Raw genomic sequence first — 264,398 nt, 5'->3', positions numbered from 1 at the left:
CAGAGCATGAAGAGTCTCAGACACTCTGCCAACGGGTGACTTGGGTGGAGGTAGTGGAAATGAGACATTTTCCACCCTTCCACCAACCAGGTGATATCTGAGCCCCAAGGTCTATGGTAGATGACTTTGGCCAGAATCCTTCCTTGTCCCTGGATGCTTCTTATTAGCTTGTCGGGTCTATTGGCTGGTTGGTTGAGACAAGGGCTCACTATGCAATCCAGGGCTGTGGTTTGCATGTGAACCACCACCACCCCACCACTCCTGAGCAGCCTGAGCACTTTGTCCCCAGGTGGTGCTGTTCTGAAAGGTTGTGGAATGTTTAGGAGGTGGCACCTTACTGGAGGAAGTGGGTCACTGTGGGTAAATGTGTGTGTAAGACAGAGGTCAGAGGTCAGCTTCAGGTGAGTTCCTTGGTAGCTTTCCACCTTATTTATTTATTTTTTTTTTGAGAGAGCATCTCCCATTGAACCTGGAGCTCACTGAGGCTAGACTGACTGACTGGTCTGTGCGCTCTGAGGACAGTCCCTCTCCCCTGCACTCCCACCATCCCCAGACTGGATTAAAGACTCATCTGCCTTGATCCTCCCTTTTTATAATTTACTTTTTTATTTTATGTGTATGAACGTTTTCCTATTTGTATGTATGAATTTCTATCGCTCGTGTGCCTGGTTCCTGAGGAGCCCAGAGAGGGCTTTGGAGCCCATGAAACTAGAGTTACAGATGCTTGTGGGCCACCATGTAGACATTAGAAATGGAAACTGAGCCCTCTGCAAGAGTAGTTGGTGTTCTTAACCACCGAGCCATCTCCCCAGCCCTCTTGCTCAGCTTTTTTTGTGGGTGCTGGGGATTCCCACTTGAGTCCTTATGGTCTTGTACTCGCAGGATCACGTGCGTGTATACACCACAAGCACTTTACCTGATGAGCTGTCTCCCCAGCTCCACACTGTCTCTTTGAACTTGCTGGGATTCTAGATTCTTTACGGTCTGCCTGTCTGGAAGCCCCATCCAATGACCACAGAACAGTGTGTGGTTTGTGTCTTCTTGCAGACCACGCCTTGTCTGTCTCCTAATGGATACACTAAAGTCTGACAAAGGAAGCACTCCTGTTCCCATGGAAAGTCAAGATACAGTCCAGAAAAGTGTAGCACAAATGGATTCCACAGTCCACAGGACTGGAATCACATACTGGAGTAGCTGACTAACCAACAGTCAGAAAGGTGATGCTTAAAAGGAGATGATGACGTCCAACTCTCCTCCTGCCTTACAATAGGTAAACTAGGCACTGTGGATTTTTAAATCATCTTCTAGGTCAAAATCATGGACCAGAAACAAACATTAGACATGATAATTCCAAGAATAGAATATGGGTGGCTGGGTTTTGTTTGTTTTTTCTCAAGAAAGAAATAAAAGGCCATTTAGGGTCTCCAGTCTTCTCTCTAGAATTGTGGATGCAGTAGAAAACTTACCTTTTTCCATATGTTCTTACAGAAGTCTGTAAGAACTTCATGCATGCATTTGTGTGAGTGTGTGTGAGTGTGTGTGTGCGAATGTCTGTGTGTGCACACTGTACATGCATGAATATGCAGGTATATGCACCCATGTATACACAGGTTGTTGTTATGGAATATTCCTTTACCCTGTGTGAAGATGTGTCATTATGGTTGGTTTAATAAAAAGCTGAATGGCCAATAGCTAGTCAGGCAAAGGTTGGGCAGGACTTTTTGGGACAGAGAAGTCTCAGGGAAGAAGAAAGGTGGAATGGCCAGCCAGAAGCAAAGGCAGCAGTACATGCAGAGAGGTGAAAGCCATGAGCCAGGTGACAGCACATAGATTAACAGACAGGGCTCATTTTAAGTTACAAGAGCTAGTTAGAAACAATCATAAGCTAAGGCCGAGCTTTCACAATTAGTAAGTCTTCCTGTCATTTTTTTGTGAGCTGGTGGCCTGAAGAAAAATCCGACTACAGGTTGGAGGTCAAATGTTGACCTTGAGTGTCTTCCTTTATCCCTCTTCATCTTATTTTCTGAGACACGCCTGTCACTGAAGTCAGAGCTTGCTCTTCAGCTAGACTCACTGCTGTTGCAGAGGACCCGAGTTTGGTTCCTAGCACTCATGTTGGCCATATTACAATCATCTGTAGCTCCAGCTCCAGTGGACCCAAGGCGCTTTTCTGGTTTCCTAGGGCACCCCCCCACACGTGCACACGCACACTAAATCTTAAAAGACAGCTGGACAGGAATATTCATTGTAGCTTTGCTGCTTCTGCTGGAGGCATCAGGGGCCCTGAAGCCATACTGCTTAAGTTCAGGTCCTGGCTCTACGACGTTAGCATTAGCATGACCCTGAGCCCCGAGCAGATTATTAACCCTTTATCCCCTAATTCCTTATTAATAATAGGCCTGGAGTAATAATAAGGGGACTGAAGCTGTGGGCTGTTTACAAATATCCAATGAAATAATCTACACAAAATTATTCTCATTTTCTAGGTGTGGGGGTGCACACCTTTAATCCCAGAACTTGGGAGGCAGAGGCAAGAGGATCTCTGTAAATTCAGAGCCATTTTGCTCTATAAAGCAAGTTCCAGGACTGTTACACAGAGGAATCCTGTTTTGAAAAAAAAAACTTCTCATTGTCACTGGTTTATAGCAGAGGCCCCATAAATATGACCATCATGTTATGGAGATGGCTCAGAGGTAAAGAGCACTGGTTGCTCTTCCAGAGGTCCTGAGTTCAATTCCTAGCAACCACATGGTAACTCATAACCATCTATAATGAGATATGGTGCCCTCTTCTGGCACCAGGAATACATGCAGGTAGAACATAATAAATAAATCTTTACAAAGAAACTGTTAACAAAATATGATCATCACTGCCTCCACCAATATAAAGTGTTCCAACCAAGAGGCACAGTAGAAGAAAATGACTTCTTACGGTATACTCATATTGTGGGGAGCAGGGACCATGTTTTATGCTTCATTACAGGGCACTAGCCTTACATCTGGGACAGAGGACAGAGCCAGGATGAATGACATGAAAAGTCTTCAGAATGAATGAATCTATTTGCAATGTTTTAACTTGGAAGGATCTATGGAAACTGTGTGTAGCACAATTCTATTTGTGCAGGCAGGGAAGATGTACTATGCCTCCAGACAATGCACTTGATTATCCAACCACAGTTAGAATGGGGGGAGCATCCTAGACTGCTAATGGCTCTGGTTGCTTAAGCTTGCACTATTTTCTTGTAAGCTGCCTTGAACTGTGGCTATTTCTATGGCAGTCTCGTCACTCATCTGTCACACTCTACCGTCTTGTCTTACCCCTGCGTCTCCACTGTTCTGTTTTATGTTGCTATAGCTGAGACTGAACACTTTATAAACTAGAGGTTTCTTTGGGTGACAATATGGGTGGTTATGAGGGTCCAAATAGCATGGTACTGAAGTGTTGGCAAGGGGTCATTGACTGTATGTCACACAATGAGGGATAAATGGACACAGATTCAGCTAAAGGGATCAACTACATTGTAAAGCCCACTTTATAATGAGCCATCCCCCTGAGACTTAACTCACCTACAGAGCTTAAATTATCCCTTCTGAGGCACCCCCGCCCCACGACCTCAGTCCCAGCTCTTAAGGGATCCACTACGGGATGCTACCACACTGAGGCTCAGGCCTCAGCACACAAATTGTTGAGGAAGATACTGAATTGTCCCCAAACCACAGCAGACATCTACCAGCTCTTCTTCTGGGAAGGGATAGGGTCTAGCACATATATTGTCACTGTGTTGAATTGTGAATCCGTCTCCCCCACTCCATGCCCACTTAGCTTGAACTAACATCTGTTTGGCCTTAAACTCACAATTTTCCTGGCTCAGTCTCTAGTGTGCAGATTGCAGGCATATTCTGTCCCCACACTGAGCAAACTGTTCTCTCACTTTTAAAAGATTATTTTATTTAATTAAGTTGTGTGTGTGTGTGCAGTTGTGCGTGTGTGGAAACACACATGCGTGTGAGAACACGCTGGTGCCTGTGGATAGCAGAAGAGGGTGTCAAGTCCCCTGAAACTTGAGTTCCAGGTGGCTACTAGCCACCAAACAGGGTGCTGGGAAATGAACCTGGGTCTTCTATAAGAGCACTACACACTCCTAACTGCTGAGTCATCTCTCTAGCTCCTAAGCATTTTCATTTTATTAGTTACTTTTCTGTTGCTGCGATAAAACACCATGGCCAAAGCAACTTGTGGAAGAAAGTTTATAATTCCAGAGTGATAAGAGTCCATTATCGTGGGGAGACATAGCAGCAAGTGGCAGACACGAGTTATGCTGGGGCCCACTGTTATTGACCCCACTCCATCTTGACGTACGGTCAGGGAGTTCAAACTTATTCTTCCTCCTCAAAGTTAAACTACGGGATGTTTGGCCTAAGGTGTCTTGACCCTCAAGACCAAATTACAGCATGTTTGACTTAGGGCATGGTGACAGATGTTTTGGGTATTGGGAAGATAATTATATTTGTTTGTTCTTTGTATCTTGGTAAGGAAGTCTTTTGAACTCCCCCTTTGCTTGGGGTGTATAAGAGTGATCAGTAATGAACTTGGGACATCTGCAGTATTCACTGAGTGCCCTCTGTTTTTACATATTTGACTTGGATGTAAGATTTAAATATTTTAAATTAAAATCCTATAGCTAAGTGGGATGCGGGGTACATGTCTATAGTCTAGGCATTTGGGACACTGAGACTGTAAGACTGTGAGTTCCAGGCCAGCCTGGTCTATGTGATAAAATCTTGTCTCAAACCAACCAACCAGCACCCTTTAGTAAGGAAACCCAGGCACTGAATAACCTGTGGAGACATCATCCACCCTCTCTCGGCCCTTCCTGGTTACACCCGTGAGCACCCGCAGGCTGTTTGTGCTGTGTGGGTGCTCTTCTCCGGAGCATTAGGCACACCTCTTGGGTGCCGATTTTCTTTGGGGCAGGATTTAGTCCTGGGTGTATAACGTGCTTAACATTTAAGTGTGAACTCAGAGAACTACTTTTCATAGCAGAATTCTGAAATCTGAACAACCTTTGGCAGCTGAAGGCTGGGAAAAATTCAACAACCCGTCCTGAGCCTTCTCCCGAAGCTGCAGAGTTTATGTTGGGTGCAGGTAATGGCGAGGGTTGGGGTTAGGGGGTCGCAGGGCCGTGGGCACAGCGCCACCTTGTGGTTTTATCATTACTCTTGAGAGCGAGATGCAGTGCAAGCTTCCAGAAGGCTAGGGTTGCAATTGTGGACAAGGGCGTTGATTTTGGGATTGGAAAGAGGCCTGGAGACATCGAGACTAGAATTTAGCTCTAGAAGGCCCAGATGCCTGCCTTGAAAGGTTCTCTGAAAGCCGCCATACTCGTGAGGACCGTAAAGACTACTAGGGCCCAGCTATGCGTTTGCTGGAAGAGGCAAGAAGAGTGTGTGACTGGCACCCATGGGTCCCTGTTTGGATCTGGAAGGGAGGGCAGAGCCTGGAAGAGGACTAGATGATTTCACAAGAGGTATGACCAAGCTCAAGCTGGGAATCCAGGGAACGAGGGAACCTGCAGTGGGAAGGCAGGTGGGCAACCACTCCTCACCTCAGCCTTGTCCTGGGCTGTCACTCAGCTTCTCCCATTGCTGTCACCCCCTCCCCAACACAGGGTTCCAGGAAGGTAAAATCAGATGACAGTTGCCTAGAATTTGGAAGTCCCCAGGAGCACCCGGCTTTGTCCCCGTCCTCCTTCTCAGTGGAAACTCACAAACATGTGATATCTCTGATACAAAGGTGACACCCACCACAGGCAGGGTACACTTACATAATGCGTACTTTTTTTTCTAACAGCTACGTCAAAATAAATAAAAGAAGCAAATAGAATTAATTTGGATAATGTATTTTATTTCATCCAACAGAGCCAATGTCTTGTCATTCTAACATGTTATTAAAATAGAATTCAGAGCTAGGCATTGGGGTACACTCTTGTAATTGCAGCACCTTAGAGACTGAGGCAACAGGAGGGTAGCCTGTTTTAAAACAGAGACCATCTTAAAAACATTAACAATAGAGTAATGAAATATTTAAACCCACCCCACCCTGTTCTAAGGCTTTGGGATTCTGCATGTATTTTACACATACAAGACACTTCAGCTTGGATACATCTGAAGTGCTTAGTAGATCTCTCTCTCTCTCTCTCTCTCTCTCTCTCTCTCACACACACACACACACACACACACGCACACACACACACATGCGTGCGCGCACACACACACCTCCACAGCATCCTTTGGTAGAAGAGACTAACTTGAACTGGTAATGTCATTGGAGGTTTCCTGAAGAGAGACAGCAGTTTATACTGGGTGTTGTGTGGTGGTTTGAAAGAAAATGGTCCCCATAGGGAGCGGCACTATTGGGAGGTGTGGCCTTGTTGGAGGAAATGGGGGTGGGCTTTGAGGTCTCCTATGCTCAAGCTGCACCCAGCGTGGCTCACAGTTGCTCCTGCTGCCTGAGGATCAAGATGTAGCACTCTCCGCTCCTTCTCCAGCACCTTCATGCTGCCATGTCCCACCATGACAATCATGGATTAAAGCTCTGAAACTGTAAGCCAGTCCTACTTAAATGTTTTCATATAAGAATTGCTGTGGTCCTGGCGTTTCTTCACAGCAGGAGAAAGCCTAACTCAGACACTAGGCCATGGTAGCTGTGTGAGATTTGGAAAATGAAGTGAAGAGGAGGGCGGTGTTTGACCTGGGGAAGATAGCTTACCCATTCCCATTCTACTGGGGCATGTGAGAATGGTTTGCTCCTCTGTAGTCTCCCCTTCTCGCTTCCTTTTCCAAATCTCACACAGCCACCATAGCCCAGTATGTATGCCCTCACCTCCTGAAAGTCTCCAATGACTTTGCCAGTTCAAAGACACATGTTGCTGTGTCCTCTGAGGCACTAACTACTAGTGGTGTGTGTCTCTGTGTGTGTGTGTGTGTGGTTTGTGATGTGTGTGTATGTGAGAGAGAGAGAAGAAGAAGAAGAAGAAGAAGAAGAGAGAGAGAGAGAGAGAGAGAGAGAGAGAGAGAGAGAGAGAGAGAGAGAGAGAGACCAAGCGAGTACAGATATCAAGGCCAGAGGACAACTACAGATGTCTATCCTCAGTACCCTCAGGCATTGCGTAACTTTTTTTTTTTTTTTTTGAGACAGGGTCTCTTTCTGACCTGGAAATCACCAAGTAGCCTAAGCGGCTGGCCTCAAGCCCTGGGATCTGCCTGTCTCTGCTGTAGTGTTGTGATGCCAAGCACGCACCACCACACCTGGATTTTTTAAAACTATTCTTATTTGAAACTGGGGTTCTGGGGCTCCTAGTCAGACCCTCAGGTCAGCAGTTTGCTGACTGAGTTGCTCCCGTGGATCTTTAAATGATTGAAGAGTATCAACAGTAGGGTCTCTCTAGGCCCCCCCTCTGGGTGCTGGGGAAGTGCTTGGGGCTGACGCCTGGCCCAGTGACCCCCATCCCATAAACCTCTGGGATCCAGCCCCACAGCAAACCTTCCACATGGGCCCTTCTGAGACTCAGAGCCACAGATGAAGGTGCCCACTTAGCAGGTGTGTGTCAGGAAAGTTCCCTCCCCCACACACCTCTGATTACAGACATTTCCCAAAGCACAAGCGACACTTTCCCATGCCACACTTTCTTCCTGTTCTTTTTACAACTACATCTTATGTATTTATTCTGCATTGGGGGAAACAGGCCGCAGCTTATATGTGGAGGTCAGAGGACAGCTTGTGAAAGTCAGTTCTCTCCTTATCACATGGGTGCTGGGGTCAGAAGCCAGGCCATCGGGTTTGGCAGGAAGTACTTCTACCCATGAGCCATTTCTCTAGCCATCCTTGGGGCCCACAATGATTAAGCCAGAGTTGATAGAGACTGAAAAATCTACACTTTTCTTTTGGTTTTTCAAGATAGGGTTTCTCTGTAGCTTTTGGCTGTCCTGGAACTCGCTCTATAGACCAGGCTGACCTCAAACTCACAGAGATCCACCTGCCTCTGCCTCCCGAGTGCTGGGATTAAAGGTGGGCATCACTGCCACCTGCCAATTCTATATTTTTCTAATGGGGAAACTGAGGCCCACTGGAGAAGGAATGTTGCTAGTGATGAAGCAAGATTCTCATCTGAGGTGAGATGCCTCAGAGGGTAAGCCATGCAAGCGTGAAGACCTGAGTTTGATCCCTGGAACTCACAGTAGAAGGGGAGAATCAGATCCTGAAAGCTGCCCTCTGGCTTGCACAAGCACACCATGGCACACTCTCTCACACATGTCATATTCCCAGCATACACCATCATCGTCATCATCTCATCTCTCCTCTTGGGCCTCTCCTCTCCGTACCCACCAAACACTGCAGCCTGTGGCATCCGCTGGCCAAATAAAAAACAGCCACACTCTTTTATTTTATTCATTAATAGATGAGAATTTATTATTTAGTAATAATCACCTCTGGGGTGACTGGTAGGGGCTGGTGGACACCTCGCCACATGGTCCCCACTTTCTGGCCACCCAAGTGCATCACGCCTCCATGTTCACACCCAGGGTTTATCCTCAAGGAGGACACTCCAGCACATGCCACGGTGGCCACACTGCTAACTCTCAGGACCACACGAGAAGCATACCTCTCACCTGCTCCCACCAACCCCTGCAGTTCAGAAACATGTCTGGCTTCTCCATGTGAATAGAGCCTGGAAGTTTATGAAACAGGAGTTATCAGGAACCCCAAATCATGGGTTCTGGAATGCTCTCATTCTAGACTCACACAGTGACAGAGCTCCAGTGGGACGTGTCCCTACCCACCCCCCCCCCGCATCGCCCCCCCCCCTTGCAGGAGAGGAGCTGACTCTGCTGAGGCTCCTCCAGCTTGAGTTTGTTGCCACTTGCATTCTGCAGGAATACCAGTAGGTGGCGCCAAACTGCTGCCCACGACATAGCCTGTGGGCGTATGAATCAGATGGTGGCCCCTGAGTATGTGAAGGAGGGTACTGGAGAGGGGGCTGCCTTCCTGTTACCCGTAGTGAGGGCCAAAAAGGCTTTGCTCATTACTGCTGTCAGTGAGGACTAGGATCTAGGTCTCCCTCAGTCCAGGCTTATGTGTGTGCGCGCGTGTCTGGTGGGGCACAATCCAAGAACAGACAAAGCTATCTGCACCCCTATTCTGGGTTTGAAGGAACAAGTTGAGTTTGGGGTTCTAGACCTGGAACAGGTGGGAAAGTTGGCCCTCATATTGAAAACTAATGTGCCTGAGAAGCTAGGTGGGCTCAGGGAGGGACAACTCCTTGAATAGCTGCTGGCAACCAGCAGTCTCCTTATTCTGCAGTGGTTATTTCCATATTAGCTAACATAAACGTGACTGGAAGGTGGGCCCAATAAGGTAGGAGGTACTAGATGCATATAGCTATTTAAATTGATTAATAAAATAAAGATTCATTTGAGATAGGGCATCACATGTTTCGGGCTGGCCTTGAGCTTGCAAACATCAGAGAATGACCTTAAACTCTCATCTCCTCCCTCTCCTACCCCCTGAGAGCTGGGATTACAAATGTGTGCCACCACACCTGGTGTCGCAGTGCTGGGCATGGACCCAGGGCACATGCTAAGTAAGCACTCTACCAAAAGAGTTACATCTCCAGTCCTAAGATTAAACAGATTTTAAAATCTAGTTCCTGCCAGGCGTATTGGCCCATGCCTGTAATTCCAGCATTTAGGAGACGGAGGCAGGAGGATTACTGTGAGTTCGAAGCCATCCTGAGATACACAGCAATGCCCTGATCAATAACAACAGGGTTGAAGTGGCCACATTTCAGACACATGTGGCTAGTGGTTGCCACTGGGCCAACAGAGAAATGAACAACATGAATCCAGAGCCCACTTGATCTCCCACCGACAGGCTTGTGTGTACATGTCAGCCAGATGTTCTTGACCCTCTGCAGGCTGCCTTCCATGGATGTGGCTCTGAGAGGTGGGACCAGGCAGGCCCCGTCCAAATCCTTGAACCTGCTACTTCCTATGACTGAAGCTGTGTCCAAGTCACTTAGCCCCACTCCAGCTGTGTTCTCATCTATGGAGTGGAGATAATACTGCCCAACTGACACAGGTACTATTAAATAGTAACAGGTGAGTCCCCAGCTCAGCTCTGAAGCTGAAGTGCTCTCACGATGGCTTGTCACCATGGAGACATGTGTCTGGCTAACGGGGGGGGGGGTGGAGGGGGGTGCACGGGGCTTGATTCTTGTCCAGAAGGAGATGACCATCCAGATAGAAAATACATGACATGACCAGCTCAAAGCCACACTCGTAGGTCCCACCTAGGGTTGGATGTGACCCTGTGGCACAGAATCCCAGGAGAGGGACCATGCTCATGAGGTTTATGTGAGAGTACCTGCATGAGTTTTGGATGACAGAAATAATGGCAACCTCATGGCATGGTGTTGGGCACGGGAACAACGTAAGGGTGGAGAGAGATGCGGAGGCTGGGAGGGAGGACCTGAGCTGAGGCCGTGCAGAGTGGCCCAGCCAGGGAGGGGAGAAACTGACCGGAAGGAGTATGGGAAACTAGGCTGTGTTGCTGCAGCTAGGTAAGGCAGATGGTGGGGTGTGGGGGCTGGTACTGGAAAAGGCGAAGCTCAGGGAGGGGGAGCAGTGGGGAGAGGCGACTGTGCAGCATAGCTGACCTCTCCTCCATGTGTCATCCCTCCAGCCAGTGCCTCCAAGGCTCCAGAGCCGGGGCTGACCCCCGGCTGTCAACAGTCAAACCAGGGAAAGTCTTGTCCATTTCTGGGGAAGCATCTCCTCCAGACCTTGCCTGTAAACACTATTTATTTTGGAAAGCAACTGCTCTGTTTTCAAATACTACGTTGGGGCATGCAGTATTGGATTTCCCTGATCTGACACTGACCTAGAAAAATGTGCTGGCAGAAACAGAAAATGTGCTGCCCCACTGTGCTGGCAGGCGCAAGTGTCTGCTCTTGGCTGTGACTGCAAAGGTTAAGCGGCAAGAAAGTAGGTGGGGCTTTCTCCCTGCTGGAAACATGCTCTTGTCCCAAAGAGGGGGGGGCAGCTGGGGGATTCTCATAGCCTGCGTGTGCATGCCATGAGGAACAGGAAGAGAGGAAACCAGTGACAAGAGGCAGGTGGCAGGGATGAGGCTGGCGAAACGGGGAGGGGCTGGCAGGTACCCAGACCTAGGGCAGCCATTGGATGTGCTGAAGGCGGACATGTCCCAGTTTTCAGGAAAATGGTCAATGTGGCTTGCACCTTAGAAGAGGTCTGGAGTTCATTTCTGTCTCTCAAAGGACGGACTTCTAAGAGACAGAGTGGCCATATCCAGCTCCGAGGCGGGGGGGGGGGGGGGAGGGTCACGGCCTGTCACAGGCTGGCAGGAGACTGGGCACTTCTGTAAAGGTGGGGTGGGTTGGGGAGCAAAGTCCACTGCAGGATTGCTGTGTCACAGTGGGAATATCTAGGGCTCAGGGTTCTGACCTCATTAACAAAGGAGACCCAGAGAACCATAGAAACCACCGCGGAGTCACTAAGTCTCCCAGAACAGAACTCCCAGCCAAGCCAGGGTCCTTATTCTGTGCATATGTCAGAGTGTATACGGTAACCCCCCCCCCATCATGGATGAGCTGAGGTCAAAGGTGTACAGTACCCGGCTGGGAGCTGGGCACAACAAATGTGAGGCTGCATTGCAGCTTCACCTCGGTGCAGGGTATGCCTATTGTCCTCATCCGTACACTACAGATAATAACCAAATGTGCTCACAAAACTGCTGGGGAGGGACAGAGATAGGCCCAGTTAGTAGAGCAGTCTAATATGCAGGATAGCCTGGGCTTCAACCTCAGCACCGGATGCACCGTGGGTGTGGTGGCCTCCACACCGTGTACAACCAGGGAGAGCTAAGGCAGGAGTTTAAGGTTGTCCTCTGCCACATAGTTCAAGGGCAGTTTGGGCAGCATGGCACCCTATCTCAAAAGCGAAAATAAGAACTGTAGGTGATTAAAGGAGTTCATACACACAAAACCATCCACATGACGCCTGTGCAGAACAACCTCAGCTGCTTGCCATATTAAATATTATGCTCACCGGTCTCATCACTTTCCCCTTTTTTGGGGGGGCGAGTTTAGAGACAGGGTTTCTCTGTGACTTTGGGGGCTGTCTTGAACTCACAGAGATCCACCTGCCTCTGTCTCCTGAGTGCTGGGGTTAAAGGCATCACGTTCCCCTTTTACTTCCTCGTCTAGTGTGTCTTTATGGAGGGTTTGCAGTGTGTTGAGTACTGGGAATGCCCCAGGGAGCAAGAACAGGCCCAGGGCAGGTAGTGTGACAGTCTGACTGTCTAGAAGCTTCTGATAGAAGCAACCTCCAGGGGCTCATGGTTTCCAGAAGGTGTAGTCCATCATGGTGGGGAAGGCAGGGCAGTAGGGGTGGCTCCCTCTGTATCTGCAGGGACATGGGGCACTTGCCCTGTATCTGCAGGGACGTGGGGCACTTGCCCTGTATCTGCAGGGACGTGGGGCAGTTAGTTGTTTCACACTTGCCAATTAGATCAGGAAGCCACATATGAGATCTGAAGTAAGCCAGGCCTGTAGCCCACAAAGATTCCCCCCCCCCCCACACACCTCCTCCCAGCCTGCTTCTGATTCCAAAGGTACCACAACTTGCTAAAACAGTGCTGGCATCTGGGGCAAAGTGTTCAAATACTTGAGCCTGCAGGGGACGTTTAACACTCAAGAGTAGCAGTTCTCAGACCACCCGTGCCGGGGACCCGATCCCTGTGTTCAGTGAGCATGCTAGGTCAGGTGGCTGAGGAACTAAATTTGCAGCGGGAAGGGAGGCTAGGCTGGGGTTACGGGGGTGTGTCCATTTCATCACAAAGCCCTTAGAGGGAGGTGAGGACGGCAGGTCAGCCAGAACGAAGGCGGAAGACCCGATGGCAGAAGAGGCCGTGGATGAGTGAGGTGACTGTGACTTTGGGGAGAAATGGGGGGGCTGAGCCTAGGCATGTGGAAGCCATGGGACCAAGAAAGAGAAGCAGATGGGAAGGGACAGGCCTGCTCTTCATGTTAGCTTGATGAGACTGGACTTTCTAGAACTGTGTTAATTCACGTGGCTTTAAGCCACTCACTTTGGGGAGCTATAGCAACCAAGGGAAACCAACACAAACCCTGCATGGAGCTTCCCTCCTTTCAAGGAGATGAGCAACAAGGAAATAGAAGGCAGGGCGTGCTGAGCACAAGGGCTGCAGCTAGGAACAAGGGTCAGACCGTCTGACAGCCATGCCTCTGTCCCTCCCGCTCAGCCACCCCAGCCTCACGCCTGCTCCTGCTCTTGCTGCCTGCAGTGCTCAGAGCTTCCTGGCTCTGGCCCAGAGCACAGAGAGAGGGAGGCTGTCAGGTTCCTGGGCCAGAGGGGGGCAGGTGTGCAGTTTCTGGACTAGGCATGGGTGGGGCCTGTGACCAAGACCTAGGGTAATTAGCCTGTCCCCAGGTCCTTGGGTGGGGGAAATGAAGAGCTGTGATTTGTCAAAACGTGGGAGCAGAGAAGGGAAAAGCTGGCAGGCGGCCCCAATCTCCCAGGCCTCTGTGATTACAAGCCCTCATTGCTATAATAAAGAACACCTAGATTCCTCCCATTTGGAGGCCGTAAAGCACCACTTGGGCTTGGCTTTCATCTTGCCAGGCTGCGGGCTGCTTACCGAAGCCTTCCTCTTTCATCTCTCTTGCCTTTAATTGGCAGGTCTGAGCCTCAGGAGTCGGCCAAGGCCTGACTCCAGTCAACCTCCCTGGTCTCTCCCTGTTCACGTCACCACACAGGTCTCTCTCCACCCTGCAGTAGACAGCTGAGCAAGACCTGAGCTGGACAGAGGACGACGGAAGAGCTTAACCAAACCAGTGGACTCACGAGTAGGTGGGGCTTGTGGCTTGTCTGGGATAATTAGCCTGTTTCCTGGTCCCTCGGGTGTTTCTTGAGGGTAGATAGAGTTCAATGGACGTCGAAAGGATGATGCTTGTGGCTCATGTTCGGGAACCTGGTGGGACACAGCTCAAGGACATTGTATCTGGGGAGAACATTTACACGTTTTAATGTATAGGGACATGCTTGGTATAACTCTCTTTGACCTAACTTCACAGCGATACTGAGGAATGTGTGCACACTGAGGCATACATGTGCCCCTTGTTCTACATGCATGAGAGAGGTCAGAGGTTAGAGGTCAGGTGGAGGCTGACACCAGAAGCAGGGTTTTTGCTCAGGCAGAAGAGAGACTTTATCCATTAACCACAGGGACCCAATACCGTTGATCCTTGGGCCTCTGAAATTGTGGTCCTGTTTGTTGGCCGCACTCAGAGCACTACTGGAGTGAGGAGGGCGGCACTCAGATGGAATTCGTTGCTGTTGTCCATAGCGTGCCTCATAGAATATGTGTTTGAGCCAGGTAGCCACTACTTACGTCTGACTGCTCCAGGAGAAACAGCTTGCTTCCAGGGGCAGCCTGCACTTGACCCCTCTGGTCTCATTCTCCCAACCCTGAAGCTGGACCTAGCTCTGGACCACTCTGGCTGTTCACTGTGAACAAGCTGACTGTCCCCTGCTCTCAGAGCACCCTATCAGGGAAGCAGGGTGCAGAGGTGGGGTGGAGGGAGGGAGGTTCTCTTTGAGAGTAGGCCTGGGCAGCTGGCCTTATCCATCCCTTATCCTCAGTCTCCCATAGTTACTTCTCAGCCTAGGATACAAAGTGACTTCCAGGCCAGTTTGGGCTACAGAATGAGACCTGTGTCAAAAAAGAAGCACCCACCCATACTTGGAGTTTTTAGGGGGAAGGGGTTTGTTGTGGATGTGTGCTTGATGACAGCCCGCAATCACCCAATGTCACTTAGGTGAAACAGTGGCTGAATCCATAAGTCAGTCTAAAATTTTATGTCTGAAAGTTAGATGCAGTTTATTTTTAAAACTTGACAATATCCTTTGTCAACACGAGTGATGTTTATATTTCAGAAATAAAATATGCTTCAAAAATAAAAGTAGCCTCAAATCACTGGTTGGGCCTTTCCAGATTTATTGAGGCATGAAAATTGTGTGTGTGTGTGTGTGTGTGTGTGTGTGTGTGTGTGTGTGTGTGTGTGTGTGTGTGTGTGTGTAATCCCAGCACTCAGGAGGTAGAGGCAGGAAAGGAACATTCTGAGCCACCCTGGGTGCTGAGAGAATTCTTTCCCCAGGGAGATGTAAACCATGTCTTTCCCCTTCCTCCTATGACTCCAACAACAAACTGAAGACCAGATCACCACAGTTCACCCTGAAGAACCAAGGCGTTCACTCGGCATGGTGGGGTGTTGTTAACAGGAGTGGGAGCGGCCCCAAAGCTGGAAATTCTTCCCCTGCTTGGGTGACAGCTTCCCCACAGCCACATAGATTGAGTGCCCTTCAGTTAATCTTTATTAACTCCCTTATACTTCATATACTTTAGCATTTCCCTAAACTCCTAGGCCACATGCAACCAGGGCAGAACTGTACATAAACGTAGGAGGGGGTGGTTAAAACTTCCGGTGCAGGTCTATGGACTCTCCCCCACTTGCTTCTATAATGGAAAGCTCACAGCAGCAGCAGGATGCTATTTAAAGATGCCCAGATGGAAACAGCTATATGCATTCATACTTCCAGTTATATACAGACTCATGCATTCGCAGTACGGACTCAACTGTCATAAGACACAGGCTGCAGAGGTGGCTTAGTTGGCAAAGTACTTGCTGAGGAAGCATGAGGACTTCAGTTTGATTCTCAACGTCCTTGTAAAAGTCAGAGGTGGTGGTGAGTGCCTACAGTCCCAGTGCTGGGGAGGCAGAGACAGGAAGAGCCCTGGGGCTTCCTGGACAGACTGTCCAGCCAACTCTGTGAGCTCTAGGTTCAATGAGAGATCCTATCTCAAAAAATAGTGTAGGGAGAAACTAAGGAAGAAGCTCAGTACTGACCTCTGACTTCCATACATGTGCACACACGTGTATACGCACACACATGAACACATGTACACAACAAACACATGTGCACACACACATTTGTATATAAATTCATTTTACTCTTAGAGAAATTTGGCCATAAGAACAACTTAGTATTCTAGCCTAAGCAGTGACCCCAGTCCTTAAAAATTCCTTGCAAATACTGATTTTAATGACTGTTCACTGTTCTTTTAGAAGGCTTACTTTTTTTGTTTTTGTTTGTTTGTTTCTCTGTGCAACAGCCCTGGCTGTGCTGCAACTCACTCTGTAGACCAGGTTGGCCTCAGACTCATAGAAATCTGCCTGCCTCTGCCTTGCTCCCTGAGTGCTGAGCTTAAAGGCGTGCTCCACCACCACCCAGTTTACCTATTTTATATAATACGGTGTTTCTAAGCATTAGAGTGTTTCAAGTTTTTCATTAACTCTTAAGAAAATGTTGTATGAATTTACAGATTTAAGTTTTTGTGTATATTTTTGATGATGCCCTCAACATGAATTACTCAGTTCAAGCTAAGAAATATAACTTCTTTATAGTTTATTGAATCATAATTTGCGTGATGTAAAATCCACCCTTTGTAAATACCGAAGTCAGTGGTTATTAAAACGAGTCCTTGGGTTGGAGAGATGGCCCATGGTTTCACTGTGTAGCTCAGGCTGGCCTTGAACTTGTGATTGCCCCACCTCAGCCCCCTGAGTGCTGGGATTACGGAAGTGTGCCACCAAGCCTGTCACTAACTAATTGACTGATTGTGGCACAGGGGTATGTCTGACTCTAGAGCCTCCCACATGTTGGGCAAGTGCTTTATCACTAATCTATAGTCTCAGCTTTGCTTGTTTTTGGACAGAATCTCCCTGAACTGCCTAGGTTGGCTTTGAACTTACTCTCTTCCAGTCTCAGCCTCCCTAGTAACTGGGATCCCAGGCCTGCAGTACCAGACCCAACATTGACAGTAGACATCCTAGTGAAGTTGGTGTCAACATCTCTGTGTGACTTGAATTGACAGTTTCCTAGGGCCTAATAATGTTGAACATGATTCGCGTTTCTTCTTTGGAGGAATATCTTTTTAGATCTTTTACTCATTTTTTAAAAACCAGGTGTTTGTTTCACTCGTGTAAGAGTCCTTCCTTCTAGAAACAAATGGCTTAGCAGCTATATGATTTGCAAGATTCTCTCATTCTGCACCTCCCCACCTTCCCCGGCCTCTCCTCCTCTCTCTGTGTGAGTGTGTGTTTAAGATGAGATCTTACTGTATTGTACATGCTGGGCCTACACCCCTGGCTCAAGTGACTTTCCCACTTGAATCTCCAGAGTAGCTCTGTCTGTCCTTTTGAGTTCTTCTCATGGAGTAAGTGGTAAATATTCCCCTGTAGAATCTCTGTTGGATGCAAGGTTTCCTTTTAGATTCTAGAATTTACTGCGTTGGGACCACTCATTGGTGAGAACCGCAGGCTGTCTCTTCTATCTCCCAGAGCCTCTGTAGGTCACTCTAGTGGGAGCCAGGTTAAGCGTCACTGTAAGTGGAAATTTTCCCAAATGGATTGCTGATTTCTTACAACTATGTCTCCTCCCCCAAACAGTGTTGAGCACAAATGTGGTCCAGGGGATTGTGAAAGGGCCCAGTGCTTAAACTTCTTGCAAATGCAAGCTTGAGGACTAGGGTTTAAATCCCCAGAACTCACATAAACGCCAAGTGGGTACGGCAGCCTACCCATAATCCCAACCTTGGATGTAAGAATTGGGAATCCTAGAGCCAGTTGGCCAGCTGGACTAACTAACCGTGGTGGATGACTGTCGGTCAACTGAGAAGCTTTACCTCGTTGAATAAAGTGGAAGAGTGATCAAAGATGATTCCTCATATCAACCTCAGGTCTTCATATGCATGAGTACACACATGTACACTCCCCCTCCCCCACACATCAGATCACATATTAAAATGGAAAAAGAGGAAAAACAAATGTGGTCCAGTTCCTTGGCTCCGGAATGGAGTCACCACCTTGAGCCCCCACTCTGAGAGTTCTGATAGAGGGTTCCTGTGCTAGCAGAGCTTGGATAGTAGACTGACAACCAGGCCCTTCCCTCCAGAAAGGCTGACATTATGTACAAATGGAGGCTGATTCTTGGCTCCAGAGCAGGTCTGACACCAGTCTTTCAATCTCCAGGCCACTTTTAGATGCAAGGCTGCTAGTGTAGGGACTTTATGAGGCTAGGACTCCCTGGCTGTGAAGTCACTGGCATTTCATGGAGTGAGGAAAGATTTTACAAGCACTGTGCTGAGCTGGGCTCTGACCACAGGCCAGGCAGTTATGTAACCAGCCTGGGAGGTACAACATGTGTGGGTAGGGGAGGCAGGTGGAAATAAGGGGAGCCCCTAGCTCACTGGGACTGGGGAGCTCTGGCCTCATCCAAACACTGCAGGGGGTGGATCCTTTCAACCATAAACTCCATAGGTTTTCCTCAAAGTCCTCAATGACTTACCTCATTTTTTCATGTGTGTGTGGAGTGTGTGTGTGTATGTGTGTGCATGTGTGTGCCACACATGTGCCTGTGTGTCTGTCCCCTCCCTTCATCTTCTCTACCAGAAAGCAAGCTTCCTAAGAATGGGAACTGTACCCGTATGCTGTTGTGCATCTAGACATGGTGGAGGATAGCCTGTAAAGACATGAGCTCTCTGCTTATGGAAATATCCAAACATCCATTCACTCAGCAAATTGACAGTTGACCTCTGCACCTGCTCAGGTCTCCTAAGTTCCCTGGCAACCTCAGAGTCCTGATGTTTGACTTCATACATTGACTTAGTGAATGAGCATGTTTGCACACATCTGGAATAGGGCGAGAAGCCATCTGGGCCAGTACACACTAGGTCCAGATGGCCTGGCTGTTGGCTCTGGCTTGGGGCCAGTTGCTATGACCTCCAGGTAGCCATCTGTTATTGTCCCTACTGTGGGGCCTTTCTGTGTACAAGCTAACCCCTCTTGTCCTTGAAAGCCCCCAAGGATTTGAAAGCAGTACCATGTGCTGTCCAGGACAAGTGTCCCATGTCTTTGAGCTGTCTCTTGTGTGTAATCACCACCCTAGTCACTGTCCTTAGAAGGGTGCCAGTGAGTCACTGTTTCCTACTAAGTGATGTCTTAGAGACCTCAGTGAGTCTTGGCAGTTTGTGGATTTTGACATAATGCCCTTCCCACATTGTAGCTAATGTTTAGGTCACTTTTACATTCAGACTTTTTAGCTAGAAAAAGAGTCATTAAATTAACTGAGGAGACACAGTCATCCACCCATTTATTCATTTATTTTTGAGGCAGGCTCTTCTTATGCATAGCTGGTTGGCCTGTAACTTAATACATAGTCCAGGCTGGCCTAAGACTTGCCAATCAATACTCTTAAAAATAGTCATGGCTTGGTGATGGGGAGCTAGGAGGCAGGAGGGATTTGAAGCACTGCTTTAGTAAATAAAAAAAATCAGAGATAGGCCTGGGGGCACAACATTTGGAGGTAGAGGCAGGAGGATCAAGAGTTTAAGATCATCCTTGGACACATAGCAAGTTCAAGGCTAGTGTGGGCTTCATGAGACCATGTTTTGAAAAAAATATTTTAAAAAGCGAGCCAGCCACACCTCTAAGTAGGACATATTGTTTGCCATAGATGTTGTGCCAGTCTGGGGACCTAAATTCAGTCCCCAGAACCCACACAGAGGTGGATAGAGAAAACTCACTCTATCCACAGGTTGTCTTCTGACCTTCATAATACATCACATAATAGTAACGGCCTGTGGCATTCCTGGCTGGGTGGCTGGGATTCAGGTAATTGTCAAGAGTCTTTTGGAAGGTAAAGGTGACTTTCAACTACACACTGTCACAAAACCAAATGAAAACAAAAACCTTAAAAAGGCTGGTTATTTGGGTAGCCACGAAGCCTGAACCTGTCATCCTAAGGGTGAGAGAAACCCACATTGTGGATGTGCCAAGCAGCTTCTTGGATATTCCTATCCACCCATCTCTGCGATCCCAGGACTCTGGCCATGCTCACTCATCCTGCTCATGTGATCCTCACAGAGACAAAGACAGATTTTCATTTGGAGGTATTTATTCCTCCTGTAAAGTGGGCCCCGGCTGGGTCTGGCTGACACATACCAATAATCCCAAAGCCTGGAGACTAAGGCAGGAGGGTCTCACATTTGAGGGCAACCTGAAGTACATTGCAAGATCTATTTAATGAACAATAAATGTATCCTACACTCAAGTATCAGACACTTCATGGGAACACTTGGGGATCCCAAAGTACAGGCTTCTCAATTCTCCCCAAGTTGGGTGCCAACCTCTTGTTTGTTTGTTTTTTTTTTTTTTTGTTTTTGTTTTTACGAGACAGGGTTTCTCTTTGTTGTTTTGGAGGCTGTCGGTCCAGCCCGGCCTTGAACTCACAGAGATCCGCCTGCCTCTGCCTCTGCTGGGATTAAAGGCATGCGCCACCACTGCCCAGCTTGGGTGCCAACCTCTTGTGCCTCAGTTTCCCCACTTTCCCCAGGGTGGTTGCATGAGGGCTAACTTGAGAGGCTCACAGCAGCTACTGTTGTATAAACAATGAGAGCTTCATGGTGTCCAGTGGACCCTGGTACTGTTTCAGAAGGTATATGTCATGGAGCTTGTGAAATTTGAGGACCAGAAGCTCGGTGAACACAGACACCTTGTCCCCTGCCACCCTGGTGCGCACACACTGTACCCTGGCTTCCCAGCTTCTTGAGATGTCACACTTACTCAAAGCCAAGGTCAGTGGTATCATTGGGTAATGTTTATAGCTGTGGCCGTGGCACCAAGGACCACAGCACCTCTGTGATCTGGTCTATTTCAGTCAGAGTCGAGTCAGGAGGGGGCATCTGACTGTAGTGGCTCATGCAGCCCAAAGGTTGGGTTCCCTGCAGGTTTCTGGAAACAGGGCAGCTTGGGCTCTTATCTCAGCTCTGCTGTGAATGGCCAATGGCTGTGTGCTCTTTGTGCTGACTTTCCTACTAAAACTCAACTCCCCACTTAGAAATTGGGGTTCATACCTGCTGTCACATGGAGCTATTGTTTTAAATGAACTATGTCTAAGGAGTCCTGCTCCAAGCTTAGTGCAAAACAAGGTTGTTGTAATGGGAGTGTCCTGCCTCCTCCAATGGTTCCTTCCTCCAAGGCAAAGGTGTGAACTGCTCTGGACAGGACACCCTTTCCACCCAGTCCCTGTGTACATCCTCATCTGTGCCCAGAGTATCAGCGCCAACCCCGCATCCTCTTCAGTGCTATGCGCTAATACCAGGGACCAGGCTCTGTTCTCTGCTGGCAATCACAGGAAGCCTCACTATTGTTCTAACAAGTCATGTGGTCAACTATAGAGGGCTTCTGAAGTTTTCCAATTCTCAGCTCCTTACGCCTAAGAAATTTCTGCACGACCCCAAGTGTATAGGGTCATAAAATACAGGTGCAAATCAAACATTTACTGACAACAAATCATGATGCAATTTATTTAAAAACAAGTCTTTGGGCACCAGGATTTGGCTCAGTTGGTGGACTGTGTTCCCCATATGCATAAAGCTCTGGGGTTGAACCCAGAACCACATAGACTATGTATAGTGGCACACTTGCCTGCAATCTGGCATTGGGAGGTAGATGACTAGAATCAAATGCTCGAGTTTGTTCTTGACTACACAGCAAGTTGGTGACCAGCCTGGGATACTTGAGAGACTCTGTCTCAAAATCTAAAGCAGAACAGAAAACCCAAACCCAATTATCCTTTAGTATGCATGTAATTTTAACGTAAAAAGAAGAAAGCAAACTTGTATCCTAATGAGATGGATGCTTGTTTTTCCTAAGGACTTCAGTACAGATGATTTGATGCTGCAGACATAAAGCATCTTCAACACGTTTCAGAGTTCATCAATATTTTGATTTGATTTTATAATCAGTGCTGAGAACATCACTTCACATAAATACATGGTGCCAAATGGCAGACGGATAGTTAGAACCATTTCAGAAACTGCTGGAAATTCTGTCCTAATCTCAAACTAACAATCATGAATCAAAGGTGTGTTTTTGTTTTTTATGAACTCAAGCTTGGGTGACTGTCCAAGCAACAAGATGTCTCTATCAATTCTAGAGTTTATATATCATCCTTCTGAGGTCTTTGATGGAGTTGAAGACAGATAGTTATGGTTATGGTTTTCCTTGCTTATAATAAAAGATAATTTAAATATAAAATTTTAGGCTCACAAAGATAGGATAGATGATAGAAAATTTTCTTTAAATTTTGCCAAATGTTAATGAACTAAATATTGTTAACTATAGTTCTTACCTGATAGCTATTTTGCTGTACATAATTTTACTATGTTAAAGTTAAAACCCTTCTTTTTACTTACACAGAAAAGAGGAGATGATGGGGGATGTCCTTCTGTGTATATGTTTCTATTATTGGTTGATGAATAAAACACTGTTTGGCCAGTAGCCAGGCAGAAATGATAGACTGAACTACCAGACCAGGAGAAGGCTGGGAGAAAGGGAGAGAGAGGCTGTGGAGAGATAGATGCCATGCTGCCCAAGGAGTAACATGCCAGGTAATGGGTAAGCCACAGCCTTGTGGCAATTTATAGATTAAGAGAAATGGGTTAATAATTAAGACAGAGATACTCAGTAGGAAGCCCTAGCCATTGACCAACAATTTTATAGTTAATATAGCATCCATGTGTTTATTTGGGGCAAAGCAGCTATGGGACCAGGTGGAACAGAAACCTCCATCTACAAACCTGAAATTTAAAGTTTTATTTTTATTATTTTAAATTATTTTATTATCTGTGCGAGTATATGTTGGCAGTGCCCTCAAAGTCTAGAGGCATCAGATCTCCATGAACTGGAGATATAGATGGTTGTGAATTGCCATGTAGGTGCTGGGAATGGAACTCAGGTCCTCTGGAAAAACAAGTTCAAGATGGAATTGTTGAAATCTAATATACTATTATGACATACTACCAAAGACATACTAATTTGACAATTACATGCTGAGGCATGAAGGTAGGAAAAGATGAAAAGCCTTTGCCTTCCACAGTTAAACTAATGTGTTTCTATATGAGTGAAAAACTGTACAACAAAACACCACCATTCATACAAACAGTGCTCTCAGCTGTGAGTCAAAATGTATCAGGCAGCATTTATAGCGTGCATGATTTTGAACCAGCATTTGATCATAGTGCATATAGAAGCCTTGTACTATTTTCATTTTTTTGTAGCCTATACACGCTGTAACTCACAGTTTAAGAAGCTGGGATCTAGATATGGGGCCTTTGGTCATTTAGTTGTAAGGATGAGTTTGGAGAACTGGTCACATGTTTCTAAGACAACAGGTTTTTTCCGTCTAACTGGATCCACTTCCCTCTCTCTCAGTTTCCCTCCTTTTTCTTCTCTTCCTCCTCCTCTTCCTCCAGGGTTCCTCCTCCTCTTCCTCTTCCTCCTCCTCTCCCTCTTCCTTCTCCTCTTCCTTCCCCTCCTCCTCTTCCTCCTCCTCCTCTCCCTCCTCCTCCTCCTCTCCCTCCTCCTCCTCCTCTCCCTCCTCCTCCTCTCCCTCCTCCTCTCCCTCCTCCTCCTCTCCCTCCTCCTCTTCCTCTCCCTCCTCTTCCTCCTCCTCCTCCTCTTCCTCCCCTCTCCTCCTCCTCTCCCTCTTCCTCCCTCTCCTCCTCTCCCTCCTCCTCTCCCTCTTCCTCCTCCTCCTCTCCCTCCTCCTCCTCCCCCTCCTCCTTTTCCTCTTCCTCCTCCTCCTCTCCCTCCTCCTCCTCCCCCTCCTCCTTTTCCTCTTCCTCCTCCTCTCCCTCTTCCTCCTTCTCCTCCTCTTTTTTTTTTTTTTTTTTGCAGTACTGAGATTAAACCCAGGGTCTCACACATTCAAGACAAGCCCTATGCCCCGAATAACATGCCTGCTGCCCAGCATTTGAGAGATGGGAACTGGATCGCTTTATTGTATTTAAAATCACCTAGGAGACACAACTCTGGGCGTGTCCTTGAGGAAGTTCTCAGAGTGGTTTAAATAAAGGGGGGTATCTGTCCTGAAGTGGGTGGCGTCATCCCATGGGCTGGGGTTCCAGGCAGAGTAACAGGAGGGAAAGAAGAACGAAGCAGTAGCACTCATCTCTCTCTCAGCCTGCCTGTGGTCACGTGGCCAGCTCCTTCAGACACCTGCCACCACACCTTCCCCTCCCCGAGGGGCTGCATGGCTTCCAACCTCGTGCCAAAGAAACTCTTCCTTGACAAGACTTATTTGACTCATAGTTCTGGAGGCTAAAAGGTTCAACACCTAACGAGGGCCTTTTTGCTGCACAGCAACATGGCAGAAGGCATTGATTCCTTAGGAGAAAGAAATAGAAGGCTGAACTCAGCCTTCAGGAGGACCTCTCTCTGTTAACGAATCCAGCCCATGTTAGTGACTCTCTCTCTCTCTCTCTCTCTCTCTCTCTCTCTCTCTCTCTCTCTCTCTCTCCCTCCTTTCCTTCCTCCCTCCCTTCCTTTCTGTTTTTTTGTTTTTGTTTGAGACAGGGTTTCTCTGTGTAACAGCTCTGGCTGCCTTGAAACTTGCTTTGTGGACCATGCTGGCCTCGAACTCATGGAGGTTCTCCTGTCTCTGCCTCCTGAGTGCCAGAACTAAAGGTGTGCACCACCACTGCCCATCCTTATTTTTTCAAGATTTATTTTTATTATTTTAATAATGTATATGTGTGTGCATGCTGTGTGTGTGTGTGTGTGTGTGTGTGTGTGGAGTATGTGCACATGAATGTAAGTGCCCACAGAGGTCAGAGATCCTCTGGAGCTGGGGTTACAGACAAGTTGTGAGCCGCCTGATGTGGGTGCTGGGAATCCAACTCAGGTCCTCAGGAAGTGCAGCATGTGCTCTTAGCCACTGGGCCATCTGTCCAGACCCTCCACATTAGTGATTTCAGTACAGGCAGAGCTCTTGCAACTTAATAACCTCCAAAAGATCCCACTCAGCATGGTCGCACTGGGGATCAATTTCCTGTGATGACTAATCTTGGTTGTCAATTTGGCAGGGACTAGAGTTACTTGGGAAGAGGGAGCCTCAGTCAAGGAATTGCCTCCATCAGATTGGTCTGTGGGGGTATTTTCTTGGTTAATAATTGATGTAGAAGGACCTAGCTTACTGTGGGTGGTGCCACCCTTGGCCTGGTGATCCTGGGATGGGAATGAAAGCAAGCTGAGCCCTTAAGTAGTTTCTCGGTGGTCTCTGCTACAGTCCCCGCCTCCAGCCTCCTGTTGCGAGCTCCTGCCTTGGTTTCCCTGGATGACGAATTGACACTTGTAAAACAAAACAAACCTGCCGGGCGGTGGTGGCGCACGCCTTTAATCCCAGCACTCGGGAGGCAGAGGCAGGCGGATCTCTGTGAGTTCAAGGCTAGGCTGGACCGATAGCCTCCGAAACAATACAGAGAAACCCTGTCTCGTAAAAAACAAAACAAAACAAAACAAAACAAACCTTTCTCCCCCAAGTTGCTTTGTGTCAGTGTTTTATCACACCAACAGAGAAGCAAACTAGGCCGTTTCCCAATCCATTCACTTTGGGGACACTTTCAAATCAAGGCAAGTCACATGGCCAAGCCTGAACTTAAGGATGGGAAAATAGACTGGATTTCTTCATGGGAGAGGTGGCAAAGTCACTTCTCAACGATTCAGTGTTGGGGTGGGGTGGGAGGAAGCCCGGCAGTCCGCTGAAGTTTTCTGAAATGGTGGCTCAGCAAGGTTACTGGGCACTCACTTTGCCTCCCTTGGTGAAGGCTCTAATATTGGGCTCTTACAGGCGGTATTAGTTACTTGCTGCTGTGACCAAAGATCTGACAAAAGCAAGTTAGGGGAGAAAGCGTTTGTTTTGTCTCGAAGTTCTAGGGAAACGGTCCATCATAGCAGGAAAGTCATGGAGACAGGGGTGTGGCATGATCGGTCACATTCCGTCCATAGTCAGCAAGCACAGAGATGACTGCTGGCACTCAGGTCACCTTCTTCTTATTCGGTCTAGGACTACAGCCTAAGGGACTACAGCCCACATGTAGGGTAGTTCTTCCCACCCCAGTTTAACCAATGCAGAAACTGCTTTATAGACACCCCAGAAGTGTGTTTCCTATGTGACTCTGGATCCTGCCAAGTGGACAATCAGGATTAACATTAACATTAGCACAGGATAACTTTAACAACTCACAGAGCTATCCAGATATCTTATAGCTCCATGGTAAGAACTGTGCAAAGGGTGTAGATTGTTGTTGGTTATTTCCTTGTGCTGCTGCAACCAAGTCAGGCGCACTGGGTGATCGAAAGTCACTGAAACTTTAGAAGGCCAGAGAATGAAGGTGTGGAAGGGTTGGGTTCCCTCTGAACACAGAAAGGGACCCTTTCCTTACTTCCTTCTGGCTTCTGGTATGGCTTGCTAGCTGTCCTTGGCCTGTCTTGGCTGGTGCCTCAATCCTTGTTCTATCCCAACCCTCTATCTTTAAGTGACATTTTGTGGTGTCACATTCACATCTCCCCCACCTGCGTCTGTCTGCCTCCCAGTGTCCCCTTTTTATAAAGATACTAGATACACTAGTTTAAATCTCTCTTTAATGACCTCGTTTTAACTAGACGACTTTTACAAACCCCTCATTCTGAATAAAGCATTCTGTGTTAGCTACCTTTCTTCTTGTTGTGACCAAATACTTGAAAAGACATAACTTATGAGTAGGAGGGTTTGTTTTGGCTTATAGTTCAATGATACACAGTCCATCATGGCTGGAGCATGAGGCAAGGGGTCCCATTGTGTCCTCAGTTAGGAAGCAGAGATAATGCAAATAGGATATGTCTCCCAGTGTCCCACTTCCTCCAACAAGGCTCCATTCCCAAAAGGTTATACAACTCTTCAAAATAGCATCACCCATTGGGGACCAAGTATTCAAACACATAAGCCAGAGGGAGACACTTCACACCTAAATGACAACACATTCCATAATATTAGGAGTTAGGGTGTTGATAAACCATTTTGGGAGAACACAATTTATCCCATAACCCTAGCTTAAAATGCTGATTTTTTTAGATGAGCTAGATATTAGAGGCAGCTACAATAAACCCTAGAGCCCTCAAATGGGTGGATAGATAGGTGGAGAGATGGATGAGTAGGTGAAGATGTGGATGAAAGAATATGTGGATGGATGGATGGATATGTGAACAAATAAATGTATGTATGGATGTGTGGATAAATGGATGGGCAAATGGGTGGATGGTTGTGGGTGATATGGATGATGAATGGATGGATAAATGGGTAGGAGGATGAACGGGTGAAAGAACTAGTAGATGGATGGATGTGTGGTAAATTGATGAGCGAGTGAATGGACATGGTATACTGGGTTCACATGGAGTCCAGTGTTAGCTTTGTGGTGAGGCTGGAGTGCAATTTTAGCTGTGGAACTCACAAAGGATACTGGACACATGTACCTTCAGCTAATGGCAGATTATTGATGGTAGTTATGACTTAGCTATGACTTATCGCTTTGGGTGAAACATGTAGCCCCTCAAGGAGAATTAATGCTGTTCCTCTGAGAAGTTTTGACTGTCTGTGACCTGGTGTCAGAATAGAGCACCATGAAAAAGCCAAGCCAGCTAATACAGAAGCTTAACAAGGAACCACCCAGTACCACTCCTTGCACACACAAACCATCATCACCAGGGCAACCACAGGACAGCAGCGTGCTACCTAGTAGCAATGCCTCCCTTCTCCCATGTCCTTTTTCCTTCTGCTGCCAGGGGCCCTGAGGATCTAACTGCCTTTTAAGGTAGCTGTGGGTGGAATAATGGGAGTTTCTGGGGTAGAGGACAGTTCTGCTCTTAGAACTTAGTGGTATTGCCATTTTATATTATTATTGTTGTTGTTTTGTTTTGATGCCACTGAGGGGAAGCCACAGTTTAGAACAGGCACTGAGTTCCTTGCCTGAATTCATTTGAGGAGATAGGGAAATAGGTTGAAGGGGAGGTTCAGAGGGCCTCTAAAAAGCCCAGAATTTGATTAGAGATTCATGGCCATGAACCTTCTGAAGATTGCCAGCTACCTCCTCAGAAAGTTGACAGTCACTTTTAATTATGACTCTTAAGGACTGCTGGGGATGCAGCTGAGTTGGTAGAACACTTGCCTAGCATGAAGAAGCCTTGGGTTCGATCCCCAGCACCGCATAAACTGAGCATGCTGGCGCACACCTGTAATCCTAGAACTTGGGGTAGGGACAGGGGGATCAGAAGTTCAAGGTCATCCTTAGCTACAAGATAACTTGGAGCTGGACCACATGAGACCTTGTCTCAAAAAACAAACAAACAAAAACCAATAAAGACTGCCTTTTTAGCCCATGGACTGGGGATGGAGGTGGCAGCCGTGATGATGACATGAGCATTTGGGGCTGTTAAATGGCAGAGAAGAGATGGGAGGAGGAAACCCAGACATGTGGTGTTTCTGCTCAGAGCAGAGCCACAGAGGGAAGCTGCCTGTGTCCCCACTGAACCTTGGCTACCCTGGAAAGACTCACTTTTGATTGTCCAGTAGCAGCCCCTTCTCTTAGTCACTGTCCTGGTTGATGGTTTCCCCATTTGCCACTCCTCACATCCCTGTTGCAGGTAGCACCCTCTCTCCTATTTCTGACTCTTCCTCCTTGTCTCCCCAGAAGATGACTGGGTCACCGAAGCATTCATGTGATTACAGCCCTCTTATTTGGGATATCATTCTGTCCTGTCTTTAATGTATCACTGGCAGTGCAGACCAGGGCCAGCCCCCAAGCCTCCCCACTGACGGTTTCAGGTGGTGGCTCAAGAGGGATACTGGAGAGTTACTAATGCCATAGACGTGCAGACATACATGCATACAGACAGTCAGACAGAGGGGCATTAATATGGCAGGACTCCAAGGAAAGTCCAGGTCCTAGCACCAGAAACAGCATGGTGGGGTCTCTGAAGACAGGAATCGGAACATACACAGCAGAAGTGAGGGTCTCTTCTCAGGCCTGAACATGGGAAGTTTCACGGTATAAGCCTGCAGCCTGGCTGTCTGATTTCCAGGCAGGAGGCAAGGAAGGGGGCAGAGAGTAGACTGTATGGGCACTAACACCTGCTTTGTTAGTTGGGCCCTAGGGACTCTGTTAGCTGTGGTGGCTGGGAGGGGGGAGGGGTGGGGAGGGGTTCAGATAGACAAGTCTCAGCAGGAAGCCTGTTTGTGTCTGAGAGAGGAGAAAAAAAAAAAGCTGTGTCCAGAACAGCCACTAGATTCTAGCTTTATCTTCTTACATCTACTCTGAGGCTTCAGACTTATGGTGGGTTTGGCCAATGAAGTCAGGGAGAGGAGAACCAAAACTTGGCTTCCTTGTGGTATAATAATCCCAGGCCACAGCCCCTGTTAAGGTGGCCTTTACCTAACTCCCAGCAACTGTATCTTCCCTCAGCCCCTTTTGTCCCCTCATCTTTATGATCCTTTCTCTGCAGACCGTACCATACTACATGGTTAGCTCTGTCAACAGCTCTTCATGAACACTCCCAAGTTCTCCTAGATGAGCTGCGTTGCCACATTCTGGGCCTCTCAATGGTTTACCTCTCCTAATCAAATCCTTCTGTGGTTTCCACGGGGTTTAAAAATAAAACCCACGGTGAGGATCTTTGGAAGGAGGTCTCTCTCACCACGCAGCCCCATCTGACCTTGCCTCTGCCTCCTTGCCACTGGCCAAGGCTCACGGCAGAATTGAGTCATCAGGAACCTCTTGCATTTGTTCTCAGAAATTCCCATTCCTCACACTCTCCCTTGGGTCTGTGCGCCACTCTCCTTCCTCAGCCTCAGGAAGCATGGCTGTGTTTTAAGGCCTCATACAGAGATGCCCATGGTCTGGAACAGGGCCCATGGGCTGGTAAATACAGGATGAATGAGCAATCCTCAGGTCTGTGGAATGAGAATTTTTGAGAGCCTTGCGCTTTTCTTCAAGGTCCAGTGTCAGGGGCGTGTTTGTGGGTAGACATCGCTGAATGCCTTTTATTTTCTTTTGAGACAAGGTCCCTGTGGTAGTTTGAACAAGAAATGTCCCCATAGGCTTGGGTATCTGAACACTTTGGTCTCCAGTTGGTGATGCCCCTTGGGAAGGTTTTGGAGGCACGACCTTGCTGGAGGTACTATGCCACTGGAGTCAGGCCTTGAGAATTTAAACCCTTTTCTGTCTCCAGTTTGCTCTCTCTCCTTTGTGCCTGCAGCCGAGGAGATAAGAGTCCTGACTATTCTGTCTGCTGCTTTCTGCCGCAATTCTCCACCATGAGGATACTTCTCCCTCTGGAACCATAAGTCCAAATAAACCCTTCCTTCTCCAGGTTGCCTTGGTCGGGTGTTTTATCACCACAACAGAAAAGTGACTACTATGACAGTCCCTTTACGTGATCTTGGCTGACTTGGAACCCACAGGTAGAACAGAGTGGCCTTGAACTTGAAGCAGTCCTCCAGCCGGTCTCCTGAGAGCTGGTACTATAGGCTTTCACTGCTGCTGTCATGCCCAGGGCATCAAATGTCTCCCTCAGGCCTGTAGTTTTCTGCATTGGGTTTTGGGGATGAACAGCAGAGTGAGAGCCAGCCTCTTGAGCACAAAAAATTATATAACCTTGATTAAAGCTAGAGCAGGAACACAGGCATGGTCCCCATCAGCCGCTCTGATGACTCCTGGGTGAGTCACTGCTGGGAAAACAGCAGGAGATATTCTATGTAATCAAGAAGAAATCCTTCCCTGGGGCATTCTCCCTGGTAAATAGTGCCCTGCCACGAACCTCTGTGATCCTTTACCTAGCTTCAGAGGTGATAGGGGTTGGGGACTGCATGGAGCATCACCTGAGGATGGGCTAGCAGGCCTAGGGCCCCCTCATTCTGGAGGAACAGTCAGCTGAACGGTCTCCACCATCCTCTTGCTCTATGTCTGGCTGCTGAAGAACAAAGTTCTAGAAGAAATTCTGTTAGTCCTTCCGCACGGTGGATCCCTGTGGGAGGGGGGCTAAGGGAGAGAGTTTGGTGTTTATCTTTTAGGAGGAGGAAGAGGGGGAGGGTCAGGGGAAAGGATAAGGGGAAGGGAAGGGGGAGGAGGGAAGGAGGAGGAGCTTGGCTAAAGGTGCCCCAGATGCTCTTTGCTTCAAAATCCATCATCATCGCCCTGAGAAGAGAGAGTTTGTGGTAGGTGCTCACACCCCTTTTCCTGCTACCCCCAATCCTACTCTCCAATGTCCCATTCCCCCAGGACTCAGTCTCCGGGTCTTCAGCCCTAGCTAAAGTAAGCTTACCCTTGACTAAGCCTGACTCAGCCATCCCTGACAACGTCTTCTGGGCTCTTGCCTCTCCCAGGATATAATCGTGTATGTTCTGTGGGCAGACAGTCTGTAACGAATTTCCTAGAATGGAAACCAAATGGTTATAAAAATAGTTGCCCCAGATTGTGTAAGGATTCAGGCATTATGCTGGCCTGCCCCCTGGCACCTGGCAGAATGCACTCAGGCAGTGCCTTGGTCAGCCCAGGGTTCCATGATTGTGTAGTCCGCACTCAGGTGAAAGACCTCTGCCCACTTGCGTTCTCTTTCTGCTCATTTCCAGCTGTCTTCCTGCTGTTCCCCTGGGGCAGGCAGGACTTTTCCTGTCTCCCTTTTCTCTTCTGTCCTCTGTGTCTCTTTACCTCATTTATTTTTCCTTCCCCGCTCCCCTTTCTGATAAAACTTCTCACTCAAGCTCTGTCTGCCTGGTGTGTTTGTCCCTCCACCTCGGTCACTCTGGCCTGCCATGGAATCCGCCATGGTCCCCACACACACGGTCCCCTGGAACTTTATGCTAACAGATTGCTGGCATGCACCATGGCTTAGGAGTAGCCCTGGGATGTCTGGCTCCAGCTGGTACATGGCGAACGAGGCTTTTACCCTCTTCTACCTTCTCCACTCAGAGTGCCCATTTGCATGCTGGCTCCAAGGGGAGCTGAGGGTGGTGTGAGCTCAGTGCATCTTCTTATAGGCCCTTTTTGAGTATTTATTTCCACAGTAGCCAGAAAGCCACCTGGTCCAGAACAGGTGTTCCCTGACTACCTGGCCCTCCTGAGGTTGACTTCGGAGATCAACGTTCCCAAGGAGACAGCTTGGAATGAGTCATCTCCGAGGCTCCTAGAGCTTTATTCAAGGGACAGGGTCCCCTTGTTTGGGGACTGGGGAGTGGTAAGGCCAATTTGGAAGGACTTTAGTTTCTGGGATGATGGCCATGTGAAGATGAGCTTTTCAAACAGAACTTCCTTCCTTCCTCTCCTTTGTCCCTGGAGAACTCAGAGTCTAACTGATGAAGGCGGAGCAAGCAGTCAGTGTCTAGATGTTGGTGGTTGTGATGGGTGATATTAATTGTCAGCTTTCCAGGATATAGGACAATTGAAGAGACAAGCCCCCAGGTGTGTCTGTAAGGAATCTTTTTTTCTAGAGTAAGTTAATTAAGGTGAGAAGACCCACCCTAACTGCAGATGGCACCATCCCATGGCCTGGGTCCCATGCTGCACATGAAAGGGTAAGCCGAACACTAGCATTCATCTCTCTCTTTGTTTCCTGACTACAGAGGCCATGTGCTAGACCAGCTGGATCACCCTCACGTGATGGAGTGAGCCAAAATAAAAACAAACGAGCCCTTCATCCAAGTTGCTTTTGTCAGGCATTCTGTCACATCAAGAAGAGTAACCAACACAGTGGCCTGATGGAGAGTCTTGGCAATGGCCACCTTGACACATGGTCCGGGGCATTCGTTCTAAGCCAGAGACAGCAGGAGCAAAGACACAAAAGCAAAGGGGCTTTGGGTGGAGCTTTGCCAACCCCTGACCAGAGTCCCCTCTTCTCACTGGGTGAAGGAGCTGCTCATGCACCCGTGGGCTCAAGAATTCAGCTTGTCAGGGAGCTTCAGTCAGATGCAACTGGCTAGTGCCTGGGACCAGTCATGCATGGGAAGGACTGAGTATAAGTGGTTTTTGCACAAACCAAAGTAAAGACAAGAATGGAACCTTATGGGGAAGATCCTTGAGCATGGCTGCAGCTGGAAGTCTTGGTTTGTGGGCCAGTGAAATCACCGTATATGGCTGGAGAGGAAATTCCCAGCAAAGATGCAAATAGGTCATCAAGTAATGACAAAAATATGCAGCTGAATGGGTGAAACTCTGCAGTCTCTATGGCTCCAGAGGCCGAGCAAACTCCAGGAGCAAGAGCTGCAGGCCACAGAGGATGGCGACAAGAGACACTGTGTCCCCCAGCCAGCCTCTAACCTCCTCTTCCTATCTTCCCACTGGGATCTGCCCCTAGTCTGGCCAGCATCCCTGTTCCCAGTGACTGAGACCAGGCAGGGACAGGGGCTTGCTGGAGACTCTTCTCTGGTGACTAATGCAGTACTTGAACAGGAAACAGACTGCAGAAGACTTAGGAGAGGCTATAATTAGCTCATGTCCTAAAAACACCCACTTGGGAAGAAATGGAACTCACGCACTGAGAGGAGGGAGGAGAAAACACAGCTTCCAAGCCAATCCGGGCATCATCCGGAACTGAGTTTTCCTCCCAGGCAACACTCCATCAGCCCTTGGAGCATCTGTAGCACTGGGTGTGCTCAGCTCTGCTCCCTGAGTCCACCACCCAGCCCCGCTTGCTGCCAATAAGATGTCCTCGATTGTCTGTAGTTCTGGGTAATCCAGCTTCACAGGGACCATGATATAATATGATACATGAGGGATTGAGATTCAGAGTTCAAGACTGTGAAGGCTGTTTGTTGGGGACATTGTGGATTATATGTAAAATGTTCTTCACAGGCTGATGTGTTTGAGCACCTGGTCCCCAGCTGGTGGCACTGCTTTCGGAGATGGTGGAACCTTTAGGAAATGATCTCTAGTGGAGTCACATATCCTTTTCAGCAGGTTCCCCTCTGGACTTGGTGTCTTTTGGTATAACACACTAAGTATAGTTATATGTACACCCACTAGAACCTGGGAAACCTACCAGAGGCCACGTCTTAAAGAAGATTGATTTGCCCTGCTGTGACAAAATATCTCACAAAAGCAATTTAAGGAGGGACAGGTTTATTTTGGCTTGCAGTTTGAGGGTCTATGGTTCATTAACATGGGAAAACATGCAGATGGCCCATGGCAACAGAAGCAAGTGGCAGCTGCTTTGTACACAGTGCTAACTGCGGAGCACAGACCAAAACCTTCATTTAACCCTCAAGTTCCTCCACCCAGAGGCCTACTGCCTCCAGCTGGATAGTTTCCGGATCCTCACTCCCCTTGCTCAGCAACTGTCAACTGCCAATAGCTCTCCAGTAAGGGTGGGGCCTGGGGAGCTCTGGCTGACTTACCTGTGTGCAGGTAACCACAGCTGCTGTTGAGTTCATGAGTACAATAGCCATGTCCAGATGGCACCATAGTACTCCTCCCATCCTCCAGCCCCCTCTTCTGGGATGTCTGTGCGCCTTGGAGCGTGGCTGAGGGAGTGGGGAGATTAATAGAGCTGTCCCATTTGGGGCTTAGCATTCTCGCCAGGTATTTGATCACAATAATAAGAAAATTAACTAATACCCTGGAGAAGGGGAAAGTTGAAGCAATGATATTTTAAGAAAATCCCTTAGTTTAAGAAAATTGCCTCAGTTTCCCCTAGAAACCAGGATGCAGTGATCCTACTAGCTTGAATCCAGTGACGGAGAAGAGAGAACATCAGAATTGGCCTTGGATAAAGTGCAGCTTGGGGTTATAATACTTACCAGAACACTCAGTTACTAGGTCCTTTATAGTGGACATGTGAACATTTCTGAGACTGTTTTGGAATTTTTTGGTGGGGCTTATTTTTTTTTTGTTTTGTTTTTGAGATGTTGGTCTGGTCTGCTGAACTTCAAAATCTTATTATTATTATGTTTTGAAGCCGTACTGCACTTCTCCAAAGGAAACTCCAAGAAAGGGAGGAAAAATAGGTCTACCCTGAGTAGGGTGGGGACCCACTTTTCTTGGCCCTTATACAAACCACCCATTCCCCACGCTGCCCCTGGGCTTCTCGGGGCACTGTTTGAAGACCACAGATCTCCAGCCCTGGCCCTTAGGGCTGGACATTCAAAATGCTTTCTCATGGTTCTTTTACTTCCTCCACACACAAAAAAATTGTTGTTAAAATAGTGAAAAGCATTGATTATTCCTGTCAAGGCCTTGTCCCGAGACATCAGTCAACACAGAAGGACTGTTCATGTCTCTCAAGCCCCTGTCAGTGTCTTCACGGCCTCAGATCCACTCGATGGACAAAACGCAGATTGCACTTGGTTCTCCCTATCCCCAGTAGCCCCACCCTCTGCCATGTGACCTTGCTGCACCTCTACTAAGAAACAGGCTGCCAGTTGCCTGCAGAAGCATCAGCCACTAGAGAGAGTCATGAGGGGTCGTACATGGTGGCAGCTCTGAGGCCTATGTCTCAGAGTAGTCTGTTCCTGCTCCAGCCATCTATCGCTGAGTCACGAACCACCCACTGCTGAGTACTTTATACTAATTGCAGTCTGAAGGTGAAATGTCCCCACAGACTCTCGTGTTCAAATCTTTGAACCCTCCCCTTGGTAGTGTTGATTTGGGAGGTGGGATCTAGCTGGAGGCAGCAGACCTCTGGGCAGGCCGACTTGAGGGTTCTATAGTTCAGCTTCTGCTCTGGCCGGGGCTCTGATTCCTGTACATCAGCTATGCTCCTCTTACCATGGCCACCGGCCACTCTTTTCCCACCTTGATGGACTATATACCCTCCAACTGTGAGCCAAAAAAACCCTTCTCCTTCTGTAAGTTGCCTCTGTCACATTCTTTGCAACGATGAGGTAAGTGGCCAATGTAACGCTTAAATACAAGCAGGGGTGTAGCTCTGTTGTCAGGGTGCTTGCTTAGGGTGATAGTGTTTAGGCTCACCTCAGGGTTAGTCTCTGGTTAGGATTATGGGAGATTACATTAATGGCATTGATTGAGGCATAAAGTTCTGCAGGGACCATGTTGAGTACTGCCTCCCGAAGGCAGAGTGCAAGAGGTGGGCCACCTGGTAAGTGTGGACCTGTACCTTTTTCCTCTTTGCCTGGAGAGCCCCTACACACACACACACACACACACACACACACACACACACACACACACACACCCCAGACTTTTAAGGCCTCTTTGGTGTGGGTGGGAGGAGATGAAGTTCTCTGGTCTCAGAAATGAACAGATACAATCCTGTCAGCCAAGCCATCTGCCAAAACCATAGTGGGGAAAATGGTTTAGTTAAGATTTGCACCTGGTCCCAGTCTAGTGAGGAGGGCCGTTGTTGGTTGTTCTTTTTTACTCTTTACTCTTTGGGAGGCCTGCCACCCAGCTACCAAATAAATACTCATGGAGGCTTACTCTTTCTTGTGAATGCCTGACTTTAGCTTGGTTTACTTCTAGGCACCTTTTCTTAACTTAAATTACCCTGTCTATTTTTTGCCTCTGGACTTTTATAAAGATCCTATATACCTTTCTTTACTTCTTACTCCATGTCTTGTTGTGTGGCTGGGTGGCTGGCCCCCGGTGTCCTCCTCTCCTTGATCTCTTGTTCCTCCCTCCCTCTAATGTCCTTCTCCCTCCATTTATTCTCTCTGCCTGCCAGCCCTGCCTATTTCTCTCTCCTGCCTCACTGTTGGCATTCAGTTCTTTATTAAGCCAATCGGGTGTTTTAGACAGGCAAAGTAACACAGCTTTACGGAGTGAAGCAAATGCAACATAAAAGGATGCAACACATCTGTGCAGCGTCATTAAAACAAATGTTCCGCAGCATAAAGACATGTGTAACACAAATTAATATTCTACAACAGAGGGCAGAGGTTGTCAATCCGCCAGCCCCAGCCAAGCCTATCTACAAGCTGGAAGGTTTTCAACTATCCTGTTTAACTTTTCCCCAGTTCATGTACCAGTGACACAGATCAGCCCCAGCAGCAGTGACCTGTTCAGTACAGTAGGAGATCAGTGGTTGTGCCCATAGTGTTCTAGACAAAGATCCCCCTTGGGCCAACACCTCAATTCTGCTCTCCAGCCCTCCCAAAGTCTGGTGACCAGGTATTCTCATGGTGTCTTAGTCACTATTCTATTGCTTTGAAAAGACACCATGACCAAGGCAACTCTTATAAAAGAAAACATTTAACTGGAAACTTACTTACAATTTCAGAGGCTTAATCCATTATCATCGTGACAGGTAGCATGGTGATACACATGACACACTGGAGCAGTGGATGAGAGCTACATCATGATCTTCAGTCTGGGAGAGGGAGACAGAGGGGGAAAGAAACACACACACACACACACACACACACACACACACACATATATATATATATATATATATATAGAGAGAGAGAGAGAGAGAGAGAGAATGGGTTGGTGTTGACTTTTGAAACCTCAAAGCCCACGCCCAATGACATGGTGTCTTTTCAAAAAGCTCCAACAAGGCCACACCTCCTAATCCTTCTAATCCTTTCAAATAGTGCCACTCCCTAGTGACTAAGAATTCAAATATATGAGCCTATGGGGGCCAGTCTTAAACCACCACACATGGTTTTCCCTGCAAGGAATGGAGTCCCTTGATCCCATTTGGCTGGGACCCTAAGGCCTTGCTAACTTCATCTTTTGCCCTTATTCAGGCCAGACCTGGTTCCTGAATCCAAAACAACTTCCTGTTTCAAACAGGAAGTCTTCTCAGAAGTGAGATGGCCCTGCCCACCTGGGGGCAAGTATGCTTGACAAATGTCAGAGCCTCTTCCTGTCAGAGTTCCAGCCAAGAAACCTGCCAGGTCCTGAAGGCAGTGAGAGCATGGGCCCTGATAGTTCTGTCCTGGCTGGCCTTCAGCTAGGGAATTCTGACAGGAAACTATCAGATACCTCCCATACTGACTTGGTCTTTGGCTTACTTTGGCACCAACATCCTGTCTGCTCTGTTTCCTATGGAGGAGCAAATGAATGCATTTTAATTAAGCTGGTATGTCATGGAGCTTGGGGGAGAGCTGGCTTCTTGGAACACCTCAGAGAGGAAGGCATCTGGGAACTGAGACAGGAGGGAGGGGGGAGGAAGGGGGGTAGTAAAGTCACAGGGTCAGAGGCTTCCTTCCTGGCTGAGGTAACACCCCAGTAATGTATGTTCTGTAGCAAGCACCTCACCTGAACCTCTGAGCTCAGGAATGACAGCCTCTCCCTGCAGAGGCCTCCCCACACCCAGATCTACCCTGGGCACATGTTCTCCTTCCTGTCTTATCCATCCACTGAACAAACATGACCTTTGAACAATGCTGCAGATTCATCAAGGTGACAGGCATTGTTTCTCCCTAGCACAGGCATGCAAGAGAACACTTCAACAGAGCAAATCACCCCACAGGTAGCCTGCAGAGATTCTGGGAAAGATGCATTTTTATTGGTGTTTACCAAACCCTACTCTCTAACTCTAGTATTTCCTCCGGTCTTGAACCAAGTCCCTCTGCAGGTTGCAGAGGATCACAGGGCTGTTGTGTCTTTTCTGTTCCCATCACTAAGCCCTGGGACCCCCAAAGGTCGTTGATCTCAGGATTCTCACCTGCCCCCACCCACCAGGCTTCAAAGAACTCCGTCTGCCTTTAGGGAGGATCCTAAGCTGAAAGTGGCTGTAGTTGTCCCCTCCTCTTCCTCCTCCTCTCTTCCTTCCCCTCCTCCTCTTCCTCTGCCTTTTCTTTTTCCTCCTCTTCTTCCCTCCCCACACTCTCCTCCCCTGGACGCAGAATTACCCTGGACACAGACAAGAACACTGGAAGCTGTAGAGCCTGGGAAAGAAAGGGTGTCTCCCTTTCTGTGACAGGCCTGGGGTTTCCAATTCCCACAACCTCCCCTTCTCCACTCCTCCCATCTTGCTCTCCTAGTCCATTGTCCCCTCTCTTCCTAGCACTATCTCTCCTGCCCCTCTTTCTCCTCCTTCTCCCTCCCTCCTTTCCTCTCTTTCATAATAAGCAGCAACAGGCTAGATCCCACAGTCACAGGTCTGTAGATCCCAGGTCACAATCCTATGGGAGACAAGTTGTATGGCTGTGATGGGATGAGTGGCTTCAGGGGTCTGAGCCATTGTTCTCACTTGCAGAGTGAGGACCCTCTCCCCTTTCGCTGTGCTGAGGCTCCAGAAGAGGGAGAAGCTTATGTGATTTTGAAGAGCAAGGAGAGGCTTACACTGGCAGCCATCAAGGCCCCGATGTTAAAGGTTAGTGCAAGAGTAGACCAGAGAGAGTGAGATAGAGCAAAGAGCTCAAAAGTAAGCTGGTAGCCACCTGGACTGTAGGGAGAGGCAAAGCAGTTAGTGATTCTGTGCATACCATGACGTCTAAAAGCCCGAAGAACGCTAGAAAAGGTTTAGAATGACTACTTCTGAGGACAGATACTAACACCCGTACCAACATGACAAATACCCAGTTGGAAGGTAAGGCATGGATGCCTCAGGTGCAGAGTACACATCCACTGCCATGTTTGTGTCTATTGATTTAATTTCATTTTATTTTGGGTTTCACATAGCCCAGGTTGGCCTTGATTCTCTTGCCTGAACAATGGGACTACAGGCCTCCACCACCATGCCAGGGATGCTTATGTCATTAAAAGAAAAGTATCCACAGTGAATGTCGCATGTGGTCGGAGCTGTGAAGCTGTATGGCATTGTATGAGTTGTGTCTACTTTATTGCCTTATGTTAGAAATATTAGAAAAACTCTCCCTGTGTCCTTGGCCTCTTGTATTCTCTGAAGAGCTGGTTATGAACTGGAGGGCAAAAGGCAGAAATGTTTTATGCACGCCACTTCACAATCATTTTTCCATCGCTATCTGTAAATCATGCATAGAGAAAATAAAATCATTAAGGTTTGTCCTTCCCCAATAAAAGAAACAGGAAAATGGCCACACTAGGATTCATGCTAAACTGAAGTATATTTGAAAGCCTTAAGGATATCACAGTGGAAGGAAGCTTTCCTTCTGCCCAGTGTGTAGGAACTGGACAAGCATAGAGTGGCCTTGAAGGGTGGATAGGAGTTTGCAAAAGGATAAGAGGGTGGGGTGAGTCAAGGTCTAGAATGTGGGAGGGTGTGGTATGTTGTGGGGCTGGAGGGCAGCTTGCAGCTTGACAGGTGCATCAGAGGGAACATCTGGAAAGTGCTGGAAGGCAGGAAGCCTGGTGAATTAAGTGAGAGGCAATTAGAATATAACCTGCAGCGGGTGGGGATTTAGTTCAGTGGTAGAGCACTTGCCTAGCAAGCATCAGGCCCTGGGTTCGGTCCTAAGCTCCAGAAAAAAAAAAAAAAAAAAAAGGCGACACAACCTGCAGCCAAGAAAGCTGTTTTGGGTGAACAATCATTCAGTCTGATATCACAGATTCAACCATTTGGGGATGGAATATATATATCCATATATATATATATTCCATCTATATGACACATACATAATTTATCTTCTGGCTGGCTATTTTCCTGAGGAAGCTGAAGCGATAGCTCAGCAGTTAAGAGTATTTGCTGCTTTTGCAAAGGATCAGAGCTCTGTTCCCAGTGCCCACTTCAGGTGTACATGCGCATATACTCAGAACAGATACTTAATCAAAAATAAAATAAATGTTAATTCTTTTGTTCTGAATACACATAGTCTCCCTCCACCATCGTTATGTCTCAAATAACACAGTAGAGCAGTGGTTACAGGCCATAACTTTGCATTGAGTATTGTAATTAACCTAACAATGCCTTAAAATGCAGAAAGCAGGCACATTTTGATCGAGCACCCAAGAGGGTTAGGCAGGGGGACTGCCATGAGTTCCAGGCCAGCTTAGACTATAGAGGAAGATCTTGTCTCAGATTATCTCCGAAACAACAACCAAAGTGGGCTGAGAGCTGCAGAGATGGCACAGTCGGTAAAGTGAGTGTGGCGCAGGCATGAGGGCCTCACTGAGGCTCCTTAGCGGTGTCTTGCACCTGCCATCCCAGCCCTGGAAGGGGGATGAAGACAGGAGGATCCCTGGGTCTCTCCAGTCAGCCAGTCTGGCTCAGAATCAGTGAGCACCTGGTTCAGTGACAGCCCCTGTTTCAGAAGGCAAGGTGACATCTGGCCTACTACACACACACACACACACACACACACAGCTGGGTCCAGGAGGCAGAAGAAAGAGAATCAGGAGGAGTTCAGTGTCATCTTCAGCTACATAGCATTTGAGACCAGCCTGGGTTACATTAGACCCAGCCACAATAAATATAATAAATACAGCAAGAGGATGTGCGTAGGTTATAGGCAAACATATTCCCATCATTGTATATAAGACACTTGAGCATCCACAGATTTGGGTCCCCGAGGGGCTCCTGGCCATGGAACTGAGGGATGCTTGTGTTTTTCTGCAAAATTTCACATGTACAGAGAGAGGGGCAAGGCTTGGTTCGGCTTGGTTCATCTCTGTTGGGTTTGCTTTAATCAAGCTGTGTTTATCTCTTCACTGCACCCACAGGCCTCCCTGTCTGCTGGAGGAGCTCAGTAAACACATGTTGGTGGCCGGCGGGAGGGAAGAAAGAGGCAGGCAGAGAACAGAGCCAGAGAGGAGGGGTTTCTCAGGAACAGCCTTAGCATTAGCCAGGAGCTTGCTCAGAGCCTAGATGGTGCCATCTAGGAAGAAAAAGGGCCCTGGAGGCTGGCTCCCGAGCCTGCCGACAAGTGTGTGTGCACGTGTGTTTGCTTTCGACGAAAGGACCGTACAGGTGTGGGCCTGCTCCAGTGAGTGAGCCCTGTCATAAGGTGGTGGTATTGCATGGCGCCGCATGCCTGTCATCCCAGCGCTCAGGATGCTTTGTACTCCTGGCCTGGTCTACAAAGCAAGATCCTGTCTTGAAAAAAAAAAAGTAGTGTTATTAATAAAGAAGTGTTTTCCTTTCTCCTGGGGCAAGAAGACCTCACATAAAATAAAAACAAGTTCTCTCTGATGAATAATGCAAAACAATAAGCCCACAGCTGGCTGTGCTCCAGCTGCTAGGCTCTGCTCAGGTGGCTGAAAGCACCTGCCCTGCCCTGTTGGCATTGTGGGAGGGGCAAGGCCTGCAGAAGCCCAGGACTTTACAAGTCTTTGCTCTGCTTCCCTGAGTCAACCCCAGTCACCAACCACAACTCACTTCAATTAATAAACTGGGCCCAAAGCAAACAGGCCCCCAGGGGTGCGCTGAGGTGAACACACGGCCATCCACTCCTTACTGCCCATTCCTCCATCACCCAGGGAGATCCAGCCTCTCTGGTCCAAGGCTCCTCCTGCCTCCTCTCCTTCCTTCCCGTCTGTGGGTAGTCTCTGTTGACTCTCCAGCTCTCCTCAGCTCAGCCTCTTCCTGGGCCAGCCCTTTCTCCATCGGACCACGCTTGGCGGAAGGTGGCCCAGAACCTACGACACTCAAGACTCTCCTTGTTCCGTTTCTTTCCTTCCATATCCCCCTCCACCAAGAGAGGGGTCTAGAGAGCCATCATTCCCCATACTGGCTCACTTCCTGATCACTTGGCTAACTCAGGGAGCACAAGGGTGTCAGACTCATCTTTAGGAATGGCTGAATGGAGATGCTGACATCACTGCGTTTGATGAATTTGACATGGATTAATTTATGAGATCTTGCTTACCCCACTGCCATTTATATCTCATAGAGGAGGGAAGGGAGGCACTAGGCAGTTGAGTATTTTCCCTGGACGTGGAGTTTGGCTGCAGAGGTTGCCCCTCTTTTTGTTTTTTTGTTTGTTTGTTTGTTTTGTTTTTGTTTTTTGGTTTTTTTTTTTTTGGCCTCTCTTACACCTGGTATCCAGGACAAAGTACCTTGAAAGAAAATTGTTCAAGAATATGATATGGCCCTGTCTCTTACATGTTTTCTCATAAGCTCACACTGTTTCAGGTTCTATCTTGGGCAAGGCGGGTCATGCATCAGCCTTTCTGATGCTCCCAGTGGAACAGTGGTGGAGGCTGAGAAGGGTGGGGAGTGAGGGAACCCAGAGGCGGCAGCTTACTTGGCTTGTAGCAGTGTTTCCCAAATTCTGCTGTGCACTAGAATCTCCTATAGTGGCCATTTCTGAAATTCCAGGATTTGGGAAGGGACAATCTGGAGTCCAAGGTCATCCTTGATTACATAGTGAGTTCAAAGCTAGCCTGGGTCACATGAGACCCTGTCTCAAAATTAATTTTTTATTCGCTGATACTTGATCCATTCCCAGATGTTATGGCTGAATTGACATTTGGGTGTTTTAATTCCCCAGGTGATGTTCAGTAAACTGGGGAAACATGGGCTTCAATGCTGATAATAACTAGCAAGTTTGGTTTGCAAGTGGCATAAAGCCAGTCAAGACTGGTTATGCATACCTATAATCCTAGCGACTGGAAGCCTGAGGCAGGAGGATCACTACAAGTCTGAAGCCAGCCTGCACTACTTAGCTAGACACTGTCTCACCTCCTCAAAGGAATTACACAATCCATCCTAGATTATTTCAGGTACAAAAGCAACCAGGAAACTGGGTGTTATATATCGAATCACATTTAAACAACAGAGGAGGGGTATATAGCTTTGAATGGAAGGATCTTGAGAGGCTCTGGAGAGATGATTCAGTGCTTAACAGCATCTGCTGCTTTTCCAGAGGACCCAGGTTCAATTCCCAGCTCCCACATGGCAGCTTATAACTATGTGTAACCCCAGTTCTGGGGCATCCAGTGACCTCTTCTGGTCTCTCTAGGCACTGCATGCATATAGTAGATATACATACATTCAGGCAAAATACCCATATGTATTAAAAACAGACAATCTTTGTGAAAGTGACGGGAAGCTTCCTCTTTCTCTAGGTGGCTGTAGTCCTGGCTCACTATGGTTGTTGCAAAAAGTCATAGCCTTGCTTCTGTGTCTTCCTTCTTTATAACCAGTTCAAGAGGTCTGGTGTCCTTGGAGCTCAAACGAAAGTCCAGAAAAACTTCATAGGCTCTGACTTGGTCTGAGCCCATTCCTGGGCCGAGTAGAAATGGCTACTGGCTTCTTCCTGGACCACAACTGTTTTCTGGGAGTAGACCCATTTAAATGCAACCACCATCAGCTCTATTTTGCTTTTCCTTTTTAAGTGCATTGATGTTGCACATAAAGAAATGGGCGTTGCCTGCATGTATGTGTGTGTAAGGGTGTCAGGAGTTACAGACAGTTGTGAGCTGCCATGTGGGTGCTGGGAATTGAACCTGGACCCTCTGAAGAGCAGCCAGTGCTCTTAACTGCTGAGTCATGTCTCCAGCCCCTACCTTTTCTTTTTATAAAGACAGGGTCTCATGTAGGTCAGTCAGGCCTCCAATTTACTATAGCACAGGTAGGCCCTGAATTCATGACCCTCTTGTCCCTTACTGCTGAGATTGAGGGGGTGTGCCACCACACCCAATCACTTTCGCATTTTAATGTATAACTCCTTAAAATTTTTAAATGACGGGGCTGGAGAGATGGCTCAGAGGTTAAGAACACTGGCTGTTCTTCCAGAGGTCCTGAGTTCAATTCCCAGCAACCACAAGGTGGCTCACAACCATCCATAATGAGATCTGGTGCCCTCTTCAGGCCTGCAAGCATATTTGCAGACAGAATGCTGTATACATAATAAATAAAGTCTTTAAAATTTTTAAAAATTACATTTGTTTGTTGTTTGTTTGTTTTTATGAGGGGGTGAGGTGCTTGCCCCAGGATTTGTGTGGAGGTCAGAGAACAACTTTTAGAAGTGGGTTCTTTCCTTCTACCATATTGGTCCTGAGGTTCAAACTCAGATCATCAGGCAGGAGCTTTTACCCACTGAGCCATCTCCCCAGCCCTTAAGATGCAGTTCTTGGGGCTTGAGAGATGGTATAGCAGATAAGAATGCACTCTTTCAGAGAAGCCAGGTTCGATTTCCAGCACATACAGGGCTGCTCAGAATCGTGTGTAACTCCAGTTCTAGAGGATTCATGTCCTCTTCTGGCCTCTGCAGGCACTACATACCTGTGGTGCATAGACATTCATGCAGGCAAAATACATGGACACATAAATTTAAAAAGTTTTAAAGATGTAATTCTTGACAGTTATAGGAAGGATATTGAGAATAAAAAGAACAGATGACTGAGGTCATTCAGGGAAGAGATTCTGGGGTTCTGAGACAATGGAACCCCAGGTAGATAAGCAGGAAGGAGTGTTTTGTGAATTATAGTTGATAGGGTTGGTTACCTTAATAGAAAGAAAAGTTTGAAGAGAGGATCCATAGATGGTGGGAAACTTGAGTTTGTAGACAAGCAGGTACTGGTAGATCCAATTTGAATGCCAACTTTGAAATCTTGTCTCAGTGCATCTGTATTGCTATACTAGGAGATGCCAAGCTGGGTACTTGGTAAAGACAAGAAATTTATTCTCGAATTTCTGGAGGCTGAGAAGTTCAAGATCAAGGAGCCAGCACTGGGCAAGGACCTTCTTGCCTTTATCCCCAGGCCGAAGGTAGAAGGGTTAGAGCAAGCAGAGGGGCCGAACTTGTGTAACATCCCAGCCTTGAGGCAACAAACTCACTTCTCTGATAGTGACATCAGCCTATTCATAATTTAGTAACCTCCAACAGTTCCACCTTCAAACTATCACACTGGGGCTTAGACTTGCCACACACCAGTTTGGGAAGATATTTTAAAACACCTAGATGTCTTGAAGATTAGCAGGGGCAATGTGCAATCCATAGAACTGGGAAAGAACTAGAAGTCACCAGTGTCCAGACAACTGAGGAAGCAGGGTCATAGGCATGGTCCCTGGGGGAGAGATGGAGGAGGGGATTAGGAAGCCAGGAGCCTGTGTGGACAAGGGAGAGGACAGAGGGCGGCAGGTGCTGTCTACAGTGCAAAGAAACGAAGGGGCAGAAGCTGGAACTAGAACATGGATTTTAGCTACTAGGGAGGGGCTCTCACTCTAGCAAGAGCTAGGCTATAGGATTTCCAGTGAACAAGATGGAGAATGCAGAGGAAATACGGAGGATGTTTGAGCCAGATGTGATGCACTCCTGTCATCCAAGTCCTTGGTAGAGGCAGGAATACTGGGAGTTCAAACCACCGTTACCTAGATAGCAAGTTCAAGGTCAGCCTGGGCTAAATGAGACCTGTCAGAAAACAAAAAAGTTTAATGGTGAGAGGCAGTGCAGTCCCACAAGGGAATTTGTGAAACGACTTCTGCATGTTTGGTTTTAAGTGTTGTTATTATTTACCTGTTTGTCTTTTTTTTTTAGCCTAATTTTGTTTGCCCAACGAGAAATACGACTGCGATTAAAGCTACCAGGAAAATACAAAACTGGACAAAATGTAGTGATTTTCCATTAACCCAGAAGGCAGATTGTCAGATGTTAGATACTGGGAGGAAGGGGGCAGGGGAGCAACTACTCCACAGGGTGGAGTTTCCTCCCGGGGTGATAGAAATGTTCTGGAACTAGATAAGAGTTTTTAAGGCTGGGCAACCTCATGGATTTATGACATGCTCCTGGGTATTGTGCTTTGAAATGGGGGTGGATTTTTAAAAATATATATTTTATCATGCTCACAAAAATAGCGGTCTTACCCATGCCAGGCTTGGTGGATTTTGCGTTTCATCTTAGCTGATCCCCACATTAAACAGGGTGTCATACCCATTCTACATGACTAGATCATGCAACCAGATTCAAGATACCAACTCAAGCTGGACCCTGTTTGGCTTCCAGGCCCCATTCTTCTCTGTCTGGACAGAGAGAAGCCCTGTGGCATGAACTTGCCTGCCTCCAAAGGATAGCTACAGCCTTATTCCAAGACAACAACCCCAACCCCACCCCTGCCCCAAGTCCTTGGAGAAATAGCAACATGGCCTCTCATGCTCTTTGGAGACTTCTGTAGCCAGTGCCTTCTGCTTTGTTCTAGGATCTTGTAACTTGGGCACACACCTGGGGCAGTCCTTACTCCATTGCTTCTTTGATTTCCTCCCAGTTGCTGACTGAGGAGGACGCTGAGTGATGGACCTGCAGAGAATGACTTTTTGTCTCATTCTGTCCCAAAGAACTACCTGTGCAGAAGAAGTCAACCACTGGAAGCTTCTCCCAACCCATTCTAATGTGCTCCTGCCCTCGGGCCAGCCAACCTGTTATTCTTCCTTCTCTAGTTGGAGCATAGCCTAATGTTATGCTTTGAATACATATGTCTCCCATAGACTCATGCATTTGAAAACTGGGTCTCCAGCTGGTGGTGCTGTTTTGAAAAGTTATGGAACCTTTAGAAGGTGGAGTCTTGTTGATGGTCGCTGGGGACTCTACTTCCTGTTTACTCTGCTTCCTTCCGGACTGTGGATGCAATTGAACACCTGTGACCCAAACTCCTGCTGCCATGCCTTTCATTCCATGATTGACTGTAACCTTCTTAAGCCGGGACCCAACATAAAGTGTTTCTTTCTTAAGTTGCTTTTATAGGTTTTTTTTTTGTCATAGAAAGAAAAAAAAGCAACTGATGTTCCCCTGTCTCTGTCTCCCCCCCCCCATTCTGTGGTACAGAAACAGGGTGGGGTTGGGGCTCAAGCATGGACAACAGTCACTCTGCCACTGAGCTACAGCCCTGGCAAAGGCTTGGGCTTTTCTTGTTGAGGACCAAGCTCTGTGAGGAAATTCTTGCAATGGACACCTCCTGAAGGCCACATTGATCCAATAATGAAAGGGCAGCCCCTCCCTGAACCCCCCCTCCCCCCAGAGTCTGGGCTTCCCTAAGGAGTCTGTTGCCATCAAACTGCACCAGGAGACAGATTAGGAGGGAAGCAGCCAGGACAGAACTTACTGCAGTTTAAAAATATTTATCCATTACAAAATTCACCAAAGGCTTATCTGGGATGCCGGTGTGTGGGTGGAACAGGAATGCAGAATGGATCACGAGGGAGGGTGTCAGAGTGACATGATATTTTGGATGTCAGAAGCATGCATTTATTCTGAGAGACCACACAGTTCAGAGCTGTGGGTATAGTCCAGGCCATAGAGAATCAGCATATAGGGCTACAAACACCTCATTTAGTGGTGCACTTACTTCCAGTTCTGGGGCTTTATGCATTCCAGACAAACACTACGGCAGACCTACATCCTTAGTCCTCTTACTTGTTTTCTTTATTTTACTACATTTCAGAAAATCCGTCTTTTTAGGGCAGTGACGGGGGCCATGGGAAGAAGTTGTTTCCTTGTTTAGTCCTCCAGCAAACATTTTTAATCCCCCACTGAATACTGGTTACTGTTTAAGCGATGTGCACTTACTTCTGGTGACTGGGGTGACCATGGTGAATGCTTTACTGATTCTTCTCAGGAGGCTTGATCGTGGGAGCCCAGATGAGCAGCATGATAGGCAGCTTTCTATGACTGTGAGAAAACACCCGAGACTTACACTTACAAGGGGGAAAGGTTTGTTAGGGCTCATGATTTCAGTCTGACTGCTTGGCCTTGTTTCTTTGGGTCTGTGGCTGCACACTATAACATGGTGGGGGCATGCAGCACTGAGGCCTCCTCACTGCATGGCAGCTGGGAAACAAAGAAAATCAGAAATGATATGGCCGCATGGGCACAGTGACTCATGCCTGTCATCCAAGCACTGGGAAAGATGAGGCAGGAAAGATTGCCACAAGTTTGTAGTCAATCTGGAATACATAGTTCTAGCCAGTATGGGTGTAGAGTGAGACTCTGTCTCAAACAAACACACAAAAGTCAACACACACACACACACACACACACACACACACACACACACACACGCGCGCGCGCGAACATGTATGCACATACTAATCTCCAAATAGAGATGGCTCAATTGATGAAGAGCTTACCTTGCAAGGCATGAGCATTTGAGTTAGATCTATAATATCCATATAAAATTGTGCATTGTGGGAGGTGGTTCACTGTTGCCAGACAAGTGTGAAGACCTGAGTTCAGATCCCCAGAGCCCCCATACTGCTAGACACAGAAGCATATCTCTATGACCTAGCATTCCTATCAGGAAACAGGAAGCAGACAGGAGGAGCCCAGAAGCTCACAGGCCAGCTGGCCTGGTATACACAGCATTCAACAAGAGACCTTGTTTCAAACAAGGTAGAAGGCCGGGATGGGCACCTGAGGTTATCTCCCAATTTGCACCGTGCCATGGCACCTGCAGCAGCATTCCACCGTACATTCACAGGTGCATAAAGATTTTAAAAAGTAAACAGGCTTTCTGCTCCTCCCTGTTCTAGAGACAGCTGCATCTCTTCATGCAGTGCCAGCCTCGCTTCTGAGATACAATGGTGAAGGTTAGAGTGAACGAATTTGGCCATATTGGACACCTGGTTACCAGGGCTGCTGTCACTTCTGGCAAAGTGGACATTGTTGCCATAAAGACCTCTTCATTGACCTCAACTGCATGGTCTACACATTCCAGTATGACTCTACCCATGACAAGTTCAAATGCACAGTCAAGGCTGAGAATGGGAAGCTTGTCATTAACTGGAAGGCCGTCACCATCTTCCAGGAGGGAGATCCCGCCAACATCAAATGGGCCGAGTATGTTGTGGAGTCTACTGGCATCTTCACCACCATGGAGAAGGCTGGGGCCCATTTGAAGGGTGGGGCCAAGAGGGTCATCATCTCCACCCCTTCTGCTGATGCCCCCACGTTTGTGATGGGTGTGAACCATGACAAGTAAAACAACTCCCTCAAGATTGTCAGCAATGCATCCTCTACCACCAACTGTTTAGCCCCCCCTCCCACAAGGTCATCCATGACAACTTTGGTATTGTGGAAGGACTCATAACCACAGTCCATAACATCACAGCCACCCAGAAGACTGTGGATGGCCCCTCCAGGAAGCTGTGGCATGATGGCTGTGGGGCTGCTTGGAACGTCATCCCTGCATCCACTGGTGCTGTCAAGGCTGTGGGCAAGGTCATCCCTGAGCTGAACAGGAATCTCACTGGCATGACCTTCCCTGTTTCTACCCCCCAGTGTGTCCATCGTGGATATGACATGTCGCCTGGAGAAAGCTGTCAAGTATGAAGACATCAAAAAAGTGGTGAAGCAGGCTTCCAAGGGCACACTAAAGGGCATCCTGGGCTACACCAAAGACCAGGTTGTCTCCTGATACTTCAACAGTGACTCTGACTCTTCCACCTTTGATGCTGGGGCTGACATTGCTCTCAATGACAACTTCATAAAGCTCATTTCCTGGTATGACGATGATGAATTGGGCTACAGCAACAGGGTGGTAGACCTAATGGCCTACATAGCCTTCAAGGAGCAAGAAGCTCACCCTGGACTGGAGCAAGAGAGAGGCCCTGGCTGCTGAGAAGTTCCTGTCCAACAAACTCTCACATTGTTCATCTCCCTCACAGTTTTCATGCCAGACCCCCAGAATAAAATAAGGATGGGCTTAGGGAGCCCTACCCTCTTGAATACCATCAATAAAGTTCATTGGACCCATCAAAAAAGTAAACAACACTGGAGCACAGTCAGACACACCTCAGCTGTGTGTTGGCCCCAAGGAGATGTCAGTTCAGGACTCCACTTCTTTTACCCCTCAAGTGTGGGTGATAATGATACCAACCTCAAAATACACTGAGAACTCTAACACATACCCATGTATGATTCTGGGAACTAGCCAGGTCTTTGACCTAGAATTGCTTACCAAATTCTATACCTCTTAGGGACAATTGATTAACTGAAAAAAACTGTACCCATCGCTTACCATGTATCTCCCTCTGTTCCATGCACGGATCTCCCTGGTACTGTTGCCCTTTTTTAGCGGAGGCGCCTGTTACCTAGAGAAGTTATGCTTCTTGTTTAGGGCACACTCTTGGTAGAACTGGGATTCAGTCCAGGCACCTTGGCTTGGAACCTGTGTGACTACGTGTGACCTCTTGCTTGGCCATTACTCTTCTTAGGAAAAGCAGGACATACATGCTTGTGGGATGGATTTGTGATGGGGGAGAAGGACAGGTGACTGTGAGTCTCCTTTGTGGACCAGAATAGAGACGAGGATTTTCCTTGAGCAATTTAGCTGTTGTGCAGAAGTGTGGAGAGCAAGCACTGTTGAGAACTGTGTGAACACTGTGTGAATCTGTCTCCAGGTTCCGTTCAGCTACAGCAATACATTCTGGAGTGGGCTTCAGATGAGTTCAGTAACCACAGCCTTGCCCACCCTGAGAGTTCCAGGGTTTGGCTTCTGTGTCTCTCAGGACCATAACGATGCCCTTGGATTGAGCTGTCTTTGAAGATCTGTGTTGAGGCCAACCATGGCAGTGCAAGCCTGTATTCATAGTTCTTGAGAGATGGAAGCAGGAGGATTCAGTGTTTAAGGTCATCCTTAGCTACATACTCAGTTTGAGGCCATCCTGGACTATAGGAGACCCTGTCCCAATTAGGAAACAAACAAACCGAAACAAAACAAAACAAAATAAACAAAATAATTTTAAAAAATTACAGGTTGACATTTTCCGTCTGTTTGGGGCTGAGGTCCCACTGTTTGTGGGGTCCTGTGTCCCCCAGTTCTTCCACACACCCATGCTGCCACTGCTGCAGTTGGCACCCCTCACTGTAGTGCCACTTTCTGCCTAGAACATCATCTCTCAGCTACCCCAGCACGGGCTTTCTTACATTTCCAGCCACATGCATATATTCCCCAACGTGCAGTGGGGCTCCAGGGATAATCCCTACTGAAAGCCCAAGACAGGTACCATTTCTTCCCCCAAACTGTCAGAAAAGTCTACTTGAAGGTACGATGAGTCTGATTGGCTCCTGGTGACCTTGAACACTTGTATATGTATCCAGGAACAATGGTGCCTTCCACAGGCTGCGGGATGATAAGAGGCTAGAACAAGCTGCCATGATCTTGTTTCTCACACACTGGCGGGTATGCCCAAGGGAGGTTCCACTGCTCCCACTTCCTGGCTTAGAAATCCTCCAAAGATAGCTGGCTGTCTAAGTGGCTTGGGGCCCATCAGCCGCTTTTCATCACTTGACAAGGTCGCTGGGCTCTGTAGAGACCTGCCTTCCTCTTCCCCTGAAACATGAAGGCACTTTGATGTCAGCTTTAGAGAAAGCCTGGGAACCACACACTCACAGTGTCACCCCTGTGGGCAATAGTGAAATCAAGGGGGGCAGTGCATCCTTTGTGAAAAATGCACCCCCCCTCCTGAGGGGGGAAATCCTTCAGGCTCTGCACTAACCTTGTTTCTAGCACACCGGGAGGCTGCAAATAGGGGAACCAGACCTGCTACCTCAGCAGTCCCCTTGGAAGGTGGTCAGCTGGGTGCTAATAATGACAGGACCACCAGCTGGGTCTGCTTTGGAGCTGCGGAGGCCACTGCTTCAGTTGGAGATGAGGATATTTTTAGGGCTGAATCTGGGTCTTCCTTCGCTCCCTCCCTCTGATGCTAAGTAGCCATCTGTATCTCCCAGGCAACCTCCTCAAATTGCATCCTAGAAAAGCAGGATGGGGAAGTGACTGCTGTTAAATACAGAGTGTGGGGCTGCTACATCATTCATTCATCTGTTAAGAAAGGAGATAGATATTGTTTCTCCCTAACATGGCATAATGCTTTCCTTGAAGCAGTTATATATACCCCCAACCATAAAATTATTTTCGTTGCTACTTCATAACTGTAATTCTGCTACTGAGTGATGGCTCAATTCCTAAGACCATTAGAAATGTGTGTTTTGTGGTGGTCGTGGCCCACAGGTTGAGAACCGCTGCTCTACAGGCATCCCCATCAATGCCCAGCTTGCCCTATTTCTGAGTTAAAACTCAGTTCAGCACACCTACCTAGTAAGAGTCTTTCTCAGCAGAGCCCCATGAGATAAAGGCTTGCGTACAGCAGAAGAGAGGGAGTATCAGTAAACTCTTATTTTTGAGCAGCTAGCCCAGCAATATGCCCAGCATGCAGTTCTGGGATTTGAGAAGCTGAGAGACAAGACAGCTGTGAGTTTGAGATCTGCCTGCCCCTCTCAGCAATGAGTGAGTTGTGCAAACTGAGTAGGGTCAGTGCTGGGGATAAAACTCACAGAAGTGAATTGAGTTCTGAGGATGCTAAGTGACAAACCTTTAGAAGTTTCAAGGGTTTGAGGGAAGAACACACAGCAAAGACTATAGACAAATGGGACCCAGGTTTGGGGGCAGGCGGGGGGGAATTGTTGCCTGCACTTGCCTGGCCAAGGGGCATGCCTCTCTAGAGGGTGGTACCCAGGGTACCCAGGGAATTCCAGCAGCCTGGAGTCATGGTAATGTTTGCTTTTACCTCCCAAGTCTGCCTGCTTTCCTCCCCTTGGGTGAGCTCGGTTCCAAGAACATTTTATGGATGCTGTACTGGGCCAAGCTGGGTGATGGGCTCTGGGCCTCAGGGGAGAGTCGGCTCTGGAACTTGCCCACTTGAAACCGATTTGCCTGGTCTCTGCTGTCACAGCGACTACACAGATTTCGCAGGACTCCCAGCCCTGAACCACTCATTCATAATTTTCTCTGAAATGATGAGGAACATGGCCACTCAGGAAAGCGAGCAGAGCAGAGGTCAGCCATTCGACATCCAAGAAAGAAAAGATGCAATGGACCCGATAACGAAGATGGTCTGCGTCATCACCCCCTTTCCCACAGCTTTAGCCAAAGCAGGGCCAGTTCAAGGCAGGACCTAAGCAAAGAAGAATGCACTCAGCAAATCAAGGAATGAGGGCTCAAGAGGGTCAGACAGTCCTAGAAGTCCTTAGCTGCTCGCATCAGTCCAAAAGCAGACAGTGAGGCTGGCTTTCCAGCTGCCTAGGCCGAGCATCGTGAGGCCCAGCCCGTGCCTCTCCCTCGACATCAGAACACCAAGGCCGGATGTTCACCTCGCAGAAGCCTAGGGCTGGGTCTCTGACCTGTGGCCAGGGTGGGAACGACCCACCACTCCCGGGACTGGGGCAGGGCTTCAGCCCACGTGCGTCCGCGTCTGCAGCACTAGTAGCCTTCCCCAGCTCAGGACTGACTGGGAGGGCGCTGGGGTGGGTTCCGCGCTGCGTGATCATTGGCCCTGCGTTTCAGGTCTGGGGCGGAGCCTCGTCTTCAGCCGCCCTGTCATTGGCCCAACCTCCGATGGGGGCGTGCCCCAACCGTGTCCTCCGCAGCTCGCAGAACCGCAGGCACCCGGCCGGCTCAGCCTGTGCCGGGCCGCCTCGCTCACTCCGGGCTCGGCAGGCGGCCCGCAGGGTCCCGGATCGCTGCGCCCGCAGCCGGAGACCAAGACAGGCGCTGAACCGAGGCCCAGACGCCCGCGAGACCTTCGGTAAGACGGAGCGGGAGTGGGCTCCGTGGTGCGCGGGAGCGGGTGGGGACCGTGCCAGCCCTGGCTGGACTCTGCGCCCTATCGGGCGCCCCTGAGGGTCAGGTGCGGCAGTCGCGTCCGCGATCTCATACCCACCTGCCAGGCGCGCCGTGGGCTCTCCACCAATCAAAACTGCCATTTTAACCTCAGAAACCCAACACACCAGCGCAGAGTGGGCGCCCTTCGGCAGCAGGGTCGCCTGTCATCGCTCAGGGGACCTTCCCCAAACTTTGCTCCACACAATCTGGGTTCCCGTATCTTTCCTATCCTCTCACTGAGCGCCTTCTTTTTATTTTATTATCTTTTTCTGCCTCCCTTCTTCTCCCCTCCTCCTTGATAACAGGAAGTTAAGTTGGGCCAAATGTCAGTGGCCTGGCCAGCGGCGGGCTGAGACCCGGGCTAGTTACTTGGCCGGTGGCGGCGCTTCCAGGGACCGCGCTGCTGTTCCTTCTATATCCTGCGACCCCTGACAGCCTGTGCTCATCCCCCGTCCAGGAGCACCTCATCCTTGGGTCCTGCCCTGTCGCTGGCTGGCCAATGGCTGGGGTCTCCCTTGCAGTCTGCCCCAGCAGCAGCTGTCTGGAGAGGGCGGGGTTAATTTATCCCAGGCCAGCCTCAGTCTCAACCGCACCCTCACCGGCACAGCTGGGAAGGGCCTTTACCGGACGGGGAAGAGGCGTGTTGAAACCAGAGTGCTCTCGTGTCTCCTTCCACATTGTTTATTCTGGGCCTGGGTTTCTAAAGTGGAAAGAGCTCTCGTTTGCAAGGCCACTTGGCTGCCCACTATGTCTTAAGTGGTTTAGTGGGAGGATAAAGTCAGTAAGTAGCCAGTCCCTTTATGGACAGACCCGGAGGGGAAAGAGCCAGAGGCTAGTTGGCCTTCCGCATTTCGCGTCCCTGAGTTCCCTGGCACCTGTGTCCTCTGCACACTAGTCACCAACGCGAAGGCAGTGGACCTAACAGGTGGGCCACCAGGACATTCCTTGTTTATTTCCCAGAGATTTCAAAGGCAATCAGGGTTGCCTTCTTCAGACGCATGGAAGAGGGCACAGGTTGGGTCCCGGTGGTTACTCTCCCAAAAGCCTGAGCTCCTGGCGCTGTGCCTGCTTCCTACCAGCTTGCCCGGTGACTGTGGGAATAAGCTTTGTGTGCGTGTGCCTTTGGGAGATTCTGGGGATTGCAGGAGTAGTTTGCAAAGTGCTTGAAAGGACAGCCAGCAGGATGCCCTGCAAACTGCCCCTCACTGTGTCCTCCAATGGAGGGGTTCTGGCAGTGTTAGCTGGGATATGGGGGGACTGACTGTGGTGCCGCCACCTCTCTGGGGCTGGCTTTCCCAGTAGAACTGTATTCATTGAAGTAATTTTGATCCTTAGAAAGAACTCTAGGCTTGTTCTTTCTGCAGTGGGTGTGGGGCAGGTTTTGAAATATGCTTCTTTAGCTGCTGAGTGATTGAAACCCACAGTTTGAACAGTCCCATTCCTAGGAGCTGCAGAGAACAGCCCTAACCCTTCCCTCCTGTGATGGGGGTGTACCTCTGTCTTTGTTCTCTCCACCATGCCTACATCTCTACCTGGGTTTGCCTTCCAACCTAGGCCTGACTCTGCTTACTCTCCACAGGAAGGGAGAGGTTCTGCCTTCCTGGTGGAGGGCTTGGCTGGGCTGGAGGGGGCTGAACATGGCTAACCCAGGAAGTCTGCAGAGAGAGTGCTAACAGTCCCTGTCTTTTAAAGAGCCTGGAAGAGGATGCTGTATTCTGGGACTGCTCATTCTTTACCTCATGAGCAACTCACATTAGCCTTCTGTAGTAGTTGGGCCTATGCCCATTTTACATTTAAGAAAACTGAGATTCAAAGAGTTTTCTACTGGCCCCATCAAACTGCCAAGTCTCATGATGGTTCCAGCTTTCAGTTGTTTGGGAAGGAGATTAAACACCACAGGAATCAGAGAAACCTTGGAATCCCTCTGGACTCCAGAGACTTGGTACCGACCAGTTCCCTAATGACAGGTCAGTGGGTCTTTCCACTCTGCTATGAAATGGCACATAAGCCCCAGCTGGTTCTCACAGTTCTGGCTCCTTGCTGTGTGTTCCTTTTACATCTGTCTCACTGGGGCATCTGCCACCATGCAGAGCAGTCACCTGTCAAAAAATACTTCAAGGAAAGCCAAAGCAGAGAATCCAGGGATTCAAGGCCAGTCTAGGCTTTATAGTGAATTCGGGGATAGTCCTAGTTACACAGAAAGACCTTGTCTCAATAACAAAGAGCAGTGGGTATGAATCATAGACCCATGACCCGAGGTGGCTGAAACAGGAGGATTGCTTCAAGTTTGAGATCAACCTAGTAAATATGAGTTCTAAGTCAGTCACAGCTATCTCAAAAACAAACAAAACCCCAAATCCAACCAACCAAGCATACATACATACATACATACATATTTCCAGAAAAAATAAGGTGGTATACCCAGTTGGTGGTAATGCATTCCTTTAATCCCAGCACTTGGGAGGCAGAGGAAGGTGGATCTCTATGAGTTTGAGGCCAGCTTGGTCTACAAAGCTACACAGAGAAACCCTGTCTTGAAAAATCAAAACCAAACAAACAAAAATGTAGAGTGGCATAATGAGCCCAGCCTGCACCTTCCCTAGTGCCCCCCCAGCCATTAAAAAGATGCTACCTTATGCTAATTTTATGACTTTCTCTTTTAGTTTTCTTTCAGTTCTTTTTTGTTTTAAACTTCCATTTATTAATCTGCTATATGTGTGTACATATATGAGCATGTATACTACAGTTCCTATGAAGAAGTGAGAGTACAATTCCGGGTAGTGGTGCTCTGCTTCAACTATGTGGGTCCCTGAGATTGAACTCAGGTCATCGGACTTGGCGGCAAGCTCCTTGACCTGCTGAGCCATCTTGCCCCCGCCCCCAAGCAGGATTTTTTTTTCCTAAAATATTTTAAAGCTGATTTCTGATCCATTGTCTATGCCATTTTTCCTTTATACAACCCAAGACATTTCACGTATAGAGAGAATCCCCTCACAAAACAGTAGTAATCTTACAGTGTCGCCTGTCCACATCCAGATGGGCATACAGGTCTGCTCGTCAGGAATGCCCTCTCCAAATGTCTGCTGGAGTGAGGATCTGTGCATAAGCTGTATTTGGTCACCAGTGCCTTGCTGCCTGCTGGGAACAGTGGACAGTCCCCTCTTCTCCATGAGCAATTAACCTCCAATCTCTAGAGCTCATCTCCCCTGGGATCACAGCAAAGCTCTGGAAACTGGAGTCCACTCTGTCCCTCTCTGGATCCTCAGGAATAAGGCCTGCACACAGGGGCCATGCAGCAGAGACTTGGTGAGCATCTGCTCAGTGGCAGAGCAATCCTCTCGAGGAGTGTACTCTGAATGGGGGCTGTCAGGGGCTCCTGTGACTGTGGTGCGTGTTTGGAATGACGACTTGCTCACGCTTGTGTGGCTGTTGCCGCAGTGAGCGTCAGCCCATAAGCATCCTGAAATAATAGCAGAACTATTTGCAACACTCACCCTCGCCACTTTGGTCTGTGGTGTGGAGCCCAGATGGCCACGTGTGTGCCCTCGGCAGCAGCTGGCCCTGCACATCACACATGGCTGACGGCAGCTGAGGGCATTCTCTTCAAGCTTTGAGTTCAGTTCTGTCAAGACCAAGTTGTGACTGACATGCTAGGTAGCAAGCAGGGTGCATCTTCTCCCCCTTCTTCCTCTGAGCAGTACCTCTCCTCCTAGTCAAGGCCTCTCTGCCACAGCCTTCCCAGGGAAGATTGAGTTCAGCTTTTGTTTTCTTAGTTTGTTTTTGTTTTGCTTTTTTTTTCTTTTAGCTTTTTGGAGAAAGAGTCTTATGCAGCCCAGGCTGGACTTGAACTCAGTATGTAGTTGATAATGGCCTTGAACTCCTAATCTTCACTGCTTCTACTTCCCAGTGCTGGGATTATGCATGTGTACCACTACGTACAGTTCATCTTTGTTTTTCTTTCAGAAAATGTAACAACATTTTAATACTTCTGTTATGTCAGTATTTGAGTTGCTATTTTTCCTTTCTTATTTACTTCTGAGGGTCTTTGGTTGGTTGGGTTTTATACTGGAGACCAAAGCCTGAGCCTTCTTATGCATGTTAGTCAAGTATGTGACTACTGAGCCATACCTCCTGCCCTCTTTAAAGTTTCTCATCTTGAGAGGTAGTCTTACTAAGTTGCCCAGGCAGGCTTTGAAGCCTAGGAAGGCTTTGAACTTAAGCTCCTCCTGTCTCAGCTTCCCAGAGATCTGGAATTGCAGGCATAGACCGCTAGGCATGACATCACCCTTTACTTTCTTTTTTCTCCCTCAAGTTTATATAGTAAAAACCGTTTTCATGATAGGAATTCCATATTATAACTTCTTTGAAACCAGGCCCTCAACCGCTTGGGTACCTGTAGATAAGCTTGGACTTGTCACATGCATTGATCCAGCTATGTGTATTGACAACACCTTTGAATTACTGGGATTTTGAAATTTGCTTAGATCATAATATTGTTTGTATATTTGATTCATTTTGTTATTCTGGAGACTGGGCCACTGGAGATGGTGGAAGAGCAGGCAGGCCCAAGCTCCAGCCTCTACTGTTCCATGCTGCCTCCGGAAAATCTTGAAGGACAGACATGTGTGCACCTCACTCTAGGGTACCCCCATCCTCCCTACACTAGCTTCTCTTTTTTTCTGGGCACCTCCTCCAGATGTAGAACACATCCATGATGATAAGGTGCCCCTAAAAAATTGATCCTCCTGCTGCAGGTGACCGATGTTAAAGCTGGCAGGAGTGATGGTGACAGGACCCCTCTGGTCATAAACTGCCTTTGCAGGGTGGCAGCTGCCATGAGTCTGATTTTGGCATTCTCCCTTCTCTGTCAGATGCTGAAGAATCATCATCATCATCATCCCTGTGCCCCAAGCACACAGCCCACAGCCTTTTGTGGTACCCGGTGCCAGATGTGGTCTGATTTCTTCCGTTCTCTTGCTCTGTCCCTGTGTGCACACCTGAGCATTGCTGTAGTCATGGGAAGAGATTCCCTGGCTCAGTGAGTATGCAGACCACTGTGTCTAAATAGTAAATACTATGTTTGGTATGTTGCAGGTTTTAGGTTTTTGTTTTGTTTTGTTTCTTACAGGTCTCAATATGTAGCCCTGTCTGACTTGAAACTATATAGACCAGGATGGACTCATTCACAGACATCTGCCTGCCTCTGCCAAGCACTGAGATTAAAGGCCCTTGATACCACTCCAAACTTGTTATTTTAATTTAAAGACGAGGTTTTATGCCCAGGCTGACCTCAAATTTATTATATATGTGACAATGACCTTGAGTTTATGATTCTCCTGCCTCTGTATAGTCCCTGAGTGTTGGGATTATAGGTATGCACCATGGCCATTTATACAATGCTGGGATTCACACTCAGGGAGTTTTCTGTGAAGGTGCGAGCACATTCCCAACGGAACTACAGCCCAAGGTTCTTAGTGTGTTCTATACGTGGCTTTATGCTCCTACACAGGACTGTGTTCTTTCCTCTCTGAATCTTCATCTCTGTGTGGCTACCTGGATACCTTATGGCTCTAGAATTCCTCCTATAGCTTGACTACATGGTATATAAATGTTACAGCTGGCCTTTTCCTAGGCAGCAAGGTATATCCAGAGCTCCTGTCCTTTTGACTGACTTCAGGAGCTGGGCAGCAAGGAGCTAAACAGTTGTTGCTGGCCTCTGCACTGTTAGAGCCACAGGTTAATGGAATATTCTCAGGCCCAAATTTCAGATACACCCAGCCCAGAAGCTCAGCACATGCCAGAAACAGGAGTGAGTGTCTAGAACACTCTGTCCTGGCCTTGCCATCTTCATATCAGTGTGCTGAGCTGCAGAGACACCCCTTTGCTCACAGCCTCTGAATGCTGGCCTTGGCCACTCATGTGAACACTGGCTGGATCTGGGTCTCAGGGGTTCTGGGAGGCAGGAGCATGAGGAGCAGGTTCGGGTGACGAGGTACATGCGTACATGCAGAAGAACCACTCAGATCTTTTAGTCACTAAAGAGAGCTGCTTCCTGGAGTAGAGTAGACCCAAGTCTGTGGGGAATCTGGCTGCTGACTCCTGTGTTGGGTGCCTATTCATCCTAACGTGCCCTGTGCAGTATTCATGGAGTTGATAGCTCCATGTGTGGGGACATCTGGATTTTTTAATACTTGGAAACAAAGATGGTAATGGACAAGAATTTCTTCCTGAAGGAAGTGGGTATCTGACAGTCAAGGAAATGGGAAAGGGTAAGCAGAGTGGAGGGAGGGCACACATGTAAGTACTCATTCTAACGCAGGCACATGGATGCTTGGTGCTTCCCTGTGCACACATGAATACACTGTATTCACCCATTCACACACATGGATACATAGTACTCTCCCTACACACACACACACACACACACACACACACACACACACACACACACACACACGTATAGATGCATGGTTCTCACCTCCACACACACCGAGGTGGTATTTACCATCACAGGCACACAGCTGCCGAGAACCACGCCGCATGCACACATCGATGGGTGGTAAAACACTCATCCGTACAAAGGGAACTAGTGAGGGTGCAGGCCCCCTTCTTCTCTCAGCCTCCGCCCATGGCTCTTCTCACTATGGTGGTTGCTGTTCCAAGTCTCCTGTACACATGCGGTGGGCACATTCTCCCACCCACTCCACAGTCTGCTTGTCCTTCTGTCTGTTGGGCACCCAGAATGGGAAGAAACAGGATCCACAGGACCCCAGAGACTCAGCAATGAGTTGGTCCAAACTTAGCTGTTGCCCCCTCCATGCATTTAACCGCCTCTCCCTGTGAGAATTCCTTTGTGTTAGATCTGCGGGACTCAGAGCATCCAGGTCCCGGAGAGCAACATGAGGAGTAAGTTCTCCAGGCCGGTGATAGAGGCAAAAGCGAGCAAGCAGGCAAATGAAACATGCTAAGACGGACCAGGGTTTGAATCCTATCCATATGGCCTTGAAAGTGTGTGAACCCTACCATTTAGCCTACAAAGAAGAGGCGGCCACATTTATCTCGAGAGACTGATGTGGAGGTGAAATTGAAATATTTACAGAGGGCCCTGCATAGGCATGGATTCCAATAGTCCCTTTTTTCTAAAGAGTGGTCAATCTCCATAATGAGCATCATGAATGGCCTCCTCCGGAAGTCCCACTCGGGGTCTCAAGCTCCGGTGCCGTGGCAGAGTCAGCCAGTTCTCCATTTTTTTCTGCAAACTGAGCTGCTCCTGTCTGCCTGTCTATTCCCCCACCCCCACCCCTCTCCCTGCTCTTGTGATACCCACTTCCATCCCACCCAGCCTGCCAGCACCCATCCTTCTCTGCCCTTCACCTCCTCCCCACAGCCTCCTCCTCACTTCCGTCCCTTCTTCCCTGGCGAGCAGTAGCTTCCTGAGAGGGCTCCCTGTTTAGGGTTGCTCCCTGGGGTGTTTATGCTGCCTCTCTTCACAAGCGCCTAGCAGATGTCTGTGTATTGCTGAAACTTCATCTTCAGCTGGAGAGAGGAGCTGTCTTTCTTTCTTTCTTTCTTTCTTTCTTTCTTTCTTTCTTTCTTTCTTTCTTTCTTTCTTTCTTTTGGATCTCTAATTGTGGTGGCTGCACAATACAGCTTAGATTGCCTCCAAGTCTAATTTGTCATTGCTCTCCAGCTTCAGCTCTACCCATTATGAACCCCCTCACATGCTGGCAGAGAGACCTTATATGTCCTGATTTCAGAGCAGCATTTAAATTTAGCATGCAGTTGTAACCACTTAGATAGGTAGGCCAGGGGAGTGAGGGCAACCAACTTTCCTGGTTCAGACAGATGGTGTGAATGAGAGGAGCATTTTTGTATCCATAGCAACAGCAACCATCCCTTGCGCCCCCTCTTTCCACCTGCAGGATTGAGCAGGCACTCAGAGGCTGCCATGAGATTAGCTGGCAGCTTGGAAGTTTTATCTTTCCCTTTGGACTGGGTGGGGCTTGAGGTGCTCAGGAAAGGGGATCTGGGTGGCTTTAGGTGATTTTGACCTCTGTGTCAGAGGAGGAAGAGAGAGTATGAGTCACAGAGCCATGGGATGTTAAGTTGGAAGGGCCCTCTGATGTCACGGCCATAAATTTCCCACTCCTGCCTTGAGTTTATGTGTGTAGAATAAGGGGCACAGACAATGTATTTTTCTTTTTTTTAGGCAGGGTTTTATCATGTAGCACAATTGGCCTTAGCTTGCAATCTTCCTGCCTAAGCCTCCTGACTACTGGGATTTCAAACATTCACCCAGCTCCAGCCTTACTTAAGGAAGACAGTATTGTGTAGGGTGGACTAGCCTTGGCCTCGAGATCTTTCCATATCAGAACACATCTCCAGAGCCTTGAGGATTGAATTCCTACCTTTGTTTTCTTGGCCTCTGATACAAACCCAGATTGTTGGTTTGTTTCCAAGACAGGGTCTCACCTATGTTGCCGGGGCTGTCCTGGAACTCACTATATAGACCAGGATGGTCTAAAATTTACAGAGATCCACATGCCTTTGCCTCCAAGGTACTGGGATTACAGATGTGTGCCTCTACACCCAGCTTACAAACCCAGATTTTAACTGGGAAGGGCAACTGTCTGTAGAGAGTTGTCTCAAATCGGCTATCAGCTGAACCTTGAGCGAATACACCAACACGAGCCAGTTGGGAGTCGTGGAGGAGAACTGCAGAAAGGACTATAAATAGGTGCTGGGGTGGCTACCAACAGCTGTAGGCTCAGGCTTGTTAGTGCCCAGCAGTGTGCAGCTGTTGTGCTGGGGCCCAGATCCAATTGCTCTTCTATTGCCCAGAGTGAGGTATGCAGGACCAGCTTCTTGCTGCTGCTGCACACCAGGAATGGGTATGGAATGCACACAGTGGGTGCCAGCCAGAGGACTTCTTGGAGGTGGAAGGGGTAGGGCCAGCTTGTTGGTTGCAAAGCTCCTTGGAAGATGAGTAGGGTGCCCTGGATAGAAATGAGCAGAGGCAAGAGCACACAGAGGTGTGGACATGTGCAGGATGTGAGCAAAGTCAAGACGCAGGAGGAAGCCACCAGAGAAGACTAGGGCACCTAATCCTTGGGCCAGGTAAATTTAGGCCTGCACCATCCTCCCAATATTGAATGCTAACTAAGACTAAACTGTTGTTTACACTGAGAGGTACCCTAGAAAATGAAATGGAGCAGTTAAGGCCAGGCTCCAAGGCTTCCTCCACACCCAGGGCTTTGCCTGGTAGCCCCCTTTGTGGTTACAGGGTCTGTATAAGCAAACCCATCTTTCTAAGTACAGCGACCCATTATGAAACTCCCCAGCTCTAGGGTTGTAGAATACAGTTGATCCATCCTTTCCTACAGCTTGTATTCTGTAGAGCAGCCCTCTTACACCCTTTATTCCCTTCTTCCAGGTCATTTTTAGGGGAGAAAATGCAGACATAGAGGGCACTGACCCCAGAAACAGATCAGGAGGTTCCTACTTGCCTGAGGTAAGTCAAAGCAGCCAAGCTGCATGGGGGGTGTCAGAGCCCAGGGATGCCCTCCACCAAAGGAGCAGCCTGAGGAAGAATGGTTTCTGTAGGAGTCAGAAGCTTGCAGAGCCCAGCATCCCCTCTGCAATGTTGCCGGCTCTCTAGCTTTACAAGTCTCCCTTCTCTCTGTGTCCTGGCCAGGAAAGGGAGGTGAAGGCTGTGCTCAACATCCCCCTGCTGCTGCTATTAAGCTGGTGGGTGGTGGCATGGCAACTCACTGTGCTTACGGTTTTGACATTTGAGCAGGGCTGCAGGCACCTGTCTCTCTCTCATGTGTGTCTTGTGGACACCATGGGCTTATGTCATGGAATAAATTGCTCTTGCAAGCTACAAGTGGAAAGAGTTGAGTACACATGGGAGCTGAGGCTGGGGTATGGTAGGGAATCCTCTCTTCTCTTCTCTTCTCTTCTCTTCTCTTCCTCCCTCCCTCCCTCCCTCTCCACCTCCTTTCCTCTTCTCCTTCCTCTCCATTTCTTTCCTCTTCTCCCACTTCTCTTCTCCCTCCAAGCACCCCTTTCTTTCCTTGTATCAGTTGTCCTAATGGGAGCCCGGGTTGGCTACTCCATGACCAGTTGATCACTCAGCACATTTGATCTGCAGTTCAAGACCTTTGATGTACTGTCTATTGGAGGCAGGTTATCGCAGTCAGAATTGGATAATCTGTCAGGTTTAGTGACATTATTTACTTTACAGGATGCATGTGAAGATTAAATAGGACCTCAGGCTCAGCACAGCCAGCCACCAGCACCTGATATACCAGTGGAGTTGTTTTTCTGGGTCAGAGTTCCTCTTGCCCTCAAGCCTCCCATTATATTGTTCCATAGGTGACTTTAGCCCTTAAGCAGTGGCTTTTAAAGACTACCTCAGTTGGGACACCATCACAGGCAATGAAGAGATGTAGGAGGCTTGCCTTCTTCTGAGGCCAGCATCCCACTGGACTCAGAACTGTGGGGTGAGGAGAGTTCTGATCCCACTGGGTACTTCATTTATTCCATTCATTGTCATTTAAATATTTATTACTCTATTAGGCATTAGACAAATATTTTTATATTAGTCCTGAGTTTTGCTTGTTTAGGTTTTTGAGAATAAGAATCTCATTCTGTAGTCCAGGCTGTCCTGGAACTCAAACTCTGTAATATAAACTCCTCAAACTCGTTTGCTATGTAGACTAGACTAACCCTGACCCTCCCACCTGTACCCTAGGGCATGCATCACCACACTTCACTCATTTCATATTCCTCTTGTGTGCAAACAAAAAGAGAATAAGACTGGTCACAGCATTTCTGAATCTTCTTCATGCTTGGGGCCCAGCTCTTCAGCATCTCATTCGGACCTGCCCTAGTTAGCATTAGCTGTCAGCTTGACACAGACTAGAGTCACCTGCAAAAACTCTCCGCTGAGTCATTGTCTTTATCAGGTAGTGAGCATGTCTGTAAAAGATTGTCTTGAATGAGAATTGAACAGTCATGCTGGTCATTTCTTTTTAGGTTGCATTTTATTTATTTGTCTGTGTGGATGGGGGTGAGACTGCCTACCACAGACCACACATGGAGGTCAGAGGATAACAACATGCAAGAGTTTATCCTCCCTCTCTACCGTGTGGGTCCCAGGGATCGAATCCAGGTTGTCAGGCATGGTAGCAGTTGCCTTTACCCTATGAGCCCTACCACTATTTAAATCTGGACTTTGTCTTGTTTGTCTTGAGACAGGGTCCTGATACGTAGTTCAGTCTGTTTTGAATTTGAAGTCTTGCATGCTGGGATGGGAGCATGCATGCCCTTAAATACTGACTTGTTCTGAGAATCATTTCAGGTGTGCGTGTAGTGACCACAACACCCAGGTACACAGGGTTCTCAGAGAGCCTCTGGAGTGATGTTAGAGACCACCCCTTAGGGGACCTCAGACTTTAGCCAGCTTGCTTTGCAAACACAGGTTCCAGTTGCCCTATTGGACCATCTCTTCCCTTTTCTGACCTATTACAAGATGCCTACTGGTGACCAGGTAGGACCTGCAACAGTCAGGGACCTGCTCTGACATCATATGCCTCAAGTTCCCACAGGGCTCCAGGACCACTTTCAGGTCTGGTGCTGTCTCTCAGATACAAAAGCCACCAAGCCAGTAAGCACTCCTCTCCAGATGTGTGCAGTGCTCTAGGCTAGAGCTTTTTTAGCCTAGAAGATTTGAACTCATTAAAACTGTTTAGAGATCCTTTAAAAACAAAAGGGCTTGTGATATAGATAGGTAGTAGAGTGTTTCCCTAGCATGCTCAGGGCTCCAACAGCGAAAAACTAAAATCAATGACCAACAATAAGAAAAACAATACACCTAAACCAAGCTCCCATCTCATCTGAGTGACCCATGTCACCTCGGGGGAGGTTCTTGTGTCTGCCTCTCTCTTTCCCTCTTCTCAGTCTGGAGGCTAGAATCACATTTCCGAGTCTCAGCCCCAGCCAGGTCTAGGAGCACTTTTCTCCCCCAGCTGTTAGGAAGTCTGTTATCCTCAGATCCTGTGTACCAACTTCCCCTTCTGTGGCTCACAAACTTCACAGGAAATGGTTGTTTTTCCTCCACATTTCCTGTGTCCTGGTCACTAGCTGGCTCTGCCGTTGCTGTGGGAACTAGGGAATTAGGCTAGTCCTGTTACCATGGAAGCTGCCTCCCTCTTCCGGAAGATGAATGTCTCGGAGAGGCCAGGCAGCTCTGGTCAGTAGCCACTGGGGTCCATCCACCTATCAGGACCAGCAGCTTTCGGGGACCAGTTGCATTCATGCCAGCAGTTGGCTTGAGGCTTCCACCCTGAGGCAGCCGCTTGCCTCAGTCCTGTCACTTGAGGTCTCTGTGTCTCACAGGCTTTCCACATGAAGATTATTTCTCCCCCTGCCCTAATGCAAGTCCATCTCATACAAGGCTAAAGTGGTCACAGGAGTATGTGGAGCCGGTTGTCAGCTAAAGGAGTGGACTCGGATTTCGACTTGCAAATGCACGAAGAGCATTGTTAGGAAGCAACCCAAAACGGCTTACCTGTTAGATTGACACACTAGCTAGGGACCAAGAGAAGGGAAGATGTTTTGGGAGGGCTTCCAGGGTTTTAGGTTTGAGTATATTTCCTGTTCCCCCTCCCCCAAAAGTCTCAGGTAATCTGGGTATAAAATTATCTAATTGGAGTTGGTGAAGCTGTGTGGAAAGAGTGTGGCTTCCAAGTCTGAGTCGGGCTTCTGTTGACTTCCGCTCACCTGGGCCTTAGCTGCTCAGGTATGCAGCAGTTACTCCAGCTCCCTGCCCTAGCAGAGGGAGGTAGGAAGACCATTCAGTTCTCCACTGTCCAGCCTAGGCCCCACACAGAGCATCTTTGAGACATGGCCTCCTCAACTCCACCTGACTCGTCTGCCTGCAGGACAGAACTGGAGAGCAGAGTTTGGTGACTCACACCTGTAACCCCAGCACTCAGGGGGACTGAGGTCGGAAGAGCCCTGGGAGTTCAAAGCTAGCTTGTGCTACAGAGTGAGTGCCAGCCTAGCCTGGGCTACAATGCAATATCCTGTCTGAAAAAGAAAAAAAGGAGAAAAAGTCACTGGAGCTCCCACCGTTCCTTGTAACATGGGTTTGCTGAGAGCTCTCTTCTTAGCAAGCTGAGCCAGTGCGGGTTTCTGCCGTGAGTCACCGCCACCTCCACCCTGGTGATTCCTCTGTTAGGCTTCTGTGTCTGAGGGAATCGCACTCTGAACCCCTGGTCTGCCAGGAGGAACCAGACACTTAACTTTTCCAGACCTGTGGTGCTTAGCAAACCACTTGGTAGGCCCTAGCCAGGAGCCTTTGAAGACACAGGTCCACAGCTGCTTGTGCAGATAAGCAAGCAGCAGCCAGGCTTGGGGAGAGATGGAAGGTGTGGGAGGGGCCAGTTCAGGGAGAGGTTGTTGAGAAGGTGGCTTGCTTATACCCGGAAGTGAACAGAGAAATGTGTAGCGTACCTACTGTGTGCCTGCTCCCTGTGCTATGGGGACATTGGAATTCGTCAGGCTTGGCAGCTCTTCCCAGAAAGTTTACAGTGCCAGGAAAGCAAGACTCACGTGTGTAAACAAGGGCGGTGGGGGATTGGGAAACATCAGCTCAGCATCCAGGAAGTTCAGGACTGGTCCAGATGACAGAGGGGAAAGAGGGAAGACCTTGGTGTGAGGAATGTTCTCTGTGGGCTGGGGAGACCTGGAAAGTTTCCTCGGAGGGGAGAAGGTGGTGGTGATGTTTGCTGTGGACCTCGAGGGGTAGGCGAAGTGCAGATGGCAAGTGGGAGGGATCAGAGAGCATGCTGGAGGGAGGGGAGAGAGCTGGTAGGAGTAAGCATACTCTGAGTAGGTGACGTTGAACATATGAGGAGGGTCTTCTGTGTGGGATGGAATAGGGTGCCCATTGACCCCTAGGGCCCAGTAAGGAAAGGTGGACAGGGTTTGGTTTCAATCTATTCCAATCTGGGCAACTCCAAAGCACCGAGGAGCAGGAGGGCAGGAGGCATGCTACTTTACCATTGCTCCCCCAGGATGGCTTCTCCCTTGACATTTTCATTTTGTTTTGTTTTAGAAAAGTTGCATGTGCTCAAGCTGGTCTTGAACTTGGCTATGTAGCCAAGGATCCTCCTGCCTCTGCCTCTGCCTCTGAGTGCTGGGATTACAGGCACACCACTGTACCTGGGGTCTGCTTCATGCATACTAGGGGAGTATTCTACCAACTGAGCTACATGCCCAGCTTTCCCTGGACATTCTAAGGCCTATTCAGTCTTCTATGGGTATTTACAAGATGTGGCTCTATTCCTCTAGAGCGGTGGTTCTCAACCTTCCTAACACAGCGACCCTTTAATACAGTTCCTCATGGTGACCCCACTCACAAAATTATTTTGTTGCTACTTCATAACTGTAATTTTGCTGCTGTTATGAATCCTAATGGAAATATCTGATAGGTGACCCCATGAAAGGGTTGTTCAACCCTAGGGGTCACTTCTCTAGAACAAACCAGTCACTGCTCTAAGCTCTGGATTTACAACACAGGGAGGGTGGGGGGATTGGGAGGTGATTAACAATAACAAAACAGCACCCTATCTCCCAGCTCCTGAAGCTCTTATCTGAGGAAAGAGGGACAATAAAATGTCAGCACTGAAAGATAAGGGGAGCACTGGAGACAACGTAAGCAGGAAGGGAAAAGGGTGTGCTGAGTGAGAGAAGGTGGCTATTATAAATCAGCCACCTCCAGGGAGGGGTGTCTGAATCCCACAGGGATCTGGAGTCCCCATCAGATGCTCCTTACCCCATTGGGGTCTTTGGCTCTAGGCAGTATGGAACTGTACATGTTCATGAGCAGAGGAGTCAAGAAGAAGCCAGGTGTGGTGCGCACACCTGTAATACCAGCACAATACAGTAATATTGTTGTGTGTTCAAAACCTGCAGGAGCTACACAGTGACTTCTAGGTCAGTCTCAGTTACAGAGTGAGATACCATCTCATAAAAACAAAAATAACAATGATAGCCACTGTTATTAAAATGCACAGCCTTGCAGATCAGTTAGCCTTCTGCCTTTTTTCTCTCTGGCCCTGTCACTCTCAAGCCAAGAACACATTAACAACTTGGTCTAAGTTGATCATTGGCCATCCCCATTTCCCTTTTGTGGTCTGAGGTCACAGCTGGAGTACAAACAGTAGGGCCTGGAGATACTTTGGGGAACCTTACAGTTGAAGTGGGAGGTGGCAGGAAGGTGCCCAGGCTTCACCGAGGAGGAGGGACAGTGTGAGTGTGAGGCCCAGGGCCAGAGGATACGGAGACTGAAGCAGAGACAATGGTGATGCTTCCTCCCTGGGGTAATGATGCTGTTAGCTAAAATGCTGCTAAGCCAGCCCTTACCATGGACTTCTAAGATGCTATGGCAGGGACCCTGAACAGGGAAGTTCAGCTCAATGAAAGTGTCCTGAAGAAGTCCCTGCAGTGAGGGGAGCCCACCATGCTTTCAGCTTGGCTTGAAACAGCACTCCCTTCTTCTCCCTGGCAATCTTGAATACTGGGACTTGGGGGCTTCTTACATGCAAATAGCAACCTTTTAGATTCTCTTCTTGGGCTAGAATCCATGCCTGGCAGGTCTTCAGAGCAGAGCAGACTGGAAGCTCAAACACATCTGCTATGGAGTTGAATTTTCACCCGCCACGGGAAGAGAAATTACTGGGTTTTGAAGTGTTCTTGCCTCTGAACACCCTCCGTAATTTACCAAAGGAGCGGGTGCTGGAGGGTGCTGGAGCAGGCTCTGGGTGACAGGGGTCCCAATGGAATTGCTGCCCACAGAAAGGCTCAGATCCCTTCTAACCCCATCCCAGGTGGGTCCCGCTGTCCCTCAGCTTTCATGCTGGCCTGCTTTGTTATCGTTCACAGCCCTGCCACCATCCGTGCCCATTTAATTTTTTTGCTTTGGTTCTACAACACTTCCCTTACCCAATCCTCCCCCTCCCAGGCTTGGTTCCAGTCCTGCCTACTTCAGATGGGCTCTTTCCACCCATTCTCCATCTGTCTCTGTGGTGGGAGCCAGCAGCCCCCGGTTCAGAACTTAGCAGCTTCCAGAGTGGAGCACTCTTTCCCAGGGACAAGTTTTGAGCATCCACCATATCCCAGGCTGCCAAGCAGAGGCTGGGACTCTAGTGGAGTGTGCCTGGCCAGGGCACGTGTTCTGTCTCTGCTCCTCCGAAGGTTTGTGACTTTGTATAAATGCTTCCGTTTCCTTGGCCTCCGTGTCCTCTATGAAGGGAGTGTGTGATGACTGCTCACACATTGGGAGCACTGGCTGGGATGCTCTCAGCTCAGCACTCTCAGCTCCAACCTCACTGGAAATGGATGGCATATGGCAGCTTTTATCCTAGCATCATAGTTGTTACGGTTTGCATATGATACATCTCCCAGAGAGCTGGTGTGTTTGAACACTTGGTGCTCAGAAGGTAGTGCTGTTCTGAGACGTTGGACAACCTTTTGGGCATGAGATCTAGTTGGCAGGCCTCATAGGCAGTAGAAACTTGGACTTAGGGTTTGAGACCAAAGTCACTTCTGGCAGAGATCCCTGTTTCTTGATCTGCCAAGATGTAGCAAGCCATGTATCAACCTCCTGCTGCCACGGATGGAGTCCCAGCTGTCATGCCTTTCTCGACACAATGGACTGTTTCTTTTAAACTGTGAGCCAAAATAAATCCTTCCCTCCTACTGTCACTTCTGTCAGGAATCTGGTCACAGCAGGGAACAGCCAACACTTAGCTCTCACACAGGAAAAAGGAGGCACTTGACTCAGAGCTGATGTGACTTAGGTCTGGTCTCTCCATTGGCACCCTTCCTCCTGCTCCCTCTGCTTCCTGAGCCCCAGCCCACACTTCCCCACTTCTTCCTCCAACACCAAGCAGTGCTACACTCCATCACCATACAATTCTCACCAGCCACCAGGAGTGAACCAGATCAGGCCACGAGAAAAGACAGTTTCTTTGACTGATAGGTGGCAGAGAGAAAACAAAAGAAAAAAAAGGGAAAAGAATGGGAATACTTAATTGAGGGATCCCTGTGGTGGGGGCAGCTTATACTGTTCCCTCTGTGTGCCAGGTAGGCTGTGGGCTGTGCATGTCCCCTGGGTGTTGGCAGGTAATGACCCCCAGGCTTGGCTTATTGCCAGCACCTCTATACACAGGTGCAGTGTAGACCCTGCCCGGTGCTTGTCTCCTACCATGACCGTGGTCAGAAGGATTTTCGTATCATGCCAGACCATGGCTTCCAGTTTCATTCTCCAGCAAGTGTTGGAAGCTTCCACTTCTGCCTGTGGCCATGTACTCTTCTGTGCCAAGAGTTGTTTGTGTCTGGACAGGCCTTTCCCACCCCTGTGCACTATGGGTGCTAGACTTCCTGGGAACTGGTAAGCAGGTGACTTACTTATGAGGCTAATGCTTCAGGAGAGGTGGGGGTAGTCTGTTTTGGTTCTTCATTTTTTACTGTCAGGCCAGAGATTTTATTATTTTTGGCAATTTAAAAAAAATGTGAAAAACTAAACTGGGTGGTGGTGTACGCCTTTAGTCCTAGTACCCAGGAGGCAGAAGCAGGTGAATCTCTGAGTTCAAGGACAGCCTGTCTCCAGAACAAGTTCTAGGATGTCCAGAACTACACAGAGAAACCCTGTCTAAAAAAAAAACAAATAAAGCAAACCAATAAAACCCTTTAAAAACTCACATAACAGTAGAACTTCCTTTTCTGGGGAGAAGTTAGAGACTACTTAAAGGCTTGGGTCAATCTATCTAAAGATAACTTTGTTGAGCTCAGTACCACGAGCTGAGCACCGCAGTCTCTACCTGTTAAGGCAGACTCCCTGGGGACAGATAACTAAGCAAAAACAAACCTGACTCCCCATGGGAATCTGACAGGTACACCTGCTTAAAACACATAGCTCATGCAACCTCCAGAGACTCATATAGAACTCTTGGAGATTAAAACTTTCCGTGTAAGGGCAGGCGTATGTGCATACGTATGTGTGTGCATGTGTTCAGGAGTGTTTGTGTGTGCCTGGGGTTGGAGCCCAGAAGTCTTGGGGGCCATTCCTCAGGAGTCATCCACCTTGTGTTTGGAGACATGGTCTCTCAGTGGCCAAGTGAGTGAGACTGACTGGCAGTGAGCCCCAATGATCTGCCAGTCCCTGCTTCCACTGTGTTGGAATTGCAAATTCATACCACTATGTCTGGTTTTGAATGTGGGTGCTGGGGATCAAACTCAGGTCCTCATGCTTTGGTGGCAAACACTGAAGCAACTAACTGATTCACCATCTCCCAAGATAAAAAACTCTTAGGTGAGCCGGGCAATGGTGCACACCTAATCCCAGCACTCTAGAGGCAGGTGGATCTTTGTGAGTTTAAGGCCAGCCTAGCCTGGTCTACAGAGCAAGTTCCAGGGTGACACAGAGAAACCCAGCCTTAAAATACTAAAGCAAGCAAGCAAACAACAACAACAAACTTCTTAGGTGGAGAGAAGGCATCACAGAAACACAGACACACATTTGGGGTACCTGAAGCTACCTCTATTGTCTGTCTTCTGACAGCCCCTGAGAGTAAATAGCAGGACAGCACCATTGTCCTTTGGCCATTCTGAGCTCAGGGATTAGTGATGGCAGAAATGACCCATGTGAAGAGGGAGCCCAGGCTGGGGAATTAGAAGACAAGACCTGGGGAAGCCAAGGCATGAGCCATGTGATGGGTGAGTTGGTTACTGATCTCTGTGATCCTCTGTCCCTTGTCTGGAAAGGACCCAAATGATCACCCGATTCCCAGAATGATGGTGTAGGTGTGGTAAGGCCGTAAAAATGGGACAAGTACTCCAACAGGCCGTTTCCCTCCCCTTTCATCTTTCTTTCTCCTTTTTTCCCCTCTTCCTCCAGAGAGCTACATTAAATAGTTATCTTAATTTTGAGGGATGGGGTACCACTTTGAAGTCAATGAGAATCAATCCTAGCTCTATATTTTTCTCCTACTTTCCAAACAATCGTGGCAATGTCTGAGGCCAGGTTGTTGCCAAGGACTGCAGGATCAGGCTGCTCAGTCTTGGTTCTGGCAGCCTCCTGTGCCCTAAGAGTACAGATCCAGGGTCTTGCAGTGGTCTCCCCTCCCTGCTGCTTACAGACACCTTGATGCTCTTGTTTGCTTTGCCCTGGCTGTCTTGGGTATGACAGTGGACAGCTGGCTCTTCTTCCTGGGCAGATTTGGAGGTGACAAAGCAGCCATCTGTTCAGGGCTGTTGTTCACCAGGATTCTCCATTTAAGGAACAGGAGCCAAACCCAAATGAGCTTATGTAAAGAGGGAGTATATCGGAAGGTGCCAGGGCGAGGCTCTGAAGAATCGGCCCAGGAAGGAGAACAGCGGGCTGCCAGCCTCCCTTTGCCATAGTCCCCTTTTTAGTGGTCACCAGGTGCAGGCAGCTCTCAACTTACCTCACCCAGCCTGAGGAGTGGCTGGGCCTAGGGGGCCAAAACGTCCAGGGACTTTTCAGAGCAGACTGTATGCATATTCAGGCTTGAGTCTTGTGCCTCCATCTTGGGCTGAGGAATGGGAGACAGGGTTGGGTCTCTTACGAGAAGATAGGAGAACACTGTCTTTCCTTGTGCTTTCTTGGTGACTGATGGCTAATATTCTAAGGTTCTTGCTTGTATAACTCTGTTAGTCTATAAAGTTGACCCTGTTTTATGTGCCATGAAACTGAAGCATGGAAGTTAAACAGTTTGCCCAAGGATGCTTCCTCCCTCCCTCTTCTGGAAGGACTAGGTCAGGCAGAGGGCTCCAGACATGTCTCTTGCCACTCACTCTAATGGTTAGTAACAGCTATGCCATTTCCAAGCACATGCTGAGAGCTGGTGTTTGGCTAAGTCTTTTACCATAGTATCTCATTTAATCTTCAAACTGTCCTTATTGGGTGGTTACCAGAATTAGGTCCATTTTAAATAAAAGAAGCATTTTTTTGAGACAGGGACTCATGGATTCCAGGCTGATCTCAAACTTACTAGATAGCCTAAGATGACCTTGAACTTTCGAGCCTATCACCTCTACCTCTTAAGTGCTAGGATTACAGGTGTGCACCACCATGTCTGGTTTTACGTAGCACTGGGCATGGAACCCAGAATTTAGTGTCTATCAGGAAAGTATGCCAACTGAGGTCCATTCTCAGCCCCTGGCATCAGCTTGTGACTTTTCCAAGGCCACTAACTATGTTAGAGTACAGGAACCAGACTCGAAAGCCGAGATGTTGACTGGAGAACCTTTAGATGAAGACATTTCTCTTGCTCAATCAGAGACTCCTGAGTGAGGTAAATCCCAGACTTGGCTCAAAATCTGAACCTCTGTCCTCTGTCCAGCCAGCTGGGGTGTGGAGTCCTCTCATTGCATGCTAATTTGAAGTTTGAACCTACCTTGATGTGTCTAAATAAACTCACACCAAATGATCCCTGAGCCAGCCCATGTGATATGGTATATCCAAGTTCTATATTCACTCATTGCCTACCCATTTTTATTAATGGTTTTGGGAATTGGACCGAGGCCTTGCACAGGCTAGGTAAGTAATTCTCTTACTGAGCCACACCCCCAGCCTTTAGTCAACAGCTATTTCCTGAATGCCTGGAACATCCCAGGCCCAGTCTAAGTTCATAGAGTACTCAGGGAAGCCTCTGACTCCATGCAGCTAGATGTGGAGAATATCAGACAGGAAGATTCCCTGAGTTCTCCCTTGGGCTTCGCAAGCTCTTGGGATCCACAGGGACACATGTACCACCAAGTCAAGAACACAGGGGACCAGATTTCTGCTTCTTGACTTTTGCCTGACATGATGTCAAGTTCCTGGGATATGATGTTTCTTCATCTGACTGATCACAAAGGGAGGCTTTGTGTGTCAAGAAACAAGTACAGGCCTGGTTTTGGGCTGCCCCACCATGGATCCATGTGGTTAATGCTAGTTGGGACTTTGGTTCAAGCACATGACATAGTTCTAGCTCTTTCCAGGGCAAGTGGATTCGCCAATGCAGAACGTAACTAGCCAGAACAAAGCCTATTCCATGGGTAATTCCATGCCTAGTCTATTAACCAGTCACCTGTGTTTCTAAAGCCAGGGTCTGTGGACAGCTGAAGAGGCACAATGGTGAGGAAACCACCAGTTACGTCAAGTCCTTTATTGTGAAGATGAAGATATGGTGGCAGTGGACACTGGGACCTTTTGATCGTGTGTAATAACATAGGGCATGTTTGACTATTGGTCAGAATGTAGGCATTGGTTGGTCTTTTGAGTGGCTGGATCACAGTGTTACCAGACCTCTGGGATTCTGACTAATGTTGCCCTGACCCAGCTATGTTCATCACCTGCTACTGTGAAAGTAACTCAAGTAGACCCCCAAAGAGCCCCTCTTTCCCTACTTTTCTTCATAGATCTCATGAGCTCTAGGGAGCAGGAAATGATACCAGATTCTTAAACTCTGGTTAGACTGGCAGTAGACTTCCAAATTCAGGATGTTTAGCTCTCTTATGCACTGCTCCTAGAAGCTTCCCTTGGGATTCAGTCCAGATATGTTGAAGTCCCTGGCTGCTCTGACTTCTGGCATGAGGCATCAGTACCAAGCCTACAGCTCAGGCTGATAGAATGTAGCCAAGGCAGGCTAGCCTGTTCCTTGTTTGGCACTGGCCCTGAGTGCTGTGGGCATTGTAATAGGGATGATGATAGGTAGGGTGTTAGCTCCTGAAGAGGTGACAGCTCTCAGAACTTGCCAGCCTCACAGGCTGTGCAAGCCACCACAACTGCACCAGGTCTTCATGTTCAGGGCACCTCAGCTAGGATGAAGGGATCCTGAGTGTTGAGCATGTCAGTGTGGGCTTAAGCCCTGCCATCTTGTAGGACCAAGGAAAGTGCCAACCAAGCTTCCCAACTTCAGCTTCTAGTCTGTGCAGAGTTGCTGGGATAGTGTCTGATCCTGGCAGTGCTAACTCCTCTGTGGCTGGCACTTAATAGAGTTTCTTCTCATGAATGATATGAATAACTGGGCAGGGGATCCTTCCTCCCCATATTCTAAACATGCCTCTTTATGTGCTAGAGAGAATACTGATGTATGAGTGTGTGTGTGTGTGTGTGTGTGTGTGTGTGTGTGTGTGTGTGTAAAAGCTGGACCTTTGCTTCTCCAAAGCATGGATATTGCTTCTGTGTATCTCAGATTTCACATCTGTGTTGGTTTTCATCCTCTCAAAGTCTCTGACACATTTGCATTTTCTTTGAATGTGAAAATAAATCACTAGAAATATTTTGTATCTCTGAACTCTTTCTTCCAAGCAGGTGTGCAATCATTTTCTACAGCAACAATTAGGATGTAACCAAATCCTGTGGGTGGTCACCAGAAGTCAATGTAATAATTTCGTTAGGAAACAGCCATGCTCAGCTGGCTCACTAACTTTCTAGTTGATTTATCCTCTGGGGACCTTTCCACCTTAGACAATGGGACAGATTATACATTAGTAACTTAAGTTTTATGCCAGTTGGACTGCTTAGACATTCTGGCACTTTCTCAGTAAACTAAAGCAAACCTAGTGTGAAGTCCAGGGTAACCCTCCATGGAGACATAACTGGCTGTCTTGTGGGCCTTCAAACCCCACCTCCCACACATGCACTTCTCGCTGTTCTGCCTTATTCTCTGCCTCTCCTCCACCCTGGCTCCATTCCCACTGTCCTGAAGCAGCTCACCGTGTCCAGGACATGCCGTTCCCCTAAGGAGATTTCTTTGCCTCCCAGGAGAGGCTGGTGAAACTTCTGTCTTCCCATGGTGCTGTGTGGGTTCCTCAGACCCACCAGACTTGGCTCTCACCCATAGGCCAAGGAAGTCTTTGGGGCAAGGAACTACCATTCAAACCCCCTGTCTGAGCTGGGCACAGCTCCAGTACAGTGAGGGTGAAGATGGGTAGTAGATACTTGCTCAAGGATGTGAGCCCTGAGTTTGTTTAAGGCCTTGAGAGCCTGAAACTCGGTGGCACCTGAAATACAGTTGTATTATGTTCCCTGAAGTGACAAATCACAAGCTGTCAGGGAGCTTGCTCCAGATCATATACACATGAGGCCCAAGCTTCCTATTTTCTGTGTCCTAGGTTTGTCTGGCTTCTGTAATAGCAATCTTTATCATGAGAGAGGTTATTTAGAACAAACCACTCATTATCAAACAAGGAAACTGAGGCCCAGCCTGAAAAGACTTTCTGCAGGTTGTAACACTAACTGGTGTATGTGGAGTATTGCACCGTGGCCGACGGACAAGCACTATGGTCTACTTCCCGTTCCCTGCTTCCTCCCGCTTTGCCTCTCTTCTGTGAACTGCACTCTGAGAACATTATGAAACCCTGTGTCTGCCTTTGTTGGAACTTCAGAGGGCCCTGAGCTGGAGGGACACAGAGGAAGTGACCTGGTACTTCCCACAGGAATACTCAGGACTTGGAGGGAGGGTAAGGGTTAAGGGAGAACAGCAGGGTCTGGTTCAGGAGTCCAGGGCTAGGTTGACAACTGGCTGTATATTGGTTCATGCATTAGAGGCTGGCTTGGTGGGCACTGAGGATCCACAAGGGGACAGGATGAGATGTTGGCTGGACTCAAGGGAAAGCTGCTGTAGGGTTCTGATTCCCAGTATTGGGTGCAGACTCAGGCAGAGAGGTCCAGATTGGCAGTATGTTCCAGCCTGAGATGCCACCTTTCCCTGAAGACACAGCACTTGGAGTGTGTCCATGGAGGAAGGTCGGCAGCCAGCAGTGAATTCCAGCATTGTCTAAAGCAAGTGTGGGGTGAGGCTTGTGTGCCTTTCTGGCCAGCTCACTCCACTCATGAGCCCATGAATTGTCTTGTTTTGTTTCTGAGTGACCATGTGTTCTCCTCCCACATTGCATTGTGGGTCTTTCCTGGCTCATTCATTAAGTCTAGGCTTGACACAGCGCCAGGCAAGCTCTGATATGAACTCCACCCGCCAGCTCTGTCTCAGATGCCAAGTAGAAACATACAATTTGCCCAAATTACAGAGAATGTGATGTCAGCCAAATAGGTACCTTGGATGGGTTTCCAAAACATACCCAGATTACACATTTCTCCAGGGCAGAGAAAGTGTGTGGTGTTACATGATTATGGCTTAAACTCTGAGTTCATGTTGCACTTTGCCATTTACAAAGACCATGCCATCTTCCTCATCAGGCAGGTGAATTTACCGCATTGTCCAGATGAGAAACTTGCTTTAGGCAGGCTGCAACCTGCCCAGGTAGCATCATCAGAGGCCTGAGCTGGGGCATTGCTTAGAACTCCCTGATCTCTCTTCTCTGTTGAACTCCAGGTGTATCTAAATCCAGAAGGGTCTGGGAGGGCCATTTAGCCATGAATGGATCTTCTGGGGCAGTCAACAGGTCATTGCCCCATGAAGTGTGGATTTCTTGCCACAGTGGAGTAACTAGTGAGCTTCCTTCTCGCCCAGCCTCACCCCCAGGAACTGGGTCAGGCTTCTGAATAATTAACTCCTTGACTTCCCTGGAGTGTCCTCCTTCTGTTAGCAGATCTTTAAAGGCATGGCCTTTTGTTTATTGTTCTAAACATTGAGATGACCTTGAAATTGTCCACCTGTGATGTTCTTGACCTAAACAGGACAGATCTCCAGTGTGGTAATTGGCTATCATGTCACCCTTCCCCCCACCAAACTTTCTCTAGACCAGGAAAGAGAGATAGTGTCAGTATCTTATCTATTTGGGCTGTGGAGGGACAAAGAGGCCCAACTCTCTCTTCTTACTGACTTCTAATCTCCCCATGATTTTGTCACAAAAGCTGGGGAATATGCAAAGAAAACTAGGTCGAGGGACAAGTGAGATGGCTCAGTAGGTAAAGATGCTTGCCACCAAGCTAGCAAGCCTGATGATCTGTGTTCAATCCCCAGGAGCCACATGGCAGAGGGAGAAAGCAGACTTCCACAGATTGCCCTCTAACCCCCACAAGTGTGCTGTGGTGTATAAACATGTCCAGAGAGAGAGAGAGAGAGAGAGAGAGAGAGAGAGAGAGAGAGAGAGAGAGAGAGAGAGAGAGAGAGAGAGAGAGAAATAAGTAAATATATGTATGCACACACATATACATATGCGTGCAATAATGCCTCATCACATAGCTCTGGCTGGCCTGGAACTTGCTATGTAGTCCAGGCTGGCATCAAACTCTCAGAGAACCACCTGCCTCTGCCTCCTAGGTGCTGGAATTAAACACATGTGTCAAAAGCCTGACATATAATTTTTCAGTAGAAAAAAAAATGCACAGTCAGGAAGGAATCCATGAGATGGGGAGGCAGTTATCATAACACCTTCCTGGCCACGCATTCCGTGAGTGGCATGAGGGTTGTATTTCGAAGCAACTGCAGGAGATCTGCTGTCCTCATTAGACTCTTGAGGTCAGCAGAGTTGAATGGAAAAAACAGTGAGCTGAGTGAAACCCACAGATCCCTGTGTGATCCACTGCGCCCCACTTAGCTGCATGTCTTTGGGGAAATTAGAGTGCTTCTTCTGCCTTGATTTCTTAGCAAGAAAATGAAGGCAATGTGGGAGGGAGTATCTTAAAGGAGCCCCCCAAGCTTCAGTGATCCTAATTACCCACTTTTACACTGCCTTCTCACCCTGTCGCCTCCGTCTTCAAGCAAGGAGAGCTTGCTTCTGTAAGCACTTCCCTCCTGGCCTGAGTAGCTCTGTCACAGCTCCTGGCCCCACCCAGGGATATGCCTAAGCTTAGATAAGAGCAGCCTGTAGCTGCCCTGGTCTCCTGCCAGGCTTCAGGAAGGACTCTCACTTGAAGAGTGCTACAGCTATAAGGAGAGAGACTGGTGTGGGCCTGGGAGGAGATGCTGATTTTCCAAGTTTTCAGTGTCCCTGGGTCCCAGACTTTGCCATTATTGACCATATATATATATATATATATATATATTTTTTTTTTTTTGGTTTTTCGAGACGGGTTTCCCTGTGGCTTTGGAGGCTGTCCTGGAACTTGCTCTTGTAGACCAGGCTGGTCTTGAACTCACAGAAATCAGCCTGCCTCTGCCTACCAAGTGCTGGGATTAAAGGCGTGTGCCACCACTGCCTGGCTAATAAATATATTCTTAATAATATGGTCTCACTGGACCTGGTGGCTCAGGCCTGTGATCTCAGCTGCTCAGGGGCCTGAGGTCGGGGGATTACAAGTTCAAGGCCAATGGGGTTACAATTAATTTAAAGCCAGCCTGGGTAATTTAGTGAGACGGCATCTCACGGAAAAGTAAGAAGAGGGCTAGGTGCTTCCCTAGCATAGGCAAGGGCCATGACTATCACCACTAAATAAAGAAATACATGTGTGTTCGGAAGTTGGCCAGAGCTTAGGGGTGACATTTTGCAGCAGTACAAGTAGAGACATTTGGTAAAAGAGGACATAGTTTAACCAGGCAGATAACACAGGATGAGGAAGACTCCAGAAGGGACCTGTCAGTAATATATTGCAGTTGTATAGAGTATTCAAGCTAGAGAACCTTCAGATGGTCTAACCCAGTCTTCACTTACAGAAGATCTATCCCAGCCTTCACCGTTGTGAGTGAACCCAAGGCCCAGAGACAAGACTGAAACACTCCCAGGAGGCAAGCTGGTGACAGGTGTGAGAGAGGCAACATCTCCATGTCTCCAAATGACTTCTCCCCAAACCATATTCCTTTCTCATGTGAGCTCAAGCTCCATGCCTTCCCCTTGCCTCTCTGACCCTGAACTTGGCTATCTAAGGTGTTAGCCGGGCCGCACCTTCTTGTTTATTAAGGCCTAATAAAACCCAGCACAGCAGTGTGGAGAGGCTGAACAGCTTTGGGTCTGTTTGACTAGTACTTTGTACCTAACAATTCCGAGTCAGCAGGATTCTGTTTTACGGCGTGTCTTGGGGTGGAGGGTCAGTTTTGAAAAGAAGAGGTGAAGGGAATGATGCCCAGCTTCAGCTCTGGTGGCTTCTTGTGGGTTTGTCATTTGGATAGCAACTGCATGGTTTGGTTATGAGACAGCCCTGTTCTGGGGCAGGACTCTTGGGATGAGAAGCCTATGGCCGCCCCATGACTACGATGGTCTCTGTGAGCCAGGCAGGGGTGTCTCACTCTTCTGAGGACTCCTCTTGACTCTGCATTTCTGCCTCTGTGAGGGTGGAGGGCGGGGGTGGGAGGGCCGGAGGGGAGGAGAGTGTCTTTTCGTTGGATGAGCCCTGGGTTTGCATACCCCTCCTTGCCTGTCTTTCCTCTTGTGAGGACTGAAGGACAGCCAGGAGACCATGGAGCAGAGAAGGCAGAGGGTTGTGTAAGGAAAGGGTAGGGTGGGAAGGAGATCATTCTATATTTGGAACTGAAGAGGGCTGTAAGCATGTTTTCTCCTTAGTTGAGAAAGAACATCAGCTGAGCCATCCCTCGGGGTTTGAGCTAGACTGTCAGGACATTTTAAAACCCTTGCTGCTACAGGAGACCTAGAGACCAGCGTCAACCCTCCAGATGTGATGTTTCCATGCATCTGGAGTCCCATGTATTTGGAACATGGAGTGGGGCCTCAGGCAGTTTGTGTTCTTCCCTACTTTGGGGGTTTCTTGCAGCAGTGAAGGTGGCTATTGGTTGGGAAAAGACAGCGAGGTGAGACATCCCACACAGAGGGTTCATGGGTAAAATATTTTGCCTTCCTTGGACCAAATAAGCTGAGATCAAATGTCCTTGTGAGTTTATGACAGACTGTCCCTCCCAGGACTGCTACATTCTAGACAAGGCCACATCATAATTCTGCAGGAGCTGGGGCATGGGCGAGAAAATGATATTTTTTTATACAAAGGCCAATAAAAATACATGATATTTATAAGGCAACATTACCCAGGAAATAGATTATTCATCACAAGGGCAAGCTAGAAATTAAAGAAAAATCCAGATCTTTCAAGTGGAGAGGGGAATGAGGACAAAGAGTCCCTCAAGAATTCTTCTCCCTGGCATGGACACCCTCTCAATGCCTTGCTGAGGCATTGTCCCCTCTGGATATTTGTTTGGTTTTACTTCCTTTGCAGTTCTGGGCCTTGGCCATCTGTGCAGACCCCCTGAGCTATCCCCCAGCCGTCAGTGGTTTCGAGGCAGTCTCACTACACAGAGCACACTGGCCTTGGGCTTGCCTTCCTGTACTTCAGCCTGGGAACTTGGGCGTGTGCCGCTACGCCTACATCAGTAGCCCCAAGTTTCGTGTCTTGACGAGGAAGGAGCATTGTTTCTGAGACAGTTGCTGTTTAGTGCATGTGTCTTTCAGAGCATGAGCCCAGACACCAAGGAAAGAGGTCAGCACCTTCTCTGAGCAAACACAAATGTATTACGTCTCCTTTCTACCATGGAAAATCAATCCTTGGCTCCACTCTGTGGTTCCTTTTCCTGGGGCTGTGGATGCTGGAGTTTGGAGTCACTGAGCAGCACTTCAGTCGAGTAAATGTCAAGATATTTGCTGAGTTTGGTTTATTTATCCTAGCATCTCCAAGCTCAGGAGATGTCTCCTCGGAGCGTCCCCAAGAGTCAGTCAGCATCCTGAGACTATTGCCTCTCCCTCAGTCTGTGTTGCTCTTAGAAACCAGCCTTGTAGCTACTTGGCTTTCAAACCCTAGTATCCAGGCTCTAGAAGATGAATAGGCCTGTCTAGGTAGCAATCTCCTTCAGACTCAGGTCACAGCGAATGGATTCCAGGCATGAATTCTATCCCATCTGATGAGAAAGCCTTTTTTTCTTCAATTTACACAACCTAATTGACTTTAGGTAAAATAGTTCTCAGTGACTTCCATTGCCCAAGAAGGGAGTGAGCTACCGTTGCCTTTGTCTGTGTATCTGTCTGTGCGCCTTCTCTTTCTTTCTTTCTCTCTCTCTCTCTCTCTCTCTCTCTCTCTCTCTCTCTCTCTCTCTCTCTCTCTCTCTCTCTCTCTGTGTGTGTCTTTCTCTCTCTTTTCTGCTCAGACTTTTGCAATGCCGGCTAACAGTAGCACAGCACATTTTCCACAGGCAGGGAGTTCCTTGGCCCTGGTGAAGGCAAAGAGGACTTTCTCGGAGCTGAGCAGCCTCACCTTCTGTGGATGATCTGCTACTTTCCTGGAGTCGTGTCTGGGAGCTGCTAGCACACTACCTGGCACATCCTCATCAGTGTTTGTAGGATGAATGGATGAGCATATGAATGAATGTATAAATTCATGGATGGGTAGAGAGATGGACGAATGAATGGGTGTATGAATGAATGGATGGGTGTGAGGATGAAGGGAAGGTTAGTTAGGTGAATATGAATGAATGAATGAGTGTGTGGGTGAATGAGAAGCAAGCAAAGCTCACTTCCTTCCAGCAGAAGGATAAAGGAAGTGAAAAGGTCCAGACTGAGTTGCCCACCTGCTGTCTAGGGTCCACCATATGCTTCAGAAGAAATTCATCTGGTCCTTGGAGCAAAGGGAGATGCCTGATAAAGCTGTTTCCTAGGAAGTGCCTGGGCAGGGCAGCTAACCTTTGAACCATAACACCTCAATAGCTCAAGTCTTGTTTTCAGGGTTTAGAACAAACACCAATAGCAATCACATGACTCTGGGAGAGCTGGCCATGGCAGAAGCTGGATAGAGTTCATCTGCCAGTTCCTTTTGCTTGTCCAAACCATGGGACTAGATGCCCTACTGCTGGACACATGTCATAGAAACCTCCCCATGGGGGTGCTTGCTTTGCCCATTGGCTTCTCTGAAGCATAGAGGAATTCACACTGATGCCTTAGATCCTGCCATTCCAATACACTGACATGCCAGTAGGCTTTAAGCCACTCAAGAGTCCTTTCTGACTCAGAAAGGGACTGCCCGTCTGTGCAGATGGCCTCATTTGCTCATAAAGGCTGGATGATGTGTGGGGGCCTTATATAAAGATGAGTGTGAAGATGTAGCCAGCAGCATGGCTAACTGGGTGGACATTTAATGGAGGGAGGGAACAGACAGATACTGCCCTCCCCCTGGTCTCAGCATGTTCACAGAGGCCAGCTGACTGTTAAGACCCAGGAAGGTGCTAGTTACATCATTAGGTTACATCAGGGATGGCGTCAGCAGCAAAGGAGCATGGACTCACACATCAGGAAACTATACTGAAAGTGAAAGTCCACGGCCAGAATTTAAAGATTTAGAGGTGGGAAGAGTAACATCTTTCCTGAGATAAATTTCTACTGGAGAACATTGATTCATTCAGTGAATGTATTGACTATGTACTGGGGGCAAGAACAACCTTAACCCTGAGATTTCAAAGATGAAAAGACGGGACAACTCATCAGTGGGGGAAGTAGGCAAAAACAACAACAACCACAAAAGAACATGGAATGTGGAGCTCAGTCACTGGAGTTCTAAACAGTGATTGAGTGCCAACAGGCCACTCAGTGTAGTGGTCACCTTGGGAATAGACAAGACACGAAGGGCATCTACCTTTTCCTTAAGTTGTTCCCATGTTAGTTACCCAGGCAGGACAACGAGCACACAGAAGGCTCAATGAATTGAAGGCTGGAGGAAGTGCCGGCAGCATGGTCTCTGTCCTGTGTGATCCTCCCCTGCCCACATGAGTCTTCGGAGGAGAGAGTAGGCATGTGTCTTGGACACCTGGTCCTGGCAGCCTACTGTGGTGCCGGCACTGTAGCGTTCCTCAGCGAAGAGATGGGTGGAACTCAGTGTGGCTGTTGGCCTTCGATCCTGGCTGGTCGGCAGAATTCTCTGGAGAGTTAAAAGCATTTCACCTCTGGACCCTCAGCCTCTGAGATTCTGTTTGGGAGTGGCCCAGGATGCTAATTTTGGGTCACCCCATGGGGAATCCACTGTGCCATTACCCAGCCATGGTGACTCTGGCATAGAGTTGAGGAGTCAGAAGAAGGCAGAGGGAAGAAAGGTAGGTAATGGATCAGGGAGCTTTTGCCTCTGAACGTTCCATCTCTCCCTCAGAGTCAGCCGGGGCTCAAACCCTTCATCTTGCAGTTCTGTGACCATGTATCATAGTGTCAAGCTTTGCTGCAGTTCTTAAGTATGTAGCTTCTACAGGGCATGGTGTCTAGTAGGTCTCTCACCAGAGCTGTGGGTGACTCTGTAGGGCAGGAAAAGAGCCCCAAGCAGAGGCCTGATGGGAATTCTGAGGAGGTACTGCAGAGTGAGACAGAAGAACTTCTGGAAGCGTGTATGATAAGGAGGAAGGTGCGGTGGGAGTCTTGGGAAGAACCTGGGGAGCTGAAGGTGGCTCCTTTCCAAACAGTCATACTCTAAGCCGCCGTATACTCTGAAAGCCGTGTGATGCTTTTGATTTGATTCTTACAGTTTTCATCAAGCATCTGCCAGAGGCACAGATTCCAGGCAATGATACAGGCAGCCGCTGGCCTCTGTAGATCAATGTGGTCATGTGTGGGAAACATCCACAGGGCACAGTGTGGGGAAGGGAGGCAAGGGAGGGCAAAGTAGTCTTCAAAGAACAGTGCTATGAAGAATACCACCTGGCCAGGCATCTTTGTACTTTATCCCCAAGGAGCCCAGCAGGGCAGGACTGTTATTATCCCCATTTTATGGATGAGAAAACTGAGGTTCAAAGAGGTTAGGCAACTCATCCTTGTTCACACACCTGGTAAATGGCAACTTCGGGTTTTCTACCAGTCTGCCTGACTCCAGGGACCACACTAAACCCCATGATGCTCTGTTGCTGCCTCTGCTGAGTTAGTCAATTTTCTCATTGCTGTGACCAAACATCTGGTAAGGAGCTGGTTGAAGGAAGAGATGACCATGTTGGCTCATGATTTGAGGGAAAGGCATGGTGTTGGGTGCCCCAGTGGCTACGGAAACTGACAGCAGCTGCTTGTTCATATCAGTGGGCCAGAAAACAGAGGGGTGGAAGAGGAAGTAGAGCCAGCTGTAACCCTGAAGTTCTCCCCACCCCATGTGACTCAGTTTCTCCAGCTAGACACAACTCCTGGAGGCTCCACAACCTGCCAAAAACTGTGTTACACCGTGAGGCTAGGTGTTCAAACATATAAGCCCTTGGGAAACTTCCCACCTAAGCCGTAACCACTGGGATTTAACCAGTGACCAGCGGGGGCTAGGGAGTGCTGAGGGCTGAAACTGGGGGGAAAGCAGGAGCTCCGCCATGCTGGTGGGCTTTGTATAGCTCTAATTGATGTTGGCCTTCACCCTGCCTTCACAGATGAAACTTCTAAGGCAGCAAAGCATCGTGGGTTGCCATATGCAACAAACAGTAACAGGGCTAAGTCCTGTGCATTTCTGATAGGGAGATCTCTCCAGCAACAGTTTCAGGTCTGGGCTGGGAACAGGTGAATTTGGAAACAGAAAATGAATTGATGAGGAGTCTTTGGGGGGTTCCAGAGAGTGGATGGGACCCTGAGCCCTGGATGAGGACCAGAGCTGGGATCAGGGCTACTGAAGAAGCAGGACTCATCTGGCCAGCTGTGCAGGATGAGGGGAAAGAAACCAAGGAATTGACCCCAAAGATGCGGCAGCAGGGTGTGGTGTAGAAGGAGACAGGAGCTAGTGAACTGGAGGTGGAGAGGTCACACTGGGGTTTCCGTAGGGGCAAGGGAGACATACCTGTGGCAACTCTCACCAGTGGGCCACCAGGACACAGCCATTGGTGGGACTCTAGAATGGCAGAGGTCCTGGAGGGCAAGGGTCAAAACTTTCTCTTTCAAGGTCAGTTGAGAGAGAGGACTTTGCCAAAGATGGAAATCACACACAGACCAGCAAGATAAGGCCAGATAAGTGGCGGTGAGATTTAGAAGCAGAGAGTGGGTGATGACATGGGGCCCGATGCCTGGAGTGTGAACAGAAACCAGAATGTGGTGGAGGAAGGGTGGGTGGGACCTGAGGAAGTGACCTTGAAAGGGAACACTGGCTGTGAAGTGAAAAGGGGAGGGTATAATTTTGTCTTTCCAGTAAATGAAAGTTTTGATCTAACTGGTTTGAGTTTGGGCATATTTGGAGGAGTGTCTTCATAACGATAAATTCAGAAATCAGAAGACAACCCAGAATGTGTGCAATGAGTCTTTGGAGGAGAAGGTGGAAAATTCAGTGAAGAGGCACACTCTTCTAAATGGGGGAAGTGTTGTAGGACACACCATCGGGTACCAAGAAGCAGTAGGGGGACAGAGCTAGCATGACTCAGTGGTCATCCTGAGGTTACTAGACGTGGGCTGGACATGCCGTAAACAGGCGTGGCTATCTGATCCTCTTCTCCAGCATCCCCCACATCTTCAGACTCTCAGTGGGGATTTTCACTCCCATGGCCTAATTTAAGCAAGCCAGGAGAGGCGCCTCCAAATGTGAAGATTCACCTGGGAAGTAACGTTGCAGGGGGGCCAGGCAGAAACGGAGGAGAAAGTGTACATCAGCCATCATATTTCAACAGAGAGTTGGTTCCATCCCCTTGAAAAAATGTCTAGTCTCTGGAGGGGAGAATCACGTCCAAGCCTGGTGCCCACATTGACGTTTACCAGACACTGTAAGAAGTCTCTTTATTGAATCGTCACAGGAATTCTGTGTTGTTTGTGACTTGCTCAAGGGGAAGAGTTGAATGACTCAGAGACTGTTTTGATCTTTTGATCTCTTCACACAGGTTTGGAGGGCCTTGGGAGTTCAGTAGCTGAGTTATCATTGAAACCAAGGAAACAAACTAGCTAGTCTGTCTCAGCAGCCTGCTGTATGCCATTTTCAAATGGGGATAGGACATGGGTTTTCAAGACAGTAGGTAGAATTATTTCTGGAGTTCAGACAACTTTTTCAAAACATCAAGGTCTTGTTATAAGAATGGCAGAATAGATTGTTATTGGAAGTTGCTCTATGTATTAGATTTTTCTTTTAAAAATTTTAATTATATAAATTTATTTTTATTTTTAATTAAATATAATCATGGCTAGGTGTTGGTGGTGCACTCCTTTAATCCCAGCACTTGGGAGGCACAGGCAGGTGGATCTCTGTGAGTTCGAGGCCAGCCTGGTCTACAGAGTGAGTTCCAGGACAGCCTCCAAAACAATAATACAGAGAAACCCTGTCTCAAAAAACCAATATACACACACACATATATGTATGTATGTATATATGTATATATATATATAATCACATCCTTTTCTGTCTTCCCTTTTCTCTCTCCAACTCCTCTAATGCCCCCTCCCATCAACCTCTCTCACGCTCCTCATTCCCTCTCAAATCAATGGTCTCTTTGATTTTTATTTATTTTATTTGATGTTTTCTTTTCTTTTTTAAACACTTTTTATTATATATTTAAATTAGAAACAAGCTTGCTTTCCATGTCAGTCCCAGCTCCCTCTCCCTCCCCTCCATGCCCACTCCTTCCCCCCAGCCTTCCCAGCCCCCCACCCAATCCTCACTCCATTCCCCAGGGAGGGTGAGGCCCTCCACTGGGGATCTCTAGAGTCTGTCATTTCGTTCTGGGGAGGGGAGGGCCCAGGCCCTCCCCCAAGTGTCCATATTGAGAGAGCATCCCTCATTGTGGGATGGGCAACCAAAGTCCATTTGTGTGCCAGGGATAAATACTGATCTACTGCCCAAAAACCCCACAGAGTGCCTCAATATCCTCACTGACACCCTCATTCAGGGGGTCTCGATCAGTCCCATGCTGGCCTCTCAACCATCAGTCTGGGGTCCAAGATCTCTCCCTTGTTCAGGTCAGCTGTTTCTCTGGGACTCACCAGCCCAGTCTTGACCCCTTTGCTCATCACTCCTCCCTCTCTGTCACAGGATTCCAGAAGTTCAGTTCAGTATTTAGCTGTGGGTATCTGCTTCTGCTTCTGCTTCTGTCTGTCATCAAAATTATTACTAGGGAGGGGCATTTAAAGTAGTCTCTCCACTACTGTTTAGTTTGACAGTTTGTGTCATCCTTGTAGATCTCTAGAAATCTCACTAGTGCCAGATCTCCCCTCAAACCTAGAATGACTCCCTCTATTATGGTATCTCTCATCCTGCTCTCCTCTATTCTTCCCCCAACTCAGCTTTCCTGCTCCCCCATGTCCTCCTCTCCCTTCCTCTTGTGTCCCTCTCTTTTTCCTGGTTCCCTTTCCCCTCCCCGACCCTGTGCTCCCAATCTGCTCAGGAGATCTTGTGATGTTTTATTTTCATTGATTATCATTGTTGCAGACACATATGCATAAAGATAGAAATACAGCCCATAGAGTCTGTTTAATGTTGCTTGTGTATCTATGATTTCAGGGCTGACCACTTGTTACTGGGGAATCAGTTAGGACCTCTCCCTCTCTCGGTGGCCATTCACTGCCTGTGGTTCTATGTCTGTGGGTGAGACCCTGTGAAATGTCCCCCTTCCATGTTAGCATGTCTATTGGTATTGCCATTGTTCAGGCCTTGTTTCAGCAGACGTATTGTTGTAGCATTGTGAATGTAGTTTCTCTGTCATTTCTAGGAGATACACTCTCACAGCAGACCTCTTGGTCCTCTGACTCTTACAGTATTTCTGCCCTGTAAGAGTTGTGTTGTAGATGTATCCGTTATGACTAGGCACCTCACAATCAGTTGATCTCTGTGTTATCACTCACTGAGGTTTTCTCTGCTCTTTGATGAGGAGTGAGATCTACACTCAACTGTGTATAAGTAGAGCCTTTAGAATGTATTCAGGGATTATGCTGGGTTAGTGATGTGGTGATGGTAGCTTTTTTTAAGACCCTTGTTCTCACTAGCCCTGGATAGTTGACTAGATTTCTATCACCAGGCATAATTTTCCTCATGTTGGCTTGGCCTTATGTCCAATCAGAGTGCTGTTGGTTACTGCCAAGATGTGAGTGTCACTATTGCACTTTTAGAGATATTTTGATGCTGATTATAATTGTGGTTTTTGAGAAAATTACCTATTTTAATATCACTTTGACAAAATGTTCCTTACAGAAACAATTCACGAGAGGAAAGGTTGATTTTGGCTCATGATCTCAAAACGTTTCATTATAGCTTATACTTGAAAAGTGGAGTGATGGAGTGAGGACAAAGTGACTTGGTCTGTGGCAGTAAAAACAAGTGGCAATGGCTGTTCACACCATAGTGGACCAGGAAGCAGTGAGAGCAAGATCAGTCTGGGTATAACTTTCAAAGATTCACTACTAGGGACTTCCTTCTATCAACCAGGCTGCAGCTCTTGAAGGTTCTACAGAAGCCTAAAATTGCATACTCAAGAAGCACTCAAGCCACTAGCCAGTGGGGACATTTTAGATTCAAACCATGACAACACATGGTGGCATAAGAGGGATGTAGATTCCCACATGGCCAGCATTCTTGTTTGAGGGATTGCTTTCTGATGACACAGGTCAAATTTAATATGCGCACTGATACCTATATGTATTTGTTAAAGTGATGTTTTCTGCCCAACAGATAAACCCCTATGTTCAATGACTTCAAAATACAAGGTTTTTTTAATACCTGTAAAAACTAAAACATGTTCTGGTCATAAAGGGCTTTTTTCCCCAAGTGGGCATCCAAGGGGAGCTGGTTTCTTTCTCGCTATGGCTTTAAACTACTTCACCATGTAGTTCCCAGGATTGTGGTGCTTTGAAAGAGGAAGAAGAACAAACAGGATCTTGAGATGAGGTGGAGCACTTATGGGTCAGTCTTTGGATGAGGTGGGGCACTTATGGGTCAGTCTTGGGATGAGGTGGAACATTTATGGGTCAGTCTTGGGATGAGGTGGAACATTTATGGGTCAGTCTTGGGATAAGGTGTGGCACTTATGGGTCAGTCTTGGAATAAGGTGGGGCACTTATGGGTCAGTCTTTGGATGAGGTGGGGCACTTGTGGGTCAGTCTTGGAATAAGGTGGGGCACTTATGGGTCAGTCTTTGGATGAGGTGGGGCACTTGTGGGTCAGTCTTTGGATGAGGTGGGGCACTTGTGGGTCAGTCTTGGGATGAGGTGGAGCGTTTATGGGTCATTCTTACAATGAGATGGAGCACTTATAGGTCAGTCTTGGGATGAGGAGGAGTGCTTATGGGTCAGTCCTCAAAGTGTTAAGTCCCTCCTGCTCCTGCTCCTTTAAGAGTATACCTAGTCACCAGTGTTCTCACAGCTGCAAGGAATAGCCCAGGAGGAAGGCACCACCAGGCTGGAGGCGAGATAGCTAATCTCCATAACTAAGTTGACACCCCTCAGCTGAGTATTTATGAATGTGTTAGTCACTGTCCTCTTTTGGCTCTTCATTGAGCTTTCATTGCCTCAGATCCTGCCATATTAGAGCTGATGAAGAGAAAAATGTGTGGGAACATCATGCATCCTAGGGCTAAAGGAAAGTCGGTCTTTGACTTGATGTGCAACGTAGTCTGTGTACCTGTGGTTCTATGCACTTTGTGAGGAGTATTATGGGAATGGTGCCTAGGAATATGCTTTTGAACTTGGCTATGGGGCCTCCAATGGAAGCTTCCAGACTCAGGTCCTATGACCTTAAGTAAGCTGCTGACTTCCAGCCCTTTGAAAAATGAGCCTGAGGTATCTAACAATGCCATGGTTTGTAACAATAATTAACCACTTCAATACTCAGAGAAGCTGTTAATACACTGCCTGAGACTTCACTGATGCCCATTAAATACCAACAAGTATGTTCTCAGAGAGTGAACACTCACTCTTTCATTCCTGTGCCACAAACTGTGTAGAGAGGGCCTTGTGCTAGGAGCTAGAAGCCGGGAGTAAGACATGTCAGTATGGGAACTGACTGCGGTCTAGGTGGGGACAGAGGGCTGTGGAAAGTGTGGGAGGGGCGCAACCCATTTGGGGAAGATACTGGGGTGGGGGTGTGTGTCAGGAGGAGAGGAGGCTGGGAGGACAGGAGTTACAGGATGAAGATGTGGTCAGGTCTGCTGCCCACCCAAGAGTGGCAAGCCTGGTAGTGGTGGAGCCTACATTGCCTTAGGATGAGACACTTTTTGCATAACAATAGGATTCTGATAAATCAAGGGGACTCCGAGGTAAGATCTTTAAACTTAGTCAATGAAAACTATGCTGAACCTTGATTGAGGAACAGAGCTACAGTGACATAACCAGTGTTTGCACACGAGGACTGAGTACAGTTCTGGGCTGATCCAGAGGTATCTTCAGGATGCTTTCAGGATTCTGCTCCCTGGATCCAGAGGTGCAGCCCCCAATACAGGGACCACAGGGACTGGGGGTTTGGAGTGTTCTCCCAGAAGGGAGTAATGCAATGTGACTTAGGAAGCTAACACTAAGGATCATGTACTCCCTTTTCCCATGGGGTGTTGAAATGGATTTCATAGGTGCTAAGTGGGGTGAGGGATGAGGTGTGTCAGCATGAGATGCTACGGAAGAGGGACAAAAGACCACAATGGGAGCTTGGTAGGACTAAGCTTCCAGAAGCTTCTTAGGCTCAAATGAGATGTGAAAGGAAGAATGAGAGAAACCTAGATAACTTTGGAAAAAAAGTTTAAAACCATGGCACTTCACCAAATAAGAACCAATGTGTTTCTTCCATTGATGTAATGGTTTATTTTGTTTGCTATGGTTTTAAAAATGGGCTTCACTCTAAATGATGCTATCCATTCATACCCTGGCCTTGGTTACTGTCACTCTTGGGTGGTTGTCTTTGTGGTTTTGTTTTGTATGGATTTGATTATTCATTTTCTGTGGTGAAATATGTATAGCATCAAATTTACCATTTTAACCATGTTTAAGTGTATAGTTCAGTGTCACAAAGGATGCTCACATTGTGGTCCAGCTGTCACCACCGTCTATCCACAGAACATTTTTATCAGCCTACACTGAAACTCTGTTTTGTAAAAGGCTTTCTCTCTCTTCTCTCTCAGACCCTGGCAACCTCCATTCTCTTTTTGTTTTGTTTTTTGAGACAGGATCTTACTTTATATAGTTTAGGCAGGTCTTGAAGCATATTCCTCCTGCCTTAACCTCTCAAGTGCTGGGATTACGGATTATAGGCCCCACTACACCCAACTCCATTCTACTTTCTGTCTCTGTTGATTACTACACGTAGCACTCACTGTCTAATAAGAACACAGGTTTCCATAGGGAATTCATTACCAGGGCCCAGTAAGCACAAACCAGATGTGACACGGATAGATGTCCTAGCACGCAGATGGGAAAGACATGACTTCTTTTGTTGTGGTTTTTAAGGTTACTTGAGGACCTTGTTAAGCAGCCTAGCCTGGATGCATGATTCTCTCTTCTTAGTCTCCCAACTGCTGGGATTAAACGCATGCCCTGCCACACCCAGCCTCATTCTCTTTCAATTTCTGAACTTGCTTGCTGTGGTCTCCCATTGTTCACCTTGAGACAAGCAAGCTAGCCTTCAGGACACTAGAAGTTTGAGAGCTCAGTTTCCTGGGTGATCCCAATGTGTGGTCGCCAGCCCACCTTCCCGCAGAACAGTCTGGCAAGTGTTGGTAGCAAAGATGGACTCTGTATGTGGAGAAATGTGTGTTATTTTGCTGACCAGATATATAGGTTTCCACTGGGGAGATCACATCAGCTGGGTGAAGTCACAGCCAAGACATATGTGGGCAGTTTATCATCTCCATTCCACACTGCCATAGAAGGACATGACACTTGGGGATTTTATGGTTGTTAATGTTTCTGTTAGTTTTTAGATTATTTGAGAAGCATTCCCTTAAGATAGCTCAGTCTGGTCTAGAACTCACTATGTAGCCGAGGCTGGCTTTGGACTTCTGGGAACCCCCTCCCTTAGCCTTTGGAGCACAGTCATTACAGGTGTGAACCACCACGCCTGGCTAAGGACACAGCTCTTTGGAAGGGGCCCTGCCACACTGACCGTAATGGCCCTGTGGTCCAGGAAGTAGAGATGCTGGAAGGGAACTAACTTTGTTAGTTAAACCTCACTAGTCCTCTGGCTGCCAGGGTTCCATGCAGGACTGTTCTTTCTTTTTCTGGAGGAAACAGCCAGTATTGTGGGCACTGGTGACTGAGACCTGAATACTTAACATCAAGCATAGCTGAGGGAAACAAGATGCAGGAGGCCATGTCCTATGCTAAATAAGATAAGCAGGGGGAAGATATTCCTGGATTTGGGGCATGTCAACGGGAGGGAGTTCCTTGAGCAGTGCATGTGTCATTTATTTGGGAACTAGATAAAGATACACTAATCCTTTTTTGTTCAGGATGCTATAACTCAAGAAACCATGCCCCAGAATGTCACGGGCTATGTACTTTAACCAGCGTAATGGGGACTGGTTAGAACCAGTGTAATGGGGACTGGTTGGAAGGACAGAGCAAGTACACATGCTGTTTCTTTTACATGGCACTGTAAGTGTGGGTCTCACCGTGAAAGGGGCCGGGCTCCACCTACAGCCTGCTTGTATCTGCCCACGTGGATCCTGGAACCACCATTTTCCCTGCCAGTCACAGGCAGGTGAACGAGAATGTGGATGTGTGAAGGGGTTTATGTAGCGTTAAGCACCCCAGCAGGGCTGAGGGAAGGGGTAGGCAGTGACTGAAGCTTAGTCTTCCTCATGTGAGGATTCTCCTAGGGGGCTCTGAAGAGAGTTTTAGCAGTACTAGCTGGAGGTGTGGGGTGCGGCCAGACATTCTTGTGGAAGAAATTTTAAAATATAGATATATATACATGGTACACATCCATACTATGCCCTTAGATAAACACACTCTCACAGATACACAAACACATGTAAAATAGCTACCATAAATAGCAAAGTTTTAGTTACATTATACATTCAAGGAAGAGATGGACAGGTTTTGAGATGACTTCTTTTTTAATGAAGAGAGAGAGAGAGAGAGAGAGAGAGAGAGAGAGAGAGAGAGAGAGAGAGAGAGAGAGAGAGAGAGAGAGAGAGAGAGAGAGACATATACAGGCTGGTTGCTGGGGCTCCTGGGTCAAGGTACCCTGTGGGCAGTGACCTTGGGCAAAGGCTGGCTAGCTATTATTATTCCCTCTACTTGCCACCTCCTGGCATGCACAGGACATAGGTAGTAAGACCCTGGAGGGTGGGGGCTGAGGATTGGCTCTCTGGGTTACCCTGGTGCCTGGCATTGTGTGTGGCTCAAGACCATAGTGGTGGAGGCTAGAAAGTGGTAAAGCGTGAGAGACTTTAACCCAGACCACAGGCGCCACCGGAGAGGGAGGCAAGGCACCGGAAGGCCAGGAACCAGTGGACAGGATGGCGGGGCACGAGCAGCAATGGAAGGCCAGGACCTACAGTGCACTGGAATGTCCTCCAGTGCTCACCTAGGGTGGGGGGTAGGGAGTGACAGGCTTTTCCAGCCCCACTGCAGCTGGGGGTCAGGTTAGTATCGTTACAGGGCATCCCTGGGTGTCTTCCCATTATCCCTTCCTAGAGAGGTTCCAGGTGGGGTGAGTAGAAACGGCTCCCGTGGAGTGAATTCTAGGTTAATATCAGGCAGCAAAGACACTTTGGCTAGACAGTGCCTCTCTCCAGGGCTGACAGATCTCTGAGGCCAGGGCACACACAGGTGGGAGGCCTAGGAGCCGGTGCACACCCCACTATGGAAGAGATTATGACAGGCAGTGGCTGGGAACACAGAGTGAAGAACACAGAAACACTTCAGTCCCCTTCTACATCAGAGTTACCCTTTTCTTTTCCCTCTAAGAACTGAAGTTGAACCCAGGGTCTCACACATGCTAGAAAAGGCTGGCCTTGAGCTAACTCTATAGCCTACATGGACTTCAAATTTGCAATCCTCCTGCCTTAGCTTCTTGAGTTGCTTGGCTTATAGGCAATGCTACCAGGCTTGGGGATGTTCCCAGTTTATGTTGGCTGCCTCATGCCTAGAGAAATGGAGGGCCAGATGGGAAGTTAGGGTTTCAGGTCAGCTGTGGAGACCAGGACTTCCTGTCCTTGCTGGGCTCCACAGACACCTAGCTGGGAAGGAAATTTTTCCTACTGCACCCCTGGCTGGCCTTTGTCTCAGCTTAGGAATTCGGGTAGCTGTGACTGATTTTCTTCAGTATACGAGGCTAATGGGCTGGTGTTTTCTAGCCACATGGAGTACAGGGTGACACCCGTGTCATTGCTGAGACCATCCCAGAGACTCCTTGCTGCAGGAGACCTGAGAGAAGGGGAGGGAAGGTTGACATGAAAAAGACATGAGGGTTTGTTCTTAGGTTGCGGTGACCTTGAAACAGATCTTGTCTGTGGGGCCCTAGGGTGGGGTAGACGGTTGAGTGTCCCCAGGCCTCATAGGTTTTCAGAACGCCACCTTTTCTCCAAGACATTGTCATACTGACCACCAGGTAGGTGGTGGGGCTCAGAAGACACATTGGAAGTGAAGTTCTAAATGTGAATACACAGGCCAACCTGGTCTCAACAGTCCTATCACTCGTGTAGAGAGGGGAACAGGTCTCTGTGCAAACCTTGACCTTGTCTCCCAGATGCTGTGTGCTGAGCCCATCACTATGCTGTCACCTACAGCACAAGGCTCTGAATGTTCATGTTTTGATTGTCAGAGGCAGAGGAAGGGAATGTCTTCCGTGACTCATGAAGTCACATAGTCAGGAAAGCTGAAAAACCACAAATAAGGGACTCAGTCAACAAAGCCCAAACTACTTCAGGCTATTCTTGGAAACGACACATCACATCTTGTTTCTTCCCAGAAAATGCAAAACCCTGCATATTTCTTGCTAGTTGGTTCTATTTCTATTACATGTCAAACTCCAGAGAGGCAACATCTGGGCAGTGGTTAAAAGGGCAGACTACCAAGATCCAGCCACCCAGGAGCCTCTGATTGAAGTATTTTTCTTGTTTTTGAGACTCTGTGGTCTCCTATAGCCCAGGATGGCTTTGAACTCACTTTGTAGCCAAGGATGACAGTGAACTCTAGCCTCATCTCTCTGCTTCTACTTTGAAAGCATTGGAATTACAGGCTTGGACCACCATGCTCAACTCTGCTCTAACAATTTTTGACCCTTGTCATTTGGGGCTTGTAAGAGTGTTCCCCAGAGGTTATGAACTCACAAATCTCTAGGAAATAGAAGCTTAGAGCTCAGACTCACTGTGTCCCTCTCAGTGCTGGGCAGGTCCCTGACCAGTAGCCTGCATGCACTCTATGTTTTCAGTTCATTATTGAAACTCCCTGGATGAGATTCCCCCTTGACATATGGGGAAATTAAAACTCACGAAGTCAATGATTTGTCCAAGACTACATGTCTAAGAAGGGAGCTCAGACCTAGATCTTCTGAAGTGATGCTCTTAGCTTCTAGAGTTTTTTGTTTGTTTTGTTTTATTTAAGACGGGGTCTTCCTATGTAGCCCAGACTGGTCTAACATTCTTGTACCTCCCAAGAGCTGAGGTTACTGGGATGCACCTTGTCCTGTAGTTTTAAGGTACATGTAATTTCTTGACATAGGAGCTAGTCTATCAGGGTTTGGAGGTTTTGATTGTATTTAGTTTTGTCAGTTCTGAGGCTCAAATCAGTTCCGGGTCTGTTCGTGCAAGGCAAATGCTCGAGGAAGCCCGCCTAAGTCATGGATTATGTTTCTTTTTGAGTTGGTTTTTGGGCCATTGAAAGACTGGTGCTAGTTACAAGGCCAGTGAACAATAAGTACATCCCAAACCAGACTGCATTTATGATAGTGCAATGATTCAATGATGTGAGAAGTATTGTCTCCATTTTACAGACAGGAAAACTGAGGCTATCGACTGAGATGACGTGCCTCGTGTCACACAGCTGGCAAGTGCAGGAGACCAGACTCAGGCACAGGTTTCCTAGACTAAATAAATGATCTGATGTTCCCACAAAGATGGCTACCCACCACGTGACAGTACCATCTTAAAGTGGTATGACTTGGCAATCCAGTATTTAAAAACGCAGAGACTATTTAGATCCAGGGAGGCATGTTCAAGCCTGGTACAGTGGGGTTGGTGTCCGGAGCCGAACTTAACTCCTCCCATGGGCTCTTTACCTCCCCTTCTCTTATCACACCCTAGATAAGAGCCAGTTCTGGGAGCTCTCACACCCCCAGACCCTTGGCACCGCCTTTGCCTCATCCTCTACTGAAGCCCAAGATTTAAGTGGTTTCAAGGGAGAGAGAAGACAAGTTCTTCAGGTTTGTAAATTGTCTCCTGGGAGACAGATCTGGCTTGATACTTGCTAATGGTATGCAATTTTAGACAAGAAGCTGGGAGTGAAAAGTGGATTTGGATATAGCATGTGTGACATGCATTACATATGTTAGCACACATGCCCAGCACTTCCTTATCATGCTTCTCTTAGAAGAAACCGAGTCTTGGCATTTAAGTGACTTGTGTGAGGTTATGTGGCAGTGAAGGGACTCTGTACACCTACTCCTGTATCTCCAAGGTCACCCAACTCCAAGGTCAATCTATCCTCAGCAGGGATTGTGGGGTTTTGTTCGAATCCTGGAAACCTTATTTTGTCTTCTAGCTACCCTCCACACCCTCATCCGATGCCATACTGTTATGGTTCCAAAGATAACCTGGGAATGTGAACACTCTCAGAGAAGCAGATGAGCCCCGCTTTCTGTGGGTGCTTTCTGGGTGGCAAGTGTGACTTGCACAGAAAGATGAGACATGGGAGTCCACAGCGCTGCTGTGAGATGCCAAGCAAATGCCCAGGATGTTAGAGGAGCTAAGGGAGCACAAGTGAAGGAATTTATGTCTCCTCCAAGCTAGGCAGGGCACTGCATTGCCAGTCCTTCCCACCTGCGTAACTTGGCATGGGTCAGGGTAGGCAGGTAGACCCTCCTGGAGGATAGGCCTGGTCAACATATGCAAGTTAAGACCTCGAACAGGGATGGAGGTTAGTCTCCATGTGAGCACAATACCAGGAACGGTGGATGCTCTCAGGGGAGCAGTAGGGGGAGGATAGGCTCCCACATAAGCCATGTATACCCGTTGGCCTGGAGGAAATACTCCATGATAGATCTCAGAACCCATAATCTACCACTTTTGCAGGAATGTTGAGCTGCCAACACCTTGAATTTGCTGTTGCTGTAAATGTGCCAGCTCTTTCCAGACTCATGCCTCTGAACGCTGCCTCACTGGCCCACCCATCCACGCCCCCATCTTGTACTGAAAACCCCTCCTTCCTACAACAGAAGCAATTTGGCATTTCCTAGTGACCTCTCCAGGCTCAGTGGGACACCTGCTTCTCTGAGCAAAACCCCAGGCTCTTTGTTTGGACAAAGTGTTCTTTTGTCCACTGTTTTGTCTTCTTCCCTAGATGGGCTCTATCTTTGCATGAGCCATCTCTATTCCTGGCACCCAGTGCGATGCTGAAACTGTTGTGGATGAATCAGAGATTAGGGAAAAGAATACACAGACAGCCTCCTGACTGTTCTGGATATTTTGAAACCAATCTCCAATCCCAATGTACCTTTCACAAATGATCCTATCTGGTGATCGTGAAGCTGCCTGGGGGCCTTGCACTCTGTGTTGTCCAGTCTCCCATTGCTAGACTCCTCAGGACTCCAACAGTCAGCCCTCACACTGGCCTTCTTGCCCTAACTATACATTTTGAGCAAAAAAGATTTAGCTTTGCTAGAAGTGGCTTCCCTTCATTTTCATTCCCTTGAAGCTGAAATGACTTCCCTGAGAAATGCTTGAGGTTAGAATGGCACAGAGGGAGGGAGGCAGGTAGCATGCCCCAAACCCAAGCAAGCTATTTCAGTGGTGTGAATGAATGCCCTGTTGCATGTCCAAGCACTTGTTCAAACAGCTCCCTGCTTGGTCTTGCACAGAACGGGCTTCTTTCACCATTGGCAAAGAGAAGGCCATGTGACTCTGTCTTCTGGTTGTCTGACTGAGGTAGATGGTATGCTTCCAGAGGATTCCAGAGACAGAAGTTGTGAGAGGTTGTCATTTGTCACCTGTATAGGAGAAAACTACCGCAAGGTAACCAGTGAAAAGGATCAGGGAGCATGGAGGAAGGTGGTCTATGGGTTTTCACCTGTGTAGTGACATAGTTATAACTAGGTTGAATTCCTGTTAATCAATTTGTAGCACCAAGAATGGTAAGTTTTCCATAGGGGCTAAATCAACTGTTCCTTTCTGGCCTTTTCCTTTTCTTACTCACAGTTTCCAGAGCCATCTAATTTGCAGCTTGATTGTCTGGGTCCTGTTGACATTCTCTGGAGTATATTTATATAGCTATGTGCAATCTGCCGTACTTTAGCCAGGGAAAGGATTGGGGGCTGGGGAGAGAGGCTGCCAGCAAGGCATCGTGCCAGCCTAGAAGGTACATTGGACCTTCTCCAAATAAGGCCCAGGTGAAGTGGTGAGCATGTGGAATCAAGATGAGCCCTTTAGTCCATTCAAAGGGTATGAGACTCACCTGTTGATGCCTTCCTTTGCAGGTGTGACACTTTCCCAGTGATTTATGATAACCCACTCTGACTCCTCCATACCACTGTTCCTCACAGCTCCTGACCATGGGAGAAAATGATGATGAGAAGCAGGCCCAGGCCGGCCAGGTCTTTGAGAACTTTGTGCAAGCTACCACATGCAAAGGTACCCTCCATGCCTTCAACATCCTCACCTGCCTCCTGGACCTAGATCCGCTGGACCATAGAAACTTCTACTCTCAGCTCAAGTCCAAGGTGAACACCTGGAAGGCCAAGGCCCTGTGGCACAAACTGGACAAGCGTGGCTCCCACAAGGAGTATAAGCGAGGGAAGGCCTGCATGAACACCAAGGTAAGGGGACCCCACAGACATTTCTCGTGGGACAAGGAGCTGAAGAACTATTGCTATCCTGCCATTTTGAGCTTCTTAATAGATGTGCCTGTGGGTGCTCTATTGTGGTTCTCCAGGGAAGGTTTCCTTTTCCTGGAAGGCATGCCTTGAAGTTGATCCTATTGTGGTGGTCACAGCTACCCTTTGTACCTTCTCCAAGGGAGGGAGCCAAATGCGAAATGGGGCCATGAAGCAAATGCGACCGTCCTATCTTCTACTTCTCCTGTCTCTCCATCCTGCTGCTTGTGGCCCCTGCTCTTTCCTGAACAACTTCTGCATACAAAGTACCTTCTGTTCCATTTGAGCCCACCTGAAGTAGGCTTTTGAACTGCTCTAGAGATGTGTAGACTGAGAAATCAATTGTTTTCCCTGTGTTCATACTTCCAGAAGATAAGGTGGCCCTGTCTTATTCCGCAGCTTAAGCACTGTGTTACCTAAGATGTGTCATTAGATGGTTGTCTACTGGTAGAAAACACTTTAGGAAGACTCCTGTTGTTGTGTGGGGTGTGGGTGTACTTGCCTGTGTGTGCGCCCAGGAGGAGGCCAAGAGTCAACTTCAGGCATCTTCCTCTATTGCTGTCCACATTATTCTTTTGAGACAGGATCTTCCACTGAGCATAGAGCTTATTATTTTAGCTAGACTGCCTGGCCAGTGAATCCCTGGAATCTATCTGTTTCTGTCCCCTCAATGCTGTGCTTACTGGTGTCTGTCTCCATGCCTAGATATTACATGGCTGCTGGGGATTGGAACTCCTCATGCCCACTCAGCAAGCCTTTTACTCATTGAGTCATCTCCCCAGCCTGACTCTCTGATTGTCAGTTAATAGCTATGGGGTAATCTCAGGTCTTTTCTCCTTAACATCTCCTTGCCCCTTCCCCAGGATCCATGCCTCTGCTCAGGAGCACACCTGTGGATACTCTCCATAAACTGATTGTCCCCTGTGGTCTACAGTTGGCAGCATCAGTTAACCTAGGGCCCAGAGTATCTCACCTCTGACATCTCTAACACATCACCACCAGACGGACTGCTAAAGCTGAGATTCATTGCTGGCCCTGAGGACTGTTGCTGGTACAGATCCAGGCTGTGTGTTTAGGTTAATGTTGAATGCCCGGTATTTAGACTTCTCAGGAGGTAGCTCAACAGAGTCCATGGAATTCTAGTCTGTGCCAATCCCAGAACAAGAGGATTGAACTCTCCATAGCAATGGAGCCTGTTGTGTTTTTGTTTTGGTGATGGGGAGTGGCTGAGGCCACCGTGGGATACGGCTGCTTTCCATTGCCCCAGGGAGACAGCTGCCAAGCTCCTGAGCCCAGTGCACCAATGTTCAGAGTACATTCCAACTGTACTAACACCATGTGCACTTCAGCCCTGAGTAAAAAAGCCACCCCCGTCCCCCACCCCGCACCCTGGTTCCAAACTTGTTATGCTCTAGCCTCAAGCAGAGGACACTAGGGTAACAAAGGAAGAGAGAGAAGACAGACACCCTGGGTCCCACTCCCACCAATGCCTCTCTTCAAAGTTGCTGTAATTTCCTTGTTCATGGCTCCCTGGGGAATTGGGGGAAGGCTTCAGGGTTACCCTTTTCAGTCATTTTATATGACAGCTTTAAAAAAAATCTTATTTACTGTGTATACAGTCTTCTGCCTGCATGCCAGTGGAGGGCACCAGATCTCATTCAAGGTGGTTGTGAGCCACCATGTTGTTGCTGGGAATTGAACTCAGGACCTCTGGAAGAACAGTTAGTGCTCTTAACCACTGAGCCATCTCTCCAACCCAGTGGCTTTCTTTTTAAAAGCACTCCATGTATTGTCCCTGTAACCCCCAAGAAAGTTGTACCCTCATAACGAGGATACTACAGAAAGGAGGGTTTTTTAGAACTGTTAGCCCAGGCTGGCTTTGAACTCATGGCAATCCTCTTGTCTCAGCACAAGAATTAGAGATGTGAGTCACCTTGCCTAGCAGAACTGTTTTATTAGGAAGTAGCATTGTCCAGGTGGCTGATCCAATGGTGAACCTTCTGAAGTTGGCCTTGAACTCCTGATCTTCTGTGTGCACATTCTGGGTGCACACCAAAAGGCGTGCACCATGTCTGGCTCTGAAGGAATGCTTTGAAAAGTCACTAGCCAGAGGATGGCTTGTCTTGTCTGCCCAGTCCTATTTTACAAGTTCTAGGACTTGAAGCAGCAGAGTTCTCACCCCTTGTGGCTGACAGATCACTATGTGTACCTGAGATACAAAGAAAGCAAGAACGTCTTTAGGTAGTGGTGCTTTAGGAAGTAGTAGTGGCTCTGAGCTTGAGCTGTTACCTTTTCGATTGTGAGAGAATCTATCTTATTAAAATTGCCTTGCTGAGGAGTGGGAGAGTCTGAACAGGCACTGGCAGTCTAGACTGGAGACTCTGTGAGGTCACTTCTGCTGGTCTTTTCAGCGACCTAGCTCAAAGCAGTCAGGGAAACCATTTAGTCATGGAGGTGGGATGGCTCACCATGCAGTCTTTTCCAGCCATGTTGGATATTTTGCTTTATTCCCCTATGTTATGGGTGGGTTTCTCTCCTCTTGGAATGTCTGTATCCCATCTTGACAAGTCTGTGACCCAAAAGCTACATCTTTCTCTTGCAGCTCAGTAGTGGAGTTTCTATTGCCCTGCCTCTGGATCCATTATGATCAAATCCAGGAAACCTGGCTATTGTAATTGACAGCATCATGTGATTGACACGAGGGTAGAGCAGCTTCCCAAGACAAGCACAGGTGTTCTCCACTTTTACTGGTTCCTTTTCTCTGGTCAGGCCCTCCCATAGCAGAGTCATGCATGGGTGATGGGCACTCAACTCTTAAGAGGCTGTGCTGCTTTTCTTGTGAGTCAAGCCAAACCACAGAAGACGGGTCCCACCTGTCCTCCCACGTGACGGACACTGACTTGTTCACACAGCATGTTTATTTTATGTCTTTGACATAATAGTTTATGCTTAGCATCAGCCGGACAAGAAATATTAGACCTTACCAAACATGTGGTTGATCATAAATGCTATTCCAGATAATGCAGGTGTGTTGAATGTCTGGCTTAATTAAAGCTCCCAGTTAGGCACAGGCATGAGTAGGAGAAAATGCAATTTGTCCCGACCCATTCTTTGTATTGAGGGTAGCATGAGCCAATCCCTCTGGAGCTGATTTGGGCTTCTCAGCTTCCTACCTACACATGCTAAGTGCTGTGGATGCTTCCGAATCTCTAGCCACACGTATCTGTCTGTGCTGGTGGCAGTGGCAGGAGGGCAGGGTCTATGAGGAGAAGAGCTACAATGGAGGTACCTAAAAATGAGAATAACCTAGCAGGTCTCCAGAGCACTGGCACAAGTGTTTATTGCATAATTTAGCCCGAGATAGTTGTTTATGACCCATTAATATTTATGAGGGTTTCATTAGGTACTTCGTAATTCATTCCCTGGGTGTGACTCAGGATAAGAATGGGGTGAACCAAGGATCAAATCATATGAACTCTCTTGAGATGGATGCCACCTTGGCACTAAGGCCACGCCTGGCTCAGATGTGACATCCAGGTGGGTAGGTATTATGCCAGGCCCAGATGAGCCTGTAATATGTAATTTGGAGTGGAGCTGTCACACCCCCAAACCATGCATTTATGTAATGCTAGAAGCAACTTAAGAGAATAATGTTCTCTTTGTCTGCCAGGTGACATGTGAAGTGGGTGGGACAGGCAGGGAGCCACAGCTGTTTTGGGGGAGCCATTGAGTAGCTCTACTGGAGTTCAGGCTACTGGTTTGCCCCCGCAGTAGGTGTTTGTAGATCTCTACCCCTTAGCTAGACATCCAATAGTAAAGATGGTTTTGAAAGATGGTTAAGAAGGTATTGATCAAACAGCCAGTTGTGGTGCATTCCTTTAATCTCAGCTCTCAAGAGGCAGAGGCAGAGGCAGGCAGATCTCTGCAAGTTCAAGGCCAGCCTAGCCTACAGAGTGAGTTCTAGGATAGCTGGGGCTTCACAGAGAAACCCTGTCTCAAAACAACAAAAACAAAAAAGAAGACATTAATCTACCTTTTACACAGTGTTTGAAGCCAGCCTGAGCTATGCTGCCAGTGAGAAGCTGAGATGGCTCAATGGATAAAGGCACTTGTCATGCAAGCTTGGTGACCGAAGTTCAGTCCCTGGAACCCATGTAAGGGTAGAAGAAGAAAGCCAGCCCGATAAAGATATCTTCTGACCTCCACACACTTTCATGGCACACATCCCCCTACACACAACAATAATAATACATTTAAATTATATTAAAAAAGAAATAGTTCTCAGGTTATGTGCGGTTGCTTATGCTTGTAATCCTAACACCAGGGAAGTGAAGACAGGAAGACCTGGGCTACATGAGTTCTCACCTGAGCTTTTTATAAGGGAGAAAGGAATATATTTATCTGCATATTTGGTACTTCACAAGATGGATGTTATGGAGCTGATACCATGCACCAAACATCGAGGCGCCTATAAATCCTTCCATAGCTCTGCAGACGGCTTTACCATCTCTATGCTTTTCTCTGTCAAGTAAGAATAACAGAGTGTCTGTTCATAGTGACTGTTAGGGTTAAATACAGTCATCCTTGTAGAGACCTTGAGTGTTGCCTACTGCATAGTTAATGATCAGCAAGCACTGAGCCATCATGATTATTGGGATCATTAACATCCCAAGTGCTGTGAGAGGGGTGTGCGCCCCAGGATGCAGGACTATAGGAAAACAAATGACTAACTGGTTGGGGTAGTCTGGAAATGCTTCCTGGAAGATGGCAGATGGTGTGGGAGTCTGCCAAGTAAGTAGGAGTCTGTCCTGTAGATCTGAGGACAGAAGGAAGACAATCAAGAAAGAGACATTGCTGGTGTAATAGGAAAGAAGCAGGGAGGGGATGGGAGGAGCCTGAGAATGTAGGCTGGATGAACGAATGAGAGGAGGAAATGGAAAAAGGCCTCCTGCTTTGGGGGCTAGACTACAAGGAAGAAGGATCATGGGCAACGAGCCCTCACCTCAACCTCCGAGGGCAGATCACTCTGCCACTCAGCTCAGAGCTCCTTCTAACATCTTCCTGGACTTGCTCTGTAACATCAGGCTGTCACTGCAGGTCAGCAGGCATTGTCTTCCTTCAGGAAAAAAAACTTGCAGAAATGACTCATGGACTCCTGTCCCAATTAGAGATTGGAGACACCTGACATAATGAAAACAAAACAAAACAAAACCTCCTTTTACACTGTCACTGCAGAGGGATGAGTTTGCATTTGGGAGCATCCAGCTGGGTTGACACACACCCCGATATGACCCTTGCTCATGGTCACCTCAGCACCAAATTCCCATGTAGAGCCCATGCCCTGGCTCTCACACATGACCCAGCGTGCCATGTGGCTCCTTCACTGCCTAAGCGAAACCACTGGGGAGTAGGAGGAGGGAGTTAGGAGTAGAAGGGGTAAAGCTGGGAGCACCCAGCTGCTATCTCCTGCTTGGATAAGCCTATCAGACATTCCTGAGGTCTGAAATCTCTCTCTCTCTCTCTCTCTCTCTCTCTCTCTCTCTCTCTCTCTCTCTCTCTCACACACACACACACACACACACACACACACACACACACACACATACACACACACACACACACACACAAACACACACACAGGCTGTAGCAGGTCAAGTGCCTCTTTGCCTAATATGGACAGGTATAGGCAGCTGGTAAAGCAGAGGTAGCTCTGTCTCTGGGCTGTGAAATTCTATAGTCTGTGGAAGAACTAGTTGAGGAAATTCTGGATCTGCCCACTTACCTGGCCAGAGACCACTGACCCTGCTACTGGACCAGCCTGGAGATGGAAGGTTGTGCTAACCGCTACACAGTTACCTATCTCAAGAAAGCACTCAAATTATTCAAGGCCACTTCCTGACAGCATTTTACGGCACTAACTTCACACGAAATCATTGGTCTGAGTCCACTGTGATTTGCCTTATGGAGGTACAGTCAGCCCTATGTATTTCTGAGTTTTGTATTTATGGATTCAACCAGCCACAGATAAAAAAATACTTAAAAACAATTTTGTCTGTCCTGAACGTACATGGACTTTTGTCCTTGTTATTCCATAGATAATAGATGAAATAACTATTTACATAGCATTTTCATTTTTTTGGTATTCTTATAAATGATCTAGAGATGCCTTGAAGTGCACTGGAAGATATGCACAGGTCATATGCAAACATGATATACCATTTTATTCAAGAGACTTGAACGTGCCAGATTTTGGTATCTGTAGGGAAGCAACAGGGGCTTCCTAGAGCCCCATGGACACCTAATAATAGCTGCATCTAAATATATTTTTTAAAAAGGTAAAGCTAATTGAGCTGGGGATGTAACCAGTTGGTAGGGTGCTTCCCAGCATGCATGAAGCCCTGGGGGCCATCCTTAGCATTCCATATGAGGCATGCTATAGCAGGACTGTAGTCCTAGCACTTAGGATTCAGGGACAGGAGGATCAGAAGTCCTAGGATACATGAGACACTATGTCAAAGAAAAGAAAAAGGGAAACTAATTTTCATTAATTAAAAAGCTGGGCTTGGCATGGTAGCACATGCCTTTAATTGAAGTACTTGGGAGGTGGAGGTAGGCAGATCTCTGTGTTCAAAGCCTAGGCTAATCAGGGCTACACAGTGAAACCCTGTCTCAAAAGAAAGAAAAACATGTTGAAGTTGGTAAGTAGCTTTTTCCTGAAGCTATCCCAGGTGAGCCGTGGTATTCCCAAGGCTGTAAGAGAAGTTTTCAGATGTGGTTCCAGCTAACCCCTTTACTTGTTTATTGCAGACCTGTCCACATTTGCCTCTGAGCATCTCTCCCTTGTGAGGCAGAGACAGTGATTGCAGCCACTTCTGGCTTTGGCTGGCATCTGTGACTCACAGAGCTCCAAAGGGACATGGGAAACCAGCCAATCAATAGGTCTACAAGGCTGGAGAGGAACCTTCCCTTCTCTTGTAGAAAAACTCTTTTTGCATTCCCTGGTCCACCCAGGGTTGTGCTCTAGGGAGTCTCTGGCCAGATTATCCAAATAAATGGATGACTGGATAGGACAGGAGGCAAGGATGGAGGGTTGAAAGCTGTGCTTCCCACACAGAAATTGCTGCTCTGCTTCTTCTGCTTTTGTTCCTCCTGTTGTTGTTCTTCTTCTTTAAAAAAAGAAAGAAGAAGGAGGAAGGAAGGAAGAAAGGAAGGAAGAAAGGAAGAAAGGAAGAAAGGAGAAAGAAAAGCCTTTGGGAGGGGTATTTTTCCATAGCAAGGACTTATCCTGTGGGGCAGCTACCCGGAAGTACACCAGGCTCAACCTTTAAGTTGTTCTACCTTGCTGAGTCAGGGAGGATTGTGTTCAGCTACAAGTAACTGTAAATAGCCACAAATAGCCATGGGGACTAAGAAAAGGTGTGGTTTGTAAAGCAGGAGTCCAGGGCAGAGGTGGCCACCCGAGGATCGGTAGCCTGAGTCCCTAGGCCCGATCTGCTTGACAGAACTATGGTGTGAGTCACACTGAGAAGTACAGGGACATGGTGGAATGATTCAGAAGATTCATTTTTACTTTATGTGCATGTGTTTTGCCTGCATGCGTGTATATGTACCACATGTGTACAGTGCCCAAGGAGTCCAGAAGAGGACATCAGATCCCCTAAACTGGAGTGACATATGTTTTAGCTGTCATGAGGATGCTGGGAACTGAACTCACATCCTCTGAAAGAGTGCAAGGTGCTCTTAACCACTGAGCCATCTCTCCGATTGGTGAAATAATTTTAAATACAGAGAAAGAGAGAGAGAAAGGAGCTATTCCCTCAGCTTTCCATGGGGATTCTGTAGAGGGACAACATTATTCTGAGGTCCCTCCTCTCTGGGGAACAGCTGTTTAACCCAAGGAGAGCAAGCCCCCTCCCCCCATTTCACTATCCCTTCTGTACTCACACCCACTTTGCTGGCTGTTAATTGAGTTTCATACATTTCCCACAGATACACAAGCCATACTTACCCCTCTCATCTGCTCACCTCCCCATCACCCTACCACTCTTTGTCCATCCCCTTCTTACCCACAAATCTTAGTCACATCCATAGCTACACATTTGTTTTTTCATCCGTGAGTCTCACTGGGGCTTCTGACGGTGGGTTTGGGTCTATCTCCTGGAGTCGGGTGGGTACACAACTAAAGACTGTGACTTCCTCCATCCCTGTTCTCCCAGAATTCAAAGTCACTAGCTCGGCAGTAAAGAGCAGGGCCCTGTGACTTCCTTTACTTACTCGTCCTCCCCTTTCTTTGACTTACTCTTGCAGGGTTGGTCTTATGTGCTCTGAGTGTAGGTAACCTTGGTCGTTGTGATTAGTGATCGCACTGTTTGTATTGTGTCTAGGGAATAGCATTCCACAGCTTGCCCTATTGTCTGGCTCTAACATACTTCCTGCCCTGTCAGTGTTCCTGAGCTTTAGATGGGGAAGTATACATGTCTTGTTTAGAACTGTGCCCACAACCATCACTTGTTCTCTCCATTTTGGCAGCCAGTTTTTGCTCTAGAAAGAGGCTTCTAATGGAACTGAAAAGTAGTAGTGACTGAGGTGACCCAGACGTATGTTTTCTCTCAATTGGATCCTAGCTTGACTTTCCTGTTTTGTTTAACATGACTGCCTGTGGAAACCAGGAAACTGGTTATTTTTAATTGTGGTAAAATATAGGTTACCTTAACCATTTTAAGGGTCCAATTCCATGCCATTAATCGCACAGTGTTATTCAACCATCTGTATGCCTGTCTGTTTTGAGTCAGGGCCTCACATAGTTTAGGCTAGCCCCAAACTCACTATGTAGCCTGGACCAGCTTTGAACTCCAGATCTTCTTGCCTGTACTTCAGAGTTCTGAGATTACAGGCACGTGCCAGCTTACCTAGCACCAATTTCTTATTTCTAAAAATTTCCCATGCTGTAAATAGAAATTGCTTTAACAAACAATAACATTTATTTATAATGTATCTTCTATTTTCTTAGTACTGAATCTCTGAATATCTGATATTTTTACCCTTTCAGGACTTCTCAATTTGGATACCAAATATTAGTTAGAAATCCTTGCTATAGGACGGTGGGGAGTTCCTAGGAACAGTTGACAGAGGGCAAATTGTGGTCAGAATATATCTTATGAAGATAGCTTTATTTTCAACAGAAAAAGAAGAAAGAAACCCTTGCTAGAGATGGGTCAGAGCGCGTGGGTACCACGTGGACCTGGGCCTTTTCACCGTATGAGATACAAGGTCACAGGAAACTTTTGGGTACTGGGTCAGCTGATTTACTTCCTCCTGGAAGAACTTGTGGTATCCCAGGGGTACTAAAGATAGATAGGAGTAGATTAGGGTAGCCCTTGTCCATAAGTCACACCTTGATGGGACTGAGGATTTCATAGTGGCCTGTGTTCTTGTGTCCCAGGGAGTGGCTTGCTTTTACAGCATGCCTGCAGGTCATGGAAGTGAGGAAAGTCAGCCCTGCCACCAAGGTCAGGACCAACGTGGGTGCCCACCTGCAGTGTGGAACTGGAAATGGTCATGTGTAGAGCTTCATTCACCCAGTGCTCATCCTTTGTCACTGCGTAGATACTCTGAGCCTAGAAGTAAGGATGTCAACAACTTTTCTTCTATCCCCGTCTGATAAGTATTGAGATAACAGGCACACACCACCTCACACAGTTCACATAGTGCTGGGATCACCAGCCAAACTCTGTCAAGAGTTCCATCCCCCACCCTCAGTTTTAGGTGGAGTTAGGTGGGCCATGGCTGAGCTTTTATCTAGCCTGTTCATTATTTCTAAAGTTGTCATTGTCCTCCTCCTTCTCCCTAGTGCATACTCTGCGGGTTTGTTGCTGCATCTTGTAGCCCCTGGATGTGACTTCTCAAGGAACATCTCAGCCACAGTCACCTGTGTGCTACTGATAGATGTCCTTTTATTGCACAAAGGTCACCACAGCCAGTCGGTCACTAGGCAAGGCCTCCCACGGACAGCCAGCTTCCCTTTTCTACACCAGCAGTGAGAATAGGTTCTGAGGCTGCTGGCCCTGACCCTGCAAGTATCCACCTTGACTTTCCCTGACCACTCCTGCCAGAGCTCAGGGCTTGGGAATGTTACGCTGCTCCTCTGCTCCCTCAGTGCCTGGAAGAGGGTCTTTAAAGCAATGTATTCTAAGACCAGCCCTTATGTTCGGCAACTGGACCACCAGATAGCAAGCCTGGGAAAGCCATTAATCATTGTCCTCAGGGACTGTGCCACATCCATACTCATGGACTCTCCATCTGTGGTTTCAAGCCAACTATTCTTAGGTGGAAAAATGTAGTCTATTGTCTTGGGGAAAGGTGCTAAAATGACGGAATGCTTTCTTTGTACAGGATGATGAGAGTTCATGGGTGGGGCCCGGACTCCATGCTGTTAGGAAACCATATCCTGACTCTATTTTTTTTTTCCTTAATTAATCCCCTAGTCCAAAAAGGTGTTGTGGTCACTGGCTCAGATGACACATATGGTGGTTTTTGTTTTTTTACTTCTGGAACTGTCCTGGCCTTTGGAGCACACTCTTATTTCAACTTGTCTTCCAGAGTCTGTGAGCTGGTTGACTGGTAGCTGTGCTGCCCCTTAAAATGATGCGTTGGCATCCTGGGTGTCTCCCTGTGGCCTGCCTGTCCTCTTCCTGTCCCTGCCTAGTCTCTCACCTCCCATGTGACTCTCTGAAGTTTGCAACAATGCAATGTGAAGAAGCCAATGCTTCTGAGATGGAGCCAAGACAAGAAGGGTTGATGATGGGCTTAGTGTCTGAAATGCCATGAGCAGGATGCTGGCTGTGGACTGCTGAGGGGAGAGGGACCACCCTGCACCAGGACACAGAGAGAAAGGCGTGCTCAGAGTGCCATAAAATAGACTGCCTTTGAGGTTCCTACGTCTGCAATGAGGTATCAGAGTGGCTATGGAACCATGATGGGAAGCATGGTCTATAGTGTCATAGCAGCCTGGGTTCATATCCTGCTACAATTATGATCTTTGTCCTTGTTGCTGTGCAGTGGGGCTCTTTGTTGTGTCTCCCCCACTGCTGGAGGGCTGCTTTGTGATTACTTCTCCCCTCGGGGCTAAGGTTAAGTGTCTGTCTTTGGGCAGGATGTCTCTGCAGCCCCTGAACAGCTCATCTCGGCAGGGCTGGCAGCCAGCTGCCTCTATTAAAGTTGCAGTTCAGGGGGACACCTGAAGAATCCAGGCTCCCTTTCTTTAGGATGCTGGCTCCTGAGTGTCCCATGGTGTCATGTGGTGGCTGATGCCACAGTGTCCGAAGCAGAGGAGCACCCTCGCTCTCAGTTCTTAGCTGGATGATGAGTTCTAGTTCTTGGGTCTCTGTACTGTGCCGTACTCTTCCATTCCCCAATGATCTTCAAATCCCACCAAAAAAAAAGTACAAAAGAGGAGAATCTCAGGGTTCTGGAGGAAACCCAGGCTACTCTAATGCACTTGCCATAAATGGCTTCAAACTGAGCCTCAACCCCAAGACCAGTCTGTGGCTTTGACTTTGTTTTCAAAATACTGTAGAACCTTTGAAATCTTATACCTTCTTCACACACCAGATACCTTCTGGGCACACAGTGGGTGCTCAGCAGTGGAATCCTGGAGCTAGTTAATTGGTCCAACTGTCTTTGTTGGATTCCCTGGCTCTTGGTGATGTAAGAGTTCCCCACCCCCAACTTGGGGATGTGGAGGCCCTCCATACAGCCCAATGGAAAGGCTTTGGTTTATGGGATTAACCAGGGCCTACATCATTTCTGGAAACCTCGGAAGTGGCAAAGAGTTCCCTTGGTGTTTTTAAGAAGTGGGATTCAAAAAGCAAAACAAACCAGAGGAGCCTACGCAGGCCAGGAGAGGAGGTCAGCTGTGGCTAAGGAGGCTTTTTGTTTTTCTGTTGGCTTAGTTGAAAACAGACTAGACTCTTTAAGTGCCCTCAACCCTTTGAAAGTAGGTCTGTTGCTTTTTTAGAAAAACAGACAGTTCTGGGTCTTACAAGTCAATTTAATAATGCTCATTTATAAGATACAGGGTGTGGGCCAACAAGGCAGTTTGGTGGGTAAAGGCACTTGCTGCCAAGCCTAATGACCTGAGTTCGGTTCCTGGAACCCACGTGATGAAAGGAGAGAACTGACTTCTGCAAGTTGACCTGTGACCTCATTGTTCATGCTATGACATGCTCTTATGTCACCATATTTCTTTCTTACACACATACACATACAATAAATATAATAAAACATTTCTTTTTAAAAAGATTTTTTTATTATATATACAGCACTCCATGTATGCCTGCAGGCCAGAAGAGGGCACCAGATCTCATTACAGATGGTTTTGAGCCACTATGTGGTTGCTGGGAATTAAACTCAGGACCTCTGGAAGAGCAGCCAGTGTTCTTAACCTCAGAGCCATCTCTCCAGCCCCTAAAACATTTTTTAAGAAGCAGAATGGGAGGATAATCTGGCTGTGACATCTGTCACTTTTTCATTGCCAGGATTGTGCCAGGATCAACTCACTTACAAAAAGCACTACAGCTTACAAAGCCCTTCAACATGCATTAGGTTTATTTGTATAGCAAGCATTTTCTGTAACTTTCCCCTTTAGTATTATTTTAAAAAAACCCACAAACTCATCATTCAGCCTGTAGTATAGTAGAAAGAACATAGACTTTCACTCTTGGGCTCAGTTTCCATCTGCAAGTGAAATCAATAATACAGGGGTGCCTAGGAACATGGATCTGAATAAAGCATTTGTTGCACAAGTATGAGGACTGGAGTTCAGATCCCTAGAACACAGGTAAATGTTGGGCATGTGTATCTGCCTGCCTATTATCCCAGTACTTGGAAGGAACTGCCAGGGAAACTGAATAGCTGAAATTGGCAAGGTCAAGATTCAGCAATGGATCCCGCCTCAGCATATAAAGCAGAGAAGGATTGAAGAAGACACCTTACTTCAACTTTGGGCCCCTACATGCAATCACACACATGCATGCACATACACACATACTAACACACACATAAGCATATAAATACATGCATGTATGCTATACACATGTACACATGCAAAAAAACCAAGGAGACAGTGCTAAGGAAATGGCCTCTTCACTGCACACACAGCGTGGTGAGCAGAGCTGAGCTATCTCTGGCAGTGACAGCAGTGACAGATATGCAGTTGGTAGGGGCTGCTGTTCCCTTTGGCAGTAGCCAATTTAGGGATGAGAAGTTTCTCCTCCTTGGAACTGAGTAGGAGGAAGCCCCCAGGTGTGAGAGCAGAAAGATTCTGGGCCCAGTCCACCCTCCTGAACCTGCTCCCCAAGATGATGAGGCTGGGTCTTTGGGGGTACCAGTAGGCCAGTTGTCCCTGGGAGTTTGAGTGGTCTGATGAACAGTAGCTGATGGTCCCTTCCTCTGCCCTGCCTGCAGATCCTTTCCTCTGTTTTGCTGGTGGCTCAATTAAGAGGGGGTGGTGTTTACACTGGGAGGGGAGACTCCTCTCTTGCCCTCCCCCTCCTCGCCCCCAGCACTGAGGTGGGTGAAGGCCAGGGCCTCCCCTTCCCTCTCAGTGGCACCTCCTTCTCATTATCATATTCCCACTCCACTCTGTTCCCATGCAGCTGCCAGTTTTTAAATATCAAAGGTAATTTTTTTCTGTTTGTAAAACTTGGATTCATGAAACACTTACGCAACCAAGGGGGAACATCTCCAAGACTTTTTCTTTCCAAATTATATGCTTCAGTGATCACATCCTGGCATCCTTTCCAGGGTGTGGTTCTCTCTGTACTAGATGAGAGTACACCTTTCCTCCCTGGGGTGGAAGCAAAAGAGTCCAGAATAGAGGCCAAGCAGTGGCAGCCTCCATCCTTCCCCTAAAGCTGTGCTGAGAATGGCAAGTGGTCCCACCTGATTCATTCAAACCAGATGGGAGTTGACTTGACTCAACAGCCTGCGGTGCTCGCGGAGGCATGGTGGTACATGGTTTTGAAGGCTGGCTTTCTGCACTTCCGGGGGCCAGAATCAGTCCTGCTTTGCAGCTGGTAGTAAAGGGGACTGGCGTTAGTAAAGGGGAAAGGTGTTCCCTGGCATGGTTGCATCATCTGTATGTAAAGTTCCTCCACTCCCAGAGGCTGGGGCTGATTCCCTGTGAGGGCTTCAGTTGTCCACATGTGTGAGCTTCCCAGATCTAGCTTTTTCACTTTCTCCATGTCTCCCACGAGACCACATCTAACTGCATCTCATGTTGTAGGTGTGCCTGAGACAAGACCTCAATATGTAGATCAGGTCCTCCTCAAGCTCATGATCCTCCTGCCTCAGTTTTCTCCAGTGCTGAAATTACAGATGCTGGGCCACCATGCCTCTACAAGCACCTTGGCACTTGCCAAACAGAAACCAAGTGTATACTACTCCCTGCTTCCTTCTTCTCTCCTGCTTCCTTAGACGTGTCCTTCCTCTAGATCTGCAGTCTCTGCTCACAGCCCCACCACACCCACTCCGGGAATCTGTGTGGTTTGACTTCCCCCTCCTTCCCTTTGGCCCACATTTGCACACTCAGCCTCTTTAGATTGTCTCCTCCAGCACCTCCATTCCTTCCCACTCAGTGGAGACCTTTCTTCCCCAGGTAGGTAAGCTCTGTCTTGCCTAGGTACCCATGCCAGTTTGCTGAATTGTGAAGAAAGGTAGACAGAAAACATGACATGAGCATTTTTGTTTCCCTGGCACCCAAGAGGATGCCTTGAAGAAAGCTGATCTGAGTGTTTCTAGAATAAATAGGCAAATGAATGATGGATGCGCTTCTCCTCTTGCCTGATGTGTGGAATCAGGTGTGTGGGGGGGGAGGGTGCATACAAATGTCATATTTTGTGTTCATAGTTTGGGAGAGCCTAAGCTATGCCCTCACCCAATACCTCCACTCTGAGTTTGAGCTGGAGAAGTTTGTCTGTCTGTGCCAGATATTTACAGCAGTGTGATAATAACCCTGGAACCCAGAAGTTCTGCATCACAACTGAGGGGTACACTAAGACCCTCTCCAGAGAGCAGGTGCTCTGACTGCTCAGGCATGGCACTGGTGAAAGAAGACAATCCCAGACAATTGCCAGTAGGCTGTGAGGTGCCTTCTAGATACGTGCCCTTCAAGATGTTCTCAGAAAGAAAACATAACATGTTTTGTGGCAGGTCGTAGGCAAGTGTCATATGATAATTGTGGGCGGTGAGGACTGTGTAAGATTGGAGCCTCCTGATGTCTAGACACTATGATCTAGTTACAGTTTCAAAAGCATCTTAATTACAAAGCACTCTACAGTGTAAGTTGACCCAGTTGGAATTGTCGAGAACTTCTGAGTAAATTTCTTCACTTCTTGTGTAGTAGCCACAACTATAGTCAAGATTACATTCCTCTGAGGAGGCTGAGTTCCCTGGCTGGGGAACATGTGTAAAAAGCTCATAGCTCCTCTCCTTTCACCTCTTCTTTGCAGCATCTTCTCTTTCTTTGCTGAGGAAGGTGTCTCTATGCAGATACTCTGAGATTAGCCTGCTGGAGCATCAGGATGATGGGCTTTCTGTGGGTTGGGTACCAGATTTGTACTTTCCACCCCCAGACAACAGATCCAGGTGCAGTGAGTGGGCAATGGCTTTGCTCTTAGAAAATCTGAGGATTTGCTGACACCTCTCACTGGCTTTCAGACATCTTAGTTTGTCTCCCTAGCTAAGCCTAGGGGTTTTTGTTTGTTTGTCTTGTTTTTTGTTTTTGTCTTTCAAGATACAGTTTCTCTGTGTAGCTTTGTAATTTGTCCTAGAACTCTCTCTGTAGACCAGGCTAGTCTTCATCTCACAGAGATCCACCTTTCTCTGCCTCCCAAGTGCTGAGATTAAAGGCATCACAGACACAGACACACACACACACACACACACACACACACACACACACACACACTTTATTGCATCTTTGATTCTTTCTACTCTCCAATCCCAGTTTATGTCTTGAAACCAGTTGTTTATTAATCCTACATTTATTAGGTCATAATATCTTTCATTTTGTTTGTTTTACAAAGTTCAGAGACACATCTCTGCCCCCCGGCCCTACCAGTGACCAATAATCTATTTTCAGACTAAATTGACAAAATTATGCAAGAGGGCTGGTTGGTAGCTTTGACCCAAAGTGGGTCAGAGCTGGGTTGAAACTTGGTCCTACTGTTTCTCAGATAAATATCTTGAAGTGGCTTGCCCTTACATGTGGTGACCTCACTGAAACAAGGAGACAAGAGAGTTCCCACCTCCCAAGTTAGCTCCTCCCTCATCTAATAGGATAGGTGGGTATCTTTATCTAATAAGATGGTATCCCTGAATCTTTGTAAATACTGGTCCTTGTACTTCAGTTAGCCTCTGCATCTATCAAAGATCTGATTGATTTGACTCATTTACTCAATAGGTAAATATGTATACACACACACATATATATATGTGGGGGTGTGGGTGTCTGTGCTGTGGATCAAGGAGACTATCTGTCTTTGGGCAGACCCATGAATTGAATAGAGAGGCAAGACCCCAGTGTTTGTGAAGCTTATATTCTCTGGGAAGAGACATGGAGAGAATTGGTTAACAACAACAACAAAAATAGATTTAGGATTGTGATAACCACAAAGAAGGAAGGAAGGGGGGAGGGAGGGAAGGAAGGAAGGGGAGAAGGAAGGAAGGAAGAAAAAAGAAGGAAGGAAGGTGAAAGAAGAAACAAAGACAGAAAGAAAGGGGCAAGTCACAGGGTCATGGGGTGGGGGTGTAGTGGGAAAGACATCTTGGAGGATTGTGATGCTTGGGATAAGAATGAAGCCTGACCCATGCAGGAAAACCAGCAGTCCTTGCAACTTTAGGTATTACAGATGGCCTCTGATCTCCCTTAAATATTTTTAAACCCCCTAAGAGTAAGGGGCTATGGGGGAAGGACTCACTGAATCATGGAAGCCAGCAACTGGAGTTCAGAAAAAAAGTATAAAATATTTACTAACTGGCCCTTCACAGAAAAAATAAAGTTCACTGACCCTGATCTGAGACCCCTTACAACTCAGGCAGTACACTCACTTGCAAGTTCAGGGGACCTGGCAACGCGCTGCAACAAGAGTAACTCACCCAGTGACTTCCTATCTGCACAGGCTCCTCACGTCCTGCTGATGCTGTGAAGTGTTTTCCCTAAGCAATGAAGACTGCTTCTAGCCGTGCCCCTAAAGGTGATGGCCTGGATCCTCCCCCAACCCCCATAAGAGGCCAAAAATGCTGATTTCACATGAATTTCTTTCCAGGAAGAAAGAGCTGAGGAGGGGGCCCTCCTTTTTAATATCTTTACACAGTGGGCACCATGCACCATCAAGGTGCCTTAATGAACTGTTCTATAGAGTATTCCCTTCATACCCATAGCAACTCTGGTTGGTAGGAGACACTCTTATCCAGAGACTGACAGCCTAAGTAATGAGCTATGTGCTGAAAGCCACAGAGTGGCCAACGACTTGCCTGCATCACTTCTCTAAGCTGCCTGCTGTTTCTGGAATGCTCAGTTCTATATACTTGCCTGAATGAGGTCAAGTGTGAAGCCAAGAAAGGTGCAACCTTATCACTTCCAGCTTGGGAAGAGGAGGTGATAAAGAAGAGGGGCATGTTCTAGCAGAGGGCTCCTGCCACCTTCTCAGAGTCACCTGCTAGGGTACTCTGGGTGGGTGGGTGGTTGTGGACTAGCTGCTTTCTGGCAGAGTTGGCCCTGTGTTCCTTGGTTCCTCCTCTGAGCTGGCTACAGGGACAGCTGCTGGCATAGTAGCTTGTCATTTGTTGACCTCTGAATTAGTGACAGAGGGATACCTGGTCTTGTCTCATACACATCCATTACCTTTGTGACCTTTCTGTGATGCCAGGCTGGAACAAAGCTGTGTCTATGGACAAAATTATTGTTGTCTGTGTCCATAGTGGTCATGGGTTGAGATAACACCAGTAGAGGAGATAAAAGGTGCCAGACAGAAAAATCAGGGTTTACATCTTTGAGACAGGTGGCAGCAAGGAACAAGTCAGATACTGACATCAGAAAGACCAGGTGGTAACTTCCTAACCTGCCCACCACTAGCTGTGTAGCTGTGTTATCCGATTTGGTTTGTTTTGTTGAGACAGGGTTTTTCTGTGTTGTCCCAGCTATCCTGGAACCCTTTCTGTAGACCAGGCTGGCCTCAAACTCAGAAATCTGCCTGCCTCTGCCTTCCAAGGGCTGTGATTAAAGGCGTGGGCCACCACTGCCCAGCCTAGCTGTGTCATCTTAGGTGAGTTTATACTTCAGCGCTGAACTGTCCATATTCAAATGGCAGTTCCTTCACTTCCTGGGTGCTGTGGATGTGCAAAGCCATTTTGCGCTTTGATTTCCTAAGTTCTGGTGGTTGTGAGGTCTGTAATTTTAAGTACTTGTGTGATATATTTAAAATCATGCTGCCCACTGATCAGGTTCTGGGGGAACTAGTCGACCTCATTCATCCTGGCTCCATGGTGGCTCCTGCAGAGCCTGACTGAATGTACTCCAGGCAGACTGGGCAGCAGGCACATCAGGATCTTAGAGATACCTCTCCTGACCTCAAGTGGTCCCCGGCTGTGGCACCTGTTGAGTGGAAACACTTGTCATTAGGTAGATTGACAGCTGCTCTTTGAAGCCCTGGCTGGAGTTCTTCCCATTGGGCAAGTACTGGGTGGCACTGCTCAGCCTGTGTTCGGCCTTTAACACTGGATTAGTGACCTATGCTTTTGGCTCCTTCGAGAAACCACCAAGTTTGGCAGGCCAAGGAACAATCTGCTGTTGCTGTTATTTTCCTGCTGGAACTTGAGGGTGTCCACTGTTCTCCCAGCCACCAAACCAGGCTGGCCCTAGGAGGTGCTGTCTCGCGTAAGGCCCAAGTATTCTCCATCTATCAGCATTCTGATTCTGTTTGATGCTTGTAAACCTTATCACTTCCTAATTCCATTTCAAAAATGTGTCTGGTAGAAATGTGCGAGTGTGAAACCAACACCAACAAGCACATTCATTGCAGGACTGCAGTGGAAGCAGGGAGCTGAGATTAAGCCACAAGGGATCCTGAGGTTGCCACAGCCTGGAGTGCCAGCCCTCTCCTGACTTCAACTGGTGCAAAACCTTCCAGGACCAGGCCTTGCTTCTTGTGTGTTTCAGTTTGCTTTGCTTTTTTGTTTGTTAGTTTGTTTTGTTTTGTTTTCCTAAGTGACTTTGGGCTGGACTCCTGTGACTCACGGGAGAAAGTTGTCCTCCCAGGGAGGAGGGAGGAAGTGAGGTGTTCCCCTTCAGGGCCAATGAAGAAAAAGGAAAGGAAACAAGCTGTGTATATTCATCATGGTTCTAGAGAAACAGAGTCAACGGGACATATGCAATATGACCTGAGGGTAGTGTCCCCTCCTCTTCTCTAATGCATCTCCTGAGAATTCCACAGGAGGACTGTATAGGTGGGCTTGAAAAAAAATCACTCCAATGTACTATGTCATAGTATAGTAACTGTGTGGATAGTATAGTAACTGTGTGGACTCCTGGTCTGCCTCCTGCCTCGCTAGAGTGATAGAGCAGGCACCAAGGCTAACTGCATGCTCTGGGACCGGTTCAAGGTTTAAGTGCATGCTCTGCGTGTTGTGACCTTGAAACCAGATGACTAGGTTAAATACATGATCTGTGCACAGTTAGACGCATGCTCTGTACACCATGGTTAAATGTGTGATCTGTGCACCATAGTTAGAAGCATTGGGTTCCACCACTCAGTAGCTATAGCTGCACCACTCAGTAGCTATAGCTGCAAAATATTGTCAATATTGGGCTCTGTGTAGTTGTGAGCATAAACTCAGAAACATTGTGGCATGTAGTTAAAATTTTAGCTATTCTTATAATATGGGAACCCCTTGCTAAGCTACTAAAAAAGAAAGAACATGATAAAATGGACTAATAATTCTAGATGCTGTACTATCTATATATTTTAGCCTTGCTTTTCCCTCACATCTGGCTCTGGGTGTTTTAGCTTTGGCTGTGCCTTGTACTCTCCTGGAAATTTCTTTCCCTCATTCCTCAATGAATGTGCTATTCTCATGAAACACCCCACTTTGGATCTTGGAAGAACCTATGGCTTCTCTTAAGAGAGGAAAGGCATCCAGCCAGGGCCCTGTCCTTGCTTAGGAGTCCCTTGCTGGTGACCCTGAACACTGAGCTGCTAGCCGGAAGGTTGAAGGTTCACAGAGCTACATGGAAGAAAGACCACTGAGAGGGAGAAGATGATTAAGTAAAGCAAGGATGTACTTTGTCATATCAAGTGACATATATGCTTGTATGGGCTTAGAGAGGGCTCAGTTCAATCCCAGAACCCAATTAATCACAAAACAAAACAAACAGGAATGGTAGTGTACGTTTGTAACGCCTGCACTAGAGAAGAGGGGAGAGGAGGATTCCAGGGGTCCACTGACCAGTCAAGCTAGCCTGACCCAAGAGTCCCAAGTCCTAGTGAAAAAGACCATGTCTAAGTAGACAGTTCCTGAGGAGCAATATCTGAAGTTGACCTCTGGCCTCCACAAGCATGGAGAGTCAGAGATTTAGTCAAGATTAAGTTTGAGTCATAGCTATGTGGGTGTGCACACACATGTAAAAGAAGTGGATTTCAATCTGTGTAAAATACACCCTAAAAATATATGATCAAGAAAATTAAGTGGTTTAGAATTTAAAGAAAAAAGGGGGCTGGGGAGATGGCTCAGTGATTAAGAGTACTGGATGTACTTCCAGAGGACCCAGGTTCAATTCCCAGTACCCACATGGTGGCTTACAACCATCTGTAATTCCAGTTCCAGGGATACAGTGCCCTCTTCTGGTCTCCACAGTCACCAGCAACACATGTGTTTACAAACATATATACATAGGCAAAACACTTATACACATAAAAAAATAAAGTAAAATTAAAATGTTTAAAGCTTGACTAAATGTTGACCTCTGAACTCTTGCCAATGATATCTACCCTGGAGTAATTGAGAGGAAATGTACTGGTTCTTTAATTGAGTTGAAATACACCAAAAAGTTACCATTGCTCTTCTTGGCAGGGACACACAAGCACCACAGTTGACTCTCTCTGCTAGCAGGAGCTGGGCTAAGGTAATACTTGTGCTCTGACTTCAAGACCTTATCTTTAGGTGGGGAGATGCCATGAGGCTCAAATACCACCCCTCTGCAAAGACAGCCATAGGCGTAAGGGGGTAAGGAAGCTTACAGCTTCCAGACCACTGCTAGCTTTGGCATACTCATGAGGAGAAGGGAAGAGTGTTTGCAAGTGAAACTTTCCTGGCCCAGAACCTGTGCTCCCCACTACACTGTTGTGAGAGGAGGAATGTACTGGATTATTCCAGCCAGAAGGGGAGGGGATGAAATGGAATGTTTCTCTTGGAGGAGGTATTTCTTGAGGAGAAGCATGGCGATGGGAAAAGACTAATGTTCTTGTGGATCTCTGTGGTTACTGAGTAGAATGTGTTAGTCGGAATAGCTGGGTGTGAAAACAATACAGGATAGAATTGGGGCTGAGGATGCCACTATGTTAATATATTGTCCAGCAGATGTGTCAAGTCCTGAGTCCAGTCCTTAGAACTGCATCATCTGGGTGTGGTAGCACATGTCTTTGATCCCAGCACTTGGTGAAGGTGGAGGCAGGAGAATCTGAAGCTTAAGGTCATCCTTGGCTACACATCAGATTCAATGCCATGCTGGGCTACATGAAAACAGGAGTGGGGGAGGGGTGTGCAGAAGCAGTCAGAGGGTTGGAGGAGGCAGGATTCCACCAACAAAATGAGATTTAGTACTCTGCCAAAAATGGACAGTGAAGAGTCTGTGAAGAGCCTTCCCTGGACAGTCCTTTCAAGGACTCCTTCATGGTTGGGATCTTGGTGAGCACATCTCCCATGAGGCTCTTTCCTGCTTGATGTGCAAAATGATGCACTAAAGTCCTCCAGCCCCCACCATGAGCCACCTCCCTGCAGGCACAAGGCAGGAGGTGCCTTGGCTTCAAACACTTTCCAACCTTCTCTTATGAACAGGCTGGTTTTGCTTGCAGTCTTATGGTAACAGCATGGACTTCCTGCCAGGGTTCAGATAAGTCGCTTGTCCCAACAGCCAGAGGCTGTGAAGCCACCCTAGGAAGTACAGTGCCAAGTCTCTGGCACCAGAATACTGCTCATGAGAATCAGCATGCCTGAAGGGCTATTGTTACCAGGGAGACCTACCAGGCCCCCAGCTCATCATAGAATTCTTGTGCTAGCTGACTGAAATGACTGCACTGTGGCACCTGCCAGAATGGCTTCTTGGGACCCGAACAGGCTCAAGCTCCATCTGGCCTGGGAATGTCCACCCTGGGGAAGCACATGAGGCTCAGTTGGGCACAGCCCTGTCCTTCTGGCAGAAATTCCCTGTGAACCCAAGTTGAACTGCATTCGTGTGGCCTCAGTGCAGGGAAAGAGGGAAATGACCTCTGTCCATTCTCACCACCAAGTTCCTGTTAGTTGGACTTTTCACTCTCAGGCAAGCCATTGAGAGCATAGGCCTGGGGTTAAATCCAAAGTTCACCATTTACCTGTTACACAGTTTGGGGAGGAATTTCTTGCCTTCTTTGTCTCCTTTTTTCCCCCTCAAAATTAGGACTGTGTTCTTGACTTCCAAACTGAGGGGCAGAGTATTTACAAATGAAACTGTCCTTAGATCCCCACCTTTAGCCCCTGGACACATTGCCCACACAAGACTCGCCGTGTGCATGTGTGTGTGCATGCCCTCGCATATCTGTGTGCAGGTGTGTATCTCCATGTGCTTTCAGAAGCCAGACAGTCTTACTCAATCACTTTCTTCTCTGTCTTTCCACTGAGCCAGGAGTTAGGCTTGCAGTCAGCAGGCTCCAGTGACCCTCCTGTCTCTGCTCCCAACTGGGGAGCACAGGGTCACAGGTGTGTGCATAGCTACACCAAGCCTTCTGTTTTTTTTTTAACATGGCTTCTGAGGATTTGAACTCAGATCCTTATGTGTGCACAGCAAGTGCTCTTACTTGCTGAGCCATCTCTCCAGGGTGTGTTTAACTTTTCTATGCCATTTCTAAGGTAGGCGTGATGCTAACACTCTCAAAGGGCAGTTACAAAGATGAGGTACAAGAAGTGGTTAGGGTGGTGGCCTGCAAGCAGAGGTGCTGTCAGCATGCATGTGAGGTGTTCAAACCTCGTTTCAGTTGAGGGCCAGGGCAGGTCAGTAGACAATGAATAGCAGACCCCTCCTGTCTGCTGGCTATTTCCCGTGCTGCACAGTACCTCGCCATAGCCTTGGCCTACATTGCACCCAAGGGGAAAGGATGACAGAAGCTGAGGCAGAAACAAAGACTGCAGACTGTTGAGCCCTGGACTAGCCCCGGTCCTTGCACATTCTATGCCGGGTCCCAGAGCCCACAGTTATTCATGGACTAAGAGGAGATATAGTTAGAAGATGCACTGCGCCATCAAGAATTGGGTAATTGGGTTGGGGAGATGACTCAGTGTATGAAATACTTGCCATGCAAGTGTGAGAACTGAAGCTCAGATCTTCAGAACCCACCTAAGTGCTGGCCAGGTGCAGTAGCCCACCTATAAACTGGGTGCAGAGGCGGGGGTGGGACTCCAGACCAGGAGCAAGCTGGCTAGGTAGACTAGCCTGTATCTGTGAGTTCTGTGCTCACTTGAATAACATGGAAAGTGATTGACTTCAGTAGTCAACTTCAAGCACACACACACACACACACACACACACACACGCACGCACGCACGCACACACGCACGCACACATGTGCACATATGTGCCTACATCTACACATGTGAACACACATATACACCCATGCATAACACATATACAAATGTGCACACATATGTATCTACACCTACACATGTGAAAACACATACCCATGCATACCACACGCACACACACACATGTACACACATATGTGCCTACATCTATACATGTGAACACACATTTACACCCGTGCATACCACACAAACACATGAAAAAAAGAGTTGGAGAGGTGGTTTAGTGGGCAAGAACACTGGCTGCTCTCACAGAGGACCTGGGTTCAGTCCCCAGTACGCACATAGCAGGCCACAGTTGTCTATAACTCCAGTTCCAAAAGATCCAACACCTTCTGGCCTTCACAGGCACTTGCAGGCAAAACACTCATGTACATAAAAAATTTTTAAAAAACAAAAATTTAAAAGAGTCATGCTTTCAGGGTCCCTCCGAAGTGCAGCGAGAGTTCTATGTGAGTCCCCACAACCCTGCCTAGCATTCTGTCCTGGCTGGGTACAATAGCTATTGTCCCACTCCAGCTCCTTGATAAACAGTCTGTTTTTTCCATGCAGTATGTTTGCCTCTTGTTGAGAATGTGCAGGTCCGAACTCTGCCAAGCTTATCTTTACAGTGGACTTCCTGCTGGTGGTGGATCTGCCTGCTCCCCAATGAGCAATAATTCACTTCACCCAAGTGCAAAGATAATACTGGCGTTCATGATGTAGGTGGCCTTGGCAGACCCCGACTCCTTCTGTCTGGGTGGGAATCTACAAACATTAACCCTGGCTGGCATGCACCCAACATCCCTCTCATGGTCAGAAAGCCAGGACTGTGTTGGTGGGGAGTGGGTGGGAAGTTCATTCATCCATCAGCAATGTGTTGAACCTCCTGTGCGTACCAGGCAGTAGATGAGCTCCAGGCACATAGATAACACAGGATGGGGCAGTGTTGAGGCCCAGCCAATGATAACATGAGAGCTTGTTCTGGGGCAACAGCAAGAACTGAGCTAACAGGAGTATAGGAAGAGTGTGCAATCTAATCTAGGAACTCGGGGGAGGCCTTTGGACTCTCTCTCTCTCTCTCTCTCTCTCTCTCTCTCTTTTCTCTCTCTCTCTCTCTCTCTCTGTGTGTGTTTTCGTGGGTGTGTGGTAGGTGCACATGTTTGCTCATGTGTGTGTATGGCCAGAGGATAGCTTTGAGAATCACTCACTCTTCAGGAGATCTTTACCCTGTCTTCTGAGATATGGTCTCTCATTGCCTGAAACTCAGCATTTTAACCAGGCTGACTAGTCAGTGAGCCCCAGAGATCCACCTGTCTCTACCTCTCTACCTCTCCACAGCTGTGTGCCACCAAACACAGCTCTCCCTCTCCTTCTCCCTCTCTCCCTCTCCCTCCCCTTCTCTGTCTCCATATCCCACTCTCCCTCTCTTCTCCTTCCCTCTCTCTCCCTCTTCCCCTCTCCATCTCCCTCTCCCCCTCTCCATCTCCCCCTCTCCCCCCCCTCTCTCTCGGATTCTGGGACTGAAACATAGGTTCTCATGCTTGTGTAGTAATCACTGACTGAAGCTTAGTTTTAGCCGAAGGTTCTATTTATTGAAAGTCAACTCTAAGTGGCAATTGCTGGCTGTGTCTGTGGAAAGAGAAGGGTCCTTTGCCTCTGTTCAGTCTGTTGGGCCACACCTGATATGCAGAGCATCCACTGACCATGGGCATCACAAGAAGTCTGTGCTGCTCCTCTCCCCAGACACATGGCTGCATAGAGTCTGGCCCCTTGTCAAGATCCCCATTCTGATCGTAACTAACACATTCCAAGGGGAACTGTCCTGCCCCTACCACCCCAGCCAACAGGCCCTTGTGCCAGCTAAGATTTTCTCCCTTGACATAACTAAGGCCATTGGCATTTACTTTGATTAAATGTTTGGTATGATTGGCATCTCTGAGATTCCGGGCCTAAAATATGTAACAGAGCCTAGGATAATAGGAAAGCCAAGCATTCGCTGGCAGGAATCCAGGTGCTGCCAAGAAGACTGGACATGAGTCCTGGCTAATGTTTGTACACTCTAGGTACAACAGTCCCTGGCTGGAGATGCTTCCTGTCTTGTCTAGGCAGTAGAGATGGGTTAGGCATGGTGAACGAAAACTACAGGAGGCCTCTCTCTCTCCTCTTCCTGCCCTTATTCACCCTACATCCTCCAACTGGCCTAGTGCTGGCCATGTAGTGACAGAGCTCACCAACAGGAAAAATGCAGTAACTCTGAAGACTTCACCCAAAGCAAACCTCACAAGCCTGGGGTTTGGAGCAGGTTCTGCAGTGACCGTCATTGTCTGGCTATGTAGAACAAGAAGCTGCATGGAGGGTGAGATAACATGTAGTTCTGGGCTGAGGAAGCTGCTTTTCTCCAGGCATCTCTGTCCAGAGAGGAAGCCAGGGCCCCACCCCCACGCACTCTCCAAAGTCTCTGGGGGTGAGTCAAATCTCGGCAGTGACTTCATTTCCTCTAATTGGGTGTCTACAAACTCTCTGGAAGGTTCCAGCCAGTAAACTACACTGATTGTTGTGTGGGAGCCTCTGATATGCTTGATCACACTTTCCCTCCAGGACCCTGGCGGCCTAGGGGAGTGACAGCTAGAGGATGGAACATTTGCTCAGGAAGAGGGAAGTGTTTTTAAGATAACATTTAATCCCAAGTAGGGGAAGTTTCCAGATGTCTCTTCAGCATCCGTCAGTGAGTGAGAAGTGGGTGAGGGTCCCTCTGATGATTTGCTGAACAGCCTCAGCTCTTCACATACACCCCACACACCACCCTCACCTAGGAACTCCTGCCACTGCTGGACTGCTGCCAAGCTTTCAGGTTTTATACAGCATTGCAGACAATTAGGTGTCAATGTGCCTATCTACATCACCATGTGTCCCCTCTTCTGTCCTAACAGACTGTCCTCTCTGGAGAAGAACATGGTCTTCAACATGCAGTGACTTGTACAAAGTTCTGTCTGTGTTTTCTTCACCCACGGCCCCAGTGCCAACAAGACCAATACATTTAAGACCTTCAGCATCTAGGTGCCGACTACTCTCCTCTTTTCTCCTCGTCCACCCCTCTTTCTCTCTGATTGGGCTCCATCAGCTGAGATGTTTGGGTTTCTTTTTATTTCCATCAAGTCAGAAGCAGGACTGTGTGCGAGGCTTGGGAGCAAGACCACTGGGTTTAGATCATGGCTCTGCCTCTTTAAATCTGACACCCATGGACAACTTAGGTACCTTGTGGCTTTGTGCCCTGCTTTCCACATTTGGGAGACAGTCAGAATGAACGTTCTAGAGTTTGAGAAGTGGAACACATGAATGTGATTGAGTGCTTCACAGTTGTGGGCGACTGTGACAATGATAACACTGGGAGCCCCTCCTCTGAAGTCCCTTGCATTCTACCAGCCTGAATTAGCTCTTCCCTCTCTGAGCATGAAGTAGAATGAACCACACAACATTCTGGTTCATTATTTCAAAGTTGTTGGGGGGAAATCCTGTGCATTTGTCAATAAAGCACTGCTGGCCAACAGGAATCTAGATAGGTGGGACTAGGAGTCCAGAAGGACTCTGGGAAGGAGAAACACAGAGAGTCGAGATGTAATGCCATGGGGTAGGAAGCCCGGAACTATTCTCCGGTAAGAGAAATAATTAAGATTAACAATTATGGGGTAATTACTTAAGTCAGAGCTAGCCAGTAAGAAACAAGCAAGGCCAACAGCTTCATAATTAATACAGCGTCTTGTGTGTTATTTGGGGACTATAACACGGCAGAGCCCAGGCAACTGGCTAGTGATAAACCAAAGCGGCTAGCAAGGAAAAAGCTTCTCTTTACACAAAGTACAAATTTACATCATAGCCTGAGAGTCTCTAGATACAGGGCACTAGTTTTCAGTAGTAAGACTCCAACATTCAGGGCTGGGGAGATGGCTCAGTGATTAGGAGCACTGGCTGCTCTTTTGGAGGATCCAGGTTCAATTCCCAGCATCCACATGGTGCCTTGCAACCACCTATAACTCCAGTTCCAGGGGCTCTGGTGCCCTCTCCTGGTCTCTGTGGGTGCTAGGGGTGTACCTGAGGCATAGACGTATCTATAGGCAAAACACTTATATGTATAATAAAATTTTTTAATTTGTAAAAAAAGAAAAAATCCAACAGTCATACCAGTGTGTGTCATCCTTTTTTCTAATTGCTGCCTTCTTCTCATGCGAGTCTTGTTTGTTGAATGTTACCTAGGATAGAATTCTCCTATCTGGGTCCTGAGATTATAAACATGTACCACTGGGCCTGAAGTTTTTATTGTTTAATACTTATTTTACATGTATGTTTGGGTATCTGTGTATGTATGCGTATCACATGTGTACAGTGCCCTAGAACTAGAGTGATAAGTGATTGGGAGTCATCATGTGGGTGCTGAAAATTGAACTTGAGTCCTCTGAAAGAGTAGCCAATGCTCTTAACTGCTGAGTCATCATCAGTTTGTTCTTCTTTTAGATAGGGTCTCACTATTTTATTTTATGTAATATAATCAACATACTATTAGACTCATCCTACTAAAGGGTGTAACTATCACTACTGCCTAATTCCAGAGCATTCCAAAAGGAAACCATATATCCAGTAGCATTCACTTCTCAACCCTCAGTTCCCTTTAACCTTATCTCACAAATCTTTCTGTGTATACAGATTACCTGTTCTAGAGTTCAGATCCCCAAACCAACACCAGCTGGGCGTGGCAGCCTACCTGCAATTCCAGTGTTTAGAAGGCAGATATCAGGGATCCTCAGAGCAAAAGCAAGATGGCTAACTAGACTATCCTGGATCAGCAAGCCCTAGGGTCACTTTAATAGGTGGGGAGCAATGAATGAAGGTAGACCTTGGGCCTCCACTCATGTGTACCTGCACCCATACATGCAAGCACATATATGTACCCTTGATATCACACATATATCCCATCTTATCAATTCATAGGCTCACGAGTTGTTACAGTTTGGGGCTGATGTGAGTAATCCTTCCCTTGATTCATGGATGTTGGGGAATATTATTTTAAAGTGTGTTGCATTTTCCCCTACTGCTTTTATTAATATTTCTAAGATGTGTTTGATTAAATAAAATTAGCCTGCAAGCAGAAGGCTGAGTCAGCAAGTAGCTGGCGGGAAGTGGTAAGGAGGAACCATGTGTAGCAGGGGTTGCTGGGAAGATGTCAGCAAAGGGAGAAGGTTAGCTGTCTGCTATTCAGCCTCTCTGAGCAAGCAGTATTCACCTCAAACCTTGAATTGTGAATCCTTTAGATTTAGATAGTTTCCCTTAGTAGCTTTGAAAGAGTGGGTCCTGAAGGAACAGAATTCCCTCAGTCTGCTGCCCTTGCAACTGAGACTGTTGCTTAATGGGCATCCACTGTAGATAATACAAAACACAGAATGCATGGAGATGGCTTTGATTCTCTTGCATATATATGCACCTAGGAGTGGGGTGGCTGGCTAGTATGGTACTCCTGTGTTTAACTGATAAAGGAATTGCTATACCAGACTGCTTGAAATCATTTGCACTAGCAAGATGTGCAAATCGATTATTTCCAGCTCTTGATTCACATGCCCCCTATAAAATTCAAGCCTCTGCTAGTGATGAGGAAATGACCACTCACCATGGCTTATTTTTTGCATTTCTCTTAGGGATCTTTTTATCTGCTTTCTGAATCTTTGCATACCTTTACCTGAAAAAAAAGCTATCTAAATTCTTTCTCTGGGGTTTACTTGGGTAATTTCATTTTAAGCTGTCAAATTTTTATGCATTTTAAGATACAAGTACGATATCAGAACTTACCAGTTATGTGGTTTGCAAATCTTTTCTTCTATCAATGGGGCTGTCTTTTCCCCTTTTTTCCTTTCCTTTGCCAGGTTGGGGAATGGGGTGGGGGTGAGACAGGCTGGCCTGGGCTCACAGGCATATGCTACCATGTCTTCTTTCACTTCTTTGGCAATAATACCTTTTGAAATATCAGTTTTAAGATACATTTTTATTTGTGTGTGGGGTAAATCTGTGTGCAGGTTCATGATGGGCCAGAAGGGGATGTCAGATCCTCTGAGCTGGAATTACAGGTGGTTGTGAGCCACACAACATGGGTGCTGAGAATGGAACTCGGGGTTTCTAGAAGAACAGAGAATGCTCTTAGTCACCGATCCATCTCTCCAGCCTCAGCACCAAAGTTTTTCATTTTGATGAAGTCCAGTTTGTCAATATTTTCTCTTGTGGTTTGGCTCTTTGTCCTAAGGAATTTTTGACTAGCGTTCTTCGGTCACGATGATGTCGCACATGCTTTCACAACTCAGAAGCACTTTCTTCTTTTACTATGCACTTATTTAGTGGTGCTGGGATACGTAGCCCAGGGCCTTGCACATGCTAGGCTAGCGCCATACAGCTGAACCACTTCCCTAGCCCTATATACTTCCCAAAGGTGATCCTGTTGACAAGAGCCTTCTGAAGAAGAGCAGCACTTCACAGACCCTGTTCATAGGAAAGGAAACTGAAGTGGTGTGGCAAGGCTGGGATCAGATCTGGTCCAGCCTCACTCAGAACCTCCCACGTATCTTACAGTACCTTCTCCAAAAATCCCTTTGTGTGTGTACTCCCAGGGCTTGATCGGGGAACATACACTGGGTGGATGAATGATAGGCCCTAGCAGGTGCCCAGTATGCTGTGGCTGGTGAGGTGGCACCTCGGTGACAGCATTGCCTGCATACTCAAGGTTGCTAAGTGTCTCCTTTCCCTCCACAGTGCCTCATCGTAGGAGGAGGACCATGTGGCTTGCGCACTGCCATTGAACTTGCCTACCTGGGAGCCAAAGTGGTTGTCGTGGAAAAGAGGGACACCTTCTCCCGGAACAATGTGCTGCACCTCTGGCCCTTTACCATCCATGACCTGCGGGGTCTAGGAGCCAAGAAGTTCTATGGGAAATTCTGCGCTGGCTCCATCGACCACATCAGTGAGTGGGGATTGGGGTGGAGTACTTCATGAAGGCCCATGTCATGAAGGTCTCGCTGTAGGTGGGCCCATCTTGTCACATCTAGGAGTTCCTCTGAGGACTCATACACCTGACTAACAGATGTTACCTGAAGGACTATGCCTTAGTTACTTTGCTTTGCCTGTGATCAAATGCTTCCTAGGAGTCAGCTTGAGGAGAGGTTTATTTGGGCTCATGGTGTGAAGGGACACAGCCTATTGTGGCAAGGAAGTCACAAAGGCAAGCAACCTCATGGCTGCTAGCTCGTATCTGGGCAGATTCAGATATGAAGAGAGGCCCAGCCGAAAGACTGGGCTATAAACTTCAAGCTCCCCTTTCCCCCAGTGCCCCACTTCTTCCAACTAGGTCACATCCTCTAAAGGTCCTCCAGTCTCCTAACACAGGAGCACTGGATGGGCTCAAATGTCAAAACACATGCACCAGTGAGGACATTTCACATTTTGACCGTGGCAGTCTGCTTTGTGGCTTATTCTGGGCTCTGTGCTATGTCCCATTGGTCAAAGACTCCGGCACATACTGCTTGCCAAAATACCTGTCACCAGGGCCTAAGTGCTTGACACATAATAGATGAATATTAAACATCTGTTGAGTGGATGAATGAAACACAAAGCTCAGAGTCTATATGCTCCGTGAGTACACTAAGAGCCTGTCAGTAATAAAATGCATTCTAATAGAGTGAGTCACATCGCCAGCAGCTCACAAAACCCTAACGGCCAGATGGTTGGGACCTCCTGTGCAGAGGCCTTTGGACATTGTGCTGCTTGTCCTAGGGAGCTGGCTGGTGGCAGATTAGAGGAGTGACGTAACTGGATGTGGAATCCAGTGCTCCTTAGAGCTTTGACAGGAGAAGCAGCATAGTGAGGCTGGGATGGGAAGTTGAGGATATACACCAGATGCTGGGCAATCTCTGAATGCCTGTGTGGAGCATGGCTCTTGCTCTGCCATGGGTCATCGTGAAATCTTGAGGCAAGACCTGCACATGCTAGCTTTGGAAAGACAGCACACCTCCTCTTCGGAGCTTTGCAGGGAAGGGGTCCCTAGCCATCATCTATGTGACAGTGGAGCATGGAAGTCAGGCAGGTCACATGGTGTCAGGTGAATTAAATACCAAACATGTTTCTTTTATTTCTTTCTTACTTAGATAAAATGTCTTACCTTCCTCAGGCCTCAGTTTTATCTCCTATAAAACAGGATTAATGTTGTCTCTGAGAATTGCTAACGTTATATGGGGTCAAGTTTGTAACATACTAGCACCACATCTGCTGTGTAGGGAATACTGAAGGGCTTTGTGTTTGGTGGCATAGAGTAAGCATGGTGCCATGTGTGGTCCTCAAACCTAACAACCTTATACTTTTCCATGGGAATGGGTGAGAGGGGATCCCAAAGAGCCATGTCCATATGAGACCAGAGTTGATGAAAAAAGTGAGTGGGGTGTGGGTGGGGCTGGAGAGAATTATCAGCTACTAAGGGTGTAATTTATTCAGACACAAAAGAATTTACCAGCAGCAGCTGGAGAGTTTATTCCCACTTTGGGATGAGAAAATTCCAAGAGTCCAATGGAAAGAAATTGGTATTTGCCCAGAAAGCCACAGCATGAGCTGGCGGGATGCTCTGACCCACCCAGAGAAGAAGGCCTGCTAGTTAGAACGTGGAGTGAAGGCTTTGAGCACAGTTCGGGGAAGACATGGCATCACCAAGTCCTGTGATAATGGAGCTGGGGACTTACAGAGCACCTATTGTGTACCGGAAGCCAGGAACCTTGACACAATGAGCTGTGGCCAAGCCTCCCCTGGAAGGACTGTCTCTTTAGCAGATTGTGGCCTGGACCCTGGAGCCTGTCTGGCCTCTGTTCAGAACATGGGCAGTCTCCAGCTTCAGCTGCAGCTGCATCCTCAGGTTCACCATTGCTCAGCACTTCTCTTTATGTCCTGGGTTAGCATTCTTCTTCCAGCCCTAGGTTCTCAGCAGTGATCCATTGCTGTGTCTGACAGAGAGAGGCCATTGACCAACCCTTCACACACTCATCTTCTTAGCACCCCCAGGACAGAGGCAGAGCTAGCCCTCCTTCAACTCTGCTCCCCCTGGGATTTCTCTCTTCCTCCTCTCTCCCCTCATCACCAGTCTTCCTGCTCCTCACCCTGGGCCCCACCTTCTATAGGGGCCCCATTATTGTTTGAATGCAAAGGATTTGTTCTAGAAGAGGAAGGGAAGACTGTCTATCCTCTCATACTCCCCCCATGGTTGTCTACTTCCTCTGTCAGTCGCCACACTAAAGAGATTTTTACCCAACAGCTTCCTGGCACCCGGGTGCCCTGGCCACATGTGCCCTCATTGTCCTCAGTCTGTCCAGGGGCTGTGATGCTCCCAATTGCTCCTCTCTTGCAGCCCTAACCCAGACCCCATTGTTCTGTTCATCTGCTCCCTCCAGTAAAGAGCATGCACCCATCTTCCTGTGACTTAAGATGGCACCTGACACATTGCAGGTGCTCAGTGAATATTAAATGAGCTAAGCCCACTCAATACAGAGAAGCCCACAGCGTCAAGTTTACAACTTCTCACTGTGCAGAAATAGTTGGAGGGATGCCCATTTGTGCCAAGCAGTGGGGAACAGCAGAGGTTGCACTCACTGAAGGCATTTGAAATGGTAAAAAGTGGAGAGCATTGAGCCCAGTGGTGGAGAGAATTTCATACCTTACTTACCCCTTACCATTGGAGAGGGAGGAGCTTCAGGCATAGGCCTCATCCAATGAGTCATTTGATCTCTGACTTTCTTTGTGGCTCTTGATTCTCACTGTCTCCTCATCTCTCTATCTTTATCTCATCAGGGCCGGAGTCCAGCTCAGCAAAGATGTAGGAAAGACAGATCTTCCTGATTAGAACAGCCTGGTACAGCTAGAGCAGGGCTGTCGGGTCAGACTGAGCTGGGTCTAGTCTGCCTTTTGCTTCTGTGTGGCCCTGAGCAGTCACTTGGCATTATCATGTCTCAGTATCTACTCTATTAAATGAAAATTAGGAGGATCCCAAAAGGCCACTGTGTGGGGTGGATGAAAAGCCTTGGGGTGCCCCATATAAACTCAGCTGGTGTGGTGCTGTGTTCTGGGCTCACTGAGCCACGCCTGCACAGCACTGACAAGTGTCCCTCCTGACCATCGTTTCTCCCTTCCCTTCCTTCCTGACAGGTATCCGTCAACTACAGCTCATTCTGTTCAAGGTGGCCCTGATGCTGGGAGTGGAAATCCATGTCAATGTGGAATTTGTGAGGGTTCTAGAGCCTCCTGAAGACCAAGAAAATCAAAGTACAGTATAATTCTCCCTCTCTGCCCTGAAGGCAGATATTCCAAGTGGGAAGCTGTGCTGGTAGCTTTCAGAGGCTATCTCTGCAAGTTATTTTTGCTGGGAGCTGTTTGGCATACTTCCACTGACAAATACTTTACCTTTTTTGACCATTTCTGTGGCTTTGGGCTTATTCTTCAGCTCCCAACAAGGGTGGGGTGATTGTGGAATTACTATTATGCCCTGAAGCCTATAATTTGGTTACTCAGACCCCAGGAAGATGCAACTTTGACAGATGACATCCAGCCAGTGGTAGGAAGAAGGCAGATCTGGTAGCTAGCTTAATAAAGTTCACACAAGCTTCAGGATGTGTGTCAGTTACACACAGATAGGTAGATGTGCCCGCTGTGCCCTCAAAATATTTTAAAATACAGTAAAGAAACAGACTTCTAGAACAGTTGTAAAACAAAGGTTCTAGATATTTCTTGGAATGCATATGTCTCAGTTAGGATTTTGTTGAGGTGAAGAGACACCATGGCCAGAACAGCTGTTATCAAGGAAAACATTTCATTGGGGCTGACTTACATTAAGAGGTTTAATATTGTCGTGGTGGGAAGCATGGCAGCATGCAGGCAGACATGGTGCTGGAGAGGGAGCTGAGAGTGCTACCTCTGGATCAGCAGACGACTGGAAAAGAGAGTCACTGGGCCTGGCTTGAGCTTCTGAAACCTCAAAGCCAACTGCAGTGACACACCTCCTCCAACAAGGCCATACCCCCCAATAGTGCTACTCCCAACAGGCCTATGGGGGCCATTTTCATTCAAACCGCCACAGCATATATACTATTCCTGAGATAGTCTTATGTAGCCCAAACTGGCCTCAAACTTGCTATGTTGCCAAGGATGACCCTGGAACTTCTTTCTGAATCCTGGGATTACATGTATTAGAGGTGTGCCATCATGCCCATCAGTATTTTTAATTGTATTGAGTTTTAACTTATAAAATGTATTTTTAATTGTATTGAATTTTAACTTATAAAATGCCTCCATCTATGCAGGTTCTTGATGGTATTCTTCATTATTATAAATATTTACATTCTGATACTTTAGCTGAACAGGTGGTGTGTACCTGTAATCCTAGCACTGAGGCAAGATGGTTGTGTGTTCAAGGCCAGCCTGAGTTACATACTGAGAACCTTAAAGGGAAAAAAAAAAACAGAAGAAAGGGAAATCAAATTCTGATCTCTTTCACACATCATAGTCATGGAGTTTGTCTATCAAGGTTTCATATCTTGCTGTTAGAATTGCCTCCTGCCTTAGACATGCTGAGTTTTGAGGCAGCATGTATCGGAGACTTTACTGTTTCCCGTGGGGGGGGGTTACACCCCTGACTTTTCCTGGCCTCAGCCCAGTATATAACTCAGGGAGGATTTCCTTGCTTTTTTGAACAAGGCACTATCATTTGGGACATTCAGAGACTGTGCTCCTGCTGGAACATCTCTGCTGGATAGTCGGTCCTAATTCCAAGGACCCAGCCAGGCTTGCCCTGAGAGTGTGCTTCTGTAAGCAGCAAACCATTGGAGCAAGAAGCAGAAATGCAAAGTAGCTCCCTGACATCTCCCACATCCCCTGGGATCTGCTTGACAACAAGGAGTCATTGAATATGGGACAAATAGGGGTGAATCTGATAAGATCTAGACAGGAGCAAGGAAGTCAGTTTGGGGATTGTTAGCATCCTAGCGAAGTTCAGCCAGACCACGTGTGGATTTGGCAGCGCCTCTTTGCTTTGTTCTGGGTTGCACTGACACAAAACCTGAGGTTATCAGAGAGAACCCGGATATGGACTGCCCAGGTATGCACAGCCTGCAGCATGGGAACCATATGCCACTCAAGATAGCTATGAATGTGGCCAAATATGAAATAGTAAGCTTATTCAAATGTCATGAGAGGTAGTTTTGCCATTAAAAGAGCCTCAATTGCACAGTTCTCAACCATAAACTTTGTAGATGACAGTACTGTGTCACAGTGTCAAAAGGTTGGATATGCCTGACGCCTGGGCCTTTCTTGGGGAGGCTCCACGGGGTCATTATCTTTTTCTCATGGCCAACGGGGAGGGGTGGGATCACTTTCTCAGCCTGCCTCTGTCTGATCATCTAATGGTCTCTCTGCCCTGGTAGAAGTCGGCTGGCGGGCAGAATTCCTCCCTGCAGACCACGCCCTGTCTGACTTTGAGTTTGACGTCATCGTTGGTGCTGACGGCCATAGGAACACGCTGGAAGGTAAGGACTCTTCTTTTGGGGCTAGAGCTGAGAGATAATGAAGGGAACCAGAGAAAGATGATCAAGATGGCAGCTGCTTCAGCTAAGAGTAGAGGGCAAGTTGTTCTGTCCGTCCTGAGGCTGAGTGTGTGAGGACAGCCATCCCACTTTCCCCCAAAAAGAATATGGATAGTGCCGGGTGGTGGTGGTGGCAGCACACGCCTTTAATCCCAGCACTCGGGAGGCAGAGGCAGGTGGATCTCCATGAGTTCGAGGCCAGGCTGGACAGACAGCCTCCAAAACAATACAGAGAAACCCTGTCTCGTAAAAACCAAAAAAAAAAAAAAAAAAAAAAAAAAAAAAAGAATATGGAGAGCGGAACCCTCTCAGAGCATGGGGACAAGAGGTGGGGCGGGTTTATCTGTGAAAATGTTTCTGAAATGTGAGTCCTGTGGGAAAAGTCAACACAGACTCACTGAGCACCTGTCATGTGTTAGCCAAGGTGCACTCTCCTCTCACTCCATCTAAGGCAAACATCTCAAGATTTTAAAGGCATCCATTCATGCTCAAGCACTCTACCAATCAACAGAGAGGCCCTCTTTCTTCATAATTCTTAAGCACATCCACTGCCAGGCAGCTAGGCAAACTGTCAGGATTCCATGCTTCTGTGACTCCAGGAGGCAGGTTTCACATACTCACTAATACTGAAAGGGTTGTGTGGCTGGGAAAACTCATTCTCTGAGGACAGGATGCACTTACTGAAATAGGTCTGATCTCAGAAAATTGTGAATGTGTGGTCCTCCAGCTCAGGCCTCCCCTGTCTGCTATCCGCCCCACACTCTACCCTGCCTGTATGCACCCTGCCTTCACCCCTATCTTCTCACAGCAATACCTGACAAGGCTGCCAGTGTGAATACATGTATGATTTGTGGGATTGCTCTGGCGTTCTGGGTAAAATATGGGTCAGAATACTTGAGAGCCTAGGGAATATGCTCAGCCTGCTATAAGTTGAACCCTCCCACATCAATCACTAATCAAGAAAATGCCATCACAGATTTACCCTCAGGCTATTCATCACTTGGGAGCCCCTCTTCCCAGGAATGTCTAGGTTTATATTAAGACGTAAACCAGCCAGCACACATCCTAGGCACCAGACAATGGGAACCAGTGTACTGGTTTCCTTTGCTAGACCTCGGTGTTGCTTTCAGAAGCACCACCCCTCTGCCTTCATCTTTAGGAAGCTTCTCCCTCAGTGTGTATATGTGTCCAAATTTCCCTGTGGATAAAGACATCAGGCATGTTATAGTACAGGACCCATTCTACTCCAGTAGACCCATCTTAACTACGCACATCTATAGTGATCCCATCTCCAAAAAGGTCACATATGGAGACACCCAGGGTTAGGACTTCACCATGCATATGTGGCAGGGAGATGGCAATGCAGTAGGACCCATCACAATAAAGATATAAAGAAAATGTTTTGCCATACCTGTACTATGAGTTTTGTCTTACCTTATTTTTTCAAAAGCTTTTCTTTTCCACTTAAAATGCTAACAAAATCATTTGACTTGGCTAATCATGTAAGGCCTCATTGCCAAAGCACCTTAAGACTGTTCAGTGGCAAACTCAGACATCTACAGAGGGCTGAGCTCTGTAGTAGCCTTCTGCACAGATCATTTTGGCCACCAGTCTGTGGATATGTAAATTGCGCATATGGCTCAACGGTACAGAAACCAGAGCCCCACTGACTTCAAAATGCTTCTTGTGGGAACAAGCCTGGTGCCTCTGCCTGCCCCAGAGCCCCTGACCCCATCTGTGTGGCACCATGAAGAGAGTTCTCAGCAATATTGTCTGAGTTCCCACTCGATCTAGAGGACTGACCTATCTACCCTTTCCCTCTCGCAGGGTTCAGGAGGAAGGAGTTCCGAGGGAAGCTGGCCATTGCCATCACTGCCAACTTCATAAACAGGAACAGCACAGCTGAGGCCAAGGTGGAGGAGATCAGTGGTGTGGCTTTCATCTTCAACCAGAAGTTCTTTCAGGACCTTAAGGAAGAAACAGGTGAGACCTCACCTCTCTCAGTCAGACCCTATTCACAGTGTGTGTGTGTGTGTGTGTGTGTGTGTGTGTGTGTGTGTGTGTGTGAGAGAGAGAGAGAGAGAGAGAGAGAGATAGAGGGGGGGAAGGAAGGGGGAAAGAGAGAGAGGAAGGGAGGGAGGGAGAGGGAGAGTGTCTGTGTGTATATGCTTATGCGTATGCATGTGGTAGTCATATGACAACCTCTAGCCTCATCCTTCAGATGTTGTTCATTTTTCTGTTTTGTTTTGTTTTTGAGAAAAGGCCTCACTGGTCTAATGTTTGACAAGTAGTGTAGGTTGAATGGCCAGTGAGCACAAGGAATCTGTTTCTGCACAAGGCCTTTCCCCAACTTATAGATTCTAGGAAGCAAATTCCATTCTTCTGTATTTGCCCAGCATACGTTTTTTCTGACTAAGCCATCTCCCCAGTCCCTTTCCGAGATTTTCAAACTACTCACAGGGCCCACTAGCTTCCAGTGGTTGCTGGATTTGGAGTCTGGGAGCAAAGCTTTCTCTCAGTACAGTAAATGTCCAGAGGCCCTTCAAGGACAAGAGGAAATCTTGAGAGAATGTTCTGGATGTTGTGTGTGGAAATAGATTATCCACTTTGCTGATGGATAATGGATATTTACTGAGTGTCTATTGTATACTTGTGCTCAGCATTGTGGGTAAAAAGTCAATGTTAGCCCCACCCCTCCTATTCAAAGAGGGTGCCAACATAAAGCACTGTGACACAGGGTAGTCGGGAAGCCTGTGCCTAAGGTCAGCATGCGATGCTGGGGACATTCTGAGAAGGAAGCCTATAATCTGAGGGGAGAACCTGAAGACTTCCAGGTGTTCTGTGCAGCACATTAACTTCATCTCCCTATGTGACAGGACAAGGACCCACACACACCTCACCCTCGCCCCTGCCATGCTCTGGTAGCAATTGTCACCTAACATGGGCCTAGAGGACAGAAGATATCGATTCCATAGCTTAACAGATAATCTTTTGAATATATGTTTCATGTCAAATACTGGGTGTAGAGCCTGAGGCAAATCAACAAACCAAGGCTTATATTCTATGTGGCCAGATAGCCAGTAAATGAACAATAGGTGCTCATAAGGGTAGAGGAAAAACAAAGAGAAATTGGCTTTCTTTATAACCTGACTAAAAATGTACATTGTTCCTTGAAAATGCAGTGCAATGATAATGTTAAACTAAGGTCTCTATACTTACCAGGCATGGTGGCACTTGCCTGTAATCCTAGCACTTGGAAGGCAGAGGCAGAAAAACCAGATGTTCAAGGCTAGTACTAGCTACATAGTAATTTTGAGGCCGGCCTCAACTATAGGAGACCCTGCCTATAAAAGAAGTGAAAGAATGCCATGAATACTCTCTGACTGCCCAGTCTGCAAGGTCTACTGACATTCTCTGTCAGAGCCTCTTACATACTCACGCCACGTGGCTGCAGTTCTAATCAGTGTCCATATTTTTCTTCTCCTTTTCTTAGCACATTTTAATATTGCCTATGTTTCTTATCTTCTCATTCAGTGTCACAACTTAAATATAGTCCTGATAGTAGATTTGGGGGACTGTGGCTTCTCTTGGCATCCAATCCTGAGGACTGTGGATGATCATGTGGCTTTGGTATTGCCTCTGAGATGGGAATGGTTTTCTGTGTTCAAAAGGTCAAAGGGAGAAAAAAAGATCAAAAGGGGGCATGTTTCATGGTACATTGAGATGATAGGACGCTCAGGTTTCAATGTCCCTTAGCAAGCTGTGATTTCACAACACAGTCATATGCATGATGAATTCACCCTGTTGTCTATGGCTGGTTCCACTGTATCTGAAACAGAGACCCTGTGACCCACAAAGACATTGTTTTAAGTTCACTTAAAACTCTGGCCTCCGATCTCCACCTTCCATGAGTTTCCTGTTAAGGTACCATTTTCCATGGAATCATTTTCTATAAGGTTCGTCTTCTAGGAATGGGCTGAGTTGCTGAGCCTGGCTCTGCTTCTTTCTGGTCACAATATTTGCCATCTTATGTCCCTCTGAGCCTCCACAATTTATTATTACAAGTTTTAATATTTCCTTTCCAGGGTATTATATCCTTTGAATGATTTAATACTTAATTTTCCAGCCCTTCCTTCCCCTTAGAAACAAAGAAAATAAATATCCAAACCATAAAATGGGGATTATGGCAGGACATTGCGTGTGTTTCTCCAAACCTTTCACGAGCTTCCTTTGAACTTGGCTGTTGTTACCCTGTAAGTCATTGTCTCACATCAGTGACAGCAATACATTTCCTTTGATTCTCTTGGGGGCCTTCTGCATGCATGGCTATTTCCTATTTTACTGTAATAATAGGGGTGTTGCTACGGTTACCCAGCACACCTTGTGTGGATGCTTTGAGCTCACTGTGTACCTATCACTTCCCTTCACATAAGCTAATCCAGAGGATCTCATGTTCTAGTGACCATCAGAGTCACCTAGTGAGCTTAAGACTTGAGGTGTTAGCCCTACCCCCAGTTTCTAATTCATCATTCACGATGATTTGACTTTCTGTTAAGTTCTCATATGAAGCTGCTGGCAGTGACTGAGCCTCCCCACATTTCTTTAAGAGCTCAGAGCTAAGTGGTCATCTTATAGCATGACCTTAAGTGCAGAATCCTAATGTGTGAATGTGTTGCTGTCCATGGAAAGGACAAATGATGTGATCTAGGGCTGGGGAGATGGTTCCACTGAGGATCTGAATTCAATTCCCAGAACCCACATAAAAATGTTGGGTGTGGTGGTACATGCCATAATCCCAGCTCTAGGGTGTGGAGACAGGAGCATCCCTGAGGCTTACTAGCTGGTCAGTCTAGTTGCTGAGCTTTGAGTCAATGAAAGATCCTGTCTCAAGGAGGAGGTACCTGACAAATGATACCCAAGATTGTCTGTTGGCCTACACACAGGCACATGTACATGCCCACATACCATGATGCAATCTAGGCCTCTGATCTAGAGAACTGTTGTTCCATTGGCCTGGGTTGTCTCATGCAAGGGAAGACATGGTAGACATGCTCTGTGGGACACACAGTACATGGGGCCTGAGTCATACAGTCAGGTGATGGGGGATGTCCTTCTGCATGTATGTTTCTCTTATTGGTTGATGAATAAAACTGTTTGGTCAATAGAGGCAGGAAGATAGGTGGGTCTAGGAGATGAGGAGAATTCTAGGAATGGTAGGCAGAGAGGGCCCAGGACCTGGTGGGAAAAGAAACCTCAAGCAACAGTCAGGTTCAAAGTTGGTTTTTGCTTAGCATCCATGGTCCTATCCAGTACTTCCTATAACACTTTCTGTCTACCTTTAATTTAGACAGGACACCTGTGGTTATTTATGTTGTTTGGTTGTTTTGTTTTTGAACATGTCTTTGTGCAATCATAAAAGCTAGCTGCTTTAATCTGGGTGTCTTCTGGTTCTCTCTTCTACCTTCCCCAGCCTGATACGTCTTCATTATTTATCTTATATGCCTCATATGCATCTTCTGCACATACATAATGAGACCTGGAATGAAGTAAGGTGGTAAACTGAGTCTGAATGTTTCTCCTTTCAGGGATTGATCTCGAGAACATTGTTTACTACAAGGACTGTACCCACTACTTTGTCATGACAGCCAAGAAGCAGAGCCTGTTGGACAAAGGTGTAATCATTAATGTACGTACCCATCGACAGTGACATCTCATCTGTCTTTCACCAGGCAACATGGACTGGCAGCATCAGCAGATGTGAGAGAAGATACTGTCCTGCTAGAACCTAGGGGGGGAGGGAAAGAGAAACTGCCAGGCACCTTCCTTGCCTTTGGCATTGTGAGACTAATCATCCACATAGATATGTTCCAAACCTGTTGTGGTGAGAAACCTTTACCCAGAATATGATCAGCTGAATCTTTCCCTTCCACAAATGTCGTTCTTCATTTGTCCCACTCCTTCTCTAGAAGGTCACTTCCATTTGGATATGGGGACTCTTTGTCCTTGTGGGACATAAAGATGCCATCACGTGGGAGCCTCACACTGTGTGCCTTTGCCATGGGAGAGTACTCACTGTTCATGCCATCAGAGATGAGCATAGACCCAGTTCTCCAATGAGCTAACTCAGGATGGTGGCCAAAATTAATATTTTTTTCATGAATCCCAGTCTTATGTCTATAAAAATAAAGAACTCCTGTAAGTCCTCTGAAAAGTGTTCTTGAGACATGACTGGGGAATGCATGAGGAATGTTCACACATGTATGTATATGTGTGTACACACACATCAAGCTCAGTACAGTGTCTGGCAGGCAGTAGATTTCTGGGTTATTTACCCCCATCTTTGTTTGGACACTTGCTCTGCCCTGTTGACCCTTTGGTTTCTCTCTGTGGCTTTGCTTCTTGTTTTTATCTATTATTTTTGTTCTGAGATAATGTCTTGCTGTATAGCCCAGGCTGTCCTCAAATTCTCCATCCTCTTGCCTCGGCCTCCCAAGAGCTGAGATTGCAGCCACACACACACACCAGGCCTAGCATGCATCATCAAGTATAGAAAGAGAACAAGGTAGAGCAGAAGAGATGATTTAGAGGTTAAGAGCACTTGCTGTTCTCCCAGAGGACCCATGTTTGGTAACTACCACCCACCTCAGGAGGCTCCAACTCCAGTTCCAGAAGACCCAGTGCCCTCTTGTGAACTCTACAGGCACTGCATTCGTGTGGCCTATACTTAACATAGACACACACACATGGATGAATAAAAATGAGAGAGAGGAGGTGGGAAGGACCAGGACTTTGGTCAGTCCTCACCCTTCTAGAGCTCCAGTGCTTACAGCTTCACGATAAGGGTCCTACAGACCCAGGTCAGTTGCCTTGGTCCTGGTCCTGTCCTAGACTGGGACCACTCACTGTTGCTTGCCAGAGTACAGCGTGCCTATTTTCTCACCAGCTTGTATTGGCATCTGGCCTGGAAGCATGAGTAACCCAGGCCTCCCCTGGGCCTCCTCCACCTTAGCTGGGGCCTCTGCTGAGTGCATGGGATGCGGGTCAGACAGGTGAAGCTAGCCTCGCCCCACCCACCCACACACTTATGAGTACTGGGCTTCCACATCTGCCAGCTGACTGCTGGCTGGTCAGTCTGGCGACATGAGGTCCTCTTCTTCCCTCACATGTGTTGAGGTGGCTTCTTCAGTCCTCTCTTAGGTGAATGCTGGGTATATTCTCTGAGGAAATACTATAATTTCCAAAATAAAGCATTTGAAATCACAGGAAATGGAAAGGGAAGGTCACTCTGAGTATAGAGGAGGTTAATCGTGGGACCTGTTGATGTGCCCATACTGGCACCTTGGATGGGTGAAGCTGGCATCTCATCTTATGACAATATGAATTGGTAGAGGCATCTATAGAGCACTTCCTATGTGCCAGCCATGGCGTGGGGCATTTCATGTCTATAGTCTCACTTCATTTTCATATGACTCTGAGGAGGAGTCTTGTAATTATGGTTTTGCAATGAGAAAATGGAGGCTCAGAGTGAAGCTAAACAGCATTCCAGCTGTGATAGGGTTTCATGTATGCCACACTGGCCTTGAAATCATTTTGTAGCTGAGGATGACCTTGAACTCCTAATCACTTTGCCTCCATCTCCCACATACTGAAATTACATGCACATGTCACCATTGCCAGTTCTATTCAGCGCTGGAGACTGGACCCAGGTTTTCATGCACACTAGCGTATGTTCTATCAATGGAAACGTGCCCTTTCACATCATCTTTAGGAAATGTGGCCTTTAAGTTTCTTTGCCAAAGATGAGCAGAATAGACTTTGGAAATCTTCTAAACTTTTCTCTTCATTCTCTAGCACTCTTCATCTCTAGGATGATTTTTCTCAATCTCCAAGTGTAGGCATCTTCACGCCAGCAGAGAATTAGAACACTGCCCACTTTCACAATCAAGCCACAAGCATCCCCAGAATCATAGAAAAAAGGGCAACTGAGTCTGGAAAGAAATCCAGAGAGTGGCACGGCACACCCTCTTTTTTCTGATCTTGTTTGCCCACTAACCACAGCATATCTGCACCCAGGGAGCTTAAATCCACCCATTATTAAGTCCCTGGCTTGTTCTTCTGTCTCTTAAGTGTACAGAAAGTTATCACCAGAACCAGCCATGTGCAATGTGTTCCTTGTTTGCCGGGAGGCTGTTATCAAGTCCTCTGTTCATTACAGTTCCCAGTGTCCTCTGTCTAAATTCCTACATGGGAGAGATCTGTCAGCACTCCGTGCCAAGAAAAACTTGCCTCCCGTGAGGAATTGCTATGCTTCATTTTCTGATAAGGAAAGCCCATATCGCATTTCTCCTTTGCCTTGGATGCCAAGAAGCACAAAGCCAAACTGGGTGCTTAATCACAGCCATGCTAACCACTGTGGCTGGACCATGTGTTTATTTCCTTGCCTCTGGTTTTCTAGTTATGGTTCACACATGCATGCACACACACGCACGCACATGTGAGTTTCCTGAAGACACACATACACACGTATGCATCTCTGTGGTGGTCATAACTTGGCTCCTCTTGTCTTTGGACACAAGGTCTTTCACTGTCCAGGAGTTCACCCATTAGGCTAGGCAGACTAGCAAAGGACTCCTAGGGATCCTTCTGTCTCTGCCTCCCCAGCACTGAGATTATAATCACACACTTTTCTAACTGACTTTTTAATGTGGGTTCTAAGGATCCAACTCAGGCCCTCATGTTTGCATAGCAAACATAATTCATCGCCCATTCCCTCTGTTTCTATTTTGACTAGCCTCTCTGTAAAGACCCTTCCCATTGTCTTTTTCCTAAAGGGGGCTCTTTGGAGAGGAGGGAGATCTTGACATAGGTTTTGATCTTCTCCAGGACTACATTGACACAGAGATGCTGCTGTGTAGTGAGAATGTGAACCAGGATAACCTGCTCTCCTACGCCCGTGAAGCTGCAGATTTTGCCACCAATTACCAGCTGCCATCCTTAGACTTTGCCATAAATCACAATGGGCAGCCTGATGTGGCCATGTTCGACTTCACCTCCATGTATGCCTCGGAGAATGCAGCCCTGATGCGCGAGCGCCAGGCACACCAGCTACTTGTGGCCCTTGTGGGTGACAGCTTGCTTGAGGTACCACCTGCCCTTAGAGCCCTTTAATCATGGTACAGTTCAGATCTCTGTACTCAGGCTTGTAGCCTCTGCTGCCAACATCCCAGGGAAAGGCAGGTTCTCAGACAATGGGCAGACCTCTGCCAAGGCCATGTGGGCCTGGGAGCCAGACCTTTTGGCTGTATTCTGGGATTTGTCCATTTGCCTGTAGCAGGAGCCTTTGCTTACATTTGCAGCTTCTTCTGGTTGCTTCTAGATTGAAGAACAAAACTAACCAGCCCTGATCTAGAGCCCAGGACTGCTCTACTCACAACATGTAGACCCTAAGCATGGCTGGGACCTGTTACCCATGTGGGTGGCCCTGTGTGGCCTTGCAGTGTAGAAATTTTCCAGAGTGTGATGGGGCCTGTGGGGACAAGGGGTTTTCCCTCATGACCCCATGAGTGCAAGGATTCTTAGATAAATGATCATCGAAGGATTAGCTTCCGATCTTAATATGAACTCTGACAGTGTCTGCAAAGTTATCCAAGGCTGAGAGTCAGGTTGCAAACCCTGCTCTGGGTATACCATGGGGCAAGCTGTTCATCCTTGACTTGACCAGATCAGTCCTTGTTCTCCCTTATTGTGGCGTGTTGCTTCTATCCCTGTCTCCCTCCCAGTCTCCCCAGTCCTTATTCTCCTGTGTTAAGTGTTCTGGCAGGCTCCAGTGTTTTCTAGCACGCAGCCTTTGCCACTGATCTTCCCAAATGGAAGGAGATCAGAATCCCATCTGATGTTTACGATGAACATAAAGCCCACACTTTGACGAAGCATTCCCCGCTTCCATTCTCTCTCTTCCATAGTACCCAGGAAGCTTTGCTACATGTGGGACTATTATACCCTTCATGACTATGCTACAGCTACCTGTGATTCTGGTAAGCTGTAGGCAGCAAGGTTATGCCCTTGCTCTGGCTCAGAGCTGGCAACCATAAAGTGCCAGATAGAATGGGAGAGGAGACTGGGAGTCACTAGAGTCGATGAGAATTTGACATGTGTAATCTTTTACAGCCATTTTGGCCAATGGGCACAGGCTGTGCACGGGGCTTCATGGCAGCCTTTGACACAGCATGGATGGTAAAGAGCTGGGACCAGGGCACCCCTCCCCTGGAGGTGCTGGCTGAAAGGTGAGCCACAAGAGCAGAGTTCCTATCTTGGGGCTTCTGGGTAGAAGGTTTAGTCAGGAGTAGAGCCAGGATGGCTGTCCTGCAGCCTCTGCATTGAGCATAATCTGCCATCTCACTTGTGGCCTGATGTGATGCCAGGGTCTTCAAGGACACTCTGTGCCATAATCTCTCTCCATCAGTGAGTTTCTCTAGTGTTCACAATAGAGACAAATCTTGACATTGTCTAGTCCTAAATCAGGGCTCTCTGATTTTTCTCATCCAAGGTCCAAGAGGTTTATTTAAGGAAGTCTTCAAGGACATTACACAGTGTTGTATGTGTCCTGGGTAAGGATTCTGTGACCTGTCAGGCCTCTCCTACAGTTGAAGTCCTGGCTCCCTCCCAGGTCCTTGCTGCTGGCCATGGACCATGAACAGATGGCTGACTGGGAGTTAGTGCTGATATGGGAGACAGGCTTTTGATGGCCTTGGGTGTGGACCACTGTAGCCACAGAGGCAGGTCAGAGGAGCATTGTGGCTGTGAGGTAGCTTTAGCTGAACCAGAGGCTACTGAGATGTTGGGCCTGCATTCCTGCCTCCTGCCCAAGGAAAGAAACCATGTCCCTACCACCCTCTTTCCTCTCTCCCCCTGCCTGTCCCTCCCCCCACATTTTACAGCTCTCAGGATTACAGTTGAGGATTATACAAATACACCCAGAGGCCTTCCCTGGAACCAGGGAGGCTGGAGGAGAGGAGAGCATAGGAAAAAGGGCCTGAAGTGGCAAGAGTAACCCCTGACCTCTGGACTTTGACTCCCTGCAGAGAAAGTCTTTACCGGTTGTTACCTCAGACAACCCCAGAGAACATCAACAAAAATTTTGAGCAGTACACATTGGACCCAGCAACACGATACCCAAACCTCAACTTGCACTGTGTGAGACCTCACCAGGTAAGCCCACTCCCAGCCCACAGTGACCTGAGGAAAAGGAATGGTCTAGTAAATTGTCACAGTCCTGAAACTGAGTCCACCAAAGCTGGCTAGCAAAAGGGTAGAGCCAATTCTTTTCCCCACAAGATGCAAAGGTACAATAAAGGCCTATAGGCTTCTTTATAGTCTATAGCAGGGAATAGAACACGAATGGTACTATGCATATGTATTAATTTGTCACTGTGCAAACATGACACTGATTATGTCTCCTAGACATAATCTACTTACCTAGATATCGCCTCTCTTCCTTACCATGCATAGACCTGGACATTATTTACCCACCCCACCTCTACCATCTTCAGTTAATAGGACAAACAATCGTATGGTTTCCTACTAGGAAATCAGATATTCCCTGTCAGTTCTTCCTCATTTGGGAAGACAGTTGAGGCCTGTTGTCTGTGACTCAGTTGTCTGGATGCCCTGCTGACAGTCATACCAGCCAACATCTGAGGAAAGTAGTACCAGGTAGGAAATCTGGTGTGGAGCATAGAGAGGCTTCCAGCCCGGGATCTGGGAACTGGTGGGCAGATGTGTGGTCTTTTCCTCTTCATAGGTGAAGCATTTATACATCACTAAGGAGCTGAACTGCTCCTCTCTCGAGGGATGGGGCACAGTACGGAGATCTGTTAGCCTCTCCAGGCGGGGTGAGTTGCCCTTCTGGGACCCTGGGATAAGTTGTGCAGGGGATGAGGCTTGCCCAGACCCAGACCAGCCTAGCTTTGCCCCATTACCCATGTGACTTTGACAGGTGCCCTTTCTCTTTGTCCTTCAGTTTCCTCTTCTGTAAGAGCAAGAGTAAGACAGGATTATCAGAATTAAGACATACAGTTACTTGCCGAGTACTTAGCCCAGAAAAGTCCACTGTAGGGAGTTCCACGGGGCTGGTTTTTCTTTGCCTATTGTTTCTGGAATGAGTGTCCTGTCTCCCCAGCAGCTAGACAACAGATTCCTGGGGCTTTCTCCTTCCTTACTTTCATAATCCTGACACAGCACTGGCACCGAGTGGTACTCAGTGTCAGGGAAGGGGTGGTTCAATGAGTAACTCCCCAACAGCCCTTCTGTTGGGTCCCCATCCTCTACAACCCAGAGACACTCCCACTATCTCCATGTAGAGCTTCTCCCTCCCTTCCCTGCACACACCACATGCCCAGCTGCAGTAAAACACTGTTTACAGCAGTAAACTTTTATTGTTACACAAGCATGGCAGGCTCTCCACATTCTTTACTGTCACTCCATCCAGTTTTCCTGAAATGCCTCTGTCTGAAGAATTCCTAGACATTCTTCAGTAGCCAGCTCAAGTATACATCCCCAGACACTTCCTTTAGGGAATTCTCCCTGGACCAGCTTGCATCAAACCTGGCCATGAGCACTTCTGTCCACGACAGTCCCATGTCATTAGTGTCAACTAATAGATTCAGGGTCTGTGTTCCTAGCCTCCAACCCTGGATCCTAGCCATAGTGGACTGTTGGGACAGTACTGCTAGACAGTGTGATTCCTGTGCCGTGGCCATCAGTGTTGCATCTACGCCATCCACCCTTCCTGATTCCCAGCCCTGATGGCAGTGGGAATGATGCTCAGGCTGAACTCTCTGGAATTTCTGCAAAGCCTCACCACCTATGTCTTTACCACAGAGTCAGACATCCGGCCTAACAAGCTCTTAACCTGGTGCCAGCAGCAGACTGAGGGTTACCAGCATGTCCGTATCACTGACCTGACCACATCCTGGCGCAGTGGCCTGGCTCTGTGTGCCATCATCCACCGCTTCCGGCCAGAGCTGATGTGAGTGTAGACCTTGGACACAAGGAACTGCAGCCTTCTCTGGGTGAAGACACCCAACCTGGCTCAGTATTTCTTTCTTCAAGTTCTGGTTGGGTGGTTTTCTAAAACTTGCTTTTCCCTTGTTTGGACAGCAACCTGTATGCCCTGTGTCCCTGGTACATGACAGTCATCCTAGGGTCAGTGGTTGTGTCTCACCACTTGGCCCCCAACCCTAACAGCCACATTTTGGAAATTAAGTATAGGTCTCAAAGCTGCCCCCCCAATATAGGAAGCATAAGAGAGACCTACTTAGCCAAAGAAGTACTTTTTGACACCCAGATTCATCAGATCATTTCTAAAATCTTCTAAGGCTTCTTTGTATGTTGGCAAAATGGCAGGGTCAACTAGAAGGTGAGATGACATTCTAGAATTCATGATATTCAAAGAAAAATATGTATAGACCTAGGGATCAGCACAGATACTCACCCAAATATAAACCATTCCTAAAGGGCTGTTGGAAACCTACCAAACTCATCTAGTCGTGAGGAGATGAGAATCTCATCTCCATATGATACACATAATTTGATTAGTTTGAGAAAGGTACTGTTAACATAGCAATTAAAATGAAAAAGAAAAGTAATTAAAGTAACTCCTATATTTTCCAAAGTGAGTAAATCATTTTTTGATGGCTTCAGCCTAGGTTAGTGGTGTAATCATGGTCTGATTCAGTTTGGTTCAGTCCCTTCATAAGCAAGGCATGCTCCTGGACTTGAGGTTGGGGCTCAGTGGGGCTAAAAAATCATCATCCCACAGTACTCCTTATGGGTTCAGTACCTCCTGTCTCACCCTGAGCTTCACCTGGTATTGGTCCTCCAGCAACTTCGACTCACTAAATGAAGATGATGCCGCGCAGAACAATCAGCTGGCATTTGATGTGGCCAAGCGTGAGTTTGGGATCCTGCCTGTGACTACAGGCAAAGAGATGGCGTCTACTCAGGAGCCTGACAAGCTCAGCATGGTCATGTATCTCTCCAAGTTCTATGAGCTCTTCCGGGGAACCCCACTGAGACCCAAGGGTAAGCATGGAGCCTGTGTCTAGTCTCTAGTATTATCTTTGTCCCCCAGCCTGAGTGGCTGGTGCTGTCTACTCTGCAGCTTCAACACACCTTCCCTTTGACTCAGAGGCCAAACAAAGGTGACTACCTTGAAGAGAGATGGTGGCCTCCCCACACCCCTCAGCCATTCAAGGATTCATAAAGGGTGGGATAAGAGAATTATTTTAGAAGAGTCCTGATACAAGGACACCCACAGGTTACAACATCACCACCAGGGCTCTACATCCCAATGCTGCTTTACTTCTCAACAGATTCCTGGCATAAAAACCACGGAGAAAATGCTGACTTCGGCTTGGGCAAACCATTCATTCCTAATAACTATCTCAACCTCACATTTCCCAGGAAGAGGACCCCACGGGTAAGTCTCAGGCTTGTCTTTTGTTTATTCCTCACTGCAGGTGATGGTGGAAGAGGAAGGAGAGTTTCATGTCCGGGTTTGTTTGTTGACAAATTATGTAGATCAAGACTCAAAAGATGTGCACATAGCTCAGAGTGTGGGTGTTTGAAGAGTGAACCCAGGTCAGCTCTGCTCCCTGAGTGGTGGAGTGAGCTCATTTCTCATGTCATTAGACATTTCAGAACAAGGGGATGATGGACATTGGTTAAGTGGCAAGGGCATGATAGTAGTCTACAGTCTCACATCTCCATTCATTTCATTCATTCAATAGTCATAGTACCCCACTAGATAAGGCTGTGGTTTTAGTTGTTTTGATGATAGGAGTAATTACACAGAAGTTTGCTTCTCTGTTGCCATGATAAAACACAGGCCAGACCAAGTTGAGGGGAGGAGATAGTTTATTTGGTTTACACTTCCATGTCTCAGTCCACGATCCAAGGAAGCCAGAGAAGAAGCTCAGAGCAGGAATCTGGCGGTGAGAACTGAAGAAGAGGCCATGGAAGAATGCTCACTCTCCATGGCTGGCCAACTTTATTCTACAACCCAGAACAACTTGCTCTGGTGTGGTACCACCCACAGTAGACTGAGCCCTCCTACATCAATGAACAGTCAAAACAATGCCCCAGAAACTTGTCCACATTAGGTCAGTCTCATGGAGTCATTTTCTCAGTTGAAGTTCCCTCTTCCTGTGTAACTCTAGTTTGTGCCACAAACACTAATCAGTACAAGCCCAGGGTGTAGTGAACTTCTAGAACCCTTAGTGTCTGTGACTTTCACAGTACTCCCAGATCAGGGGCAAATGCCCGCGTCCTGTTCTCTAAGCAGCTAAGTCCAAATAATCAGTATTTTTCAAGATGTCTGACAGATGCTACTGAGTGTCTTGCCATTCCTCTGGGTTCACTCTGGTATCATGGGATACTTAACTACACAGTTTGGGAACCACAGGTCTGAAGAATAATTGCCATTTTATTCAGGATATCCAACCTGTGGCCTGAAAGTGGAAGTATACCCCCAGAATATCTATGAATTTAACCTAACACAAAATCATGAGTTTAATTCAAACATGATAAAGACCTTTTTAGAGACCAGGTCTCACTATGTGAGAGCAAGCTGACCTCACACACACATTCCAAAAGTCAGCTGGGTAACCCAGAGACTTTCCCTGTTCAGCTAGGTCCTGCTTTACCAGCACTGGTTCCTAGTAGAAGTGAAGTCGCACACATGACCCTGTGTGTAGTCAGAGTGGTCTAGTAGATGTTGCTCTAGAGCACACAGAGAGCTAAAGATTTTTTAAAGCACCTCTTCTATTCATCTAGCCTGCTCACCAACTATCCATCTACCCACCTATCTACACATTGGTTCATCCATCCATCCACCAATCTATCTATCCACCCACTCACCCACCTATCCATCAGTCTATCTATCCACCCATTCACACACCCATCCACCTATCTATCCATCAGTCCATTCACCCACCCACCAATCTATCTACCCACCTACATACCTACCTATCACCTACCCATCAGTCCATTCACCCACGTACTCATCCATCCACCCACCCACCTTTACATATATCCTTTGGAGGAAGGTTGGGAAAATAGTGTCCTTGAAGTGTGGTGGGTAAGGTAACTTGGACTTGGAGATGTTAAATTTTAGTAAGTTATACAGGTATTATCAAAGAATTCAGATGTTTAAAGTTCTAGTTCTAATAGCATTAATTCTTGTACAGCAATGTGTAGTTTAAGAAGTGTTTTACATTCCATCAACCTTCACGGTAGCTTATGAGTAGATGGTGTTAGACTCTTTCCTATAGGTGAGGGCATTGAAGACAATGTAGCTAGGTGATTTTCTGAACATCACTAGGCACAGACTAGCATCTGAAACTGTGATTCCTTGAAGAAAGCTCTTTCTTGCTAGTATCACTGGCCATCTTTTTAAATATCAAAGCTGATACCCAACTCAATCACATCTAAATTCCTCCATGGTTAGACTAGGCCAGATAACTAAATATAAATGTTGTTTGCATTGAGCCAAAATAACTCAGAATGTGTGGGGACATGACTGTCTTCAGCTAGTCAGATTAATAATCAGACTAGCGGATATGTGGCATTGATTGTTATTTAAAGAGGGAAACCATTTAGTTTAATAAATGGCTTTTGGCATATCAACTCTTTCAGATCCTTGGAAAATCATGATAAGAAAATGTTCCTAGGGTGAAAGAGCTGGAAAAGTTAATAGGAAGAGAACATAAGTCATTTGTTTATTCTCATGTTCTCTCTGCCTGGCCATGAGAAATATTTGGTTTTGTTATGCTCCTGGTTCTTTTTCAAGTATAATAAAGTTCAGAGTGATTAGAGCCTTTTTGTAAGATGTATTTTTATTTATTCTTTAACAATCTCACACATATGTGTAATATATTTTATCATATCCACCCCAATACACCCCCATTCCCACAGAAGCCCCTCTTCTCTCTACCTGTCCCCCTCTGACTTGTGTGTGTGTGTGTGTGTGTGTGTATGTGTGTGTGTGCCCATGTCCCACAGAGTTTAATTAGGCTCGCTTGCACGAGCATAGGTGGAGGTTATTTCATGGATCATAGCAACTTATCAGTTGCTACATCACTAAAGAAAATGACTCTGGGTTAGAGATTTTGAGTCAATTTTTGGCTTCTAGTGAGAAAAATAAATAAATCTCTATGTTTTACTTTTCTTAGACTTTCATTTTGACCTGCATCTTAATAGTACTTTTCCATAGGGGAAAGTAAACATTGCTTGGATGTGTATGCATTGCTAACCTTTCCGTGTAGATGTCTTTTATTTCCTGGGTCACAGTGGAGGCATCTAAGAAGCAAAGGTTGCCTCCTTGTGCTTCATTTACTCTCCCAGAAGGATTTAGGATCTTCTAGGAGCTCCTGACTGGGCCCACCACCCTGGACTGCATTTTGTGAGCCCTTCTTAGGTCATATGTCTGAATGGAGCCAACCAGGCTCCAGTTGTTTGAATGGTCCCACCCTGGGCTGTCAAGTCTAAGGGAGAGAGCGGGATGTATTGCTCTTTGTGAGAAAAGCCAAGTCCTCATTGAAAGTGGAAACAAAAATTCAAAGAGAACCCTGAGATTATGCACGAAGCATTCTTGTTGATGGGACATTCTGTGCTTTCACAGTTCTGGTCTCTGGGCCTAAGTGGCATTCACATCGGTGGAGCTGGGAGCCCAAACACTTTGTGCCTCTAAAACTCAACATTGTTGAAAATAAGGTCATCTGTTTCTCTTGGTGTTTGTCCAAGCATTTAGACTGGGATTATTTCCATTCACAAAATAGTGATTTATGAGAAGTTGAAGGAGATGTTGAAGGGAGGCAGGGCCCTTTTATCTGTTGTTTTATGGTGCCTTGGTCAAATTTTCGAATGAATATCCATGACTAAACTGTGGTGTGTTTTTCTTTTAATGGGGCCAATGAACATGGCAGGTGTGTGTGTGTATGAGTGTGTGTGTGTGTAATGAGGGTGCTTGTTGGACTCAAGTGATGTACAGTAGACTTGTGCTAGAGTTCCCACACTGCTATTTCAGAGTTTCCAGGCCTGAAAGAACCCTTCTGGAGGACTATGCTTGGGCCTAGATAGATGTTATGCCTGGGTTTACAGTGAACCTGTGGCAACTTCTTCCTGCATTAATGGTGTCTGAAAGGCTTGGATATGATGTGGAGGAAGTTAGAGTATGGGAGAAATATGCAGATGTGATCCATGCTCTGTGGGATGTGACTCCAGACTCCAGCAGAAGACAACTATTGGGAGAAGCTGGTAGTTAAAATGACTAGCCTTAGGGGATAGACCTAATCTGGTACCAAAGATGCATATGGAGAAGGTACAGCACTCAACCTGCACCCCACCCTTGACCCCTCCCCATCTGATTAGGCCAACCTGACAGGCCTTGGATAGATTGTCCAGATTTGGGCATCAGGGGGTAAGCTATGAGGGGTTATTGGGATAGCTAGGTAATACTCTATGGAAGGGAATGTGTCTATTAATAGTTACAGTTACTGAAAGAGTCATTAAATCTGAACTGTCCTTGGCAAGCTGGACATTTGATCTTTAGTCCTCAGGTTGAAGCTAATATTTATTTGAAATTAACTAAATCTTCTAATGGTGGCTGAGTTACAACTTCATTTGATGCCAAATCCCTGGACAGCTCACTCAAGTCCTGAGAACCTGCCCCACTTCTTTATGGGAGGCCCAGGGAACAGAGAGTTCCCCCACAAGGCAGCAAACACAGAGGGCATCCCCAGGCCTGACCTCAGGCACATGATTAATCCCCCTGCAAGCCCATAGTCACTGCAATAGAGATGTTGCCTGCCCTGCTTGTGTCACTGGGATTCTGAGATTGAGTAGAAGCACTCTCCATTGTGCTTGGCCATAACTCCATGGCAGCACTTATATGCAGGGCCATCTATTCCAATGTCTACCATTAGGCTGACAGCTGTGTTCAGACAAGCATGCATCCTTCTGTGCTTCCAGTTCAAACAGTGTTCGGGGCCCTGAGCTCACCATGCTTTCTTGGCCACTGCAGGTAGACACACAGACCGAAGAGAATGACATGAACAAGAGGAGGCGGCAGGGCTTCAGCAATCTGGAAGAGGTATGTGTGCCTGGGCTCAGTTGGTACAAGGCCCATGTCCTGAGAACTAGTGGCTTTGGGTATGTTTAGCCCTGGTTCCATTTTGTTTTTTTCTCTCACAAACCACTGGGATCCAGGCTCAGTTTAATCACTTTACTATTAATTTCCTAGCTGTGTAATCTTGCAAAATAAAACCTCCCTGGGGTGAGTGAGGGCTATGGCTGTCAAATGTGCTGATACACCCAAAAATATTGAGACTTTGAAGGGTTTTTAGATTAAGGAGATGACATACATAACATAGTTAATTAATATTGAGTTACTAATTATAGTAAGTAGGAAAGAGACACCAGCAGGTCTGCTCTCAGAACTTTTTGCTTTCCTCTGTACTTGCAGCCTTTAAGACGAATGTTGGGCACCTACAAGTGCCACCATATGGTGAAAGGAGATAGTGTCAAAGTCTAGAACCTCCCTCTGAAAATGTGAGCAGGTGGGAGTGAATTCTATTTTAATGAAACAATTTAAAGAGGCAGAAGATATGCACTTCCTTTCATTTTATTTGTGCATGCATGTATACATGTTGCAGGGTAATCATGCACCTTATGCGTGTGAAGGTCAGAGACTGATGTCAAGCATTTTCCTTGTTTGCTCTCTACCTTGTGTTTTTTTTTTTGAGACAGGGTAGCACATCCAATGGGCTTGACTGGATGGCCAGTGAACCCCAGGGATCAGACTGCCTCCACTTCCCACTGCCGGGACTATGGACATGTGCCACTGCACCCAGATTTTCATTTGGGTTTCAGGGGACCTGAGTTCAGGTCTTCATACTTTGTATACCAATCATTTTACCAGCTAAACCCCCTCCCCAGCCCTGTAATTCATTTTTCAAAGCCATCCTAATTCTGCAAAAGGAAGTATGCATATGTCAATGATGTATAGATGCCAGCTTTGTTTTTTGTTTGTTTGTTTGTTTGTTTTTACGAGACAGGGTTTCTCTGTATTGTTTTGGAGGCTGTCGGTCCAGCCCGGCCTCGAACTCACAGAGATCCACCTGCCTCTGCCTCCCGAGTGCTGGGATTAAAGGTGTGTGCCACCACCGCCTGGCTAGATGCCAGCTTTAGCTAGGCTGCTGTCTGATGTCAAAGATGACTCAGAGACACATGGGCTAATTTATAAACTACATTGGTGCTTGATTCCCCAACTTATAAGAGACTTACTTGTCTCTTCTGTGTGGTTGAGGAGGCTTTATTGCTGTATTTTGTAAACCATTATTGTTCATGCCTCAGACTTGTTCCACCTTCCATCAGTGAGCTGTCAGTCAAGCCAGGAGCACCCCCTTATAGAGTACAACTGGTCACCATTGACCTCATTTTCTGATCAAAGGAAATCTGGAGTTCACTTCCCATCTTACAGTGTGAACATGCTCACTCCCCTCATCTGAAGGGTTCCCAGAATTTTGGGGGGTGATCCCATCAAGAACTGTGGCTTCAGTGGCTAGAGCTATGGCTGAGCAGTTAAGAAAGCTCACTGCTCTTCCAGAGGACCCAATTCAGTTCCCAGCACCCACATCAGGTAGATCTCAACTCTTAACTGCCTAAAACTGCAGCTCCGGAGGATTCAACGCCCTCTTCTGGCCTCCACAGGCACCCCTGTGCATGTCTTCTCTCTCTTTCTCTCTCTCTATCGCTTTCTCTCTCTATCGCTTTCTCTCTCTATCGCTTTCTCTCTCTATCGCTTTCTCTCTCTCTCTCTCTCTCTCTCTCTCACACACACACACACACACACACACGCACACACACAGGTGCATGTGCACACACATTCAGAAAATGAAAATGAAAGAAAAATGCAGACCCTAGTGCCCTGACTGAATGAATCAAATCTGGTTTTGAAAATGGAGCAAAGATTATTTGTGCATTGGTGACTGTGTGACACATTGTTCTGGCCAATGTTGATTTTGTGCAGTGTTCACTCGGTAGACTATATCCGTGTGCAACCACACTTCATACATTAAAGCAAGGAGTGGCTTTCAGTTTTGTGTTTGTTCAGTACTTGACTGTGCTATGCATACACAGCACCCCCCCCCCAGGCTGCTTCTCTTTGGATCTTATTTTAAATAACAATCAACTTTAGCTTGAATCTTCCCACACATCTCTTCTGAATGAACGCATCTTTACCATCTCAAGAACACTGTTCCTGTGGGGAAGACTCATTGTCTCATTCAGGGGCCTGACCACCAACCCACTTGGCACAGTACCTCTCTGTTTGCTCTGAGGTGTATGGGAGAGGATGTCATGGAACAGGAAAAGACATATTAGGAAATACTAGAAATTTTCAAATTTTATTAGTTAGTACATAAGTGAGATGGAACTCAATTTTATACACCATCTTGACCAAGCTTCCCATCACTCCTCATGAGTCTTGCTGCCATCATGCATCCCAATAGGATGGATGCAAAGGGCCCTTCACCCCTGTGCTGTGAATTCCCAGAACCTCCAGTCACAGGCTAATTGTGAGAGCACATCAGACCAACACAGATTGAGATCTTTTTATAAAATAGCTGTCTAGTGCCCTTCAGAAGTGTCAGAGCCAAGGAAGATAGCGGAATCGCCAGAGATTAGAAGAGGCTAAGGAGACAAGATGACTCAATGTGTGGGATCCTGGATTAAAGCCTGGAACAGAAGATGGGTGTGAATGGAAAAACTGATGCAATCCAAACAAAGCCCCTGGTCCAGTTCACAGTATCATGCCAGTGTCTGTTCCCTAGCTTTGATAACAGTGCTGCAATTATTGCTGAAGCTACATCAAAGGGGGCTGGGGAGGCGTGCTCAAGAGCAGGCTGTACTTCTTTGTACCTTCTGTGTAAATCCAAAGTTATTTCTGAGTTAGTTTTTCTTTAAAGATTAGGGTTGTGGGTGAAGTTGGGAAAGGGAGTACATAGGAGAGGAGGGGAAAGCCGAAAGCCTTTGCTTACTCCCTCATCACACTCTCTACTCATCAGTCAAAATGATGTATTTTGGAAACTATTTTATGTAACACTTCTCTATTAGAACTGATTTTTTTGTAATAACCTTTTGAAGTGGGACATACTTCCCATTTTGTAGATGGGGCAAATTCTGAGACATAAATTGCCTAGGTCCAGGGCTGGGAGGAAGAAAGAATTCAAACCCTAACTGATGGGTTCCCAAGCCCGTATGTCCATCCTTAAGACACATGCATTGTGCTGTGGTCAGCAGTCCTAGAGGACACCCCTGTGGCCTGCACTTGCTCCCTCAATCCACGGAGGAGCCCTGTGTCCTGATGATACCTGGATTCCAATGTGCTGTTTTAACCTTTGCAGCTGCCAGCCTTCTCCAGCCGTAGCTTGGGCTCCATTCAAGAGTGTGCTAGAGAAAGTGGCAATCAGAACAAAGTCAAGTCCATGGCCAATCAGCTGCTAGCCAAGTTTGAAGAGAGCGCACGGAACCCTGTAGCCCTGAAACAGGTAATGCTATCATGTGGTCCCTGTACCTACCCTACCAGTGGCAGAACCCTGCTGGCTAGAGATGGCCTTAAGTTTGCCACCTGGGTCTGACAAAAAAAATACTTCTTGTTCCTGGTTATGAAATAGCAGGCTTCCATGCTTCCATGAGGTCAGATAGCAACTCATTTCTACTTTGGAGTCATAACATCCTGTTAAAACATTTAGGCCTCCATGCTGAATCCCTTAACAAGTAGGGGTGATGCCATTCCAGTAGAAACCTATTTACACCAACAGACCCCTGGATTTGGCCTGTGAGCAGCAGTTTGCTGGCGCCCATCTTGCAGTAATTAAATCCACTTCCTAATTTGGTTTTGCACTCAAAACATGATTTGTAGCCAGTGTGAGTTGGGACAATTCAAGTTGAAAGGCTGTGTGGGAGAGGACTTCCCCAGTCCCTGGTGAGGTGAGGCACCCTGACCAGAGATACTGGCTCAGAGAAAAAGCAAGGACTTGACTGACGTCCTCAGTGTTCCCTGGCACCTCTCCTTGCCCCCATGCCCCATCAGGTCCTGCAGGGTCTCTGTGTTTGACAGGGCAGGCTGGCTGCTGTGGCTTATGCAGAGTCCTCACTTGAAGTCTGTGCCCATAACTTGGTTTCTCTCTTCTCTTGCCTTTGGATGTGTGTTGTCATGTTACAATATGTTGTCATGTTATAAAACTCTGGGACCAGATTCCCTTTGTCTATGCTGTGCACTGGTGCCAAGACAAAATTGGGCTCATTTGGTGGGAAGAAGGGAACAGTCTCTTCCCTGGTTAACTTTAGAGGCAAACATGAATGTCTTCTTGGTTTTAGGATTAGCCACACCCTTCATGAATAACTAACCTTCCCTAGGAAGTGGATTTGTTACAAAAGGGCAATTTTCTTGAGTTCTGTTTTTGTCTAAACATAGATAATTTCAACGGTTGCTCCTGGAGGCCTGGCTCTGTTCTTTTGGCCTGGACATCCCTGTCCTGGAGTGGGCAAGACACTCTCTGTTTCTAGGAGGACTGTGCTGGTCACCCTAGCCTGGTGTAGGCTAGCACTGATGGCCCAGAGCCCTGTGTTTAAGCCAAAAGCAATGCCTGTGGGATTCACACATTGTCCCAGAGCAGGGGACTACAGAACTTGTCCATCTACATGCTTGTAGAGCCAGGGATCCAGTTTCCGAGCTGGGCTGGGCTTGCAGGAACCTAGCCAGCCCCATCTCCGCTCATCCGCGTGGCGGAGTCTCCTAGTCTGCTTTCCCTCTTCCCCATTCCACACGCCTCTTCTCACGAGTCTCTTCTTTCCTGTCTCCTGGGGCTGCTTCTGTGGACTGCTTTCTCCTCCCAGGACTACCACCGTGTCTCGGGCATAGGTAAGCCTGTCTTGTGCTCTGCCTCTCGCCCTCCTGCTACCTCTCGCTGCCCCAAGCTGGAGGAGTCCACTCCCAGGCTTCCACCTCCTCTGATAAGGCAGGTAGGGCTCTCTCCAGTGGATACTGTTTTGGTAAAGCCAGGGGGAAGGGACTTTGAGCCAAGGGGTGGGATCCATGGCTCCCTCCAGCATCCATATATAGCTGAATGTAGAATCCCTGTGCATGCAGACACAGTTCAAGGTCACTATCCTTATGAATAAGAACAACCACACAGGCAGCACCTGAAGTATATGCCACTGGACCCTGTTATCCAGCCAACCATGCACACTCGATGCTGTTTTGGGGGTGGAAAGTAAACATCTCCATGTGACCTCTTTGGAGAGTTCCTGTGCTATGCTTTAGTACAGAGGTGTTAGTGAATAAGCTGATTTCCAAGCAATTGAAAAAGCAATAGTAGAATGGACAGGGTGGCTGGGAGGTCATGGCTACACTCACTGAAAGAGTGAGGCTGAGGCATGGTAAAGGCCTTTTCAGATGTCTGAGCGGCCAGAACATGCATGGAGACACTGTGGCTTATCTCTTCTCTGGCTTTGGAATCTGGACAGAGTCAGGATGAGTGCCCACAGATTCCAGGGTCATCTGGTCAGCACTGAGCATTGTTATGTGGGGTCCCAGAGATGGCTAGCAGTAGGTGAGGTCAGATGCAACAGCAGTGTGTGTGTTTGTGTACCAGTCTTATGAGGAGGTGACTAAGGTGTACCTGTGTCTCCTGCATACTCAGGCCCCTAATGGGATGGGTCAGACCTTCCTTAAGGTACCCTAGGCAGTCTCAGAATAGAGAAATGCATGGGAACCAGGGCTACAGAGGTTTTCTTGGAGGGCTCTTGGGTGAGGCCCAGGTCTGAGTGCTGGGGATACCAATTCAGGGTGCAGAAGCTCCTCCTCCACCCAGCTTGTCTGACAGTTCTCAAGGTGGTCCTTATGGGGGTTCCTCATGGGGGTGGGGCCTATAAAGGGAAGGAAGCTGACTTCCCACTCTCTCCCAGTTCTCTTCCGTGGTGGCAACAGGACAGGTGCTCAGAGAACTCAATCAAGTCCCTGCTAGTGGCGAGTGCCCAAGCAGACCCTGGAGAGCCAGGGCCAAGTCAGACCTGCAGCTGGGTGGGGCTGAAAATCTCGCTGCCCTACCTCCCACCTGCCAAGGGGCACTGGCCCTGTCCGGGGTGCTGCGGCGGCTGCAGCAAGTAGAAGAAAAGGTTCTTCAGGTGACCACCCTCTCTGCCCGCCTGTGTCCATGTCCCATCCCACCCGCTCCTCACCCACCTGGAGCCAGGCCCTCCTCTGCTTCCCTCCCTATTCCTCTGTCTGCTGTGTGCGAAGAGACAAGCCTGGCTCACTCCTTCCCCTCTCCCTTGGCCATTGTCACCACCTTTCTCCTTTCTCACCTTGGCTGCAGAAGAGGGCCCAGAACTTGGCTAACAGGGAATTTCACAAAAAGAACATTAAAGAGAAGGCAGCTCACCTGGCCTCCATGTTTGGACACGGGGATTTCCCACAGGTAAACCAGGGGCTTTCAGAGTCTTCAGGATCCAGGGCGGGATGTCTAGCCAGGTAGCCAGGAACCAGCCCCAGAAGCACAGTTCTCTTCTTTCTTTTCTATAGTACAAGAAGCAATTCACTTTTTATGCCATTGATAAATTTGAGCTTGCTTCTAAGAGACCCGGATGTATAGTTTTGAGATAGACACATTACAGCAAAGGGAAACGGAGGCAGGAGAGTAAGCTTAAGTGAAAAAGAACCCCCCACCCAGCAAAAGCAGGGGCTTTAAGACCCTAGTCGGGCTGACTGTGGTGGCACAAGCCTTTAATTCCAACACAGCAGAGGCAGAGGCAAGTAGATCCTTGTAAGATTGAGACCAGTCTGGTCTAATAGTGAGTCCCAGGACAACCAGGGCTATACACTGAAACTACAAGTTCATGCAAAGTAACATTAAGTCAAATGAAACAACCCTAGTTAAGGGTTCCCCATCTTCTGACTTTGGAATATGATGCTGTTATCCACAAATGTGCTTGGTCACATTTATAGATGTCCTGGGATGCGTGTGACCTGTGGACCGCAGCTTGGGTACATGTGCACTTAGATAGTTTCTAATCGACTTTGAGCTCCCTGGGAGGGAAAGAAGGACTGCTGGTCAGCTGCAAGGTTCTGGGTGTCTTAAAGGTGAAAGCAAGCCCATTGCTTGTGCTGTTACTGCCCATCCCCCCAGTCAGGGAGGTAACCCTCAACTTCAGCTCTGCTTCTCAAAGCAACAATGCTAAGCTAATGCAAGAAACTTTGCCTTAGCATGGGAAGTAGAGCTTCCTCCAGGCCACCTACTTACTCGGTAACTGGTAGAAAAAGAAGAGCTGGCATTCTGGTGTTCGCAGAGCAGGAACTGCGAGTAATAGTGAAGCCCAGGAGGTGGGGGTGGGGGTATCCTTGTAAAACCCTCCTCCTTCAGCAAGCTATCTCTAGAACACATCTCAGTTACCTTCACTCAGCCTCCTCCTATGTCTCTAGCTGTCAGTGGAGTCATAAACAAAGGAGGAATATTCTGCATTGAGTTCATTGCCAGGGTTCTAGCAGCCTCCAGGAGGCCAGCACAAGTGTGTGCCTACAGCTGTAGAAGCCCCAGCTGTGGTGGGCTGCCCCCACCCCCTGTTGGCTCAGGCTTCTCCCCTCCTAAACCTGCAGCTGCTCCCTCATCCCAAACTCTTCTATGAGGGCTTCTCATGAGCACTGCAGTCTAGGGCAGCTCTACACAGGAGCAGAATGGGTCTCCTCGGAGTACTTCAGGGAGCTGGAACTGTAGCGGAGTGCAGTGCAGCCAGGAGCCACGTAGTCCCACTTGGCTCTAAAGACACACTTCTGTGTCATCCTGAGACACGGGCCCCAGGATCTGCTGCTCCGTGGGTTTGTTAAAAGCATGATTGCTACACCTGCCACAGCTATAACCCTGCTTTCTTTCCTGTCTCTGTTCCATGCAGGACAAACTTCTGTCTAAACGTCTGCTTCACAGTCATCCTCCTTCTCCTCCCTCTTGCCTTCCGTCTCCTGATCCAGCTGCTCCTTCCTCTCCACCAGCTGCCGACTCTGTTTCTCCTGCCAGAAAGGTAGTCACCCCTAAATTATTGCCTCCTCCACCCCCTGAATGTTGAGATGTTCTCGGGCTCCATTTGGCCAGCACAGCCGAACATCTGGAGCTAAGCTTGGCTGGGATGAAAGTTTGTTAGATAGTGTACGACAGTCCTAGATCCGGTTTGGGTTTTCTTTAGTACATGCATCTAGCAGAACAACTCGAGCCTGCACTGCCAGCATCACTCTCACACAGAAATCATTCACCGGGTACTCGGATGCTGAGCCCTGCCCAGATGCTGAGAAAATAAAGGAGAATCTTTGGGCCCCATGCTACAGTTTGATGGAAGCACCACTCCATCATAAGAATAACATTTAACATGTGGCATTGCTGAACTTTGGCATGCCTGACCTAAGCAAATGGCAGTTTCACACAGTAAACTTAATGCAGGATTTATTACTCATGAAGTTCTCGAGATGTATAATGGGCAAGATTATAAGAACATAAAGAAGCCTGGGAAGGGTTTGGAGGCAGTGGTAGGAGACCTGTGTGGAAGATTCCACAGGGATAGTTTTCTAGATAGAGAGCTAGGGTGTGGTAAGAAGTGATTAGCATGTATAAAGGTAGGCTGATGTCACCTGACTTTGGGGTGGCAGAGTGTAAGGATTACAAAGAGTGAGAGCAACATACAGCACTGTCATGATGTTAAGGAGTTTCACCCTCTCACTGGGCTAGAGCGAGCTACTGAAACCTACACCCTATGTTCTTAAAAGATGATTCGGGTAGCAGCACAGAAGTTAGCTTGGAGGGAGGGAGGCAGGGAACGAGCTGTGATTTAGTGGATAGTGAAGTGTTCTGTGGACAAGAATTAGTTTGGGTCTGTGGCACATTTTTAACCTCCAGAAAGAGTGAGTTCTCTTCTGCACTTAATCTGTTGGCCTGGCTGCTGCTGAGGTCAGCGTGCAGGGCTGAACGTCCTGTCTGAAGGACTCCTGTTTGGCTCCTGTGTTGTTGAGCTGGGGCACATCCAGCTTCATGCTGTCATCTTAGGAAAAAGTGCTAAGTTGTCCCTGTTTTGTAGCTGAGAGTTCTGTTCCCATTGACAGCCCTAACATCTCTAGGGAAACGTGTATAGAAAAAACGCCCACAGAAAGATGAAATAACATAACCTAGCCCCCACCTGGGCATGAAGTTCCTCCAAAGACTAGGAGGAGGTGACATGAGGGGACACAAACAGTCAAGATATCAACACAGCTGTATCCTGGCCAGTGTCAGAGCATTGGTCAGCTGTTTGCCTTCAAGTTCTCTGGCCTGTCTGGTCATCTTGTCTCTCTCCACCCACAGTGTCAAGGGGTCCTGGCTCACACCACGATGAGCTGTATGAGTGGAAACACACATTTTTGTCACCACCACCATTAGGTCTCAGGATAGATTTTCCATCAAGGATACTATTTCCTGCTGTGGGGAGCATTACCTGCACCCTCGGTCTCGGTGGGATAACAGGAATGAGGGGGTCAGGGCACTGGGCACAGGCCAGGCAGTGGCTCTAGTCATTAGTCAGAGCCACCTTGCATTTCCCTGCCTGACCTTTCTCCCACTTCCTGGGACCTTCAGGACTGAGCTCGACAAGGCCTTCCCTCTCTGTCCCTAATTCTCTTCTACCCTCAAAAAGTTCTCTCTGCCCTCTAAGTGATAGCACGAGACAGAACCCGGGGGGTCTGACAGACACTTGTCACTAATAAGCTTATCCCTATCACATTATCATAGAGCCCTTTCCAAGGCCTTTCTCATCAGGTTCTCGGGCAGTTTTTTAAAAAGGTCTCTCATTAAGCTAGTTAGTGAACCTTCATTTATCCAACAAGTATTTCTTAAATTCAGTTTGGATACTTTCGGGCTCTTGGTATATGCACCAATAAGTCAGAGTTAAGTCCCTGCACTATGTAGGCTTGTGTTATAGTAGAGGAAAAACCAATGTTAATGTGACATATAAGTAAGTCATTTATGTCACCAGGTAAGATGATGATTGCTATGAAGGATGTAAAGTGCTGGCAGGAGCCCAGGGTGTAGCAAGGAGTGGTATAAAGTGGGATTAGCAAGAAGGGCTGTCCTGTGACTGTGAGAACTGAGCAGAGTCAGAGAAGAAGACAAAGGTTTAAGGGGTCCATAGCTCTCAATCTGCAGTTCAGTGGTCTCTCTGGACCAGGTAGATGGAGCTCTGGCAGAGGCACTAGCCCACAAGTTGTGTCCATGGGAAACCCCATACCTAGGGAAAGGCTGAATGAGATTGGCTCAGAGATGGCCCTGCCCCTTAAGCTTTGTTCCTTGTTTCTGTGGGCTTGATACTCTGTGGACAGAGCCTTTCTGTCTCCCAGGCTAACTTCGGTCGTGAGATGGTTATATATATAATTGGGACATTCTAACAGCTTCCAGCTTGTTAGTCACAGGCCAATGTGTCTTTCAAATGTGGCTGGGGATAATCCAGGAGCTCTTAGAAGTCACCATGGCATGGTAGGTAAGTGACTGAATCTCTCTGGGCTTCAGTTTTTCCCTCAGTGCCCACATTCAAAGACTCCTGCCATTCTCACTGAGTCCATGACAGGCAATTGGGGATGGAGTTGTGAGCCTCTTTGAGAGTCTTCCCAGCCTTGGGCCTACCCAACCTTTCCTTCCCTTCCAACTCCTTGTCCTTAAGTCAACACTAGACTTTGCATGTCTACCATCATGCTAGCCTCCTCTGGGGATGGACCTGGCTGCCCCTTACAACAGATGCTTACTTGTTTGATAGACAGTTGCATTCCGTCCTGGTGGAGCACAGAGCATCTCTCCCAAAAAGAAAACCTGGAGCTGGATGCTTCTTCCTTCAGTTGAGGAAGTGCTCTGATTGCACAGTACGAGGCTGCTACAATTACAGAAGATTAAGGAAGAAAAATATCTGGAAATTAGGCCTAGCTTCACATCAGGCAGCATACACTGATCCTGCCTTAGGACTTCAGACCCTAACTCTGAGAGTCCTGGATTGGTCACTTTGTCAGGGGAGCAGATTTGGCCAAACTTACTATGAGAATCATATATTACCCACAGGGATGCAAACATGAGTCACCAACCCCAAGAGATGTGGCCAGGGCTCAGCCTCCAGTCTACACCTACCTTCTCAAATGATACTTTGATATTCAGATTGGTCCTGGGGGTTTTGTCTGAATAAGTCTTGAGGCTCTCTTTTGTACCACCCAGCATCAAAACCTTGGACTTTGGGTTCCATCCCCAGTCTTATAACCAGTATCATTTTCTCTTTTGTCTCATCAAACCCCTATCACTCATTCATTTTTTTTCTTTGAAAAGATGAAGCCACATCAATTTGGTCCACAGTTTGACTGCTGACATTTGCCTAGGTTGTAGAGCTCTTATAAGAACAAGATGGTGGTGAGTGATTGCACAGCTGGGCTGAGGATTGCTTCACTATGGTTTAACCAGCTGACAGAGCCTGAAGAGCAATGAGTCTCACAAGAGGAGCTTCCTCTGCCCCTTGGGGTGTTTGTGTTAAGACAAGATTTTCAGGATTTACTCTGGGATTTATGTATTAGAAGGAGATGCCATCAATGGGAATGTTTTGGCTGGGCAACCTGTCCTGTGTTATCCCTTGCTAGAACAGATCTCAAGGTCCCTCCATCCTTAGCATTTTCCCTCTGTCCCATGGATAGGGTTAGGCATCACAGTGGAGATCTCCAGTGCACATTCCAGTCTAAGGGTATTTGAATATGTCAGTACTGGTGTATATTAGAGAAGTGGGATGTTACTAAGTAGAAGAATCTAAGCTTAGAACCAGATTTGAATTTAAAGTACCACTCACTCACTGTGTGACTTTCGACAATGTAGTGGGCCTCTCTGAGCCTTAGTTTCTTTCTTTTTTTAATAGTTTTTTCAATATGAAAAGGTCTTATTAAAAGAAACAATAACATCAGGTAAAAATGCAAAAAATGGTGCAATTATGGCAAAATGTTTAGAAATATCTACACATTTGTCCCATAGGACTACAGTATGGAGCCCCAGTGTAAAGACTTTAAAATGTCATTCAATATTCAGTGCCTTTTTAAGCATCTTTAAATGGGGCTCCATTTCCTTACAGATCACATCCACTTCTCCTCATGCACCAATGAAATCAACTCGACACTTACACATCAGCTTTGTAGGATAGCAAGAAACAAAGACAGACATAAACAATTTCTTCTTTCCTATAACATAGTTACAACTATCCCAGTTTTCATCTTGTAAAAACTATATAGGAAAAGTGCTACGTACATTCTTCAAATGCAGAAACATAGTTGAAGTGGGATTGGCATTTGTTAGATCTTTTAATCCTGTAGTACTCATTGTGCCTTTTACTAATATTCTCATACTATGAGAATGTACCTTAAGTTTCTACACATAAACCCACACATATAACTAATCTTACTTTCCTAGGACCTTTTCTGAAATCACTTTAAAAGTGGCAAAATATCCCGGTTATGTAACGTAAACAAATAGTTCTTCATATAAAATTCAATATATATTCTATTCCTATAGCAAATTCCAAACCTTGGCTTTGATACACATTATGATACCCTCAATATACACTGTTATAGCAAAAGGACAAACTGTTGCACAGATTAACAGAATCAACCTAGCATGGAATTAGCCACAGTGTTTTGTTCTCTTACATATCATATGGAACATGCGCATTACTGACTTGATGTTCTATGTCTTGTTTTCAAGTAATACATTTTCTTAAATACAGAGATTGTCAAAGTGACAGGAAATCTTACTCAAGAAAGCTTTCAAAAATAAATTATATGGGTATCTCGTATAAAAATTATTTTCCCTCTCATTAGCAATGCAGAACTATAATATAATTCAAAAATTCACAGAAATAATCCTAAAACAGCATGAAGCAAAAGAGAACACAAGACTAACTAAAGAGGTAAAAAAAATATTGATTGACAAAGTTCACAAAGAGATTAGGAGAAACTGTATATCTCTCTGTGTGGGAAACAGACACTATTTCTGTGAATGCTGTCCACTTAAGTTCCTGCTTCAGAGAACCATCTCTACTTATAGGACCTTTGCAAAGTCGTCTACAAAGTTTTCTGCAAAAGCAGGTATGTGATGCAAGAGGCAATGTTTTCAGTTTGTTTCACAGTATCACCTTTCAATCTGTGCAAGACTTTTTATCCAATACAATCCATGCCAGTTTTCTTCAAGAGAATCAAACTATTCTGACTGCTGTGTGTATATTACTCATCAGTTATAGCAAGCATAGTAATGAATATGCCATCAATCTGAATGCCTGCTTTAGGCAAAGCAGGCATGGTTTGTCCTTCATGTTACTATTCCTAACTAATTGAGAAACTTGTCAGTTAAATATGCACAACACCTTAGTACCTACAGTACAGAAAGTTAAAATTCTGTTCACTCACTCATCCTTCCTTCTACATAACCTTCAGCTAGAAAAGTGTTACAACAGAAAAATATTCACTACTGTTGAATGGAAAAAATAGAGCGGTTGTAGCTGTAATGTGCACCTTAAAAGCCACTGAATTATGAGATCAATGCAAGACTCTTGTTTCCAGAAAACAGAATTTTAAAAGTAGGTGTTAGACTTCACATTACAAGTTAACTTTCATGGTACCAACAATTGGACAAATAGAGGATGGAAAATAGGTTGAGCAACAAAAACAGCCTGAGTTAGTGCAAACTTAGAATTATAAAACTGAAACAAGTTAGATCAATGGCCATCAGCCACATCCCATCACACAAAAAGCAGACCTTGAATAGATAAACGGAGTTTATTCTGGAAAAGTACTACCTTTAGGTATAGATTTATAGGCTGATCACATGGAAAGTCCTTCTATGAGTCCATTTATTCATATCTATAGAAGTATAGGCTTCTACAGTAAAGACACGCTGATGATTTTTACAGCTTCCAGCTCTGTAGACGGAGTCCTTGTATACAACTGCCAAGCCCTGGATTCTAGGCACAGTCATGGGGGTTAAAAATCCCCAGTAGTCTTTTTGAGGCTCCTAGTTGAGGAAAAAAATCTCTCTGTAAGACATAGATCTTTTTTTGTGCCCCACAGCACTATGGAACTCCATTGCAACTGGCATGACACAAACATTATCCAACAGTGTTCTCTGCTGTCATAGCACTCCACAGACTTCAGGGAGTTTCTGCCACCACCTTGATACACAACGTCCTCCAGTTGCATACATTTTACCACAGTAACACCCTAGTTTGCAGCCTATTCTGGCTCAAAGCAAGGATGGCTTAGATAGCCATCTATTGGTGGAATGGTCATACATCCAAAAATCATTTTCTGCCTTCTGATCGATGGAGACCCTACTGCTGCTTGGCCTGTACTCCTTGCAATGTAAATGTCATTATCTGGTGATATAAGAATCCCAATTTCTCTTAGGTCATTTGGTGGTTTGCATAGTGGAAACACTCTTCCTGTGACTATATCTGGACACGGTACTCTTTGCTTCTTTCCTGAGTGTTTTTGTGCAGAATCAAAACATGATCATTTCAGAAGCAGTCATCCCAAGCCTCTGTGAAAGGCCATTGGTGTTGGATAGTCCCTTTACCTATAGCTTTTGACTATGGCCTCTGCAAACTGAGGTGGAATTTTCTAGATAAATGTATCTACCATCAAAGGAAAACATATACATTTGGCAAGAATTTCTGGAAAGTGTACTTTTCACATTCTGCTGATGTTCAAACCACCTTATACTGCTTTCACAAACATGTTCTTCCTAGTCAACATTTATATCATCACTAGCTAGTACGCTTATGAGTTGATCTCTTGTCAGCTGGAGAAACTCTTGCTCTTTGGTGACACGCAGAAACTTTTAATGGATTATTCTTTTGGTCCATCTCTGAGTCCCTGATAACCATAATGACCAGCAAAGATAAAGACCCCAATAGAATTTTGTGGGTCCAAATGACTAGTCATATACATAGCATACTGGTCTTGTATGGAAGGAATTTAGAAGATGCTAGTTGGAGTTAACAAAGCATCTGTCAGAATAATTCTAGAGGTATATGCATAATTCAATACTAAATCCATCAATTTAGCTTCACCGCCGATAATTTGACTTCTTTCTGAGTTGTTCTGTAAGGCCGCTAGTAAACATGGATCTGAAGTAGAGGCTGATTGCAGTGAGAACATGGATATGACAGGAAAATGTTCTGTGATCCACTTCTACTACAATGTCTGTCAACTCTCCTTCATCGTACATTGTTTTGGGTTGCTTAATAATACTGCAAGCATTATTAAGGGTCTATGACTTTGTTGGTTTTAGCTGAAAATGGAATCCTATTTGTTGTTGGGGAAGACTTACTTAAATCTGCCAACACAGCCATTTCTCCAAGGGGCCCCGAGAGCCTTAGTTTCTTAGCCCATAAGCTGGAGATATATCAACCACTCTTTGCAGTGATTAACATATGCAAAATGGTTGAAATATTGAGTAAATGTTCCCTTACCCAGTAGAAGAAACATCTAGAAGAAAGCCAATTTACCTTAAATGCACATCTTTGAAATAGCAGTCATTTTAAGGGTTTCCATTTTCTACCATAGCCACTTATGAGTAAATGACGTTCTGGCTAATTTAGAGTCCAAAGGGATTTGAGACTCACCTGCAGATCTATGAAGGCTAAATGCATATGATCAATGTTACATGCCTGTCAGCACAGGTAAAGTTGGGTAGATGAAGACTCCCCCAAGGGAACTCACTACCCTCAAGGCTTGCCTCATATCAGCTCTGAGTCTGTCATTTCCAATATCCTCATAAAAGACAGTGTAGGTACCTTGCTGTCTCCTTGCCTTGAACAAAGATGAGGAACCAGGTCTGAAGGCCTGTTCTCTGTGGTCTTATCTAGGGGCTCCTTAGTGGGGGATGTCCTTGATCCTCAAGGCCCAAGAGACCACTCTGGTTCTGCTTATTGAATCTTCCCCTTCTCACAAACCTTCAGCTCCAAACTCCTGGAAGCTTGATTCTTGTTCCCTGACTGTCTTGTGTGGGCCTACTTGATGCTCAGAACACGCTAGCTGGCCACAGATGACTCAACTCTACACAGAAGCACTACCTGGTCACCTGCTGTGTGAGCTGAGTTCTGGGCCAAAGGTGGGGAAGTCCCACTGTTTTGACTTAAAGGGCCCCGCAACCTGCATCCTCCTCCATTGAGAGCACCATGTCTGCTGTAACAGAGGTAGAGAGATAGCTAAGACAGGACAACTGATATCAGGGATGTAGACTTGGGGAGTAGGTGAACCAGCCCAGTCAAGTGTAAGAATGATTCCCACATCTAGAGACCTAAGTTGGAGAGGGCCACAGGGCTATGTGAGGACTGTCTCTTTGAAGAAGGCTAGCCAGCCCTGCAGCCTCTGGAACCGATGCTTGTGACAATATCCGCGTTGCCGTGTTTGAATCAGGAGTGTTTTAGGGAAGACAGTCACACCACTCTTGTTTGTGCAGAGGAGAGAGAGTGTGTGTGTAAAAACCAGAATTCAAAATGGCATGTATGACTGGTTATTTGCCAAGGACCTCTGGGTGCCCAGCACTGTGTAAGGCTCTATCATCCTATAACTCATGCTAATGAATTCGCTGAAAAATAGTTTGAATTCAAAAGGAACAGCAAACAATGGAAAATATTTAAATGTAATTCTTAAATTATAAAACTATAAGATATATAAGAACTATAAAATTAGTCTTGGGGATTCTAAAATTGATAATTCTTAGTTTTTTGTTGTTGTTAAATCAGATTGTCCAGTTTCACATTTAAATAAATCCTTCCCAGTCAGATCACCAGTGTTTCCCTCACCAAGCCCTACACCCACAAACACATGTGGCTTGTCATTCAATGTATGTGAGTCTTCTTGCTGAGAATGTGTGGCTCTTATGCTGTAATCACTGCCAGGAGAAATATCTCAAAGTCCACAAACTATGGCTTTTATCATTTCTCAGAATACGGGCCACCTGGTAACTCTCAAGCTGGTGAAAACATGGTCCCCAGGAGACTGGGTTATAGTACTCCTTTCACAGAGTCAAGGGAGTCTTCATCCTGTCAAGAAATAGAATGACTGGATAGATGACTCAGTTAAGAGCATTTATTGTTCTTGCAGAGGACCTGGGTTCAGTTCTCAGCATCCTGATGACTCACAAACACCTGTAACTCCAATTCCAGGGGATCTGATGCCCTCTTCTGGCCTCTGAGGGTACCAGACATACACATGGTACATGGACATGCATGAAGGCAAACCCTCATACATATATTATAAAATGAATAAATCTAAAATAATTTTTTAGAAGGAAGATAACTCCCAGTCCTGGGAGTGATGCTCACTTTCATGATGATTTTGAGTAGGCTTCAAGGGTCCTCTCGTCCCTTGGAGTAAGTCTCCAACCTTTGAGTGCCTAATGGTGTCTGTGAATCAGTGATCTGGGATGGTTCCCAGCAGGTGGGAAGGGCAGCTGGGCGTTGGCTTATAATGAAAAATCTGGGTGTGGTCTTCATCTTGGATGTTACTGTCTCCCAACTCCCCACCCAGGTGACTTGCACAGCTGATTAGAACAACTGAACAGGCTGTGACTATCCCAGTGTGTTTTGGGGACACCCCCAGCACCCTCACAGCCCTCTTCAAGCTTCAGTGATTTCTTCCTAAGACAGGATTGCTTAGAAGTTCAGTGGCATAAAGTGCTTATTAGCTAAGTAGTTAATAAGGTCTCATTAGACACTTGGGTTTCTAGTCTCAGACAGTGCAGGTTGAATCTTGGCTCCATCAGGAGGCAGGTACTGCCTGTGGGTGTTGAGCACCCCTCATCTCCTTTCTGGGAGAGTGATATGGAGCCAGTTCACATGATAGGAGGCTGGGTGGGCAGTACCCAGTGGGAAAGCTAGCCTCCCTCCTTTATTTTCAAGCAAACCTTGTATTCTACAGCCTCTCTCTGAGGGGCAGAGTCGGGTGACCCACTAGGGAATGGAACATCAGAACAAGCTTATTGTTCTGAACCAATACACCTGAACTTTCCTAGAAGGAGGAGCCAGATTTCTTGGCTTGCGCAGGTTCCTCAAAGTAGAAAGAGGTGTGTCAAAGCAGAATTCTAATCTTTCCCAGGCTAGACCTGTGGACCCAGGTGGGGCTGAGGAGGTGCCTCACCTGGCAGCTGCTGTTCACAATCAGGAACATAGGCTTTGCACAGGCTGAGGCGGCCCCAACCTACACTAGAGGGATAAGACCCCTTACCCCAGCAGCCAGCAGCCGTGTTCCTATAGTCCTCAAGAACCCTCCTCATATGGAATGACTACCAAGCCGCTCTTCATGGTACAGCTTCTAGACTAACCAAAGGTGCGAGGATCTCTGTGGCCTTGTCTTCTTCCTGCTCAGTTTGCTTTCTGTTCACCCCAATGATATCTGCTTTGTCTGAGATCTGAAGAGTTAGCATCTGATGCTGGGGTGGCTCTGCTACAGGAGCTGGGAGTCCATGCTTGGCTGTAGTTCCCTAGATCTCCTGCTTTGTTCTCAAGCCTGACTGTTACCACTTCAGACATGGCTTCCAAGAGCAGTCTCCGGATTTGGATGAAAGGCACTGTTTTATCACATAAGCCTCAGTGTTACTTGAAGCAACGTCTACCAGAGTCCTGGCAGCCTAAATGGCTTCTAGTTCTGTCCAGGCCTTTCAGAGGTTGAATTTGGAAGGCTGCAGATATTGGAACCTCCCTCACGAGCCTGGAGATCACAAGTAGTACTTCTGGCCCCTTGGGCTGTGCATTATTCACCTCCTGTCAGAGCAGACAAAGCCTTCTCAGTATGGTCTGTCAGAGCTGCTGGGGAAGGAGCTAGTGGGCTTGGCTGGGCCTGGATGTGTGATTTATCTCATCCCCTGTTTGAGCTGTTCAGTGATGCCAGTCTATAGCCATGCCCCCAGAGCACTGTCTTCTGGCTGTTGTGCTTGGCCACTGAGCAGCCTGTAGGGTGGGGCTAAGACCTAGTTCCTTTCTATATGGGTTTCAAGGCATGCCACAAAGCAATGAGCTCCTGGACTTGGTTCACTCATTTAGGAAAATGCAGATCTTTGCATCTTAGGAAACAAATCCCAAATCCGTTATGTACAAGCTCCCTCCCCCAACCCCTGGCTGTAATTCCATTGTCTGTGATTTTATTGTTTGTTCTTGGGTTTGTTTGTTGGTTGGTTGTTTTTCTGAGTTAGGGGTAGGATCTCATTCTGTAAGTTAGGCTAGTCTATATCTCACTATGTTACTCAGGCTGGCCTCAAATCTAGTCAGATTGCTGAGTTTTAGGATTCTAGGCATGTGCCACTGTGACTGGCTCTACCTCTGATGTGACAACACTGCATAGCTCATAGGAGTAGGAATGTGGACTTTTTTCCTTTTGCTACCACCAGTTTGGATGCTTTCCTTCTGTTAATTTCGATAACTCTGGTATCCACTCCTGGTGGTCTGCTTTACCTCTGGGGACTCTGGAGTTCTGCTTTCCTGTGGGCTGGAACCTTCATTCCCTTGCCCTATGTTCCTGCTGGGTGCTAACTGGCTTTCCTTTTGTCTGTTTCCTCACTTCTGCCCTTGGCTAGCTGACAGTAGGGAAAGTATCCAGCGGAATAGGGGCTGCAGCTGAAGTTCTGGTCAATCTGTACTTGAATGATCACAGACCTAAGACACAGGCCACCTCTCCAGACCTGGTAAGGAAATGCACTAGCAGGCTCCACCTGAAGACATTTGCCCAGCCTCTCCAGGCAAGAGTATGGGAGGATCCAAAGGTACCCTTTCTCGGGGAACAGGGGAGTACTGACTGCAGGCTGAATCCAGCAGAGGCTGGGAGAAGCTACATTTTCTCAAAGACTGACTTCACGTGGGTCCTTGTGTTCACTTCCAGGAAAGACATGCTCCCTGCTATCTGTGGCTTTCAGGATCTATTCAACATCAGGCCTGCGGGGCTGCTGGACAGGTCCCCCACCTTCAGCATTTAGTGTCCAGCCTAAGCAGACCTGGGAGCTGAGACATGTGAAGCAGGGCGCGTACATCTTCCCTCTGGCTCTTTCTCCCCTCGCTCTAAGTGGCACGTTGCCATCAGCAACACTGATGATGGTTGATCTGGTTTCCTTTGGGCTCATTGACCTGGAATTGTCCAACACCAGTCTGCTCTAGCCCTTCCGTTCCCCACTGCAAGTGTGGAGGGAACTGCAAGACACAAGCTCCCCTTGTCTTCACTCTCTTGAATAGATTTGAAATCACACCCAGTCCTCACTTGGTCCCTATCACTGCAGGGGGCAAAGACATTACCACACCCTGTCTTGGGTTTTTTTTTTTTTCTGTTGCGATAGACTACCCTGACAAACCTAACTGCAAGACAGAGAGTTTATTTAGCTCACTGTTCAAGGCACAGTCCATCATAGCAGGAAGTCAGTCAGGAGCTTGAAGAGGTGGACACATAGCACTCATAACCAGGAAGCAGACAAGGATGGATGCAAGCTTACTGCTGTCCTGTCTATGCAGTCTGAGCTCCTAGCCAATGGTACCACTCACAGTGGGTTGGTCTTCCCATCTCAGTTAACTAATCAAGGTAATCCACCACAGGCACACCCAGAGGCTCATCTCCCAAATAAGACTGGATTCTGTCGAGTTGACAACTAGCGTTGATCATACACATTGTCACTGTAGTACCCAGTGACATTTATCCTCTAGGATAGACTGCAAGAAACCAACACTAGGTAGACATATTCAAGCAATATGTCCACTCATTTAGATCAGCCTGGGGGGGAACCCCTGGAGGGAGGAGACTGTAAGAGGAGTGTGTCTCCCTGCCCCCATGCTCTTGTTTGCAGTGACATAGCAGCCAGGAGCCCTGAAGACGCCGTGGTTTGATTAAGAATTTTAACATCCCTAGGCCTGGCCTTTAAAAACCTATTTGGCCCTAACACGTTGCTCTTTTCTCCTGGCCCCAGGAATCCGTGAAAAGGACATTTCCCCTGAGCCTGGGCGGCAGCGACACCTGCTACTTTTGTAAGAAGCGTGTGTACGTGATGGAGCGGCTGAGTGCTGAAGGCCACTTTTTCCACCGTGAGTGCTTCCGATGCAGCGTCTGCACCACCACCCTGCGCCTGGCTGCCTATGCCTTTGACTGCGATGAAGGTAACCCCTGGGGGCCAGAACAACACTAGCCTCTGTTCTCTGTCTCAGATGTGACCTTGTTCTGGGGTTCCAACCCTCAGGAGTCTGTGGGACACCCAACACTTACCAACAGGGAGTATGGTATCATCAGGAATGCTAACTAGAGAAACTTGGAGACCTTACTGTAGAGAGCAGAGGCCATTGGCACCTACAGTGAGTCTGCTGAGGGCCCTCACTTACCTCACTCGGCCCTACCACTTTCCATGGTGCCTGTGAGGCCAAGATAAATCAAACCTGATAAACTGCGATATGCCCAGAATTATACCTGGCACGTAGTAAGAGCTTAATGAATGATGGCATACTAATAAAGTGTGAAGGGCTGGGGAGATTGCTCAGGAAGTTGAGTGCTTGTCTTGCAACCATGAGGACTTGAGTCCAGTTCCTAAACCCAGGTTTTGTTGGGACCAGACATGATGGTGCATACCTATAATCCCAGCACTGGAGAGGCAGCCTCAGGTGACTAAAACAAAGAAATAATAGTTCTTAGTTCATGAGAATGTGGGAGTTATCTGCAGTATTTATTAGGTTTTCCCATTATCACCATCATTATTATCATTATTATTGCCATCATCATTGTTACCATTGTAGAAATGGGCAGCAATGCTATCCAAAAAGGTACCCAGCAGTCCTGGGCAGTGGCAGTTTTACCCAACAGGTACCCTGCCTGGGTCTTTTCTCTCATCACTGACCAGCTGTATTGACACCCAAGATTCCAAAAAGAACTGGGGTTGAGGGGGGGAGCTCATTCTCAGAGCTACTTATTTTTCTCCCTGACAACTGGCCTTGTGAAGAAATCTAACTTCTGTTTGGGTTGGGAGTCACCTGAGAGTTTTAGCCCCACTCAGGGAGTTCCCCCATTGCCAGCACCTTCTCTGAGGGAGGCAGTAGAGTGTTGCTGCCTTGGTGCCACTTTAGGGCAGGTGGATAAACCCTTGCTCATGTCTGAGGTAAGCTCAGCTGAGCTGATTTCCCTGGCTGTTGTATTGACTGGACAGTGATGAGCATTTGTTCCCAAGGTTCTGTCTACAGAGAAAAATCATGTTGTGTGTGTGTGTGTGTGTGTGTGTGTGTGTGTGTGTGTGTGTGTCTTCTCACAGGCAAATTTTACTGCAAGCCCCATTTCGTTCACTGTAAAACCAACAGCAAACAACGCAAGAGACGGGCGGAGCTGAAGCAGGAAAGAGAGGTATGTTGGTCTCAATGGCGGTGGGAGAGCAAGGACCACCCCGCCCCTGTGATGAGGTCTCTAAAGGCAACCTCAAAGTTAGACAGATTTCTCTAGTCCTGGAGGGATAGAGACTGCTCCCAAATAAATAAGAGTCCCCTCCTAGAGTATTCTTTTGTCTTAGTCTGTTCAGCAGCCTCTGGGTTGGCCCTGTTTCAGACTCCAGGTCCCTGATAGGTACCTAGCTTCTTCTGAGAAGCTTGCACGTGTGTCAGGACTCAGCTGTATGCTGAACTGTGCAAAAGCCATGTGGTCACACTGTCCAGGAATCACAGGACACTGTTTCTAGGAAGAAGGCTAAGTTTCCGGGTCCCTTCCTAGGCCTTTAAAGCCACCACTGAATTAACCCATGGTTTGTGGTAGCGCCCCCTCTGACAGCTCTCAGGAAATACCGTCTCTCCAGTTTGATGAATCGCCTAGCACTAATTGAAACCCACAACTTGAACTTTCCTAATGATACAGTCTTAGGCTCACTATAGGAAAACAAGAGAATAAATAAGAGAGGGGAAAGGGTAGAAGAAGGAAAAAAGAAGGGGTAGAGGCTGACAATTCAGGAGTAAAATTGCTGGTTTGGGTTGTTTTAATTGAGATAGGATCTCACTATGTAAACTTGACTGGCCTGGAACTCAATAGTTAGCCCAGGCTGACCTCAAAGTCACAGAGATCTACCTGTCTCTGCCTCCTGAATGCTATGGTTAAAGGCATATGCCACCACACCTTGCTTAGGAGTAGAATTTCTAATGCTATTGAAAGATTGTATTTTATGCATGGTCAGTATCTGCTTCAGTAGTTCCATTCTGTTGGGCTTTTACACCATTTAATACTTTCATACTTGCAAAGATGTTTTTTTACAGTAAATATATTTGCATACAAATCTTAATCCCTATTTCTAATTATTCACGTACTATATAACAATACAAGTAGGTATGCAGGGTCAAAGGGCATGCATATTTTGAAAGCTAGTGAATGGTATGGTAAGTTTGTCCCCTTAAAATCGACTTGTGCCCACATTCAACACCAGTATGGGAGACACCCCAATTAGTCTCTCACTGGCTCAACCTGCTCCATTGGAGGCAGCCTCTGAGACGATTGGACTAAGTGCTTTTGCTTTGCTGTCTTTCTCAGGAGGAAGGGACATGGCAGGAGCAGGAAGCCCCTCGGAGAGACACCCCCACGGAAAGCTCTTGCGCAGTGGCAGCCATCAGCACACCAGAAGGCAGCCCCCCAGGTATCTCCACCTCCTTCTTTAGGAAGGCACTGAGCTGGCCTTTCAGACTGACAAGAGGCCTGCTTGACCTGCCCAGGAGCCTGCTTAGGTGGATGCAGGGACTCCTGAATGCTGCTGGCCACCATGTCAGGGACAATGCTCACAACTACTGCTTCACGTTTGAGGTCCTGAGCCTGGGGCTGCTACTTCTCTGGGCCTTCTCTGAGGTCCTGGCCACCATGTACAGGGAGTCTGAGGAATCCCTGGAGAGCATCCGCAGCTGGTTGCTCAGGTTCATCCCAGTGAAGCTGCAGTGAGGTGCATGCTACCCCACAGTGCCCTAACATTTCCAAGTGTAGACCCCGACATTGGTAGTTTGCTCAGGCTCTGGCCAGTGTCTGTAAGCAGTTAGTTCCAAGCCAAAGAGTCCCATCCTGGCCACTTCCATCTGGCTTTGACAGGGTCGAGCATCTCTTCATGGTGCTAGGGCCAGGGGCAACATGAAGGATTTTTTTAAGAATAGCTTTGTATTGTTTTGTCTTTTCATACCAAAGCGAGCCATATTTCTAGGTTTACATTTCAATTTTTAACTTTTCATAAGCCAAAAAAGCATTATTTTTCTACAAGTACTTCCAACCGTTTCAACTTTTATCACCAGTTTTACAAGGCCTTCTAACTTCACAATGAGTTGAGATTTGTTGCTACCAGCAAAGTTAATGAGCTGAGACTTTAGAGCCACAAAAGGGCCATCACCAGACCAATGCCTTTTGATTTTTTTCATACAGATGCCACCTGTTCACAGTGGGTGTTGCATTTGTTTGTTTTCAAAAACACATATGTGTAAGACCATAAGGTTAAAAGAAGGAAGTAGAGGGGTAGAATAAACCACAATTAATCAAAGCACACGGCAGTGTGTCAATGCTGTCTGTCCTCAGGGTCAGAGAGAGGTATTTTACTCCTATCTTTTGAAGTCAAAAAGTAGCTTAAAAGCTTTCCCTCATGCCCACCCAATCACAGCCAATGGCATAGAAGCACAGGGCTACCACACTGCAAACATACATTTTCCTCCCACTAATGGGCACTGCAGTGAAGCCCATTGGCACTTGGCCCTAAATAGCTGTCAGGCTGATGTAATGCTAAGGACAAACTATTTCAGATGGTGTCCTTTTTACCCCTATCAAGTCCCCAGCCCAAGCCGCAGACTGAGTCAAAGTCACTGAGGGCCATCATGGCCAGGCTGTCTCTGCCTGGTGTCCTTTGAACCTGAGAGTACTTGCTGATCCTGATCAGTGAGCCTTGATAGTGGTATCCTGGCTGCTCAGTCATATTTCACCTATACAACCAGAGACCCTTCTCCTAGTGCCCCAGGAAAAAAAAAAAAAAGAGTGTCTGGTGGTTTCAAGCCTAAAGTGTTTTCTACACTGGGTGTCTGGAGAAGACTACCACTGTCCCCACCCAACTCTGTGATGCTCAGTTTCTGCAGCAGGTTGGGCAACTGGAGGGTTGATAAGGGCCTTCTAAGTACTCAGGGTATCTACAGTCATGGGGTACAATGCCGCTATGGAGAGCTGCAACCACTATAGAGTGCCCGCCAAGATTAAGAAGGTCTGGTTAAAGACAAGGCATCTTGAGAGTTTTGACGTAAGTTTCTGTAAGGTGGGAAAGAAGAGTGCATTTCTAGAGAGTCTGTTCTGACGTCATGGGAAAGACAGGACATGGCTATAATCAAGTCTATGAGAACCAGCACCTCTGACCTTGCTGGAACTATTGCCAGCGTGATGACGTACATTGTTATTTGCCCCACTTGTAGCTGGGGTTTTAATGGTCAAGCATATGGGAGAAGCCCTTGAGCCCTATTATGTTTCATTATGCCACATGAACTCTTGAGGTCATATTATAGTGATTTTCTCCAGCTCAGGGTGGGCTGAGATGGGCTGTGGAATGCTCTGGGAAGCCAGAGTGAACTCTCTAAAAAATGTCATTTATAGCCATAAGGAGGCCGGTTTGAATTACTCTGGTAGACAGGGTGTGTCTGTCACAAGGCCTAGACATCTGTATGTTTTGAGACCTTGATCCTTCCTGGTGGGCAACAGCAGGGGCAGGTCCTGGGAGACAGATACTCCAGAAATGAATTTGCCTGGAGGATGAGTGTGAAACCCCAGAGTACAATGGACACCAAGAGGCTACTGGGGCTGAAGGGCCTGGGAACATTTATGGACAAGAATGGGGTTCTATGAATGTGCAGATGTGGTGCATCCGCTCTTGGAAATGAATGGCTGACCGCCACCAGGAAGGTCTGTCTCTCCCAAGCACACAGTTGTTTGTGGCAGGACATGGCTGCTCTGTTTCCACTCCAATGCCTTTTCCTCTTGTGATTTGGACTTGTTTTACTCCCTGGCTAAGTCCTCCTTTTTGTCTTTCTCTTTCCAACCTCACACTGTGGCCGCCAGTGCGTTTCAGCCTTCCAGTCCTACACCCACTCCTTGGCTGACACTCCTGCTCTAAGGTGACTGATTTTCTTGGCAATTTTTAGAGAGAGGTACTAACCCCCACCCTGCTTCCCGCACCCCTTCCTCTGCGTCAGTGGTACTGGTAGCACTAATGGTGTCTTGCATACTAATGGACTTCCTAAGGCATGAGTGGTTAACAGCATGGGGTGGGGGTCAGCTTGAAAGCCGCGTTCTGCCTTCCCTTCTTTGGAGCCCAGCCAGCAGCCTGGGTCCACAACAAGTGCATGCCCCCCTCACCCCCCATCCTTGCCACCCCGGGCTGGCCTCTCTGCATGCTTTCTCAATTGCACCTTCAAAGCCTCTTGTTGTCTTGGGAGGGTTCACCATGATTGTGAGACAACACCGTATAAGGAGGCTCTGTGGCCTTTGAAAACGTGTCTGCTTAGTGACCTTTTAAAAAGGACATGTCTAGGAATGTCTTCTTCAGTCAATTCTAATACGAAGATTACCGATGACTTTGATTGGAAACATAAGTTGCTCAGTGTGGTGAGGCTTTAAGCGTAGACTTGTTCCCAGACTCTGTGTGGCCAGCCTGACCCATGCTCTGTACGGTGAATTCGATGAAGCTAGCAAGCCTGCCCTCTGTTTCAGCCTAGGGCCTTGCCATGCATTTCATACGCCTCTGGGCTCTTAAGTCCCTACTGGTTAACAAGCTTTAATCAGAGCAGTCACGGTCACAGGAAAAGGGCTGACTTTCAGAAATAAAGCAGGTCACCCGCTGTCCATACTCCTGTCAGTCTATCCAAAGCACATAGTCCCTCTGCTCATTTACCTGGGACAGTGAGACGGTCACATGGAGGGCAGAGAGCAAATGTGAGTCCAGCCCCACGTGCCCAGACTGCAGTCGCAGTCTGTCTCCTGTAGCTAGAGTTGCCCTGCCCTTCAGCTTCTGCCCAGTCCTGCATGCTGCACTTGCTTGCTGTATTGGAGCAGAGCCCAGCCAGTACAAAGCCCTCTCCTCTCCTCTCTTCTCTTCCAGCATTCCCCTCTCTAAAATGTCAACCAAAGAGAGCCCCCTTGCTCTCAGCCTCCTTAGCTAGCCTCCTCCCCATCTCATGGCAAAGCATGTCTGTGACCCTAGAGAATTCATTTACAGTGCCATATGGAACCCTGTATTTTACACACAGCAAAATGATGTTTAGGTTTATTTATGATATTTGATGCTGTAAATGAAAATAAATATGGTTCTTTATAAAGCTCATTGTTTCCTCTCTTCTTTGCCGTGGAAGCTTCTAAACCTCAAACACGGGCCTGGTTTAGGGGGGCCGTCCTCTCCTAAACGGCTGGCGGGGCTTGCACTTGTGGTGGTGACCCGGGACTCTGTGGGGCTGTGCCAGGGCAATCTGAAATATTACCCAAAGGTAATATTTGGAAAAATGTCAACAATACTCCGGTGCCAGGCTTTGGGATCTCTTCCTTAAAATGTGTGGTACTTTGCTGTTGTAGATGCTGGGCAGAGGAGGACAGGGCCAGTATGACTTCAACTCTTAGGAACAGGCTATGCTGACCCATTTCCCTGGTACCTGCAGATCATGGCTCTGTAGAAGGGCTTTACCAAAAGCCCACCTGTTTTGATTCTTAGAGGAAAAAAATGAGTCTTTTCATGGTTTGTACTGGTCCATCCAAGTGGTGGGCGAAAGGTAAGGAGGAAGGAGTGAGCTTCGGTCTCTGGAAGTCAGTGAACCAGCAGGTATGCTAATTGGTGTCCTATGCTATGAAGTTCCACCCACCTGGCCATTCTGCACAGTGCCCAGCAGGCTCTGCCCAACTCCATTCTGTTTAGGGGAAGGACTTGGAGTCTCCTTTGACTATCCTGGACTCCCCAGGGAAGAATTTCTGCCATTGCCAGATTGGATGTGGTTGGGCTTCTAATACTGGAATAAGAAGCCCCCTGGGAACTATGAGGGCCCTGGCATCTCCCAGAGAACATATCTGGGATTCCACTCTCCAACTCAGTTGCTGGTACTTGTGTCTGCTTTCAGAGCCACCTCAGGTTGTGACCTAGGGCACCTGTCTCCCTTCTCCTATGGTCAAGGAAGGCTATTAGGGACAAGAGATTAGGTGGAGGGGTAGGCAAATGACTGACTCCTTAACCTATACAACAGTTATTTCCTGATGCATTATTCTAGGTCCAAGAGACATAGCAGCAGACTCCAAAAAGACCTTGTGGATCCCTTTTAAGACGTGCGTGCCTTGTATTGCTGTTCGGATTCTGGTTGTCTTGTCTATGCTTCTACTCTTTCACCTCTTTACCTCACTTTTCTAAGCACCTACTGTGTGCTAGGGAATACAGCTAATCTTGTCAGTCTCTAAATCTTGAAGGCTCATGTTAAGTCTCTGATAGAGTCCCCCAGTAAATAAGCTTAATTAACTGCTTGGGTTGGCTTTCTCAAACCTGCTTGGAGACTGTCTTGGTTTGATTTGGTTGGACTCTCATTATAATTCTACATAATTGGTATTTGGTAGAATACTCTTTAATCCAAAAACACTGGAGACTTAACTTTTGTGGTGGGGAGGTCAAGTTCATGACTTTGTATAGGTAGGCAAGCTACTTATACAAGCTACCACTGAGCTACCTCCCCAACCCTAAGACTTTCCATTTTAAAAGTAGAATTAAATATTAAATAGAGGGGCTAGAGAAATGGCTCAGTGATCCAAAGGCCCTGAATTCTATTTCTAGCTACCACATGGAAGCTCACAACCATCTATAATGGCATCTGATACCCTCTTCTGGCCTTCAGGCATACATGCATATAGAACACTCAAATACATTTTTTAAAAACCTTAAAAATATTAAATAGAAGTTCCATACAACAGTCAGGCAAGGTGGCTATACCTACAATGCCTGCTCTGGGGAAGTGGAGCAGGAAGATCAGTAGTTCAAGGTCACCCTCAGCCTCATAGCAAGTTCAAGAAAAACCTTGGCTATATGAGACCCTGTCTCAAGAAAACACCCTACCCCACCCCCAAAAAGAAGTTCCTAATGGGGAAAATGTGTGTTATATGTGTAGTAAATACAATTAAATATTTGTTAGACCATGAGGGGATGATTCTGAGTTTTAGAACTGCTACCAAAAACAAATTCATGTGGGGAAAACATGAAACAAATTTGACCATTTACATTTTAAATAGTTTTAAATTATGAGTGTGTGTGTCAGAGTGTGGGTTTATACACATAAGTACAGCACCCTTGGGCGACAGAAGAGGGCATTATGTCCCCTGGAGTTGGAACTAAAGGTAGTTGTGAGCTGTCAGATATGGGTGCTGGGAACCAAACTCAGGTCCTATGGAAGAGAAATGGGTGCTGTTAATCACTGAGCCACCTCTCCAGCCCCAACTATCTACACTTGAAAACAGCAGGAAAGTCAGGCGTGGTGCACACTCCTTAAACTCCAGCACTCAGGAGGGAGAGGCAGGTATAGATGTCTGTGAGTCTAGGCCAGTCTGGTCTACATAGTGCGTTCCAGGACAACCACAGATATAGAGAAACCCCATTTAAAAACACCAAAATAAACCAACAAACAAATCACATAACTGTAAAAACTAAAACATGAACTATGCAGTCAGACTGGGGGAAATCTGAATTAAATGTAACAACACGGAAGTTCATTGCCGTGGTATTGAAAGAGTTCACTTAAAGCAAGTGTTCCCGGGCACCTCCCACAGTGACACTGATGAAGTTAATCTTCACTGAGCAATGACCCAAGGATAAGTGAGTAAAGGCTGTGAGAAATTGGTTCCCACTCAGGCAAATTCAAGAAGTAAACACTAAAAAAGGAAAAGGAAGCATCTGGGAAAATGTCCCCTCTTGCCCTCCAAAATAATGTAAATGAATCATGTTCCCCCACCTGGTCAGCAAAGGAGACAGGGAGTGGTGATGACGGTACATGAGTTTAGGACTGACAATAGGGACAGTCTGTTTCCTGAAAGGCAATGTAGCAACCAAGATTAAGTCTCATTAAAGGGCTCTGACCGTTGTCCCCATAAGAAAGACATCTCTGTGTACCTTCAAAAGTAAGAGTCGTCCCTCCAGCGTCGGTGGGCTGTTCCTCATTCATGTGGACTGTTCTTTATATGATTTAACACCCCACACCAGCACCCCCAAAATCTTTAATTCAAAGACTGTCTGCCTCCTTCACTGCCCTGGGTCAGCGGCTATCTGCCCAGTCCTTTCTCTATGGACATCTCTGGACCAATCTCTCCCCCTGTAGCTCATGAAGTTCATGCAGATATGAGAGAAGACCCTAGGAATGACCATTGGTGCTAGGCAGTCCAGTTACATTGGTATCCTCTACTCTGATGGAGCAGCAAGCACTGGGGCCCAAACTAGGTGTCAGGGTCCTATGTGGGAAGGGCTGGGCTTGGCTGAAATCCCAGCTTTGACCCCTGAAACTTAGTTCTCACTGTGTCCTGGGGTGAGCCCCCTCTGTGTACCAGGAGCTGACATAGTCACTGGCATTGAGTTTTGGGAAGGTGGAATCAACAAGCCAACCCAGGTCAGTGCCTGGGACTGTTGTCAGGCATTCTACTGAGCTCTGGATGGCACCTCTCTGAAGGGATTGCTTCTGGGAAGGCTTCCTTCTGACACTGTAGATAAACTGTGGCTCTGGATCCCATACAGGGTAAGTGGACACTGGACAGAGGCCCCAGAGCATGCTGGGAGGCACCTCTCTTACACTCTCATCCCCAGCCTCTTGAAGGCAACCAGCTACTTCCCCTCAGCTCCAGAGTCCTGCCTCCTGCCTCCTGTCAAAGGTTGGGTGGGGAATACCAGAGCATGAGCTAAGAGGAAACACAGGCCCTGGCTGCTTTGCTGCCTTCCCCGCTCTCCAGATATACATGGACATCCTTTAGGCAACTCCTGCTCACATCCATCTCCAACACCAATTTTTTTCACAAAACAGTCTCCATTGTTAACCATCCCCCTTACAGCGAAGAGCTGTACCCACTTGTTCTTCTCAAAAGCCCTGAAGCCATGCTTGAATCTGCTTTATCCTGGGCCCACATGTCACCCATCTAGAATCTGTCCTGAGGACTGGAAGAGTATATTTAGGCTGGGAAGGTCTTGCTGGTGTCCAGCCACAGTTCATGACAGAGCCCTACAGGGACAGAAGGCAGACATCCTGCATTGTGCCACCCCTATGCAATGCCTCCACGTTGTTCCCTCCTTGCCTTCTGAGGACTGTCACCTGCATCTTGTAACAAAGCAGATTTGAGTGCCCCCTCCCCCAGCCCCAAATGGATGCATCTGAATTGACAGTCCTTCCTGTGGTAACTTTGACACCAAGGTCTTGCTTAGTAATGTGTCAAAGGCCACCAGGCCATATACATCCTCTCCTCTATCCTCACTGTCTCCAACATAGGAACCCAGTTGACACTTTGAGACAGTAAGTGGAGTAGAGAATGTTCCGCTCTTATAATCTGGGCTCTAGGTGGGCCAAAGGCACTGACTGCTGTCTTTAATCCCTTGAACTTTATGTGGCTATAACACGGGGCCCACCTGGACAGAGCGACCAGACTCTCAACTGTGTGGGAGTCCTGAACTGCTCTCAGATCTGTCTCATCAACCTACCTATCCAAGTGTAGACCCCAACTGGACTATGGCAAAGCCTACCATTCCCTCTGACCTTAACACTGGCCTGAGAAGGAGGGTAACACACAGGCTGCCTCCCTCCCTGCCTTCCCAGATTGCTGCTGGAGGTGGGGAAATACCTTCCAGAAATTCCAGGTCCTCGACTTCCCATCTTGTTACCATAGTTATTAGAGACAGAGCCAGGACCCTAGAAGTCCTAACAACCCAGGCTCAACCACTTGTCCTCAATAAACCAATTAAACAGACTAGTAACAGAAAGGTATGCAATGTGACTACATTAGGAAGAAAAACAAATACACCTACTGAACCACATCATTACCCACCCCCTCACCCCCACTCCTCACTTCCCTACCCCCACCACCACCATCACCCTCACCCCAAGGTCTGGAAGCTGGTATTTGTTCTCAGGATCCATGTGAGGCTAGAGTTTCCCTAGTGTCTGGCTCATGATTTAGGATGAAGGGTCGGGGATGGGAACAGGTAAATTCCACTGAGGTCACAGGATCAGGTTGGGCCTGGTTCCCTTCCTCTCTGGGCAGAGGCGTGGCTTCCATCTGGATGGGAATAGCTTCTTCCCATGTTCATTTAGCCGAATGTGTCTATCTCTTTGGTTAGGCTTTAGCTGGGGCCAAGGAGGGCCCTCTAAGTAATGTTATCTATCTTGGTTTCATTCAGCAGAGGGTGGAGCTGTGTATCCATACTCCACACACCTCCCCACCCCCACCCCCACCCACACACACACACACACACACACACACACACACACACACACACACACACACACACTGGGTCTATGACACCTGGGGAAAGCACAGCAAACAGAGTGACCGGGCTTCAGGGTGGAGGACAGACCCAGAGACCCCAGGGCTACCTATCCATGTATTCATCTCTGAACCTCCCAAGACACTCTATCCCATTAGAAAATGTGAGTAACTCTCAGAAGCCCTTGGGGTAGCAGCAGTGTCTTTGAACACATGTCCTGCTGAGGATCTTGGCACTGCCAGGGACAAATCTTCCTCCCAAGGCAGTTATAACACGTCTGGTAATGTGTGAAAGGGCTGCCTGCTCAAGCTCTGTCATCTGCCAATGCCTCATCTCCCCATCACTGGTCACAGTCCACATTACAAGAGGCTGGGGAGCCCACTCTGTGCATAGCATCATAAACATACATCTGCATGTCTGTGCTACCTGTGTGCTCTGCCATCTCCTGTAGCCCTATGCTGCAGAGGCGTAACCCCTGCAAACTGTTCTCCCGGGTGCCTTGAACTAGCTTCCTGTTAGGTCTGAGACCAGGATGCACCAGTGGAAGGGTGGGATGGGATCAAAAGAGAAATCAGGGTATTACTCCGGACACCCCACCCTTAATGTCATAGCAGTGACCTTGGCCTCTGGGATCTGATAAAGCTGCCCCTTCACTTTGTCCAACGCCACCATGTCTCCTTGCCTTCCATGACCTTCCTCTGCTGAGCTCTTTGGCTGGGGTTCTATATTGTATCCTGATGCCTTTCGTTCCCTCCATGTGTTTCATCCTCAACTTTTGTCCATGGGGGCAGGGGCAGCAAGAGGAATTTCTTTAAGCCCCAAACCAGAGTGACTCTGAAATCTCTCAATTTCAGGGGTGTGTGTAGTCTCTTCTGCTTCCTATTCATGAGTCTAAGGGTTGCTGGGTGACTCTACAAGTTGGATGTCTAAGGATGGGCTCCAGGTCTGTCCTTCCATGTACCTTAAACTGAGGATCCAGGCTGACAGGACAGCAGCCATCAGAAACAAACCTTTTCAACAGGAACGTGAGTGACAATTCAACTCAGCAAGGCCACTCAAAGCCCTGGCCCACATGGGTCACAAAAATCCACTGGTCTGAGGCAGACAGGTGGTACATTGCTGGGGCAGGGGTGTATTCTGCCTACTCTCAGAAGGACTACAACATCAAGGATGGGGTGTGACTCTGTCTAACTGAACAAATAGTTCTATCATGTTCACAGACATACAGAAGGGCAACACATGACCATCTGTGGGTATCTTAACCTATCTCAGCAAGAAAATGTGGGTCACAAAGTGCTTTACTTGAAGGATTATCTGAGTTACAAACTTAGTACAAGTCAGTGCTCAACTGTCCCTGGCATATCCTGGGGACCCAATAAAATAAACAGCCACTACTCTTATTACAACCATCACTACAAACACAAGCAAAACCAAGCCACCACTGATATCACCATATATAACACCCTCACTATAACCAACACCACAATCACCACCCAAAACAGCATCACTGTTACCCCACAACTCCCATCACAACCACTTTAGCACAGTGATCACCACAACTGTCACTACCATCACCATTAGCAAAGCAGGCCAGTAACAGTCTTCAGATACCTCCTTCCAGTTGCACCAGCATAGAAGCATAGGCATGGGTACACATAAGCAAGTTTGCACACACTTCGGGGTGCTGGCAGCCCACTGGCTGGGTCTGCCTGCACTCACATTTTATTTGACCTTATAGTATTTTAAAACCTCAGGAATTTCACAGAAAGCTCCGACTCCTTGAATTGTCTTGATAGGTGGCAAATGCAGCTACGCAGATGCCTCTCCCAGGGAGTATGGGGTGATCAGAAGTGGCTTGGGTGAAACATGAAGGATACAACATTGAAGGGCAGAGATGGAGAGACAAGGAAAGGAAGACTGTCCGTAGAGGAGGGTTGGAGTCAAGGGCCAGAGAAGAACCTCAGGGGGGAAAAATTCTGTGAACTTGATTTAGCAACAAGCAAGCTCCAGTGAGTTTTCTAGAAGCAAGAGGCTAGAGAGGTAAAGCTCTCATCAGAATTGTAGGGATTGGTAAAGGAACCGAGAAAACTTGCCCAGCTCTTCCAAGGTTGGCCAGGAATGAGAGGAGAGTAAATGGGCTGGAGGCGGGGCCTCCTGTATATTAATCACAGATGAAACCAAGCCAGTAGGTGAAGTCAAGAACACGGAAAGAGAGCCATATTGGGGGCAAGAAGTGAGAGGGAGCCAAGTCCAGCTGAGATCTAGTTCTAGAAGGAACATGGGCAGCTGCTTCCCTGTGACAGGAGAAGGCTCCCCACCTAGCTAGTGGCCAGGCTGGAGTTGGGCTCATGCATTCATCCACTCAACAGGCATTTCATGAGCACCAGTTTACAAGGCATGATCTTACAACAAACAAAACAGACAAAGCACTGCCCACGCTAGTCCTGGGACAAGACAGCAAACAAAAGAGGGATTATACAGCTTATTAGAAGGCAAGACTCACTATGAAGGGAACAGAGCATGTGGCCACCTTCAGCAGGACACACTCCAACACTGAGAAGGTGACATTTGACCAATGCTTACAGGCAGTGACAGGAGTATCCAGGGACAGCTCTGAGTAACAGATTCCAGGACAACGTGAGGGGCCTGAGATGGCACCTGCCTGAGGCCTGAGGGGACAGCACAGTGGTGACACAGCAGGAGCAGAGCAAGCCAAGCGACACTGTGAAGAGAGGTCACAGAGGCCACAGAGCTGGATTGGATGGGGCTCCTCCACTTCTCCTCAGGGTGAAATGAGGACCCTCTCAGGGGATCTAGAGCAGGCATGCCATGCCCCAACTTGTGTTTTCAAGGGGTGACTCTGGCTGCTGTTGAAAATCTCAGGGGCAGAGCTTGGCAGGAAAGAGCTGGGGGTCCAGAGAGAGATGGTTTCTATCATCTGGACAAGATGGGGCCAGCCCAGGGAAGACTCCATTCTTGGCACATTTGAGGGAAGAGCCATCCGCACTTGTACAGGGCTTGGTGAAGGATGGTGGTATCAAGTATGCCATTGTGGTGCCAGCCTAAGACACCTTGGCTTCAGAGGGCTCCAGATGCCACTGACTGAGCTGGGCACGGTGCTGGGAAAAGTGAAGACAGAGGATTCACATTGGACTTGCTGCATATGAAGTGTCTGCTAGACACCCACATGGAGGTGTCAAGAATGGGAGACTCTCATCTAGATGCAGGGGAAGCGTCCAGGCTGTGGATACAGATCTGGGACTCCTCACTGTCCAGGGTCACTGGGACTCATGGGAGCAGGTGAAATTAATGGCTGAGTAGAGACAAGACTAGAACAAAGGAAGGAGGAGCTGGAAAGAGCTGTCTGGGAGCTGAGGAGCCTTTTGTGGAAGAGCTTGACAGGCTAGGTCACAAGGTCAATAGGATGAGAACTGAAGAGCTGTGGAGGTTGCTGGTCGTGCAATCATGAGGACATGAGTTCAGAGCCACAGAAATGCCAGGTAGGAGCGGTGGCCCCTATGTAATTACAGCCTCAGAAGATGGTGATAGGGGACTCTGAAAGTAAACCAGCTAGTAAAACTAGCCATATCTCTGAGCTCTGGGTTTGATTGGGAGATCCTGTATAAATGGATAAGGCAGAAGAGCAATCAAGGAAGATTCCAGATATCAACTTCAGGCCTCCATATGCACATGTACACACATACATATGCATTCACACACGTGTGCTTCCATACACATGTAAAGCTGTGCATACACACATGTGTATACACCACACACATATGAAAATAGAAACTGTTTTTCTCTGTGTGTTTCTCTGTGCAGTCCTAGCTGTCTTGGAACTCTATTTGTAGATCAGAGTGGTCTTGAACTCACAGACACCTGTCTACCTCAGCATTCCAATTGCTGGGATTTAAAGGAGTGTGCCACCACTGCCCTGCAAAAAAAAAAAAAGAAAAGAAACTGTTTTAATTTTTAAGACAGGGTGTCATTGTGTAGCTCTGGCTGACCTGGAACTCATTGTGTAAACCAGGCTGGCCTCAAACTCACAGAGATCCTCCTAACTCTGCCTCCTGAGTGCTGGTAGAAACAATTTTTAAAGATGAGATCTATGATGTCACCCCTGAGTTTAACAAGACACTGGCAGAGGCAGTTTGAACTAAGCTGTCCAGAGGCCAGTGCGCCTGTGATGGACCCTGAGGACATCTCAGCACCTCCCTCCAGGTTACATGGGATGGTATGTGTACTCATGCCTTACACACATCAGGAGTGCCCTAAGCATTGGGGCATCTGCTAGGCAGAGAGGTGGCACTCACCAGTGGCACAGAGGATCGGAAGCTCTGTCCCTGAGCATCTGAGTGGACCACAGGCTTCCTTTCTAGCATCCTATCCAGATGCCTGGAGGAGCCCTTTGTTCCACTATCTCTATAGGCACTGTTCTCTCAGCAGATGAGCCCACTTCCCCCAAGAAGCCAAAGAGTGTCCCTGAGCCCACTCCCAGAGACATGGAACCTGAAGTCACCTCTCCCCGACCCTCTGAATGGACTTCAGTGAGGATTGGCCCTGAGGAAAATGTGGCTGGGCAGGACGTGCTGGCTGTACGTGTCCTGGTCACCAGTGAGGACAGCAGGTATGCCCAGATTGCTGAAGGATGGAACAGCATCAAGGTGATGGTGGGGGCAGATTGCAGCTGGGATCCACTTTTCTTTCCTCATCTGTTAATGGGGACCGCCATAATGTCTTACCTCTGAAGGAGCTATAAGGTGCAAAGAATTGACACGTGCCAAATATTGCTTGGTGCATACGTAGTAAATCCTATAAGGCTGTGTGGTCATTATTTTCTCAGAGAAGGGAAAGATCCTGGCACATGGAGGGCTGCAAATGAGTGGCACTGTCACAGGGAGAGGCTCCTGGGGTCCCCCAATGCTGTGATACATGGTGATGGAGAGGCCAAGATGGGTAGAGAGGAGGAAACTGTTCTCATGCTCCCAGCATCCAATCTGCACCAACTGTGATTATGAGAAGCACAGCCTTCGGGCCTCTCCAGCTCCCACATACACTGAGTATGTTCAGAACAGCCTCAGTATCAACTGCTTAGTAATGCCTAGACACTGAGTGTGTAACTGTGACTCATGCACCAGGTGAGGTCCCTGCTATCTGATATCTTCATCACCTGGGTAGACAGCCAGGGAAACAAGGAAACATTAAACAAGAAAAATATCACGTATGGGTTGTGCCAGGTAGAGAAATAAAGTGGGGTTGTGTTATAAGCAGGGTCGGGATGGTTACCTTAGACTGGATAGCCAGGAAAGGTTTCTGTGTCAGTTACTGAGTCTCACAATGACAGAGTGCCAGAGTAGCACCTGAGCGAGTGAGTTACGCCCTCCCATCACATGTGGTCCAGTAACTAAGGGGCCTCTGTGAGACAGTAGTGGCCATGCTGGGCTCACCCAGATGGGGTCTGGAGCTAGCTGTCAGATGGAGCAGTGGGAATGGTGCATGAATGGGATGGAAAGTCCAATAACGGGTTAAGGAGGGATTATATTGGGAGGCTGGGGTGTAGTTCAGTGGTACTTACCTAGCATGTATCAGGCCTAAGTTCAATCCCCAGCACCATGGAGGGCCTCACCCTCCCTGGGGAAATGAGGGGATATTGGGGGGTTGGTAGGAGGGCACAGGAGGAGGGGAGGGAGATGGAGAGGAACCTGGAATTGACATGTGAAGCAACCTTGTTTCTAATTTAAATTTTAAAATTATATATATATATATACATACATATATATATATAAGCTAGTGGCTGGCTGCTTTGCTTTTCTGATTTTCAGCTTGAAGTTTGAACCCAAATATCAGTCTCTGGGTCATTTACTTATTCATGTTACCAAAGTCCAACTTGGTGAATCATGAGTTAGTTATATTGGGGTTACCTAGAAGAAAATGGGTGAGGGGTTAACTATAAGGAGCAGAAATGACTCAAAGACAGCTGCATCAACAAAGCCCATCCCAGCATGGGTGATGGCTCACAAAGCTGGGAATCTGGAGAGCACCGCACAGCATGTAGGCAGCTCAACAGGCTGGAGAGTGTCCTTTCCAAGTGCCTCGGTTGGTCTAAACCTCTTCTGGGCATCTCAGCTGGTTTCTGCTCCTTCCAGGCAGTCTGCTCTCAGAGCCTTCTTTTCATCAGCTTGTCTGAGTTTTCTTGCCTGTTCAGCTCTCTCTCACCTGAGGGGAATTCTCAGCTTACTCTGGCGGGGTGGGGCTTAGCGAATCTAGTCAGATTCGGGGACTTCCCGAAGCTACTTTGAGTTGTTTACTTTCTTGCCTAAGGAGATTCTCTGCAGGATGGAATATTTCAATATTGGAGGAAACTGTCACGTGACAAGTATAAGATGAAAGGATGTCAGGGGAGAATTCCCCTGGGGCCTCTGAGCGAAGGATCTATCTCAAGCCTCTCCCTGGCCTGTAGATGGCACCTTCCTGTTTGCAATGATAATCACCTTCTGTGTACACTTATATCCCAGTTTCTTCCTATAAGGGCACCAATCATAGGATTAGGACCCCCATAATGACCTCATTTTAACTTAATCTTCTCTTTAATGGTCCTCTCTCTAAACACAGCCACATGCTGAGGTGTTGGGAGTCACCCCTTTAGCTTAGGAATCTAGGGAGACATAATCCAGGACATGGCAGAGCCAAGTCTGGGCCAGAGGTAGCTGAGCTGACACTCTTGCTCCAGGTGCCCGAGGACTGTCAGAGGAGGTGATGGGTAGGACACGGAGTGTGGGGGTGGGGTTCCAGAACAGCTGGCTCACCCTCCTCTTCCTTCTTCTAGCTCTGATACAGAATCTGACTATAGTGACACCAGAGCCCCCTGGGCAAGGGCCTGCGAAGAGAGGTCCCAGCTTCCAGAATCCCCACCTCGATCAAAGCCCCCAACCCGGCACGTCTCCCTGAGGGAGCCCCTGACTAGACCGGTCTCTCTACTACACCATGAGGAGTCACAGGCTCTGCCTGGTGAGTAAAGTGTCCAACAGGCTTCGTCTGAGGACACAGAGAGGGAGCAGGGACCCGTACATATGGAGGGGAGGAAGTGTTGGGGTCACAAGTAGGATGACATCCAACAGATCTGAGCAGGTGTTGGACGTCATTGGCTGCCATAGATAAGGAAGTCGAGGTCTCTTTGCCTGGAGCAGCCTCCTTGTGTCTCAGGGGCCCCTCTAGCATCCCATAGTGTTTGAGAGAAGGAACATGGGTAACTCAGTCTCCTAGGACCCCCTGGCACAGGAGACATTACTGGTGTGTGAGAGAGTATATGGAATGCACCCAAACTTGACCTACACAGTAATGAGGGTACTTTTTCTTCTGGAATCTTCTTCACACATGACCCCTTTCCACCTCTAAATTGACCTGTCAAGTGAGTAGCATGTAGCTCATTCTGTGGGGCTTGCTATGGTCTCCAGACAGTGAGCAGTGTGGCCAGGGCTAGTGACTCCATACCCTAAGCTCAAGCCAGCTAAGACTTGCCTGTAGTATCTTAGTTTTTTACTCAGTTAGCAGCAACATGGGAGCAAATCAGAACATCCTTTGACATCCTGGGGGCCCTGGCAGGGCCTGGGAAGAAGCAGGGTCTTAGAAACCTGCCACCTGAAGGACCAACTGCTTTAAAGAGCCAGAGAGCTGGCAGTCAACTTGTCCTGCATTGTCCTCTGGTGGCCAAGAGCAGAATCTCCAGCTGATCCTCCCTCCAGAGTGGGTGGGGGTTTCCCAGAAGACCAGGTCTGGAAGAGCTGGGCCAAAACAAACTTGTATAGACATTTCTAAGTCTTGGAAACTCTGAATTTAACCTTCCATGTGGGCCTTTAAAGACTAGGAAGCAGACAGGCGTGGTATGGGCTAATGCCTGTTATCCGGAGCTCAGCAGGTTAGGCAGGAAGATTGCCACAAACTTGAAGCAACACCAACCTGGGCTACAAAAACAGAACAAAACAATAAAAATTCCTAATTTTAAGCATAACCCTGACAGAGGGAAGTCTGCCTCCTGTTCACCCTTTTCTCCGAGTGTCCTCCCTCCTCAGTGGGACTTTAAGCAGCTTGCCCGGAAGCTGTAAATCAGAATCATGTGTCTGTCTGTCTGAAAAATAAAACACTGGATCAAGAATAACAAAGCCAGTTTTAGGAGGCAAAGACTCCAGAGAGGGAGGCCAGAGTTCTAAACAGAACTGTTTAGAAGGAAACAGTTTCACCAGTTTAGAAGGAAACCCAGAGACAGTTGTTTTCACTGTCAAAGAAGAAACCACACTGGTTTGTAGTTGTGCGCTGACACAACTTTTATCAATGCTAGTCCCAGTTTGTGTCTCTGCTGCCATGATAAAACACTGACCAGAATCAGCATGGGGAGGAAAGTGTCCATTTGGCTTACAGGTTGTAGTCCATACTCAATGGAAGCCAAGGCAAAGACTCAAGGCAGGAACCTGGAGGCAGGAACTGGAGCAGAGGCCATGGAGGGTGCTGCTTACTGGCTTGCTCCCTCTGGCTTACTCAGCTGTCTTTCTTACACGGCCCAGCCACCTGCCTAAGCGTGGCACTACCCACAGTGGGCTGGCGCTCCTACATCAATTAGCAATTAAGAAAATACCTCCACAGACATGTCCACAGGCCAGTGTGATGGAAGGGATTCCCTCTTGCCAGACGTGTCTAGGTTCCTGTCAAGTTTGCAAACCTAACCAGCACAATGCTTAACTCTACTGAAAGATTCTGACTTATGTCAAATAAATGATGTCGAGAGATGTCCTATGTCTGTCATGTCCTTAACAATGGCTGCCCATTTTTGGTTTTTTTAAGTACCCTGTGCTAGCAGGGAAGGGCATGCCAAGACCTGACTCTGTGAAGCATGGGTTAGCCCTCAGGACAGCCCCAGCTTTATTCTACAGTGAATTACTGAGCAGAAAGAAAAATGGGTAGACCATGTGACTTCCAACCCTTTCTTGACTCGTCTCAGCAGTCATGTTGATGAGTGACAGACAAGCCCCAATGCAAGCATACCATTTCTTAAATAGATGCTGCAGCTGAGATATGACATGTCCCTCCCCCAACCCCCACCAAATGCTTGTGTGTTGAAGGCTTGGTCCCCAGCTATGATGGTTAATTAGATCATGAACTAACTGCAGTGGATTAACTTATCAATGAGGCCTCCTTGGAACAAGTAGGTCACTGCAAGTATGCTTTGCAAAGGCACACCCTATCCCCAGAGTCTTCCTCCCACTCTCTCTGCCTCCTAGTGGAATAGATCACTTCACTATGAGATGCTGTGCCTCACCAAAGGCCTGTGGCAGTGAATCCAGCTGGCTATGGACTGAATCCTCCAAAACCCTGATACCTAGCAAATCTCTCCTGCTTTAGATAGTTTGCACTGCCTACATCATGGTGATGAAGTGAGCCCATCACTTTCCCAGATAGCACAGACTAACCCCATTAGTGGGTCTCATGGAGGTTCACCAGCCAAGATGCTCACCTGCCTCACTGCCTCCTGGTGGATTCAGAGGAGCTGGGTAAGGGCCAGATATTGTTTTCAAGACTCCTGGTCTATAAAGCCATGACCACAGTGGTGTTATCCACAACAACCTCAGGGGGAGACAAAATCGTCTCTCTTCATCTCTCTAGACATCATTTCTATTTGGTTGCATCTGGTTTTATCATTTTACAACACAAGAGTAAATGTAAAAAGATAATGGTTTCGATGGTCCTTTTTCTGTTAGTGCATCTTACCGCTGCTTAGTGAGAGATTGCCAGAACTGCCTTGGCATGCCAAGCAACCTTCCACACCCTCCAAGTTCTTCAACACAGAACCTTCCTGAGATGAATGTGTGAAGCAACTTAAACACTTGTGCTATGGAAACTCTAGAAAACACTCATTTAAACTATTTGTGTCAAATCAGCTTTCCATTGCTCTGATAAAAAGCCTGAGAGAGATGATTTACACAGAGGCAATACTCTGGCTCCTTGTTGTTCCTGGTCTCTTGGCCCAGTTGCCTGTGGTGGACAATATATTACAATGGAGAAAACTGCTTGCCTGGTAGAACCTTAGAAATAAAAAAACAAGGAAGGAGTAAGGGTCCTCATGTTCCTTCAAGGTTACAAGACTGGTGGAGCTTCCTTTCACTAGACCCACTTCCTGAAACTGCCACCACCTCCCACAGTACCACAGGCTGAGGACAAAGCTTTTAACAGAGCCCTTTGGGGGCACTAAACATCCAAAGCATAGGGACACCATTCAGTGGTTCATATAAATCTTGGGTAAAAGACATAGTTCCAGATTTCCACCACCCAAGAGCCAGACTCTGTGGGCCTAGATTGAAATTGAGTGTCTGCATTTAGCAGAAGATCCCCCAAGTGCTCAGATGCAGGTAAGCAGGTTTGTGATGTAGGCATCACAGCAGGGCAACTTCCCAGCATGCCTGTATGAAGTAGTGCGCGCCCAAAGCAACAAAGTGGATGTATCTAATTCATCAAGTTCATGGACAGAAACCATTAAGATTTGGAAGGACAGTCTGTCCCCAAGTAGTTCCAGCCTACACAAGTTGGTATTCTCCTTGGAGCAGTCATTTGTCAGCAGCTGTAGGACAGAAGACTGGCTAGTGTGTAACAATAAAACCAGATCAAAAGCATCTGGCTAAATGCTTGCCCTCTACTCCTTTGTCTACAATAGGATGGATACAGTGAGCTCCAAAAGCAATCCTTTAAAATTAATACAAAGTGGGGCTGGAGAGATGGATCGGAAGTTAAGAGCACTTGTTACTCTTGGAGAGGACACAGATTTGGTTCCAAAAACCCACATACTGGCTCACAACTGCTGTAACTCCAGCTTGAGGGAGTCTGACACACTCCTCTGGTCTCTGAGGGCAGCAGGCATGCACATGGTCACAGACATACATACACATATTTAAAAAAAACTACAAAGTTATTCAGCACACATAGAGCACAACTATGTCGGATGCTGCTAGATAAATCATCGCTGTAAAAGCTACCTAGACATTTCTTTTCCAGATGTGAGTGTGCACACCTGTAATCCCAGCACTCAGTTAATATGTGAGTGTGCACATCCATAATCCCAGCACTCCAGAAGCAGAGGGAGGAGGGTTGCTGCTAAGCTGAGGTCAGCCTGGTGTGCACAGCAAGACCCAGGCCAGTCAGTGCTCTACAGTAAGACCATTTCAAAACACAAAGGAAGGGAAAGAAAAGAGATGAAGGAGAGAGGGTTTCTTTTGTTAAAAAGTGCTAGCTTCAGAGGACCAGGGAGTTTGCTGTGAGACTGTCTCATGTCAGAAGCTATACCCATAAAGTCTCAGCAACATGACTGACCAAATATGAGCTGAGCAAGGACAATAGACATGCCAAAGTAGACAAGAGCAAGCCTGTGTGGCCCCAACCTTACACAAAGAACCACAGTCAACTAAGGAATGCTGAGAGTGGGAGGATCTCCCAGGGAAGAACACATGAACTGGTTCTCCAATACCAGATGCCAGCCCCGAAAACACACATATGAGTAACATTACACAGACAGAGAAGCTTGTATGTAGGAATGTATATGTATATACACATACATATATGCATATAACAACAATTAGTGAGAAAAAGCCATGAATTTGAAAGAGAGCAAGAAGAGGTATATGGGAGAGTCCAGAGGGAAAGGAGAAATGGTGTAATTATATTATAATCTCAAAAAAAAAAAACCTGCTCCTCACATGGGCCCATGAGGTAATGCGGAGCAAGGTAAACATCTGGCTTTTCTACTTGAGTTTGCATCTGTCTTTGTCCAAACTTTAGACCACACCTTTGCACATTAATCACTCCAGGAGAGTGTCAGTGTCAAGCCAAGTGACACCTACCCTATCTCATCGCCCCCAACCCTACTTCATGACAGCACACAGCAAAGAGTGATCCTGGTTTTACTTTTAGCCTTTATAATGTCCTGTTCCAGACCCCAAAAGTTTTTAGTCATTGTCCTAATCCTACAGTCACCTCTTAGATTCCAGACCAGCAGAGCCTTACAAGTGGGTCACCTGGTGATGAGATTATGCACAGCCCACCCTGGTGCCCAAGCCATGGCCATCAAAGGACATGGCTTGTCTTCTCAGGCACTAAGGACTGCTTCTCACCGCTGTGCAGAGCCAGAACAGAGCACTTGGTAACAACACCACACCTCCACCTGCCTCCTGGTCCAGCTCTTGGTCTATTAAACCCAGAGCTCACGTCAGTGCTCCAAAGATGGGCTCAAACACTTGCTTTCTACCCCCTTAGTGATGTTATTAAAAACCCTTTCCTGTATTTTCACCATGATTTCTGCTCATTTTTTCTGGGGCAAGCTTGACATGTGGGAACCTGTCTGAGTGAAATGCCACGGCCAGGGCAAGTTAGAGAAGGACGGGTTTATTTGGGCTTACTGTTCTCGAGGGATGATAGTCCAGCACGCAGCAGGCATAACAGTCCACAGCAGGCATGGCGGCCAGAGCAAGAAGCTGAACTCTCACATTCAATGGCAAACACAAAGCAGAATGTAAATGGAAGTAGAGTGGAGCTTTATGTTCTCAAAGACCACCCCTCTCAATGATACACTTCCTCTAGTGTCATTGTGGGGTTGCAAGTGTTCAAATTCCTGAGCCTCTGAGGTCCCTTATCAGTCCAGCCATCACAGAACCTGTGGAGTCAGGCCTCTGACCTAAGACTCCAGTTATATTATGACCTCACTATTGTTCCCATCATGGTAAAACTGTGCCTGGGTGCTCTATTGGCACCAGTGGTATGTCTGAGGCATCGGTTCCACCATCCGACAGTTTAAAGCAGAGATCCTAAGGAGCTGGGTGGGGGGGTCTTGTCCTGAGAAAGGAAAGCCCGGGTAGTGGTGTCAAGCTCATAAGGGCAGGTGTGGGATGTCTGGTAGATGAGAGACCCCTCAGTACACCAGGTCTTGGATTCAGAGAGCTCTGTGTTCAAACCTTCTCTGCCCATTCTCCCATACCCAGACCCCTCCCATGGGTGTCTTTCTTTTCCATCCTCCTAGGTCCATCTTTTGCCCCTCAGATGTGCACGCATGCCCCTCCTTTCTCTATGAAGAAACAAAGGGGCCTGAGTCCAGCATAGGAACAGGAAGCACTTGAATGCCACGCCTGTTCTCAGGTTCAGAACGGCCAGTGCCTGTGCTCAAGGCCCAGCCAGGCAGAGGAGACACACGCGGGGTCCTGCAAATGTGCTTCCATCGGGAACCCAACTTCCAGGAGTCAGTTCTCACCTTCTACTCTCTTGAGGCAGGGTTTGTCCTATTGCTTCCATACATTGTACCACAGATGAGCTGGACTGTGACATTCCACTGAGTCACCTGTCACCGCCCATCTCACCACGGGAGTGCTGCAATTATAGACACATGCCTCTACGAACAGATTTTTTTTTTGAGATTGTAATTTAATTGAATTTTTCCTTTCCCTTTCTTTCCTCCAAACTCTCCTATATACATCTCCTGCTCACCTTCAAATTCATGTCCTCTTTTTTTTCATGAATTATTATAGCATGCATATATGTGTTTGTATATATGCATATATTTCTAAATATAACCTGTTGAGTCCCTATATTGTCACTTGTATGTATGTTTTCAGGGCTGACCATTTAGCATTGGACAACCAATTGATGTGTTCCTCCCTGTAGAGGACCATCTCTCCCTCTCCGGATTTTTATATGGGTTTCAGGGATCAAACTCAGGTTATCTGCCGAACCATCTCCCCAGCTTCCTGCGTAATTATTTGGTGAAGAGTGAGTGAGTGAGTGAGTGAGTGAGTGAGTGAGTGAGTGGATAGTGGGATGGGATCGGAGAAGCGCACTGTCATAAGAGGGAGTGTCTCCGTTGTCCATCCTAAGTGTTAGCCTGATAACTTTTGGTGAGAAAGCCACAGGAGACAAATTCTCCTACACCATTAACAGACTCTTCCTCCCTCCCATCCTCCCTGCCCTTTCTGTTTTCCACTACAGCTCTGCTAAGGACCCACAGCCTCCAGTCTCCAGTTCCAAGCAAATACCAGAGCTGGAGGAGAAAATTCCAGTCCAGTGAGTCATGAACGGGGGAGGGGGGAGGAGGGGGGGGCAGCTGCTCTCATTCCTTACATGGTGTCTTCTCTGACATAGCCTGGGATATGAGGACAAGAAAACCCATTAGCTTGACTTGATTTCCATTGCTAACTAGAAGCATTTGCCAAGGGATCTGGGACCTCCCCATGCCTCCCCCTCTGCTCTGAAATCCCAGTGCATTCAGATTTCTATGCTTTCACCAGAACATCTTCTCTGTCATGAGCCCCAAGCTTAAAATGAGAAAGAAGAGAGACTTAAAGCCAGGCACTTAAGGTTCTGTCCCAGGAACTGGACTAGGTCCCCCTTTTGGTTCTATGTCATTGTGGACAAGGCATGAATGTAGCCACTTGCATTAGAACATGAGTGTAAACACTGGAGTGTATGTGCACATACACACACACACACACACACACACACACACACACAGTTTGTTTCTTCTGAGCAGGTCTTAGCCCCTGGTGAGTTCCAGGCCTCCCACAGGAAGTATTGTGACCATGCACACAGTCACACAGCAAACAGAATTCCTCCAGAACCTTTGAGTGAGAAGCTGGGGCTCCTTTCTGCTCTGAGCCCATCACACCCTTCTGCCTCCCCTTGTATCCATGTTTCCCCTCCAGCCTCCCTATGCCCAAGGCTGGCCCAGGAAGGCCTTGGGCCCTAACTCTCCCTTCTTCTGAGTCAGCCTGATTCCCAGTCAGTGAGTCATTTCCTATCAACCCCCCAGACTCAACACCTCTCATTGTGTCTACCAAGCACAAGGGCCACCTTTGGGGCTAGACAAGACCTGCGGACCTGGAGATGAGCTAAAATGACAACTGACTCATCTGAGGTCCCCCCAGGTGGCAAATGTGAAAGGGCAGAGTAGTCTTCTCACCCTTTGCCTAGTACTTCTGATGCACTAGCATCCTGCTCTCAGGCCAGTCCTCCTGGGTGTTGAGGCTCTCCCAGTGTTTCTGAGGATCACCAGCATCAGGGTCTCAGTCTGTCCTCAGCAGGCTCCCAGCATGGGGTGAGATGGGAGACTGGCAAACAGCAGGGGCAGGGATTCTAAAGACAAGACAGAGTTCTGCTACTCAGAGGTGGGATGTGGGAACCAACCATAGACTTCAGTTATTAATGAATGTAGTGTTAAGTGATGCTGGGTGTGAACAGGGCTTGAGCCTATCATTTCTGTGGTCCAGCAAGGTCTGGTCCAAAGGAGCTCTTGTATATGAGTGGGAGGGAGGGAAGGAGAGAGGGAGTTGGGAGGTTGGTTGGATTAGGCACAATGAAACAGCACATGGGTTCCAACTTGCAAACTGCTGCCCCTAGAGGGCGCTCCAAGACTTTGAGAAGACTGAGTCCTCCATAGCCTTCAAATTCCAGGAAGCAGTTGCACCCACAGTCCTCATGGCAATCCCAAAAGTCAAGAACCCCTATGCCCCCAGAAGAAGGTTTACCAGTCAATAAGAGATGGAACATAGACAACCTTTCCAAGATGAGCATGCTCAGAGTGACCTTTACCATGGGGAGGGGGCACCTCTGTCATCAAAGCCAACAGGAGGTATAGCACAAGGAATTGTCCCAGTGTGCACAGAGGCTGTAACCCTGGCCCAGGCCTGCTTATTAATCCTTTAACACAAAAGGACCTGAGAGCCAGCAGCCCTCAGATCCTGTGCCCTATAGACGACAAAGTAGCCTGACAGGGCCATCCCAGAGTCCCTGGGCAAGCACCAGAAAGAAGGATCTAAGTAGACAAAGAACAAGTTCCTAGGCCAAGAGTTAGAGAAACCCTAGCTGGGTTGGGTGTCCCATTCCCTCTGAAACAGATGGAGGGTCTCTCCGTCTCTTTGCTGGCTAGTTTGTGTGTAAGAGGGAGAACTAGGTGTGATTTGTACTGAGCTACCGCTTGTCTGCATGGTTGTGTGTAATTTTGGAATGAGGACACTGGAGATAAGCAACTTGCTCATGTCAGCTACAAATGTAAATAAACTGGGGTACTGAGGTCCCCTTTATCATCTTTTAGAGGAGCTTGACAACACCACCAGTCTTTCAGGAGAGCTTTCCTGTCTCTCAGCCCCTTTCTGGCTTTTCTTTCCCCTCCTGGAGTCATGCCTGGCCCTTGGGCGGTGACTTGGCCCAAGGACAAAGACAAAGGAGAGACTGGGCCTCAGTTTCTCAAGTCTTCCTCAAGGCCTGTCTTTAAGATGGGGCATAAAGACCTTATGGCCAGAGACCCTACCACAAGGGTGGGGCTTGGGATCAAAGGAAGAAGAAGGAAGCAATTTCTGGGTCACAATCTTGTAGATACCAAGACTTTTCTGTCTAGCTTGTGTCCCAAGGTATCCCTGGCCCTGTGTTATGAAGTCCCCTGTGGCTCCTCAGAGAAACAAAGGACAGTCTGTGGAACTGAGGGGACTTTTGAGGCTACTTAAGGAGCCTGATTTAGAGGATGGCAGAGACAGGAGAGTGGGGGGGGGGGCGAAGAAGAGGGGGAGGAGGAATTTGGCAGGAATTTAGCAACTGGGGGCAGGAAGCAAGATAGACTGACTCACAAGTTTTGCCTTTTTAGGCTTGAACCATCATGTTGTGGGCTGAGATGGGGTACGGGTGATGGGATAGAGGCCAGCACTCCCCTGTGTCAGCTCTTGGCAGCAGATGGCCTTTCTCCCAGGATCTTCTCTTTGGCCACCATCAGAGCAGCTGTGTTTCCCCAGTTACCTTTTCCCTCAGAAGCGTCCTGGGGCAGTGGTGGGGTACCCTATGGGAGCTCAAGGACCACACACATACAGAGCCATCTTTTCAGAGCCTGTACCTGGTATGTGCTGCCCACATTTGCCTTTGTGTGAGGAAACAAAAAGCATACTAAAAGTCCATCAACATCCCCCCCCAAAGATGTGTGGGACACTTCTTGAGTGGAAGGAACTTAGAGATGGCTTTTCTTCTGGACTTGTGTCCCCAGCAATGCCTGACTCTGTGGCATTTAGTTCCTTGAATTTGCTCAAGGTAACAAAAAGCGCAGTTGAAGCACCTGAGCAGGTTCCTGTCACCTAGAGCTTTGGGGAAACTGAGGCCCGAGACTTGTGTTGAACTAGAAACATAGATGTGAGAACCTGTAGACTGGACAAAGAGAAATCTGATGATCCACCTGAGTTGCAGGAAGCAGGGAGTTGAGGTACTGGCTGAGAGAATCAGCTAGTGAGATACACAGTTCCAGGATGTGCCTAGAGAACAGTGCTATGGAGCCACAGTGGTTTGTGGTGTCCCGTGTGGTGACGTCTTGTTTATACTCTAACAAATAAAGCTTACCTGAGGATCAGAGGGCAGAGATAGCCACTAGTCAACCATAAAGGTCTGGAGATCTGTACAGACAGACAAGAAGTGATGTGGCTGGGCAGAGAGAGGAATATTGACAAGGGGAGACAGGAACTTGGTTTCTTTTTGCTGAGGAGTTACCAAGGTAAGAGTTGGCTGTGGCTTGTTCTTTTCTCTCTCTGATCTTTCAGCATTTGCACCGATATCTGACTGTGGGTTTTTTTATTAAGACCAATTAGAACTCATGTGACAGGCCGGAGGATGAAGCAAAGATTATGCTCACAAAAGACTGTGTGCTGTTTTTCTGAATTTACCTGAGCACAAGTTATCAGAAATGCTCCCACCTGGGGGTAAAATATTGACATTGCAGACTTAAGGTTACCAAGTTGGGGGGGGGGTGGGGAGAAGTGTCGAGGGACAGGAAGTGTCAGCAGATGTGAGTCAGAATGACTTCCCAGGCTGCACTGTCAGAAGCCTGCTCTTGCAGGACCAGATGACTTCAGCTGCCCACAGTTCAGAACTGCGCTCCTCCCCAGAGGCCGGCGTCACTCCTTTCTCGTGTATCTCTGAACAGACGCATTGCTTCCTGCCTGTTCCCTGAGCCACAGAAGTCTGGTCAGGCCAATTAATTCTGCGTGATTCAGATCACTGATATGGGTATAGCTTCCCTCCCTCGGGTTCCCATAAGATCTTAAGCTAACCACCTTGTCTGAGAACCCCTCAGCAACACACACGGAGAGGGAGAACCCATTCATTAGGACTAGCATCTGCCCTGCCTGTGCCCACAACTAATGGTCTTGTGGAAAGAAACCTCAGGTAGTTTATTGATGGAGAGACTTAGTGCAGCCCCAGCTCCTGACCACGATGACTTCAGGGAAACGTTAGCAGTAAATGTCCATCTCCAAAAAGCACTCTGGGGGTTGGGCTCACATCTCCCAGGAACAATCTTACAGAAGTCGGAAACACTGACTGGCATGGCTTCTCCTCCAGGGCCCTGCTGCCAAGTCCCATGCTGTGGGCACTAGGGACTGCCCTCTGAATCCATCCCCAGCCTCTTCCTTCTTAAAACTGAGGATCCGCCCACAGTCTTCTCTGTTTATGCTAAACACAAGGCAATAATGAAGTATGCTGTTTCCTTGATAGGTTCAACACCCATGAGCAGAAGAGCACCATCACCTCCAAAGGAGCCTCCTCCTCCTCTTCCATCTTTATCTTCTTCATCTTCCCTGTCATCTGCCTTTTCTTTGGCCAGTGAACTTGGGCACACTTCAGATAATTCCTCCCCACCTCAGGTAAGTGCTCTTGAGGGCCTCCACACTCCTCATTACTGCCACACTTAATTCTGGATTCTAAGTGCTCACAGGTCCCTTGCAAGTGCAACCCCAGGGCAGAGACAGGCTCTGCTGTGGGCCTCCAGACACTCTTTACATGTGCCTTTCATAAAAACTCATCCTAGGCCACCCTCATGAACACAGTCACCCCCTTCAGCATTGTGTGGGAGATGGGCATAGTACATATGCCCTCGAGGAAGTTCACACAGGGAAGAACAGCCCAGGGGCGATAGGTCCAGAATAAGGGTGGTCTCAGTAGCATTCAAGGACCTTTAGAGAAATGTCTACCTAGAAAGCGGTGTCACTGAAATGGGTAACTGGACTTTGCTTCCATATGTGTCATACAGTCTCTGTAATCTGCTAGGACTGCACTAGACTCAGTAGAGCCCTCAAGACAGAAAAGGTGTGCACTCTTTTAAAGCCCTCTGACCTGTGGCTGGCATCTCAAGCACCAGGACTCCTGGCAGGGCATGACCACTCTTTGTAGAGTCCACGTCTGTTCTTCAAAGTTCCCATATACTACAAACATTGATTTCACGGTGGTGCATGGTGTGACATTTAGAAGGGTCCTCGGAAAGTCCCAAAGGCCATCCTTCACTACCAGCGCTTCAGCTCAGAAGGATAACTCCTCACCTTGAGGACCCACAAACCATGCTTGGAGAAACTGACTTGTCGGATGTCAGAAAGCATACCTATGGGAAGAAGGTCCTCTTTAGCAAAGGCAGTGCTTGAGCGAACCACGAGGAACCCACCCTGTCCTACCTATGTTGACTGCTCAGGAGCTTGTCAAGAGCAGCAGCCATGCCCTAGCTTTCCCTTCTGGCTTTTCCTCCACTTATTCTAGAGACTTTAATGGTCTTTGATTAGAGCATTTTTAGGGACTGCAGGTAAATGCCAGCAAGTGCTAAACAGCCACTTAGAACAAAGAACGACCCTTCTGAAGCCCCCTTCTGACCTTGAGTACCTAAGAGCATGAGAAAGGAAGGAGGTGAGGTGTGCATCGACGCTCACCTTCCCCACAAAAACGAACATTAGGGGCTTTAAGTAACTGGTATTTCTGCCCATCCCCTGTAGGTGCCAGCATACAACCTCCACTGCCCACCTGTATCCAGAGGTGATTGCAGCCCTACTCCACTATACCTGAGACGTGCCAGGGCTCAAGGGATCTCGAAGGAAATTCCTCTCTATCTGCCTCATGTTCCCATGCTGGAGAGCACAGGCCTGGTCAGCCCCGGTGGGGAAGACTTCAGCAACTCTACAGAGATGACTTCAGAGGACTGCCAGGAAGCACGGGCTCCTCTTGGGAGCACCAAAAGCATGTACAAAGATTACCACCCCGTTGCAAGGAAGGACCAGTATTTGCACAATCAAAACATAGCTCTTAGGGCTGCAGGGAACCCAAGAGAAGTGAGGGAGGGACCCAGGAGAGACCAAACAGGTACGCCACAGCCCTCTGAAGAAAGGAAGTTGGGCTTGAAGAAATTAGTCCTTACACCAGAACAGAAGAGCATGTTGCTAGACTGGAGTGACTCCACCCCTGAGCACAAGGCTGGGAAGCAGCTGTCCCAGGAAAGAGCTGAGAATGGCAGAAACTGTACCCTGAAACCATTCTGCTCCTCTACCTCTCCTCGGACAGTGAAAGAGAAGTTGCTATCCCAGACGGGGACCCGGGAGGAGATGCGTACTCCAGCTGTCAAGGTGCCGCGGGAGAGAGAAGTGCCTCCACCCAAGTCCCCCCTAAGGCTTATAGCAAATGCCATCCTAAAGTCTCTGCTCCCCAACTCTGAAGGTGGAAAGAAGACCTGCCCTAAACCAGAGTCAAAAACATCACCTCGGGGCCAGCCACATGGCTTTACTCGCTCCTTTAGTCTTCGGAAACCCAGTTCCAATAAAGATGGGGACCAGCAGTCTCCAGGGAGACATATGGCCAAAAAGGCCTCAACCTTCTTCTCTTTGGCTTCTCCAACTTCTAAGGCTGCCCAGGCCTCAGACCTTAGCCTTCCTGACCCCATTCTCCGCTCTCGGAGTTTGCCCAATCGTCCCTCCAAAATGTTCTCTGCAACCACATCGCCCCCACCCGGCAGCAAGACTGAAGATGTCCCCACCCTCCTGGAGAAAGTGAGTTTGCAGGATGCCACTCAGGTTCCAAAGAAACGAGCCTCGCGTATTTCCAACCTTGGCCTCAAAGATAAATCCTTTGAGAGCTTTCTCCAGGAATGTAAACAAAGAAAGGACATTGGGGACTTCTTTACTAGCTCCAAAGAAAAGGGGCCACCGGGGAACAGAGTCCCATCCTTGGAGAAGCTGGCACAGCCTTTGGGCAGCACCTCCCTGGGGCAGGTGGCACAGCCTTCTACAGGGAGAGATGCACGTAAGTGGCTTGCTTAGTAGTGGAGTCTAGAGTTCCTGCTGGGCAGTTAGTGGTCTCCCTGGATTTACTAACAGGCACTGTGCACTTTGATTTACTTCTCCAGTTCATTCTGACAAAAGAGGGAAAAGTTGGGACTGGGGAGATGGCTCAGCTGGTCTTTCAGGCTCTTGCTACCTGGCTCAATGACCTGAGTTCCATCCCCAGGACCCACATGGTGGAGAGAGAGGACCAGCTCTCCCAAGTTGTCCTGTGCTCCTCCCTTCTTCAATACACAAATGAATGTAATTGGAAAAAATGTAAGGAAACTTGAAAATTTTGTAAGATAAAACCTAAAAGAAATTGAAATTATGTTAGAGTTAAATTAACAATAATCCTAGCACTTCCCTTTTCTCTGTGAGTATGTAATATTTTTGCTGAGATGTACTTACAAGTGTATATTTTAAAGTATCAACTTTATAGTCTAGGTATTATACAAATAATCACAGAATCTATATACATGTGATTTAAAAGGCTGTTTTATCTTGTGGCAATATTGTCATTTAATGAACCATTATTTGATTGTTTAACTTATAAGTATATATGTAATATATCTATACATACACATACTTGTAGGTGAATGTATTTATAATGTATGGATGGTGCTGGTTGCACATTTTTGTACATGTACCTTTTTGTTTCCCTTGTATTACTAACCACTTTTCTGTATGTTTGATTACCAATGAAAATAGAGACTTTTTATATTTAAGCCTGGTTGTTGCTCGTTATTTAATATATCAAAGATTCAGAGTAATCAAACATTACGGAAATACCTAGCAAAAAGCAGAACATGTTATTGTTTCTGCACCTTGCCAAACACTTAGTGTATTTCTTTAAAGATAGCTTAAACACATACATGATGTTGTTGTTTTTAATGTGGGTATGTGAGTGTGTGGTATACATGCATGTGTATGAATGTGTGCGTGTGTGTGCCCTCTAGGCTAGAGGGACTTGCTGGGTGTCCTGGTCAGTTGCTCCCTGACTTCTTATTCCCTTTAAGACAGTGTCTCTCACTGAACCTGGAATAATGCTGGTAGTAAGAAAGCCACCATGATCCTCCTGTCCACTCCCCTACAACGCCGGGATTGCAAAAGTGGGTGCAGCCATGCACAGCTTTTTATGTGGGGATTTTAACTTTGGTCCTCACATTTGCACAGCAAGCAGCATCCTTACCCCATGAGCTGTCTCTCCAGACAATGGTTTCTTTTGTTGCTGAAGTGGTTCATTTGACCCCTTTCAAAAATTCTGGTTTTCTTTATATTTTTCCTTTTAATTTTTTTAAATTGTAAAAGATAATCAGTTATCAAGAAATTATTTATGTTCTTTGCACCATAATCAAATATCTGTATAGATTAACAAGAGAACTTATTTGCAGCCAAGCTTAGAATAAGCATAGGTAAGCTGAGATGTAAGAATTCTTTTAAAATCACACACTATGAAATTTCATTTATTATATATCTATTTGATTTTTATATTTAGTCACTTTTTATTTTGTGTATATGCATATATTTCTTACATGTATGTCTGTATACCATGTGCATGCCAGGTGCCAATGGAGGCCAGAAGAGGGTATTTGATCTCCTGGGACTGGAATTACAGATGGTTGTGAACCATTGTTGTGGATGCTTAGAGTCAAACCATTGTTTTGGGTGCTTAGAATCAAACCTGGATCCTCTGCAAGAGCAACAAATGTTCCTAACTGGGCCATCTCTCCAGACCCATGTAATAGATGTTTAATAGATAGTACATTTATCTGTTTTAAAATTAAAAGGCATATAGCTGGATATGGTAGTGCATGCCTGTAATCCCAATACTCACAAGTCTAAAGCAAAAAGAGTGTGAGTTTGAGGCCAGCCTGAGCTACATAGTGAGACTAGCTCCAAAGGTGGGGGGGGGGACAAAGAAAAGATAGCTGGGAACTCAATCCATTTGCATAAATATGAATTTATCCATCCAATTAGAAAGTTTCTGCATAGCAAAAAGTACTGTTAACAGAGTGAAAAGGCATTCTAAAGAACTGGAGAAAATCTTTGAAACTACTCATCTGATTAGAGATTCATATGCAACTCATTAAGAACTTAAAAAATTAAACACCCAAACAGCAAATAATCTAACCAATAAGTAGGAAAATAAACTGGATAATAGAAGAATAAATGTCCAATAGATGCATAAAATGTTTATTTAGCCATCAGGGAAATGCAAATCGAAACTGCCTTAAGATTCCATCTCACCCAATCAGAAGGGCCACCAAGGAAACTATAAATGCTGGCCAATGAGAATGGAATTGGGTCATACATGAGAGAATCTTCTGTGTTATTAATAGAATATAAATTAGTTCAGCTACTGTGAAACTTGGTATGAAGGTCCCTTGAACACTGGAACTGGAATGTCCCACACCTACTTACACACCTGAAACAATCCAAGTCAGCACACAACAGTCCCACACACCCATGCACACTGAATACTATTCAGAACAGCCAAGTTATAGCGTCAGTCAGCCTAAGTGCAGATGGAGAGATCCCCGTGTGGCAGCATAGGTCTGCAGTCTTTGCACTTGGGCAGGAGAACTGAGAGGTGGAAGACGACTTGGGCTACACTGAGATCCTGTCTCAAAACCAAACCAATGGGGGAAGTGTGTGTGTGTGTGTGTGTGTGTGTGTGTGTGTGTGTGTGTGTGTATATATGTATATACATACACACACACATAAAACCCAAAACAACAACAAAAAACAGATGAATAAATAAAGAAAATGTAGTATACATACACAATGGAGTGGGGAGGTTGTTTTTGTCCTGTGGGATTTTGTTGTCGAGTAAAGTGTCCATAATGTGAAGTGTGCTTCAGTTTTTCGGTGATGCTCATACCAAGAACTCTTACATTGGTTGGTTATTTTCTCAATTACTAAGAGAGTAGAGGGAACACCCCCAACTACAGTTGTTGTTTTTTTTCTGATTGTTTTTATAGTTTCAGTTTTGTAACTTGGGGATCATATACATATTTTTCTTTTTTTTTTCTTTCTTTCTTTCTTTCTTTCTTTTTTTCTTTTTTTTTTTTTTACGAGACAGGGGTTCTCTGTATTGTTTTGGAGGCTGTCGGTCCAGCCTGGCCTCGAACTCACAGAGATCCGCCTGCCTCTGCCTCCCGAGTGCTGGGATTAAAGGCGTGCGCCACCACTGCCCGGCTTTCTTTTTAATGTATGTATCTGTGTGTGCATGTGTATGTGTGATGTGTATGAGTGGGGGGGGACGTGCAAGTGCCATGGCACACACGGGGAGGTCAAAGAACAACTTTAGGGTGGTCCTCACCTTCTGCATGTTTAAGACAGGGTCACTCTCTTGAGATTTTAATTTCATTTGATATGTGTGAGTGTTTTGCTCAAATGTATGTCTACAGACCGAGGTCATGCAGCATTCAGAGAGGGTGTCAGATCCTCTGGAAATGGAATTACAGACAGTTGTAAGCTACCATGTGGGTGCTGGGAATCAAACCCAGGTCCTTTATAAGAACAGCTTGTGCTCTTAACTGCTGGGTCTCTCCAGTCCCAAGATTGCTGAGTCATCTCTCCAGCCCCAGACTGTCTCTTTTGTAGTGGTTCACCATTATATACTCCACACTAACTGACCTTCAAGCCTCCCTTCCCACAGTGGGAGCATTGAGACTGCAGATGTGTACATCTGGCTCTATGTGAATTCTGGGGATGTGGACTCCAGTCTTCATGTTTGCCTTACTCACTGAGCTGTTGCACGGCAGGGAACACATTGTTGTCAGACCAGCTCCTATCTAGGCTGTGGGGCTAGAGGCTGATGTTTTCATCATATCAACAGTCAAGAAGCAGAGAAACTGAGCCAGAAACAGTGCATAGTAGCATTCAAAGTCCATTCCGCAGTGACTTTCTTCATCTAAGTAGGCTCTACCTCCTAGGGGTTCCAAAGCACCTTCCAATCAACTGTTCAAACACATGGGCCTATGGCAGACATTTTACATCCCAACAATAACAGTCACCATGCTGTAAAATAGATCTCTTAATCTTGATCCTATTGAATTGAAATGGCATATCCTTGAACATCTCCCCAGCCCCCACCTTCACCTACTAGTTCTAGGGGTCAGCATTTCATTAGATTCTCCACTCTGTGAGTTTCTGTGATTTACTGTTATACAGTTGTATGTAAGTAGACAGAAATGCTACTGACTGGAGTGGAGGATTTGGTTTTGCTGTAAAACTCAAGCTTAGCATGTATGATTCTCTGGGTTTAATTCTCAGCACTAAGCCAAAAGTGAACCAGGGAAGAAGAGAAGGAGGGAGGGAGGGAGGGAGGGAGGGAGGGAGGGAGGGAGGGAGGGAGGGGAAGAAGAGGGGAGAGAAAGGAGCAGGAGGAATAAGAGGGAAAGGAGCTAACCACAGTAACATTAATTTTATATACTACTACTTTACTAAATTTGTTAGTTCTCAAGATTGTTTTGGTAGCATACATTTGAACTTCTTGAGCACAATTATGATAATTTAAATACTTGTCTGTTAATTTCATCCTATCAGTCACTTCTGGATCTGTTTTTATTGAAAGATTTTTCTCTTGATTATTAGACAAATAGTGTGTGTGTGTGTGTGTATACATAGTCAATATTTACCAACTGATAGTTTATGAGTATTTTGTTGAAAAGTAAAAAGTAACTGGATTTTATTTTTTAATGTTAAACAGGGACTAAAGAATGTTGAATAAGCAGTAGAATAACTTTAAGATCACTCTGTTCCTTCCAAGGCTTTATCTTTACATTTGTTAGGTGTGTCTATGATAAGTGTTACTTTAGCACTAATCTATCCCTGTTAGTAAAGTAAGTTTCCTGTGATCTCTATAATGCCCCAGGTGTCTGTGCTACTCTAACTAGGGACAATCAGAGCATCTCCCACCCAGGAAAGCTTAAAACAGTGGTTCTCAACCTGTGGGTCTGGACCCCTTTGACAAACTTCTATCTCCAAAAATATTTCCATTAAGACTCATAACTGTAGCAACAACATAATTTTATAACTGGGGGTCACCACAACATGAGGAACTGTATGTGTTAAAGGGTCACAGCATTAGGAATGTTGAGAACTGCTGCAGTAGAGACTGTTGAGCCTGCAACTTCTCTGTAGTTGTATACCCAACCAGGTAGTTTCCTTTTATACATCTTTAGATTGCTGTTAAGCAGTAGATACACATGGACTTTAGTTTCTAAAGTTCTTTTTTCACAGCATTCCCTCCTCTCCAGGGCTCCATCCTACACATGACCACTTTCTCTACCTGACCAAATGCTCAACTGCCTTTCTTCTGTGTCAGCAAAGGACCCCAGGACAGACACATCTATGGCTATAGGACTTTCTTTATGGGTTTCTGCTCTTATCTTTTACATCTTTCTGTACTGCGTGTTGGCAAATGTCTGGGAAAGATGCTTCATACATTGTGTCCTGAATTCTACTGCTTTCTGGTGGGAAGTCAATTCCAAAGTCAGCCATTCTAACATAGTGTAGTGGAGCGATGCTGCAAAGTCCTTAAGAACTGCAAAGGAAAAGTGACCTTCAGAACAATTGGTACTCCATTAACTAGAGGAGAGACACCTGAGGAGGTGCATATTTTTAGAAGCTAGTTTCCAAGTGAAGTTGTACAGAATATTTACTTTGTGAAATTAGAAAACGTTGCAACTTTACACCTATACTTCTCCCATACATAAAGGTCAATTAGGCAGTTGTAGTACCATGAAAGTGTTGTTAGTTGAGTCAGTGATAGCAATGAAGATGGTAGGAAACAGTTGGGATGTTAATATTGGTTGTCAACTTGACAAGGTGTAGTACCACCTAGGAGACACACCTTTGGGTCTTGTGCAAGGATGTTTTTAGAGAGGGTTAATTGAGGATGAAGACCTGTCTTGAATGTGGACAGCACCATCTCATGGACTGGATGAGTAGACTGATTACAAAGGACTAAAAGAACTGTGTGGCAGCATTCATCTCTCTGCTCCCCAATACTCAGAGGCGAGTGAGCAGCCTTCGCCTCCATGCCTCCCTTCCATGATGGACTGTATCCTCAAATTGTGAGCCAAAATAAACCCTCATTCCCACAAATTGACTCTTTTGAGACAGTCTCTACCTCAGGCTGACTTCAAACTCCCTATGTAGACAAAGATGACCTTGAACTTCTGGTCCTCCTGTCTCTGTCTCCCAGACAGGAGAATCTAATCCAGGACTGGGAATCTAGTCCAGAGCCTCCTGCATGCTGAATAAGGGATGTATCAGCTGAGCTACATCCCCAGCCATGAAGTTGTTTCATATCAGGTATTTGGTCCCAGCAATGAGAAGAGGAGTGAATAAAACACGTTTAAACATTCCCAATAGCTACCTCCCATATACTAGCTACTGTCAGGGCCTTTGATTGTGCACAGAAATTCTGCACATAGGAATCATGACAGTAGAATTCAAGGGCATAAAGTCTGTTCCTCTAGCTTCTATACTTGGTGCCCAGTGCCTTAGTAGCTGAAGCAGGATGTGATCCCTCCCCAAAGAGAAGTCCTCCTATGGCGATGATGCCATTCTCTGATTCTATCTTTACCTGAGCTTTCCCATCTGGCAAATTAAAGTGGAAAACAGCAAACTCCCTCCCTAGAGAGGCTGGGTTGTTATATGCATGTTTTGTATTATTTTACTCTGAATAAGAGCATATGTAAATGTGTTGCTGGAGGTTAAAATTACCCTTATTTTGTAACACTTGGCTGCTCCCACTGGGGTGAATAGTTGAAAATTATAGGGAGGCTGGAGAGGATGCTAGCTGACTTGGAATTACTTCCCTTTTCTCTCTACCAACTCCATGGCTCTATGCAGACACGAGTTGCCACTGTAGAGTCTGATTGCCATCACTAAGTTCGAGTAGGTTCTGCAGCGCAGTGACCAGCATGGGTTCATCCTGGCATTGGCATAGACTCCATCAGGTGTATGTGCAGGGGCAGATGTTCTTGCTGAGAAAAAATGAAAGTCTCCTGTAGCACCTGGAAGCCCCATCATGCCTGGTCCCCAGCCAGATCACAAAAAGGTGTTTGGTCAACATGGGCACATTACGGTCCTCAGCCATCCAGTTCATGTTTGCAGTCTGGTATGGCCCCTCAGCTTTAGCTTCCCATGGGCCTGCTTTGTTGGGCCATCCCTATCTTAAACCGCTTTTTTTCTGGCATTTGAATCATCCCTTCCATGATGTGATAATATCTGCAAGTTGGGAAAATAAAAGTGGCATTTGTTTAGCCATAATTAATGAAATATTTATGTTGCATGAGGCTATGTGATAAAATCCTTAGGCTTAGAGTCCTTTTGCTTCTGATTACATTTGGGATTTTTTTTTCTATGACCAGACATTCTGACGCCAGCTCTTTTACACTGAGCAGATGTCGTGTAGTAAAAATGGGTGCCAGATGCTGCGAGCCGCAGAAGGGCGATTTGTTTAAGAGCTGGCTCTGACTTTTTTTTTTTTTTGCATTCAATTACTCTGTAGAACGAACCTTACCCGAGCTAGTGTTTAGGTAACTCAGCTAACTTCAGATATGCATTTCCATAATAGATTTTTGATCCAAAAGCATTGTGAGCAAGGCTCCTGCCCTGTAAAGGGTGTTTAAGGACTTCCTTGATTTCTGCATAATACCTTGTTTTGTTTTGTTTTGTTTTGAATGTGAGAAGAGAGCTGCAGAGCTCTTGGCAGGGATCCAGAAATGTAATTAACGTGGAGGGCCAACTTTTCAGTGGCCCTGAGGTACTGCTTTCCCAAGCTCCTGGCAGGTGCAGTGAGGGGTAGGCAGGAGGGAGCAAATGGGGTGAGGGAGAAGAGAGCAGCTGTGAGGCGGGAAGGGCAGCCAGCGGTTTGGTGATTTCTCTGGCTCTTGTTTCAGGCCTTGGAGCTCCAGTGACAGAGGCCACCTCTTCTCCCTCTTCTACCACCTCCTCCTCTGCAGATGAAGACTTTGACTCCCAGCTTTCATCTAGGTTAAAGGTAACATCACTTGGAACACCATCCAATGCCTTGGCTGGCTGGGGCTCATTTCCCATCCAGGTTTCAGAGCCAATGTGAACTCCAGCTGCCAGGATCCTCATGAGGATCAGACCACCGTGCAACTGACAACCACTCTTCTTCTTCTTATCTGGAACACCTCAAGATTTGTCTTCTATTAAAAAAAACACAGAAAACAAAATCTCAGAGTCTTAAATGGAGGAAGGAGAAAAGAAGACATACGGGCTTGAAACCATTTGGCGAGTGCCATGCTTAAAGTGGGTTTAATATGTGGTCCAATAAGCAAACCATTGAAAAATTTCAACAAGCAGATGCGTTATTTCCCCCAAGGGAAGCACAACTTCATTTAAGAAGCACTAGAGGCAGATTGCATAGACAATGTTATGTTTATTCTAATCAGAGCTACGAAACGAACCATGCAGTTAGTTGCACAGAGACAAGGATGCACCAAGGCACCTACTGTTGAAGGAACACATGCATGCCACAGGGAAGGCAACCCTGCCCTTTGTTAATGCCAGAGAGCACCTTCCAAATCTCTTGTACTAATGCAGAGAGAGCAGAGTATGGCATGCCTGTAGATGTGTTTGTATATCGCAGACACAGAGACGAGTGTTTGCCACCCAAGCCCACTGCTGTTTTATCGAAGCTCGTCCCCTAGGACTCAAAGGGGTAAGATGCCGGCCAGCGGCCCTCACATGCCTCTGGGGTAGGCAGAGGAGCAGCACACTGCTCTGATAGTGTTTATAGTTTTGGAGCAGAGAATATCTAGTGAGGGAAGAGGAAAAGCAAATGTATTCACTCACACTCGACTTTTCCATATCCAGCAAGGGAAGCTTTGGCTTCAGTTCCAGTCACAAAGGGAGATTCCAACTCCCCAAGGCAAGTGAGTGCGCACGCACATGTATACACATACGGTGGAGGGCCAGGTAGGAAATTTTCTTTTTTAAATTGTGGGCTTCTTGAGTTCCTTCAATCCTCACCAGAAATGAATTGTATGTAAATTGTATTACATTAATTTCTGGTGGTTCCTTATTGCCCCATCTCCTCAAATGAGTTTAAGTTAATTCTCCACTCAAATGGGACAGAACCTAGACTCTGCCTTCTTTTTTTGTGTGTGTGTGTGTATGTGTTTTGAGACAGGGTTTCTCTGTGACGTTGGAAGCTGTCCTGGAACTAGCCCTTGTAGACCATGCTGGTCTTGAACTCACAGAGATCCGCCTGCCTCTGCCTCCTGTGTGCTGGGATTAAAGGTGTGCACCACCACCGCCTAGCCCAGACTCCATCTTCTTAACACTCAAAGAAAAAGAATAGTAGAATAGTTTAACACTAGCACCTGGAAGTAGCAAGACAATAATATCTCAGAAAAACCTCATGACCAGCTCCTTGTCATCTTGCTGGCCTAGCACACGGCTAGTTGTCACTTCTGAGTGCCAGATGGTAAGGTGTACCCATGCTACTTCCTTCTAATGGCCCCATTCCTCCAGGAGGCCTTCAAGTCGGAAGGAAGGGGTTTGGCCTCTGGGTTCTCTGTTTCTTTGGGTGCATTTGGATGTGTTCCCACCCAAGGGTCACAATAGAGCCTGCTCAGATGAGCCTCTGCACAGGAAGCTAAAAGCAGAATGCCTGAGGCAGGGGACTTGTGGCAGCTGGCCCCTGCTCCTCCTCTCCTGCACTGGCTCTTTTCCTGCTCAGCTCTTAGCGTCTGACCTTTACTCTCTACAACATCACTATTGCAGTGAATAGAATAAACAGCCTGTGAGTATGGGAACCTGAGCATTGCTAGAATATGTTTTAAATAGAAGATAACCAATTTCCGGGCGGTGGTGGCACACGCCTTTAATCCCAGCACTCGGGAGGCAGAGGCAGGAGATCTCTGTGAGTTCGAGGCCGGGCTGGACTGACAGCCTCCAAAACAATACAGAGAAATCCTGTCTCGTAAAACCAAAAAAAAAAAAAAAAAAAAAAAAGAAGATCATAAATTACTTTCTACCCCCAACTTTGGACTCTGTTCTACTGACGCAGGAAAGAACAGACTCGTGTGTGTGTGTGTGTGTGTGTGTGTGTGTGTGTGTGTGTGTGTGTGTGTAATCAAACCCAGAACCTCACACAATGCTCAGCAAGCACTCTGCCACTGAATTACACTCTAACCCTAACCCTAACCCTGTTGGGAGGACTATGCTTCTGGAAGGCTTGTATGGCACTGTTGTGGTCGACCCTTCTCCAAATGTTCTTGTTTGCTTTCTATTGTTGTGATGAACACCATGACCAAAAACAGCTTGGGGAAGAAAGGGTTTATTTCAGCTTACAGATTACAGTCCATCACAAAGGGAAGTCAGGATAAGGGCTAAAGGCAGCAACCCGGAGGTAGGGACTGATGCAGAGGCCATGGAGAGATGCTGCTTATCAGTTGAGGTCCCTTCTTCCTAGACGACCCAGCTTGTGTCAAGTTGAAAGAAAAAAAAACCTAACAAGAACACCAGAATTTGTATTCATTTGTCTCTGTTTGGAGGAAAATGACACTACTATAGACCTTACCACAGAGCAGGGGTCCTAGTACTTGGCAAAAGGAAAGGCAGTATTGCCTATGGAAAAATATGCATACTGAAGATACCTGTGCTCTATTACTAACTGCATCAATTTGGGCAGGTTATCTTTCTGAATTTTGTTGTCCGTATTTGTAGAGACCTACAAACTGAGAAATAATGGACACACCACAAAGTAATTAGTTTCATTGTCTGTCTGGCACACAACACTCTACACATGCTAGGATGTGTGTTTATGTGATGGGTGCTCCTGAGATGCTTATAAAATAAACAAACCAAGTCTCCAGGTGAGCTGAGATCCTCTCAGGGCAGGAAACATCTCCCACCCTGGTCCAGACTTTCTCCAAAGATCCTCACTGATAATTAGAGGGTCCCTCGGCTAAAGCCAGAACCTGAGCAGTCTACCTGGGGGTCATCTCCAGGAACAATGATGGAACTGTGTGGAGATGTGAAAGTCAAGATTTTCTTTAGGATTCTAAAAATTCTAGAAGAACAAATTCCATCCCTGAGATGAAGCACTTGGGAGGTAAAGGCAGGTAGATCTCTGTAAGTTCAAAGACAGCCTGGTTCATGTATCAAGTTCTGGGCCAGTCAGGGCTATACTGTGAGGCCCTGTCTCAAAATAATAAGGATAATGGTACTGCTGATAGTGGTGATGATGAAGTTAAATGAAATTTTAACTTAAATTTTTTTATTCACAGCTCAATTCCAGTGCCACATGTGGATAGTGGAGTTCATATTTCACACAGTGCAGATAGAGGTCATTGTCATCATTGTAGAAAGTTCTATTGGATGTCATTATGCTAGAAACCCAGCAGTGGCTTGGAGCCATACGTGGTGAGGGTAGAAGTCAATGGTGAGGTTGTGTAAACTTTAACCCCATTTTCTTAGTCTTGGCTTTTTTTCTTCTGTTGGTTTGTGTAGGAGAAGACACCCAAAAGAAGAAGGAAGCTGGAGAGGCTGTTAGTTAAGCAAGAAGAATTGAAAAGACTCCATAAGGCTCAGGTCAGGAAGCAAACCCCGGGTTTGGGTGGGAAATCCTTCAGGAGTCAATCTGCACTTGGGAGACAGGCCAGGGAAAGGCCCACCTCCCTTCTCTGAGAACCAGGCTTGTGGCCATTCTGAAGGTCCTGGCCCAATCCCCAGTAGGGCTCTGGGGTGAGGAGCTCAGGAGGTTGAACTGTTCCCATCCATCACCTTTTCAGCCTCAGGTTTGTGTACCGCAAGGAGAGGCTGGCATGTGTCTTTGGCCATCATCATAAGCCCTTACTCCGGCAAAGCAGTGATCTTGGTTGTGTCCTCAGTGAGGACAGAAGTCATCCTCCAACTCCTTGACGGAATCCCTGATAAATTGCTAGCTACTGGGGTCTAACTCCATTTTAGAATTAATTGAAAGCATAAGTACCTATCACTTCCTAACCTGATGATTTACTCCAAGCATTTCTGCCCAAGCTGATCTGTTTCTCTCCCTCACTGGTGAACAAAATGAAGCAGACAGCATAAGCATTGTCCCTGTCCAAGCCTGGTCTTGAAGAACAGCTGTTCTTTAGTATATAAGTACTTAGAACAATCATGCCTGTTAATCCATGTAGCATTCTATTACTTTCACCACTGTGTGCTTTATATAGCCTTGTAGTCTTGTGCACTAGTCAACTTTCTGTTACTGTAACAAAATGCCCAAGGCGACTAACTTTAAAAGAGGAAAGCTTTGCTTGGATTTATAGGGTCAGTCCTTCTAGCTCATGGTGAGTTGGCCCCGTTGCTTTGGGCCTGTGGGGAAGCAGCATAACATGGCAGGGAGTATAGATAGAGCTGAGACAACTGTTTACTTCATGGTTCCAAAAGCAGAGACAGTGAGAGGGCACACTCCCGGTGATGTGACTTCTTCCTGTGAGGCCCTTCTTTCTAAAGGTTTCACTGCCTGTGGTGGCACCCTTGACTGGGACGTGGGCTTTTGGAGAATGAACACTGTGTTTACCTGCTTGGGCTTCCACAGCCACAGACCACAGCCTAGGTGGCTCAAACAACTGATATTTATTTTCTAGAGGCTGAAAAAACAAGATCAAGGCACATAGGGCTGGGAGTCTGCCAAGGTCTCTGTTCCTGGCTAAGAGACAGCACCTTCCCACTGCATCCTCACAGAGTCTTTTTGAAGTGTGAGGAGAGGGGGTGGGGAGTGGGGAGAGGAATAACTTCCAGTAATCATACAGGTAGGGGGCCCATTAGATCAGGGCTCCACCCCTATAATCTCAATGGTCTCCTAAAACACCTTGTGTCTAGTATAGTCACCCTGGGAATTAGGGTCTCAACCTATGAAATTAGGGGCAATTCATTTCATTCCAGAACAACTTAATAGCTGCAACTGCAGGACAGTCAGCTATAAAGCCACCTAATGTCCACCTTCTTTAGCGATTCTGTGCCTTATCTGCAAGAAGAGATAGTTTTATCGAGACACACCCTCTTTCAAAAGCGGCAGAGAACAGGGCGCATGAAATTGCAAGCAGTTAGCAGCAGAATCCTCATCTAATTTATGTTTCCGGATTAAATATTCACAGCTGGGGCAAGAAGAGCCAGGAGGAGGTTCATGTCCCTGTTTGGGTCTCTTGGTGCTGGGGATGCCTTGACCATTGCACCTATGATTCCAAGGGAGATTTAGAAGGATGGACATTATGGGGAGAGAGAAGCAGACAGATGTACCACCCATCCAGGTGGTTCATGGTTTCTTTTCTGTTCCTGTTCAGCTGTGTTTAAGTACTGTCCTGCCTCCCGGTATCTCAGTGCTTGAAAGCAGGGAAAGTTGATGAAGATGAACAAGGCTTACAAAAAATGACCTTGTTCAACTTTCCTTCCTCAGAAACTCCATGAGAGCTGGGCGGTGGTGGCACATGACTTTAGTCCCAGCATTTGGGAGGCAGAGGCAGGTGGATCCCTGTGAGTTCAAGACCAGCCTGGTCTACAAGAGCTAGTTCCAAGACAGCCTCCAAAGCCACCGAGAAACCCTGTCTCAGAAAAAAAAAGAAAGAAACTCCATGAGAGTAACAGCTAGAAAGGAAAGTAAACCCAAGTATAACCTCAAACTTAGCAAGTGCTCAGGGATCCAAGGAGTGTGAGTTGTGAACCTTATGGGTCCAGCACCTGTGTTCCACCTTCATAACTGGATGGTAACAGATCCACAGGCACTTTTGACATGGCAGCACCCTGGGCCACAACCAGGTGCAAGGCAAGGACAGGTGCCCTTTGTAGCTAAGATGGGATGAAGGATGACCCCCCCAAAAGAGGACCGATCCCCAGGAGCAGCTCCTTTTCAAGAGGTGTCAGCTGATCCTTCCTGCGAAACAGAATCTGTGTGCTCCTAGCCTGTGTGGAGGAGACAGCCCTGGCCACTGAGCCCATGATCACAGTCCAGGACTCATGAGGATCCCATGGCCATCCCAGGAGCCTCTCCCGAGACTCCAGTGTGGTGGGCCTTGTCAAAGGGCATGCCAATTACACATATACAGATGCTGTGCTCTGTGCTCATCTTAAGGACAAAAGCATCAAGGTCCAGACCTGAGGAGCTCACAGTCTCCGCCGAGTGAATGGAGGCAATGACAACGTGGTGACAGCTAGTAGCAGGCTCAGCCCTCTCTTGTGCTCCCACATATACAGAGCCCTCTCATGATGTGCACTCTTGGTCTTGCAGGCCATCCGGAGGCAGCTAGAGGAGGTGGAAGAGAGGCAGAGGACCTCGGAGATCCAGGGTGTGAAGCTGGAGAAGGTGCTGAGAGGAGAAACAGGTGCAGTCATTGGGTTCACAGCTGGGGCGTAGGTCTAGATCGAGAGTCTGACAGCGACACTGGCCTTGCATGGGGGGAGCTCAAAGAGCACTCTTGCCCTTCAGGGGACAGATCAACACAGACATATGGTGCTAAGTCCACTGCCTTATGCTTTTATTTTTAATTCACTTATTTTTATTTTATGCGTATGGGTGTTTTGCCTCCACGCATGTCTATGCATCATTAAGATCATTGAGTGCAATGTCCACAGAGGCCAGAAGAGGGCCTCAGGTTCCCAGGAACTGGAATTACAGCTGGTTGTGAGCTGCTACATGGGTGCTGGGAATGGAACTCTTGTCTTCTGGAAGAGTAGCAAGTGCTCCAAAGGGATAAGTCAGCTCTCTGGCCCCATGCCTCACACTTTAACCATGAAGCTGCTGGTTTGATCTGAAACTCCCCTGGACATCCTCTGTAGGTTTCTCTCTGCATGAATGACCTTTAAAATTCACAAGTTAAGAAAAATCCAGGAGGAATACCTGAGTGTTCATGTTGGTTAAGAAGTAAAGCCCAGAGCTCAAATCCTGCTTTCTAGGGGTGGCTCAATGGGTAAAGTGCATGCTGTGCAAGTGTGAGGACCCGAGTTCAAATCCCTAACACCCATGTAAAAATCTGCACACAGTAGCACATGTCTAGTTCTGGAGGGGCTGAGGGAAGATGATGCCAAGGACTAAAAAACCAAGCTCTTGCCGGGCGGTGGTGGCCCACGCCTTTAATCCCAGCACTCGGGAGGCAGAGGCAGGCAGATCTCTGAGTTCGAGGCTGGGCTGGACAGAGAAACCCTGTCTTGAAAAACCAAAAAAAAAAAAAAAAAACCCAAGCTCTTGGTTCAGTGAGAGGTCTCATGTCAAAAAAATAAAGTGGAAATTGACCAAGAAAGAAGCACACCATCAACTTCTAGCCTCCACATGCATGAGCATACAGTACACAAGCATACCACACACACACACACACACACACACACACACACACACGCCTCTATTCCCTCCCATACACATGAACTCTAAATTTGTTTCTCTTCATGCAGAGTGAGCAGTGAAGGGATGTAACTCAGCTGGTGTAGTGCTTGCCTACATGAGGTCATGGGTTTGACTCCTAGAACAAACAAACAAAAATGTATCATCTATTTTGGCTAAGCATAGTCCTAGGAAAATCACTCACCCAAACTCTCTGACTCCTTAGCTGAAAAGTGAGCTAACCCCACAGTACCAGGACATTTTAAGAATTCAGGCATCATCTACCCATGTCTCTCCTACGTGGAGACAGTCCACAGACACTACCCATATTCTACAAAGCATTGCAGTCCACACAGACACTTTCAAGAAAATACCCAGCTCTGCCATCTTTCCTGCCAGAAAATTAAGTTAGAGACCCAAGATGTTTAAATCTTGCTCTGAGCATCTTCCCCAGGCCCCAACAGTGGGAAGGAGGAAGCTATTTTGAGCCAGACCTAAAGAAATGTAGTCGGCTATCGGGGTTGTCAAAGGTGAGTCAAGCCAGCCCAAAGATGGATTCTCTTCATTCCCTTTCTACTCTCAGTAAACTAATTACCTGTTAGGTTTCTCAGCCTTCTCTCCTTGTGAGGGTGACAGATGGAAATCAGCAAGGGACAAGGGGAAAATAAGAGTCAAGTCACAGAGAGTGGTCTCAGAGGGAGCCAAATGGAATCTTCACAAACTGGGCCATCAAAATGAAGACATTTGTGCAATGGTCGTGTTTCTCTTTGGTTCCATAGTCTATGCAGTCCCTTAAAGAGACTGCCCTGCCACTTGGTGAATGACCGATGCTTATTGGGTTAAGTTGTATTTGAGCTGGCCTCTGCTGCTCCCATTCAAGAGATTTAATGAGAATTATTTAATAGGTATTATTAGGATAATTAGACAATGATCACAGTTAGGCAATAATATTGAGCTATCAAGATTGTGAATAACCAAATTTAGAGGCAGGCCTGCAAACAAGGAGTGGGCTGCGACAGTTAGGCGAGGCCCCTCTATAATGACTGGGGACAGCTTGAAAGGGTCTTTTGTGCCTGGGAGTTATTCATTAGGCCCATTGAATTAGAGGACTACGCAGGGGTGCAGGGTAGAGGGTGCAGACCCAGGGCCTTGACGTCTGAGTGAAATGAGCTCTTCATTGTCCTGACAACAATTCTGGCTTTCTTTTAAATTTTTTTCCCAACAGTCAGAAATGAGCTCCCCCCCACACCCTAGCATAGGGCCGTGCTCCTCCCCCCAACCAATTTGTTCAGGAAAAGGAAACAAAGTGAAGCAGAGAGCTAACCATCAACCCCAAATGACAAACCAAGACACACGGGATATCTGTGAATGTGGTGGGGTGTCTTTGGCAAAGGCAGCAGAGAACCCTGTGGTCCCCCGTGACTAAGTCACCAATGGAGCAGGATACTCAGTGACCTGGACCCCCTGAGTCCCACCTCCTTGCTTGAACAGACAGACCTGGCACTGTCAGCTACTTAGACTTGCCTAGTTGAGACACTGGAGAATATTAGGATTACATCATATTAAATGGTAGGATCATGTTATGTCCCCGCAAGAAACTACCACGCAGATTAAGTGGTAGGACAGAGCCTGAGCTTTCTTTCCATGTCTGGAGACAGGAGAAGTCAAACGCAAAAGAAGAAACGTTCCAAACGATGAAAGGTTGATTCTGAGGGAAGGTGGGCGAGCAAGATCCTTCCCTCAGGTAGCCTCGCTCACTTCAGCTGGCTGCCTGTCCACATTGGGCTCCTCTTTTGGTGGAGCCTCACAGTTTCCCCTTCGCAAGGATAGCAAAGACCATGCAGATGCTGGAGGCTACCAGCAGAGGGCAGCAGCAATACATTATGAATATTCAATGGCCAGCTAAGCTAGGAAGAGGGGAAGTAGTTTGGCTGCTACCCTGTGGTTTTACCTTGTCTGCTGCTGAGGAATCCAAGGGATGCTAATTTCCTCCCTCATGTGACAGTGAGGGATTCTGGACAGAGCACAGGAATGAATCAGGTGTTCTTAAATGAATCTTGCCATCACAAACATTGTGAAGTTACTGCTCCGTCAAATTTTCCCATCTGCAAAATGGGACGGATAAACCTTCCTCCTAGGGATGATAGAGATAGATGAAAGATAAATGATAAAGTAGGGGTAGGGAGGTGGATCACAAACCTGAGGAATACAGTTTAATCCCCATACCTATGGTAGAAAGCTTGGTGTGGCATCCCGATCCCAATGCTGGGGAAGTGGAGGCCAAGGGCCTTACTGATCAGTCCTCAGCCGTGTCAGTGAGCCCCAAGTCCCAGGGAAAGACCCTGTTTCTAAAGGAAGGTGGCAAAGAGGTCGAGAGGTCGAGAGGTCGAGAGAGAGAGAGAGAGAGAGAGAGAGAGAGAGAGAGAGAGAGAGAGAGAGAGGTCGAGAGAGAGAGAGAGAGAGAGAGAATCAATGAGATCATTGACAAATGGGGCTGTCACATCTTAGGACATCAAAGGATTCTTCTCTTTCCCTTTGAACCCCCCCTTGTAAAACCCAGCCAGGGGGCGCTCTTCCCTTAGCTCAGCTCATCTGTTTATCCAGACCTTCACATTCATTGATTTCTAACTCTCTTCTCCAGGCAGAGTTTAAGCTGCTTTCCGCAGACATGTATAGTCCATGATTTTCACATGCTTACCCACAGAAGAATCTTGAAGGAATTCTGACTTAGTGGCTCACGCCTCTTGCTGAGGCAAGAGGATGAGACGTTCAAGGCCAGCCTGGGTTACATGGTGAGCCTATCTCACAAAGAAGGAGGAAGAAGAAAGGGAGAAGAAAAACAGAGGAGGAAAATAATTTCAATGCGGATTTTGAAAATCTGTGTTACATTGATATATAGATATCATGTGGATGCTTGGGGTCACATGTCATGGCTGGCACACAGAGGGCAACTTGCAGGAGTTGGTTCTCTCCTTCCTCCACATCCACTCTTAGGATCAAACTGTTGTCAGGCATGTGGAAAATGCTGTCTCACCAGCTGACCAGTTTTTTTTTTAAAGTGTGTGTGTGTGTATGTGTGTGCGCGAGCACATTTGTGTGTAGTACCCATGGAGGCCAGAAGGGGGCATTAAATTCCTTGAAGCTGACAGGCAGTTTTGAGTTGCTGGGCACCAACCTGGAAGTGCTCTTACCCACTGAGTCAACTCTGAAGTCCCCAGTATAGATTCTTATTGTCACTCTCAGCACAGCAGCAACTAAGTGAAAACTGTTCAGTGAAGAAGACTAAGCCTGTGGCATGGAGCGGTGCCTGTTTGACTGTCAGCCATCATTTGGAGATGAACTGTGGGGAGCAGACAGCTTTAACACGATCTCTATAACTCTTTCTTTTCTGAATGGAAAAGCAGTGAGTTGAGGCTAGCCCCTTGGCAACCAGGCCATGTGGCCGGTTTCTGTGCTTTCACAGGCAGCCGAGCAGGGGAGGAAGGAGATCTCTCCGTGATTGTCTAGTACAGATGGACCATAAAAGTGGAGCCAAAGGTAATGTTAACCCCGTATTTAAATATGATTTCACAAAAGAGCCAGATTCTTACAGAGGGTCTCCAGGAGTCTGTCAGATCTGAGGTTACTGAAGCAAGGAAACAGTTTGCCTCATTCCCCCCAAATCTGTAGAAGCCATTGCTGAAGTCAAGTGTTTCCAAGGAGGGGGGGTGTTGTGATTCATTTCACAGCAAACAGCAGGAGCAGCAGCACAGTGGTACTAGAGGTCTGTCCCCACATCCCAGGGTATGACACAGTAGGTTCTGATTAGCACATCAAAGCTAGTGCCACAGCTAGGGAGCCCAGTATACGGAACACAGCAGGCGTTATACCAAACAGTGGGTGAGTGGGTTGTGCAGTCAGTGCAGCGTGGGGTTCTGAGCGGCACACAATCTTCTAGTGTAGTCACAGGAGAGGCTCAGTATTAAGACACATAAGCCACATGCTTTGCACACTTGGCAAAGACACACACAGGTGTGCTCATAGTCCAAGAAGACAGCCTCACTGACAGATATCAGTAACCTTCTGTTACATGTCCATTCTGTTCCCGGCCTCACTGGCTACCCTGAAGACACAGGTGTATCCGACTTACAGCCCATGGGCTGCCTGAGCCCAAGGACAGCTGGGAGCACAGGCAAGCACATCTGCTTAAAAGGCTGTGAGCTGATTGGTTGGTTGATTTGTAACTCACGTGTGTAGTTCTCTTCCGGTGTGAACTTTGTAAGGGACAACATCCTGTCACAATATCAAAAGGTTGGTCACTGATCTTTTTTGCCAACTGTGCTGATAAACTAGAGGTAACCTTCCTAAGCAGATTGTTTAAAATCTGCTTTAATCCTAGCACTCAGGAGGCAGAAGCAGGTGAATCCCTGTGAGTTCCAGGACAGCCAGGGCTAAACAGAGAAACCCTGTTTCAAAAAAAAAAAAAGAAAGAAAGAAAAGAAAAAAAAACAAGTACAGAAGAAAAGACCAGGGCAGACAAAGATAGAACAAATATTCAAAAGATAAAATAATCCAATTGAAAAAGCAGACAAGAGTGATTTTATAGCCACCAAACTAAAAATTGAGGAAAGCCTTATGATGTTTTCAATAAAAGGAGCAAAAATCATCTGAAAAACCTTAATACCATGACTCAGTGAGATTTTTCAGAGGCCCAGACACTTGCCACCAAGTTTTGTTTTGTTCTGACAACCTGAATTTTGTCCCCAGGACCCACATGGTGGAAGGAGAGAACTGGCATCCACCAATTGTCCTCTGACCTTCACAAGTGTGCATGCATGTGCATACACACACACACACGTAAATAAATAAATCTAACAAGTCAATATCTACCTGGGATTAAAAAGAATCTTTCAGAAATAGAACTTTTTCCCAATGATGGGTCATCATTGTTATCTGTCAGAATCTGCAGGAGACAGTTAATTCTAAGTTCTGGGACCTTGAGTGAAGCCAGCCGGTGTGAACTGAGCCATGAGCTGATGAGACGTCAGAGGACATGGGTTGACATGTAGCCCAACTGATAAAGCACTTGCTTAGCATGTGCGAGGCCCTGAGTTCAATGACCAGCACCCAAAATAAACGAAAGCAGAGAACAGAAGGAAGCGCTGCAGCCAGTCTGCAGAAGATCCCCACAGAGTGCACAGAGGGTTCCACCACAGGTGTCTACTGCCAGCAAGCATCAGTTAGGATGTGCTGTGCATTACCAAAAATGCAGTGAAAACCAAATTAGGACTCCTCACAGATTCTAAGGAGGCAGAAAAAACACATCTAAAGAATTAGCTCTGAGCCAGACAGCAAACAAGACTCTATACACAATGCACAATACACAATCAGGAAAGCAGCAGCACCTGGAAAGGAAAATGGACAAAACCAGCATGGCTTTAAAGGACAAACTGTACATTTGTTCCATTATTTTCCATCCAGCAAACAAACTACTGAACACTGTATGCCAGTCACCCCAGGTAAGCAAGAGCTAGGGTGCACCAGGTTTGGTCACTTGAACTTGATATGGAGAGTCATTGAATTTCAGTAGAGACTGACATAATTTGCTTTGTGTTTTTGAGAGCACTGTTGGGCAAAACCGAGTCAATATAAACGATGATGAACAAAAAGCTGGTTTGTGTTGAGCTTCTGGTGTTTTGTGGTGGTGGTGGTTTTTTGTTTTGTTGTTGTGGGTTTTTTGTTGTTGTTGTTGGTGGTGGTGGTTTTGTTTTTTGTTTGTTGTTATTGTTTTTCTTTTTCTTTTTTTTTTTTGTTGATTGGTTGATTAGTTTTTTGAGACAAAAATCTCACCTACCCCAGACTGGTCTTGAACTCCTGACCCTCTTGTTTCCACCTCCCAAGTGCTGGGGTGCCACCCTGCCCAGACTCTGAGTGTTGATTTCACCATAACAAGTGGAATCCTTCCATTGTGTCAAAGAAGAACCATGGCAAGAGTTCAGGAGCAAATAATCTTGACAGTACCAGCAAGCAGAGAGGATAAGGGGAAGGGGTAGATAATTGAAGTGTCTCAGTCATGGCCAGAAGCTACCTTGCCTTCTGGCCACACCCCTCCAGCTGAAGCCTGGCCCTAGATGAGGAGTCACAGCCCTGTGGAGACAAGAGACAGTAAAAGGCCTGGATAGGCACTAGGCACTCGCATCTTTGTAGATGATCCACTCCACAGTGGGCATTTCCACTGAATGAGTATTTGTAAGGTGGTAGTGGTTTCAAGTTGTTAAAAGACAAAGTTTGTTTCTGTTTTTTGTTTTTCGTTTTGTGTTTTATCACCTAGTTGAGTTTTAAAGATTAATAGAAACTAAACCTTTCTGCAGCTAGTCATGGGAAGGATGACTGAGTAGTATTGCAAGGGGACAATTCGCTGAAGGGTTACTATGTACAAAGCGCTGTGTTGAACATTTGCCATGTATTATTTCATTTAACATCCTTCGCCAGCTTATAAGGTAGCACTATCTGCAGCATCCTTATTTCAGAACATGGGGAAGACCAAGATGGAGAGATATGAGGTAACTTGAATGTCCCAGACCTGACTGACCCACGAGAATCAGAATATAATAGGAGACCATCAGTAAGTGAAGCTGTAGACACATACTTCAGTGCGCTATTGTAATTAAGAAAGCAAGATCCCTCTGTATTTGAGTCTTTAAGAGGGCAGGTTCCCTGGTATCCTAGTTACTCTTCTGTTGCTGTGATAAAATAGCCTAAGGGATTTATTACATCATGATGGGGAAGACACAATGGTGGGAAGGAGTGCCGGCAGGCAGGGAAGGCCTGGCTGGTCACATCATATCTGCATTTAGGAAATAAACAGTGAACAGGAAGTGGAGCCAGGCTATAAGACCTCGAGGCCCAGCCCCAGTGACACACTTCCTCCAGTGAGGCTTGGCCTCCTAAAGGTTCCACAACCTCTCAGAACAGCTAGGGGCCACGTGTTCAACTAAGTGAGCCTATGAGGAACATTTTATGTTCAAGCTACAACACCTGTAAACCTTTTCAAGAGGCTGTATCTACAGATTCCCCAAAGGGACTTTGTCTATTAAAGAGCAGAAGGCTTTAAAAAAAACTGAGCCAGAGCCAATAAAATCACCAACTATTCTACTGATAAAGGAAAATTAAGTGGCTCAGTGCATCTTGTGTTTGCTCCATGTGTGGCAAGGGAAGTCACTGTGACGCATAGGGAAGTCCGTTGTGAGCAAGATTTTCAGGACACATGAGACGGAAGCAAGGACATGTCATAGAGGGCACCAATCTAACTAGATTGTGCAGATCCTCGTAGCAGAGCGACTGAATTTGAAAAACAAAAGCAAAAGAGTCTCTACAGACAGCAAAACAGTGCTTTAAAGCTGTTTCTTTTGGATTGGGGACAAGGAAGAGGAAGCCCAGAGCGGTTGGCAGATGGTGCCGTGGTAGTCGATAAGGAGAAGCAGCATTTGCAGCTCGCAGCTTCTCTGTTTTCTCTATCGTGGAAAACGGTTCCTAATGTAGAAACATTAAACAAACATCTAGAAGAAATTGACTCTGGATAGATGATAAAATGAGCTTTGAATTTAGATTGTTTTTTTTAAAGAATTTACTATTTTTAAATTGGCTGTGTATGTGTGTTGTGTGTGCCTGTGTGTGTTATTGTGTTGTGTGTGTGTTGTGCATGTGTGTGTCTGTGTGTGTTTTGTATGTGTCTGTGTTAGTGGTGTGTGATGTGTGTATGTTGTATAGTGTGTGATGTGTGTGGTGCCCCACAGAAAAAGGATTAATTGTACATACTGCTCTCACAGAAGACAGTAGTTCAGTTCTCAACACCATGTCAGGAAATTTACATCTACTTATAACTCCAATTACAGGGCATCTGAATTCCTCTTTTGGACTCCAAAGAAACCCACACTCACATGTACTTACCCACATAGATACATTTTTTAAAAGAAAAAAGAAATGTGTCATTTGGATAAAATAGTCAAGAGATTTCCCTATAACAGAGAAAAACAAGTTGGTATTTAATTCATTTTAGTTAATTAGTTAGTTAGTTTTTTGAGACAGGGTCTTTCTACATAGTCCAGACTGGCCTGGGACTTACTATGTAGCAGGGGTTGGCTTTGAATTCATGGCAATCTTCCTGCATAGGCCTCCCAAATGCTGTGATACCAGGTGTGTCCTTCCACACTCAGTTTAACAAGATGGTATTTAATAAGATACATGCAAAGTCTTGAACTGGATTAAGAAAAGGACTCACTACCTAAACAAAACATGGAACATCATTGCACCATCACTGCGGTGGAAAGACAGAGTTCCTTTGTTAGTGAATATGAAGTCCAATGACCAGGCTGTTAAAAAACAATATCTGTAGCCCTGGATCACAGGACAAAGGTGTGAGAGTCTCCCCCGCCTCCTCTATATTTCCAGAGGGTTACTTTGTTGAGTTTTGAGTCAATCAGATCACAAAGATTATCAGACACTACTTTTTCTAGATACACTGAACTCTCTCCAAATTTCTTGAGATAGGGAACATAACTTATCCCTCTATCCCTGACTTTGATAGAAACCGAATAAGCAAAATTCTTTTTGCAACCTTGAATTAGGGGCTGGAGAGAGGGCTCAGTGAGTAAGAGCACTAGCTGCTATTCCAGAGGACCCAGGCGTGATCCCCAGCACCATATGGCAGCTCACAACTGTCTGTAACACCAGTTCCTGGGGAAACTGTTCTCCTCTTCTGACCTCCATGGGCCGCAGGCACGCACAGGATACACAGCTAAGTCTCTGTTTAATAAAGGGGGGTATCTATGCTGTGATATCATAGGGGTACAAATTCATGCACAGGATACACAGCTAAGTCTCTGTTTAATAAAGGGGAGTATCTATGCTGTGATATCATAGGGGTACAAATTTCTCTCCTGTGAGACTCAATTCTAGTTGTGATTTTTTTTTCATCATTTGGCTTTTCTTCAGAAGAAAAAAAATCAAAATGCCCATCACCTGCCTGTGATCAAATGTGGTGTGAGCATCCCTGGCCTGAGAAGGGACCACACTCTACCTGGGCACTCTGTATGAGTTTGATTTACAGAGGGGTGATGGGATGGGAAAAGGTCCCTGGCAGGCAGCTAGGGCTTCTCTGACACAGACACACATCAGTTTTATGGACACACAAGTAGGCAGGAAATGAGTCCTTGGCAGTAGGACATTAGTCATCACAGGCATGTGCCCTTGGAATTGAAGTAGCCATGTCCTCCAGGCCCCAGAGGACGCCCCCAGAGCAGGCACAGGTGGGTTTCATTTGTGATGCCCATGACCTTGAGGTATCCACAGGGTGCCAGGAGCTGCTCCCTGCCGAGCCCTGCTTGCCACAAACATGGCCTGCTAAAGTGGCTCGGAAGCAGTTTGATCATGGGGCGAGAAATGCCAATCTAACCCATTTGTCATTGATTTCTTAAGCAGATTCAGGGACACAGGACGAAGCCCAGCTTTTGCAGGAATGGTTTAAGCTGGTTCTGGAGAAGAATAAATTAATGCGATATGAGTCGGAGCTACTGATCATGTAAGTAAGGCAACACAGATAACAGTGAGTGCTAACAGCCTGGTAGCAGGAGCGGGTGGCTCACCGTCCTTGGCTGGAGTCCCAGGGTTTTTCTTCTTTGTGCATACGGAACAGTGATTGAGGCAAATTGGTGTTTTGTGTCTTGCATATCATGCTGGCATTAGTGGAAAGACTCTTTAGTGGCCCGCGATCTCTTCGGAGTTCAGTGGCTAAAATAGATTTTAGAAGCAGGTAAGGAGCTAGAAGGCAGCCAGCCCATTCCTGGCCCCCAGTCACACACCATCAGTGGGGAAGCTGTGCTTGGCCTGTGTGTGAACCATGGGAAATCTACCTGACCACTTCCTGGCAGCTTTAATGAAAGAAGGGCTGAACACAGGCTGTCCGGGATCTGTCTGTGTGTCTTTTTGGACAGAGGGCTGGTGGCCTGGTCAGATGGTCAAAATGAAGACTTATGGTTCATCACATGATCCTGAAGCAGACGAAGGACACCGTACCTGCCAGCATACTGGACAGAGAGAAAACAGCATTGAGAGTAAACCCCTAAGCTCTAGAACTATGCAGGAGTTTTCATTTATGCTTTTGGTTTTCACTCTGATCCTGAGTGGTCATCCGGGGAGCTTTAGAGAGAGGATCCACTCTTCCCTGCCCAGGTTGTGAACCAGGCGAGAAACAGGTAAGCCATCCCAATATCACCTTTATTATTAAAGGTGACTAATAGCTGAGGATGAGAACCCAGGCCGGCTTGCAGGGCTCCTGACAAACTATAAACAAGACGACTCACAACTACAGAAGCATCTCCCCCAGTCTGGAAGGCAGAGGTCCACATGAAGGCGCCAAGGGAGCCTCATTCTCCCAGACACTCAGGGTGCTTCCTTGTCCCCTCTGCTTCTCGTGGCTCCAGGGATTCTTTGGTGGTGGCTGTGTCTCACCCCATCTCCACATGGTATTCTCTGTGTGTCTGTGTCTCCTCGTCTGTCTCTTTGAAAGTCTCCCTGGGCTGAGGGCTCTCTGATAGAATCTAGAATTTAGCCATCTCAAGGTCCCTAACCGTGTCTGCAAAGACCCCTCTTAAAGTAACATCACATTTACTATTTTCAGGGCTTAGGATGTCGACATGTCTTTCTTATTCAACCTGTGACACTTAGTCAAATCTAACAATTGGTATATCTACCTCATGAAAAAGGGAGTGGACCTACTTGATCTTTAGAGGAAAGGCTTTATCCTAGACCTTGGGTCTCAAGAGTGGAGAGGGGGCGATATCCCCAGAGGCGACATATGCAAAGGCCAAGAAGATGAGTTTGATTGTCACATGTGGGGCTCCGACTAAAGGCTAGTGAATGCAGGACAAGGGTGCTAAGCTTTCTTCCTATAACACACAGAGCAGCCCCTCCTCCCACCTGCAAGCCAGCAGCCTAAAGCCAGCAAAGCTTAGGGGACTTGAGAACGAATGGCTGCTGAAGATAGACAGAGCCTGGGAGAGAAGGATAAGCGAGGTGAACATGCCTCATCTATTTTTGCAAAATCTACCTGAGAGTGAGGATGGGAGGGGTTAGAGGAAGAGGCCAGGAGTTACACTCTCTACTCTCCATCCGCATGGAATGGAAAGAGGGGGATCCTCTCTAGGAATCGTTTGCTTCTAGACTATCGTTTTCAGTTGATGAGTATAATGAGCCTCAGAGGAATCAAATAAAGTGTGTCCATATCTGCCTTGCATGCGGCCATACAGTCTGTATTGGAATTAGGTCTGAATTATAAAGTCGTTTCAACAGAAATTTATCAAGAGCATCTTTGAACTGGGAACTCAGCTGGTTTCTATAGAAATAGGTCATAGTCGGGCATGGTAGTACAAGCCAAGAGCCCCAGCACTTCACAGGTTGAAGGGGCAGGGCAGAGAAGTGACCACATGGCAATGAGACAGCCCATCGAGAGTTTCATGAAGGGTGCAAGAGTCTGTCTTGGGGAGAAGGGAGACCAGCTGTGGCTGCAGGCCAGAGCCAACAGCTAGCTTCACCAGAGAGCGCTCTGGCCAAGGACTTCTTCCTCAAAAGAGGTCAAATAGGACAACCGGGGTGTGTGCACTGGACAGAGGCATGTTGGAGGTTTTGGTTGGAGGATGAACAGGGAGAGCTGTCTTAGATTGGCGTGTCAGGTCAGACCCTTTGGGCAGGCAGAATGAGTGATATGTAAGATTATTTGAGCACGACACCTGTGAAGGATAAAGAGAAAGAGGACAGGGTAGTGCAGAGTCTTGGGCCCCTGTTGCTGTTCTGATGCCTTGTAACAACTGAGGACAGAGACTTGGGCAGGAGTTCTGGTGTGAATGGCTCCGAGTCTCTGCCGAAGCAGACAACATCAGAGTGGAGACAGCCCATCAGAGGGCTCCATGTTTGGAAGGACTTGCCAGGTCTCACACCTCTATGATGCTTAGTCCTTGGCTGGGAGTCACCCAGGAATAACAGAGCTTCAGCATGACATTGAAGGTGATCCTATAGCAGCCTCCTTGTCATTAAGCTCCTCCCAGAGACTCTCTGAGAGCTGCCATCACCTCTGAGTTCCTACATAGGGCCCAGTTGTCATTAATAAGGTGGGACTTCCACCCAAACAACTTTGTGGATTTTTTTTAAAGATTTATTTATTATGCACACTGGTCATCTCCCTCACAGTTTCCATCCCAGACCCCCAGAATAAAGGAGGGGCTTAGGGAGCCCTGCTCTCTTGAATACCATCAATAAAGTTCACTAGACCCGTCAAAAAAAAAGATTTATTTATTAAGTATACAGTGCTCTGCCTGCATGTATGCCTGCAGGCCAGAAGAGGGCACCAGATCTCATTACAGATGGTTGTGAGCCACCACGTGGTTGCTGGGAATTGAATTCAGGACCTTTGGAAGGGCAGGCAGTGCTCTTAACAGCTGAGTCATCTCTACAGCCCGCAACTTTAGAAGTAGAGGTAGTAACAGGGCTGAGAATGTAGCTCAGCTGGTAGAGTGCTTGCCTAGCATTCGGAAAGCCCTGGGTTCAATCCCCAGCACTACTGGGGTAGCGGCACACGTGTGTAATACCAGCAATGTACACAGGGGTTGAGGGGGTGTCAGGAAGAGCGGAGGTGCAAGGTGACATAGCAATTCTGAGGTCAGCCTGCAGTACATGAACCCCCAACTCAAAAACAAAGAAAAATAAATATGAAAACTAATGGCAGCAACGAGGTAGAATAAGGGGACTCAACACTATCATAGGCACTCATGCAACTATAGGTTGGGTCTAGAAGAGAATGTTCTAACAGAGGGACCCATTTCCAATCTTTGGTCTTCTTTTGTGGCCCTGGAGCAATGGCCCACAGCCTCTAGTCTCTGTGAGGGTGCATAAGCAGCTGTGCCCTTCAACCCTTGAGGGTCACTCAGTCCTTCTCTCCTCAACCCTGTTCTTTCTCTACAGTCTTTCCTTAAGGATCATGTGACTCTATGTGTCACCTCTTGACATTACCACATCTGTCTGGGTCCTTGTTTCTCTGGTGAATTCCAGAGTGGCATTTAGGAGTCCCCCCAACACTGCATGGGCCAGCATCTGGGGAGCTACACAGCGAGGAATGCCTGAGACATCACCAGGCTCTGAAAAGTTAAGTCCTCAGTTGACTGTCAAAGAGGACTCGGCTCCACTCCCTGCTCTGCTGGTCCCCACAGAGGCAAACCCTAAAGAACAGTGTGGTGATCTCCAGCATCGTCCCCTCTGGCTGTCTCATCATCTCTCAAATACAGCACATCTCAGTCATCTTTCTAGGCCCCTCTAGTGGTCCCAGCAGTAGCAATGCCTTCTATTTAGAGGTATTAGAAGATGCCAGTTTTAATGGGGAAAAAGACTGTGCCGGTCACTGACCACGGGCAACTCCCTCATGTTTCCACGTATTCCCCTGTTGATTGTTGGAACATTTTCTTGTACTCAGGGCCCAAGAACTGGAACTAGAAGATCAGCAGAGCAGACTGGAGCAGAAACTACGACAGAAAATGCTCAAGGATGGTGAGTATGGGGCACATTTGGGGTCCCTGCTGAAGACACCCTGCAGGACATTTGAGCAAGGCACCCTACGATATGATGGAGAGGCCATCCCACCTTATGTAGCCACCAGTTTGAGACCAGAACACAAGGCCAGCCTGTTCCTTGACTTCCCCTGAAGCCCAGCAGGTCTCCAGCAGGTGTCATTCCCTTGTGAGGGCCACATTTCCTTCATCCCATGTGTTGATAGGAATAAAGCAATTTACTTAATTTTTAAATGCGTTTTCATTAAGGTGGACTCTTGTGTAGTTTAAACTGGCCTTGAACACCCGGTCTTCCTGCCTCTGTATATTCATTACCTTGCTCATGGCTGTGACCAAATACCTGAAGAGGTTTGTTTTGTCTCACAGTTTGAGGGGGGCACGGTCCCCACATCTGGAAGGATGGTGACTGGTGGGTCTGTGGTAGGAGGAGCATGCTCTTACAGAGCAGGGAACAGAGATGGGACAGGAAGCCAGGAAAGACTATAAACCTCATCCCTTGCCCGACAGTGACCCAGTTCCTCCTGTGAAGCCCCACCTCCCAAAAGATCAGAAAATCTTCCAAAGCAATGCCACCAGGTAGGGACCAAGTGTTAAACACATGAGCCTATGGGGGAGATTTTCCTATTAAAACCATACTGCTCTGCCTCTCACCTGCTGGGTTTCTGGATATGTGCCGCCATGCCCAGCAAGCACAGTGGTGTCCGTCTATTTACTTAACTATCCTTTCACTTAGCAAATATTTATGGAAAAGGTAGTTCAGGCTCAGCACAAGGCGAAGACCAGCCCCTCCCCACTGGGAGTTTGCGATCTCAATGGGGAGACCAGTAGCCAGATCAGTTATCACAGAACATGAGGACAGTAAAAGTTGTTGGGGGCCATGGAGAAGTCAGACCTGGCTCTGCCGGGCACTAGAAATGGTAATAAGAATAATCCCTGGTGGCATGGGCTGGGACCATGACGGGGCACTGTGTGTGAGGCAAATATCCCACAGGGCTTTATGAATTCATTGACTCCGGTCATAAGAGTACTTGCTCTAAGGTGTGCTTGTGGGATTGTGGGTCTGGCCTATGATGACTTTCTGACACTGACATCTTACAGGTCTTCTAGATCGCATAGGGCCAGCGTTATCCCAGCCTCACTGGGTTACCTGGTACTGCGAATCATCATTTTTGGTTAAGTATTTTATTGCCATTTTAAGACTTGAAAACCAAGTCTCAATGAAGAGAAATAATCAAGGTGAGAGCTGGGCTCCAGTTTAGCACAAACTCATCCCCCACCCATGGAAGAGTGATTTACAAGCTCCTCTCTCTCATTCAAGGTCTCCCTCTACAGCTGAGACTCAGCCCAGACTATTGCTTTATTTTAGAAAACTACACTTTCATTTTATCTGTGTGTGGGCATTGGGGACACACATGCCACAGCACACATGTGGAGGTCAGAGGACAGTTTGTGCGACTTGGTTCTCTTCTTCCACTATGCGGGTCCTAGGAATTGAATTCGGGTCATTAGGGTTAATAGCTGGCACCTTCATCTGCTGAGCCATTTCTGTTTCTCAGAAGCCTTATAGGGCTGCATTATATAGCACTATTAAGAAAGGCATTCGAGGTAGCCATGGTGGTGCATGCCTGTAATCCCAGCAGCAAAGAACAAGAGGGACCTTGTGGGAGAACAAGGTGGAACCCAAGAACCAACTCTTGAAAGTTGTCCTTCAACCTCCACACCCATGCCATAGTGGTGCTTCCCTATAATCCCAGTCCTTCAGAGGTGGAAGCAAGAGAATCAGGAAATCTCGACCAGTCTCAGCTACATACAAGCTTGACACCAGTCTGGGATAGAGGAGATGGCACCACACAGGTGCACACACACACTTCATGTTTAAAACAAGACAAAAATACGATTTATCGTTACATACAGATGGCAGAAGTGTTGCTCTCATTGATGTAGGAGCCCCTGATGCGGGCAGTTTGGCTTGCTTTGGCTCAGATGTGCTCAGGAAAAAGGCCTGTTTGCTGTCCTTCTTGGAGGGGAAGGAGGCTTGAGGCTCAACAGGGTATGGCTGCATTAGTTCTCTTTCTCTCAGGTGCCCCTCCCCCACTACACACTCATTGACACACAAACATGCTCTCTCTCTCTCTCTCTCTCTCTCTCTCTCACACACACACACACACACACACACACACACACACACGCACGTGAAATATGAGCTGACTCCAGCACAAAGCACTCACCTTTCTCCTCTTTGGCTTTAAGGACAGCTCCTCAGTGTTAAATTCACTTCCTTGTAACCAAGCCCAGAACAATTGTGAACTCCCATGCTAAGAATTCCCCTGGCCCCAATCTTACCTGGGCGCTTAGTTTTTTCTTCTTTCTTTCTTTAGAGGGCCAGAAAGATGAGAATGATCTAGAGGAGGAGCAAGAAATATTCAAGGAGATGATGCAGGTGATTGAGCAAAGAAACAAGCTTGTGGAGTCCCTAGAGGAACAGCGTGTCAAAGAAAGAACCCAAGACCAACACTTTGAAAACTTCGTTCTCTCCAGAGGCTGTCAGCTCAGCAGGACGTGAGATGCCCTCCCCACCCCACTGAAGCTAGAGAGCCAAGAACACCACACTTTCTCACCAAGTTACTGAATTTAGACCTTACTGCTTAAAAGAGAGAAAGAGAGAGAGAGAGAAAGAAAGAAAGGAGAGGGGGAGAGAGAGAGAAAGAAAATTAAATGCCTCTCATATGAGCTCCATATGGTAGTTCACATGTGTAATCCCTGCTGAAGAAAGCTGAGGCAGGAGGACTGCTGTGAGTTCCAGGCCACCCTGCATTATACAAGGAGACCCTGTCTCAAAAAGCAGACATCTCTTGTAGGTCTTACATCTGTTATGGCTTCCCAAGGTTTTTTCCTTTATGAAAAACTGACTCTTGAGCTTTGGCAGTGCACACAGCCAGTCCTGAGAGTGCAGGTGATCTTGGCAGATGACCAGCATTGTTTGCTCCCTGGAAAGTCACACAGGCTTGACCTCTCGGCTGCCTTTGTCATTTTTCTTTATAATTCATTGAGTTACATGTTTTAAGACTTCTAAGAAATGCCTTTTCATTAATACGCCCATATTTGTCTTTTTTGCACGGCTGACCAGTTTCCAAATGTCAGGACACAGCAGCGGCAGTTTAAAGATTAGCTTAATATTTAAATTGTGTTTCCAGAGAAAGCAGAGAAACCCTGAGATTACTGATTAAATAAAGCCAATAACTCATATAGCAGGTGTTAATTCAATCCAGGGTGAATTTAATTTACCAGGTATATTTATAAGCCTTAATATAATATACATAAGCAATGAGAGTTAATTTAATTTTTTTAAAAGAAAAAAGGAAATAAAACTTGAAGTTCATGCCAGCAGGATTCTTTGGTTTTCACCAAATCTGCTACCTTTGAAGCCTCTTATTCCCACAATGTTCTGTTTGTAGCCCTGGACTATAATAAGTACTTTTAGGAAATGAATGGTTTTATAGTACTTTTTGAGGGAGCTTTGGTGATGGCAGAAAGAGAAGCTTTCATTTGTTGATAAAACACTGGTGAGCTGACTACTACTACTAAAAAACACACTGTGGTACCAGGGGAAGCCGCTTTTCCATGGTCACCTATGGTCATCTTAAGTGCATGACCTTTTTGAGACAAAGACAAAACCACTTCTAACTTCCAGGTAGAACTGAGGGCAATGCCCATATTTATTGAACTCCAAATTGAGTCATGAGTGTGTGTGTGTGTGTGTGTGTGTGTGTGTGAGAGAGAGAGAGAGAGAGAGAGAGAGAGAGAGAGAGATTAAAAGAGAGAGACACAGAGAGAGAGGATAGAGAGACCGTTTAAATTTGCAAAAAAAAAAAATGTTTGTGGATCGAGTGGCCATGTCAACATGTTGGGTTTCCTTGAGTATACAGGAACGAAAGAAGACAAGAGTTAGTGTTGATATATTTGCCATAAGTTATTGGAAACACAATAGGTTCCATGCCAGCCAAGGTGACATAATCAGACTTCGTCTCAAAAAATATTTTTCAGTCCCCAGGCATTGAGAAGAATATTGGATACATACAAATGAACTCATTTTGAGAAAGAGATGTGTGGCTCCAGTTTTCATTTCCAGTTAGATGAAAGCACACTTTCTGATGTCTGCATGTGTTTAACAGAGGATTTGAGTTGGGGTACCTAGGATGTCATTGTGAAAAAGAATTGGCACTTCTCTTAACTAGTTGTATTAAAAGGGATTCTCTCAAAGTGGGCAAGAGAGAAGACGATCTTGGTCCTACTGTTGGGTTATACTGTGGTTGCTGGGCTAGTTAAAAAGGTTTGATTCCTTACAATGGAGAATGTTCTAGGCTCTTCAATGCACTTCTTGAAGATGATTCCTCTGTGCAATGGAGCAGGACTGGGAAAGGATTCCGTCCTGCTCTACAGAAGAGCACCAGGGTAGAAAGTCAAGAAGAAACAGAGATCAAGTCCAGCCTTGGGTCAGATTTCACATCCAGCCTCCCACGGTGTCCAAATCAAGCCTGACAGGTTTTGATAGTCACAAGCTCAGAATTTTACCCACGCTGGATCAAGAATTCATAAGTGTGGTCTCTCCAACTGTCCATCTATAGATCTACTTATTCAGCATTCTCTGAGTGCTGGTGGGGTGCTGGGTGCTAGGCTACACAAAAGAGGTTCGTCCTCTTCTTCATTTCCAGACATACACAAAACAGGAACTCACTGCCATTCCCAAAGACAAGCATAAAGAACTAAAAAAATAAATAACAAACAAAACCCAGCACTTGGGAGGCAGAGGCAGGAGGATCTCTGTGAGTTCGAGACCAGCCTGGTCTATAAGAGCTAGTTCCAGAACAGCCTCCAAAACCACAGAGAAACCCTGTCTTGAAAAAAAAAAAAGAAAGAAAAGAATAGCTTTTCTCCCTGAATACTGTAGACTGGCAATAAAAATAAGTTCGTGTTGCTAAAACTGTGAAAAATCCTATCAGGTTGTAGCATTTCATTTAGACCTCCTTGTTGGCAGCATCAGGCTGCTTGGAATCAATCAATGGCAAGCTACAGCATGTTAATTGCCACTGAGAAAGGAAGTGGCAGGTGGTGCCAACTCTGATGAGCTGCAATGCAACTGATGTTTTTTTGCGTGGTGGGGGGGCAAATGACAATTCAGTGATGTCTCTCTTCCCAGGCAGCAGATTGATAGGCTTCTCCCTCCAAACAGAATGGCAGCATGCCCCACCCAGGTGGCTGATCAGAGAAACTACCTCAGCTAGGCAGAGGTGGCAGGGGGCAGCTGGCGCCATCGCACAAATAGAGAAAGTGGCGGTTGATGGATGTGGGCAAGATCCAATGTGGGAACTGATTGTCCTCAGAAGGTTCACTCGGGGCAGAGTCTCCTATTTCATCTCACCTCTCTGCTGACAAGCTTGTAAAAGATTAATCTGCTGCAACAATTGGTAGCTATTCATGATGATGGAAACGTGTTATATGTGCATGGCTCTAAATACCGAAATGAACCCGCAAATAAATGGTTTTGTGTCTCAGGAATCAAAACATATTCATGTGGGCTTGCCGGCCCCTCAGAGGGCAGCGTTCATTTCATCTCTTTCTTCTCGATGAAAGGACCTGGGACAAAGCCTTGATTTCATACAGGAGTTCGGAAATTAGCATAAGACCTCTCATTACCCTAGGCACCTGGAAGGATTTACCTGCTAGCCTCTCATTGGATTCCAGTGGGAGAGGCGGAGAGAGCTCAGCTCAGGTGTGTTCTCTAACAAAGAAAGGTATTTTCAATGCCATCGTAGGGGAGGGACGAGGCCATCCTTACCCCAACCTGCCTGGTCCTCTCATTTTCTTGCCTGGGGACGGCTGGTTTTGAATTCCACTTATTCACCAGGGACACAGCCTTGTGCACAGAGCTTGCTGCTTTCTTCCATTCACAGTCTTTGAGGATCAAGTTTGTTTTGCCTTGGTTCTTAACCTTAGCACATGCAAATGTGTGGAATGTAAATTATAATGCAGCTAGATGGCCACAACGGGACATCAACCGGTCAGTCCTGGGAGCACTCCCCATTCCATTCAGTCTCCCTGCATGGTGAGAAAACTTTGATCCCCTGTTTGAAAGGGATCTGCTTTTCTCATTGGCTGCCAATGGGAAATGCCCACAGTTGTTAGTGCTTTACAGTCTGACCTATGAGGTGAAGAGACAGGGACAGCCACCTCGGAGAAGCTTGACGGGTATTGTTTGAGAATCTTCTGGAACTCAGTTGCCTTCTCAGTGATCCTGAGTGGCAGACAGACTCAGCCTTTCCACACCTGTTAACTACAGACCACCATCCCAAGCCTTCAGGAGCAGACTGGGTAAATATGCCTGCTTCTTCTTCCAGCTCACTTCTGCAGAATAGGGAGGACGATGGGGAGGAGAGGAAGACGTAAAGGAAGAAAGGGCGAAGGAAAAGAAAACATAATGTTCTGGCTTTGACCCTCAGCACCACAAAAAAGGAAAGAAAGAATGCAAAAACCATGACAACCAGTTGACCAGGGCAGCCCCTGGACCCCACACTAGCATAAGAGTCACTGCAAATTCAGCTGGCCCCACCTGTTGGGTGCTATAAACTCTGCCTCATAGTTTCCTGTCTCATCCCGAAAATGCAATCCTGAGTAAGCATTGTCTGAATTCTCAGAAGATGAGCCCAAGACACAAAGAGGCTCAGCCACTCAACTAACTACCATCGATCATGGTCATGTCTGTAGTGACCCAACCCAGCTGTGGCCTCGGAAGTCTGGGGCCTGGATCTCCAGGCTGCACAGCCCTACTCTGCACCCCCTCTGGTCTCCTGCCTGGTATCACCTGCACTTTCCCTCCCTGCTTCGGATGGGTTTCCATCACCAACCCTCACAAAAAAACGTGCTAGCACCTGCTCCATCAAGCTCAACCTGGGAACACAGTCCAGGCGCCACTTGATCCAGTGTTTTGTGCTGCTTGCGCGTGTGCATATATGATCCAGTATTTTGCCCTGCTTTCATGTGTATGTGTGTGTGCTCCAACATGTAAATAGAGGTCAAAATTGTTAAGCTACTAGCTCTGCTGCATCTCTCCAAACTCCAACCTGAGACCCACAAGCTGCATGCTCCCTGGGATAGCTATGGATGTAGCCTGACATAAATCCTGAACTCACTTAAAACTCAGTGTTATATATTTTTTGTCCCCCACCCACCCGCCAATTGTGCTGTTCTCCAGCATGAACTTTGTTGAGGACAAGGTCATGTTGCTACTAGACTAAGGAGATGCCTTTTTTGTTTGTTTGTTTTTTTACGAGACAGGGTTTCTCTGTATTGTTTTGGAGGCTGTCGGTCCAGCCTGGCCTCGAACTCACAGAGATCCGCCTGCCTCTGCCTCCCGAGTGCTGGGATTAAAGGTGTGCCCCACCACCGCCCGGCTAGGAGATGCCTTTTTAAAAAAATCTCACATACTGATGGAGTTGTGAACCTAGGTTAGGATGTGGGTGTCATGAAATCATGCCTCCATCCTAACCTGGCATGGTGGCCCATACCTGTCTTCTCAATACCTGGGAGCTGGAAGCAGGAGGATCTGGAGCTCAGGGTCAGCCATAGCCATATGGTGAGTTCCAGGCCAGCCTGGATACACAAGACCCTGTCTCCAAAAAAAAGTATGTGTGGTATGAGAAGGGTGCAGGAGAGATGGCTCAGCAGGTAAGAACACTTGCTGTACAAGCTTGGGGACCTGGGTTTATATTCCCAGCACCTGTGTAAAAGCCAGGCATGATTGCGCTTGTGGGGTAGATACAGACTCACTGCCCAGCTGGGCTAGCCAAGAGGGCAAATTTCACATTCAGTGAAAGATCCAGTTTCAAGGGAATAAAGAAAGCATTAGAGAAGACACGGTGGCACGCTGGAGTGACAGCATAGCTGTATGCACTCACCTACACACAGGCACACACAATGATAGATGCGTTTTAAAGAAAGGATTATACCCAGTGCTAAAGAACAAAGGGATATGAGAGGAAAAGAACTGAGAGAGGGTTTGGGGTGAGTGTGAGGAGAGGTGGCTCTTGCAGGCTTTTAGGGGGACAAGGCATTCCATGAGGGAGGCAGGACATTAGTCATTGGAAAAGCCCTCATGGTCCTGTGTCACACTGGAGCTAACAGCCTGATCCTGAGCAGTGCTAGCACATGTCCTGTCCCCTCCCCATCCTAGAATAATAGTAGTTTGATATGTGCACGGATATGTGTGTGTGCAGCACTCATGTGCATGCATGTGTAAATAAGATCTAAGGAGAATAATTTTGGAGTAATCCAGCAGTTCAATAAGTATATCCTTTCTAAACACATTCCCCGAGGGAGAGGTAGCTAGGTTAGGATTCTAATTCCTGTTCAGTCTTGCTCCCGGGCTGCCCCAGAAACTTGATGTGCCTTGATGTCTCCATCTGTGACACGGGGATGCTCCCCCACCTGCCTGCTGTATATAGTTTTTAAATGGATGTCACAGGGCTGTAGAGGAAGCTCAGAGGTTAAGGACACTTGCTGCTTTTGCAGAGGATCTGGGCTTGATTCCCAGCACCCATATGGTGGCTCACAACCATCTGTAACTGCCGATCCAGGGGATTTGATGCTTTCTTCTGGCCTCATGTGCATCTGGTATGCACATGGTGTATAAACCTACATTCATATACATTATATAAAAATAAGTAAATAATGCATCATATTCGTTGTATAAAAATAAATAAATCTTAAAAGAAAAACACTTTAAAATGGGGACAGCCAGCATTTAACTTTGTAATTGGATTCAGCGGCTCAGTCCCAACAACAGAGCCAGAAAAGGACCCACAGAGTTTCAGGTCAGAGGGGGCAGTTTCTTGTAATGGGAGACATAGGCAGAAGACAGGTCAGGTTGTGCACTCCTTACAGGACTGTCCCTTGGATAATGGTATGGAGTCATTTCTACGTCCAGCCCCTTCCTTGTCCACTAGCCAGCAGTGCTTCAAGCCCACTCTTCGGGGTTTTCCGAAGAAGCCACCTGCAGATTTAGTTCCATTTCACACACCCCTGGCCTTCCTCCGTGAAAGGGAATGTCTCAGCTCTCAATAGATTTAGTATCTCCCCAGCAAACCACACAAGTCTGGAGATGGGGAGGAAGCAGTTACTACCATAGCAGAGAAATCTTGGTTCCAAGTCACACTGATTTGGGAAGGGGCAGAGGAGAGGGGAAAACAGAGTGGGGATGATAATCCATAGTGTGAGACCAATTGTAAAGTGACTCCCACCTGCTTTCTTTTGTCCTTATAAGCTAGGAGTCCAGTGCTTGAATCCCAGCACTGGAGAGACAGAGACATACATGCAAGTCCCTGGGACTCACTGGCCAGCCAGCCTAGCCAAATTAACAACTCCAGACCAATGAGAGCCACTGTCTCAAAAATAACAGCAAAAAAAAAAAAAAAAGAGGATTATGTTGTCCTTCTCTGGCTTCCATGCACTCAAATGTGCAGGTGCCTGTGAACTGTAGTGAGATTTTTTTCTTCCGGGACAGATGTAAACATCTACCTAGTCGTTATAAGGTCAAGGACAAACCAAAGTTTACCCAGGGAAACCAATGAGTTCATGGGGCTTCCTTACAGAGCAGGAGCGTGGGGCACTCAAAGTAGCCACTGTAAAGTCTGCACCTAGGATGGACACTGGCTTCCCATAGTGTATACATAAGGTCCCTTTCTGTTAACCTTTCCTAGTCTATATGCTGATTCGCTTCCCCAGACCAGAGGCCATATGCCATTAGGCAGAACTGCAAACAAATGACTGGGAAGAGTGGCTGGACTATTAGGTGAGACTCCAATGGCTCTCCCGCCCCCTCCTGTGACGGAATGTCCACAGTTCACAGGCCCAGTTGGGATGGGTTCTTCAAAGGAAGCACAGCTAATCTGATGAAGATGGCATCGGCTTCACCTGGAGGACCATGTTCTACAACACATACTCACAAACGAATGTGCACTTACATATCCATAACATGTATTCATACGCACACAAGCTTAGCTGCTGCTACCATTCTTAGCCATGTTCTCGGGTCATCCCCTGGATGACTTATGTCTCAGCTGCTGATTCTAGAGATTTGCCTTTGTAGCTGGTAGTCAGCTATTAGGGAAAAATGTATCAAGAACCACAAAGATATATATTTACATAAATTTATCAAGGGGTGCTATGGGGAATAGACTCATGGATACAGGAAAAGGCATAACCAGTTGCAGAGTCCTTTCATTTTGTCCAAAGGAACTAGGAACCCACCACACACTGCTTCACACTGCCTGACCCAGTCTCCACGACCCAAGTGAGCACACAGCCCCTCCTTTTAAGCAGTCAAGTCCACAGACAAGAAGCCACGCACTACGTCTGGTACCCCAAAGCTATTGGTGAAATGAATTGCCACAATAAAGAAATCTCTCTGTGTATCTACAGTTCATTGTGAGACCCCTGAAGGATATAGCTAAGTGCATCATCTGTTTCAAGAACCTGGAGACCAGCCCCCCAAAGTCATCTGTGTAACCCTCAAAGACACCCCACTATGGCTGGATGTGGTGCTGTACATCTTTAATCCCAGCACTTGAGAGAGACGCAGAGGCAGATGGATCTCTGGGTTGGAGGCCAGCCTGGCCACCAAGGTGAGTTCTAGGCTACTCAGGACTATACAGTGAGACATTGTCTCAGAAAACAAAACAAAATTCATTCCACCCTCAGTCTACCATGTTCTCAAACATGCCTGAGGCCTCCCACCTTCTTGCTGCATGCTCCCCATGCTCACTGGCAGGCTGGCCTTTGAAGACCACCACTGCAAACCCAGAGTCCTTGAGTGTGCACAGCAAGGTTTCTATAGTCACGCCCAACGACTCCAGAATATGCCTATATTCAGATATTCCTTTCCTCAAAAGGACATCAGTCTTCCTGGACCCATTATTCTTCAGGGAACATGCCAGAAGAGGGGCCTCAAAGTCCCTAAGGAGGATGCTTAGACGACCCCTCACATAAGAACTGTGCCTGCCCCTTCTCCCCAGATTCTTTCATATCACACACAGGGCTGTCATCCTGGGAGCATACCTCCTTATCCATGATCAGAGAGCTTCCCAAAAGACTTTCCCAGGCTCTTCTGCTCCCTTCCCACGTGTGTCACTGTGGTCAACAACTTCTGGTTATAGATTGGGACCTGCAGTGCTTGTAAAATGCTCATCCCATGTTACAGTCACATGGCTCTAAGATGTGTGTTAGCTTCCTGGGACTGCTAACACAAAGGACCAAGAACTGGGTGGCTTGGAGCAAATAGAGATCAACTTTAGTTTAGACACTGGAAGTCCAAAACCCTGGCGTCTGTTGAGCGAGGATGCCTCGAGATTCTAAGACACTTCCATGACTCTGCCAAGCACTACTTGGCTTGTGACCATCTGCTTCCTATCCTGCCCTCTCTGTGCTTGCCTGGGTCCAGATGTTCCTCGTCTCACAAAGCTTTCTTGAATTGGCTGGCCACTGTACTTCAGGGACAAGCTCACTGGCAGAATTGGCCTTCAAAGACTACCACTAGTCCAAAAAGGATCTGAGGTCATTCTAACTGTGTCTTCAATAATCCTATTTCCAAGTAGGGTCCCCTGAGGAGACACTGTTCAGTCTAAAATATTCACTTGTAGGGAAACCTCCCCCTGGCATAAGCCTTTTAAGTTTTACTGTAACCTGTTTTGAGATGACTAGCTAGCCTTCATCCTTAGCTTTGAAGAAATATGATCTTTTTTTAAAAAGGAAAACACTGTAAAAGTAAAGTTGACAGCTATGTGACAAGTAAAGATTGCACACTCAATTTATGAACTCTGTCTGAACCGAGCTCCAAGATGCCAATTTTCACTCCATTATCTTAAAACCTTAGCTACTTTTCCAGAGTTCTCCCATTGGTTATGCCGCCCCATCCATTTGTCAAATTTTAATATCAAACACATTCTTTTACTTCTTCACAAGGAGTGGCTGGACCTGAGGACATTCAATACTGTTTACTCCCCTCCCAGTAGAAAGGTTTCTTCTCTTGCATATTTTAATTTGATTTCTATATTTTAAATCCTATAAGAACTTTTTGTTATTTTGTGTGTTTATCATGCTTTTGGACCTGTTTGTAGCTTACTCTTTTATTCTTATTACTTACTACATTTTCAGATTTAATTAATGTGGACAGTTGGTTGGGTACAAGCCTCATGGTGCATATGTGGAGTGCAAAGGACTTTCTACTTTGCGGAGCCCAGGGATTGAACTTAAGTGGTCAGGCTTGGCAGCAAGCACCTTTACCCTCTGAACCATCTTACTCCCCCACCTTTATTTTTTGGAAACAAGGTCTTGCTATATATCTTTGGTAAGAGGCACCAGGAAAATTATTATGTTGAGAAAAGGTGAAATGGCAATTCTTGAGCAGACACAAGTGAATTCACACTCTGCTGGGACCCTGTGGTTCTCAGAAACTGCTGCGAGTCAGTGTATGGGTTAGAACGCACAATGGTGGATGGTTCCAAGAAGGCTTTAGTAGCAGTATCTCCTTGAATGGGAAACACAGCTGGCCTGGCAGGGACTTTGTGTTGGAATGGGAAGAGATGCAAGATCCCATGAGTTTTCAATGCTTAGACTACAACATGACCTTTATTTTGAGACTATCTCACTACCCAGTGAGATTAAACCCTTTCTCCTGACTTCACTTTCTGGGTGCTAGGATCATGGGTGTATGCTACTATGTCTGGTCCACATAGACTCTTGAAAACATTCCTTTATTCACTTCTGGATACCTGGAGTCTCTCTCTTTCTCTTTCTCTTTCTCTTTCTCTTTCTCTTTCTCTTTCTCTCTCTCTCTCTCTCTCTCTCTCTCTCTCTCTCTCTCTTTCTCTCTCTCTCACACACACACATACACACACAGTGCACCAGATAAGGCCCTCTGTCCCTCTGAATGCGTGTGTGCTGCTTAGTTTTTGGTCAACCAGACACAAGCTAGAGTTGTCTGAGAAGAGAGAACTACAAATGAGAAAATGTCCCCATTGGGTTGGCCTATAAGCAAGACTGTGAGACATTTTCTTGGTTGATGATTGCTATGAAGAGCCCATCCCTTTATGTGTGGTGCCACCCTTGGGCAGGTGTTCCTGTGTTGTATAATAAAGCAAACTGAGCAAGCCAAGCCAGGAGAAGCCAGCCAACAAGCAGTGTTCCTCCATGTTCTCTGCTTCAGTTCCTGCCTTGACTTCCTTTTATGATGGGCTACAACCCAAGAGGAGAACCCCCCCCAAGTTGTTTCTGGTTCTAGTCTTTATCTGAGCAATAGGAAGTAAGTTAAGAGTCATGTGCCCCTTATCAACATGCATGTCACTCATCAGCATACCTATGATTGAAAACAAACACCCCTGCCAGGATGGGGCATGATCGGCAGCCTAGCGCTCACCACAGGACCAGTTTCTGCAGCTCAGTCCAAGCTCTTCTATAAGTGTGGCTAGAAGACTGTGTGTGTGTGTGCGCGCACGTGCGCACGCACATGCTTGTGTGCACGTGTGCTGTAGAGCATCCTCCTCAGAGCAAAGCAGCCATCATCTTTCTCTAAGCAGTTGTGAGTACTCGACATCCCCCCACCCCCCAATGCACATTCACCTAGAGATCTGGCCTATTTCCTTATAGATGTTTCCTTACAGAAGGAGGGAGCCAGGAGATTCATTGGATTTTCATCTCAATTCTGGCCACTCCCTACTGCAACCCCCATAAGTAATTCTGCCCTAATTGCATGTGGTCTCTGGAGGTATTAGAAGTAGGCTGTGGAACAGCAGCTGAAGGGGGTCTCCCTTTATATAGTTAGGAGAATTCAACCATGCTAGGGTAGGATTTTGCAGTAGTGTGGCTGCTTTGGAGTCACCCCTTACCCAGGCTCTGTAACTAAGTCTGATAAACTCATTGGTCCCCCAAATTTGACTGTAATGGAATTGTAGTTTGTTGGTGGTGCTCTTTTGTAAGGAGTAGATGTTTATTTCTGTCTCACCAAGGAAAGAGCTGTGGAAACAGTATTTAACTCTTCTGACTGGTGAGCTACCAGGATATTCTGTAAGTATGGGAAAGATAGGCAAACACAAGAGACCAAGCTAGATCTTAGGTCTAAGAAGCACAATAAAGCCATGTCTTTTAAATATCACCAGCAGTCTTTGAAACCGCCCTGTGTGACTCCAGTGTCAGGCCAGGAGAGTCTGGAAACAACTCTGTCACTTTTGGCTGTAGATGGGTTAGGATGAGTGTCTCGAAGGAGTCCATGGTTGTGTTTGCCTCACCTGTGTTTCTACATCCGGTCTTGTCATACAAGCAATTATGATACCAGACCCATGGATGCCTTGCAAGAATAAGCTGGCCTCTGCCATCTTGGATGTCCAGCTCCAGTTGAGTGTGGAGAAAGGGTCGAAGGCTACAGATATTTGCAGAAGTCTGTTGGGACCAGAGCCCATTTGGTTAGGGTCCCATTCAAACGAACCCCAGCTGCTGTGTGTGTGTGTGTGTGTGTGTGTGTGTGTGTGTGTGTGTGTGTGTGGCGCGTGTTCAAGCCCCAGGGGAGAAATGAAGGCTTTCACGCTCCAGATGAAGCTTCATCTCCCCCTTGCATGCACGTGTCCCCGCGTGCATGGACCCCAGGAAGCGGCAGGCCTGGGCATCCTCGCAACCAGGACAGGCCGGGGCCAGGGCCCCAGGAGCAGCAGCTCCTTGCAGGGCGGAGGGCGGCGCGAGGGAGGGAGCGAGGGACGGGAAAGGCGAGCGAGCTGCCTCAAATGCCTGGAATAATTCCGCTTCCGTTTGGAAAGCCGCAGCCTCAGTCCCGCCGCCGCCCGCCGCTCGCCGCGGCCGCCCAGCTCCAGCTCTGCGTCCCGCCGCCATGGCCACCTCCCCGCAGAAGTCGCCCTCGGTCCCCAAATCTCCCACCCCCAAGTCGCCTCCGTCCCGCAAGAAGGATGACTCGTTCTTGGGGAAACTCGGAGGGACTCTGGCCCGGAGGAAGAAAGCCAAGGAAGGTAGGAACCGCCAAAGCCGCGAGCACTACGGGGACCTGGGAGCCTGGGGGTGGGGGACCCCCTTGGCAGTGCCCGGACGCGCCTCGCACTGCCACCGCAGTCTCCTATCGGGGCCTGGATCGGGCCGGTGTCCTCGCTGAGCCACAGACGAAGCCCAGGCTTCGGGCGACTGTGGTCCCAGAGCCCAGGCCCAGCGGGTCCCCTGCACCCTCCACTAGGCCGCTGTCCCCGCCCTCTGCGCGCCCGAGGGCTGGCATTTGCGAAGTTGCTGCTGGAAAGTTTTCTCCCGCTCCGTCATTCCCCGCTCTCTGCCTTCATTGGTCTCTGCAGCGCCGTCGTTTCCCGGGCGCCTTCAGGTCCTTTACTGCAGGGGCGCTGGCCTCTTTGGATCTCTCGCGGGGCCCCTCTGCTTGTGTGGACAGTGATGATTTGCATCAAATGTTTGTTGACAATGAGAGAAGAACGCGCCGAGGTGGAAGAAGGGATAAACTCACTACAACTAAGGAAAATGACCCTGCTGTGAACCCAGGCTTTCCATTCTGAGCTTTTATTTAAAAACAAACAAACAAACAAAAAACAATCAAAACAACAAAAACCTAAACATTGGAGTAATCTCTCTCTCTCTCTCTCTCTCTCTCTCTCTCTCTCTCTCTCTCTCTCTCTTGCTTTTGGGTGTGTGAAATGAAGTGATGGTATTCTGGTATTCAAAAATCAGTGTAGTGATAGGTGTGTAAATTAGAGCTGTAGGATTAAAACTGTTTTCTTTTTTGGCAGCTTGATATTGAATTTAGAGGGCCTTGGATCTACTGCGGGAGTACCACTCTCTTGCTACTTTTGCTTTGAGGGAAGTTGCCAGCCAACTTGAGCTTACTTGGTAGCCCAGGCAGGACTTTGTGGTCCTCCTGCCTCAGCTTTCAGAGCAGTTGGGATTGCAGGCCTGCCCTACCAGACCTGGGTTGCTGTTGGTTGATTGCTCTTGCTGTGGTACTGGAGGGTGGTCTTGGGGCTTCAGTGATATTATGCAAGTTTTCTACCACTCTGTTGTATCCCAAGCCCCCAGATCATTTTGGGAGACCGATTAGGAGTGGGTGTGAGGTGATGAACTTGGAAATGCCTCATGTTCTTGTCTCCCGAAGTATGGAAGCTAATTGTTGTCTAGATTGCAGCAAGAGTCTACTCCCCCCCAACCCCCACCCCCGTTAATGTTATCACTGGTTCACCCTTATCTGTAGGGGAATTGCTCCAAGCTGCCCAGTAGATGACCAATACTATGAGCTGAGCTGAGTCTAATATATAGTATGCTTCTTCCTATACAAATCTATGGTGAAGTTTAAAAGTTTAACCTGTATGTTAGGCACAGAGAGGTTCACATGACTGAGTTGGGTTGGTCCGGCAGATAAAGGTACTTTTCCACGCCAGACTGGTGATTTGAATCCTACATAAAGGCGGAAGGACTGACTCTTCAAATTGTCCTCTGACTTGTGCCAGAGTGCTCACATACATACATCATGCACAGACACATTAATGAGAATAATAACAGATAGTACTTAGTATTGCAGGCATTTCAGTGCCGAGATAGTCAGCCGATATTGGAGCCAGTAACAAAGATGGCTACTAAGTTACCAATGCCTAGTAGCATATACAGTGTGGAACCACAGGACTCCTATCCTAGGCAGGAAGGTGTATAATGATGCAAATGTTCATCATGTCAATCAGACCAGTGTGCAATGTAAAACTTAGTTATTTCTGAAACTTTCCATTTAGGATTTTGCAACCACGGTTGACTACAAGTCTCTAATACCACAGAAGTGGAAATTGTGGGCACGTGTTTTGTTAAACCCTTGATTAATGTCCAGTGGGTGACTGATGATGAGATCCTAGCTTGGGAAGTCCTTTCTCTAGGTTGTGTCCCTGCTATAGGCTCATCCACCTGATGGTTGGCAACTCAGAATTACTAAGGCTTCTAACTAGCCAGCAGTGTTCATCCCAGTTACCAACACTGAGAAAGGTTTGGACCAGCCCCAAAATGATCAGTTTGCTCTTGCTAGTATCTTGGGGTTTGATGTGGATTCAGACATTTTGAAATAGATTGTAGTGATTTCTGGACTCTACTCTTGACCAAGCACAGTATCCGCTGTCCCTGAAGCTGGTCCCCAGGGACATGATCTTAAGGCTCTTTGGCATCCTGTCTCTTCCGCTCATCAGAGCCCTGGGGAAAGGTCAACTTGGATGAGATTTTGAAAATAATGAAGGAGTGTGGAGAGGCAGTGAAATTCTGTGGGACTGTATATTGTTTGACATGAGCCAGCCATGCCAAGCACTAAAGTTATGGGCCCATGGGAGGCTGGCAAAGCTTTTCCCTGGAGCAGATTCAGGGCAATGGCAAAGCCTTCCTCTGGTCTGAGTGCAAATGCTGACAGTGTGCACAAACATGAATGTTATTAAAGACTGACCAGTATGTGCAAAAATAGCATCCCTGACTTCCTCCTCCCAGATGTTTAAGTCGGAGACTGTTCACCTACTGACACCCAAGCCTGGCTAACCGCCTCTCCTGTGGTGTCCATAACAAACTTGCTGAAGTGCTGAGTTACTGCATAGTTGGCGCCACACACCGCCTGACCAACCTTTCTCTACCTGTGTTCTTTCTTCATTTCCTCATCACCTCAGGTTTTTGTGACCCAAGAAGCGTGTGTGGCAGTAAAAGTTACAGCTCCATGGCCAAGATTATGAGAACCAAGACAGATGCCACAATAGCAGCCATGTCCAACCTTTCCATGTTGCCACATGATGTTACCTATAAAGTTGATGATTTAAAGTCACCCGATTGAGTTACCCCCACCAAAAAATGGTCATAGAGGTCTTCATAATGTTTTAAGTGGATTTAAGTGTTAGGCTGCATTGACAGCCGCCCTTGGCTGTGGGTAGCCTGAGGCCCACAGGTTCGAGGGCTGGCAAGAAGAAGAAGCCATTTGTTACCTACCCTATGCCTAAAGGGGCAAGAAAGGTAACCGGAACCCATTTGGAGCTGGAGCCTGGTTTGTTTTTTGATTTTTTTCTAAAAATTATATATGTCAGTGTTTTGTTTGCGTGTGTGTCTGTGCCACATGTGTGCTTGGTGCCCACAGAGGCTAGCAGAGAGCATTGGATCCCCTGGAGCTGGAGTTACAGACAGTTATCAGCTAAGACTCAAACTTGGGTTCTTCATGAGAGTATCAAGTGCACTTAACCAGGTAGCCAACTCTACTGCTCTTGATTTTACTGTTTTTGTTTGTTTGTTTGTTTTTGTGATGCTTACGGCTTTGTACGTGTGAGAAGCAAGTCCCATAACACTGAGTTTCATCCTCAGTGGGCTTGCTTGTGCTCGCCCCCCCCCACCCATGGCATATGTGTGAGAATATGTTCCCATTTGCATGGGTGTTTAGGATAGAGGTCAGTGTTGGGTGTCTCCTCAATTGCTCTCCACCTTAAATTTTTTATTTTTTATTATTAAATGTTCAGATGATGCACATGTTGGGGTACTTACGTGCCATGGTGCCTATGTGGAGGTCACCAGCCTTGCTTAACAGTCTGGCCAAGCCATTTTGACAAGCTTCTACCTTATTTATTTATTTATTTATTTATTTATTTATTTATTTATTTTGACACAGTCTCTTCTCTCAGTGAAGCTGGCACTCGCTGATTAGGGTAGAGCAGCTGGCCATCGGATCCTCTGCCTCTGTAAGGCCAGGGTTGCAGGCACACACTCTTGAGCCCCGTGTTTAAGTGGATGGCATGAATATGATCTGGGTCCTCAGGCTTGCATGGTGAACACTTTACTGAGTGCTCTCCCACCCCTCCTAACCCTCTTTTTCTTTTTCTTTTCTTTTTGAGACAGGATTCACTTCAGAAATTCAGGTCTTGAATTTTTAATCCTCCTGCCTTAGCCTCTTGAGTAAGCAGGATTACAGGCAGATGCTCCAGGCCCAAGCCTTAGAAAAGGATTGTCGAACAGGAACTGCAGTCAGTAGGGACACAGCCACTGTTAGGAATGTGCAGACCACAGGGAGAGAGTGGAACAAGGAGGATTCGTGCTCTTTCTTGTCCTTGAACCTAGTGAGATGCCACCAGGGCCAGGAGACTGTAGGAGGCAGACTGCGGGGCCTGCTCTTATATATTCTTCAGCAGATGCTGGGTCCCAGAAGAGAGAAGGTGGAGTGGACCCTGTGAACCCCATCAGAGTCGTCTCCCTTTATCTAGCAGAGATAGAGCGTCTCATTAGTACTGGCACAGGGTAGGGATGGGGCTCTTCATTCTTCCACCTGTACCACACTGTCTCTTACTGTGCTTGTTTGTGGCTCCTAAGCCCCGTCCTGCCTTATCTTGGGTTTAATCAATTGAGGTTTTTGAAACCAAGTGCAAGATCTTGTTTTCCTGTAAAGTATAAAACCCCAGTTCTGTTCAGTCCATTAGTGAAGCCAATGGCCATAAATGGTCAAATAGGAGTGCACACACACAGCTTCTGACAGGGCTGGCCACCACCCACTCCAGCTAAGACAGTCAAAGAAGGCTTGAGGCTGGTGTGAAAATGACTGTTGCTGGTGAATGTGTGCCCATACCCAATAAGCCCTCAATGGTAGTGATGTCGGATTGGGCCCTGTCTGCATCATGTGTGAGTTCACAACTCTGTGCTGTGCAGAAGCTGCCTTCTAGTTCGCTCCCATTCTTCATGACTCCTCAGAATCATGTGAGTTGATATGCTGACAAGCTATCCTAGGGCTTCCTCATGGACTTCTCATGGGACCCGGAAACACCCTTCACTGTTTGATATCTGCCTGCTCTGTCCCACTCTAGGACACAAAGATTGGAAAGATATCGTGTGTGTTAGAATATTTAGGTCAATAATGTCTATAAAAATTGTCTTCCTGAGCCTGGTGGTGGTGGCGCATGCCTTTAATCCCAGCACTCAGGAGGCAGAGGCAGGTGGATCTCTGTGGGTTTGAGGTCAGCCTGGTCTACAAAGCTACACAGAGAAACCCTGTCTTGAAAAAAACAAAAAAAATTTTAAAAAATGTCTTCCTAAGGATACTTGCTATTTTCATCATAGAATAAGTTTCATTTAGAAGATATCAATTTCAACATTTGTGTTTTATTGTTTCATTTTGACAGGGCTGGAGATCAAACCTTAGGTCTCCTGCATTCAAGGTTTGGTAGTTAAGAGCGCTGACTGTTCTTCCAGAGGACCTGAGTTCGATTCCTAACACCTAGATAGAACTCACAACCATCTGTAACTCTAGTCCCAGGGGATCTGATGCTCTCTTCCGGCTTATGCAAGCATCAGGCACACATGTGGTACACAGACAAACATGCAGGGGAAACTATATCCATACACATTAAAAAACAATTTCAAATGCACACAAATTGCCCTTAGATGAACAAGAAAGAACAGGAGTAGCTTACAGTTTTATGTTTGACTTCTGTCCTATCTGTTTTAATGTCTGTGACGTAGAGCAAGTTCCATAAAATACCGTAGTGTCTCATCATCTTTAATGTGAGACTAAAATTCCTGTTATTTAGTTAGTTAGTTTTGCAGTGCTGTGACCAACCCCAGGGCCTTGTGCGTGTGAGGCAAGTGCTTTACCACAGTCTCCTGGGTCCCCAGATACTCCTGGAAGTTGTGGTGTTTGGAGAGGCTATATCATATGCATTCCAAGGCACAAACAGTGGCTATTAAAACTGACAACTTACTTTTAAAGAGTCGTTGAAATTTGGAAGTCTTTATCGTGGGCTGTAGAACCTTCTATGGCTTCTGTAAGTAGCTAGTGACCATATGGCACTAATTTGGACCTTGTAGGAAAGGCTAAGTATCCTTTCCTTGCAAGCCTGATACTATTCCCAAGATGTTACATGTGAGCTTTCAACCTGGGCCTGTGCTCAGGGGTTATAACTCAGCTGGCTTCTGTTAAGCTATGGGGATCTGATGAGTTTCCACTTCTGAGCCATTGTGAGACCAGGGCCTCTGCTCAGAGAGAGACAGGAAGGTTTGGGAAGGTTCACACAGAAGAGCATGGCTTTCCTCCTATCTCAATAGCTGTCATTAGTAGTAGTGACTGAGGAACAAAAATGGAAATGGAGAGATGAGTCAGAAGGCCCCTAGAGTGATCTAGATGACAGACAGTAGCAGTCAGACACAGAATAGTAGGTGTGTGTGTGTGTGTGTGTGTGTGTGTGTGTGTGTGTGTGTGTTGAGCATTGAATTCTGGGTGTTGTCTGAAGATACAGCAAGAGGGAGTTATCAAAGGCTAGATGGAAGATGAGTGTTAAATCAAGGCACTAGGGCTCATAGGTTTGAACAGCTGCAAAGATGGAGTTGATTTGAAAGTGGAGAATCCTGCAGATCTACCTGGTTTGGAAAGGAGGAGACTGTTCTGGGTTTTGGTCTTTGGTAAGTATTTTGAATTCCCTGTTGTGGGTTTCTCCACATGGAATAAGCCAAACAAGCCAAATTAATAAGATCAGGTTTAATCTGAGCAGAGCACCCTCCCCTCAGGTGATCTTGGGGGAAGCAGGAGAGAAGTCACATGGCACATGATTGGGTCTTAAATACCCTGTAGGCTCCCTCAGAAAGCCTGCCAAAAGGTAGCCTCTCCTTCATATCGGAAGAGAGAGCAGTAGGGACCGAAGCCGGGTTCCCAGCTAAACAGTCTTGTCTAGATAATGGTTCCTGTTGTACTTCCTTATAGAGATGTTGGGTTTGAGTTTGTTCTGTGCGTCAAGGGGAGGGTCTAGGTGGAGGTGCAGCCACGTGTATTTAAATCCCTGAGATTGGATGAGATCCTTAAGACTGGTTATTACAATAGAAGAGGTCTAAGAACTGAGGCCTATGGATTCCTCATATCCAGAAAGTGGGAGATGAGGAACCAGCAAGAAAGACTGAAGAGGACAGGAGCAGTAAGAGGAAAACTGGGCAAATATAGAACCCTGAGAGCAGAAAGCCAATTTTGTTTGCTATTCAGGTGACTTCCCTGGCCGAGGGCTCCTTTTCCGATTCTGCTCCTGACTCTGCCTAGGATCCTGGAGGCATTCAACATTGTCCAGCTTGGGTCTCTAAATCATCTCCCCTACCTTGTTCTCTCTGAATTTGATCCTGGTATCTCTCCACTTTTCAGATCCCTTCTCTAGCTGCTCTTCTGCTCAAGAGTTCCTCCTGGACCCCCCCCCCCCCACACCATTACCTTACCTACTCTCCCACCTGTCATCTGCCCACTGATGATTCGCACGCAGCTCACATCTTGCCGGTTCACCCATGTTCCTAATATATCTTCCCACTGCCTCTTGGATACTTCATGGAATTCCAACATTACATGCCATCAGTGGAGTTATTTTTTTTCTCCCTGTCCATTTTTTTCATCATCTATCAGCCACCTAAAGTGTATAAGACACTTTAAGTTTCAGAAGTCAGTGACTTTTTTTTTTAAGGGTCAGACAGTAAATATTTGACACTCAACCTGAAGTTTACATAAAGTCTTCATCTTTTTTAGCCATTTAAAAACCATCAAGAGCTTTCTCAGCACTAAAGCTGTGTAAAATAAGTAGCAAGCTGTGTAGGGGCATGGGCAGTATTTAGCCCAGGTTTAGCTATCTCTCATCTAGTCCCACTGATTCCGCCTTTAAACACCATGACTTCCACTTTTTATCTTTTAGGCTAATTGTTTATTTTTTAAAACCTCCCCCTCTTTTTGCAATGCAATGTAGACCCATTTAATCTATCTCTGGTCTATTTTTATTCTTTCTTTATCCTTTGGCCAATGTATTGTTTTGGTTTAGTTTGGTTTTGGAATTTTGAAACAGGGTCTCACTGTATAACCCTGGCTGGCTTGAAACTTGTGATCCTCCTGTCTCTGCATACCAAATGCAGGGACTGCAGGTGTAGGCCACCATGCCGGAAAATATGTTGTCTGATTTGTTCCCCCAAGAGTTATATACTTTTATTTATTTCTGTGTGTGAGCATTTTGTCTGCATTCATGTGTGTGCACCATGTACATGCCTGGTGCCCAAAGAGGTCAGAAGAGGGTGTTGGATTCCCTTAAGTTTCAGGTGGTCTGAGCCTCCATGTGAATGCTGGGAACCAACCCTGGGTCCTTTGGAAGAGTCGCCAAAGCTCCTAATCACTGAGCAATCTCTCTAGCCCTAAATTTTGGGTTTGTTTTTTGTTTTTTTGTTTATTGTTGGTTTACTTTTTTTATTTTTAACTATCTCTGCAGACGAGGCTGGCCTCAAACTCACTGGGATCTGCCTGCTTCCTCCTCCCAAGTGTTGAGACTAAAGTCCTGTGCCACCACTGCCCAGTAGGAACGATGTTTTCTAATGGCTAGTTTTCTATGAAGCAATACAGATATGTCACCACCACCCAGCTTTGTTGTTTTACTTTTAAACATAAAAGGAATTTCTCCCCAGGACAGATTTCTCTGCATTCTAGGCTTCATTTATTTCCCTTTTAAGAAATCTCCAATAAAAAAACCCTCCATTTTAATCACAACAAAGACCCTTCATTCCCTAAACATATCCTGTTCTTTCTTGTGTGCATACCTGTGGGTTGGAGAGATGGCTCAGCCCTAAAAGCTAGACTCACAACAAAAATGCCATAGTCTTTTTGCCTGTTCACATACTACTTGGCGTTTCTAAAATTACCTTCTCTGTTCAATAAACTCTGTTTATTCATTAGACCAGGCATGGTGGTGCAGGCCTGTAATCCTAGCATTTGGGAGGTGGATGCAGGAGGACCAGAAACTCAAGTCATCATCTTCTGCTCCGGAGAAGCAGCCCTAGGCTGTATGAAAACAAACAAACCACACTAACTCAGAAGTCTCCTTTCTGCATGTCACTTATAACACTCTGAAGACAGTGGAAGGCTTCCTTCTGTATGTGCCAGGTCCTCTTAGCTGGCTGCTCTATTGTGACACTATGTCTGTGTGTGGAACCCACTTCAGGGAGGCTTCTCTCTGTAGCCCTGAATAATATTTAACACACATCCGTATTGGGCTTTTTGTGGGATGAATTTCCCTGTATTTACCTTGGTGAAAATTGCCCTCACTAACTGGTTATATAATCACAGTCAAGTCGCTTCTTTATGGTGGCTTTCGCCCATTTCCAAAATTAGGGGATTAGGCTGAATAACCTCTGGGGGCCCTCATAGCCCTTCTATGATTTCTGAGCTCAGGTTTCACCAGGCTTCTCTCAAACTCTGGTTTATTGTCTGCATGGGGTGGTCCGGGAATTACATCACCACAAAGATTCTTTCTTCCCTTTACTAATGAAGGCACCTCTGTGTCAGGAAGAGGAGATGGAGCCCTGGATAAGTGGGCTCCAGCCCAAGGACACCTCCATATTAGGGATCATTCTTGTCTCCTGGAATATCTTTATTTGGTTAACATGCACAGTTCATAATTACACTTCAGACATTCATACAGGAGAAGACATGGAGTTCTCCCGTGGACATCGGTGAGCACTTTAAACCGTCACTCACTGTTGTGGATAAATGGGCAATGTTTGAAGAGAGCTGCACAACAAACTCGCTATTAAATCACTTTAAGACATAAAAGTGAAGTACTTGTAAAGCCAGGTGTAAACTTGTGTGCTGTTTCAGTACGTGGTGGAGCCTGAATCCAGTATGAAATTCAGATGATAAGGGCCTTCCTCAGCCTGGGCTTTGGGCCTCACCTGTCCTTTGTTTCCCCTGCAGATTCCATGCAGGCAGGAGTTGTATGTATTCCGGTCAGATGTATGTCCCAGGTGTCTGTCATAGCACAGGGTACTTGATACCCACTCCATGTAGTGTGTCTTAATTGTATTGCACATCAGTGGGCACCTCGTTTGCATCAAGGAAGTCCCCAAACAA

At 47.1% G+C, this 264,398-nt stretch overlaps 3 protein-coding genes and 1 pseudogene across 14 annotated transcripts in view; 3 read left to right on the top strand and 1 right to left on the bottom strand.

The window, feature by feature from the left end:
- Positions 1-54,208: 54,208 nt before the first annotated feature.
- On the top strand, positions 54,209-184,239 carry Mical2 (microtubule associated monooxygenase, calponin and LIM domain containing 2). 8 transcript variants are annotated; one of them, XM_040756244.1, is made up of 27 exons: positions 54,211-54,367; positions 63,878-63,955; positions 100,949-101,221; positions 131,933-132,140; positions 135,359-135,475; positions 137,629-137,730; positions 139,615-139,770; positions 143,373-143,473; positions 146,671-146,928; positions 147,955-148,070; positions 148,869-148,995; positions 149,588-149,678; positions 150,667-150,814; positions 151,670-151,869; positions 152,160-152,266; positions 156,869-156,937; positions 160,251-160,394; positions 161,746-161,871; positions 162,817-163,035; positions 163,227-163,328; positions 164,797-164,922; positions 176,505-176,612; positions 177,876-178,062; positions 179,199-179,287; positions 180,452-180,554; positions 182,984-183,039; positions 184,023-184,239. In XM_040756244.1, exons 3-26 carry the CDS (start codon positions 100,958-100,960, stop codon positions 183,022-183,024), a joined length of 3,309 nt encoding a protein of 1,102 aa, XP_040612178.1. In that variant the 5' UTR covers positions 54,211-54,367; positions 63,878-63,955; positions 100,949-100,957; the 3' UTR covers positions 183,025-183,039; positions 184,023-184,239. The 8 variants fall into 8 exon arrangements, 7 of the variants coding, with proteins under 7 accessions (XP_040612177.1, XP_040612174.1, XP_040612175.1 ...); XR_005881159.1 differs by having other exon boundaries at positions 54,210-54,367; positions 180,452-183,039; XM_040756240.1 differs by having other exon boundaries at positions 54,210-54,367; positions 180,452-184,239.
- On the bottom strand, positions 170,668-172,278 carry LOC121135493 (annotated as a pseudogene).
- A 9,321-nt stretch (positions 184,240-193,560) lies between the features above and the next one.
- Positions 193,561-246,654, top strand: LOC101837165 (MICAL C-terminal-like protein). 5 transcript variants are annotated; one of them, XM_005075666.4, is made up of 11 exons: positions 193,561-194,025; positions 196,225-196,406; positions 203,409-203,483; positions 207,942-208,090; positions 209,204-210,500; positions 218,440-218,540; positions 222,026-222,106; positions 224,784-224,877; positions 235,329-235,428; positions 239,368-239,441; positions 241,840-246,654. In XM_005075666.4, exons 1-11 carry the CDS (start codon positions 193,790-193,792, stop codon positions 242,022-242,024), a joined length of 2,574 nt encoding a protein of 857 aa, XP_005075723.3. In that variant the 5' UTR covers positions 193,561-193,789; the 3' UTR covers positions 242,025-246,654. The 5 variants fall into 5 exon arrangements, with proteins under 5 accessions (XP_005075723.3, XP_040612181.1, XP_040612182.1 ...); XM_040756247.1 differs by lacking the exons at positions 239,368-239,441; positions 241,840-246,654 and adding an exon at positions 229,333-229,406 and having other exon boundaries at positions 193,564-194,025; positions 235,329-235,357; XM_040756248.1 differs by lacking the exons at positions 193,561-194,025; positions 196,225-196,406 and adding an exon at positions 202,181-202,665.
- Positions 246,655-254,300: 7,646 nt separating this feature from the next.
- The window catches only part of Parva (parvin alpha), a 151,936-nt gene continuing 141,838 nt past the window's right edge, over positions 254,301-264,398 (top strand). Inside the window, exon 1 of the mRNA XM_005075663.4 lies at positions 254,301-254,523. Coding sequence (XP_005075720.1) covers positions 254,388-254,523 — 136 coding nt within the window. The 5' untranslated portion in view covers positions 254,301-254,387. The remainder of the gene's footprint in view (positions 254,524-264,398) is intronic.

This window comes from Mesocricetus auratus, unplaced genomic scaffold (genome assembly GCF_017639785.1).
Source record: "Mesocricetus auratus isolate SY011 unplaced genomic scaffold, BCM_Maur_2.0 Super-Scaffold_4256, whole genome shotgun sequence".
NCBI classification, from domain to species: Eukaryota; Metazoa; Chordata; class Mammalia; order Rodentia; family Cricetidae; genus Mesocricetus; species Mesocricetus auratus.
Note: the sequence above shows the minus strand (reverse complement) of the source record. Positions and strands in the feature narration are given on the sequence as shown.

Excerpts from the sequence above, each read along its gene's own strand:
- LOC101837165 (XM_005075666.4), top strand. The coding sequence starts at position 193,790 with ATGCCTGGAGGAGCCCTTTGTTCCACTATCTCTATAGGCACTGTTCTC. Across the intron at positions 194,026-196,224 it reads GTCACCAGTGAGGACAGCAG|CTCTGATACAGAATCTGACT; the intron begins GTATGCCCAGAT and ends TCCTTCTTCTAG. Across the intron at positions 203,484-207,941 it reads GAGGAGAAAATTCCAGTCCA|GTTCAACACCCATGAGCAGA; the intron begins GTGAGTCATGAA and ends TTTCCTTGATAG.
- Mical2 (XM_040756242.1), top strand. The coding sequence starts at position 100,958 with ATGGGAGAAAATGATGATGAGAAGCAGGCCCAGGCCGGCCAGGTCTTT. Across the intron at positions 148,071-148,868 it reads CTGGAGGTGCTGGCTGAAAG|AGAAAGTCTTTACCGGTTGT; the intron begins GTGAGCCACAAG and ends GACTCCCTGCAG. Across the intron at positions 176,613-177,875 it reads AGGCCACCTCTCCAGACCTG|GAATCCGTGAAAAGGACATT; the intron begins GTAAGGAAATGC and ends TCCTGGCCCCAG.